The sequence below is a fragment of the Diplotaxodon limnothrissa genome, linkage group LG4 (genome assembly GCF_057381915.1).
Source record: "Diplotaxodon limnothrissa isolate DT_005_m linkage group LG4, D_limnothrissa_male_GT1.1, whole genome shotgun sequence".
Classification (NCBI taxonomy): Eukaryota; Metazoa; Chordata; class Actinopteri; order Cichliformes; family Cichlidae; genus Diplotaxodon; species Diplotaxodon limnothrissa.
Window position 1 is genome coordinate 30,664,818 of NC_140599.1, and position 256,599 is coordinate 30,921,416.

The following is a 256,599-nucleotide window of genomic DNA, read 5'->3' on the forward strand; positions in this document are numbered from 1 at the left end:
AATTACACATCCTCAGCCTCCCCAAGGTACCTGGTGTCAGTCCTCCATCATCTCCTCTTCCATCTTCACTCACTTTGAACGTTATTTTAGTGTCTTCACCTGATTTCCTGACATTTTCAATCCTTTTCCGTGTTTCTTCCATCACTCGCCTCACACCCGCCGCATTCCACCTCCTGCTCACCCCTAAAAAAACCTTCTCTAATGAAAACTGCACTGCCATTGCTACCACACACGTACACACTGAGGTATAGCTGCATGTGTTTCTAATTTCAGGCGTAATGCTCCGTTCTCCGCAATCTGACCCAATTAGCCAGAGCCTGCTGGAAATGCCCCAGTCGCCAGACACGGTGGCAAAGAGGTAAAGGTCAAAGGTGAGGTCATTCATGGGGGAGTTCGAATTGATGAATGCATCACTTCTGCCTGCCTGTCTGTCTTTGACATCCCTGTGTGCGCCACTTCAGCTGCTGTCCAGTTTCCCCATGAACATATTTAGCACAGGTGGAGGTTTGAGCGCAAAAAGCAAGCCAAGCCTGAAATTGAATTTCACAGCTTACTAAAGGTCAAAGAGGATGAGTGACAGGGTCTGGAGCCAGACCACACATAAACATGCAAACAGCGCACATGTACACCGAAGCAAAGAATGCACGCACACACACGCACACACGCCCATACCGATACACTGCCGCTCTGACAAACAAACAGCACATGCGGCTACAAGTCTTTCCTGCATGAAACTGAAATTAGCGTATGGAATGTTCACCTTCGGGAAAACAGTTTGGGAGGGAGAGGGAATATGAGCATCAAAGCTCCAAAGCCCTCATTAGGAGAACGGGGTTTGGTAATTCAGTTTAATGCCTAATTAGAAACAGGTTCAAATGGGTGCAAAATGCAGACTGGCGCTGTGTTGCATTGCCTAGCAGTCTGCCTCGTTCCACGTCTCTCTCAGTTTGGATTTTGTGTGATGTGCGATGTAGCTGGGTCGTTGTCAGTTTACGAAACGGCTTCACGCAACGCATGCACACACTCTGCGCGTCTTGTTTACATCATCTGCATCGCTGTCACCTCTCCCCTTACAGCACCCCTCTCTCTCCCGCGGATCACCTCTCAGTCACTCCTCCTCGTCTCCTTATCGGTGCCTCCTCAGTGTCCCGTTACAGGACCCAGTCCACCTACAGTGGCTACACTTTCATTCAGTCTGGATCCCCTAGATTAGACATGCAGCCTAAATAGTGAGTGATCTATTTACAGTTACATCCTCCGTGTCGCCGACGCCGGCACAGTCCACATCTTCCTTGGTTCCCCCCTTCTTTGCCCTCGCCGTTCCTCTCCATCCCCTCACCTCCTCTTCCATGTGCCCTATTTTTTGCCAACAGGGGAAAAATGTTACACATTGTAAACTTTACTCACTGTACAACACCCGTAGGATTGGATTTCAGTGGCAGACTTTGTGTTTGAACTGGTCTGGCAATTAGTAGAGGATAGACTTACGGCTCACCTACTGCACAATGGAAACACCGGCCCAGTTGTACAAGCCCCTGTTCCCATTCTGCCCCTCTCCATCTGTCCTCCTGTGGGACTGTGTGTGAGTGGTGGGTGTGCATGGAAGGGTATGTTTGAAATTCTTGTCGGTTGCACAGATTTCATGTGTGCGAGTGTAAATTTGTTGTTGCTGGCACCGGATAAAAAAAAATCAAACTCAGTAGATGCCAAGACTTTAAGAATACAGTATACAATGCACTAAGATCTGACTTATAACTGTGGTGTTGTTATGAGTAGAAACTAGTGTTTGTTAATGTATAATTTGTGTAATAATCAAAGATATGCCCTTATAAAGGAAAGATAACAAATACTCTACATGAAAAGTGGAAACCTGTGAGGCAGAAAAATGAAGCCAATGCAATTTGTCTAAAAAGCAATTGAGGTTGACTCCATTAGCGAGCCAGTTCTCACAGACGTCCACATTAAGATGTTCAGCTTTGAAGCATTAAAACTGTTTGCAACAGTGTGTTGCAAACACTGTTTGATCTCTGGTTATAGTTTCTCTCGTAAGGTGTAGATTTATGGATGTGGCTGCTTTGATTAACATTGATTAACCTTACCTGCACTAATTCAGTTCCCTAAATCCAACCAGTCAAATGTCTCTCTTTGGCTTTTAGATATTTGTTAACAGAATTATACTACAAATGCTGTGCAGTGTAGCAGTGTAGCCTGTCTGAGAATCTTGTGCTCCAATTGTGGTGAGTGAAATTCTAATATGTTATTAGTCTGTCACTAATTAGCAGATTGCACCTGTGCAGCTCATGCATGCTGCTTGCTAGCCAAAGCTTTTTAGTGTTAACTGATAACTTTGCACTCTACCCTCTGTTCTGCTCTCTGGGTTGCTTCTCACTAAAACGCTAATGCTGAGGTTTCAAATACATAGTCGGGAAACCATGACGTCACGGTGGTTGCATCCATCGTTTTCGTGCAATTTGTGGAATAAAAACAAATGTTATGTTTGTTTAGCTTTTGGATAAAGTGACATTGTAATATAAAGCATCTGTACAGTCTTGTTATTATATTAATATTCTTCTCGTATTTGCTTAAATTGACACTTAAAGTTCAACTCTAAAGAATATCTTACTGACCTAAATATTTGCTGAATGTGTTTTTGTGTATCCTTAAGCTAAAATTAGAATGGACTCAGCAACAAGTGACATCTGCTCGGCAGTCCAGATTCCAGATCAGAATTTCTGTTTTTTTTTTATTTTGGTAGTTTTTGTTTGTTTGTTTGTTTGTTTGTAATGAGCGATCCTTTTAGAGATACCACAGAAGGTAACTGAATGTGCATCAATTTATAAAATCACCTTTATATTAGTGCTATAGTTTTGAGGTAATTTTATTTTACTCTAGTTTTCGTCTGTCTGCCAAGCCAGCAAGGAAACGGCTGTGCGGGTTTCGTACTATACCGAAGAATGCTTCCTTATTAAAGTCTGCAAAGTCACGTCGTTATACAACATCATGTATGACAGTTGAGATGCTACACTCATAAATCACCCCCCCCCCCCCCCTTCCACCCCTCCCCATAAAGCCTCGGGCCTCCAGTCTTTACAACGCAGCGCTCTGGAATGACAAACCTGAAACTTCTCATCGTCTTTATCACTTTATTTCTAACTCCGTGTATTGATAAAGTGTCACGGTTCATGGAAAAAGCCTGACCCTTGTATGTGCAGTATGTAGCAGCTCCACCCTTGAGCCCCCATGCACTTTGAGGCCTCACCGACTGACACTGATATCTGTCAATGTATGCCTCAGGGGGAAGCTGCTGAGCAGGTTTCTTCCATTCAGTGAAGAGTCATAGCACCCTCCTGTGGAAGGGAGGATAATGATGCCCCCCCCCCAAACTCCCCAAACTCCTAACTTGCAGAATTTCCATAATCATTTTAAAGTTGTTTCTTGCATCTATCTTCCACCTTCCGTGTGATTGTTGTCACTGGTAATTCTCGCCTGTCCCGTGCATTCCCCAAAAGTGTAACCAAAGTGATATAAAAGAGGCTTGTGATAGACACAGTCATGAAGGCTGAGAGAAAGGAGGGAGGGGAGGAGATGGGAGTGAGGGTGAGATGCAGTGGGGTGAGGTGGGGGAGGAGAGGGGCTCAGAGCATCAAGCTGTTGTATTAATCTGCAAATTTCCTCAGATGACGCAAAGACTGTGACTTCGCCTCCCATCCCCTCTTCGTCTTCATCATCTCCACGTCCCTGCTCTGCGTGTCTCTCCCGATGCCTCGCTCTTGTCGGAAGGGAGACAGCGACAGACAGCAGGTAAGCTCGTCCGTCTCCTTGTTGTCATTTTTTTATATTCTCCTCTCCAATCATTCACGCCTCGCGCACATGCGCTAAATTTGTATCATTTGTGACTATTCAGTGTTTAATTCCAGACACATTAATGGTTTGTTTCATCTTTTTTTGTGCAAAGATTGTGAATGTTTTGGGCTTTTATTTCATTAAAGACATTGGCTTGGGTGATTTTTCAGTTTTTCAACATGTGGGCCCTGTCATGTTTTATCAGATGTGAGTAAGAGGAAGAAAGATCAGAGAGGGATCAGAGAGGGATCAAAGCTGGAATAAGAAGTTTCCAAAAAGGTCTGGTGGCCAAATGAGAAGATGGATTTACTGTATGAAGGGAATGAGCTGTGTTAAATGTAGTCCTGCTGGAGGCGATAGAGAAATTGCGGCGACAGATCAAAAAAGGAAAAGACAGGAGAAGGAAGGAGAGCGAGAGGAGAAAAAGGGAGTTTATAAACTGCAGAGCTTTACTGGGGTGAAGAGAGCAGATGTGATAGACAGTCTGTGCTTAAGGAGTTCAAACAACAGATTAATGCACTCAGATTATCGTCCGTGAGAGAGGAGGGGAGGGGGTGCGTGTCTGTGTGTTGACATGTGTTCGCACACGCACATGCAGACAACACCACACACACAAGAACTCAAGTCTTTTCTCTCATTTTCACTCTACCTATTCTCACATCTTAGCAAAATAAAGCTGCCACATTTATTGTTTGTATCTTTTGAGACGTTGGGATTTTCTTCTTGTTATTGTATATGTAACGCTGTCCAACAGATAGGCCTGAGACATAAAGTGTTAGTTGTTGATGTCAGCTTGTCACATCCTTGACTTCCTTTGAATTAACCTCAGGACACTTCTGAAATATTATCCAGAGCCTGCTCTTGACATGCCTAATTTCATTCTACTGGTGATCTTCAACTTGTGTGAACTGACAGGAAATGCAAGTGAGATATCTTTATGCACTAGAAGCCATTGGATTAGACAGCATTTATCAAATCCAAATTCGGTGCTGAATCTGATTATCTAGTATCAAAAGTTTCCTGTTATTCACTGTCAAACAGTCAAGAGGCAGCATCTAGACCCATGTGCGCTCACGTGTGTGTGTGTGTACAGACCTGATGTGGTCGACACTGACCTTCACTGACTGTAACCCCGCTGCTTTTGCGATCTGGTAAACTCATACACCAGGCATGTGTTTGAAGGCAGTTGTGCATATGTTGAAGGAGTTTGGCAGCGCTCTGCTTTGAAGTGCACGGACACTCGTGCTGTGTATCTGTCATCGCTGATATCTAGAATATGGGTGTCTGTAGGGAGAGAAGGCCGTTACGGCGTTTTTGCGGTGCAGCATGTGCGCGTTATCTCTTGTCTTTGAGTGTAACTGTTATTGTGCAGCTTTACAATTATGTGTTAGCAGCAGAAGCAGGCAATCTTATCCCACCACGGTTAATGTTTGAAAGCAGCAATCAAATGTGAATTACAGCTCAGTTCATGTTTTGCAAGGTAAAATTAGATCTTTGCAATACAAATGACCACCTGATGTTTTGTTAAACGACTTTCAAGGTTTTTAAGGCTCAAAATTGGCCTTTGGCAGATGGCCGAATCTGGTTCTGCCTCAAGTTTCTTACTATTAAAAGGGCAGCCTTCCTCGACAGCATTGCCAAGTGTTGTTCAAGGGAGTGTGTCTCATCTTTGAACCTTTCAACATAAAAGACTACAGTTGTTATAAACTGCTGTTATAACAAATTAAATTGTAGTCAATTGAAACAGTCTCAAAGTTTATATAGTTAAGACAATACTTAGATATATCTGTGCATTTTCCTATTTTTTCTGTCTGTTTAATGAACAAAAATGTATTTTATGCTCAAATAAATGTAACCCAACTTAAAAGAAAAATGCTGAGTGTATTTTTAATACAGTTCTGGTGATTTTCTGTCGTGGAACGCCATCATGGTCACAAACTCAAAGGAGAAAGAAGATTTGAAAAGGTCTTTGAAACTTTGAGCTAAAATGTATGTTTAGGAATGTTGAAAAGTAATCAGCAGTTTCCATTTATCCTGATGACCCAGAGGTGAAATGATGAGTTAATTATTTATGAGCTTAAAACAAATTTGAACCTTTATAGTCATTTTAAGTGAGAGACAGATTGTAAGATGATGTCATCTTCTCAAATCTGTGACTTTGCTGTTTTTTTCCATTTATGTAGCAGGAAGACTTCATGTTATTTGGTTGATTTTCTGTCAGACGATCATTGATTAATGCAAAAAACCCAAAAACATTCGCCAGCTACAACAGTACAACACATTCATTTTTGTGATATTGCATAATGGTGCTAACAGGATAACACACCCAGATCTTTTCATTTATTAGATATGCGATGGCAGTTGTGTGTTGTGTAGTTTATTGTGTTTGCTGCAGTGGCCATCCTCATCTCCCTCTGCTGAACAAGGGTGGTGGAGGGGCGGGATGGGGATTATATCTCGATCCGTTTGCAAGGCTCACAGCAAACAATCAACCATTGGACATAATCCTCTGACACACCCGTACACACCCGGAGTTACACACATACACACACATGCACGCACAGATGGTTCCTTAAAATAAAATACAGCGTATATTTGTAACATCCACACACAGAAAATCTTTACATGGATACACTATTTGAATGCGAATGTTTGTAAATTTGAATGCGAACCTTGATTGAAAGAACAAAATAATTATTGATCGGAATTTAGTCTGTGTAGAAACTAGAGATGGCACGATACCACTTTTTTATGTCCGATACCGATACCGATATCATAAATTTGGATATCTGCCGATACCGATATGAATCCGATATAGTGTTTTTTAATCAACAAAACTGTTTTTTTAAATATCTTGCTGCATTTTGTATAAGTTCATACTCAAGTTTAAAACAACAACTACACTAAAGCTATTCTGTTATACCTGTATGCAAAAAAAAATTTCATAGTTCAGCAATACTGATCAATCTAATAAACTTAAACCTACACCATCCTCCCTATTCTGGTATTTTAAAGAGTACTTAGCGTAAATATTAAGCAACCTAACTAATAGGGTTCCAACTCCCAGCAACAACAAAAATAAATAAATAAAAAATAGGGAACCACCCCTCACGCTCCACCTCATGATGCTTAATCGACGTAATCAACCTTAATTTGATGCAGTGTGAAAAAAAATGCACAGAAATCAATTATTTTTCAAGAAATATTAAATAGATTCAACATCTTTCTTCAACAAAATTGCAGACTGCACAGATGGTACCTTCCCAAAGGAAAAAGTACTATAGCTTACTAGGGTATATATATTAGACTTAATAGTTACTATATACAGTAATTGACTTCTATTCATTTTACATCAAATTAAAACTTTGGGTGTCAGATAATTATTTATTAAAAGCTAGACATTTTAAATGAGAATAAGAAAGAAAAGTATGTCTTTGTGCCCCCTTTTCCCAGTTAATGCCCTATCGGCCCCCCTGGCTAAACTTTGCTAGATCCGCCCCTGCACAGTTACCAGCGTCAGCTAGAAAAAGATCCTGGAGTAGAAAGTAATATTAAATACATTCTAACAACAGCTGATCAAGCTTAAACGTGCTGCTGTTGTTCAGCCACTGGTTTCCTCTTTCTGGTGCAAAGTGGGCCAAAAACAAACAAGAGAGACGGACTCGCGACAGAAAAGCCGATCAGCTGATCATCACGATTGAAGTAGCAGCCGGAGAGCGAGAGGCAGTCGCTTGTTAAGCTTAACGTGGGAATGCTTTACAAACATTCAGAGATGGACTTACACACTTGCTTTACTTCTCTCGGGGATAACTTTGTCGGAGATGAAATGCCAGGTTGCTAGCGAAGCTCCACATGCTATCCAGACCACCGACAGGTCCCGCATGCCACAGCCGCTCTATCACGTGATGCATACTGCTCCGACGTGCTAACGTTCTGAGGTGAGTTACGGCGTGTTGCAAGTTTTGTGAGGTGCTTTCGTGATATTTAATGGATCGGATTACATTTTTTATTTTTCTCCGATATCTGATCCAGTAATTTAGGTCAGTATCGGACCGATACCAATACGTAATATCGGATCGGTCCATCTCTAGTAGAAAGCACCAGTGAATCAGGTGATTTAGCGGGAGACGTGTACCTTTGATCGGTTTACATGCCGTCACACAGTGATCCCATCTGGATGCAGAAGTTCTCTTATAGTTCATGTTCGTTGCATTAAAAAGTTGAGCCTCTCCTACAGTTTATATATCAAAGTTGCGTAGAAGCGAAGGTGACATTCTCACATTTACTCACTTAAAAACCAAGAGAAGTTCACTTTACAACAATAGTTTGCGTGACTACAACAACTTTATCATGTCAAATGGCCAAATCGATTATTCACGGTCCTTTGTTGCTCACTTCAGATTTTAAAATGTACATTTTTGTTGTGTATATCTAGTGGCAGCCATGTTTGTATGCTGATTTTTAGAAGAAATCAAAAAGCTTGTACGCGGTGAACGTTAAGCTCGGAGAGTTAGAGCTGCATCTGTTTGATCTCTTGGATCAACGTCTGTGATCGAACGGTCGGATTATTTATGTGGAAGACTATGGGTGGAAATGAGGAGGGGGGTTGACGAGCCTGCGACAGAAACTGAGGTATTTCTCTCGAGCTGTACGCGCACCTTTTTATCTACAGCTGCTTGGGCTCATTTACAGTAATCAGAGCTCGCTCTTTGGGGAGATTAACTCATTCTGGCGTGGTGACCCGTCGCCCTGGAAGCCATGACGATTAAGAAGATGTGTCGTAAGTGCATGACCGCATGTGAAGACCGATTGTGATGGTTGTCACGCGCTGCACAGGTCATCATCACACATCAGATGGATGACCGCAGTGTTTACGCTGAGGGAACTCATGTTTATCCAGTCGCCATTACTCTGAAAGTCACTGTGGGAGGTTTTCTGTCTGGTGTCTGTATTTCGCAAAGAGGGCATGTAAACAGCAATGCTATCACTACTGTACCAGCAGGGTTTAGTGCTTCTTTTATTTTCCAGAGCTCTTGCAAAGATTTAAAGTTGTTCTCTCTTCAAAGGAATATGCGCCTGTGTCTGCAGCCTACCTGGCAGACTGGTAATACCTGTGTCATGTTGCTCTGAAATCCTGGATTACTGTAAGATGGCTGACCAAACTGAATTCACTGACTTGAATTCTTGCATTTTATTCGTGATGTAACAGAAATTCCATGTGGTGCATGGCCTTTGCTCTGTATTCTGTTTAGGGCTTTTCAGGCAAGACTTTAGAAAGTTAAGGAGTCAAATTTAATCTTCCCAAACTGTAAATGGTCTCAGTTTTCCTCTGTTGAAAAGCAGCAGGTCAGCCCAACAAGAGTTGCTTCCTAGAGGCCAGATACATTTTGTCTTGAGGCAGCGCTGACATTTCCTGGAGCAGGAAATCTCTCTGTTGGGGAAGGAAGACAGATTTGCAGCACCGCATCAGGTCCTTGAGGATGTCTTTGCAGCTTACACTCATCACTGCTGCTCTCATCTCAGGATACATGCTGTTGATTAGTTTTTTCAAGGTCTCTTATCAGGAAAGGAGAGGATGAGAGATATTGTTATTCTCATAGTATTAGTCTTTTTCACATTCAGCAGGATTTTTGGTTTTTCTTGTTGTCTGTTTAAAAAGTAAACTTTACTCATTCATTTTCTTTGCAGTAGCCCCTTTTGTAGGCTGGTCACATCTCAGTTTGAAACTTTTACTTTTTTGGGCTCAATTTTTTCCGCCTACTGTGGTCATTTAAATCCACACAAGGAGCGGACAGTTGTCGTAAACACTGATGAAAAGGTGAGAGACGTCTTTCTCTTATTCTCATTCGCATACGCAAGCAAATTGCATGTGGTCAGCTGACATTACCAAACAATGTTCATGCTAAGAATGGCATAAGGATTGAAAAGAGGATTTGTGAAGACTATTAAGAGGAACACCCTCCCCCTCCTCTCCTCGGTACTCCATTCACCGAGGATTATATCTCTGCAATTGAAACTTGGCTGGGCGTTCTCCGGCCCTGATACGCACCAGTTTGGGATAACTCTGGAAATCCAAATTGGTGCTTGGACTGGACACAGTCACATACTAGAAAGGGGCAGAGATATGGCCAGAGGGAGCAGGAGGTGAGAGCGTGGAAGTGAGCACATAAAGCAGTAGGTATCTTTTTACACATCCTCCCTTGTGTATTGTTCTTTTGGTTAATGTATACGACTGTATGCCATCTGCTCAAATTGATGGATTATAATGATGTCTGATTGCAGCTATCTCATTGAGTCAGACTCTCATTGAGTCAGACAGTTTGTAAATGTGACGCTCATACTTGTGACAGGGATTTGGCACGACCGCGCTGCTCTCCAGATGTGTTTATGTACAATTAATGTTGAGAGATGGTAGCGGTGGGGTCTCTGAAATTTTCTTGGTAGACTGGAAACGTGTCGTGTTATTGGACAGCAAACACATTCTTCCTCCATGACTCATTGTTTTGATGGAAATAACTCTGCTTTATATATGTATCTATCTATATCTATCTATATCTATCTATATATATCTATATCTATCTATATCTATCTATATCTATCTATATCTATCTATATCTATATCTATCTATCTATATATATAGATAGATAGATAGATAGATAGATAGATAGATAGATAGATAGATAGATAGATAGATAGATAGATAGATAGATAGATTTGAATTATTGTAGGTGTGATTTGGATTTATAGAGACAGCACACTTGGATTTCATTATTATCAAATTACTCTTTTCAGTAATGCTGTCCATGTGGTAATGCTGACATCATTCCTGCACTTCGGTCCAGGTTAAATATCTATTGGATGGATGCAGACATTCACAGTTTTTGAAGGACTCTGTTAATCCCTAGACGTTTCATTTAGCAGGCTCCTGACCGTGACAGCTTTCTATGAAGTAACTCAACAAGTATTTGATGTATTGCCATTAATTTTCACTCAGATATCAAATGGTGCCCAGAGCATTAATATTGACCCTCTGAGTTGTGAGTCATCATCTTTGACAACCCCTAACTCTGGCTGATTGGGACCCACACCCAATTTCACACCTTGGCTCAGGCGATTAGACGATCATCAGGGGGTCCTTTTGTCCCTCTGTGGGGGGATACTCCCACTAGGTTTATATCTGGGACTCTCCACCATTTGACCTTAGAACTGAAGAAGCTTCTCGGATGAGAGGTGAAACGTCTTCAAGTAACTTAAAGAAGTCCAGACGCTTTTCTTTGCAAGCTCCTTTGATTAGTTTGTACAGAATCTTTTCAGTTTAATAAATCCATCAGAAAAGATGGTGCACATTAAGCAAAGTTATAGATGAATTTGTCTTATCTTTCTGTTTTAAGAGAAATGTAGGTGATAAACATCAAAAACACCTGAACAAATGCTTTCACTGTACACAGGACTTCATTCAGAGCGTGTAACACATCCAGGGTTCACATCCTATTGCTTCTAGGGGGTCATTTTTTACCTCACTTTACCTCACTAATCAGCTAAATCTGTTCCTCTATCTTCTATCACCTCCATATTGTGCTGTATTTGGAGTCTGGCAGTTTCATCATTTTCCATTTAAAGGATGATGAACAGATTACATCTCTTGAGTTGTTTCTTCATGTCCTGTTTAGGCCTTGCCTGCTGTGTTTGGATTGCCTTCAGTTATGCACATTTACCTCCATTTAGAACCTAAACCAAATCCTCACAGGACATTCCTGTTGTGTGAGCCTTAGGTGCTTCTGGTTTTCACTAATCCCCTTTTGAAAAATAGGCTCGACCACCCCCAGCGGTAAAGTGTGAAGCCTTGCTAGTCTACCCTTGCTATGTTAAACATTTATAGTCTAAGCTAATCAGCATTGCTATGAGATGCTGCAGTTTGCTTTCCAAAGCACGTCGTCATTCAGCACTAAAACCCACCTTTTCCACTGTCCTCACAGACAGGATGACAAACCAGCCGACAGCCAACCAGTCCAACGCAAACAAGGAGAAGGAGAAAGAAAACCAGCGAGATGACAACACAGAGATTGCGTATAAAGATGCTGGCCATTGTAGCCGCAACACACACAACCTGCTGCTGGGACTCACGGTTATGGGTACATATGAAAAGAAGCACTCAGGCGATGCCATGATGAGGGCACAAGTTGAAGAAATACTGGAGCAAAACAAGCCTTTGTTTTGCTTTTATGCACATAGTTTAACACTCCAAATTCCCACATGTTTTACTGAATGACTAGAATTACAACTGAGGTTAGTTTTATTGTTAAAAAAAAGAAAAGGACCAATTTATGCTGCAGCAAAAATTACCACACGCAAACCTTGATGTAAATACTCCGAGATCATTTTCCCATGAGATGTCTTAGGCTTGTTGTTGTCTTTGCTCTGCCACTGTAAACACTTTGGTATGTTTCTCCACAGCTGTGTGTTTTGTCAAAAAAAGCCTGCAGAGTCAAGGAGTGTGTTATTTTTGTCTGCAATTTGTCACATAGATTTAAACCTTGATATGAACTTGTTTACATTTCAGTAGATGGCTCTCATTAGTCAGCGATCTCTTGCATCTCCAACGTTAAACACAGTGTTAGGGGCCCTCACAAAAAAGGCTAATGAGTCCGCCGAAAGGTTATAAACTGAGGGTGATTTCTGACACGGTTAATATTACTACTGAGTTTTACATATTTGTGACATTTGGAACTCATTTTTTAAACCAATATTCATTAGATTTTTAAATGTGCACATAAGGTAGTGTTTAGGCATGCGTTTCAACTTGTCTGGAAAATAAAACAATAGCCTGTGCTATTATGGGACTTTTTGAGGCATGGAAACATAGTATGCCTTTTTAATGGTTTGGGAAATGAATGCAGACATGATTGGCTAAACAACTGCTGCACAAAAACAAAACTCTGTAATTAGCTTATTTTTTTCCGCTCCTCAGGCGTCGTCATGGGAGCCATTTTTGGGATGATGCTGCGGTACATGCAGGTGACAGACAGCGCCGCCCTCACAATGGTTTCCTTTCCTGGAGAAATCCTTATGAGGATGCTGAAGATGCTCATCCTGCCTCTTATCATCTCCAGCCTTATCACAGGTGTGGCCATTATAGACAGCATCATGCTGGTTTTAATAAGTTAAAAAGTAACCAATACTGTGTTAACACTGTAACGGGTGATTGTCCAGTGTGTGCATAATTTAGGGCACACTCATTGTCCCCAGTGATTACTAACCAACTACAACCTCATACTCCTGAACTTTAACCATAATAAACTAAACTAAACATGTTAATATGTTAACTGTAGAAAAATTTTAATTCTGACATTAGTAGAACTAATGGACTATTGCATGTACATGTAGTCTACAGGACTACCTGTACTTATTAGTCAGAAGTTACCATATTTGGACAAAAGGGTGGATTTCTGTTATAAGCTAACTCAAGCAAATTAACTCTACCAAGTTTGGTTAGGAAGGTGCATCTAAGACTGTATGGGAGCGTCACACAAACATACACAATGTAGGTAAAAGTATTGAGCCACTCCTCTTATGGTGTGTTCCATCTGAAGCTGGAAATTGGAATTTCGTAGTTGGATTTTTCAACTGGAACATTCCCCTCAAGTCGGACTTCCAAATCAGAAAACAACCCCACCAACCTTGACTTGGTGGCAGCCCATGTAAATATTAATGAAACTGTAAAACTCGTACTCTGCCACTGCACTGCCACTGTTGTGTTGATAAATAGGTCACAAATACACAGTTAATAAAAATCTGCAATCTACAATAAGAAGTGCCCAGTTCTGCTTAAAATCCGCCGTAAAATCTCTCCTTAAAAGAGTCCCAGTTTTGAAGGTGGACCCTTTGGAAATTAATTGCAATCTCTTCAACTAGACTCTATTTGTGAATATGCTGCATGTTTATAAGCACAAAAAAATAAAGAACCATTCCACTGCATTGCTAGTGATATATGAATGACTCTACCTTGCTAAGAAGCAAAAAGAAATCCAGTATTTCATAGCTTTTCTGACTTTGCCACTGGAACACAGTGAATTCAGGACTGATAGCTCCAGCATCCAGCCTCCAAGGCAAAAGCAATGCTGCATTAATTTTTGAATTCAAGTGTTTTCAGTCCCATCGTCACAGGTGTATAAAATCAAGGACCTACCCATGCAGTCTGCCTTTGTAAACACTTGTGAAAAAATCGGTTTTTCTAAAAAGCTCCCTGAATCTGCTTGTTCTCCTTAAACAAGATTCCACCTTTGCAACAAGTTGGTTTGTGAAATTTCTTGCATCGTAGATATTCCACAAGCATCTATAAGTGGTATTATTGCAAAGTGAAAACATTCAGTAATCACAGCAGCTCAGTCATGACGCCGCAGACCTATAAAGTAACAGAAACAGGGTCAACAAGTGCAAAAGTCTTAATATCTGCAGCGTTCCAAACCTCGTCCAGCATTAACATCAGCACAAAATCTGTATGCTGGGAGCTTCACGGTATGGGTTTCCATGGCTGAACAGCTCCTGCACGTGTTAAGGATTTAAGTAAGTAACATGCATTTTAAATGCTCGAATTAAGGAGGAAAACAGACGTATAATATCAGTTATGTATGCTCTAATATTTCTCTTGTAATTGGATAAAAATACTCCAGAAATCATCAAACTCACAACCAGTTTAGTGACTGAAATTAGAAAACCTAGCAGGTAGCTAGCCAGCTAGAGCCACCTGAGTTGATTCATGAATTAGCATGTGAAAAGCTAAAAACTAAAAAGCCAGCGGTTTATCCAAAAAACATGTATCAAACTTTAAACACTCTACAGGAAGTATTTGCACTTTAAAGTACTGGGAAACTCGAGCTTCGAGGTAAAGACGCTGTTATTGACTCTGTGGACTTGGACACACGTTGTTTTACATCTGTTGTCTGTCTCTTGTAGGGCTTGCTGGTCTAGACGCGCGCTCCAGTGGAAGGATGGGTAGCCGAGCCATGGTGTACTACATGTCCACCACTGTAATCGCTGCCGTCCTCGGGGTCATCCTGGTGTTGGGGATCCACCCAGGGAACCCTAAACTGAGGGGAGGCAACTCATCATCCACATCCACGAAAAACCAGGAAGTCAGCAGCCTGGACGCTTTCCTTGACCTGATTCGAAACCTCTTCCCAGAAAACCTGGTGCAAGCCTGCTTCCAGCAGGTACCCTCTACATTAACCATCTACTGCTTCATTATCTTGGCTCATCTTGAACCATAAGCTTTCACGCAAACTGAAAATGTTAATATAAACATAGCAAAGAAAGATTCTTGACTAATACGTTTCCTTTTAATAAAACGCGAGTGTTTCCCAGTATTGCTTTGCTGGGACTTTCAGCATCAAAGCTTTTGGTAAGGCTCTACATTCCTTATATGAAATTTGCATCATTCAGCTTTAAGGTGATGATAATCAAACTACACTGAATAGAGAAAGAAATTGGTAAATAAATAATATCTGAAGTTTATTAAAATTGTATTTTTGTTTTTCAAGATAAATTTCCTCTTTAATTTGAATGAATGTTCACAGACATCGCTTCATGTGCTTCATGTTAATAGTTTACTAGAAAAACCATTGCAAACTACAGATTTAAGTTTCCAAAACAGCTACCACTTGGATCCTGAATTGTGATTGTTTTGTCAGCGATTGTCAACAATTATTATTGCTAATAATTATTATCCAAAGTGTATCATATTGGAAAGTCTTGCTTGTGCCCCAGGCCACATTTGAGGAGATGAACTTTTCTGGATAAGGGATTACTGAGCAGTTTGAGAGAATGAAGGACTCGGACAGAGTTCTTAAAAACTTATGGTTCTCCAGAGAGGTTAGCTGTTCTCCAAACTTCATACGTAACAATTTTTACATATGCTGTCTGGACTGATTCAAAGGCTTCATTTGGCTAGAAAGAGGCTAAGAGGCCACGCAACTCTTTGGACTGTTGGAGGAAGCCAGGGTACTCACGGGAGACCTCACGCAGGTGTGGGGAGAGTATGCAAACTCCACACAGAAAGATCACAGGAGTCAAAGCCAAACCCATCCCCAACAGGGGTGGGCAACTCATTTTCTAAAGGGGCAACATGAAAAACTGGGACTGGTGTGGATTGCTGCAGTAATACACTTATAAAATTAAATTAATATTAAACAGAAATGAGTTCAGATCATTGGTGCAGATCTCCACAACAGTTCTGGGACAGTTTGTTGCCCACCCAGGGCCCAGAGTGTGATAATCTAGTTTAAAACAAATACTAATATAGAGCTTATCAACTGAACCACTGAAAACATGTCTTACATACTAAAAGACGATAAATCAGTGCCATTGCAATTCATCAAGTCATTTATAAAATAGATCTAGGGTTGCTTTTTTCCATTCTTTGTAATGTATTGTGAGTTAGTGCTAATGGTGCCGTCGAAGAGGGACAATTCAGGAAGCGGCTTGTGTTTTTGTGATGCTGCAGTTGCCTTCTTCTGTCCAATCCTGTTTTTTCTGTCATGCGTGTTCGTCTGAATGATTAGAAGTAGTTGTCTGTGTTTGACTGGGCGATGGTCAGCCGTCCTGCAGCTACCGCTAATCTCTTTACAGCTGCAAAGCCACATACTTATTTAGTGCAGTAAGGCATCTGCTGGTGAACCGAGAGCTTTATTTCTGTCTGCATCTTTATTTTAAACTGCGTCTTTGTTCATATTCATCAGGAATTCAGTAAATTCATGTAAGTCACCGCTTTAGCAGCAGGGAATTGTCCTCCCCCTTTCAGCCTTTTCGTCTCCTTTTTCTTTCCCTTTGTTGTATTTATGTTTCTCTTTTGCCTTTTCTTTAAACAGAAATCAGAGCACGTCGTGCCGCTGCCAAAACTTTGTTTGTTCACACACAATGGGAGTTACAAAATCTAAGCACCCCAGCACAAACCACAGAATAATCTGAATGTCGCCCCGTGTTTCCTTCAGGTTCAGACGGTGCTGAAAAAGGTGCCGGTCGCAGCAGCAAACCAAACTGAGCCCATATTAGTGACCAGAAAAAAACTGGAATACAAATGGGGCATGAACGTCCTCGGTGAGTTGATAACAGAGTTCGTATTGCGAGACGCTTGCGTTTTCCAGGTCTCTTTTTGGTTATTTGTTCTCATTTTTCCACTTACTCGCTTGCTTTGTGTTTTCGTCAAGGTTTAATTGGCTTCTTCATCACCTTTGGGATCTGCATGGGCCGGATGGGCGAGCGTGGGAAGGTCATGTGTGACTTCTTCAACATCCTCAATGAAATTATCATGACGATGGTGTCCATGATCATGTGGTCGGTGTCTTGTATTCCTTCATTCGTATTTGTGTGTCTGTGTTTAAAAAGTGCGTGCCTCTGTTTTTCCTCTTGGTGGCCAACGTTTGACATTTTGGCGATACCACATACAACGGTCGGAGACAGTGATGGATAAGGCGAAGACTGTGTGCTTGAGGCAAATTGTGGGAACAAGCAGCAAGGTCAGATAGAAAAACAAAAACAAAGAGGAAGAGGGAGAAAGTGTGTCAGTGAAGGACACAGACAGATGGAAAGAGGGAGAGGGTTTCCCTGGGACATGCTGGAGTCTGTGGTATGCTGGGGAGTAGCAGGAGCCGGGGCCCGGAACGGCGTTGTGGGCTCCCAGGGGAGCCGTGGTGGAAGATCTCCAGAATGTAATGGATCCATCGATGACAGAGGAGCTACTTGATGGCAGAGCAGAAAGTAGATGCGGGCAGGAGGGACGTAAAAAGATGTGTGTGAGAGCAGTGCACGTCTTGAGGCTTCACAGAGCCCAGGCAAGTGGCGCAGAGAAAGTGTAGCGGTACTCGGAGCGGGGATGGGAAAGGAAAGGAGGAGTAGAGTAGGCGGTTGGACGAGAAACAGCAGGATGCTTGTCTCGCAGCTCCTCTAAGCCTCCTCTACATGTGCAGCTGGACACCAAAGGAACTGTATCATTGTCTGTATCACTCACTCAGTGTAAACAGATTACTCACGGGCTTATGGTGCGAGCCAAACACAGAATCCAGTGTATACAAAAAGCACGCATCATACAAGGGGCATATCTATCAAATCATATACATGGCATACCGCACCAAACAACTGTCACTGGATGCCAGCTGACCTGGGAGAATGCACCGTCTCATGATGGGACAAGGAGTCGCTTTAATTCAAGTGTCCCAATAACTGCAGTCTGTATTCATGAACAGGGACAACTGCTCTCCAGAGCTGGAAACCAGAGATCCAAGCATGTGTCCTGTCCCCTTGCAGAGAAACGTGCTTCTTTGACAGTGACTAAAGATTTATGAGGTGGCGAAAACGTTGGCCTGACATTAAAAAAAGTAACAGGGTGGCTACAGCTCCTTAAATATTCTTAAAATATCTTAAATTCATATCAATTTATAAAAGGCTTTGTAAAATTTATAGTCATGTCACCACATGGATTACTAGAACACAGTGCCACCATTTCTGCGGCATTGTTTATTGTTCTGCTATCCCTTTTAAATGTGTTTTACATGTGTAAATATAGTTAATGGCAACAGGACGCTTATAGGCTAATTATTGACTTATTTAATGGTTGTTGTGTCAGAAAACATCTTAAAATACTGAAATGTGATCCTGGCAGTAACATGCAGACATGGTGAGTTCACTGACAAACAGCTATGGTGGTAACCACCAATAACTCTTAGTGGTTGAAGCCAGTTCATAGAAATATTTAATAGGACAATAACACTGCATGTGAAACATTTTTTTTAATGTTTGGGACGGTGACAATGATTATGTTGTTTTCACATTAACACACACTTGTGTTCCTAAACAAAGCCATTTTTTGTCTTTTTATTTTTGTGTGAACTTTTGTGCTTGACTATATATATAAAGTTTGTATTTTTCATTACAGGTTTGATCTTAAATATTATTTTAAAGAATAGTAAAGTAGAAAGAGTAGGTAGCCTTCAAAAGACCTGTGGACACCTTGTCCTTTGTTGTAATTCATCCATAATTATTAGATTAAATTCAGTCAATCAAATCAAACAATTTCTGCCTTCAAATGGCTTTGTTGCTTATTGGACAGTTTAAAAAAGCAGAAAGAAATATTCATGTACATACACATATATAGTGTATACTAAATGGAGTTTAATGGAACATGAACCACAATCAGTCCCAATCAAATAATTTCTGCTGTGATGTCTTTGTCCAGGTACTCTCCTGTCGGCATTGCCTCTCTGATTGCGGGAAAGATCGCAGCTATCGGGGACCTGGAGATGGTAGCCAGGCAGCTGGGCATGTACATGGTGACTGTCATTGTGGGTCTGATGATCCATGGGGGCTTGATCCTACCCGCTATATTCTTTGCAATCACCAGAAAAAGCCCCTTTGCTTTCTACTCTGGGATCTTCCAGGCATGGATCACAGCCTTGGGCACTGCTAGCAGGTATGACAGCTTGCAGGAAGTGCATATGTATGTTTGGAAGTCGTCTGTTTGGGCATGTGTTCACACATGTGTGTCACATATTTCTTTTACAACACGTATTGCTTGGACAGCTGTTGTAGTTACCGTGATTGATCGGCGTAGCCTGCTACTCGCTTTCAGCTATTTGGGTTAAATCTGAAAGGCCTGAAGGCAAAAATCTGTATTTATGCAGCTACACTGACAAATCAGGACAGCAGAGCCAAAGCGCAGGCTATCATAGACGAGTCCATGTCGGACAGATTCTGTGTTGTAAGTATCTAAGCCTTCGGATTAGTTGCCACCAGCCAAACTGGCCCCGCTGTATCCTGCCCGGCTTGGCTTGGCCCAGCCTGCCTGGGATTCAGCATTGCTGCTGAAACCAACTGTTATTTTGGCACATTACTGAGGCTTTAGTGAATATGGGTAATCCTATCAACGTTTTCTCTAATTATATTATGACCCGACCTCAGCGGGGCCGGGAATCAAATTCCTTTAATTCACATGTTGGAGGATTGAAACAGTGGCCTACCCCAGCTGTTAGGACGAGGCTGTCGGCCGACTCAAATTTCTCCTGCCTTTTTTAATTGTTGTCTCTTCCCTTCGCCCTCACCTCTGCACTTATGCCTTTCACCACCTGTCTGCCTATTTTATATCCCTCAGCAGACACTTTGCGCCTGCTCCGAGTACATCTGCACCTTTTTCCCCTCTAACTCGCCTTCTTGTGTGGCCTTCTTCTTTCAGCGCGGGGACATTGCCGGTCACCTTTCGCTGCCTTGAGGAAAATCTGAAGATTGATAAGCGTGTGACTCGCTTCGTACTTCCCATAGGTGCCACCATTAACATGGACGGCACTGCCTTGTACGAAGCCGTGGCCGCCATCTTTATTGCCCAAATGAATGACATCACCCTGGACTCTGGGCAGATCGTTACTGTCAGGTAAACCACATGGTGACTTGACTCTCATGACTCAGGTTTCATTATAAGAAAGCAGCACCGCTGAGGCGCCGCTGCTCTTTCTCCCACATCAACTATAAGCCTTTAATAGTTTCCTTACTTGGCTGCTTCTGAAGATGCCTTACAGCATCTTTGCCAGCCAGCTATTCGTTTCCAAAACCAAGAGCAAAAAACATTTATCTTCTACTTAACCTACTCAGATTCCAAGCACTGCTTTTTCTTCTATTTACATTTTTCATAAAAGAAACAGAACAAACCAAAGTGGTTTTAATATCTATACACTGGACCTTAACCAGTCCACACAGCGATACAGTGGTTAGCAATGTAGTTGCACACAAGAAAGTTCTGGATCTGCACCTCGAGGTCAGCTGGGGCCTTCCCGTGTGGAGTTTGCATGTTTTCCCTGTGCCTGCGTGGGTTTTCTCCGAGTGCTCCAACTTCCTTCCACTGTGCAAAGGCTTGCATTTTAGGTTGATTGGTCTCTCAGAATGGGCTCAGGGTGTGGATATGAGCAAGAATGGTTGTCTTGTCTATCTGGTTTGCAGCACTGTGATGAACCGATGACCTTTGCAGGAACCAACATCCCTCGCTCAGTGTCATCTGGGAGAAGCTTGAGCTACCCTGCAACGCTAGCTAGGTGTGCAGTTTATAAAGAGGATGGACTGACTTTTGTAGAAAGTGTCCAGTATACAAACATTTGCATTGATTATTTCAACACACAGAATGTTTTAGTTACCAACAAAATCAGAAGTGACGCAACATGAGATGGCAATAAATAATAAAACTTTATGCATATATTCTGATTCTACATATACATTTAAATTTGTGCTGATATTGACGTGAAACGCTTCATAATGCTTAAGCATGGATGTTGGAGCACCTTTGAGGCCCTTGTGACAAGCTGTTTGTTGTCTTTTTGTTGTTGTTTATGCCATCAGCTGAGTAAACTAGGTGATAGAAGGTCATGTGTTTAGCCAGAGGAAAAAGCACCTGGCACAATTTACTCACATGCTGTGGCCAAAAGCAGGATGGGACAGGAAATTGTGGGGGTGTGAATGTAAACATAAACCGATGTGCACATTAGTGTAAGTAGCCTCCATCACGGTCTCTGTCACCTGATTGCACCAGAACAGGTTCCTTTTTTGTCCTGCTCTCTGTTATTTTTCCTAAGAAGGATATTAACAAACAATATTCCCTGAATACCGTGTCAGCCCGTCCTGCTGTAAGGTTTTTGTGTCAAAGTTCATTCTGATTCAAATATTAGTAAAAAGGGAAAAATATCAATTATGTTCTGACTCATCCTGAAGTCTCTCGTCCTGCGTCAAACATAGATGAATGGAAAGTGACGTTTGACTTGACTGTATATAAAAGATGGACATGTTTTGGAACCAGAAGTGACTGCAGCTGGACAAGAGGAGCGCTAAGTTTCCAGCTAACACCTAAAGCTTGTTTAGCAATCTGCATCTGTAGCTTTTATGCCTGCACAAATACCAGCTGATTAGTGTTAGGCAACATTCAGATAAATTACAAATAATTTCACTCATCAAATGTCTCGGTGCATCTTTATCGAGAAACCAGCAACACAAACACATTGGAACTCGTTCATTCATTTTCTTTTCTGCATTTACAGAAGTGTACAGTCTGCATGCTTTAGTTCATTTTCAAACAACTTGCATCAAGTATGTTACGAGGTATAGAAATAAATATGGAAGGAAGTAAAGAAATATTCATCTCCCATTTCTGAGGTTTGAGCAGGAGATTGGATCCAGTCTGCTTGGATCAGATTCTGCTTGTTGTGGCCGCGGGTTACAAATAACGCTCAGCACTTTGAAGTTGTTTATTGTGTGTCTTTCATCAACGGCTGTTTACCACGAAATCGAATTTTAAGAAAATGCTGTATGGTTTTTGTGTGATGAAACTGAAATAAAATCCATATGTACTACATAAATCTGCCCCACTTAATCTCCCAGTCACAGCGTGGTGATAATTGGCACTGCAGTTTGTCAGACACAATTGAGATGTAACTAATAACAGATGAATAGCTTCATGCAGTAAATATCACAGTTTAGAGCTGTATCCAGACTGGCTGGCCTGCAGGCCCCTGTGGTTACTGATAATTCTCTAATTGCAGACATGCAATGACAAGCAGCATTTTTCAGAGTCTTTAAAGTTTTACTTTAGGAAACATCTTTTGTTGTGGACAGAGGAACTGAGTCCTTTCTATCCTCATGTACTTTATACAAGCATTGCATTGATGAAATACACGTAAATGAGCTCACATAAATCCGAGACTTGTTGGTGTGTGATGTTGAGAAACAGAATACTGGACCACTCCATGTGTAAATCTTTGTGGGTGGAGACAGATTAGGGTTTTTGATTTTTTTATATGGTGATATTATAAACACGTAAAACTAAAACTCACCTCTCGCTACAATTTAAAGTCTTTAACTTTAAGCTAATTGTGCTTTTGGCTGCCATATGACTGACTAAACATGCTGAATCAGCAGTGAAAGCATGAATTGGTGAGTTCCAATATTAAATGTGGTTTCGGTTAAGCCTTTTCTGGTGTTTCAGTGGTTTTTGAGCACAATGGTCTGGTTTTACAGTTGGGTTTAGTTATTTTTTCATATATTTTTTCCATCACACATCTCCTTTTGCATGTGGAATTAGTTCACTTTTGCATTTTTCAGTCTACCATTTTTGGCGAGTGTTCAGAAAACTATGAAAAAAGTAATGTCTGTTGCCAGCCCACATCACTCAGCGGATACAACTGCTATGTAATCAAAGAAAGGATATCTATTGGAAAAACTGATGGAGGCCATGCTATTTAATTTGCTTTAGCTTAGACCTGCATTACTAGGTAGTACTAGACACAGAATTTAAAGACACCCAGTGTGTCCTTTGATTTATGCAGAAAGGAAAAAAAGGCAAAAAGAGGCCTAGGGCAGCACAGTAGTTACAGGGATGTCTGACACTTGACTCAAGCTGAACTATTAGGGAGTGATGAAAGGGTTGCACTTGATTGATTGACTGATTGGAAAAGGCCATATGTGCATAACTGTGAAAATGGGAAAAAGCCAGAATCGTCACTAAAATCATGATTTGATTATCTCTGCCTGCCTACAGCACATTACTGCAAGCATGATTTAAATATACCTTTTTCCCATCTCTTCTCTCCAGTATGACCGCCACACTGGCCAGTGTTGGAGCCGCCAGTATTCCTAGCGCTGGACTGGTAACCATGCTACTGATCCTGACAGCTGTCGGCCTGCCTACCCAGGACATCAGTCTGCTGATCGCTGTCGACTGGCTGCTGTGAGTCAGGTGTCTGATGAGCAGGCAATAACAAATCACTGCTCTGCAATCCATGTTAGGGTGCTATAATTAACGTATGCAAGAGGTTGTGAAAATGTTGGTATCACTAAGACGTCGTTTCACTCACTGACACTGATGCCATTTGTCCACTCAGTGACCGAATGCGTACCTCCATCAATGTCGTTGGCGACTCATTTGGTGCCGGGATTGTGGATCACTTGTCAAAGACGGAGCTCACCGAACTTGATGCAGCCGAAATGCAAACGCTCCCGCAAGAGGGGGAGCTCGATTTCGTCCCTCCGCCGCCAATCCTCACGGAGATGGACATGGTCGACCCTCTCAAACCGCCCGAGCTGCCTCCTCGTTCCCCTCGCCCACCCAAACAAAACCACCACAGTCACATACTCTCCCAATCCCACTCCATCACTTACTCGCCATCCCGTTCTGTCCGGTCTCCGTCACCACGCTCCATCAGTTCTCCCTCTCCGCGTTCCGTCTGTTCCCACTCTCCCAGGCCTTTCCGTACTCATTCCCCACGCCTCCTGCGCAGGACAGAGCCAGGATATTGTGTCCTGCCCAGCCATGACAATCAGGTACGTACTTTCTACCTTATACTTTAAAGACAGATGGCAGTTAGTACATACATTAGAAATCTAAATCTTCTTGTTATCCTTGTTATTTAGCATAGAGTTTGTTGAATATTACGAATATGTGTCTATAGTTTTGTAACTTGTAATTGACCAAATGTTTGATGTTTTAATGTTTTAATAGGGTCATTTTACCAGTTCAGTATAAATATACCAAAAGCTTAGCCTTGACACTACTCTAAAGGCTTTTTTTTTTTCAATTCTTAGCTCTGTATGACATCACAGAAACCCCACTCACCTGCTGTTAAAACCCTCGGATGCATTAAGATAACTAAGGAGTATTTTGAACTGCAAATGTAAAGCTACTCTAATAGAGTATAAAAAACCAAAAATAAAACTACAGAGAAATTAATATAATATGCCCACTTTATCATGTATATTGAAAATGCATCAAAGATTTCTGGATGCAGATAAACACAAAGCCTTGAACCTAATAATATGACTATGATGACATCATCCTGGGAAAGACCTTTAACATTTAGCATGTTTAATTTAAGTATGTTGGTCAGTCAGTGCAGGCTGCATGATCTCATTTCGGTCTCTTCACACTCTCAGATTCCCACACTGCCGCGCTCCTACAGAGAGAGAGAGAGAGACCGAGAGAGAGAAAGAGACAGGGAGCGGGAGCGACTGAGGCGAGAGAGTGAAACTGAGGAGGAAGAGGAGAGGGAGAGGGTTCTGGGCGAAGTAAGCGACGGTGAGGAGAGCGATGACACTGCTTACGATCGAAGGCACACCATCCCGCCGTGCGACCTGCCGTGATCAGATTTCACCACCAGCGTGTTTCACAGTCGATTTGTTTCCACTTTTACGACAGGTTTTAACCACTTTCAGCTTCACTCTTCAGTGGAGGTACAGAGTGGGTTGCATTGCTAATTTTTCAATGCACGGATCTTAAAATGTCATGATGGCAATGCAGTGTAATATTCCCAAGAAGGCCCTTAAAAACCAGGCCTGAGACTTTTGCCCTGTGGTTGGATGCTGAAAGAGTTTATTTTCCTCCTTATCTTATCTACTCCAGTCTTGATTTATCATTTTTCTTCTGAAATCCACCCAAACCTAAAATGTTCCCAAACGCATACACGTCCACGAATTCAACTGATGCCAGAGAATGTGAGTCTGCTCTTGATGAAAAAAGTCTGCTGGTGCTCTCACCAGCCTTGTAACGCACAAACAGGAATTCATTTTGCTCAGATTCCCTTTGCTTCCCTTTAAGGAAGTTTTAAAAAATTTACTTTTAAAAGAAAAGTTTGACATTTTGAGGACATTTGCAGTGAGGAAAAATGTATTCACAGTTAAAGACTAATATCATTAACTGTAAATATATGTAGAACTTCAGGTAGCTTTCAGTGGAAAACGGCTGGCCTGGTTCTCTTTCAAGGTCATAAAACATTTACTAGCACCTTTAAATCTCATTAATTAACAGGTGATGTCTTTTTCTAACAAGTTTAAAAGCTGAATTTAAAATGTGCACTTTTGCTGGATGTTAAATTTTTCACTAGAGTGACAGTTTGATCCTTTCAAAGTCTTGCATTGCAGGTGGTCACCAGTACTGGTGGATTTACTTCACTTTGGAGATAGCCAGGATAGCTGATTCCTACTAGTGTTTTGGCTGAGAAAACTAGCAGGTAAACTGTAGCTTTATAATTAGTATACTGATAGAAAGTACTCGTTTTAATTCTGCTTTATCGATATAGTTCCAAATCAGAACAGTAGTCAACTCAAGGTGCTTTGAGTTGACTACGTTTGAGACCCTATCGTATTTTGGAGCGAAAAACTCCAGAATCCAATGATCCCCTTTGAACAAGCAGCAGGTGACAGTGGGAAGGAAAAACTCTCTTCTGACAGGAAGAAATCTCCAGCAGTGCCAGACTCAGGGAGGAAAGCCATCTGCCGTGACTGGCTGGGAGGTTGGGGAAAAGGAAACAAAGGAGTAAAACGAGATGCTTATTGCAGTCTGAGCCTATTGCAACTTAACTAACGGATGCTCCAGGGTCACCTTGTCGGAAATGAAAGTAGAGTTTTTCACACGTGAACTGACTGCAGCTATGAAGCTTTTCTAGCTGTTACCAAATGTAAATGTGGAAATATAAAAATGCATCTCAGTCATTTCATTTATTAGTCTATAACTTGCCAGCATGAGAATACAGAAGGTATGTGGTTTCCTCCTGCATGCCCAGGCGCCACTCGAATTCAAACCAAAGTGAGAACCAGACTAAAGCAGATTTTTTTCCTGTTTTGTGCTACACGTGAAAACTCATCATGTGCAATGAGTTTGTGCGTGAAAGCCGCGAGACAAATAGATCTTCCTATTTAAGACAGCAAATATCTTTCAAAATGTTGAACTAGTCCTTTAAAAATGCCAACTGATACTTTACATCTGGCAGGCAGTATTTTTATACAGTTCTCTTTACATGTTTATCCTCAGTGCTCTTTTACCTTATTCCCTCTGACATCAGTCACTGTTGATGTTAATATTGTCTATATTATCTAGGGTTTGTATTTTCTTTGTTGTGGTCTGGTGTGTGAAATGATGAATTTTAGGCCAGAAGCTGTTTCAATTTTGTTGTTTGTTTAAATTTACTTGTTATTTTACTCTTACTTATTATTTAAATTTGTTAATTGCTGTAAAATATCATCTTCTGTCCCACTGAACTGCCTTTCATTTCAAATTGAGCTTCATGAACTGCCTCCCTACATCCTTGAGTCTCAATGCAGAGTCACAGGTCCAGATTGTGTGTATACTGTATGTAATAAAATCTTAGAGATTTATTTAAAGTAACTGCACTTCTCTTGTGTTTCCTCTGCTGCTAAAGGAACTTGTGCAATCTGTGGGAGGATTTGCAGTCAAAGGGGGACACGCGTCAGTGTTTGGTGACTAAAGACAGTGGAAAAATCCTGCAGACAAAGATATTACTGAGTGGAAAGATTGCAACACACACATAAGCAGAATGCACACATTACACACGAGGCTGTAATGAGACAAAGACAGAGATACCAACACACTTAATCCTCTCAGTGAAGAGTTAGAGATGGGCGAGGCAGGGGAGAGTGATGGATGGGAGAGGAATCGGTAGGCGGCAGATGGCCAGAAAGACGTCAATCCTTTTCATTCTTCCCAGACAGCATAAGGGCTTTGTGGGTGATTGCAAGCAAGGCTGACGTTAGCTCAGGGACACGTCAGAGAGGAAAGCTGAGCAGAAAGGTGAACCCCCCCCAAAGAGCTTCTGCAAAAACTGAAAATCGAAAACTCTCGTTTAGGTTCGTTAAAATTCGAGTTTGTCTCGATCGACATTTGCGGCTGATGGAGTCCAAAGAAGAAAGCGCTAATCTGCCCTGTGGCATGAGAGAGCTGCCCCTTCAGCGCATGACGTGGGAATATCATGTCGCACCATCTGAAGGGAAACGAGGGTCAGGAATTTAATCACTGCAGCTATCACTGTTCAGAGCAGTTTGTGTGTGAGTGTTGGGGGTTTGGGGGGTCACGGGTCACAAGGAGCATCATCTGCTCCTTTCTATTATCTTCACTCCAGCTCTGTTTCAACATAACATCAGGACAAAAATTTAAGACACAGAAGCCATTTTCACAAACTAGACGAGAAAAACTCTTTTTGCAAAGAAATATATTTAAAGCAGTCAGTATTTAAAATTACAGGTGCTAAGAGGTATTCCTTATAGTATAAACAGAAATACAAAGAATTATATGATTACATTAATCAAAGTATGAATCTTGTAACTATTTTCATGGCTGAGTGCTCTGAGAAATAATGATCTGATATATCATCATGTGGCCTGAAAGTTTTCCAAAGCTCAAATTGAAGCCCACAGCATCATAGCCAATTTCTAAAAAGCTGCGTGTGAAAAAATTACAACATCTCTTTTAAATAAATACATAACAGAGACAGATTTTGTCTTGAACTCTAAACTAATTCCATCTTTCCCTCTTCACATTCTAAATTGTGTTTTTTTTGGTAGCGTAGTATAAAAATAAAAGATAATTTATGCTCTGAGTTCGAGATGGTTTACAAACGTGATGATTTCAAGGTGGAACACATTAATCTGAAGTCTTTCTGGCATATTCTAAATCAGACCCACAAGAAGCAGGAGTGAGCCTGGCAGCCTGGTTTGGTTTTAAAACTCTGTGTGACATCTAGAGGCTGGATCGCTCGGCACATCAGCCTGCAGCTCTGACTCAGAACATTTCTGAGATTTCACAATTTTATCAAAGAACCTGACTCACACTTTGTCCAGTACCATCGCCTCCTGTACACGTGCCTCGTGATGCTTCTGTAAACATGTTTAGACTTGAGCACTCGTCATTACATTTTCCCACAGTCGCTGCACACGGAGTCACGCAGAAGGAATTCGAAAATGCGTGAGTGATAAAATGCGACCTTTGTTGAGTAAGGAAAGATGTATACATGATCATCTGCACTCAGAATACAAACAGGTAACACTATGCCCACATGCTCAAGATAACTTACAAAACCAGCTTTTAAAGTCTGAAATGATTCATGTTCCTTACTTGTTCTATTCAGCTAATACTCGTTACAAAATCAAGGACCCGTATCTCTCTTCTCTCACTGTAATCTTGGCATCTTGATACTTAAGATTGATTGAAGATTGAAAAAATATTTCTGAATATATGTTTTCCACATCGTTTGGCCAGAAGACAGTCTGAAATCTGTACGACTGTATATCATCACACGAGCGCATGCCACAATAGATTACACCAGAAATACTTCTGAAGGAATTTTCTTTTTCTTACGCAGGATCGCAGGGAGTCATTCTGAAGAGGGCACCCTCAGAGGTCGCTCACTGGTGCCTTACTGTAAGAATGTAATGACTTGGCGTCTGGAGACTCCTCCAGAGCTCCTCTTTACTAATTTTAGAGGAAAGACCTTGCATAGTTCACATGCCCTGTCTGTTGTGTGAGATCTGCCACTTACGTAATGTCTTCTGAGACTGACGTATAGAAAGGAATGCACGGCTTCAATGCCTTTTTCTGTGTAAATACTGCCTGTTATCACAAAGGTTTTCTTATTCGACACCGTGTGTACGCTCGCGTCAGCTGTTTTCTATTCTTCTCAGATGAGTTTCTGTGTAAGACATTAGCTGATTTCATTGTGCGTCAAATGACCCGTTCACACAAGATTCATTTCATAATGCATACTGATAAAAAAAAACAAAAAAACATAAAGATGAATGGAAACCATGCTGTTTTAGCAGCTGAAACTACCTTTTATGTCCTCTTTAAACTCATACGGGAGTACCTTTTTAAATTTGCTACATCTAAAATGTTCTAATCAGATCTTTATACCATACTTGGTTTAGGGAGGAAGCATTTCCTGCAACGGCACCTGCCTCTGAAAGTTGCCAACTCTTCATCCACTCAGTACTAAGAGGACAATATTTGAGTAAGTGGGCTACAAACATTGTACAGATGTGGACAACCAGCCTGTCTGGTGTGGTTACTCAGTTGTGAAACCACATATACTTCAAGATTTAGGTGATTCCTGGTTTAGGTGTGTCGACCATGGTTCACTGCACATCATTGCAATGCACCGATTTGATTTGTAAAATTACAATAAAAGTCTATAAATATAAAGTCTATAATTTAAAAAAACAGACATTTTCATGACTTTCGCATTGTATTATCCATCTTCTTCTACTTATTTGGGGCTGGGTGCGGGGGCAGCGGCAGAAAAGCCCAGACCTCCCTCTCCCCAGACACCTCCTCCAGCTTGTCCTGCAGGCCAGCCGAGAGATATAATCCCTCCAGCGTGTCCTGGGTCTGCCCTGCGGCCTCCTCCCGGAGGGACATGCCCGAACCCCCTCAACTGGCTCCTTTCAATGTGGAGGAGCAGTGGCTCTACTCTGAGCCCCTCCCAGATGCCGAACTTCTCACCCTATCTCTAAAGCTGGGCATAACCTGTGCGATTTTTGGGCGATTTTTCAGTTGTGCGACTGTTTTGGGGATCGGCCCGAGTTTCGCCTTAATCATGTGTCGTGCATGGTGTAGTATACATGGGGTAACGAGAAGCGATTAACACCTCACGACCAGCTCCCGATCAGCAATCGTATGGTCGCAAGAAAATCAAACCTGTTTGAAATCCTGTCGCCCCTCGTCAGGATATCAATGCAACCTCTCACATCCTCTCACACTGCGCATGCGCAAACACAGAAATGGAAGTAAAAAAGATGGAGTAGCATGGCAGCGCAGTGTTAGAACTTTGGCAAGCTCATCCGAGCCTTTTCGATGTGGTCTAACAAAATCATTTCGACCGCAACAACCGTGAAAAGAGTTGGATGGACACTGCTGCTCAACTGCAGCTGCCTGGTCAATGTTTTTCATTAGCAATTTAGCAAAGTTGATTGGTGGTGTGTGTGTCTGTGTTAGTGAAAGAGAGAGAGGGTGAGCAAGATGCAGATTTTGTGTTAAGCTTCATGTTATGGACGCACAGTGTGAGCACTCAGGTCGCATCAGAGCATCAGGCCCTGCATCGTGACTCATGAACTTCTAACCCCCGAGATTCAGTCGTACAGTTTGAGCAGGGGCTGCATAACGCAGCTGAAAAAATCCTAGTGTTTGTCCAGCTTAAGAGAATGGCCAGGCACCCTTCGGAGGAAGCTCATTTCTGCTGCTTGTATCCGCGATCTTGCTCTTTCAGTCACTACCCACAGCTTGTGACCATAGGTGAGGGTAGGACTGGCGGATTGGCGGTGGTAGGATCGACCGGTAAATTGAGAGCTTCGCTTTTACACTCAGCTCTCTCTTCACCCATACCTCATTGTATTATTTTTATTTTTAGTTACTTTCTATTATTGCGATCCTAAAGTCATGTTAAAAGAATAGACTGAAAAATACAGACCAGGAAAATAATCTAAAACCTAAAAATACCATATAAATGATCTGACTGAGAGGGATCTCTTGTGACCCGAGCCCATGTGTCACAAGTGCTATACAATTAGTTTGTCCTTAATAATGAGCTGCAGCCGAGCATCTATGGAAGACATAACCAGCCAAAATCATAAATAAAACATTATCCAGATGACTTGCTTCTGTATTCATAGGAAAAGTAGTAAAAGTTTGGGGAAAATAAAAAGATGGAACAATGCAAAACATAAATAAATAATTAATCAATAACATTTTGATAAATAAAGATAATTCGGTGAATTAATAAGAAAGGAAAAATGCTTGAGAGGCAAGGTGAGGCAGAAATATAAACTTTGTAACATTTTATGACCTGATTCATGTTTCCATTATATTTTTATGTTATTTTGATCTTCTTTTGGTTGCAGTTAACATCACAATCATTGAATTAGATTCTCTGTAAACAGTCTATGACTGATCCACTGATTATTAAACAGCTGCCTCTTTGTTGCTTTCTGCTGTGACTAAATTTATTCTGTACCCACATCATGCTTTTAGCTTTATTACAGCCACCCTTCAGTCCCGAAGAGTGTTTGAGACAAAGAACAGATTTTAGATTTACTATAAAGACAAACTGACGTTGCGCAGCGCAGTGTATCAAAGAAAATCAGTGACACAAGGATTATGTTGTGGTAACTACTTCATCCAGAACACCCCGTGACAGAAAGCTGTTCTGCCCCCAGCAAATACCATTTCTGCCACCCACCCCCTCTGCCCTGTATCGGTTACACATAACACATAAACTGGCTCCGGTCCAACTACATGAACTCTGTCTGCACCACTGCCAGCCGATGAGCAAGCTCTTTGTTATCCTCATAAGCATAAGATTGCAGCGCCACATTTCTGCCATAACTCTGACAAATGCAGGGCATCAACACCTTAAACACTCCCGCCACTTTTAGCTGCTCTATAATAGTTTTATCTTCATGGGATATCCAATTTACTCAGTCAAATGTGCAGCAAATGGACATGCATTAAAAAGACAAAGTAGTCTAACCTATAAGCAATTTAGAATCGCCAACTGACCCACAGTAATCCCACTAACTGCATGTTAGTGGGAGTTTAGGAGTTTAGATTGTGGGAGGATGTCAGAGTACCTGGAGAGATCCCATCCTGATACAGGGAGAACATGCAACTCCACGTATAAAGGCTGCGCAAGCAAAATATGTGAAAAGATTTTAAAATGACTTGGTGAAAAATAAATATTGTTATAGCTAACTTCATTATCTGCACATTTACTCAGCTGGTTCTTCCTGCTCTTGTGCAATCACTCTGTCCTTGCCTCCTTTGCACTGACAATCATACACAAACACTTTACATTCAGCTAAACATAACAATATAATGTGATAATTATTGTAAGAGCAGGCTGGGAATCCATATTTGATATGAGTATAGCACACAGCTTGGTTATGTGAAATCATCGTCATGAATTTCTCGCCCACACTGTCATCCTCTCTCAGTCTTTGTGCTGTAACCCAAAAGTTAAATGTAACAGGGAAACACAACTTACAAATGAATAAAAGGCATAAACTGCTCCATTTCAATTTACAACAATATTCAGACTGAAAGCAGGGTGCTACTGAACATGAACTGACCAGGATCAGGATCGGTACTGTAAACAAGCAACAGAACAGGAATAGAAATGTTTTAACAAACTAAAATAACAAAGTACATCAGCTCATTTGCTGGTAATACCAGCAGACTAGTGGCTCAGAAAGCTAGAATTAGCTAATAATCTCTAATGATTTAGGCTACAACACCTCTGAGTGAGCGCACTGTAACATCATGACATCAGCAAGACTGCACAGTTTTCATTCTCTCCTGACTCCAAGTTGGCAAAATATAACATTAGAAGAATGTCAATGTCAGAAAATAATACTAACATACATTATCATTACTACTATTACTATAATATTATACTAATATATATAGTAAAGGGGAAGGTCTATACTAGACCTCAGACCCGCCCCTTTCCTGATGAGTGCCCTTTTCTTGAGGCATTTTTAATTTATTTATTTTTTTGTAATTTGTGTGTGCATGTGGAGTCCTGCCTTTGCCCCTCAACAGTATCATTTAACTGTTAATCATAATTTTGCTAAATAAAAGGACCTGGCTTGCATCAGTCACATGACCACCATTTACCAATGCTCACCCTCGACAGGAGAGTCCGCTGGTTACGAGCTGGACCAAACTCAGAAAGAGCACGTGCATTTTTTGCCACCTGGGCGGTAGCGACTGTACGACATAGGAGTAGTAGGTTATTATGTACACGTTGGTAAGATGTCTGTGAAGGTTCTCAGTCATCCAGGTCATTGTAGTCAAAGGAGCTTGCAAAGAAAAGCGTCTGGACTTCTTTAAGTTTCTTAAAGACGTTTCACCTCTCATCCGAGAAGCTTCTTCAGTTCTAAGGTCAAATGGTGGGGAGTCCCAGATTTAAACTAAATGAGAGGTGAGATGAGAGGTGAAACGTATTCAAGCAACTTAAAGAAGTCCAGACGCTTTTTTTTTTTTTTTTGCCTGTCCCATTTGGTTCTTTAGCCGTCAGAATTGTTGTCTGAAGACCAACAAGGATACCCAATGGATTTACTTTGCCAAATGGATCATCGTGGCATTGCCGTATTGATCCATTTGATCGACCTTTGTTTTTATTATTTATTATATTTTATTTTCAGATGTTACAGACGGGACAGACATGAGTGAGGGATAGGAAAGGGAGAGAGAAAGAGGAAGGAAAAGAAAAACAGAAGGGGAGAGGGACAGTGAGAAAGGGGGGGAGAAAATAAAATCTCCTGGATCACCTGTTGAGAGAAGAAGAATAGAAAACAAGCAAAAAAAACCCCAAACAAACCAAAGCAACATACTAAACACAACACCATCGCATTAATCTAGCTAAGTGTAAACAGCAGTAAATACTAAAAATTCAGTGTTGTTGTGCAGCAGGCAGGACAGACAGCGCACAATGTGCTTTGAAGTAGCAGCCAAGAAAGGTGTAATTTAAGTCTACGAGCAGTGAACATCCGTGGGCATACCTGTGTGGATCAGCGCGCTTGTATTCAAATGGTTTCCACATGTAATGGTCTGCAAGAGGATGTAGGGAGCCATAGCCCCGTCCCCCAGGGCATGAAGCAGGCATGGAGGAGATCCAGGCCCCAGACATCCAGAGGCCTCAGAGTGCGAGAGCCCAAGGAGGACCACCGGAGGGGCATCCGTGCCACCCTCATGGGAAGGGCTGAGGATCCCCAGACGAGGCGTCACCCAGTAGCCACCGAGCAGAAGCTAGAGGGGGCTGCACCGGCGTGCCCGCCGGCTCTGCCGGCAACCAGCTGTGCCAGAGTGAACCGAGCTGCAGGCCCAGAGGCCGGAGGCCCGAGGGCCCCCCGCACCCCGGAGGAGGCCTGACCGAGCAACAGGCGCCAGGCCCCGCCGGTAGCCACCGGGAGTGAGCCGATACATACCTGAGTGCCCAGCCCTGGACACCAAGAACCACCAATGCACCGACCCCTGAGGGCATCAGTCACCGGCAGGGAGTGTGGTGAGGGGAGATAGGCCTTGGAGGGCCTGGGAGTTCCCAGAGAGGTGGAGTCTAAGACCCGACCTGACATATAGACACAGACAAACAGGTACACACAGACACAAACATGCGTTCCCACCCTCATGCACACATATACAAACACTCAGCACTCACCCAACGTAAGGATTGACATAAATGGACATGTACACACAATCACACTCCCCAAACATACTCTATACCCCGGGTCCAGGTACCCTCGCCCCCAGAGGGGGAAACAGAACCCAGACCCAAGAGATGTTACCCTTCCCCCCGAGGTGGAGGCAAGCAGACCGTCCCAGGCTCCGCAGCAGCAGGGAGGCCAATCGGACAGCCAACATCTCCTCCTCCCCCCCCCCCCGCCCCGATGGCTAGCAGAGAAGCTAGACGCTTTTCTTTGCAAGCTCCTTTGACTACACGTTGGTAAGTTGTGTTGTGGCAACTGACGAATTGAAACAAATGAGCGTGCTGTGTGTGCAACAATCATTACCTGTCCTAGTCTGGTCATTAGCTGCCAGCTAACTGGGTAAGGGTGTCATGGGTCTGTAGCTCTGTCCACCGTTTTAGTGAACATATTTACCTTTAAAGTAAGTTACAGGGCTTTCCCTGCATTTCTGGAGGGCTTACATTTCACTAAAACTGATCTAACATGCATATCCACATAATTATGGATTTATATTTTATATTTATATATGTATTTTTTATTCTCATTACTTTATTATTATAGACTAGGAATAAATAATAAGAGAAGGATTCTGAATCAGCACCATGATGAAAACTTGTGGCCATAGTACTGTAAACACAGTATTCTGGAGAAGGTATAAAATGTCACTGCATGTGTCTGTCCCTCACCAGATGGATTAAAAAGGGCACAGGTAACAATGACACATGTACCAGTTGTTACATTGCAGAGGTATTCAAGTACAAAAACTATAATAAACACAATTGCAATCTTTTGGTTCTATAACATTTTTCTATCATTACTTTGTCATGGACTAGGTGCAAGACTTGTTAAGTGTAGACAATTAAATAATAGATTAATGCAATAGCAAATTATGCCTAGTTCTCAGATGGACAGCAAGTAGAGAGTGATAGATGAGATGAGGAGATGGAAGGAGGAAGAGAGGCGAAGAGTGAGTCACAGGCAGAGCCTAGTTTATTTCCCACAGTTCTTTTTATTCTTGCCTTATGATTTCAAGCACTGTCACCAATCTTTGCATTTTAATATTATCTCATAGCACTTGTTTAATAAGCTACCATCTCTCCTATGGACTTTTTAACATCTACAGTCTCAAAGCAATAGAGCCCTGTCTTCTAGCACTATCAGCAGCAGGAGCAGCAGCAACCCCTCAACAGCAACATTGTACCCCATCAGGTAAAACATAGACTAAAATAGTCATCGTTTTTTTTATATGGTGCATCCTTTCAGTTCATCCTCTGTACAGAATGCTTTATTCTGATTGGCTGGTTGCTTAATATGTAACGTGTATATAGACTATATAGACAAAAGTACTGGGCCACCCCTGTTTGCCCATGAAAACCCATTCCACGAAACTCCCAGCACACAGGTTTTGTGCTGATGTTAATGCCAGTACCATGGCTAGTTGCTTGATTTTATACACCTGTGTCAATGGGATTGAATTCAGACAGCTGTAGTCGAATACTGTTTCCATATAATTTAAGACAAGATATTGTAATATTATACACATGACAGCGTACATATTGACTGGAAAGCTGTACAAATAAAAGTGATTTGGCAGAAAATGAGGAGAAGCAGAATTTAGTGCTAAAGTTTTTTTTCCGGAAATTATCTGGTTAAAGGAAATTCTAGGTCCATTCATTACAGTCATTCTACATTCATTCTTCCTGTGACCAAAACATGTAAGTAACTGTCATCTGTGTTTGGTTAAAGAACCAGAGGGGGTGGTTGTAATTTAAATCATTTTGCAGCTGGTGGAATATTTGTCATGTGAGATGCACAGAAAATGCTTTGAGGCATCTGGAAACATTTTACTTTTTTCTGTTTATTTACTGAGGAAAACGGATGCTTCGTGAGTAGCTGTGAGTCGAGTATAATCATGCAAAAGCTTCACATATAAAACTATGTTCACATGTCACTGCACTTCTTGGTTTTCATGTCTCCCTCTGCGTGTCCTTTCAGCAGTATCTTTTTATATCTTGGCTCTGTTTTCTTGATGTGTTGCCATGAGTTTAGCACTCTGCAGTCTGTCAGACCTGAGTGACACGAGATTCCTTAAAGAGGAACCCCATGCCTCTCTGATCCCCATCTACCTGTCCTGCACAAAGGCCTGTCAAAAGAGGCCCATTGATCGGAGGGCAAATAGCCCTGTTCTGCCCATACAGTGGTGCGTAATCCCTCATATATTCAGGCCACTCATCCATTCCATCCTCGTCCTCCTCATCTTCATCATCATCTCCTTCCTTTTCCCAGAGCGATGTGGAGACATGCTGGTACACCCTGGTGTCCTCGCACTCCATCTCTCTGTGGTAAAAGTAGCTGAAGTTGGACACAATGACAGGCACAGGCAAAGAGATGGTGAGCACGCCAGCAATGGCACACATGGAGCCCACCAGCTTTCCCCCAACTGTCCCTGGGCACATATCGCCGTACCCGACTGTAGTCATGGTCACGACTGCCCACCAGAAAGCCTCTGGGATGCTTTTGAAGTTTGTTCCAGAACTGTCCACCTCAGCGAAGTAGACGGCGCTAGAAAAGATTATGACGCCGATGAAGAGGAAGAAGATGAGCAGCGCAAGCTCTCTCAGGCTGGCCTTCAGCGTCTGGCCCAGGATCTGGAGGCCCTTGGAGTGACGAGAGAGCTTGAAGATCCTGAAGACTCTCACTAACCTGATGATTCTGATGAGAGCCAGAGACACGGAGGGCTGCGTACCTTTGTCCTTTGCTAGCTCCGTGCCCACTGTGACAAAATAAGGCATGATGGCGAAGAAGTCTATGATGTTCATGATGTCTTTAAAAAAGTGCATCTTGTTGGGAGCGCTAATGAAGCGCATGATGAGTTCAAATGAGAACCAGCAGATGCAGATTGTCTCTACTATGAAGAATGGGTCCTGGAAGGCAGTGAATCCAGGTGAGACCAAGATGGTGTTGTTTGATATGTTGGGGTGAGGAGCGATGGAGTATTGCTGCAAGATAAATAAGGAAGTAGAAGAGATTAAACTCAAACATTAGATTAAAAGAAAAATCAAAGCATATAACCTGCACTGCCCAAAAGATTCAACTTATTTTCACACACTCGTTGGTTTGGAAGAAGAAATAGGAAAATAGAGAGAGAGGAAAGGTAGGGCAGTAGTAAACAGCTCCATGGAGATGATGTTTGCATGAATGTAAACAGAGAGAAATCAAGAAGGACAGAGTAAACATAAGGAGGAAAGTGAGAAGTAGTGATTATTATCAAAGTTTGTCCTCAGCACATTTGAAGTATGACATCTGTCAGGATCTTGTGAGATCTCTGATACGGTGCTAAAGTCTCTCTCCTCTCCATTTTCGCTCTCTTAGTTTTAATGCTTTTTTTTTCTCTCACAGACTTTTATAAACCAGTTTCTCTATATTTAAACATAAAACATTCACCTCATGTGACTCAGGATTGTATTACAGCCACCTGACACTTTATTTAACCCAGCTGCTTTTTTTTTCTGGGAACAAGGTGCAAGTTTGGAATAACTGTCTTTTAACAACTTATTTAAAGTTACTCTAAGCATTTGATGGCCTTGCAGTACATACTGTGCTCAACTCTATTTCCTATTTCCTGTTAATTAGATACACCTGGCTGAAAATGTCTGGTATAACAAGCCTGCAGTAAATCCTGCTTCCGTCAAGGTCACAATGTTCAGGCTTGGTTTTGATTCAGCTCTTTGTGGTGGGTTTGAACTGTATTCTGATAGATGTTTGGTTATCCACTAAAATAACCATTCAGCTCAACCAGCATCTCCCTAATTCCACATCAACCCAAACCAAACACTGTAACCTTGGCGACGGGAGAGTTTACTGCAGTCTGTTCGTCTTAAATTACATTATCTTTAGCTAGGTTGACCTAATAAACTGGAAACAGCATATGTTTCTTGTGTCCTCGTGTGTGCTGCTTTATATATACTTTGAACTGCCTGTGACATTTGCAAAGCAAATTCTAAACAGACACTGCTCAGATTAAGGTGAAATATACTAATGGCAGGTTGAATGATGTTAGTGTCCATCACTTAGATCCAGGCTGTCACATAAAACCAACAACATGCATGGTTCGAGATATTTTTGTTTGTAAGATTTTCCATCTCGTGAGTGACTGATAACGTGGAGATGGCTGTGCATGTATGTTTATGTTGGCTTGCATTGTATCCGAGAGTATTGCAGGCTCTGATCACTTTAGTATGGAAGACAAATCTGCTGGTCAGTTAAGTGGCAGAGCAGGTTGTTCATCAGTTTCGGCTGCTTTGGTGGTAATGGGATGAACAACAGGTGCACTAGAGGGGCAACAATGAGAGAACCCCCAAAACAAGAATGGTTTGGGAGTTGTGATGGAGGCTACTGACAACTTTTCCACCTCTAATCTTTTCTGTTTCTTTTCATTAGTTTTGCATTTGGCTGTCTCCCAGAACAGTCTCAAGATCATGGATGAGATTCTAGGAGACATGCAGTTACTTTTGGAGAGCTGGACAGGGCAAAACCATAACCCATCAGTGGGACCAGTGTCTGCTCCTTTGTGCAAGGAGGAACAGGAGGAATGCTGCCAGACCCCTACAAAGTAATCTCCAACAGGCCACTGGTATAAATGTCTCTGACCAAACAATCAGTAACAGACTTTGTGAGGATGGCCTGAAGGCCTGACATCTTCAAATGGGCCCTGTGCTACTTCTCCACCAGTGGAGCCTGATTAGCATTTGCCATAGAATACCAGACATAACAGATCCACCACTGGAGTCTGGACATAATCTGGGTCTGCAAACAGAATGGCTGAAACAAAATGTTACAATGGACCAGTCAAAGTCCAGATGTCAACCTAATTAAAAATCTTGTGGCGAGCCCTTCAAAGAGCTGTGCATAAATGAATTCTTACGACCCGCAATGAAGTGAAGCAACTCTGTAAAGAAAGGGGGCCCAAATTCTTCAGAACTTTCATGGAATATTCATTTATTTTTCTATTTGTTAATTGTTTTGGCAGTTTTTGTCCTCCATACATCAACATATCTATCTCTGTTTACTGGAGTAACGAGGGAGTGGTGGTGGTGCTTTGGAAGCATGCACGTCTGCTACCTGAACCTCCACAATCCATCTCGTCTCCAGGCTGCCGGAGCACATGCAAGACAAATTTAATTTTGCCGTAGTCATCAGAAAAACCGATCCGTCTCCATCTTTTCCATGCCGTTTTCAGTGTGTAGCCTATGAGTCACTGTGTTTATTAATACGGGCTTTGGTTTATGTGTTGATGGGCTCTTTGGGGTGTCCTTCCTCTATATATAGCACCTTTAGATCTCCGAGGAGTAACCTGAGACAAGCTCATCCCCTTTCCTGCTTTTCATGCTGGCTTCTCTTCGTCTAAGTCCTTCCACTCTCTAGTGCTTCTTCCTACTTTTAAAGCATCCACTTCATTTGAATTAATCAACTAATAAGTAAAACTCTCAAGCCGCTTTACCTGCTCTCTTTTATCCCTCATATTTTTCCACTGGTGGTTTAACTGCTCTCCTCATCTCGTACTTCTTTCCTCTCAGTCTAACTGGATCAGATTAAGTGGCAACTCCAAAATAATTTCAGCAGATAGTCTCCTTTACTTTCTTTCTTTCCTCAGCCTTTGCTTTCCTCTCCATTTTTCACTCAGTGTTGCTTCAGGAGATAAAAACATTTTCATCTTGTGCTGCAAAGTGACATCTGTCTGCACTTCTTGTGCTTATTTGTTCACCTCATCACTTTCCTGCAGTGTTACGCTGTGTTCTCTAAGCACCCTGTCGTCAGCCTACTCCCTCACTCATGCGGTTATTGCAACTGACATAACTTTCCTTGTGCAGCCCTGTGAATACCGGTTTTGTAGATATGAGCATCCTCACCTCCCTACGCTCCTTTTCATTTCTGAACTCAGGCAGGGTCTCCAGGCAGAAGATGAGAATGGAGACCACAATGACCATGACACTGATGATGGCGATGATCCGGGCTCCGCTGGAAGATTCCGGATACTCAAACAGCATCCAGATTTGCTGCTGCCACTTTTTTTCAGGTAGAGGTCTTTCCTCCTCTTTGGCGAAGCCTTCATCCTCTTTGAAGTGGTCGATGATCTCCTCTCCGAGCTCGTAGAACCGCAGCTCCTCCAAGAACATGTCCAGGGGGATGTTGGCGGGCCTCCGCAGCCTCCCACCTGACTGATAGAAGTAGAGGATGGCGTCAAAGCAGATGCGGTTTCTGTCCAAGAAGACTTCATTCCGCAGAGGGTCGAAGTAGCGAATTCGACGCTGGGGGTCACCCAACAGGGAGTCTGGGAACTGAGCAAGGGTGCGCAGCTGGGTCTCATAACGCATCCCTGACACGTTGATGGCCAGACGCTCCGTCAGAGCCCACTGACACCGCCGGCGGTTCTCCCTTCTGGGATGCGCTCTCGGCTCCTTGCTGCTCTCTTTCTCCAACTTGTTCTGCTTGTTTTTGGCCTGCTTATCTTCATCACTGACCTCCTCGGATTTTTGTTTATCTTTCGTCTCACCTCCACCTCTATCTGTACCTCCCCCCTTATGATTGTCCATGTCTCAGCCTGGAATAGTTCCTTTTTAAAAAGAAAAGAAAAAAAAAGTACTTTTTGCTGCTTCTTTGTTCTGCAAGAAGAAAAATGTAAGTTACCCTGACAAGTTCACTTCAACAACCTTTACAGATAGTTACAACATCTTAATAACTGTGTATAAAAGGTGTATAAAAAATCAATTGTACATTGTAAGTATACATGAGTAAAAATTTATGAGTTGATTATTTTACCAAATGTCTTCATTTTTTACATATTTTTCTACTGTTAGACTTTAATGTAACACCAGAAAATGTTACACCTGTACAAGCTTCCCTGAACTGACTTCTAGGTTAAATCAAAATGGATTTTAAGATGATTTCATCTGTCTATAATCCATAGACGTCAGAGAAACTGCTGTCAGCTCCACTTTTCTTAAAACATGCTATACAGTGTGTTTGTTTAGATTGATTTCATACTGCATGCACAAATTCCAAGACATGCTGTTAGCGTAAACCCACCTTAGTTGAGCTCCTCCTTTCACCTGCCCTACTGGCAGCTAACGCTTCAGGCTAATGCTTCAAACCCCAGGCGAGTGACCATGACTCTCCTGCTGTTCCTTCACCTCCATGTGCCTTCTGGGCCGACCCATCATCACACCATCCAGGCAACCCCTCCTGATTCTCCCTTGAGTCACATTTAGGAGGTGAGGGGAGGAGATAGAGGGAGCTTCTTCAGGGGCTGCTGTGGTGTTAATCTGCCACCCTGGGTAAAGTTAAAATTGTTAAGCTTGTTTGTAGGTCACTCACTGTCTGCGCTTGCACCCTTACGCTGTCTCTCGCTCTCAGCATGGGAAATGCTGTTAGGCGGAAATTCAATCTTGGACTTGCTCCTTTTCCAAGAGCACGCTGCCTATTCGCCCACTTTTTCTGACCCCAACAAGCCTCCTCGCTCAAAAATGTCAACCTCTTACAACCCTCAGTCTGTCTTAAACATGCTGTGCATTCTTACATACACTTGTAGCCTGATCTGTACCTGAACTAAGAAGTTTAAAAAGGAGAATAAAAAATTAAATAAGGGAGCAGTGTTTGCACTGATGAACATGATTTACACTCTAGAATCATACCACAAACATTTGGTTGGTATTTATTTTTTTCCCTCTTTTGCTGTTACAGCTTAGCTATAAATTAAAACTTGCAGGTTACTGTGGTTTGTGCAGAATTATCCACAAATTGGATCAGAGCAGTGATAAATCTGTCATGAAATGTGCCCACACCATTACTCACTTTATGTTAAATATAACATATAATATATTTCTGTGGTTATTTTAGACATCTTAAATTATACACCAAAACATCTCCGAGTCTCTGGGTCTGTGTGCAGGAAGACTTTTCTGAAATGTACTGTTGCCTTCAAATACTTCAAGTAATTTACAGCTTTTAAGTGTTTATTTTCACAGAGGGTTTGTAAAGTTTGCTCTTTGCATTAAAAATCTCCAAATCAAATTTTGATACTTTGAAGTTGAGTAGCTGGTGTAGATGATTGTAGGTCTGAATGTGTGGGAAAACCTGCTGGCTTGTTTACTGCAAGCTGCAGCTGAAGGCGCTTGGAGATCCTGGTATTTTTGGCTCACTTTATTAAACTGTGTGAGATGTGCTGAATCCTTTACTGGCATAGTGAGTGGTATGGTAGCATGCAAGCTATGCTCTGTATAAAAAAAACATAGATGTAGCTTCCAGGTCTGAAAAGTGAAGCAAATGTGAAGCAGTGTGCCTTAAACTGTATTCTTTGTAATGGCCAGCAGGGGGCTGACGCCACAGGTTGCAGAAAGAAGCCCAATTTAAAAATAATTTGTGAGTTGATGAGTTTATGGCCTCACTTCATTTTAAGTTACTAAAGCACTTTCTTCCTTAAAATTATTATTATTATTATTATTATTATTATTATTATTATTATTATTAATAATAATAATAATAAGAAGAAGAAGAAGAAGAAGAATCCCTGAAAAAATCAGGAAGTTTAATGATTTCCGAATGGGTTTTTTTTTTAAACACAAAATGTTTTGCCATGTAAAATGAGGAAATTAGATTAAAGTTCATTTCAGCTTCTACCTTATCCACATGTTTTAAGTCACATGCCCTTCCTGAGCCAACTTCAAAGGTTTAGTGTCTCTGATTTTTTTTTTTTTTTTTTTTTTTTACCTCCAATCGACCCAGCACCCTTTCACATGAATACGTTGACCAGTGAGGCGTGAAAATGAAGAAATGAAATAATTACGTTTAATATTAAGTATACAAAAAGGAATACTTTTAACAAAAGGCCAGGTCTCCTTGATCTTTAAGTTGAAGCAGCATTGAGATATTTAATGGCATCTGAGCATTGCAGAGTAAATCAGCTTCCTGCAATGATTCAAAACGTTATAAAGATGGGAGATCTGCTTTATAACCGTTAGAATAATAGCATCAGCAAGTTTAGTGGAAAGCAGGTTCATTATACTGTTAGGTAAAGACACTACAGTATTGGAGAGAGATCTCAAAGAATCAGACGATCCCATTCCTGCAAGTGCTTGATAACGGGGAGTAGGAAGAGCTTCCTTTCACTGAACGAAAGTAATCATGTCCAGACTGATGGTTTCTAAGGAAGCTGACATCAGCTTAGGGCGGCTAAGTTAGTGGCACCCAAGTACAGATGTCCAGACACAGTTGAAGTAAAAAGGAAATTATTATAAAAGTTCAAGAACCCTCTCTAGAGCTAGTTTTCTTGTGAATGTATAGATTTCCTACTATCCCTGTCCTCCTGAACGCAGCAAAGCAAACCGCATGATTTTGTGGCACTTTGAACTTTACAAACAAACATGCTGACAGCGGCTGATCGTTTCTGCTGGCGGCAGAGGAGTCCTGCTGTGATGACTCCGAGCAGACAAAGTAAGAAGTAACCGTTATTAGTCCGCTGTTTGACAGCAGCGCCGCTTTGCGTCACATTTATCATCGTAACCGCAGACAAAATGTCCCTCCGCTACTACAACAAAGTGGCTGTTGTCACAGGAGGATCCAAAGGGATTGGCAGAGGGATTGTCAGAGTGTTTGGTATGAAAATGTCTTTATTTATGCTGGCAGTTTGCGCATGCAGCGAGGAGTGGCGCACTGAACATTTTTGCGTCTTTTTTTGTTGTTCTTTTATAGTGGAAAACGGAGCCAAAGTGGCGTTTTGTGGAAGAGAAAGTTAGTAAGGCTGTTTTTATTCTGCTACTTTGTAAAACAGTTACACGATTTCACTTTTGGCAGCATATATGAAAAGAAAAATAATGGGGTGCAGTGTTTTGCGGCATGATCAGACGTGTCTCGTAGGTGCAGCAGGTGAAGCTTTAGAGGCGGAGCTTAACAAGACCGGACCAGGCTCGTGCAAGTTTGTCAAAAGTGACATCTCCAAGGAAGAAGACATAAAGGTGAAGTGCAGCTTTGTGGGTGTATGGTCTGAAATGGAAAGAGTCACATGATCACATGATGATCTCACTGAACTCAGTGACTCCCGCATTCACTGCGGATGTGTATTTGTCATTTGTTGGTTCCTCTTGTCTCTGCAGAGGCTGATTGCAGTCACAGTGGAGCAGTTTGGTCACATCGACTGCCTGGTCAACAACGCAGGCTGGCGTGAGTCTTTTGTGTGTGTGTTGTTGTTTTTTACTAACAAGGAGACATGACAACAAGGCTGTGTTGCTTACTGTCTGTTTTTGTGTTTGAAATCTTCCTCTTCAGACCCTCCTCATAAACCCACTGACGACACCACAGCAGAGGAGTTCAGAGACTTGTTGAATCTGAACCTCGTCAGCTACTTTTTGGCGTCTAAAGTACGTTTTCACAGCTTTGGGTGCAAATAATTTCTGTCTTCGGTGGTAACAAAGACAGTCCTTAAGGATTAAAGTGATACATTTAAACACTGATGAATGAAATAAATAAAAAATAACTTTATTTTAAAACGACAGGCGGGAAAACAATATAGGAAAAAATGTTTTCAGTGGTCTTAAAAGTACACAAGAATACCCCTAACATGGAATCTACCCTTTCCTTGTGTCTACAGACCACCTGTAATATCACTTTTGAGTTTCCAGGATTTTTGCATTGACTGATTGATTTTAGCCAAAGCCAGTCTGACTAACTAATAACACATAAACCCTTCACACTTTTCATTTCTGTTTGAGCTCTTGGAGTAATTGAAACATTATGTATAGAGGATCTTTGCACCACCTGAAAGTCTCTCTCTCTCTGCAGTATGTGTTACCTTACCTACGAGAGCGCCAAGGAAACATCATCAATATTTCCAGTCTTGTGGGAACTATTGGTCAGAAAGATGCTGCACCGTATGTTGCCACAAAGGTGAGCTTCTTTCCTCGTTTCCTAAATTTCAGCCCTCTGCCCAAAAGAATAGCATTGTAATGTGATGTTTTCTCCACAAGGGGGCGATCGTTTCCATGACAAAGGCAATGGCAGTGGATGAGAGTCGCTACAATGTGAGAGTCAACTGGTGAGGCAAACTGGCATCTGCAAAAAATTATCACCCCCCCCCCAAAAAAAAGGTTTCTAGGGAGAAGATATATTTTCAATCTCCAGATTAAATTAATTGGATTTCAATTTAATCACAAGGATAAGATATAAAAATGTGTTATGCTATTAATGAATCGCAGGGGACAGCTTGTGACTAGTATATTAAAATGCAGTTACCTTTGTGTGCTTTATATAGAGTTAACTAGTCTCATCCAATGGTACCCAAGCTAAGGGTTGGCCTCTTTACATGGTCCCAGTATCAGTCTGAGGGGTTGTGAGATGGTTGATAGGAGCAGAAGTCAGAAAAACATAATCTGTATTTCTTATTTGGACTTCTCTTCAGTCACTGCTGTCTGTGATAACTGCCACAAACCATAAAGCCCAACTTTCTTATATCAGCCCCCCCCCCCCCCCCCCCTCCCTTTTTTTTAAAACTTAATTTCGTAGCCATTGATAAGCTCTGATTCACTATTTGGGCTTTTCTACAGTAGACAGTTCAAAATTACACATTCTGTTCTCATAAATCCACAAGACTAAGATACCAAACAACTATAATTACGCAGTGAAATAAAAAATGTGATTCTGATAAATAAAAAGAAGAATTCTGGTGTGATATAAAAACTGTAGAGATTCTACAAGTATTTCATTCCCTTTAATCTAATAATGCCTTTCTTTTTCTAATCGGAGTGTCTGGCTTTTGTTGCAGCATTTCACCGGGTAACGTGATGACACCTCTGTGGGAGCAACTAGCAGCACAGACACCAGACGCAGCTGCCGCCATTAAAATGGGGGAAAATGCTCAGGTACGTTCAGGAAGGTGTTCAGAAGCCGTGCAGATTATGGGGGCTGGTTAGTAGTGAAGAGTTGAGTTATGCAGTCATTAATGAAAAGTTATTAAAATGTAATAAAAATGATCCGTGCCATCATCAAATCACAAAGAATCTCCACATTGGATCAGGGCAGCGAACGCCTCTGGTGCTGTTGGTCAGCAGGCTGCTGGTGGAAACTGTGCTACTGTTGCCTGAAAACAATGGAAGAGGAGAGGAGGAAGGTGTGTTAGGAGGCAGCGTGAGCGAGGAAAAGGCAGGAGTGTGGAGGTCAGAGATAGGGGCTTAATGTGAGGAGCTAGCTGATATGAAGGAGAGAAGGAAGGCGGATATTTTTCAGAGCAAGTGTCTGACAGAGATGAGAGTCTGCAAGGTGGTGTCATGGCAGATTGTAGCTAGGCAGCATGAGATAGAGACGAGGATCAAATGGTGGAAGTTGAAAAAGGAAAAATGTAAAGAATTCAGAGAGGAATGTCGACAGCTCTGGCTGGTAGGGAGGAGTTACCAGATGATGGGGAAAGCTGAAGTGATGAGGGAATGAAAACAAGGACACTTGGGAGAGGAATGAGAAAGTATTGGAAAGTGTTCAAAGAGTTTGGCAAGGAAAAAGCGGGATAGTCAAGAAGATGCAGACAGCTGATAGGAGTACTTGGAGGCTAGGTGTACAGCAAACACAGGTGGCAAAGGAGGAAAAGGCTTTTAGTGAGTTGTATGTGAGGCAGGACACTAAGGAAGGAAACTTTTATCGGTTCGCTAGGCAGAAAGATTGAGCTTGAAAGCCAAAAGTGCAACAGGACAGAGAGTGGAAGTTGCTAAGATTTTTCACCGGGAATTACCAGGATGGACATTATTAGAAATGAATACATCAGAGGGACAAGTCAAAGTCTGAGAGGCAAGGCTGAGATGGTTTGGACATGCCCATAAGAGGAACACTGGATATACTGGAAAAAGCAAAACTAAACTGCCACACACTGGAATCTCTCTGTCAGGCAGTCAGCATCGACGCCTTCAGTCTTGGATCGCAGCTGAACGAGTTTGTGTAACAGGCTGCATTTTTTCCATTAGAGGTTTCCTTTGATTCAGGCAAGAAAGCCTGTTTGAAGCTGACGCAATACAAGAGGAGTAACTAGACAGCCACCTCCTTTTAGTTTCGCATTTATAGAAAAAGAGTGAAAGACAAGTTTGTTTCAGTTCTTTAAGTGTTGTTGTTGTCTACATGTTTTGTTAAATTAGGATCTGTCATTTTCACACTTTTATTATGCCTGTTATCTAAATAATGGAGGATAGGAGACCCTCTGTTAAGCCTCTGTCGCATTAGGAGGTTTGTAGTTTTCCCTGTTCATGAGTTGAGAAAGCTGAAATTATGAAATCTCCAGTTTTTTTTGGGGGGGGGGGGGGGGGGGGGGGTTGCATGGGAAGTCGTACAGGAGTTTTTTGAAAAGCTTCTCCTTCTTGGCAAATACTTGTGAGCTAGGAAGCAACAGTTGGAACAGCTGCAGGCCTGTAGAAGCACAAAAACAAAAGGAATTTACCCAGTGCACCCAGAAATATGCAGTCTAGGACTGAGAAGTGACACACTTTCTTCTCCAACAGCTCATGGGTCGAATGGGGACTGAGGCTGAGTGTGGACTGGCTGCTTTATATCTCGCTGCCGAGGCCACTTTCTGCACTGGGATTGACCTGCTGCTCAGTGGAGGAGCTGAACTGAACTACGGCTTCAAGAGTCAGATCCAGTCCTAACAATCCTGAGTGTCCTTGTGGTGGAGATATGTGCAAATGTGCTGGTTACATGACTAAAATGAATACTAAATAATTTTGGATATAAGGAAAGCAATTATATTAATTGATTTCAAGTAGTTTGGTGCTTGAAGTTGAAAATTTAAAGCTTAGAATTTTGGCATCCTAACCTTGAAACTGGACCTGAACCACTCCCCTATGATTAGCCAATCAGCACTAGCCTCTCTGCCTATAATAACCTGCTTTCGCCTACCCCAATCAGAGGTTTGTTTGTTTTTTTTGTTTTTTTTCTCTTCCCTCATGCTTCCAAGGACTTCCTGAATGAGACTGCTGGCCAATAAAACCGGTCACTACAACTGCAGAGCTAATTATTACATTGATTTGGTTTTTTTTTAATACACTAACATCGTTGTGTCGTTATTCTGAGACGTGTAATTCTTTCTGAATTATTAAACTGGTAGAAAAGTTGAATAGAAGATCCTGAATATTTCAAAGTCTGCACACGCTGCTCGTATCCTGACGCTTCTGGGTTCAGGGAGAGCAAGAAGGTCTCGTATTTCAAAGCGGAACGCAAGCTGACTTGGAGCGTTTGTTTCCACACGGACTAACAAAGTTGTTTATCATCACTGGCGTAGCGGAGATGGCAGCCCTCCGGACGGTGAGTCGATTGAGTGTCTGTGTGCTGTTTATTACCAGGTTGCTGTGATGTTGTGGGTAAATGATTAACCTGAATGGGCGGTAAGGTGGCCGGTAATCATTAAAGAAGATAAGAGGCCAGTAAAACATCCTGGCCCACTGCTACTGGAGAATTCGGCGCGAGCGCGGAGCGTGGCAAAATTGTACAGCATGGAAAAGACCAAACTTAATGCAGAAATGTGGAGATTTTATGTCTTCTGCTTATGGTCAAAATAAAAACACTCCAAAAACACTAAGAAGATGCAATTGTTAACCTTAAAGGCGGTTAACAAATTCGGCTCACTTAGAGACGAAAACATTTTATGTTTTTTGGGATCATTTGTTTCTGCTTAGGAACTTTGAGGTTTTCATGCGTGACGTCTTGTTTTTGGTCAGTCTGTCTTGTGCGTCGACTTAAATATTAAAGGGCTTTTAGTTGATGCACATTTACAGAAAATGCAAAGTGTCTGTGTACATTGCTACCACGTTATTACTCTTGTGTTTTACATGTAGAATGAATAGAATAAGTTACTTTCCTGCTGTATTAAATGCCACAATTGAATGCAAGAAACTAAATGTTGCTTTGGGAAATAGGGATATATTTCATTCATCAGGTTTGTGTGTGGCAAAAATCAACTCGGGGAAAAAATATAGCTAAGCTCTCATTGTGCAATAAAGACAAAATCTTGCATCACCTTTACGCCAAAATGCTTCCCTAAGCTCCATTGTGCAGAAATTATGGACACGAGGTGATAATTATATTGTCTGTCTGTAATGTCAGTGGTTTAGCTCTTTGACCTTCAAACATGCCAGAACTGGCCTGTCAAGTGAGCTGCCCTGTGGCCCTTTATCAATGCCAGCTGTCATCTACCAAATATTGGAATTAGATTTTAAACTTCTTTAAATGTTGTTTCAATTGTATGCATACAATTAACAGCCCAGTACTTATTAGTTTGGTAAAGTTAAAACCATTTAGAAGCACAACCTGGATGTTTTAGCCCTGTATCCATTCTGCTTTTTTAAATATTTAACTATTTTTCCAAATGTTTCTACTGTTTAACATTGTTTTTATTGTTAGAAAGAATCTAGTTGTGTATATTAATTATTTACCCAATATTTAACTGATATTTAATCATTTATTTCAACACACTTGTTAACTTTAAACGCAATCATTTACTAACTGGTCAACTTTTTCCTAGTCATGATTTAGCAGTCAAATTGTAATTTCTGTTTTCTTTCTTCCCTGAACTTGTCAGGCTAATTATTTCCATTTAGTCTATGGAAGCTGTAGATGTGCTCCCAGTGGTTCAATTACTCAGGGCTCCAAATTGCTGCTTCATACCACAGAGGGGCATTTGTGTGATGACTATATATGAAAGACTCCGTGCTGTTCAGTTGGCAAAATTAAAATCAGTTAAAATATGGGAAACCCAGCACCATATTAAGAAAGGTAAACTAAAATGTGAAATTTCGAGATTAATTAGAAGATTGCTTCCATAAGTATTAAACTGCCAGGACAGTTGATCTTAATACGGGTTAAATAAGTAAAAGTATAATATCCCATCCTGTCTTACCCCAGGGCTGAATTACCTTTAGATTTCTCATGTTACCTTGCCTGAACTCCAAGTATGAATGCCAAGATCTACAAAGCCAGTTAAGGAGTGGCACTGATAATTTATGTACCTAAACTAATGATATGTTTTTATGAAATAAGCTTTTATGGTTGGCTGTTGCTTTCTTCTTATTGTGAAGCCCTTTGTTGCCCACATAATATCATTCTGCAGAGAGCACCCTGCACATGTGATCTGATTCTGTTTACAGCTCTTACGACTGTCTCCTTCTGGAATGTGCAGACAATATGATTGGTGCTGAGTCACACACATACACCCCTCAGAAAAAAAAAAACAATATTGCACATAGTCTTCCTGTGTGTTCCCAAACGTGGATCAATGATTGTCACCTGGAAATCAGAGCTTAAACTGTTATCTGTTAACATTTTGAAACTTTTTGATGGGTATTTAAAGAAAGCTGCCACATCATCTCGCAAAGAGTTTCATCATGCATTCCTTGCAGGCACTCCATGGACGACGACTTCAGACTTTCCCCTTTTCCTTCGGCTCGCTGCGGTTCGCCAGCTCCTTTAAGGTAATGAGGAAAACGTTAACATTTTCTTTTTTCACCAGGTGAGACCTTGAATTACAGTCTGGCGAGCCTGTGAATGGCTGGTTTGGTATGGAGAACATGATGGTAACAGAAAGAAGAAAGTAACGTTCATTAGAGGGATTTGTCTCTTTAGCTTGGTCGAGTTGCTTTTTATTTACAGTTTCTTTCCATTTCTGTGTCCCCCTCACTCTGTGCCTGTTGTAATTATTTAATTCAGTTTAATTTAAACTGTTTAATTGTGTCCAAGTGATCTGTTAACCCTTACCTGACTATGTTTAACCACCACCAATTGTCCTTTTGCGCATGCTGTGTCAATAACAGCAATTTCAAAAAAACAATCACTGTTTTCGTCGCTTGCTCTGCTCTTGTCCGTCTCCTTCCTTCTTTTTTTTCTCCACCCGTGTCCGGCTCGCCTTTCCGTCTCCATCTCAGGCAGCAAGTCTCACCATTGAACGCAACACAGAATGCAAGCCGAAGCCCGAGCCCTCCACGCTGCTCTTCGGCAAACAATTCTCTGACCACATGTTGACTATCAACTGGTCGGAGAAGGGCGGCTGGGAATCTCCTCAGATCAAACCTTTCCAGAATCTGTCGCTGCATCCAGCTAGCTCTGCCCTGCACTACTCCATAGAGGTAAAGAGCACTCTGCCAACGTGCAGTACATAAACATGTATGATATTTTCACTGGGTGCAGCACCCTCTGCTGTAGTGTAACATATAAGTGAGCCTGTAGACCAGGAACTTGTAATAACAGCCAATGGCTGACACATATTGGCCAATGAAATGGATAGGTATTGTCTTCTCACCTGATAATTTGATGAATATCAGTGCCAGAATGGGCTTAAAGTCGCCATAACCATTCAGTAAAAGGGAAACACTGCCACATTCATCTATACCTACATAGTAACTAACAAAAGTTATTTGTTTCTACCTTCTCCAGCTGTTTGAAGGCATGAAGGCGTACCGTGGCGTCGACAACCACATCCGCCTGTTCAGACCCATGCTGAACATGGAGAGGATGCATCGCAGTGCAGACAGGAGCAGCCTTCCTGTGAGTTTGCACACCATCAGAAACCTTGACCCTAATATATCATAGACTGTATATAAAAGATGGATACCATCCATTGATTTTCAGGATACTCTTTCCAGATCAATAGGTTATGAACATGCTAACCTTTGCTGTAAATGTGGGTATTTAAGGTGTCTGGTTGTTTTCTTGGTGGTTCTATTTTTTTATCCCTGGAGGCTGCTCTTTGCAATATATATTGATATCAGTATTTTGTTTGTCCTTCACACAGTATATCATTTTAATCAGAGTGGAAACGCCTCAGAAAAGCGATTTTAGACCATCGTGAGACACTGAGGCCTTATTCAGAGAGACTGTGGCACAGCATGACAAAGCGCTGCTCATTCTTTGAAGCCAGTCAGCGCAGTGAGGCTGCTGAGCACACGGACGGCTCTGGCAAAAAAACACAGCGTGGTCTGGTAGAAAAGTTGATCCAGGCTTTTTTAATCCTTCATCTGGCAGCAAGTCAAGTGTCATGTTTTCTCAAAGCAAAGCCACATTTCTTCCCAAGATAAAAGATAAAATAGATAGGAGATAAAAGATCAGGTTGATGAGCATTTTCTCTTCATTCCCAAAATGTCAGTTACACTTGAGGAAGTGAAACAGGTAAAATACATATTACAACACTGCAACCAGATTTGTGGGAGGGGTTGGATTAAACCTCATTAGGGAGGTGCCAAAAATTCCTCTTGCAGGAAGAATGCTGGTCATTCATTCTTTGGAGTGGAAAAACTCCATGATTCAAACTGTGTCTCAAACTTGGGTCTCATCGCCTTTTATGAGCTTTAACCTCACCCTGTGTTGCTTTATCTCAGTGCTGCTGTTGGTCTAAATGTGCTGTCGATGCTAATTCTTTAGCAAGGATCTAAAAAGCTCAAACTTGAGTATACTTGGTAGAGAAAACTACATTTGGCTGCTCCCTTGCCTTAGACTCACTACACTCGGGAGATGTGCATGTTTGATTTGGCAGGGTTTTAACCCGCCTGACGCAACGCCAAAGGGGATTTGCGTCTATGCTGGAAACGAACTAAAGCTTTCCACCACCACACAGGAATAGGTTATCTTTACAGTTTCACAAACGAGTTTTTTACACACCCTCCTGATGTCCTGGTACCAGAGTTCACACTTCATTATTGTGAAACTGTTTCACAGGGAAACAAACTTTGAGTATAACTAAGATACTGTGAGTATGCAATATATATGTATTTGGAAGAGTCTTGAAAGTGTCACACTAGAGGTGGGCGATATAAACGATATACGATAGAAACTATATAAATTTGGCCAACGATAGAGAGTTTGACTATATCGCTCTATCGCGATAGTGCATGCTGATGATGTCATCAAGCTGCGCCTGTTTTGGTCGAAAGCGTCGCAGCGGCTGCAAAGAGATGAAGCACTTTTGAAATATGGGGAAAGCCAAAAACTGCGCTTCTTCCACTTCCGTAACATTGATTCATTAATGTTGAATTCTCTCGCAGCTGCTCTATTCCCATGTTGTTGCAGTATATTAATAACTAACCTCGTATTGTGGATGAATAATCTTAGTTGTTCTCCTGACGAAGTTTGGCCCGTGTATAGCATCCTCCGATACGATTACATTTGTCCCTGACCACCAGAATCCCTCACCTTAACTTTTATCGAGTGGAAAAACGTTGGCGTTCATCGTCCAGCTTCACTGTGCTAATGTTATGCTAACATAACTGTGTCGCTAGCAATCACGTAACACAACATTATATACCAGGTAGTCCAACTTCAGTAACCCTGCAAACGCCACTGCTGTTTAGTTTTCTGTCTTCATTTATGTTGGAAGTGATAACAGAGCTGTACGTTTGAATTGGTTTCAAAAATCTCTCAGTCAGAACATAGTATGAAATGTTTAGGTGTAAACTAGCGAGCTAACTTCCTGTTAACTTCTAACTCCGTTAAATTTAATAAATTCTGTTTTCATGGATGCATGGATGTAAAACTTAATCGTTACACCCGATAAAGCAGCAACGCTGATGATTTAATTAAAGATGAAAGAATTTAGACCGTTTTTAACTCTTAGTGTTCGTTTGGGACCTGAAGTGGACGGAGTTTTGGACCCAGATTACTCCGCGAAGCTCCCCACTACGCAGCCGTAATGCTCTGACAATCCATCAAAACATTTTTTAACAGATTTCTGCACGCCAAAATCGGTTCGAGGTCAGTAAGCACAACCAGAATTCATACATAAGGCACACTCTCAATTTTTGAGAAAATTAAAGGATTTTAAGTGTGCCTTATAGTGTGGGAAATATGTTATACAGAAGAAAAGAATATATCGCGATATATATCGTTACCGCACATGCTTCAAATTATATCACGATATGAATTTTAGGCCATATCGCCCAGCCCTATGTCACGCTAGACATAGCCTTCTGGAGAACAAGACTTCTGTTTGTCTTTCTGTTCTGCCTCCAATGGAGAGCCTGGCTGCTGTTAGAAGTAAAGACAAACAGGGAGGATCGTAGATACTGAACATGTGGGCTCAGCTGTTTTCCTATTTATGCTTTATGTTTATGCCCTCTAGAATCCATCACTGACACGTCATGAATAAATTAACCGAGAGAATTATAATGTTAATTTGTGACACTTGTTTAATTTTTGTGTTTTTGTGTTGAAAAGATTTTACCTCATGTATATTTCTCCAAAGATAGGATATTCTTGTGTTACTGCAGCCAAAAAATTAAGTACAGCTTATAATAAAGTAGAATACAGCAATAAAATATAAGAAAATTTGCAAAAAGAAGAAAGACTCTCAGTAAATAAAAATCTAAATAAAATGCAGTCACATGCTTTGTAAAATGTTGACTACATAAAGGATAAATAATAAAGGATCATTACATTTAATCTAATCTACATTTAAATTTGGTCATTCCAGCACCAGCAAATGTCAGCATTAAAGAAGCTCAGTGTGATAGAGTGCAGGGTGAAAATACACTGAATGATGATATGAGAGAACAGGTAATTCTCTACTATACAGATAAGATGGCTTATAAAGTGAGGGCGTGAGGTAATGACAGCGATTAGTATCTGTCCTCGTGGCTGCCAAGATGAAACCGTCTGCCGGAGAAAGTAAGTAGTGCAGAGAGCGCGGGAGTAGACGGATAAGAGTTTGTAAGCAACCTCCTCTCCACCACAGCCAGAGTCATTTGGATGATATTATATTAGCCAGATTAATGGTGAAAGCTTACTGTTGAATGTCTTTTCCTTGTGCAGCTGTTTGATAAAGGAGAACTGCTGGAGTGCATCAAGAAGCTGGTGGAGATCGACCAGGAGTGGGTCCCCTACTCCCAGGATGCCAGCCTCTATATCAGACCCACTTACATTGGAACCGAGGTGAGCTTTAGTTTCACTAAAAGGCCTGTGCAGGTTCCACGTCAGCCAGGATGTGCTTGAAATGTCCTTCTCCTCATTAACAGTCTCCTCTTGTCTTTTCTTACCTCACATCCAGCCGTCTCTTGGCGTGTCTCGTCCAGGAAAAGCTATGATCTTCGTCATCATCGGCCCAGTCGGGCCGTACTTTTCAACGGGGTCCTTCAACCCAGTGTCCCTGCTGGCAGACCCTGCATTTGTGAGAGCTTGGAAAGGAGGTGTTGGGGCCTACAAGATGGGAGGGTAAGTTTTTACCCTTAAGTGTGCATTTGGTGTCTGTCTTGCTGTGGTTATGAGTCGATTTTGTGCATAAAAAGAACAATTCAACACAATTGAGTTTGAAGGACTTCTGAGAGAAACCGGTAAACAAAGTTGAAACTAATTTACTGACGATATGGAACCCAAACAAGCAGAAAGAAGTATAAAAAAAACAGTATAAAATACATTTTTAAAAAGTATTTTAAAAAATCTGAGGCAGTTTACCAGCTTCACGGCTCTGTAATGTTCAGGTGGACTTTCTGCAGTGCTCCACACCACAGCTGTGTTTTCATTCAGCAGTGGATCTGGATGGAGCCCAGCTGTGCAGATTATTCACTTTCCTGGTGGAGATGAGAAAGCCGGCCTGAGTGTCAAAAAGGAAAGAGCTTGTGTGATATTTTAGGTGGTGTATTTGCATTAAAATCAGCCTTAAAATATTCAGCATTAACCGTACAATGGCTTCAGCTGGAACATTAATGGTCTGGACCATCACCTGTGCTTTTGAAAACATCTGCAGTTAGGTCAAAAATAATCACGAGACTGAGGAGACAAATCGGCGTTCCTATAATCTCCCCTGATTCCATGCAGCCTGTAATCACGGCCCTGCTTCCACATGACTCTGCTGTCCTACATCAGCACCTGCTCGGCTCCGGCGTGATTACGTAACACCGCTGAACACCCACTCGATTCGCTAAGCCAACAAATCTGCTCTCCTCCATCAAAGTGGAGTAAACACTTCAGCTGTCGGGCCTGATTTAGCAGCAGTAGTCACATGACTCCAGTGGAGCTGAGAGTAATTCGGTGGGCTTACGTTGTTTGTTACCTCTGCTAAGGAGTTTATTTTATTGGTTACTTTTTAGTACAAGATATGGCAAAATTTAACTTATATCTTCACATATTCATATCAAACTGAAATAAGAAACACTGTGAAATTTCATCTCAGTGCTCTGAAGAAAATATCAAAAACTAATCCAGATCCAGGTTTCCTTTTAGATCCCAGGACTCACTTCATGCATGGTCTGAAGGGAATTTTCAGCCTAGCTGGAGGTTTCTAGTCTGTGTAGATTAAGAGCTTTGCAGTCTTGTTTAGCTAATTGTTTAAATGTTATTGTGCATTTACTGGTACAGAAAGTAGAGCCTGATTGATGCTGACGTTTTAGATATGATCACTAAAGCCAGAGCACATCAGTCGAGCAGTGTAGTTGGAACTGGACTGTGATTTTTATACTAGACAAGCAGATAAAATCCTTTATTAAAGCTATTTGTTTTTATCATTTGAGGCTTTTATCCAGAATCAAATCCATTTTATCTTTGAAGATTTGTGAATGTCTCATTCGTGCTTTCATCACAACGTGTCTGCACTGCTGCTTGAAGGCGTTTCACCTCTCGTTCGAGACGTTTCCTCAGTTCTAAGACGAAAGGTGAAGAATTCAGGTATTTAAGCCCTTGAGGGAGTTTTCACTTAAAAGGGTTGTTGACCCACTATTGATTGTTTGCATCACCACATGAGGTGTGAAAAAAGCTGTGGGTCATTATCAGCTGAGGTCACAGGTGAAACCGTTGTGAGACCTTGCCTCACCTTATCATGTGTGTTCGAAGAAGGTCGTTCGCAGTGGGCATAGATGGCTTCTTTCACTCTTCTTTCAAACCATCTGTGTTCTTGGTCCAAAATGTGAACGTTTGCATCCTCGAAAGAGTGACCTTTGACCTTTAGATGCATATGTACATCTTAGTCTTGTCCCATCGAGGTGGCTCTTCTATGTTGTGCCATGCGTTCATGGAGTGGCTGTTTAGTTTCTCCAGTGTAGATGTCTGAGGGACTCCTCGCTGCACTGCACACCATACACTGTGTTGAACTCATGGAGACATATTTCAAAGCACAGAGCTACAGCTCTGCTACGTCAGTCGAGCCGGTCTGCATTCCTGACATTAAAGCAGAATATCACAGAGGGCTGTACGTCAGGGTGTCTGTATCCTTCACTCGAAGCTAACGCAGCTTGAACTTAGTGACGCTCAGAAAGAGCTGGCAGCCGAGCACAACTCAAGGCTGGGTTCTTAACACCATTGTTCATTGTTTATTGTTGTCAATCCAGAAATGATTGCGGTTCTGTGGTTCTCACAATGTTCCTTCTAACAGTCGTGACATTAACAGGATGCTTCCTCGTCAGCACAAACACCTTTTCTTTGGGTGCTGGTGCCTGTGCACAACAACGGTTGCTCTGTCATCATTCTTTGGACTGAAAACCTGACATGTCACCGTGTCTTCCTCACTTCTTGAAATTAATTATTGTTGGATTGTGTGACTTTACTTTGGTTACAGGTTGTGATCTTGGCGGTGTAAGGCTTGTAATTGATGACTAAATATGTTATTTAAATGAAAAACAAGGAGAGAAAATGTGCTAATACTCTTGTGTTCATTTCAGTCTCTGTGGAGGATGTTGTAGAGTTTTATTTGTAAATCACCGGTGCTGCATGTTGGCACTGATGTCTGACCCGTCTTGTCGACATCAGCAGTTTTCATTTATTATTTGCATGTTGTATCTTGCTTCTTACCTGCGTGCCTCCTGCCATGCAACACACCTGCACGAGTCACCCTCAGAATAGCCCCATTCATAGATGTATGGCCCCACTACCACTGACTGCCACCTGGTGTGCAAAACATGCATTACACCAATGTCTTTATATTATGTTTTTCAGTCCAAGCCGCTCTGTTCATATGTAATAAATCAGGCTGTCTGTCTTATTTAACTTCTTTCCAGTAACTACAGCCCCACAATAGCGGTGCAGAACGAGGCAGTGAAGCGAGGCTGTCAGCAGGTCCTCTGGCTGTATGGACAAGATGAGGAGATCACCGAGGTCGGCACCATGAACCTCTTTATCTACTGGACCAATGAGAAAGGAGGTCAGATTCTTTTTGTTCATATTTGGTTGTTTTTTCACCCAGTCATCTTTTTATTGTTCACACAGTTTAAACCTGCTCTTGTGAATTTTTCCTCTGTGGATGCAGAGAAAGAGCTGGTGACCCCGCCGCTGGATGGCATTATTCTCCCAGGAGTGACCAGACAGTCGCTGCTGGACCTGGGAAGATCCTGGGTAAGAGACCGCTGTTAGGTCAACAAGACAGCTGCCGGAGCCCCGCCCACACTGAAAGTCCAGCACAGATGCAGGATAAGCAGAAATAGAACAAAAGGAGTCTCATTTTTAGTCTGAGTCTTAGTTAGTTTGTAGCATCCCAGTGCTTGTTAGCATTTCCCAGCATGATGTTCAGTAGTGTCATTTTTTGCAGACGAGCGTTTCCTAGTTTCAGAAATTGTCTTGAACAAATTATTTTGGTTGGTCGGGCTTCTCCGGGTTGCCAGGTGGGAATTTAATGAGGCATTCCAGCTGAAAGATTACGATTGGGATTTCCAACTTCTACATTTGAATGTAGTGCAGCAATAAAAAAAATAAAATAAAAAAAATTCTTTCTTTGTGTGTTTCTGTCAGGGAGAGTTTAAAGTCACGGAGCGGACTATGGGCATGAAGGAGCTGCTTGGAGCTCTGGATGCCGGGCGAGTCCTGGAGGTGTTTGGTGCAGGGACGGCCTGCGTCGTCTGCCCCGTCGGCAGCCTCCTCTACAAAGGAAAGGTGGGAGTTCATCTCCTGGTTCTGATGCTGCTTATTTTTCATGAGTAATAGTGACGTTGCGGGGTTTCCTGTGGCCCATTATCAAACATGAATATTTAATTTTTCTGCTTTGCTGAGTATCAGGCAACATTTGTGGACAAATAATTATGTGGAAAGTGTTCGTTTTTAAATATTCATGTTTGACGGTGTGAGGAATCCATGGAAATCACCAATAACGTCAATATTTCCTTCTGTTTTCTCTCAGATGTACCAGATCCCCACCATGCAGAACGGTCCAGATCTGGCCAAAAGGTTCTACAAAGAGCTTACTGATATTCAGGTAAGAGCGTCACCACATTTATATCCCAAATCTAAGTATTAGGCACTTGGAGCATCTTTAAAGTGATCAAGGGAACTTGAATGCTGCTGCTTCCAAGTGGCAGCAAGAGGGAACTGAAAAATACAGGGTCCAGATTCCTAAAGTGTATCCACACATAGGCAGAAATGTGTAGTATTTTCATTAGACCTCTTCTGCACACTGTTCTCTTTCAGCAAGGCATGCGCACAGATGTGCAGAATTATTAGGCTTCAGATTAAATTTAGTGTATGTAAACAGAACCAAAACTCCAAACGTGTGCATGCTGAGTCACAAGAAGCTATTGTCTATGCATACTCTCTCACCCACAGAATAGAAGATGGACGTAGCCACTGTGGCATGTGAGCATATTATAGATAACTCTCCTTTTAGTTGTAGAAGGATCAATGTTTACGAAAGATTTCAGGTTCTATTAAATATTTAACTAGAACCCGAGCCTATGAAGTCACTGAGATCACTGAGCAAGGACGATCAAATTCCCATAAACATCAACTCTTTGCAGCCAGAGAAGTCGCCCCCTGCTGGCCATTAAAAAGAACTCTGGCTTAAAGCTCTTCTGCACTGGCTACACTCTTTAGGCCTCAGAGCTGTGCCCGTTTAGTTTATGTGAGGGAAAAGACGCAAAACACACCCATGCATGTTTTGTTTTTCTTTAACACATCCGACCTTGATGCCGATCAGTCCGACAGATATTCTTCTTTCTCAGATCAATAATCAGTAAAACATGATATTGAAAGAGTATTTATTTATGACTTGTTTTATGACAGTCTGCTATTGGAATAACAGCACTTGTTGCAGGCCTAGCTTATCCTGTGACTTTCTATATGTGAATTTATTTTTTATTTCACGCCCACATTTCCTTCCTCTGTATTTATTTGTTTCCCTCTCCTCTTTTGCTTCCTTGTGTTTCCTGCAGTACGGACGCACACCAAGTGAATGGGCTCCACTGGTTGTTTAAACAGCTACTTTGCACATGCCGGTTGTATCAACATTTAATCCGCTGATTTCAGTTTGGGACAACCAACAGCGACCCATCCCCTCCCCCCGCACCCACCGCACTCCTTTCATCCAATGAATGCACTCCTGCTTTGTCACTCGGGGACACAGACGCCTCTCTCTTCCTGTCTTTTTGGACGCCTTTCACGGATGTTACTGTCTCAGAAAACCAGTTGGTGGTTTGAATGCAGCAATACTAACGGCGACGTTTGCCGATATCAAGTCCGAAGAAAATTTTAATTGTTGGAGGGGAAAAAAGAGATTTTAAATATTAACATGATTCACAGCATTAATACAGACTAAACTTCACTCAGATGCTCGTACTTTCATTTTAATCAGCCCAGCATTAACAAACAGGCACATAATTTGACATGTTTCAGGTGTCGTAGTCACAAGCTACAGGTTTGTATTTGGTGTTTAAGACTTTGGTAGTTGCTGTTACTCATCAACAAATGAATTAAGGTGAATGTCACAACAGCAGTTGATATTAGCTCGTGGTATTTAACCTAAAACCTTTAACTGTTACATGTGAGTAGCCAAAACTGGAATAGCCAACCTTGTAAGGATGTGTTATTTCTTATTGTCGTGTACTTGGCGAACTGATCTGTAATTTTTCATGGGGCCACGTCGCTTGGACACCAGAGTTTGCACTAAGCTTAGTTGTAACATCTGTGTGTGACTCGGCTTTTTAGAAAATAATCATGAGTGGGTTTTAATGTTTGTTGGTTTTATTTGTAAAGACTTTGACAGCACAAAAAAAGATTTGAGCAAGCAGCAGCACGCACAAACAGAAGGACTGCTGAACGCCGACACGCTGCAGACGAGAGAGACTGTTAGATGCTGCACTCCTGAAAAATACTGTACGGTAGCAAATAGACCTGTTATTTTAGAGAGTTTTAAATTATAATTTTTCCTCCTCGTTGTGATGTGAAATTCAGCCGACTGTCTTCCAGAGTACTTGACTGTGTCACCATGTGTTTAGCTGTGACTTTCTCTGCTATATTTGTACACGCTGTAAGTCTCCTCTGTCCAAGTGCCTGATCTGTCTGTCAGCTTCTTCTTCATCTGTCCATTTAAAGCTGCTGATTTTGTCTTTAGGGGATGTAGCTGGATATGTAAAGCAATATCTGTTTAGTTTTTTAAATGTGCTGTTAGCTTTATTTGGCTGTTTTTGTTTTTACAATAAAGCAAGGTTGAGTTCAGTGGGTCCTTTGTTTGTTTTTGGGGTTTTTTTTAAAAATCATCTGTATTTAAATTTAGCATTTGATTAAAAGTTCTTCTAGATGATATTAATAATAATCATTTAATCAGTGTTTTGGTGATGAATTTATGATTTAAGCTTTGTGGTGTGACTGAAGGAACCATTAGAAGATGGGTACAATGCGGTGAGCAGCAATACTCAGGCTGTGGCGATCAAACAGATGCAATCCCTCACACTTACAGCAGCATCAGCAGTCTTAACAAGCAGTTGAATGTGTGCACCTGATAAAGTGGCTGGTGAATGTCTTTCATGTTATTGTGCAAAACCAATTCTAACAAGCTTGAAAGTCAATGTTTGCTGTGACCGCCTTTATTCCTCAACACATCCTGAACTGTCGTAGGTGCGCTTTCTTGTGATTTCTTTAAGTAGTCTTCAGAATGAATTCTTCGGGCTTGTGGAAGGACATTCAGACCTCTGCAAGTTGTTCCATCCTGTCAAGATGATCTCATACGTCCAGACTGTGAGGAGGTCAAACCCTGATGCTTTCCAGATGGATCAAAACGTGGTACTTTTCTGTGTTTGTAATTCCATCAATTTTGACAAAATCTCCAAGACCACAGGCTGAAACCACGACAGAGGCTCCATTGTGTTTACAGATGGCTGTAGACGCTTCCTGTCGTACGTCTGTTGTGCCTCGTCTGTAAATACTGACAAAGATTAAACCAAATATTTAAAATTTGGATTCTTCACTCCATCAGATCTTTTGCCACAGATTTTCAGTCCAGTTCTTGTGTAATTTGGAATATCTCTGACTTTTCCCCCACTTTCCTTAAGAATAGCCTCTTCACAGCTGCTCATCTACAAGACGTTTGTGTCGAGGCTTCAGTGAGCAGTAGATGGACCAGCTGAAGGTCCAGATCTCTCAGGTCTTCTGCCAAGTCTTTGCTGGATTGTCTTTTTCCCTTAAAACATGGCATCTGCTGTCAGGGTTTTTTTTATTTATTTTGTTTTTCCCCTCCACTTTTTTTAGTTTGTAATTTTAAGGACAGACTGCATGCACACCATGTTTTCAGCTAAAAACTCTGGGAAATCCTTGTTGGTGCAAAATTACAATTTCGTGCTTGTCAGTTATCTTTGGCATCTTTTGTGGTTGATCTGAAAAAATGGGAACAAATTACTGTTTATGTGACAGGCTGCTAGTAACAAAGTGCCTAAAGACACGGTGTGAAATTGGCTTTAAGTTGCCTTTTTATCTTTGATTAATTTAATTGGTCGGGGTTATCTGTCCACTATCAAATACAAGCGTGTCAAAAAGCACCAAATGTCCAAAGAGGATTTTCTCGCAATTAACTTTTATTCTTTTATGAATACAATAAAATGGAGCCCACGACATCCAACAAGGCAATCTTCTTAAAAATAAGTAATTCAGTTGCTTTGCATTCAGAAATCCAGACGCTTCTCCAGTAACTAAAGATGGACGCCGCCATCTTTTTCACAGAAAGAAAAAAAATGAGATATGGCACAACTACTAAACTTTTTTTTTTTCTATTTTAGCAGGAAAAAAAACTTCATTTCATACAGTTTAATATTTTACATTTGTCTGCACTAAGACTGGAAATTGTTTCATCAGCAGTTTATGTAAATGCAATATAATCAAGATGTATTGCATGACTATAATACCACAGTATTTACCCAGGTTAAATACTTTATAGATACACTTTCACTTGAATCTCTGCAATCATAGAAAAATTACCACCCACTTTTTCTGACGCCAAAAATCCCCTTTGAATAATAACTTTTATAAATTTATGCTGACTTCCCTCATGCAAGGGACAAAAACAAGTTCCGGTCCTCATTTCTGGTAGATGATATTAACCCTGAACCTTTGTCCAAGCAGCAGTGGTGGATCTACTGTTCCTCATCCTCAGAGTCTGGTGTGACGCCTCCAAACACAGCAGAGGTGTGCTCTCCCAGCGGGTTGTAGAGGAAAGCTTCGATTTCTCCCCCGCCGTTGGTGTTTTTCTGGAAGTGGATTTCTAGCAGGTCCTGCAGAGTTTCCCGCTCCATGATGTCGGGTATTCCTGTCAGCATTACCGCCCGAGGACACTGCGTCATCTTGGTCTGATGGACGATCCACCACACACACACACACACACACACACACACACACACACACACACACACACACACACACACACACACACACACACACACACAAAACCCTCAAATTTATTAAAATATATTTTATTAGAATTTCAGTAAGAGCAGATACAGATAATCTGATAAATGTGCTTACCTTCAGGTTTGAAATTTTCCCGTTGAGGAAAGGCGTCACTCTCACTGTGTGCTTCTTCTTTTGGACACTCAAGTCATGGAACTCATTTTGTACCACACGTTTGGCAACTAATACAAAAGAAACAGTCCATCAGCTGGTGGTCAACAACAACAATCCTGATTACTCTTTATATGCACAGCTCAGAACATCATAATCCACCAAACACAGAGTTATTCTTGTCTCTGAAGTTTCATTTAAACAAACTGCCCTGTGACATGAGGGTAAAATATTCGATGCTCACTGTTGTTCTCCGCAAACGTGAGGACCACCGTCTCAGAGTCAGACAGGTATTCACAGTCCGCCACCTCACCGCCTCCATTTTTAGTTTTGGAGAAATGGATCTCCAGCTTGTCCACCAGAATCTCGGTCTCCATTCTGGGCAGGTTGGAGATTAAAATACGCTGAGAAGAAACCTCAGAGTCGATCTGCGGGAACAGACGGGACACGTGAGCAGATCAGCTAAACCTGGGCCGACGCCGTCTTTGATTCGCTGTGGTCGTTTGTTTTACCTCCACCAGCTTGGGCAGCATCAGATGAACTGGCCTGGCCTCCACTGTGATGCTGCACTCTCCTCCCAGATCCACCTGATGCTTCTTCAGTTCCAGAATCTTCCTTGCCACTGGAAAATGAAACAGAGAGATCCGGAATTTTAAATTTAATTTATATTTTTGAAAATAGCCGAAAGTGATGATGAGAGCCTGAAGATTCATCTTGCAGATTATTTATTTCATTTTGGAGCCCTAATAATCTAATAATAAAGAACTAATAATTTTATTTGGCTCCAGTTTAAAGCCAAATAAGCTGCAAAAAGCATCTTCCTGCTTGCAGCTTAGTAGCTGGTTTTGAAAAGTGACATTAGGCCCCCTAGTGGCTCAGTTTTGCCCTGCAGCTGAAGGTAGATACATTTATCAACATACTTTTTGAATTTTTCTGTTGAATGTGGCACAAAAACGTGAGTGCGATCCATCTACCTGCTGTTTAAGCCACCTACAGAAGGTTAAAGGGGGAGGAGCTAAAGCAGCTTGTTTAATTTAGAAGTCCTGCACCAAACCCCAAAGTAAGAAAAATAAAAATTATTTTGAACAGCAAATCACGCAAAGCTCCTCCGGTACAGTGCATGAATAAAAATATGGAAATTAGCATTTTAATACTTTATGCACACTTTTTAATGTTTCTGTTAAAAATAAGATCTAATCACCTGCTTCCTTTTAACAAACGCAGATAAATCTGAACCACGCCAGTGCCGGCAAAAACTCACCGACTTCCTCCTCGAAGGTAATCAGCGCTGTCCCGCCATCCATCGGGTAAACGATATGTGGCTTCATCTCAAACTCTTGCTTGTTGTTTGCATTTCCAGTCGCTCCCTTGAAGACCATGTCCCTCTCTGGTACAGAGGTGAACACCTGAAATCAGCAGGTACAGGTTAACGGGGTGAGGTCACGGCGTGTCGGGCTGCAGAAGGGGGTGTGTCTCATCAGGTTAACGTACGTCGGCCTGTTGCATCAGGTGCTTCTTATTGGCCTCTTCCTCCTTAATAGCAGCATTAGTTTCCTTGATCTCCGCCACCAGTTTGAGCTCCTCCTGCTTTAGCAGATCCAGCTTCGACTAGAAGACACAGAAATCAAAAAGCATTTAAGGTTTTGTGGGATTCTAATGTGCTGTTTTCTAGTGATTCAGTTTCTTAATTTACACTGTTAGGAAAGCAATTACAAGTATTTACATTCACTCAATATTAACAATAACATGTACTATTTTGTTAATTGTTGTTTAATGCCATTGCGTTGCTTGTCCTATTGTTAATATATATTTTTATGAGTTATTGTCACTTAAAATTTTCCATTTCATATTTAACTCCCACCTTGTTTTCAAAGGCGCAACCTTAAAATTCATGGAATAACTATTATCTGTCCTCTTGACTCCTTGTTTCCTTCCTGTTATTGAACCTCTGCCATCTGACCAACATTTTTCCCTTGAGGGGAAGTGCAGTGAGGAAATTCCTTGGGTTTTACTCTATACTTATTCGCAGTGCTTTAAATGGTGGTGGAAAAACTCAGAGTAACACTGAGAAATAAGCATGTTTATGTCACACATGCTTTACCTTTTCATTGGCTAGCTGGTCTCCGTAGGAGCGTTTGTCAGCTTCCAGATCCTGGGTCAGTTTGTCAGTGCGGTGTTTGAACTGCTGCTTCAGATCTCGCCGGTCTTGTATAGTTTTAGTCAGCTCCTTTGTCTCCTCCATCAGCTGGTCATGCTTTTTCTGTGGACACAGAGGGAGAGCTGAGTCCAGGCTGTTGTTATTATTGATGTCTAATCAGCATGACATGTAACATCTCTTTAAACACGAACTTTTGTGGTTGTATTTTGTGCAGAACAACAGAACAACTCTTCTCGGAGTTTAATAAATGTTAAAACAGTTATTTTAATAACACACAATCTCTTCTGAGTTCTGTTCTTCTGCTCCTAATAAATACAGCATGCTTATGCTGTGTATATGTATTTCAGCCTTTATTTAACCAAAACTGAATCTGTGTGTGAGCATTCAGCTAAGATAGACAGCAGCTCAATCTGCAGTGTTTACAGAACAACACACACACACCTTTAGTGGAAGTGTTTCTGATTTTAAAGCTGAACCTATGGTCAAAGGCAGGACCTGGACAGAGACATGCAGTGGACCTCACACACCTGCACATTCAGTTTTCTTTTCACCCGAGCGCCTGCTGGTTATTGTAAACATTTCTCCTGTTTTGTGTTAAAACACCAGAAACAGAATTGCTGCTCATCTCATCAAGGACATTACTACACTGTAGTGCAACATACGTTAAAGTCTCCTTTACATTATGTCTACATTATTATACTCTTCCATTTTTGACCCATTAAGCCATGAAGGTTTAATTAAATTGTATGATTTCGTGATAAAAGCGTGTTCCCTCCACAGCGTGGATGAACGAGAACTTGGATTCAGAATGCTAACTTGCAGTTTTTTGAGAAGTTTGATATATGTTTGTGATCATATGATGCAAAATGTGCACTCCTGATCTTTCTCGTAACAGTAAATAATATTCCCAAAATGTCCAGGATGCAGATCGGGATTGACTCCAGAACTTTAACCACTTCTATGTTTGGCGACACCACCCCTGTGGTAAAATGTTCATGCAACCTCTTGGGTAATAGTGCTCCATACTAAACAGAACTAATCACACAGCCTCTTTAGTGGAGGTAGAAATCACGAGATCGAGAACTGGACCTGACAGAGAGCTTTCTCCCTACTAGAAATAGCAGTTTTAGGAAGTCAACATGCTTACAGCAGAAGATAAAAACATGAAACTTGTGTACGTTTAGAATGCTTGTCTCAAAATAAAAAAGGTTTTTAGTCTGTTTTTTGAATATACACACATATGTAACTGATCTCAGGTCAGCAGGTAGCTTGTTCCACAAATATGGACCACAGTAACCGAAGCACCCGCAGCATACTTGGATCTCATTTTAGGACTGGGTTGTATTCAGAGACATATGAATAGTTTAGGAGCCCTGCGTGTAACTGGAGGTAAACTGCCCAAGTGTAATGAAGCCGCACTCATAAATTCTCAATGCACCTTGTAGTTTTTGATTGAAGCCTTAATCCCCTCCAAGGTGTCCTCGGATTGTGAATCCGGAACCAGAGAGAAGTCCTGAAACACAACATGGAGACACGGAATGCCGGAAGGTAAGTAAACGCCTACACTCAGGCTGTGTAACACAGTGGGTTAAATAGATATCTTTAACACACTTAATAAATGTTGGCAGGGAGAGCAGCATTACGCGTGTGGTTTAAAACGCTTTGATAATAACGACAACAACAACAGGAAGAAGCAAAACGAGCTCTCACCTCGTCTGACGACATAGTGAAAGTAACCTGGAAAAAAAGTTTACAAAACATTACAGATGTGACACACTGTCACTCACTTGAACAGCCAAATGAGGTTTTTAACAGAGGATCGACACAGACTGAGAGTCAAACAGCTAAAACACAGCTCAAGTAAACTTCACAACAACAAAATGTACCGCAGGCCTGCTTTAAACCACACACAGATGACATCTCAGTAAGTTGAATTACTCTGAACCTGGAAATAAATCACCTAAATCAAGCCTCTGATGAAAACTCCCACATTTCACATGAATTTGCGTGTTTTTATCAAGGTTTATTTCTTATTTTAAAAAAAAGCAGCCGCAGTGAACCTACCTCCTCCCGACGATCACTGCTCTGAACTCACACTGGTTCTTTCAGTTTCTCTTTCCCCGCAGGAGGATCCCCTGCGTCTTTACGTATAATTAATGCCGCTTCCCACCAGCAGGGGGAGCTGCATCCAAAATAAACAAAACGCTGCATTTAATTCCTGTGGGAAATACGGAACCTTACATCAGCTGCGAAGCACTTCATGAGAGGAAAAAATAATTCAGATTCTGTTTTTGGAACATCTTCAAGTTTCCGATTCATTTAACTTCTGATATAAATAAATATAAATACACACACACACACACACACACACATATAAATTACGTCATATTTCCTTTTCTTTTATGTTTTAGCGGTGATGATCAGTCCGCACATGTATGCCAGCGTGTTTTTTAAAATTAATTATTAAATTACTTTTTTTTTTTTTTTATTTTACAAACCAAAGAGACAAATATATTTTTAAATATAATAATGTGGATGGTATTCGTTAGGGGCAAATCTAGGAACTTGAGAACAGGTATTGCAGTGCAGGCACGTTATGTCAGGATCAAAGCACACATCAGTCTGATCTGATGATTGCTGACAAATCCAGATTTTTCCTGTATATTTTTATTGTATCTTTGTAAGAATATTGTTTCAGCCATTTTCATGTTTTTCAAAAACTTAAAATATTGTTTTTCACCCGTTTAAAGTTCATCCCCGCATCAATACACCTGTAACCAGTGATCAATTACTTCAATATTAAAATGTTGAACAAATATTCAATATTTAAGATTTCTCATGTGCAGTCAAGTTTCTTAAAATCAAAATTAGATTTGCCTGAAACTGCTAAACACTATACAAATTGTCTGATGAGCTCTGATCACAATACAACGTACCAACAGCTAAGTGAAGATTTTCTATCATTAGTCTGCCTTTAATTCAGATGCTTAAAAAAAAATTAAAAATGAAAAAGCAACCACATCTCACTGCCACATTCATAACACCCTCATTGAATGTTCAAGTATTCGAGCCATACTCCTCTGAAAGTTCCCGAGAATCTTTCATGCTAAAATGTTCATTGAATAATTAGTCAGGCTTACATTTTGTTCAACCTTTAAGTTTGTATTTAGCTGTTCCAGCTGATCAAATTCACACAGAAGCAGCAGTGAATGATTTCTTTCAGCAGAAAATGTGAACTCGTGTCTGATTCCAGTATCAGTCTTGTAAAGTTCACATTATTGGTGCCGTTTAGTTCCAACCACTGTTGAAAGCAGGCAGTAAGATATCATACAACCTGTTTCAAAGATTGAAAAAAAGGTGAGTGATGACTTTGTGCCAAGGTCAGACATCTGCACTACGTTACAGGGTAATTTGGTGCGACTAAGTCCTCGTAACCAAGAGTAACTCCGATTACTTTTTCAGCAGCTGGTGAATATTACAAGTCTATTTCCACAGTTTTCCAGATGGAATCCTTAAGAATATTTCATGAATTTTCAGTATGAGAAAACACACCCCACACAAACACGAGTCAAGAGTGAAAATCAGTTTTTAAACATTTATTTGTGAAACCGAGTGAATTTAGAATCTGAGCTTCTGGAAGAACCACTTGTTCTTGCCCGTCTTGTACCTGAAACAACAAACAGGAGGTGAAGTCATTTTCTCTGATCAAACAGAACAAACATCACTGATTACAATCTGGACGTGCACACACCAACTGCTTGCTAAGAGGAAATTACAAAATGTATCAAAGAACGGGTTTATTTTGATCATAATGGGATCTTTTTTCCCATGATTGTGCTGCCGCCGGACTTTTTGTCCACTTAACTCTACTTTAGAAAACATACTCATTTTGAAATCATGAAAGATGTAACCCTGATGTACTTTATTAAAATTGAGACATAAATCCTCTGATGTTAAATCAAAAGGAAATCAGGGAGACTCACCTCTCCTCAAACTTGACCTTGGCCTCCCGCCTGGCTTTGCGTTTGAGAGCTGGATCCCTGAAGACATCCTTGTTCACAACAGTTTTGTCCAGAGGAATATCCACAGAGTATCTGAAGGAGTAAAAACATGTTAAAGACTTTTTTTTAAATTGACACCAATGGCTGACTGCAGCTCGCTCTGCTGAGCACCTTCATACCTGTACGATATGAACAATCAGTATCGCTTTACTAGCTTCCAGATTCATAAATTACAAATGGATCATAAACCTGCTCAATGTTCAAGTCGACGTTCTCCCTCAGCGTTGCATCAACTTTGTTCAACGTTACACTGAATCAGACACATCAAGCACTTAAGGCAGCCTGTGTGGGTGAAAAGCCACTGATGTCAACCAGCAACTAACTGCTGTTTGATAAAAATGACTCCTCTTGTTCAACATTCTTCTACAAATTACAATTTGATCACATCTTCGATCAACAGCTGAACATCACATATTCCTGCATCAGAGCATCAGCAGGATGACTGTCAGACCTTTTTATACCTCAGTCTAAAAATGAAAATCACTGGAACAAAACTATAACTGGCCCACGTTCTGAAAACCAGGCGCCAGTTAAGAAATAAATAAAAAATTAAGCAAAATCTCTTTTCGTCATCAAGATAAAGTTTTATAATTTTTATAGGTTTTGAGCACCAAAGATGTCTGAAGAGCATCTGTTCAGATAAAGTGACAGCAGCGTTTAACAGACCTATTTATGTACTTAAAGGGATCAGTCATTTTACGGAGCAAAACAGCCGTCCTAAAAAAACAGAGTACTTTTTGCTTAAGTGGCTCGTTCACCCTGAAGTAGTAACAATTATTCAGATCAAACGCATAAGGCAAGTCAAGCATGTTGGTCGTTTAAAACAAGTGGATCCAAAAGCAGAAGCAAAGAACAGCTGTTAACAGCTGGAAAGGACAAAAAGCAACAAAAACATCTCCAGTAATAAAACTTTGATCTGAAGACGCCACACATTCCAACTCTCTGCTTAAATAACTGCAAGCAATATAATATTTAAACTTCTAATGAATGCACAGTTCAGATTCAGACACGCACTGTATTTATTTGCACCTCACCGAGTTTGATGGGTGGATTTATGAATATGAGACTCACAGAAACTGTCATTACACAAGTTTCACAATATTGATTATCATTGATTATCTGTAAATGTCTTCACAGACACATAAATAATAATGGGAAGAACACCATGTCAGATTTCAGCCCATAGATTTGATTGGATTTTTGAAAAAAGAATAACCAGCCTCCTCGATTAAACTCAAAACATTTAATCAACCAGATGTTTTTAAAAATGACAGCCTTTCTTGATTTAGCATTAATAATATGGTATCCAATCATGTTACAGCTGTTGGACACTTTTTTATAAGACATTCCAAAAGACTTCATCTGTCACCACCACTTTATTTTCTTTACAGGAAAACCTAATTATGTCAATGTAGATGAGACACTGACCTGGTGGGCATGAGGTGGTTGTAGTTGAACACCTTAACGAAGGCCTTGATCTTGGACCTTTTGGCGATCTTCTTCTTGCCCATGGATGTGGTCACCTTACGGGGATAGCGGTCGATGCCGGCGACCAGAGCGTGGCTGTAGGGGCGGTCAGCGGTGCCATCATCAATGTTCTGCAGGCAGACATTAGCAGGAGGATGTGACATCAGAGACACGAAACACTTACAAGACGAAAAGCTGAATTACCACTGCAGTATGTATTTGAAGGCAAAGAAATGTATCAGTGTTTCCCCACGTATCAGTTTTCCTTTAATGTGCTGCCCACCCAAGTAAAGCCAGTTAGAGCAGTTCTGGTGAGTTACCCAGCCTTTTATTTTATTTTTCTTTCCACCTGAGGGAATGACACCATCTGGTATTGTTATCAGAGTCAGTATACTTTTTTTAATCCCAAAGGAAATTATGTAAACTCAGTTTCTTCCCATCTCATGTTTTCCCTTCCAGCTGGTCAGGTATGTCGTAGCATTCCAATTATCATTCAGCTACCTTAACTATGGACTTACGCCAACTTGACCATCTTAGAATATCTTCTGAAAAAGAGATGCCTCCTTCCACACAGCACACACATGTGTGTACAAATCCAAACACTACTAAAGCAAAGTCAGTTTAAGCAAGGAGCTTGAGCTGTGCTCCACAGGCAACATGCTCCCCAGCACCCACAGAGATATTTACTCACCACTTTCTAGTTTTACATCCAATATATATACATGAAGTGACGAGCTCTGAGCACAAAGCCCAACTGTAGTTATAACAAAACGTTTGTAGGCTGTCTTACTGAAACACATGGGAAACACATAATACACGGACTGTAATAGGACTTATTTTCCATCCCTCATCGCATGGCCTGAATACTGTATTCTTGGAAATTCAACATGCAGACAAATGGCAATTTGGCTTTCAGATGGACAACTCTGGTAAGAGCTTGGTGTGTACATATTCAGGCACATGTGCCATACAATCAGCAAACTCCCAGAAGCTCTTCGGTCTTACCTTGACGATGACAGCTTTGCGCCCAGCGTAGCGTCCAGCTAGGACCATCACCACCTTCCCAGGCTTCATGAACTTGCCCATTTCTGCCAGAAAGAGAGGGCACATTTGAACTCAGTATCAATATCATATCAAACCCGTCAATCCGCCAACACGTCTCCAAGTCGGCCTCTCGTTTATGCTACATTAGCATTAGCTTTCAGCTAGGCTAACAGCTTTCAAGCTGTTTTCATTTTAATTATTTTGCTCGGACACATTATTAAGTGCACCGCATAAGCCCCTTTACTTATAGCAAAACGAATACAGCTCAATAAGATGCCTACACACATAAACAGTCGGTTCAATGGGACTCTGAGCGTCTACACATCAAGGAAGCTGCCATGTTGAAAAGAGCACAGCTGGGGACGAAGCGCTGCGATAAATCTGCTCATTTTCTTTCTTTAGCAAACAAAAACTACAAACTAACGGCCACATCTGAACTAACAGAGTCGGTGCCGTCTATGTATCATGAAAAAAATGATAAAATTAGGCGCATTTGGAGCGATGGATGAAGATTGTTTGAAGGGAAATCGCACTCACTGATGCTGTTCTACGGCCACCGCTAACAGGAAAGGAAGTCCACAAGGTTTAGCTGAACTTTGACCCATCGGTCTGCCTACGTCACATCCGTAAGTATCAGCAAGCGAATGTTTTTTTTGTTTATTAATTTTTATTAAACAAAAAATTCACCAGAACTCGATCATTAAATAAAAGTTATTATTTTAGCACTTCTTTTTAAAAATAGGAACCTAAAGAAAAAAGACACCAGAGGTGGATTATTACCTTATTTCAGAGTAAAAAAAAGACGTGGGACACAGAAATGTTTCAGTCGGTGGCATAGAGACTCAGTTATGAAATCTAAATAAAAAAAATTAGTGTAATTAGGGTAACAAGAAAAATCAGGTAGATTTATTATTATTTTATTATTTGCACCATCTGCAGCAGTATTCAGTCCCCCGACAGTCATCCACATGCTTTACTCCATTAAACCTTGTGTGGTGTTCAAATGTTTGTTACTCAGATATTGTTGGCGGGTCTGGTGGACCCAAGACATTGCTGAGCTATTAAATCTATCCACCCATAGCAATTTATGTACAAATACAGATTTGTACTTATTCCAATTGCAAGCAACACAGATCACATGCATGGTTATTATTTGGTGTTTACTTCTCTCCTTTTATGAAGATAACTATTTTGTTTTCTTTCTTATCTAATAAAGATGAAAGCAACCATGTTCTAAAAACTTCATCATACTGCCTTGTAAAGTCACTGAACTCTCGGGGCAGACAATCTTAGGTTATGCATCACCCTTGATTTGCTGCTGGGACTGAGTATGAGAAACTATAGATCCTTCCCATAAGACAGAGGGGTAAAATGTGCATTACAATTATTGTTGTTATCCATGAATTTTGAAATTTACTGCTTTACAAAAAAGAAGGAAATAGCAAGAATTTTGACTTTTTTCTCAGAATTCTGGAAAAGAAAAAAAAAGACGTGCCCCCTTTTTTCCCACTGGCCCTAATCCTCTTCCATTCATACTTGGTTCAAATTTGTGTATAAAAACATAAAATTAGTCTATTTTCCTCATAAACAAGAACATCAGTTTTAAAGTTTTTGATAGTTTTCTAAAATATTTGTGTTTTCTTTTTCCCGTGACAGGTGCTTGAAATGTCACATTGTTTGAACATTGTGTGGGGAAAAAAACAGGAGCAGAGAGGCAAAGCACGCACACTGAAACAGGAAGCCACATATGAGGAGGACAGGGGGAAGGGGCACAATACCTCCACACTCACTGTATATGATCCCCAAGTCGAGTGGATCCAAACACTGTGTGTGATATAAACATGTAGGGGGGAAGGGCTACAATGTGAAGTCATTGAAAATGTGTTATTTGATATTTTCTTCACAGAAAATGATGCAAAACAGTCTGAGGTGGAAATATTGAGCTGCATGATCTCTCTTTGGGCAAACATTGAAAACAGGTCCAACAAACCTGAACACCACACAAGGGTTAAAAACAAGCAAACAAACCAAATAAACCCAACCAACCCTGCTCCTGTTATAAGACAGCAACTTCTGACCTTCGCCATCATTAAACATCCAGAAATAACAGCAGATTTTAGCTAATAGGTTCAGCATTAAATATTAATTTTTTACTAATAAATATCAAAGAAAGGGGCTGTTAGTCCCTTTGTATTAGACACATGAGGTGTGATCAAGACCCAAACCATATTCAGCCTGTTTGGGTGAGACTGCATTCAGTTTGGATGCAGTTTCACTTACTGGTGAAGAAATCATCAATCAGTAGGCAGAACTGAATGCATCCATGGTGGTTTATTGTAGGAGTTTGAAGGGAAACTGTACCATTAACTGCACAGACACATGAAGCTGTAGATCTGATTTAATTTATCTCGAAATTCCTAAAGAAATTTCAGTAAAATCTGTTAATTCAGTGAATCAGAAACCTAACTCAACTGTTCAACCAATCCACTGCTCTGCATTGCTGATGGGTACCTGTGTGAGTGCAGTCATTTGGCTTAAAGTTATCCTGCTATCACAGTGTCCACTAGACTGACTGCTCCCTCCGGTCTTTGAATACCTGTCATTCATATTAATGCATTCACGATCACATTTTACCAAGTCTTAAATTTACGCACTCTGGTGGCTTGAAACTGAAACTGTTTTTATTCGGCTTACTTTTTCCTCTTCTTCAGTCACTCTCATTTGGATGAGCTGTTTTCAGACAGCTGCAACCCAGTCTGCTCAATCTGTTGTGCACAGCAGGACATAAAGATTGGATGCATTCTCATAGCCAGTCTCTCTTCAAAACATTGGCATCAGAGTCTAATCTATAGACTGTAGCTATAAATAAATAACCCAGATTAAGCCATCTCCCAACAGGCATTACCATTAGGCTTTTAGTAACAGAAGAGATAAAGCCTTGTGAGAAGCTCAGCAGTTCATTTATTACATTTAATTCATTTACAGACCAGGTTCCATTAAATAAGATTAAAAACTAAAAGATAAACATCGTTCATATCCCAATATATAATAAAACATAAACAGATGACCCAATGTTTCTACTGTTACCAGACTGAACTGCTACAGTTACAGTACAGCTGCTACTTTAACCCTTTAACTGTTGAGCTAAGCTATTGAATAAATAAATATGTGTCAATACATAAATAACACAACAGCTGAACAAAAAGCAAAAACAGGGGAAAGAATGAGAAAACCATAACAAACCTATCCCAAACACACTTTGCTATTCACGTAACACATGGTGCACACATGGTCTCGTGCAGGAAACAAACTCAGAGGTTTGATACATACTTGTGGTCACAGGAACACTGAAGCTTTAGTCCCGAAAACAAGACTTAAACTACACTCAGTTTGCAGGTGCAGTTCACCCCAAAATCAAATTTACACAACAGTCCTCTGGTGTTTAGTGCGATTTGTCCTTCTAAATGGTTTTGGTTTGCAGCGGTTTAAGAGAGATCCCTGCTCAGCTGTAGAAATATCTGCTTATGTTAAATAGAATCTAAATGACACAGTTGGTCCCATAAATGGATTTTTACAATATATATGAATTGCTATTCAAATGTTTGAAGATCATGACCTTCCCTACTAGTTATCCTTTGTGTAGGAACCTTTTTCCTTCCACTAAACTAGTTCTTACCAAAAATTCTTGGTAAAATATCTTTAATCAGCAAAACGCCAGAAGGTGGCGGTAATGCATTTAACCTGTGATTGACAGTCAATTCCCAGTTCCAAAAGACAGAGATGAAGATGGTGCTCGAGGCTTTATGACAACACTGCACAAACCAACGGGTCACCGTGGCTACGTCCATCTTTGTAAGGTGCCAATTACCAGGCAGGAGGTGGGTTCAGGAACTGTGCAGTCTGGCCCTCCTCTTGAAGCTAGCATGTCACAGGGTCACAGGGTGGGGGAATTCCCAATGAATCTCACGATGTTTTGGCTTCAAATCATAACAAGCAGCACTAACAGCCAAACGATAGCATATAGAAACTCAATTTTGGGGTGAACTCTGACTTAATAGCATCTACGGTTTATACATTCAGTTATATAGGACGCGCAACTGAGCTGGTCTCAGGATGATGGAAAAAAACAAAACAAAAGTTTACATCCTACAATTATGTCAGTTTTGGGATATTCTCATCCATATGAGCTGGATTGAACTACACCTGAAAGGAGGAGGAAAGCAGCAGTTTATACAGGGTCAAAATGCTTTTTCAAACCTGAAACACCAGAAGTGACACCAGCTTCATCTGCTACAGCTGCATATTTCTTACATAACACCACCCACATCTGGGTTTTCCTCAGCAGAGGAAACCATATCGCATGTTTTCCTTTACGGGCTGACCTAAGTGCTGCCGTTTAGCCAGTTTGCTACACATGATTTACCAGCTGAATTATTCATTCGCAAACAGAAGCCACTGCACTTTTCACTGAGAACAAGCACCCGTGACAGCTCTTGTTTACCATGGAGAGGCCACGGTAGAGCAAACTTCCCGCTCGTTCATTTGCTTCCTGGATTGTCAGACTGGAAATTACAGTAGTGATTACTGTAAAACTCTCACACAATGTTTGCTGCATAGCTCAGGCCACTAACAGGTACGACAGGGGAATGATACAGTATGATGAGCAGCACAGGTCGCTAAGGTCAGGAAGGCTAAAGATGAGGTAATCTCCATCTCCACAATAAGGCATTTTTACAGTACAAGCAGCTGAGTCTTTGATATTTTAATATAGCAGGAATGCAGACTAACACGACATTATCACCCATGCATGTAGTGTAGACATCACATACTTGCACTTAACTTTAGAAGGGTTGCTGCTTAGATAACCTTTAAAAGGCTACATACTTAAAGCAAAGTCATGCTTTTGGTCCTGAATGTTTGGTAAGAGCAGTTTAGTTCAGCTGATAAAACAAACACTCTCATCCTCAGAAAGCATCTTTAATGTTCTTCAGCTGCCGAACAGCCAGATCCACAGGGAGGTTGAACCTGAGGTGGCTGATGCGACCCAGGATGCGCAGGGCTCCTTCGAAGCCGGTCTGCGCCATGTAACTCCAGGAGTGATAGTGCGGGTGTATCAGAGTGCCCGACTTGCACAGCAGGTTGAGCCACGATACGAGCCGCTGCTCATTCAGAGCCATGCACACCAGAGCTTTGAACTCCGAGTCCGGTCCTCGCTTGTAACGTCCATGCTCCTTCAGCACAGTGTGAACGGCCCACAGCAGAGACTGCTTAGGCGTGACGGTTACCGGGCCGCTACCAACGTGCAGGCCGAAGGACTGAGAGAGCTGGCGGGCCGGTGACTCTACGAAGGCCTTCCCGTTTTTGGAGTGGTAGTACTTCACAAAGAGTTCCCATGGGTGCATGGTTTGTGAGACCGGTCTGTAAGGCAGAAGGCAGGAGATGGGTGCCAGCACTACGCTCATGGTCTGAGAGGGTGAAAAGAGGCCGTGAGCCAACAAGTCTTTCAGAGCAATGGCCAGCTCCTTCCTCACAGACGTCGTCAGCTCGTCTCGGGCCCCCAGTGTGGAGCTGCTGGTGTAATTGACCACGTGTTCGACAGATGGGTGCCTATGCGATCCCAGAACTCGCACCTTCTCCACAGCTGCCTCCAGACGCTGCAGCAGGGGTCCGTAGTCCTGCCCGCACAGATCCTGAGGCCACATGCTCTGGGGGACGTGTCCGGTCGCGCAGCCAAATTGGCTGGCAGCAAAGATTTGCAGCACGGCCAGGGCCTTCTGGATCAGCTGCAGGCCGGTCTCTCGCATCTTCTGGGCCTGCTCTGGGTCCACTGCAGCAGGAAGAACCACAAGAAAAACGCATATTAGGAACGCACACATTTTAAAGACTTTATTTTACAAACGCTACAAAGCAAAAAAAAACTGTACCCTGTGTTATCAAAGCTACAGTTAAGAAATCTCTGTATACAACAAACACACAGAGTGTCTGACCTTTCTTCTTTGCTCCTGGAGATCTGGTATTGGTCCCTGCTGCGCGTGGCTGCTGGCTGCGTCCATCTGACAAAAGAGGGTTCCCCACCTCATCTTGTGGAAGAAAATGTCAAAGTTATCATGTGAATGAAATTAAAAATGAATCTCATTGCTAGTAAAACCACGGCTCAGAAGGCTGTGTACCCTGGATGAAGTTGATGAACATCTCCAGATCCCTGATTTGCGTTTTGAGCTGCTCCACCAGCTGCTCTTTGACTCTGGCTGGGTTCACTATCTGAGCGATGGCAGCGTCCACTCTCTGCCTCAGCTCCTCAGGTGACAAGTTCCCGATGTCCTCGTTCAGGTTTACATCCAACTTTTTGATCAACTCGTCAATGATGACCTGGAAAACACAAGACAGGCTGAAGCTTAAACGCCTTTTGCGTATTGTCACTGCCTCCAAGAGGGAGTAGAAGCTTTTGAATGTTAAGGGCATTCTTAAATTTAAACTTGATGGCTGTTTAAATATGTTGCTGTTGAAAGTTGCTTATTTGCACACTCAACAGATAAATGGCCTGTATTTGTATAGCGCATTACTAGTCCCTAAGGACCCCAAAGCGCTTTACACATCCAGTCATCCACCCATTCACACACTGGTGATGGCAGCTACATTGTAGCCACAGCCACCCTGGGGCGCACTGACAGAGGCGAGGCTCCCGGACACTGGCGCCACCGGGCCTTCTGACCACCACCAGTAGGCAACAGGTGAAGTGTCTTGCCCAAGGACACAACGACTGAGACTGTCTAAGCCAGGGCTCGAACTGGCAACCTTCCAGCGAACTCCCAACTCTTGAGCCACAATCGCTCCAAATTTGGCCGATGACATCATGGAGATCACTTCGACTTTCTCATGTTTGCATGGCTTCATTCAGTGGCATCACTAACACACAGTTCAAAAGTCTAATGAATAATGGATTGGCTCAGCTGAGAAACTCTTTTGCTCTTAGAGCTTATAGTCGCGAATTAATCTGTGGAAATGTTGTACTTTAAAAAAACCCTTATTTAAAAAAAAAACCCTTCTGAACATAATGTGATCTCGAGCAGGTTATCTAACAGTGATCTCCCCTAGATAAAAGAGCCATCTTCCTGACAGCGAAATCTTTCGCTTTAGTCTCAAGTTCCTCACCCTTCCAGATCAAACCAACTTTGATTTCTTGTTATATAACCTTCATATATGCTAACAAAGAAATGGCACAAAAATAACTCAAATATAAATATAACTACTTGTACAGCTTTGTGATTACAGGATAACCTCTGTACTTTTTAATAAGTATTAATAGGTATGAGAGAAACAGCTTATCCTTACAAAACCTGGGGCACGCTGAGGTCAGATATTTGACCTGAACTGAAACACGCAAACATCACATTATATTGCTCAGCATAATGTAATGTTTATGAAAGTACTCGAAGACACTTCAGACGGTGGAAGAGCCTGAAGTTTTTATTTGCACTTTGGTGGTTGTAAAGATTAAAAGAGAAACAGGGATTGAAGGCTGTCAGGAAAACCTGTAAACAGCATTTAAGTGCTGTGATGTTTGCATTGACACAAACCCACCTTCTGTCTCTCCATGACGACGGACTGCGGCAGTGAGTCGTAGCTTCCCTCCTGGTAGGCAAAGCGCTCAAGATCATCCAGCTGCGTCTTCAGCTGGAAAATGAGATCCTTCTGTTTTTCCCTCTGTGCTTCCAGACGTTCCCTCTTCTCCCTCTCACTCTGACAGGAGAAAAACACAAACAGTCACTCTAGATTTTACAGACAGGAGGAGCTGACAGTGTGAGCATCACAACACTGAAACAGCATGTAACAAACAGACACCAGTGTGGACGCTTTGCCAGCATCAACAAACGGAAATTTTGTTCCCAGCATTTTCCAGTTAAGATGAAAACACACAAAAAAACAGAATATTTGGGCCACTTCAAGGTCTGACAAACACTGAACAGGACTTTTACACAAACCAAACTCTCAACGAGACATCAGGTATCGCTTCATACTCACCAGATCGCCCTGCAAGCAAAGCATGCAACAGGGGAGACAAAGAAAAAGGGCTTTTAGGTCAAACACATGAGGAAAATCTATAGTCACACACACAGCAGCTAACGAGGACAAGGCTGTGGCCGAAGAGGGGTTAAAAAGAAGAAGAAGAAAAGGAACATAGCAGGTGGCTTCAATTTCCCTGTGCAAACACAAGCCTTTATTAAACAGACTGAGATCTGCTCGAGGCATTTTTATTGAGCCTGCGCCGCTGTGACTCACACGCCTGTGACAAAAGACAATAGGAGACATTTTTTTTCCATGAGAGATAAGAGTTCTGCAGGAACACACAGGTGGGCGCAGCAGGCAATCCTGTGATGCAATAAAGACACTTTAATCAGAATAACTGGCTGCTAGAGAGTAAATGTGTGCATGTTGGGCAGTTTAATAGCGCTATGAGCATTTACCCATCAGAAAAGACAGAAAAGGAGGAGGCTGGAAAACGAAACCAATTAGTACAGGTATGCAATGTTTATCCAATTTTAATGCTGACACAGAAACAGCTTTTCAACCTTTTGGTACAAAATACCAATAATATACAGCAATCCTAATATATGGAGTGAATGTGAGTAATAATAGGAATCAATTACAGAGCAACACAAGGAAATATTTATTTTAAAATTATGACACTTCTCGTCTGCGCACTGTCTGGAGGAAGTATAAAATCAGAGTCCTCACCGAGTTCTCCAGCTGCTTGGTGTCCTGAGCCCTGCAGCCCACCACATGCGGGCATCCCCTGAAGGCGAACTCCTCCAGGTCTGCCAGCATCCTCTCCTTCTCCTCGCTCTGTGCGTGAACGATCTGCTTCAGTCTGAACTGGACCTGAGCGAAGTGAGAGGTGAGTGCGAGGAGAGAGGAGTTTAGTAAGTCCTGCTCCTCCTCGAGCCTCCTCAGCCGGGAGGTCATTTCCTCCTCGCTGGCCGACGTCGAGCATCTCTGCCTCGAATGAGCGCCCCTGCCGCAGCTCCCGCTCTCATCCTCGGGGCTAGCCACAGCGCCCACCGGAGCCCACCGCTCCCCTGCTCCGGCTAGCACAGCCTCGCTATCCGAGGCTGACAGCTCGTCTGTGGACATCTTTGAACAGCCGACCTCGCTTCGGAACCGTGTCCGCTTTAATGTCGACGCTTGGAAGATCGTTTATTTTCTAATGCCGAGCCGAAAACAAGTAGAATCAACACAGACAGAACAGGTGCAACGCCATCTTAGGAGGAAGGATGATTCACACGTCAAAACGCAGGCACGTCAAGTAAACGGAGTCAATTGCCGGAAACTGGGCTCGCATGTCTTCAAAATAAAAGTTTAAATAAACGTTTACCTTAATATCGGAAATGCATACGTGCATAAAAGGATGAGCTAAATGAGCTAAAGGGACCCCGTTGGAAATGAAACATTTAATTATATCTTGAATGTAATTGCACTGAGTACCGGAGGAGCAGATCAGCTGATCCCATTCTGCACTCAAAGGAAAATCTACTGGACCTCACAAACGAAATAATTCTGTGACTTACTTTTCATTAATTACCCCACCTGCCAAATCCCATTTTAACGTCCCTCTATATATTTATACAATGTATAAAACACACCATTACTGCGAACATGTAACTTTAAGCTTTCGATTAATGTAATAAATAATTTCACAGTTCATTTAAGTGTCGTATTTTTATCATTTGTTTTTAAATATTTTATTTTTATTTGTTGTTTTAGCTCTTTAAAAAAACAGTTTTGATATTTAATCAAGAAACTTACTTCTCCGGGTTAGACTATTATTTTGAAACGTAGAATCGGATGTTTGGATTTCCACTTAAGCTGTAATTTTTACTGCTGGTAGACAGGAGGCAGCACGAGCCCACATAAAAGCTGAAATCACGGTTTCAAAAATTAAAAAAAATAAAAGTCAAATCTCCAGCAGTACGACGTCAGCCTAAAAAGTGAAATTCTGTGCCGGAAGTAAGGATAAAGGAAAACAGGCCAGGTAATCTTTTACGTGAAATTGTAGTGGACTTCCTTATTGTAACACCTGTTTTCTTTTTATCATTTGCATGGCCTTTTTGAAATGTGACAAAGGAGAACAATTATTTCTACTTATACCAAAGAACAAAATATATATTATAATGTTATTTATAGCAGACATTGGCACTGTAAAATAAATATAAAACTAAATATAACAGCATTCATAAACTGCATTTTCTTTTTTCACAGCCCTTTCTAATAAACCACAATAAGTGACTGGACAACTTTTAATAATGTCACTTCTTTTTTATTGATTTAATGGATAATGTGACACTTTGACAGGGTAAGATCATCCAAGCATGAATTTCTTCACCTTTGCCTCATTAACACAGATTACTAATCCAATGCACAAAATTATGAACCCAAGATTTAATGAGTAATTACACCACAAAATCATTAAATGATCAGACTGAATGTTCAGAATGATGAAAGATATTGAATCAGGTTTTGACTGATTGACTATTATTGATAAAGAAATAACCTTTTCAACAGAAGGCAGCTGCAGCAAGTCTTAAAGAAACAGATGACTGACAAGTGGAGTGTTTCGATTGTCTTCTATTGTGGATGGAGTAGCATTTCAAGTGACAAACTGAGTGTGCTTGGAATAACAAAGATAACTCCTTAAATACATTAGTCACACGGTCATCTATATAATTAGGTGCATTCAGACCAAAATGTTCAACTTCAAGATTGCAAACATCTTAGCAACTGAGGTGCAAATCGTTTTCAAAGTGTCATTTAAAAACAAAGCATTTTGAAATTAATGTAGAATTCTTTCTCCATTAGTGCGTTATATGCAAAAACTAAAACTAGTAACAGTTTAGAGGTGGTGTTTTCACACAATTAGGGCTCTTTTTTTGTTGGCGACGAACACGTGCCAGTTGGGCCAGTAAAGCTTGGAGTTCTGGATGCAGGAGTTTTCTTCCGTACAGGTGTACCCGGTCGGGCAGCAGTGCTTCATGTTGCTGCAGCACACCGCCTAGAGGGAGGACAGAGGGAGGAAAGTCTGTAAAAAAAAACTGAATGGTTTACTTAACTCATACACGCTCCCTTTTTATTGGCACAAAACCTCACAATTCAGACGTTGTGATGCTTTATAAGGCATTTTTTTAAAAAGATGCTGCAATGTAAGTACAGATTTGCCTTTTAGTATTACATGAAAACACAACAGTAATACCACTAATTTTTTTAAGTAGCAAAGTTCTCCTTATGGCTCTGTTTAGAGGCCTACATATTTATACAACATATTAGTTTAAAACCTATTCATGTCAACAGTGGTTTAACCTACTAATTTGTTTACAATGGAGCTCATGTTGAATCTCGAGCAGTGAATATATGTTTACAAACTAATTAGAGGGTAAAATGGTTGAGTTTGCAGTCTGGTAAAAGGTAACCTAACTGTGTAAAGGGTTATAATTTCACTGAAGGATGGAACTGAAATCTAGGGAATTACTGTATATAGTACAAAATGAGGAAATACTACTTTGGCTGTAAAATAAAATTACTTTCATCTGCTGACCTAAAACTGGACTTTCCAGGAGTGATCTCAAAATAGCAGTGAGCCTGAAGGCAGTCAAGAGGTGCAGCCTCCCTTTTCTGAGGTAAGCATATGAAAAATTTTGGAGCCCTTGGCTTACTGACAGTTCTCAGCTCTCCCTGACAGTTAACATAAAGCAGGAGGAAGGAAGCAGGACTAGTTTCTGTAAATCATACGTTAGAAGATGGACAGCAGCCCCAGGAAGTGGCAGAAGTCCTGCAGCAAGTTTCATCATGCCCGCAATTGGTCTGTTCATCGCACTTGATGTCTTTGTGCTTTGTTGGGCTGAGCTGGGGTTGAGGCTCAAGTAGATACACCGGTGTCAGTGGGACTCTCTCCAGCTGCATCATGATGAGCTTCTGGCAGGATCTGGATAAGATGTCACAGGTGTAACCCTGCGGGCAACAGTGCTCCTTATCCGGACAGCAAACAGCCTGCAGACACATAGTTGGTGCAAATTATAGTCCCCAGTTTGCATAGGCAAAGCCTGACCTGATGAGACGGCTACCAGGGTATATGATATTTTCATGCACTCACATTTTTGAGTGGACAGCAGCCCCACTCGCCTGTGAACAGCTTGCAGCAGCTGGTTTGTTCAGGACACTGGCTTGCACCTTCGCACTGGACAGAGTAGGGCTCGGCCTCGTCGCTGGTAATGGCTGGAATTTTGGTGTACCATGGAATCACCACTTCTCCTTTTATGCACGACGTGCGGCTATTGTCACATTTGTACTGGTTAGGACAGCAGTGACTCCCATCCTCACAGCACACCGCCTGGGGAGAAGTGAAAACATGAGCAGTGGCTTTCACTTCATCAATTCTGCTGTTTCACTTCTTTTTTCATTGGTGTATATATAAAGGTTATAGAGAGTCTGAAGAAGATGCTGAAATTCTATTCTAGAAACTTAAAGACACATCAGTTTATAAATGACTATTATAAATTCAGAGTGGCAACCAAAATAAAGTTCATTCGAGTTCATTTGAGTGACTGTGGCCTGTAAGCTGCTAAAGTCGCCAGTTCTCAACAGGAATATGAGAAAAGATGTGAAACAGAAAAACAGGATATCACCATGCAAATTAGGGCTAAAGATGATGTCTAGTTGTGCTTTTTTGGGGCTTGATGAACAGGTGACATTCAGTTAACATCTTCCGTGACTGCAGTGTGGGCGGCAGGTTTTTCTTTCATAAGCTTCAAAGGAAGTTTTAGGAATGAAAAAACTCAGCCGGCCTAAAAACTGCTTGGTGATCTGTGTGGTTCCCCCGCCCTCCACACACACACTCACACACATACCTCACACCACATGGTCTAAAATAAACCATCTAATCCTCTTTTAAGATCTCTTGCAACTTCTTCAGGATGTTTTGAATCTTGCCAGGTCCTAAAAGAGGTTGGCTTTTAAAATGATCTAAACTATCTTATTTTCTTGTACTGGATTTTTCTCTTTCTTGTATTGTAGAAGGACAAATAATCTTCAGCTACACAAAAGACATCAACAAAACCACTGTGGTGTAAAAATAAGCTTTTTTTCAAAACCTGGGAAATGTTACTGACGGCCCAAGGTGTGTAATAACTGACAGTGTGTTAGTGTAGAGTTAGTGAAGCATTTCTTTACATATTGGAGGATTAAATGACAACAGCTTTGCAAATGAAACTGTGCTGTACTGCACAACTTATTCAAGCAATATGTTTGATTGGTGTTTGTGGACTGGCTGGTAATCATAGTAAACATCAACTGCCTCAATTGTGTTGTGTGAAAAAAATTACAAATTTGCATTCTCTTCCAAAACCGCCGTTTATATCAGGAGTGGAAGTATGACTCATAGATGTGACACATACGTGTAAGCATTGTTAGGATGCAAAGTAATAGTGACGTTAATGTTGACTCTTCCAATGACTGCCAATAGAAGCAACCATTTTAGAAAAGATGGATGAGAACAAGACCTTATTGACACTTTCTGTATGTCCTCCTGTCATTATAAAATTAAACTGCGACAAATATGCGCTGGGCTGCTGCATATTGATGTTTAATAACAGATGGAGGAGACACGAGGTCAGTGATGCTGTGAAAAAGCAGAGCTCACCTCAGGCAGCGGACAGCAGCCCCACTTTTTAAAATTCTTCATGTAGCAGCAGGTGGTTGACTGAGGGCAGCTGGTGTGGGCATCACAGTTAATCATGCCTTCTTCTTCTTTGTCCTCCTCCTCCGATTTAGCGCTTGTTGTTGGACTCTCAGTTGTAGGCTGCACAGTAGTAGGTGCTTCAGTAGTGAACGCAGGTACCTTCTGTAGCATGGGAGTTGAGCCTGATGGGCCATTGCAAGACACGGCGGTCGGGTCACAGGTGGTGCCGCTCGGGCAGCAGTGTTTGTGATCGTCACAGCAGACCGCCTTTTATGCAAAAAGACAAAAGTGCAGTCAGTCACAGATAGTCAAGTTCAAATACAAACAGAAGCCTGACAATGCTTGGCAGAGCAATGTTGACAAAAATAAAACAGGTTAAATGCAATGTAGATTAAAGATATTATTTGATATTTCTAGAAATACAACAACCTACTTTTATTTTTTGTCACGCACTACACAAACAAACTGTGTCTGTGCAGAGGCTAGCAAAGACAAGGGTTAGTGCAGTCACAGAACTTTCTTTTGTTTTTAAGTAAAGTGGGTGCAGCAGTAAATCATGTAACACACTCACCGTTACAACGCACTTGTCCAGTCTTACTGACCTCAGAGTAATTTTACACTCTTAACAAGTCACATTTTTAACCACAGACTCTTTATTTTCTGTACACTTTATCTACATCACTCCATCATCAACCACGAAACCACTGTGTCACCGTGGTGGTGTAAAGAATATTCGCTTTACTAGCTGTAACTTAGCCAGCAACATGCTTAGGCATGTATTGGTAGCTTTGTCACTGTAAGTCAACTTTTACCTCATCAATATGATACTCAAGTGGTCTCCAGTTTTTGTAAAAGATGCAGGACATACAGCACGTACAGCAGTTTAAGCTCCTTTAACTAACAGGTTCCTGGTGATAGCTGCATGCAGCCATCCAGAGTGACGGAACTTTAGGTTACCAACAGTTTTCTGTTTGGTGTAAATTTGACATTCTGTGTGTGTTAATAAAGTACTTTTGAGAAATGTGGTCTAAAAACCGATTTCAGTCCAATGCTAACCTCTGGCAATGGACAGCAGGCCCAGCGACCTTCTTGGGTTTTACAGCAGGTGGTGCCATCAGGACAGGCTGCTGTGTGATCACAAGGAACTTTCTTCTCCTCTGCCTTCTGCTTTATGATTGCAGGAAGCTTCTTGGCCCAGGGCACAGACATCAGGCCGTCTTCACAGGTTTGAGCCTCCAAGTTACATTTCTTCCCTTTGGGACAACAGTGTATGAAGTCTTCACAACAAACAGCCTGGAATTAGGGCAAACAGAACACCATCAATATATTTAAAACACCTTAAACTGCAAGTAATTATACATTTAAGCAGAAATGTCTAAATAAATGGCAGACGAGACTCAGTAGTGTGTGTTCGCACTGCACTCCCCTCTCTCCTCCAAATTGAAAAGCATTTTAAAAAATGGATGGATAAATGGTAATACTGTACCTCTGGCAATGGACAGCAGGCCCAGCCACCTTCTTGGGTTTTACAGCAGGTGGTGCCATCAGGACAGGCTGATGTATCGTCACATGGAACATCCTTCACCTCTACCTTCTGCTTTATGATTGCAGGGACCTTCTTGGCCCAGGGCACAGAGATCAGGCCGTCTTCACAGGTTTGAGCCTCCAAGTTACATTTCTTCCCTTTGGGACAACAGTGTATGAAGTCGTCACAACAAACAGCCTGGAAATGAAATGACAGCACAGACAGAAAGGTGTCAATATACTAAAAACACCTGAAATGTTAAACAGAAACTGTTAAATAAATATCAGACGAGGCTGTGGTGTATGCTTATGCCCTGTCCTCGCCTCCTCTGCCTTTTACCCTTCAAGCCTGACAAAGTAAAGCAGTTAGGGAAATGAATTAATAGATGCCCCAGAAGTTTGATTCTGCTCATCTGGACGTAGCGTTTTCAGTGGGAGAAACATTTCATCACTCATCCAAGTGACTTCTTCGGTCTCAGCTGACTGCAGGTTTCCCCAACCTTATAAACAGTACATTTGCACAATGTCTGAAACTAGCCCACTGAATGAACAATGGGCTGTGAGGTCAGTTCCTTGATCGTTACTATGCAAATTGTCATGACTATTGATTAACAACCACTCCAGTCACAGAGAGTTGGGGAAGGCTGTAATCACAGCATTGTACGATGGTGAAAGATGTACCCTTAGACCTCCCCCTCGATTCAGAGATGGTCTTTCCCTTTTCACCCAAATAGCCTCCTTGAATCCCCGCTTAAACGAGTGTTCCTCACTGTCCAGGATGTGTACATCCTCATCACTGAAAGAGTGTCCATTGACCTGTAGGTGTAAATAGACTGCGGAGTCCTGGCCTGACGAGTTAGCTCTTCTGTGTTGTGCCAACGGTTTCGCCACAGGTTGTTTGGGTTCCCCCATGATATAAATCATGACAATCCTCCTGTCACCTAACAGTGTACACTAAATTATTCTGTTCGTGTCGGGGGACCTGATCCTTGGGGTGGGCCAATTTTTGGTCCACCGTGTTTTGGGGTTTTAAAGCCACAGAGACGCGGCGTTTAAAAAAAATTTGTTTCAACTGTTACGATCCTCCTGACACATAATGGATCACTAAGGATTTTCGCTTAGGCAACCAGTTGTCCTTCTCTCCTGGATTGGCTGGAGCTTTCCTTAGCCCCCTTCCCATTACGAGGGTGATAGATTGTCTGAAGCAGTTACAACAAGGCAATACTATTGACCGGACTTCATGCCACAGGCTATGCCCGGGGAATCTACACCAAGTCTGTATAGTGTACCGAAGATACATCAACAGGGTGTACATTTAAGACCACTTGACGGTACCTGCATGATTAGGCATGCATCAAGACAAATTAATAGATGGTAACACTGTACCTCTGGCATTGGACAGCAGGCCCAGCCACCTTCTTTGGTTTTACAGCAGGTGGTGCCATCAGGACAGGCTGATGTATCGTCACATGGAACATCCTTCACCTCTACCTTCTGCTTTATGATTGCAGGAACCTTCTTGGCCCAGGGCACAGACATCAGGCCGTCTTCACAGGTTTGAGCCTCCAAGTTACATTTCTTCCCTTTGGGACAACAGTGTATGAAGTCGTCACAACAAACAGCCTGGAAACAAAATGACAGCACAGACAGAAAGCTGTCAATATACTAAAAACACCTGAAATGTTAAACAGAAACTGTTAAATAAATATCAGGCGAGGCTTTGATGTTTGCTTGTGCCCTGCCCTGCCCTCCCCTTGCCCCTCCAAGCCTGACAAAGAAAACCAGTTAAGAAAATGGATGTATAGATGGTAACACTGTACCTCTGGCATTGGACAGCAGGCCCAGCCACCTTCTTGGGTTTTACAGCAGGTGGTGCCATCAGGACAGGCTGATGTATCGTCACATGGAACATCCTTCACCTCTACCTTCTGCTTTATGATTGCAGGAAGCTTCTTGGCCCAGGGCACAGACATCAGGCCGTCTTCACAGGTTTGAGCCTTCAAGTTACATTTCTTCCCTTTGGGACAACAGTGTATGAAGTCTTCACAGCAAACAGCCTGGAATTAGGGCGAACAGAATACCATCAATATACTAAAATGACCTTAAACTGCAAGTAATTATACATTTAAACAGAAATGTCTAAATAAATGGCAGACAGAGCTGTGTAATATGTGTTCATCCTGCCCTCCCCTCTCCCCGCCAACCCTGAAATTGACAAGCATTTAAGAAAATGGATGTATAGATGGTAATACTGTACCTCTGGCATTGGACAGCAGGCCCAGCCACCTTCTTGGGTTTTACAGCAGGTTGTGCCATCAGGACAGGCTGATGTATCGTCACATGGAACATCCTTCACCTCTACCTTCTGCTTTATGATTGCAGGAAGCTTCTTGGCCCAGGGGACAGAGATCAGGCCGTCTTCACAGGTTTGAGCCTTCAAGTTACATTTCTTCCCTTTGGGACAACAGTGTATGAAGTCTTCACAACAAACAGCCTGGAAATGAAATTACAGGATAAAAAAACACCTTAAACTACAAGTAGTTACATATATAAATAGGAACTTTGAAACACATGTGAGACGAGGCTGTGTGGTATGTGTTAGCCCTGCAATAGACAGGAGACCTATCCAAGGTGTAATCTGCCCCTTATCCCATCCCATGAGAGCCAGGATAGGTTCAAGCCATTCCCTCATCCATGAAGTGGACAAGTGTTTAAGAATATGGATGGATAGATGGTAACACTGTACCTCTGGCATTGGACAGCAGGCCCAGCCACCTTCTTGGGTTTTACAGCAGGTGGTGCCATCAGGACAGGCTGATGTATCGTCACATGGAACATCCTTCACCTCTACCTTCTGCTTTATGATTGCAGGAACCTTCTTGGCCCAGGGCACAGAGATCACGCCGCCTTCACAGGTTTGAGCCTCCAAGTTACATTTCTTCCCCTTTGGACAACAGTGTATGAAGTCTTCACAACAAACAGCCTGGAAACAAAATGACAGCACAGACAGAAAGGTGTCAATATACTAAAAACACCTGAAAAGTTAAACAGAAACTGTTAAATAAATATCAGACAAGGCTTTGATGTTTGCTTGTGCCCTGCCCTGCCCTCCCCTTGCCCCTCCAAGCCTGACAAAGAAAGCCAGTTAAGAAAATTGACGGATAGATGGTAATACTGTACCTCTGGCATTGGACAGCAGGCCCAGCCACCTTCTTGGGTTTTACAGCAGGTGGTGCCATCAGGACAGGCTGATGTATCGTCACATGGAACATCCTTCACCTCTACCTTCTGCTTTATGATTGCAGGAACCTTCTTGGCCCAGGGCACAGACATCAGGCCGTCTTCACAGGTTTGAGCCTCCAAGTTACATTTCTTCCCTTTGGGACAACAGTGTATGAAGTCTTCACAACAAACAGCCTGGAAATGAAATCACAGCACAGACAGAAAGCTGTCAATATACTAAAAACACCTGAAATGCTAAAGAGAAACTGTTAAATAAATGGCAGTCAGGGCTTTGATGCTTGTGCCCTGCCATCCCATCACCCATCTTCTCTCCCCTCTTCCTCTCCCAACAAAGGAAGCCAGCTAAGAAAATGGATGTATAGATGGTAACACTGTACCTCTGGCATTGGACAGCAGGCCCAGCCACCTTCTTGGGTTTTACAGCAGGTGGTGCCATCAGGACAGGCTGATGTATCGTCACATGGAACATCCTTCACCTCTACCTTCTGCTTTATGATTGCAGGGACCTTCTTGGCCCAGGGCACAGAGATCACGCCGTCTTCACAGGTTTGAGCCTCCAAGTTACATTTCTTCCCTTTGGGACAACAGTGTATGAAGTCTTCACAACAAACAGCCTGGAATTAGGGCAAACAGAACACCATCAATATATTTAAAACACCTTAAACTGCAAGTAATTATACATTTAAGCAGAAATGTCTAAATAAATGGCAGACGAGACTCAGTAGTGTTTGTTCGCACTGCACTCCCCTCTCTCCTCCAAATTGAAAAGCATTTAAAAAAATGGATGGATAGATGGTAATACTGTACCTCTGGCATTGGACAGCAGGCCCAGCCACCTTCTTGGGTTTTACAGCAGGTGGTGCCATCAGGACAGGCTGATGTATCGTCACATGGAACATCGTTTGCTGGAGAAAAGACATTGAGAAAAAAATTAATCCACTAATGTTTCATGACTGCCATCGTTGTGAGCCCTCACTTCCACTGACTGAATGTAATAATCATCCTCATGAACCATTTGATAAGTGATACGAACAACCAGCGAGATCATCATGAGATTTTGTCAAATTTGGAATTGACGACAATAACAGTTCCATGTTATAATTACTAAAATTACCTGGTGCACTCTTTGACCACTCGCAGTGTTATGGAGCAATGTCAGTTGTCAGTGAGTTTGAACACGAACAAAATTAAAGAAAATGAAGACGCCCCAATCAATTAAATATTATTTCTGAGTTATGACAGTAAAAAAATGCATATAACATAAAAACTAGTATAATTTACCACAGACTAGGGACACGTCTTTCAATATTTTTGTTTTACTTAAATACCTGTTAGTAAAGACATCCATTCTCTGACTAAGAATTCATGAACTCGAAACTGCAAACATTTTAATTGTATTTAAATAAAAGACTAAAACAATTACACAACTGCAAATTAAATATAAAATGTTTCTCCTGAAATACAAAGTCCTGAATGATCAGGGCCTGTCATATGTTATCCACACCTCATAAAACCATATTATTCCAATAGTGCATTTCACTTTCGGACTGCAGGTTTACTTGTGGTTCGTAGGGTTTTTCGAAGTAGACTGGGAGCCCTCAATCCCAGTTTGGATTGAGGGGGCAAACACCGTGTTTACTGTTAAAACATTTCTTTTAATAAAGCTTATAGTGAGGCGACTTTTGTTTTGAATCGGTGCTATATAAATAAAACTGTACTAAAACTTTAACTGAATTGAATAACTTCCTTGGTCTAAAGAAGCCTGCTTTAAGTCACAAGGGGCAACTGTCCAAATGACTCCAATACGGTCATTTGTGTTGTACCATGATAGAGATGTAATGATGACATTAAATTCAGACCAAATGGTGGAAATATGAGAATGAAGAGGATGCACCATAGTTAAAGCTAATCAGAGATGTGTGTCCTGCTGTGCACAAAACACAGCGAATTTATTGTGAACCATTTGATTGGCTCATGGAGGAAAGATAAATAATTCCTGTCTAAATAAAGATATAACTCATTTATAGTTGGCAGGAACTGAGGAGGAACAGAGCTGTTTTGGGCAGAAGTAATGCAGGCAAAAGCACTGTTATATTAAGACAGCTGCATTCACCACTATTCCTTTCTCTTGTAGCCAAATCAGAGTCAGTTTGGAGCAGTCTGTGTTATATGAGGAAGTATTTACCAATACAGTCACACATACTGGAACAATTTAGATGTCATGCTACAAAAGCCATTCTTTAAAAATAAAACTTCTCCTTTTTCCAAGTACTTTTAAAGGTTGACTGTCAAGTTTGATCTGTCAAACAAACCATGTGGTGCTTCAGGTTTCTGCCCCTCAGCCTCAGTGTTTTTTTGTTCCATGACATTGCAACAAAAATCATCACATTAAAAATATATATTTGAATTGAAAATGCATATTGGACTAACAGCAGAACCAATGATGTATATTGCCAAAAGTATTCACTCATCTCTCTTCACACGCATATGAACTTCAGTGACATCCTGTTCTTAACCCAAAGGGTTTAATATGATGTCGGCCCACCATTTGCAGCTATAACAGCTTCAGCTCTTCTGGTAAGAGTTTAGATTATTTATTGTTTATTGAAACTTAAAGTTAGGCTGTGGCTGATTTGAGTGACTGGTGAATGCAGACAGGACTGCTAAACTGTTGATTCACAGAACTGGACCTCTTGACCATACTTGCCATACAAAGTTGTTTTTGTTTTTTTAATACACACAAGAATTGACACATAAAAATAAAAAATGTGGCTTTCTGTGTGGTTATTTGTAGTAACAGCACATCCAAAAAGTGTAAAATTCTATTTGCATGTTACTTAGCAGGTATCTGTATCTGTGCGTTATTTGTTCTTAGCATTCCGGCTTGTCCCACCAAAATGCTTCCACTGATTTCAGAGTGGGTCGTTGCAGCGGCTCCCCCTTTTACCTTCAATATCATATTAAAAGTTCAAACTGGGCTGCCTGCACTGTAATATTTTGACGTTTTTCATGAGTTACAGTGATGTTTCTGAACAAGCATTATAAATATGTTGTAATAGTTAGCAGGCTTGGTAAGGGAAAAACTACCACCAAACAAAAACATTCATTGAAGACGGGGTGTTGCAACATTTAATTATAGCTGGATAGACCTGCCTATCAGCGCCAGATTTGTCTTGTCATTACCAGGAAATAATGAAACTGGTAAGAGAAAAAAAGATTTACCTGAACCATTAATCATGCACGCACTGGCACACCTAAAAACCGACAATGCCAAAAAAAATGGCCCGAAAGTGAGTCAGTGGACCACCTTTTAAAAAATAATATCTTGGAAAGCATTTGACATACGAAGCAAAAAATTCTCAGCAGTCATTTTAAGATGTTGAAACTTGAGATGGAATCACCTTTATGTGTCTTGTGATAAATCATGTGCTTTTTTTTCCAGTCTCATTGTTCTACATTATTTGTTTCATGGGGATAGTCTCACCTGCAGCTGCCTTAGCAACTGATGACACATTTACTGTCTTACCAGATGGAGGAAGCAGATTGGCTGTGGTGACTTTGGGGGCGTTTTCTGTTCCTGTGTTATTCACTGCTTCAACTGGCACTTCTTCTGGGAACAGAAAAACACAAAGATTAAGATAAACACACACACACACACACTTTCAAATACTTAGTGAGAACAAGGAACTAAGCTTAACGTTCACAGCAAAACAGTCTATTAAAAATTTCTGACCTTTCTGGTTTTCCCAAGCTGCTCTCACTCTGGCAGGGAGCTTTGCCCACATTGGCATCTCTTTCTTGGTAGAAGAGTCAATGCATTTGGAATGCTCGACATCACATGTGGTCCCTTCAGAGCAGCAGTGTATCTTGTCAGCGCAGCACACGGCCTGTTCACATGGAAAATAATAAAACACCATTAAGTCACGATAACTGGACGTCAATGCAGGACATGCAAATCCATAATTTGACTTTTTTGTCATTCATGATCTCACTCATGGTATGGAGTAGCATTTTGTACCTTTGATAGTGGACAGCATGCCCATTTCCCGTCATTTGTTTCACAGCAGGTGGTACCATCTGGGCACTCTGAAATGCCATCGCTGCATAGAACTGTAACCACGAGCTCTGCAACAATATCACATGAACATCAAAACTCAAAACAGGAAAAGGAATAGTGATACGACTGAATTATGATACTTTGGCGGGGAAGTTGAACCTTTTTTGATGCAGCCTCGGCTGTCTGAGCTGCAGTCGTGGCCCTCAGGGCAGCAGTGTTTGCCATCGGGGCAGGAGATTCCCTGATAGCAGTGAGGAAATCAAGAATTATGAATTAAACAAAAGCATTGGAACTGTTTATCTATTCATGCAGTAAATGAAAGATTTCAAAGAGGAAAAAAGGTTCAGTGAAATAAAGAGTAACAAACGACCAGCTGCTGTTTTAGTGCAAGCAGAAACCGCTTTTACAATCTCCAGCCAGTTTATTAGGGACACTTTTTCAGCTGCCATTCTACTAATATATTAAAGCTGGTGGTGGTGTGATGTTTGGAGGATGTTTTCGTGGTGCATTTAGTACTAACTGAATATCTTTTAAATGCCACAGCCTGTGTGCTGCTGACCGTGTCCATCCTCGTATGGCTGCAATATACCTAACTCCTGATGGCTGCCTCCAGCCGGTTAATGCACCACACCACAAAAGCTCAGACCAGCTCAACGTAGTTTCTTGACATGACAATGAGGTCAATGCACTCAAAAGATCTCCACAGTCATAAATCTGGGTCCAACAGAACACTTTTTGAATATGGTGGAAGAGGAGGTTTACATCATGGATCTGAATCTGATGTTATCATGTCAATGTACCAGAATCTCTGAGAAACATCTCTTTGCAAAGTTCAAGATGCAAAAAGATATTTAGTTAGTAACTAAAGGTGCTTGTTATATGAGGAGACTGCAATTATACAACAAGCATGTTATGCGCCATGGAGGTTTGGCTTTTTGAAATGAGGGGCTTGACCAAGCTAGAAGGTGTAGCTAATTAAGTGGCAGGTAAGTTTACATTAAACTTGTAACAAGAGCAAAAATCTATTCCAAAGCACTGAATGTCCTCGGTAAAGTGTAGAAGCTTAGTGGGTCAACCAGCTATGCAAACAAAGCATCAAAGAAAGATCCTCTTTTGAGAGGAAGTAAGCTCTATCACTGTGCAAGTGTCTTTTTCATGGCATCGATTAAATGGTTAGGGACTTTGCTGTTTATCAGTTGAAAGACCGTTAGCTATAAATCTGGAAATTAAAAAAGATAAATCCCTAAATTGAAATTAAAATAAAATACAAGCAGAAAAAAAAAATGAGACGAGACATAAATAATTGTTGCGTTGGTGCTGGTGAAAGATACTGAAGTATTGGTCATACATAACAAAAGGATTTGTAGATCTGAGCCAATTTCTGTTAGAGCTTTCCCTTTAAACAGAAGACTCAAGATGATAAACAAAAGTCTTCTAAAGTGCATGTTGTTTAAATAGATTCGACTTCCTACTGTAACCCAGTGACATAAAGACATCTTTTTACTTTTTCCCATGAGAGCCTGTGGGGTGGGTAAGGGAAATATCCATAGCTTTCCTAATGGATGTTCTGTAACAGCAGGTGGAGTTGTTAACAGCTTAAATGCAGTTTGCAAAAAAAAGTTAAGATTTATTTAGAGTGACTCTTTAGAAAAGCAAAGAGAAGGGAGGTGTAGTTTTACCAAACTGTACTATGTTGTTCAGCACCGACCTTTGTTATAGTGGTGTGATTCAAGATGCAAAACAGAAGTGAAAGATGTTTAAACATGCCGTACCCAAAGTACAGTAACAACCAGGGAGCTTTAAAGGAAGTGAGATGATGCTGGAAATGAATATGACAATAACTAAATATGACAAGGGGACAAAATACGTGAACCTGTTATCCAAAACATCAAAGCTACTGACAGGTGAAGTGAATAGACAACCATCTTGTTGCCATGTACTTAGTAATCATATGCAAGTTAATCTGATATGTACCAGTCACCCAAAAATTTGCAGACTAACTCTGCCACCAATTTCCTGGTAGTGAAAACTTTCAGAGACCCTGAGTGAGTACCCCTTCTGATCAGAGCTCTTTTGGCTGCACAATATTAGAATAACGAGTTTTAATCATGTGGTTGATCGGTGTGTATGTATGGAAATCCCCTCCTAGATTCAAGATTCCTTCACAGGAATGAACCACAAATAAAAGATTAGTGTCATCACTCACTTTGTTTTTCCACTCAGTGCTACTTAAGTATCTGAAGCACGTCTTATTTGTGGTGGTTAGCTTACCTGAGTTAGAGGACAGCAGCCAAACTTCGTCAAACCCTTCAGACAGGAATACTCAGCAGGGCATCGTGACAGGTCGGGGCAGATGTTGTCGTCTTCCTGACTCTCGTATGTCTTGATCATCCTGAAGGACTGAGTGGTCAGAAGGTGGGAAAGAGGACAGTATTACTTCTTTTAATCCACCATGATTATTTAATCTGACTTTGTGACAGAAAACAACTAACGTGTGACGACGCTTACTTTAGAGACTTTGGGCTGATAAGCAGGGGTTCTTTTCACCCAGGGGATGGTCAGGGTGGTATTAATACAGCCAGATAAGGCTTTATTACAGACTGTGCCCTCTGGACAGCAGTGGATGTGATCATCACAGCACTCAGCCTGAGGAGACAGCAGTAGTAGAAACACTTTGACTACCAAAGTTTGAAACAGCTATCACATTGAGGGAAAGCGGCACGTCCTTCTATCTGGATTTCAAAGTAGTAAAACACAGCTGAGGGTGAATAGTATCGCTGCATAATTATATTTACTTTAAAGTATAAGTGAAGGGTTATCTCACATGTACATTTAACTATAGACAAAGGGACAATTTACCTACACTGAAGGTGACGTACTGCAGCTTTGCTCAGTAGGTTAGGATGGAATTCCTCCCTTTTGCACTTTTGGAGTTATTTTAAAACAGAAATCTATAGAAGATTTTGTCCAGTTACCATGAAGATGTGAACACTACACATTTTACTCTTTAATATTTACATACTTGATGACTAATAAGCTGGGCTGTTTTTAGTCTATAGGAATGCATTTAGTTGATGTGAATGAAACTGTTCATACTAATATATAAAGCTAATAGATTTTTATTGATTTAAACAAATGTCGTATAGCAAAATAATTTACAACAGGTCTGATTCTGGTTTTAAGTAAACCAACTCATCAATAACAGCAATCATTCCTTCTGATTATAATTGTAGATGTCCGACGTCTCTCAGAAACGTTTCTATACATTTGTTTTTTGTTTTGTTTTTAGAGATTGTGAGATTTTCATACATCAAAACTTGGTTTAAATGAGTTACTAGCAGAACATGAACCCAAATGGATATCCGTTGGGGTCCCCCCCCCCACTCTTACTGCAAAAAGGAAGCCAATTAAAACAAGTACAATAAATATAATTACATTGTCGTGAACACTCAAGTTGCATGATGGTATAATAACACCTGGCCTTACGTTTTCATATCGGCAACACCCGTAACCGTTTGCTGGGCTGTTGCAGCAGGTTTCCCCTTCTTTACACAGCCCTCCATCTGGACACACATCAGCACCAACCACAGCCAGGGCGGCCCAGCAGATCACAACCCACTTCTGCATCTGGAGGGGGGAAAGCAAAAGGCACACAAATGGAAAGTGAAACTGGCGGAAGGGGGGGATTTCTCTTTCACTGACCACCACGATAAATGATATTTGTACATTAAAATTCTGCACACATTCTTGATCTTATCAGGTCACAAAGAGTTTGATAACCATGCTCGGGCAGTCATGCCAGTGGTGTCTCGTTATATTCCTTATGTCTGTCTCCAAAAAAACCGAATCTCGGCTATCTGGTCAGCTCGGTTCGAGTTTTAAAGGGAAAATGTCAAATAAAAGTGATGAACCGGGTCTAAACACTGAGCTCAAATGTTGTCTTTGACAAAATAGTGGTTTTCTTCTTTCTCCAGATGTTCAACTTTATTGAAGATGTTTCTTTTATCGTCATATGAATAAGCAAAACAAATGCACAGTCTAAAATGAAATAAATCCACTTTCACTTTCGTCTGGTTTATATTCCTTATTTAACCTAAAAATCTAGCCTCTCAGGGGAAATTCTGAGCGACACAGTTGAACTCTTTATATTGCAAGATAAATACACAGACTGTGAAACTTAAAACAGCTTTTTATAAGGCCCGCACCGATACATGCATAAATGCAATGATAGACGAAATAAAGTTTTTGATGCTCTTACCTTTATTGAAAAAAAATGAACAGAAGGGCTGTTGTGAGCAGGTGTTTCACAAGAGTCTCGCCACAAAATGACACAAATGATAGCCTGCAGTCTTGAACACACCCCGAAAGGGGAGGGAGAGGAGGTGCCTTAATGTTGCTGTACACCTTTTAACGCCAGCTCTGTCTCTTCAATGAATCAGTTTTTAATATTCATAAAACAACGTAGTACAGGCATAGTTGAGAATTTCAAAGAAGCATATTTATTTACAGCCATTAAAAATGCAATAAGAGCCTGTGACTAATAAGAAAATACGGATTGCTAACGATATCACGCTGTTTGTGTGGTACAGTGTTTGGCTGCCAAAAAGTTTCCGGTATTTGCCCGAAAATGATCGGCCATATTCAGACGGTTGTGCAAGAGTTTTTTGTCTATAATCTGTCAAAAATAATAATAACAATAATACTATTTGCAATTTCGGTTTTTGCAAAAGTGACTCTCAATCGATCTATCTATCTATCTATCTATCTATCTATCTATCTATCTACTTTTTTTTTTTTTTTTTTTTTTTTTTTTTTTTTTTTTTTGGCCTGTCCCGTTTGGCTCTTTTGCCATCAGAATTGTTGTCTAAAGGCAAAGAAAGATGCCCAACGGATTTACTTTACCAAACTGACCATCCCAGCCTTGCCGTAATGGTCCATTTGATTCACCTTTTATTGTTTATTTTATTTTCACTTACTGAATACGGGACAGACTTGACTGGGGGAAAGAAGGGGAGAAAGAAAGAGGGAAAGAGAAACAGCTGAGAAGAGGGACGGGGGAAAAGGGCAAAAGACAAAAACCAACAGAACGGGCAGAGAAAAAAAAATGCATATATCAATCACCTGGATCACCTGCTGAGAAAGAAAAAAGAAAGCAAGCAGAAGAGAACAAGAGTAATAGAATAAACAACATCACAATGATATATGGGAATACGACAGTAAATACTAAATGTTAAACATTATTGTGCAGCACATAAGATCAACAGAACACAGTGTGCTTTGAGGTAGGAGCCAAAAAGGGTGTAGTTTGTGGGTGTGATCACCCGTGTGTACACCTGTGAGCATGGACGCGCTTGTTTTTTTTTTAAAAGGTTCCTTCATGTAATAATCTGCTAGAGGGTGTGGGGGGGCCACAGCCCCGTCCTCCAGGGCGTGAAGCAGGTGTGGAGGAGATCAAAACTCCAGACATCCAGAGGCCCCCAGAACACAAGAGACCAAGGAAGACCAACAGAGGGGCAGCTGCGCCACTGTCCCGGAAAGAGCTGAGGAGAGTCCCAGATGAGGGCTCACTCAGCAGCCGCGGAGCAGAAGCCAGGGGGGGTTGCAGTGACGCGCCCGTGAGCTCCGCCGGCAGCCAGCTGCGCCTGAGTGACCGAGCCCCAGACCGAGAGGCCGGGGGCACCCCACCTCCGAAGTGGCCCGAGCGAGCCCCAGGCTCCAGGCCCCGATAAGCGGCCACCAAGGAGTGAGCTGGTGTGTACCTGGACGCCCATCCCCGGACACAAAGAACCACCAACGCACCGATGTCTGAGGGGGTCCGCCACTGGCAGGGGAAGTGGTGGTGGGTGGAGATAGGCCTCCAAACCTTGGAGGGCCTGAGATGTCCCCAGAGAGGTGGCGTCTGACACCCAACCTGACATATAGACACAGACATACAGGCACACACAGATACAAACATCCATTCCCACCCTCATGCTCTCATATGCACTCACTCCACACTCAACCAACGTGGAGACAGACATAAAGAGACGTTGTACACACGATCACACTCCCCAAGCATACTCTACAAACCGGGTCTAGGTGCCCCCGCCCCTGGAGGGGGGAACTGCACCCAGACCCAGGTGGTGTTTCCCTTTTCCCTGCGGTGGGGGGAGGCAGACCGCCCCGACTCCGCAGCAGCAGGAAGGCTCCACACTCCAGACCGCAGTCGGACGGCCAACTCCTCCTCCTAGTCCTAGCCCCCCTGCTCCAGCAGGTCGCAGAGAATGGGGGTGAGAGAAGACTCCAAACCTCCCTCCACCCGCTCATTGTAATGTTGATGCATGTGTGTTCTAAGGTGCATTTAAAACCCAGGAGGGCATGGAGCTACCTGCCAGAGAGCAGCAGGTAAGCGCATGGTCCCTCCTGCTAGCCCTCAATGTCTACGTGTATTTAAAATTGAGAGGTGGGCAACGATGCCAGGGGTGGGGTGTACACCCTGATGGTACTTTGGACTCCGTGTATCGTGCCCACCCCCAAGATCCTATATGTATGTGTAATGAGAGTGTGAGTAATGTGAATGTCTAAGTTGTGGGATAAAATTGAGGCAGAGGCAGCCAGAAGGGGACAGGGGGGGGGGGGGGGGGGTAGCCTCCTCTGCACCCTGGTGACATACCCCTACTCCAAGGCCCTGCATGTGTGGGTGGTTGTGGTGGAGTGGGAAGAGGGAGGCAGCTGGAGATGGGGAGGGAAGGAAGGGAGGGGCAAGTGACCCCTCCCTGGGGCCAGCTCCCCCGCTGACCCCAGTAGGCACCCCCATACTCCGCGACCCGCCAGGGAAAGGGGGCCCAGGCCCATCCAGACCGGGCCCAGTGCAGCAGCGCCGCCCGGCCCCACAGAGCCCGGGACAGTCCACCCAACCCCACCACAGAGAAAACTGCACCCACCCCACCATCCACTCATCTTCCAGACTACATAAGACAATAAACACCCAGGCTGAGATCTTCCTCCACCTCTCCTGTATCTCCCCCTCCTGCAGAGGGAGCTCCTGAGGAGAGGAAAGCTCCTGCAAGATGTGACAATCTCCCCCACCAGTTGAAGAGCCCCCCCAGGTGGCTCGACGCACCGGCGGCACCCTGCTCCAGGGCTGGGCCCCCATGCACCCACCCGCCCACAACCCCGGCAACACACCAACCAGGACCCAAGCCCCCGAGGCCCGGTCCGGGTCCCAGCCCAGAGATGGAGCGCCCCCAGAACCTCACGCCCATCCCGGACCCACCCAGGGGCAGCCAGGCTACCAGGTCAGTAACCCACGTCCGTCAGCACAGACCCTCCCCTAGCCCCGCTGCACGCAGCCGCGAGGAAACAGTCACCTGAGAGCCAACAGAGCCCCTAACCGGACATGACCGCTACCCCGGGTTGAGCCCCCCAAGGAAGATGCCTCCGGGGAACCCCCCGACGCCCTAAGCCTGTCCCTACCCCCACACCAATCACAACAGTGAAGGCGGGACCAAACTATGACCCCCCACCCCCACTAGGTGATGGAGCTGATCAAAGGAGCCCAGAGCAATTGATCTGATGTGGTGGCAGAGGCTGTATCAAGACTAATGTAATCTAATAGATAATTTCTATATTGGTTAGAATTAAGATTATTTTTATTTTTCCAGTTCATGAGGACTGTTTTCTTGGCTATGCATAGGGCAGTGAAAACCATATGGGCGATATTCTTTTCTGAAGTGACATTATCTAAGCTGCCCAACAAACACACTAAGGGGGAAGTTGGAATGTTACATTTCAGACACTTCGATAAGTCTTCACATATCTCGCGCCAAAACTTCTGAACTGGTGGACAGAACCAAAGAGCGTGGATATAATTGTCCGGTGAATTGGTTTGGCAGTGTGAGCAGTTGTTGGTAGACGAAAAGCCCATCTTGAACATCCGATGACCTGTATAGTGCACTCTATGTAATATTTTGTATTGAATTAATTGAAGACTGGGATTTCTAATTAGATGAAAGGTTTTTAAGCAAATCTGAGACCAGAAGTTTAGGTCTAAGTTAACTGATAAATCCGCTTCCCATTTTGCAATAGGAAGTGATATTGATTCATCTGTTTTAGAAAGCATTCTGTATATTTTGGATAGTAATTTGGGGGGTTTAAGAGTAAGAAATTGAACCACACTTGGTGGTGTTTGTAGTTCAACTTGACCCGGTTTAAATTTCTTTTTTACTATGGATTTAATTTGTTGATATTCTAAAAATCTTTTCTTGTTGATCCCATATTGTGTAACTAGTCCGTCAAATGAAATAAATTCTGTTCCTTCTAGTATATGTTCTAAATATTTGATTCCTTTATCACTCCAATCTGAAAAGTTTATCATATTATTGTTTTGTAATATGTCAGGGTTGTTCCAGATAGGTGTACGTTTGCATGGGATTAATGAAGACGCCGTCAATTTTAGAAACTCCCACCATGCTGTCAGAGAAGAGCTGATGTTGATGCTTTTAAAGCATTCATGTCGTTGGATGTTTGAGCTGATAAATGGTAGGTCTGAGATCTCTAGATTATTGCAGAGTGCTTGTTCTACATCTAGCCAAGGTTCATCTAAGAGGGTGTGTTTTAGCCATCCTGAGATAAACTGAAGCCTGTTGGCTAAGAAGTAGTGCTGAAAGTTAGGCAGTTCTAGTCCTCCTTTATCCTTGGTCTTTTGTAGTGTTTTTAAGCTTATACGTGGGGGTTTATTTTTCCAAAGGAATTTGGACATACATGAATCTAGAGATCTGAACCAATCTTGTGGCGGTTTAGTTGGGATCATTGAGAATAAATAATTTATTTTTGGTAAGACCATCATTTTTATAGCGGCAACCCTTCCCATGAGTGATATGGGTAGACATTTCCATCTAGCCAGATCATCTTCTACCTTCTTTAAAAGTGGGATATGGTTTAATTTAGTTAGATCTGCAAGCTTGGGAGAAACATTAATACCTAAATATTTTATATTTCCCGATTGCAGTGGTGTAGAAGAGGAATTATGGAAGGAGCAATTAATCTATCTACTTTTCAAGAGACATTTGGCCAAGAGGGCAGCAGACACACAACATAACTTATAACATAACACTTCTATCAAGATATTGTAACTGAAGAAAAAGTAGCGGGTTAATTGGAATGGAGACAGAATAAAGCAAAGTCATGCTAAATAGATCATGTCTTTATTTTGTAACCCTTTCATAAATCATGTTGACTACAGTTTATTTATCAATGTAAACGTCTGGGAGGATTTAAACGCGGCACTTTAATTACAGTGTAATGAATGGATGTCCCTTTTTTTTCTTGTGTAAAGTGTGATGCTTCGTTGTTCAGGATACGGATACGCCTGACTAACGGAAAAACTGTTTTTCATGTGTCAGCGAAGTGCAATGGGTCCTCCAGGTGGCGCCAAAGCAACGGTAGCGACAGCGGGGGGGGGGGGCGGGGCGGGGCCAAGCGAGTCCATTCCTGATCAGTCCGGATCTACAAATCATGCGCACAGGCCTCCTGCGGTTATGATACGCCCATGACTGCGCGTTCATGATTATGAAGTCGACGTGCATAGCTTGTAACCTGCACTCTGAGGCGAGCTAAGCTGCCTCCAACAAGATGTTTACGGGTTATCCACGGTGGAGCACCCGAATAATCAGACGAAGCACGGCAGAATGGTGTAGCTCTTAACTGATATGGGTGAAGACACCTGTGTGTTTCCCGGCAACGCTCATAGCTAAAGCAGAGGTGAGAAACGTCGCTTGTAAACAGCTAGCTAGCTAGCGACTCAGATAATGTGCAGTGAAACGCAGGTGGCTGACAGCACATTTCAGAAAGGTTTGCTTCAGTGAATGTGATCACTGCATTCACAGCTGCCTTGAAAGGCAGCTATTCCTCCTCTTATCTATCTGGACTTCACATGTTTTAATTCTATTACAACCAAAGTCAGCTAACTTAAGTGGGGGAAAGAACACAATGTCCTAGCACGCGATGTCTTCGTGCATCCGCTGTGTTATGCAGCAGTTTTTTTGTTTTGTTTTGTTTGCAGAGAAGCATGTAATCTGCAGTTTCTCATGTTCTGTCAGCACATGTGAAATGTTTATCTGGCGTCAGACGTGACAATTATCCATGCAGCATTGTGTAAGAGAGATTAAAAAGGGAGAAGGAGCTGTTGAGCTGCATGTGTGTTGTGGGCACTTGGTGGAAGGAGACTTGGCCAGACAAAGAAGCTTATTGGGAAGACCAAGGCTGAGGGCTATTCTTGTCACTCTAAACTATAATAAAGTTAGCCAAGGAAGCAGAGGTCAACTACACAGTAAGGAAGTTTTCACAATGCAGTGCATGTTTTCTTTAACTTTATTTTGTTTAAACAAAGTTGTCTGGGTTTTTTTCCTGCAACATGCTCCATCATTTAGGAGTGGGCAAGAAGACAAGGCATGCGTGTTATAGATAAGTTATCATAATGCTTTAACAACTCCACCTACTGTAGACTCACCCTTCCTACTCACATAGTTGTTCTTTTTGCACTTAAATTTGTGTCAAATAGAAATGATGAACTGTGTCTTAACAATGAACTGAAATACTGTCAATAACAGTGCTTTTCCTCCTCCAGATGTTCCACTTCCTTTAAGTTGTTTCTTTTTATCATCATATAAATAAGCCCAAAAAAAGAAACCTGGCTTCCAGTTTTGTCTGGTTTATATTTCTTAATTTCCTTAAATTCAAGCTTCTCAGAGTGAATTCTGAGCATTATATGACAGTTTAACTCTTCGTAATGCATGGAGACGAATACAAAGTCTGTGAAACTTGAAAAGACTTTTAAAAAGGGTTTTAGTGACAGTAATTTGAAGGCTCTCAGGAGCAGGAGTCACACACTAGGAATTGTGATCTAACCGGATACTGATCCAGCTGCAAACTCAGTGTTTGGTTACTGATCCTTTGAGTCACTGACACTCCTTCCTCACAGTTTTACATAACAGGGAGATAGTGTTGTGTAAAATGGTAAGGCAGCTCTGTCAAGTTTAGTTAATATACACCTCGTGTTATCTCAGTTTACATTCTCACACATGTGTAATTATACTTTTAAATTTCACATTTAGATTTGCTTTTTTAGCTTTTTGACCCAAGTTTTTATTGTCTGAAAACTTTTAGTTGTAGTTTATTTTTCAAGATGGGTATTACAACATAATTACACTATTCTTGACTCCAGAACTGCAAGGATTAGACAGGTTATTGAATAATAACTATTAAATTAATCTCAAACTGCTGCTGATAATTGATCAATTAGTTTAAGTGCAAGACCATGTTTGAACCACTACAAATTTTTTAAGGGTGGAGAGCATTTTTTAAAGCTATGGTTTTAAATATTAATGTGATTGAAACCTTGGTGTGACATGCTGTTTCTCTTGGTCTTGACAGGTTGGCAGGATGGGCGAGCGAGGCGTCAGTGGCCCCGTGGCTGCGATCTCTCCAGTGCAGCAGATGCTGGCCTCTGGCACTGGAGCCCTCATCACATCTCTGTTTGGTGAGAAAGAAACAAAGGCTGGAGTTGTTCTCTGTGTCTTAGCATTGGCACTCAGTTAATTGTTTATCAGCTCTTGTGTGGTTGTGATAACTAAATTCATTCTTGTGTTTGCAGTCACGCCACTAGACGTTGTGAAGATCAGGCTGCAGGCTCAGCAGACACCGTTCCACCAAGGTAGGACCTCTTGTTCTTTTGTGGTTTACTGAGTTTGCTTTTAACATGTTTTACTGTGATGCTTTGCTCTTAACATTAACCCCACTAAACCTGTCCTCCTGTGTTTGTGCTCTGTCCTTCGTTTTCATAGCTTCAGCGTCTTTTTCTGCTCCGTGGGATGGTGTCTCACGTCATTCCAAGTGTAAGCATTTGCCCCGCCGTTGCTAACACTTGATCAGATGTAGATTAGCATACCTGGTTTTCTGCTTTAAAAACAAATGTCTTCTGGTAGTGAAAACAGAAAGTTCCCCTTGTAAATACATTCATGTGAATTCTGCCTCTTTTTTTTTTTTTTTTTTTTTAGACTTTATTTGAAAGGTTTCTCGGTAATCGGCACTAAATAAACCGGCAGAGGCAAGGACAGGACTGTGTTATCTACAGAGCAGCTGTGCGGTCATTGCTTTTGCCTGTATTATTAATGACATTTCTCTCCTGTGTGAAGGCTTGTGTGACTCAGTTTAGGAAACACTTGTAGTTTCACATTGCTATTGTGAGATGTGCTAATTTTGTTTTTTAATCATAGTTGTTTTTTGTTTGTTTGTCTTTTTAATAGCTAATAATCTGAGTGTGGTTTTCTCTTCCTCTGACCACCTCATGTGCCTCCTCACAGGGAAGTGTTTCCTGTATTGTAATGGGCTGATGGATCACATCTATGTTTGTCAGAATAGAACCAGTTGCACCAGCTGGTACAAAAAGCCAACTCAGTTCAGCGGGACTCTTGTGAGTAGTCATGCATTAGTGGCTTTGTTTTTCCTACAATTGGTTTACAATTAACATCATATAAGCTCTCTTTTTTGTTTTTTGTTTGTGCGACAGGATGCATTTGTGAAAATCACTCGCCATGAAGGTCTTCGGTCTCTGTGGAGCGGGCTACCACCAACTTTGTGAGTAACATCTAGTAAAGTTTCAGTACTCGTAGAATAGACACAGAACTGAAGTGTAAGAAGACCTAAATTCAGAATTAAATTTCTTAAACTTTAAGTAAGTACAGTTTTATTTTGAAAGAGTGTAGTATTTGGAGCATTGCACTCAATGTGCATAGCTTCAACTGAATTAAATATCACTGAGTTTTAGAGAAAAGGAAACCGGGAGTGTCTTGGAGAAAAGAGAAGAAATTAAAAAAACAAAAAATAAATAGCAGAACTTGGTTTAATAAAGTACTTCCTTGCGCTAAAGCTGCATTTTAGTACCTGACACGTCAGTCTCATTCTAGTAAAAAAATTTGCATATTATTATAATTTTATGAGAACTTTCCATTGATATGTTGCAAAGTGTGCAGTTCCTCTGTTCGAAACCTTTGTTTGTTTATGTTAACAGGGTGATGGCAGTACCTGCCACTGTCATTTACTTCACCTGCTACGACCAGTTGCGGGACTTCCTGACATTCGGTGTGGGTCTTCAGGGCAGTCATGTCCCTCTTGTTGCTGGGGGTCTTGCCAGATGTAAGTGCATGGAATAAAACAAAAGCTCCCCACACAGAAATCACAGCAAAGTACTGACAGTGCTCTTTAAGTGAAACCTTTGTGTCTGTTTTGCAGTGGGAGCCGTGACGGTGATTAGCCCACTGGAACTGGTCAGGACCAAGATGCAGTCCCGTCAGCTGTCCTACAGCGAGCTGCGGACATGTATCCGCTCTGCTGTGGCCCAGAATGGACTTCTGTCCCTGTGGAGGGGCTGGGGACCCACCGTTCTCAGAGATGTACCCTTTTCAGGTGAGACACATCATGTTGATTACACTTAACATGCTAGTGCGTAGGGATGGGTATTGATAAGATTTTCACGATTCCGATTCCATTTTCGATTCTGTTTAATGATTCGATTCTTTATCGATTCTTTTTAAAAAAGGAGAACACTAAGGTCGATTAGCTCAGAAGTTTGTTTTATATCTTCTCTTTGAACAAGATAGAAATTTAGGAGTAACATGGCCTTACAAACCCAACAGTGAGATCAATGGGGTGTCACAGGGTCCCCAGGAAAAAAAATTGTAAATGTAAAATAAATATTCTTCTCTAGCAATAACAAAGTATAACATAAATTATTCAGTAGCAATTACACAAGAATATCCAGTAATGTCCCTGCCTACAATTAAACACATTCACTTAATGAAAATCGGGGGCATCTGCTGTGGCAAATGTGTTCAAGCCTTTTACCACAAACTTAGTCACTGCTCGGTGACATTCGTCTATCCTGGCCTGAAAGGAGACGCTACCGGTAGACTGCAGCGAGAACTGGCAGCATCTGAGCCAGCCAGACTCTGTCTGTCTCATCATGGTCACCTAAATGCACAGTAATGGCAGGTTTTGTAATAAGGCAGATTGCGCTAACATAATATGCACTGTTAGTTGATTATTTACCTGCCGCATTAACGGGAGAGGACGTGCAAACGTTACCGCTGCTGCTGGGTTGAGATTCACGAGTCCGGAGCGGAATTAAAAACACGACATTCATCTAAGGTTATCGTGTGTTTTGTGAGCAAATGCTTTTGCATATTCGTAGTGTTTCCTCCCTTAAATGAAATATCTACTTTGCAAGTATTGCAAGTTGCCCTGTTGTCATCTGTTCTCGTAAAATATAACCAAACTTTTGAGCGTTTGAGCTGCTTAGGTGCCGTGTTTCCTGCCAGGTAAATGACGCTCCGCAACGTGGTAACGTAATTCGGGGCGACTGGAATCGATAAGGGAATCGTTTGCAAAAATGGCAAACAATTCCAAGGAATTGAAACAGTGGGAACCGGTTCTCAACAAGAACTGGTTTTCGATACCCATCCCTACCAGTGCGCCACAGAAACTTGTCTAACCACTCCTGCAGCATTGTTATTCCACCACTCCCTTCCATCTGTTCTAAACAGACGTCTTTTTGTTAAAATAGGACTCTTTCCTTGTTGTCATCGATGAAACTCTTCCAGAAGCCTCATAACCATAAGCTTATGAAGCTCACTGCCATAAATCATAAATTAGCTCCACGGATTTGACAAGGAGAACATTTATCCTAGACCTTCGATTTAGTCTCCCATAATAACCTCTAACCCTTTTCGCCTTGAAAATCTTATAGAGGCCCCCTGGTAACAAAATAGGTGTAGCATTGTGCTTAATTTTTACTGCACCGCATTTGAGCTGCAGAATAGATTTTCTCTTTACCAGTATTTATTGACTGTAAGGCTTCTATTTCCACTTCATTTAACTATTTTGATAAGGAGGAAGTAAAAACGTCAATTTATGCTGCTCTTTGTCCTGGTAATTGGGACACGGAGAGCGATTGGCTTCCATAAATTCTCTAGCGTGCTGCTGATGTTTGGAGTTCTTTCTTTTGAGTTTGCAGCCAAGAGGAGCTCGTACTGGTCAAAGTTAAGTGTTGGTTTATTTCAGAGAATTTCTAAATGTAGAAATCCACAGAAGAGCAGCTGAAAAGACAGTAGTTTGACTCTAATGTGGACCAAAGTAACAAATTACCAATCTCTGTGTTTGCAGCTTTGTACTGGTTTAACTATGAAATGGTGAAGGCCCGGCTTTGTGAACAGTCTGAAGTTCCTCAGGCCAACTTCTCTATCAGCTTTACTGCAGGAGCTGTTTCTGGAGCAGTGAGTACTCTGCACACCTGCCCTTTGTTACAGTTGTTAAGCATGTTAAATGTTAGGATATCTGACACCTGTACTGATATCGCTGAAGCAGAGTTAGTTTCTGCTTGAACCCAAATGATAATAAACTTTAAAAAATGTGCCGCTATGGAAAACAGTGCTTTCTTTTGCTCACCTACTGCGATTACCATGCTCATAAATTTATGTGAATGACTTTATAACACTAAAGCACCTGATACCAAAGTCTGAGAGACTGCATTGGATAACTTGGGGGAATCAGGCCAGTGTCGGTCACACATTCACACTGTGATGTTACTCGAGCAATAATTACCCAACTGGTGATATAAATAGTTTCCTTTCAAGTGCAGCTAACATCTACTGCAATTCATGAAAAAGAACTTTTAATCATGGTGGAAATCCACGTAACATGCACCAATGTCTGCAATACTGCACTGTTTGTTTTCTTTATGGACTGATCTTTGTGCAGAAACATTAAGAGTCTGAAACTCTACAGATCCATTGTTTAAGGGAATAAAAGTCTAACTTTGCTGCCTGTAAAACATTCATGCAGATGTGTATCTAACTCCTTTTGTGATGGCTCTTACTGCCCAGTAAACCAATCATTGCTGAGTAAATGTTTCCTGTGTTGCCCTGAACTAAACTGGCACTTAGTCATATTGCATATAGCACAGTTTATGACTCTTTCCGTCTGCTGTGTTTAGATCGCTGCAATCCTGACGCTGCCCTTCGATGTTGTGAAGACTCGCAGACAGATCGAGCTGGGAGAGATGGACACTTTGGGAGGTCTGCGCATGACATGCGTTCATGATGTAGGCACTTACGTTGTGTGAAATTTACATACTGATGTTCTTCTTATGCCCTCTAGTTTCTGTGAAGAGAACGTCATCCACCTGGCACATCATGAAGGAAATACGGGCCGAGTTGGGCTACAGGGGCCTTTTTGCAGGTACACATTTATCCGATTGTATGCCAACTGAAACTTATAATGTGTGCTTTGCATAAAAATAACATGTTTATTTTCCCCAGGTTTCATGCCCAGGGTGATCAAAGTGGCCCCAGCCTGCGCTGTTATGATAAGCAGCTATGAGTTTGGAAAGGCCTTCTTCCAAAAGATGAACCTTGATCGAGAGCAGCTGGCATTGTGAAGGCGGTCACTGTGCCGCTGGTTGTTTGTCACAGCAAAACATGCAGAGAATAATTCAGGACAAGTCTGAAGAGTCAGCCCATTTGTGGAGATTTCTTTTTTTTGCAGATCCACGCACCTCACCACTTACCCCGCATCCCTGGACACAATAAGGAGCCTGAATCCCAGGCAGAGATTTTCTGGGACCACAAACTTTGTGTGCTTAATGGAGTAAAGTTTAAAAGATAGAAACTTTGTTTAGTGGTTATGTAAAGGAACATGTACCAAATCATTGTAGTCTTATTGTGCTCTCATTTTTCCAATGAAACGGAGGAAATGAGGAGTAAATCTCAGTGAAGACCCTGAACCTGCTCACCTGCTATCCAGGACAGTGGGGGAGGGAAACCACCTTAAAGACTGCATCCTTATCGGGTGAAAGGAAAATGTTTCTTTTCCTGCACTTTGGATTGTGCGACAGACTGCATGGTGTGTGCAGGCCTGAAGACTTCCTGTCAATGTAAAGCATGACAATTTTGACATTTATCTGCTGTGTAGATGAGTAAACGATATGGTTCGTATGCTGGATAGATTCGGAGCACTCTTACGTTTGCAAAACAAGTGCTGTGAAATGAAATCATAAAAAGCAACTTAAGCTTCTTTTTAAAAAATGTTTGTAAATGAGGAAAGCCATACTGTGGGTTTTCAAGGATAACCTTACATTAGTTTGGCTAAATTGAAGCAGGCCTTATTGGAATAAATAATACGATTATTCCAATTACGTGACATAATCTTCTGTGAAAACCACTGCAGCAAACTTCTCAAAAGTCACAGATGTCACCAAAAAATGTTGGGAGGCTTGTTACAAAAAGCAATAACAAAAAGGAGAAAATCTCTGCTCATAAAAGTTTTGGACTTCTTATCTGCAATGAACAAAAACACTGGGTCATGAAACAAAATATTTCTGCCTTAAATTGCAAGCTAAATGTGATTGTGTGTCCTTTGTGTTTTCTTTTTTGTATGTGTGAAATCTGAAGGTGGCTTCATCTTTATGCAATGAGTGACTTATTTCCTATGATGTGGTATTGTAAATGACCACTATTTAATAAAATTTCACTTATGCGTTAAGTTATGTTGGCTCACTATTTATTAGATTACCCAATGGGCACACACATTGATTTGGGATAAAAGTAATTTTCCTTTTAAATCACCAAACAGAAAGTTTGAAATCTTTGGCTGATTGTCTGGATGCTCTCGTCCTGTCCCTAGCATCTGTTACACCAGTCCTCTGCATGTCCTCATATTTCCATGAACCTCCAAGGTTTTGCTCTTTTCCTGGCAGCTCCATTTTCAGGATCCTTTGTCCAGTATCTACTATCCCTCCTCTGTAAATGTCCAAAGCACCTCAAACCATTTGACCTGAGCTCTCCCTCTGATGTACTCATTTCTAATCTCCATTCTGGTCACTGCTGATGAAAATCATAAAGTCTTCTGCTCTGCTGCCTGACATTTTATTAGTGCCACCATCTCCAAACCATCACAGCAGCTCTCACAACCATCTAGTAAACCTTCGCTTACACTTTTGTTTGACCGCTCCACCCACTCCAGCAATGGTACACTTCACCTCCATTCCTCAGGCACCTCCGTCTGTCTTCTTTCTCTCATTTTCTTCATTCATCAGCTCCTCCAAAATACTCTTTCCATCTTTTCAAGACACTCCTCACTTTTTAGTGCATTTCCATCTCCTTAGCCTATCCTGCCGTGCAGCTTTTCCGTTTCTTCTTAGCCAGTCAGTAGAAGTCCTTTTAATCTTCCTTAGTTAAGATAAGATAACATTGAACTTTATTAATCCCTCGGGTGGGTTCCTCTGGGAAATTCGATTTCCAAAAAGCACAGCACCAACAGAAGTTACAGAGTTACAGAATATTATATATATATATATATATATATATATATATATATATGTGTGTATATATATATATATATATATATACACACACACACACATACACACACATATATAAATACAGAGACAAATATAAATAAAATATACGAAGGGGATAAATAGAATAAATAGGAATAAAAATAAAAATACAAGTGAATTGCACATTTCAAGTATTGAGGTCTATTGCACCATTGACTATTTACAAAAAGTATTGCACAAGGTATTGTACAGTGAGGTGAAGAGGCACTACAGCTTCCACCCTCACATCCAACTCGCTATAAGCCTTTTCCTCTGCCACCTCTCTCTATTTGTATGCAACTAGCCTCCCAGTACTCCTGTTTACTTTCTGCATTTTACTATCCGACTTAGAATATTTTCTTGTACTTCCTCATTAAACCGCAAATTTTACCTCACCACATTAGCAGCAAACATAAGGATAAATGCTTATTTCTACTTGTATAAATATTAAGTCCCCAACACACAGACAAAACATATTAAGGATTGTACATTAACATAAAGCTGTCGTACACACACACACATATGAAGAGAGAGAGAGTATGCATAGTATGCAAACGGCTACCAAACAGCCATCATAATTCGTCATACAATGAGAACAGGACAAATCAACAATTGACACTGACTAATTAATATTAAAATCTGTAACATAATGTATTGTTTGGAGTTTAGTCTGTTACTGTTACTATTTTTTTTTACCATTTCTTCTTGGAGCAACTGTAACCCACATAATTTCCTTAGGGATTAATAAAGTATTCTGATTCTGATTGTTTCAGGATGTCCTGCCATTATCCAATGACACATCTGCTTACCTGTATCTTTTGCTCGTTTCTCCTCCTCTGCTTTTCTCTTTTTTCTAAACTGAGGACCTGATGGCTTTGAACTTTTCTTGTCCATCTTCCATTGGTTTTAATTTTGCACTCCAGTATGAACACCCATCCCTCAACCCAAGGATCACCACAACATGATCTAACACACCTACACCTTAGTTCACAGATTCACTTTGTCTAGGGTGCATTTCTGAGATTTCACACAACCCAGGATTCAAATCATGAATACATAATGGTCTTGGATTTACAACATTATAAATGAAATTTGGAAGCAGCCGGCCTTTTCGACGGGTTGTGTGTGAGACTTTAAATCATCAAACTGTAAATTTTAAATTGTTATTGATCCCTTTATCTCGAGTCCTAAAGTGTATATTTATTTTCTTACTCTTCTTATATATATTGTTTGTTTACTTGCACTGCTGTAACTGGAGCCTTGTCGTCTCTCTATATACTGGACTCTAGCGGAGATGACAATAAAGTTTACTTTGACTTCAGCAGCAAGGAGGTGCACCGAGGGCTCTCGCGCTCACTTTTCGTGTATAGAATTTCGAAAAAAACATCGGTGCAAATTATAAGTCTGTATTATAATGTCTGGTATTTTCGTGTTTGTTGGTTTGTTTTTATTTTGTTTTATTTTGCGAGTTGGTTATTAGATGCTGCTCCAGCCGGTCAGAGAATCCCCCGCCGCCCCGCCCTCTCCTCTCTGCGCCGCAAGCAGCAGGCGCACCTCGCAAACGAAGGGCGCCCTTACTCCCAGCAAATGGGCGATAGAAAACCGATCGGTGCCTATGACATTCGGGGTCATAGGCACCGATCGGTTGCCGCCCCGGGCAACCGCCCGTGTCGCCCGTATCTAAAACCGCTACTGATGACTAGTATAACATAAAAGATTGTTCATACTGTGTATGAGCGTAACGCAAAATTTGTGAAAGCAAACAGCGGCATCTAGTGGTTTATTTATTTTACTACAGATACTCGTTACCAACCAGGGGTGGAGCTTCTTGGAAGATTTTCACGCTGACTCTCGCGATATTTGCTCTGGTATATACAGGCAGTTTGCCCGTCACCGGGCCTCTTTCAATCGGATCGGAGACGAAATGGTGAGTAATCCTCTTTTGCTGCTTGTACTCTGAGCACCAATCCATTTTCTATCTCATGCATCCCACCTATTTGACATGTATAAGAAATGCAGTTTGATTTCAGTGTATATTTTATGACAGTCTTGTGTAGGTTTCACTGCTATTTTCATCCCAAATATAAGATTTCGGTATGCGTGTTGAGCGACTCTGGGGCCAAAATGGCTGCTTTAATTAGGCCGTACTTATTTTGCCTATTACCGCCTCAGTCTCCAGTAACTTATTTTATTAAAGTTGTGGATAAAATGGATTGTCTTAAAGCTAGGGTTCCTATTGTGTGGATTCGGTTTTGACAGCCGCACGCTGCGAAGTGCTAAAGGCGGTTAGCTAAGCTAGCACGTCGAATCTAGCGTGGTAAATGAGAGTCCACGCTGGTTTCGGTGGAAAATTCACCTCACAGGTGCTAGGAACCGTGTGTATAACGGACACTTCTTGGATACACAAGATTAATTTTTTTTCTTCTTCTTCACTCTTGGCAGTCCCACCGTAAGTTTTCGGCTCCGCGACACGGATCCCTGGGCTTTCTGCCCCGCAAGAGGAGTCGTCGTCACCGCGGTAAGGTCAAGAGCTTCCCCAAGGATGACCCCAGCAAACCCGTTCACCTGACTGCCTTCCTGGGCTACAAGGCCGGCATGACTCACATCGTCCGGGAGGTGGACAGACCTGGCTCAAGTAAGTGCAATTAGACTGCAAATGTAATACAGCAAACCCTCGAATTTAAAAAGAGAAGTCATAGTTGGTGATTGGACCTTTTTCACAGTAGCAACTTTAGCTTCTGTCTGCAAGAGAAGCAAGTGTAATAAATGCATGACGATGCATCTTAACTTGATCATTGTTGCTGATGGTGGTAAAGTTAATGAAAGCTACCAATCGCCTCCTTTTTCAGCATTAGTGTTAAAGTTTGGAATTAAAAAGAAAAACGCAGTTTTAAATTATTTCCTGAAAGTTTGACAGCCAGAGAAAAAATAAGTGACTGCCATTAATGGCAGATTAAGCACTATTTGGCAGGTTCTGTTGAAATATCACTGTAATAATACTTATAACAAAGAAAATGTAATTAATGATACTAATTGTGTAGATGGTCATTTATATCTATGGGAAGTGAGTATTTAATACCTTCCTAGGGGATCTTACAATATACAGATACTTTAAAACTAAAAACCTGAATAAGTTTAATCGGCTGTCATTCTCATTTTAATTTAATTTTTTTTTGTAAAACAAGCCTCGTCTGCAGTGAAAAAGGTCTAGGGTTAGTTATGGTGTTCTGCCTGTGATGATTCCCTCGACGGGCGGACAGAATGGGTCTATAGCCCCTTGCTGAATGTCGAGCACTGAGCGCAGTTTCTACCATGAGTAAACAAATCTAATGAGTTGAAGAAGTTACTGATTATATCAACTATTAGTCAAAATTAATCAACGCTTTCTCTTACAGAGGTGAACAAGAAGGAAGTGGTTGAGGCAGTGACCATTGTGGAGACTCCTCCCATGATCGTGGTTGGTGTTGTGGGTTACGTCAACACACCTCGTGGTCTGCGCTCCTTCAAGACAGTCTTCGCTGAGCACATGAGTGATGAGTGCAAGCGTCGCTTCTACAAGAACTGGTGAGTCTTGGGGACAAAATGAAGCTCATCCCGTTGCAATGAAAGTGCTTGAAGCAGATGTTAGTTGCTGGTGGAAATGTTAGGAACTGCATTTTCACTGAGCGAGTCTAACATCACGGTGGCCCTCTGTGGCAGCTCCGCTCAGGTGCCCCGTGCCCTGATGAGCTCCGGGCTCCTCTGGCCAGTGGAAAGTGCTTCTTAGAAACTGTGCCATGAGCCGAAACCCTCACTAGCTGATACAGCCCTTCTGTCCACACGGAGGCAGGGCAAGCAGCTATGCACTGCGTTCTTCCGCTGCCCCTCATGGGGGTTATGAAGGACCTGTGCCAACCTATGTGTTGCTTCATGCTCTCAGGTACAAGTCCAAGAAGAAGGCTTTCACTAAATACTGCAAGAAATGGCAGGATGAGGAGGGCAAGAAGCAGCTGGAGAAAGACTTTGCAGCCATGAAAAAATACTGCCAGGTCATCCGTGTCATTTGCCACACGCAGGTTGGTTTGTTCCCTTGATTTTCTGTTGATTTTTCTTGAATGTCTGTCAGTGAAGAGACCACGGAACTCGCGTCAGGCATGGCGCCCGAAACTTATGAGGATATCTTCCATGCTGCCTTCCTTCTGAGACTACATAGCTAGAATTATCGGTGTGCTTTTGAGCACTGCATATTTTCTGTCCTAACCAGGCTTTGTTCTTTGCAGATGCGTATGCTGCCCCTGAGGCAGAAGAAAGCTCATCTCATGGAGGTGCAGGTGAACGGAGGCACCATCTCTGATAAGGTGGACTGGGCCCGTGAGAAGCTGGAGCAGGCTGTGGTTGTCAACAAAGTTTTCACCCAGGACGAGATGATCGACATCATTGGTGTCACTAAGGGTCACGGATACAAGGGTAAGATACTTGAGCCTCTTTCACAGCATCAGCTGCTGGTTGAACCTGAATTTATCATGACGCTGACCGAATGTCTCAACTCTTAGGTGTCACCAGCCGTTGGCACACAAAGAAGCTGCCTCGCAAAACCCATCGTGGTCTACGTAAGGTGGCCTGTATCGGTGCCTGGCATCCTGCCCGTGTGGCCTTCTCTGTGGCCCGTGCTGGTCAGAAGGGTTACCACCACCGCACAGAGATCAACAAGAAGATCTACAAGATTGGTCAGGGCTACCACCAGAAGGACGGAAAGGTGGTGAAGAACAACGCCTCCACAGAGTACGATCTGTCCAACAAGAGCATCAACCCCATGGTAGGATCTTAGACACATCTGTACTTTGTGTCAGCACTCCAGCCTGGAAGCTGTGATTGACCTTGTGTTTTAATTACAGGGTGGATTTGTCCATTACGGAGAAGTGAGGAATGACTTTGTCATGTTGAAGGGCTGTGTTGTGGGGACCAAGAAGAGGGTGCTGACTCTGCGCAAGGTGAGACTAAAGTGAAGCAATTAGTTGTGGTAATTGACCAGTTTCATACTAGGAGGATTTTTCTTTTCTTAGACAAAGTTGGTTAAGCAAGCTCTGGGATATAAAGACTTGATTCTTGTTCTCTCTCCCTCCAGTCTCTGCTGGTGCAGACAAGCCGTCGTGCCCAGGAGAAGATCGACCTCAAGTTCATCGACACCACCTCCAAGTTCGGTCATGGTCGCTTCCAGACCGTGGAGGAAAAGAAAGTTTTCATGGTAAGACTTTGTTCTATAATGGCTAGTTTCAGACTGGTTAAGCAGACGACAGGCCCAGGATAAGACGTGTGCGGATGATTTTGATCTGAGCCATGCAAAGCTACTCTAGAATTAATGAATAAAGTGGTGAAGCTGGAAATGAGTCCAATAAGTTCCCCTTTAAAGATTGACCACCTGAAAGTAAAAGCTTTGTAATACGGCAGTTAGTTTTTGAGTTGTCCTGCACTGTTCGTAACCTGGTTCAGTCTTCAGTATGAACTCTGGGTTCCATTCCAGTGCCACAGTGAGCTCCAGTGAGGCAGGGGAGCAGTGCCTCTCTGTGCTGGCTCCCTGTTCACTCTCTGGGAACACGTCTGCTTCGAGCCAACAGGAAGACCATTACGTTTTGTCACATGATTGATGGTTCTGTTTCTCTCTTCCACAGGGACCCCTCAAGAAAGACCGCATTGCCAAGGAAGAGACTGCTTAAAGTCCCGGACTACAATGTCTCTGCTACTTTGACTGTCACCATCTTCACTGTTCTGCAGAGTTGTTCAATAAAAACAAAAGATGGAATAACAGCCTTGTCTTTTTTTTTAATTAACATACATTAAGCTACAAAAAGAGCTTGCATTACAAGTAAGAACTTCAGCTATTATGTTGCTACGTTGATATCAACAGGTGCTGAAATTCTATTTCGAGGCCTGAAATTTGCACTTTTATCAGCTGCCATGTTTGCAGCCAGACCTGGCCATTTTGGACATGAAGGAAAAGCTGACAGAGTTCAGCTAACAGGTGTTATATCAAAAGCTTAAGGTAAACTAAACGGGCTGCATCTCGCAGCAAGTCGCCTCAAATAATTTAAATTCAAATGATGGTTGAGATGTGCAGTTAAGTGAATGAAGTTGACCTTGCACATTTACTAACTGGTCACTTCGAGTATACTTGTACTGAGTTGTGCTTGCATTTTCTATCAGAAGTGCTTTAAAATAATTGGAACAAAGAAATGAGATGGTCCTGATAGGATATCACTGCAGATCCAGGACACAAATCTCATGTTGCACTACATCCCATTGGATTGAGATGTGGTGACTGGAGGCCATAACAGTACAGTGAACTCATTTTCAGGTCCAAGAAATCATTTTGGAAACTACTGGAACATGATGTACACTGTAATCTAAAAGCAGGCTGTGATGCTCCGTTGCTACTAAGGGCTGAAAATGCACCCAACATCATTCCTCCAGCAGCCTGAACTGCTTATACAAGGTGTATGAGATGTCTTCTTTGAGCGCTGACATTAACAAAGTATATTCACCCAGATATGTTCTGGTTTTCAGACCATTCTCTGTAAACCCTGGAGATGGTTGTGCAAGAAAATCCCAGAAGATTTGCAGTTTCTAAATCAGAGCAGGCAGTCTGGCACCAACAACTGTGCCACATTCAAAGACATTTAAATCACCTTTCTTCCCCACACTTGATTTGAACTTGAGCAGGTGATCTTGACCATGTGTTCACGTCTAAATGCACCAAGTTACTGCAATGTGATTGGTCAATAAAATACATTAATTGCATTAATGAGCAGTTGAACCTAATAAAGTGGCCAGTGAGTGAAGGATTAAAGCAGCCCCACACAGTGATGAACAGGAAAAACAACACAATGCAAGTAGTTGTATTGTGAACCTGGCATCCCCACTAATAATGACGTGTACAAATATTCACCAAACTCAGTAGTTTGGTGGGTACAGAGAGAGTACTGCAAGGCCAACAGAAATTAGCGTAGCCCTGGTTCCATCACTACACAAGCTGGTTGGATTTTTCCACAAGCTGATCACAAAAATAAGCAGTGAGGAAAAAAGATGTTATGATACTTATTTTATTCAACAAGATAATCTGATAATATCGTGATTTTTTTTGACACATAAATGCAATGGCAAGAAGAAAAATTATAAACTACACAATGCTGACTTCAAGGTCACCATCTCCATGGTGTGATGACGCTGAATGTCCCTGAAAACCTTTTTAGTGTCATTATCTTGTTATGAAACTCCTTCTCTGGCACAGCTTTGGAATAGCTTCACAATTCACAGGTGAAGTATTTACTTCCACACCTCATGTTGTAGAACAAAATGTGAACATTTCTAAAGCTTGTGTTAGGAATAGACCTTATTCAAAGCAAAGCAAACAAAAAACCTCTTAACTTCAAGGTGAAGAAGCCTGAAAGTGCAAAAAATCTCATAAAGCAGAATGAAAATGAACAGAGTGTACGTCATTACACTTCAGGGAATGAGTGAATACACATACAGTGAGTTACGTACAGTTTCATGTGCCCACTGAGCTTGTTAAGTGCGTCCCGTCTCTGCAGCTGAAAAGGTCGGCGTCAGCTGTGATGAGAGCAGCCACCTATGCAGAACTGATGGACGGAAAGACAGAGTTTCGCTAACATGGCATGTTTTAACAGGCTATATGTGTCCTTGAGCTGTAATGCTTGCATTCAGCTGACATCAGAACTCGAGCAGTTGCTGTACGGTAATTAAGCCCCAGCATCATCCAGTCCGACTCATCACTGCTAAAAAACTGAAAAAACCTCTTCCGCTGGTAATGAGGAAGACCCTGAGAGGGTTCTACAGGCCATTTAGATGCCCCCAAAACGCCTCTCTGAGACATCCCTGCATAATATTAAGCACTTTTAGCAAAAATGTGGATCTACTGTGAAGACTTTCAAGGTCCCTCCCACGTCCTATTAACCTGAAAGCCCAAAGAGTTGACGTACGATCGTTCTCTGTTCAGCCGCATTTCAAGAATTTGACATTTTCTCTACCAAAGCAGTTCCACATCCTCCAAAGGACACTTGTGGTGAAGTGTTTCTGATGTACATGTAGAAGCAGCAGGAGGAGGAAGCATGCTGAAGCCCCGTGTCACTGTGGCCAGAGGACAGTCATGGAGATGGGCCTGCTCTTACATAATCACCTCCAGCGGCTCTGACCTCTGCCCTGCTGCAGCACAAGCAGCGCTGCAGATCAAAGCAGTGGCAGAGCTCGGCTTTACGTAACCCCACCCCCCCCACAGCCTCCCCGCTAAATGTGACGCTGAAAGGGCAAGAATTATAATGCCGTTAATGAAGGAAATTGCCTTCCCGGGTTTCCTCCGTGGCGTGAGCGATAAGCAGAGTTTTGTCCTTTCCTTCTAAGATTCCTAATTATTTAAAGTAACACTCAGGTATGCCGTTCAGCTGGGTTAGTTACAGCGCCGGGAGCAGCTTGGGAGAACAAGGAAACACAGACTGCTTCAGGTTGCCTTCCCAAATCAACTCAAAGGTTTATTTGATACACAGCAGTTTATATAGAGAAAAAAAAGGTTCGTGTGTCAGCTTTCCCAGTTCAAACCGGTACAGACTAAATAAGGAAACGTCTTCCTGCCTTCTGAGCAAAGTATCCCTTGTGTAGTTTATCAGTTCAGCTATAATTTATGATCATCCCAGCAAAATACACTCCTAGACATAAAATACAGAGTTCTTTCATTAGTGAATTCTGAAACAAACCACCTAGCCTTTAACGAGCCTTTTTCTAAGAGATAAGGAAGGGAGGATGGGAGTAGGGAAGTGGTCTCATCTCTGTGGTGTTTTCGACCTTGAGGTACCAGCTTGTGAGTCCTACACATTAATTCTTGGGTCACAGAGAAAGAGAAAAACAACTAGTATATGGGCCTTATTGAGCAACTCTTTTCTGTATAAAACAATCTTCTGTAAATGCTAACCGTGGTACTAAAATACCTAACAGTTAATTGCTCCCTGTATCCCATTCAGATGAGTCCAGGTGTCCCAGCAGGCACTAACTTTATGACCCCGTGCATCTGCTCAAACAGCATCTCTGTGCACTTTTCATAAAGCCCTCCCTGCACCATTTCACTCTATTAGTCCAGTCCTACATCATCTCAAATGAGCTCTCTTTAGAGCTGAGGATGAAGAAAGCAGGTAGGAAAGGATTTAAGAAAGCAGACACGGCTGCACTGTGGCATGGAAAAGGCCTCGACCCTCCTACAGACGAGCAACACACCAGACTGAAAGAAATAAACACATATTTGTCGTACTTGCAGTTGTTTGTGGTCAGGTCACATTATGGACGTTGCTTTTGGGCCGTGTTTGTTAGTTTGTGCTTGTTCTTCTTCTCTCTTACTTTATGTCTCAGTCGTCTTGCAAAATTTTATGGTTATGATTAGGTCCTTTGCAAAAAAAGATATATTTTCCTTATAATTTGGGATCAGTTTTTGGTTACTTTGCACCACTTTCTCATTTTGTTTCCACGTTCTATCATATTGTTATTCTGTTTCACTTTTTACTCACTATTGGAATCAGTTGGCCTCTGTTTTGCATCTCTGTGGTGATTTTTGCCTATTTGTTATAACTGTTTGTGTTTTGTGGTAATTTTTGTATCTCTTCTTAGTCATTTTGCATCAAGCTGGGTTTATTTTCTATCTGTGCGGTCTTTGATTGCTTTGCATCCTTTAATGGTAATTATACATCTGTGCCTGTTTGTGTCTCAGTAATTTTATGTTATTTCATTGTCATTTTATTGCCTATGTGGACACTCTGTATCAATGTTTTAGCAATTGTGTGTATTTTGTGTCTTTTACATTAATTCTGCATACATTATTATCATAACAAATCTGGTTATTTTGTATCAATTTCTGTCTCTTTTTCCTCTGTTTGTTGTTTTTGCTTTTTTTTTGTTGTTGTTGTTGGTTTTTTGTATCTTTATAATCATCTTTTTGTGCTTATGTCTGTTTGTTGTGGCAGTTTTTGTTGATTATCTTCCCATAAAAAGTTATTACCTTCTGGTTTAGTCTTCCATCACCTGAAATGAGCTTGCATCAGAGCTGGGGATGAATGAAGCCAGTACTGTTTGTGGCTCTTTTATGTGATTCTTTGTGTGTATGCATGTGTGTGTGAGCTACCATGCAGTGGAACCTCCAGTCCAGTCTTGTGGTAGCAGCTGTTCTTAGTGGGACAGCAGCCAGGTAACCAGGGTGCATGCTGGGACAGTGGAGAGGAGGGCCAAGCATTTGATTTATGTGAGTGTGTGAGAGTGTGCGCAGTTGCTTGCACATATAAGTAGGTGTGTGCAACTGTGTGTTGGTGTGCCTGCTGGCATCGTCAACGTCCGGCTGGCAGAGAGTCAGAGGCACGCCGTCCTGCAGCGTCGGGGAAGTGGCTGGGTGGCGCCGTGGCGTGGCGTCTGACAGGAGGACAGACTGTCGGAGGGGACGACCACACGCTCTGGACCATTATTACACACGGAGGAGGCCACAGGCAACAACTGGTCCAACAGTGACTCTCACACTGCTTTATCCCTCTAAGACCCTTTTTCAACAGATACATGATCAACAGTTTTTTGTATTTATTAATCTCGTGAAAGCCTTTAAAACCTGTTACGTTCGTCCTTTTCTTACTTTCAGCTCCTACACAAATTTTTTTTGCCAACTTTGGAAAATCTTAATCATCTTAATCAGGGCTTTCTGCATTTGTTTTTCTGTATCTGCATACAGATGAAAGGTAGCAGGGCTCTTCAAGGAAAAGGCGATGCGTCTCTCTTCAGTGATCAGGATTTTGTAATGTGTGTAAGCTAACCTGATGGACGCCATGTAGACTGTTTCATCAGTAATGATCAAATCTAAATAAAGCCACGAAGCACTTTTACAAAACAAATTCTCTCTACCAAACTCTACTTCTGACTATTAATGTTTAAACTTCTAAAGAATTATCACCAAAATGACCAAACATTTAAAATTTCCAGTTTTTGCTTTTATACTTTTATGTTTTTTATCTCTCCATTATAAAGTTATGGAGAGCCTTTTCCAATCATTTTTAACCTCCAATCAAAAATACAACACAAATTAAAAAAAAAGAGTATTTTGTAGCAGCATGTTCCTTGGCTGTGTAGCTTTCACAGGGCCTAAGGATGTGTTTTTGTGGCTCCTCTCCTGGCTAAATTTCCAACATGAAGGTTAGAAAATGTATTTGGCATGTGACAAACAGCAGTAATGTCACAGTGTGTGGAGATAAAGGGTGAGGACCAAGCTGTCGGATGCAGGAGGACATCCTGAACTCCAAAGCCCAGATATACTGTATATTCACTAAGAACCCTAAACCCCAACTCCTAATTATTTCTGACACAGACACAGAATCAGTCAGGACCTCATCTTTTCCATTTCTTGTGTGGTTACATTAAAATGCACATGCATGGATGTAGCACAGTTGTGATAAAGCAGTTATTTCCAATATTATAAGTTCAATTTTGACACAGTATCGATAAATCATTCTGTATTATCGTCAGTATGCGATTATCCTGATACTCTCAAACACATTTTACACTTCATTGTGTTATGAACATCTGAACCATCACACAGCAACAGGCAGGACATGAGTCACACTACAAAATTCATCTGCCATCAGAAACCAAAAAAGAAAAACAGTTAAGAAATGGATCACATCATTATGCAAAAAGGTCCGCAGTTCATTTGTGCTCGTTGTTTAGAGCATAAGAAGGTACTGGTTGACACAACAAACAGGCAAAACTTTCAAATGATTTATTTCACAGTCTGGTAGAATGTCCATTTTTCCCAGTGCGTTCCAAACCTTGCAGTCTCAAGTTTCAGGGAGAAGGTTAGTTGCTCCATTTCACAGATTAACTAGTAATTAACTAGTATTAACTAGAGTGTTTTTATGTATCTGAAGCCTTCTTAGTTGAAGGCTATAAGTGGCTGTCTTGTTTTTTTTTTTTTTTTAAATTCAGTCAGTTCATGCTCCAAATAAATATGACTAAAATCAAAATAAACCTGTAACTGATTATTGATCATCTTCAGAACCCCATCCAACCAGCTAGAAGAAACCACAGGACAATCCCAATGAAATCAAAGACATCCCCACACATTGTTCATCAGTAACAATGTTCAGTTACTTTATTATTTGAGTTATGAAAAACCTTAAAGTATTTTTTTCAGCATCATTCCCTCCTTCACGTGGCCGAATGTATCTTAGCATCTTTCTCCTACCTTAACATACAATGTTGAGGGACCTCTATTTTGTAAGGTTATAGGATATTAGACAATATGAGGTGATGTCTTTACTTTTCCAGTATTTATTCCTCCAGTCAGTTGAACTGGTATGCAGACGTCAGACAAGTGTGCTGCTACAGTGTTACAGTTTAACTGTGAGCTTCATCACAGCTGTTGGGACTTTTATTTTACTGTTATGAAGTTTATTTTACAGTATTTTTGGGGCGTCCTTCAGCTTAAATTCAAAGTGTGGAAAAAAGGCATAAACAAGCAGAGAGCATTTTCTCTTCTTCCTCCGAGGCATCAAATGATGTAGACATTTTTGGCTTTTTTGAGGCTTAAAACTCTTCAACCATATCGCGTTCAGCATTGATTAGGACTATAAGGCCTCACAGACAAGTCAGTGGTCTTCTTTTGTCTGTGTCTCTGTAGAGGACAATGAATCTGAGTGCTTCTCTGGGGCCTGCCAGACTGCAGCTCCTGCACCCCTGCACTGTGGCATCAGTATTCCAGGCCTGTTCATGGACACGGCGTTCCCTGAGCTGATGGAGCAGGCAGCATCTCTGCACCCTTCTCCCATTGTACCACCAGAGGGCAGAGCACAACACTGCATTTTCTTCACGCGTCCCAGAGCACTTTGTGTGCTGTAGCCTACTTAGGTTCTTCCTCTTTATATCCCCCTCTTTAAAAAAAAAAAAGTCCTCTATTCAGAGTTGGATTTAAAAACATTAGATGGTTGGTGAAACAGCAGTGACACGGCCTAGACTGCTCTTTGGTCCATATGATGAAGCTTCTTGCTGCTTGTACGTATCAGCAGTGGGGGTGATGTGAATGTGTCATTTCAGACTATGTTTGCTCCACTGATTTTTTTTTCTTTTCAGCTGGTTGCTTAAAGCTCTCCATTGCTATTCAACTCTACATGACCCAAAAATAACCCGAGGTAAGCGCTGTCAGCAACTCCTCCATGGTCAGCACAAACAACACACACATGTACCCGCACACATGCTTGCTCATGCAGATCCACTGTTTGCATGAAATGGGGAAAAAATACAAACATTCCCACGCATGGATATCTGCACACACATTTAATTCTCAGAGAGTAAATGTGGGACTTCTACTGTGAGCTTCTCAGCAGTTATAACATTGGTGGCATCTTGGGAGGAACAGCTCCAGTGGGAGCTTGCTCCTCAGTTCCAGAATATTGTCCAGTAAAGTCACACAAAGGTCACCAGTGGGTTTGATGGTTAGGTAACCTTGCAACGTGCCAGAGACATAGAGCCAAGCTCTGGCAAAAAGACAAAACCAGTGTGTTCCATGTTAATATTGCCAACCCAGGCAGGGTGAGGCCTCTTCACCTCCTCCGGAGTCCCTCCCTCCACGTCTTTGATCGTGCAGCTCTGCAGAGACACTTTGATCGCCACAGCAGGAACAAAAGAAAGAGAGGGAGGGGAGAAGAGGAAGCTTAGGGGAAAATGAAGGAGAGCAGGGGGTTAAATGCAGGGGAGCCTGGCGATGTCGACTAATTTGCACTCCCATTTACCTGGATGTCAAATCTGAGGACTTTTCATTGACTTTCAGGATTATTTATTTGCTTTCTTAGACTCAGACTGTACTCTCTGTCTTAATTGTTAAAGCATGGACAAACTTTAGTGATGATTTAGTGCATCTGCAGGGTGAAGCTGTCATTAGTTTTGGTGCAAGAGCGCTCAATACAGGCCCTCTGCACAACTCCTGCTATACAAAGAAAACAAAACTGTGTACTCATCTAGTTACTCTCTGTATGAAACTGAAGAAAAGAGGAGGATGTTTTAACAAATATGTAAACATTGAAAGTCTTCCCACTTGTTCTACTTTACAGTTGTCATTCAGCAAATGGAAAACTGCTCTTCCTCTAATAGTCAACTGTCTTCCAGGGGCCAGAACAGGCGACACTGAGGGAAATTTAAAACTGCTGGCTAAGGGTAAACATAAATTCCATAAAATTATAATTCACTTTGGCAGTAATGACAGCTGGTTACGTCAATTGGAGGTCACTAAAATTAATACTGAGTCGTTGTGTAACTTTACCAAAACAATGTCAGACTCTTTTCTCTGGTTCCCTCCCCAGTTGTACCAGCAGTGACTTGTTTAGCTTGTTAATCAACTAAAGACCCAGACAGAGTTTTAATTCATTTGAAAGCCCAATGCTTAGCTTTGACCACCCTAGCCAGAAAACTCCCCCCCCCCCCAAAAGTTTCATTTGTTGCTGTTCTATTGTCCACCTGGGTCTTACTCAGAGCTTCTGCCTGAATCTCAGGATTGGTTTTTTTTAAATAAAATAATTATTAGACTCAAGTGGCTTCTTTCAAAATGTAAAAGAACCCACCCACCACTTTAATCACAGTCTACAGCTTGTTCTGACCAATAGCATAGAAACTGAACATTTAACAGTATTTGCTGAAAACCCTCTTTCGTCTGATCATTTCCTAATAAAATTTAAATTTACAATAATGGATTACACAGCATTGAAATGGATTTCATCACAGTAGACGTCTTTCTGAAAGTGATGTAATTAAGTTTAACAATATAATTCACCCGCTGTTATCATCTTCACCTCCAACACAGAGCAGAACTGCTACTCCTGCAGATGTGAATATCTTGTTAAGATCTTTACTTCTTCACTGCGTACAACTTTAGATACTGTAGCATTCGATACTAAAAACACATTTTATTACAGCATTTAGAGTATGCGGTAGGTATTAAAGGTATTGCGCTGCAGTGGTTTGAATCATATCTATGTAACAGACTCCAGTTTGTTCATGTAAATGGAGAGTCCTCTTCAAACACAAAGGTTAATTATGGAGTTCCACAGGGTTCAGTGCTAGGACCAATTCTGTTTACATTATACATGCTTCCCTTAGGCACTATAATTAGAAGGCATAGCTTACATTTCCACTGCTATGCAGATGACACCCAACTCTATCTATCCATGGAGCCAGATAACACACACCAATTAGTTAAACTGCAGGAATGCTTTAAAGACATAAAGACCTGAATGACATCTAATGTTCTGCTTCTAAATTCAGATAAAACTGAGGTTATTGTACTTGGTCCTAAAAATCTTAGAAATGCAGGGTCTAGCCAGATGTTTCCTCTTTACACTGGCCTCTAGTAACACTGTGAGGAATCTTGAAGTCATTTTTGATCAGGATATGTCCTCCAATGCGTATTTATTAAATATATAGAACTACTCAATATGTCCAAAAAAACCTTCAGTTAATCCAAAATGCTGCAGCAAGAGTACTTACAGGGACTAGAAACAGAGAGCAGATTTCTCCTATATTCATTTCTTTTCGTTGGCCCTGTAAAATCCAGAATTGAGCCTGGTTCTACTGGAGGTTTCTTCCTGTTAAAAGTGAGTTTTTCCTTTCCACTGTCACCAAAGCACTTGCACATAAGGAGTCATATGATTGTTGAGATTTTCTTTGTATCATTGTATGGTCTTAACCTTACAATATACAGCGCCTTGAGGCTGGGTTGTTGTTGTTGAGATTTGGCGCTATATGAATAAAATTGCCTCTGTGGGCCCACAGCGTGTAGCTGAACTGTGGAGCTATGTGGATGGGGCAAAGTTATATTTATCCTACATGGACTCTGGGAATTCTTGCTTCTATATGGGTTTTCTATGGGCAAGGGCACTGTTGTCCATGTTGACATGATAGCATCACACAGCTGCTACAGATCTGTGAGCTACAGAGGATGTGAATCTCCTGTTGCACCACATCCTGACGGTGCTCTGTTGGACTGAGATCTGGTGAATGTGGACTTTTCCACTTGGCGTAGTCTTCTGCTGCTTCAAGACCGTTTTATGCATTCAGAAATGCTCTTCTGCATACTTTAGTTGTAACAAGTGGTTATTTGAGTTCCTGTCAGTTTAAAGCAGTCGGACCATTTTTCTCTGACAAAACTCCTCCAGCGTGTCTACTAACCATGCCATGAACATCATCCTGTTATCTTGCTCACTTGTGATTGATTATTATTTGCTTTAACAAGTAGCTGAAGAAGTTTACCTAATAACGTGGCCAATGAGTGTTAACAGTCTTTGGTTTCCAACCACAATTTATGTATTAGAACTAGCAGGCACTGCCAGCATTTGTGTAAAATAAGACTGAAACCAAGAGCGAAGCCTGAGGACACCTTTCCTGAATAACAATGATTTAAAAGGTGACGACTTAAACTCTCTCCAAATTAGAAATAAGGGCTGAACTTGTCCTTGCCCTTCCAATCTGCGATACCACAGTTGATGTATTGTTTCACGGACATTTATGGCCCTGTGTCTGCCTACTGTCTGGCAGGTCCAAATCACTGCATAGCGTGACAAGCCAAGACACTGATTTGGAAAAAGTTATGAGAGAGAAGTCAGAGAAGACAGCATGACAAAATGAAGATGATATACTCGGGCAAAGCTGAGAGGGGAAAGTAAAAAAAGAAAAAAAACGTATTCATTCCTAAAACATATTAAAAATGTGACATTCAGACAGCTGCACCGAGGCCAGGTGCTGCTTTGTGAGGAAGCTGTACCTAGGCGCCTCCACAGGGCGCGCGCACACACACACACACACACACACACACACACACACACACACACACACACACACACACACACACACACACACACATACTTTCTCTTTAATGTAATCCAGGCTTGTAAAATGGCTTCTGCTTATGAATTCTGAATAAAGGAGGCTATACATAAAGAAGCCCTATTCATTTAGACTGCTACGTTGACACATTTTCCCCTCAAATTTATGGGGAGCAGCTCGTGTCCATGAACTCAGATAATGGCTTATTAGGATCTCAGCACATTTTTAAAGAGAAACTTTTCTCTGCCCTCTTATTTGATGAATCTGAAAGTGTCCAGAGCTTAGAGGATATCTAAGAGCATAATTTCACAGAGAAGTCTGCAAATCCTTTGATTTATATTTATTTCAGTGGTTTGACTTGTCTCTGCACAAGAAACACATGCTGAAGAACAATCTGCCTTTTGTCTCACAAATAGATTTGCTTTGTACACCTGCTTCAACAGCGTACAGTTAGCACTTCACACGCTTGCAGCAGTGTTTTAGGCTCTGAAAGCAATGCTTTTAGGCTGGTGGTGTAGAAAGGTTTTGGATGTTCTTTTTGCAGGCAAACCTCTGGTAGAACTGTGTTATTGCAAACCCGTGTTTCTTTCTTGGGGATGCCTCGATGCAGAAAGATGCCACTGCTGTTTGCATCGAACATGCAGGCTTCTCTGAGGCTTTTTAGAAAGAAAGGAACAAATGTGCTCACTACTGTGTAAAAGAGCTGTGTTTGTAAAGCACAAGAGATAAAACTCCCAGACAGCCTGTTTTGTAAATTTATGGTTTGAGCTGCTTTTTGTTAAACAGAGATATTGCCATGCTTTAAACGAGGTAAAGTCAGACATTTGATGGGCAATGGTGATATTTTTTGGATTGCAGCTCCCAGTGGTCGATTACAGCGTGTTATCACAATTTTACAACAGCAGGCTGAGGCCCTGATTTTAGCAGAGCACACATGGTTTTATGTCTGACAGCTCAGCTTTTATTTTTATGGGTGTATGAAGGCTGATGCCAATATTTTTTAGAAGGAAGATGCCAAATAGCAAATATTTTGTATAGATATTCAGTGTCTGAAAAATAGCTCTCTATCAAACTCCTGGCATTTCTTTATTCCATATACTATATAAGGTTAACACCAAAATGGTTCTGTAAAGAAAAGATGGAAAAAATGTCTGTATACTGAGTTAAAACATTTATTTCTGTCCAATGTTGCATTATTTATTTATTTATTTATTTACCAAAATCTTGTATTGATGCTAGATTTTCAATATTCTCATTGGACTTAAGGTCTACACTCTGTGGTGGCCGATCCTTGTGTGAAAAATGATGCCCCATGCTCCCTGAACCACACGGTCCCAATTTGAGCCTGATGAATCCTGGCATTGCCATCTTAGAATATGTCTGTGCCATCAGGGAAGAAAACAAATCAATTGATGGAAAAGCCTGGTCATTCAGTATATCTAGGTGGTCAGGTGACCTAATTTTTTCGCCACATAACGTTGCTGAAGACCCGATCAGCTGAAGAAACCTGAGATTAGCGTATGGTAGAAAGGAGTCATGATTGAGAAGTGTTAAATATCCTGTTGCCATCCTAAGCATATTAATCACTCCAGAAATTATCCAGTTACCTATTTAATCCGAGTGACTTTTGTTGTAAGCAGTGTGTGCTTAAAGTGGACTTAATCATTTTTTCTGAATTTCATCATCAGTGTATTTGATGGCTAACAGTAAACAGAAACAGTTTATAGTTTGTTCAGTGTACCTTCCAAAATGCAGAAAAATATAATCTCTCTCTGACAGCTCAAGCTTCAGACCACAAGTTTGACAGGATTTCTGATCCTGGACCTGTTTGTGTCTTTGGCTATAGGCAGATGTGAGATCTTGTAAATGCTGATTGGTATAAAAAACGGATTTCAACCCTTTATTACAAAGGCCTTCCTTTTACAGCCTTGCGTGTTGAAAAGGAGTAGCCTACATTATTCCCCATAATTTCACAATATTTTTCACATTTCACCTAATCTTGTTTTGTAATTATAGCATCTGCATCTATTGTAGTTTTCATCTTTCCTTGTGAAATACTGGATTTGCCAAACTCTTAAATAAGTAAACCTGAAAATAAAAAAAATATGAGACAATAATTATGTGGATGTTACTCACCTCAGCGCTTGTCCTCCCTTATTTGACATTTTACTACAGAGACTTCAGTCCACCACAGTAATAAATAATGTTGGTTTAAATCCTGTTTATCTGATACATTCCAGTTTCTTCCAATAAATCAGGACTCTTCAAAAGTCCTTAAAAGTTAGTCAGAGTCAGAGTTCACCAGGGTTCTGCACAAGGACTGATTCCTCTCTCGTTATATATATTAAAACTTTAGCTGATATTATTGAAAAAACAAACAAACAACAGAAAACAGAAACCACTGCATACATTAAATGTGCACTTGTAGTTCTCTACGAAGCCAGACAACACAAATAAATTAGTTAAACTATTCTAAATACTGAATTATCATATGCTGCCCTAAAAATCTCTGAATCATAACGTCACAGTGAGCAACCACAGAGTGATTATATGTCTCTTTTCTTAAATATTGGCTTCCTGTAAATCCAGGTCCAAGATCTTTCTCCCCAAAAAGACTGCAGACTTGTAGTTCGTAGAGTTTCTAGTGGGAGGCGGGGCCTTTAGTTACCAGGCTCCTGCCATGGTGCACCAGCTAGAACAGCGGTAGGTCATCTACTTTTAAGATTATGCTTAGAACCCTGAATCAGCCTTTAGTTATGCTGCTATAGGCTCGAGCTGCTGAGGAAACGTCGCATGATGCACTTAGCATTTCTTCTCTGCTTCCCTTTTATTCATTATGGGAAGCAGAAGGCATAGCTTACATGCCATTGTTAATCACATGGCATGTCATACATCTCTGCTTCTCCTGCTTCTGCAGGTGGTCGCTTCCTGTTAAAAGTGAGTTCTTACTCCTCACAGTTGCCAAGCTCTGCTTGTTGGGAATTGTTATTGTTTTCTCTGTAATATCATGGGGTCTAGGTCATGTTATCAAGCACTTCGAGACATGTGTTTTCCTGAACTTATCTATTTTAGATAAAAGGCTAAAAAGTCACATTCACAATGAAGTCAAAACATTATAAATGCTAAAAACCACAGCTCTGTTTGACAAATACTTTCCTTTCAAGCCTGATTCTGTTTGTATTTCTTTTCTTCTCTAATAAGGACCAACATTTCAGATATCAAAATGTGACAGACAGACAAGTGCGACAAACAAGAAGGTGTTGTAGAGACACGCAGTGAAACGTGATGATTTGTTCCCCCTAGGGTTCGTATTTTATTCATCAGGACTTGATGCATCCAAGTATAGGATCATTCGGTTTTGGCACCTTCAATTTGAACAACACATTAAAAATCAAACGAAACAAAGAAATGACTAAGGCTGTGTGAGTTTTAAAAATAAAATACATACATACATACATATATTTATATATTTATAAAGAAATCGACCAAACCATTTAAAAAAGCAGTTTTGTTCCATGTAGATTGTTTGGTTCGTCTCACAAAAGCAGTAATGAACTAAATAAATAAATAAATAAGAAACATAAGAAAAATACACATGAAAACATTAATACTTTAGCGCCTTGGCTTTTCCCCCCCCCTTTATAATTATTAACCTTTAAAACTTAAGTTTCTCAAGAGCAGATTTGCTGTAATTTTATAGCATGCATTTAATTTCTGAAATTGTGAGTCACTTAGCTTCTCTTGTACTATTTCATATTTAACTTGTTTTTATTTTTGTGTTTGGCGTCCTCTTCTTTTCCTTGCCCTCTGCTCCTTCCTTTCTTATTTAGCAGAAGTCGTGTTTGGAGTCTTCGCTTTGTGTGACCTTTAACCCCCTTTTGTTGGCTCTTTCTGTTAAGGGGTTTCGACTCTCGCGTTACGACCCCCCCATATAAAAAAAGAAAGTGAACAGGGACCAAGAAAAAGACGAGAAGGTTCTATTAAAAGATATTATTCTACTGTCTGCGTCTGCCTGTGGTGGCTGCTGTACTGCTGCTACCTGAAGGACCATCTCTTGTTCTTGACCTTCGAATGAAAGCATACTAAAAGAGTCTTTTCTCATATTAACAACAGCACTTGGTTTAGTTAACTCGATTTTTTTTGTGTATGTGTGTGTTTTTTTCTCTCTTTTTTTGCTTCGGTAAAGTCTGTATCTCTTGATTATTAACGTAATAATTTATTTATAAAAGTAATACATATATATATGTATACATAGTACCTTTGTTAGAGATTACAGATTGGGGTAATTCTTACTGAATCCCAAGCTGTAACAATTCACAGTTTTAATGCAAAAAAAATGAACAAATCAGTCAGTAAATAAAAGAGGTGGCAGGCTGGCTGAGGGGGGAGCTTGACCTGTTGCTCCAACCAAACTTGTGGGGCAATACTGTCAAACATAAGGGCAATGAAATGATGAAACCAATTCTTTGTCTCATAAATGCCCACCCCTCCCACCCTCCCTGTCAGCGCCCCGAACCTCACAAACAAATCCTGCTCAAAAATACCTGACAGAGCTCACTTCCTTGGGACATCCTGTCCCACTCTCAGTCCTCTGCCATTCAATCCAGGAACACAGCAGACTTGTTGAAACTCTCTCAACAATGGTAATGGAAAAGTCATGCAGCTGAACAAAAAGAACAAATGTCTATAAACATGGAAATCCATCTTCTCCTGGGGCGTTCTCCACCCACAGGGGTTTCCGTGTCTCCTGGTCTCCGCCGTGCTGGCCTGGCCTGTGTCGACTCTCTCATACAGGCGTGGTGCGGCGGTTCGCTGTGTTGGTGTGGCTCGAGTCTTTCAAGTCCTTCTGGATGCAGTTGTGGACTTGCAGGAAGTTGTGGTCCCTCTCAGAGTTGTAGGTGGCGGTTGGTGTGCCGGAGGATTTGAGGGTGTCCCGGGGAAGCGTGTACATGGAGATCTCCGTGGATGGCAGCGCGCTGAAGCCCTTGAGGCCCATCGGCGAGGTGTCGCGAGAATGTGACGGGTCTGTGGAGCGGGAGGAGGAGCGCGAGCGGCGTCTGTAGCGGTAGCGGTAGCTGGGGATCCGTGTTATGGCCGAGCCTTGGAGGTAGTCGGCCGCGCGCGCCCCTATTCGCAGCTGTCGATGGCGGTCGATGAACATGTGCACGGCCAAGACGCCCACCATCTCAGCCATGATGAAGGAGAGGGCACCGAAGTAGAAAGACCAGCCGTAAGAGTAGCTGTTCTTCTTCGAGTCACTCTTTGAAGGGTCTCCTGCGTTGGCTGATATGTACACAATGATCCCGATGATGTTGCTCAGGCCTGACGTGTTGGGAGATGTAAGATGGGCACAAAATAAGGGAAGAATTGTCGATTTATTGGGAAAAAAAGATAGAGGAAAAAAGACAAAGAGAAAACAAGACACAAAGTATCAGTCAAGATGAACTCAAGCCTTTAATCCTGGTAACTTACCATTCACGCTCACACCAAATATGTTTAGAGTGCTGATTCAGGCACTGTACACAGTCTGCTAATCCTGTCCAACTCCTCATCCAACACGGCTGATGTTACAGTCTTAATCTTTGCCCTTTCTGTGGCAAAAAAGGACATTTATGTCTTGTCTAGATTGAAATAAAGCATATAGTCTGAACATATATCCAAATATATGATCTCTTTATATATATTTACGTCTCCATCTATATATCTTACTTTGCCTTTTTAGTTTAGTCACACACACAGAAATGTTTGACATGGTATTTCTGGGAAGATGGATTGTAGGGAAAGTGTGTCAGGGACACCATATTTTTAGAGATGAGTCCCAACGGGTGGTTTTTAGCCTAGCAACAGGACCAAGAGAAATGAAAGGAAGGGAAGAGAAGAAGTGACTTGTAGCTGCAGTGACAGACGTGACCAGCAGCCTGAGAGTTTTCAGCATGGCCTTTTGAATTCATGGTGTAGAACATTAAGTTTTAAAAAAGTACTTTATAGCAAATACTGAGAGGAAAAACACCAACATCGTGCCTGTACAGTAAAAATTAGGGTGCATCTGAGATTTTGTTACCTTTACACAGAGCCAAGCAAGCAGCTTCCCTCATTTACACTCTATGGGAACATATTCACTTGATCTCATTTTGAAGTACACTGTAAACCCAAAGAATTTAGCAGAACTTGTTGATGAACTTAAATGTTTCAGTTTATCAGAACTCTACTATATTGTGTACATTTCACATTTACCCTTTTCACTAAAATAAAAGTAAAATGTTTAATAATTACATTGAAAAATATTTAGTAACTAGAACTTAAAGTTTTCATTCATATCTGCCATGAGAACAAGTTGACATTACCTAAAAGGAATGAGTGAAACACAGTCACATTTGTTGTTCACTTTTGTGATCTTTTTTAATTACACAAAACTCAAAGATCTGGACACTGAAAACTCAAAAACATGTCACACAAACTGTACAAAAACCAATTGTGTACTTCAAAATTTAAAAGCACATTTCTTCAGTTCAACAGTATTTTCTTGGCCTCCACTGATGACACACTGCACTGTTAATATTCAAAAATATCAAATGCTAAAGACATATGTCTTTTTCAAATAGCAGATGTGACTAATTACACTGTAAACTGATGAAATGCTACATTTTTAAATGCTTATGTACAACCGTCCTGGTTCTGTTATTTTACAACCTGCTTTGTTAACATTCATATTCAAAATAATGACCATCAGAAATGTCTTGAAGTTCAGTTATTGCAACAAAAATAATAAAATAAAACAACAAAAACAATACTGTGCTCTGAGACGGTGATGCACACTTTTGGGGAACAGTTTACCAGATTACAGAGTACTCTCAAGGAATACAGTGTTGTTCAGTCCCTTGGTAATAGTTGTAGTAGTAGGTGTAGTGCACAGATCACTCCAAACATGACTAAGAAGTTCATCAGCAGTTCTTGGGAGACCTCCACAAAGTCACTCTGAAGGACTTTCACAGTCTGGTAATGAAGTGGGTTTTTGGCAAAGATTACTATAACGAGGGCCGTGGCATCATCTCAGATATGGCTCATTTGATTCGTCCTGAATGAATCAGAGAATGTGATCACAAACTAATTCTCTAATTCACAGGACTATTGTATGACAGATCACCTCTCCAGTTAATCATCATAATCATCTTCATCAGAAAAGTGGTTTATACTTGTTGTGACGCAGGAGATTCTGCAAATCTTTATAATACGTTAAGTCTTTAAGCACCATCCAGGAACCTTTGTTGTGTCGGAGTTATGTTCAAAAGCCATGTATTATTTTAGCTACAACTCTGCATTTTGTAGTTGTTTTGAGAACAAACTACACGTGGGTAGGTAAAAACAGATGATCTGTGTTCTAGACTGTAATCTGTTCTGAGTCCACTGAACCCCAGTGACAAATAAAGAGGAAAAGCTGAGATGGTCTGGGCGTGTGCAGAGGAGGAATATTGGATATAGTGGACAGATGATGTTGAAGGTTGAGCTGTAAGGCTGGAGAAAAGAAAGAGGAAAGCTAAAAATTAAAGCAAAGTGAATTCAAGAATAGAATTCAAAGTCTCAGTTTGAGGTTCATTTCAAATCTCTTTTCATTATTAACATTTTACATTTCAGCCAAAACTTTTGCTGTCTTACCTGTATTAGGATACTTCTATTTGAAAAAAGTAATTGACTGAATCAGATGGCCATTAGGTTTGGCGTGGAACGTGTTGGGCATGTTCTGTTTGAACCCCTTTGAAGGTTGGTGCTTTGAGTACACCTACATCGGAAAAAAAGTGCAAGTTATGACCTTTGCTATGGTGAGAACAAGAACCTATGCCTCTCATCAAATTGAGTGAAGTAGCTAACACATTTGGATTCTGGTAATATTAGATGTTGTTGAAAGACACTGAAACGAGAATTCTGACTTTCAAAAGGCTGAAGTAACATATCCCCCCCCTAAAAAGTTTATCCATCTCTCTACATCAGGGGTGTCCAAGTCCAGGCCTCAAGGGCCGGTGTCCTGCAGGTTTTAGATATCACCCTGTGTCAACACACCTGGTTCATTACCAGGCCTCTGGAGAACTTCAAGACATGTTGAGGAGCTCATTTAGCCATTTAAATCAGCTGGACACGTCTAAAACCTGCAGGACACCGGCCCTTGAGGCCTGGAGTTGGACACCCCTGCTCTACATGGTCATATCACGAAAGGTTAACTTCTCTTTGCTTTTACCAGCTTATGTCACTTTTTCTCCAGTTCTGAAATTTTCATTAATTCCGTCCCCTTAAGTTTGAAAGACTTCATCATAATGTTTATATAGGACAGAGAGCATTGTATCAAAAAAGGACAAAAAAAATCAAATACCTCAGAATAACACATTGTCTATAGTAAAAATGTAGCAGTCTGTCTCAGCTACCACGGTGAACTCATCTTATTAGCTGTTAGCTTATTAACTGTTAGCTAACGGTGTCACTGAATGAGAATTGCTTTGCTGACATTTCACTAAAATGGGTTGGAAAAAAGTGAGATCTAAAGAAAAGTAGAATACTTACTGTGATACAAACATTGGTGGTTCAATGAGTCTTCAGTCCCACCCACTCACATTTTAAAATCAAACTACTGCAGACACATGGGCGGACCTCCATATTTGACAGGAAATTACAGCATTAGTGGAGTCTTTATTAGTACAAAACAAACCTAGATAAAAAGGTCAGGTTATTGTTTTTAAAGCTTGCAGTTGATGCAGATTTTTATAATGGCCTAATAACTGCACTGCACTAAATGAATAATTTTCAATTGTTTTTTAAATGTTTAAAATGTTTATGAAATGTTCCAAAAAAAATAAAAGTGACAAAAAAAGAGCAAAAAACCCCCAAAAAACAAAACAAAACAAAACCCCAAACAAAAACAATTTGTTAAACTTTGTGGATAATGTTAGTGAAAGAACCTGTGAGCAACTAATAAAAGACAAGGACACTTTAATTCTCGGTCCCTGTTCACTCATTGTCTTTTCCCAGAATCTGAATCAACCCAGCTGCTATAGCAGACTAAAAACAAATATCTTTTATATTTGGGGTTCAAACTGACACCAGGAATCAAAACCTTCCAAAGATGTCGGCCATATAATTTAAATAAATTAGTAAAAGTAGCGAGCACTTAATAGCCAAAATAGTTGAAGTTGATCCAAAACAATAAATTATGAACTAATTCAAATGTAAGAAAATTTTAGATGAACATAAGCTATTTGAGTTAGTAGGACTGTTTTTAAAAAATTAAGTTGACATTTTCTTAATGTATTTAATTACTTTGAACATTTGGTTTACAGTGTAGATGTAGTCTAACCTCCAGCTTCCAACAGTTTAATGTTTATCCCTTCTTTAAGCAGATAATCGTAACAGATTATGAATAATACCTGCTGGTTTCAACTGTTATGTGGCATTTAAGGTAAAGTGACCATCAGTTTGCAAAAGCAAAGACAATATGTTTGATTGATTTCTTGTATTGTATCAAAATAGTGAATTTGTTGCTCAGTAAAAGCAATTTTACGTGCGTTGTACTTGTCTGCTTTGTAATTAGAGCACATATGCTTGTACCCAAACTAAATGTACATTTCATCTACATGTCAGTGCATTCTGATGTTATTTATTTGCTTTGGGGTGAAAAGATGCCATGTTTTTCATGAAACAGATGAATGATGAATTCAAAAATGGGGTTATAAATACAGAGGGTTGACTGATACATTGGGCTGATACTGCCATATCAAACACAGTACTTAAATATATGTTGTCCAGTGTGAATACTTTATGACAGAACATAACATAGAAAAAGAGCAGTGCATTAGTTAGCACTATTGCCTCAAAGAAACCCCTGGGTTCTTATGTACCACCTTTCTGTGTTTGCATTGGTTTCTCCAAGTTAACTAAACATACATATCAAAGGCATGCATGCTAAGTTAACTGATTCTAAATTGGCCTGCTTGACTGTGAGTGCGAATGATTGTCTGCAGCCAGTTCAAAATTAGTGCAGATGGTTTGACAAATTCTCAAGCTTTTGTTTCATTTTGCGGGTGTTTGACTGACCTGCAGACACAAAGAAGATCCCTGCGCTGAGGATGATGTTGTGGCGTGACTTGTAGAACTCACTGGCAGCTATACACAGGCCTCCCATGAAGAGCAGGATGACGCTGAGGATGGGGAAGATGCTGGAGGCTCGCACCGCACCTGGAAATCAGTGGAAGACGGGAGAGGGAAAAAATTGGGGAGAGGGAGGCCAATGGAGAATGGGATGTGATTTGGTGTACACACAGAGGGAGGACAGCCAAAAGGGCAAAAAAGAAAGCGGGGGAAATGGCAGGGATGAGCATAAATCAGAGGGAGCGACAAACAAAGACAGAAAAGCATATTAAGATCCATTTCAGCATCTGGTCCTTGTTTGTGAGCACATCCTAATCAACACCCCAGCAGGCCTGTGAAAGACTCCATCAACACTGTCTAGTGAGTGTGTATCCCCACAGTGAGCCTGTTACCCAACCTTATGTAATCACACTGCTTGACTCTACCTCTCTCTTCCTTTGCACACTTCTCCACACACCACAGAGCAAACTGGTTGCTTCATGTGAAAGGCGGTCCACAAAAGCGCTATGAGACTCTGGCATGTATATGAGCCAGGCCGCAGTGCAGAGGGATACAGCCTCTGTCTTTGAAACAAAACAGTGTCCTTGCAGCTAATTATCATGAGGAAAAAAAATGGAAACGGGATAAGATGTTACTTTTGAGGTCAAACCAGGGTCATAAAAGAGCTGCACTGCACCCTGGGGTGTCAGGTAAAATTAGAGTTTGAGAAGCACACAGTTTCTCTCTAACAGTCACCTCCTGCCATACTTTTGCCTCTCACACTTCAATTTCCCCCATCCCTCCCCCTCTCGCCTGTTTAACATGCACACTTAGACTTTCATCAGGGTGGTTAAATTTTCACCACTTCACCTCATCTCCCCACGTTGCTGCCGCCTCAGCACTTTTCTCAGCTTCTCCCCAAAGTGCTGACACGGGGCTGGGTGGCTCTGTGTGGAGCTTGGCCGCTTGCACCTCCATGGGGACCAGCTGGAGGTCCCAGCGGCCCTTCTGCCTGCCTACCCGCCGCCATTCATCACTTCCCTCCTCACTTGATCTCTATCCTGGATCCGTTTGTCTCCTTCCCGCTGAGCACCGTGAGACTTCTTGGCTGATTGCTGGCTCAGTGGGAAAGCTACCTTGTACCCTCAGGTGGGCTGGTTGGCATCAGCTAACAGCTGCAATGCCAGTGGTGGCCACAGCTGGCAGGGCGTTCACCCTCCACTGGGCTCTCACTGGTAACTACAGCAAGATAGGTGACTGCTGAGGCTCTGCAAAGTGTATGCGATGGATGCCGTCATAATAAAAAATGAATAACAATTAGAAAAGAGTTGGCTGCTTGATTTCTTGATCTCACTCAAGACTATCTTCATCAATTTAATCCAAGCAGCAAACTCTACAGCTGATAAATGAAGGCAGCATCAATGTGTCAAAAACTGCAGCTCTGGCATTCAAAAAGGATGTACCTTTGTTTTGATGAAGGCAATTCCAGTACATTATTTGTATGTCACTTTGCACTAATTAGCAGGTATCTGTGTCTGTGCATTGCAACCATACACTCTATGTGTGCAGCAATCTTTCTACTCTTGGCTGATAAGTTATCCCTTCACCCTCTTATCCCAATATAATTATATCTAACTCTGAAAGGAAAAAGAGATGCGAGTGTCTAAAACTAATACGTGATAATATAATAGCTATGTCTATCTTTGTGATAATGCCCTAGGGTGTTTTCTGACATTCAAACCTGAAAACATTGATAAATTCAGTCATGAATTCTTCTAAAGTTTTATAGGCAAAGATGACAAAAACCCACAAAGTTTTGATATGACACTTGTGACAAAACTGAAATACAGTAAGTCTGTTGGTAAGTAAAAAGGCATGTATTTAAAAACATATATCTCATATCATCCACAATAATACAGAGCTCCAGTTTGAATAGCTCTTATAGAAGCTCAACAACTTGGAAATTCACTAAGGGCAAAACAGAAGTTCTTGTCAAATTGTAACCATGCTGTGATTAGTCTCTTAGTAATTTAATTGGCTGAATAAACTGATATAGGCCATAACTCCTCAGACTGAAAAGTGAAGGCCAGTGAGGAAGTGCCTTAAAGCTGCATTATTTCTAATAGCCAGCAGAGGGCGACTCCTGTGAGTGCAGAAAAAATGTCTGTTTGAAATCTAAGGGGAAAAACAATCACTGGTTAACTTAATCTATGACTTTAGCAGACAATTTCCTGATAAGGTCACAGTTTCAACTGTTAGTCTCAAGTTATAGTCAACACAACATAATGTTGATTTTGTGAATAATGGGCCCAACTAAGGCCAAAAAGCATGATAAAGTTTAAAGATGGAACAACTATTGACAAGTTGCTGGATTAAAACAGTACACTGTCTCTTAGTTTCTCACTCATATCCACCCTTTTCCCTTTCAAAACACCAAGGTGGTAATGGCAAAGCTAAGCTTGAGGACGCATTGGTTACATCAGCCAAAAATCAAGAATTGAGGTCTTGTTTAGCATAAAGCTGAGATATGGACAAACACAAGAAAGATAACATGGTGCTGATAGTCTGTTGAGACCATGACAAAGGGTTTTGGTCTAATTCCCTCCTGTATCTCTAAACCAACTGAAACTCACGCTGAGCTCAGTGCATGGTTGGCAGCAGCAGTGCCGGAGTGGGCTACACTGCATAAGCAGTGGTGCAGAAAGTGAAGTGAGAACACAGAGGTTTGGATAGGACATGCATCCTTTCTCTGACATTGGCAACTAAGATTTTCAGCATATAAAGTGTGGAAAGGGTATAGCCAGGTAACGAGGACCTAACCACAAACTAACAACAAGTAATGATTGCGTGACAATTAGCTAATATGAAAAATAATCAGCAACAAAATTTAAGGATATGTCTTCATCAGGTTTTCACATAAAAAGGCTGTTAAAGTGGCAAAAAGCAGGTAGGGAGCAGGTGAGAAAATAATAAAAATACTTACATTATAGATCCACATCCCACTGACAGCGCTCAGGAGGAGGCACATTGTTCACAGGTTTCATAGACTGAACATTCAGCTTTGGTGTGAAAGGTACCATTGTATGAAAATAGCACCTATTTGGATAACAGCCTATGACTGTATTTTTGGATGTTATGTAAAGTGGTGTAACGGACAGCAGTGTCATCCAACACTGCTGGTCCAGAGCAGATATTTCAACATCTAGTGACCACACTGACCTGAAATTCAGTATGGTGATTTGTGCTCCCCCAGAGGATGAATGCTAATGATTTTTGGTGACCCCATGACCTTTCTGTTCCGGGCATTACGAGGCCAAAACAAAAACAAAGCGAAACCGCTCCTCATCCCTAGAGGATTCACACTTTCATGCATTATTTGATATTTTAAATTTTAATGAGTATATGACATTTGGTGGGTTTGTTAATAGATCCAAACATATATATAGAATTAATTATAATGATCCCAGAGCTGACAAACAATTATTATTTTTTTATCTCCAAAACTGCCAACAGCCTGAAAAAAATTAAATAAAGTACGATGTTCATTCTGTTCTGCGCTGTACATGGATGAGACGACAGTTATCAAATAAATTACAATAAAAAAACTGCTGCTTTTACATTTTACACAGAAAAATCTGTTCAAAAAATGCAGACTGGATTTGTTTAAATAATGTTTGTCTGAATGGCCATCTGGGACAATGAATGCAAGGCCCACACTGTCACACAAATGCTCTTTACTTTAGGATTTATGGATTCACTTGTATATTTTTAAATGATGTAAGAATGCGCTGCCATACTTTTTATTTAGGATGTTACTATTTAAACAACTTGTAATGTACTTAAAAAAAGAAATTATGAGATACTGCATGGAAACAAAAAACTGTTTGACTTTATTTTTTTTACCTTTTATATTGTAAAATCAATGCTGATGAATTCAATTACAAAAAATAAAAAATCCGATATATTCCATCCATCTATTTCCTGCTGCTCCAGATTTCGCGGGAAGCAGTCTAAGCAAACACAGAGACTTCTGAGGGGACACCGAGGTGTTCCTAAGACAGCTGAGAGATATAATCACTCCAGCATCTCCTGATTCTACCCTCTGGTAGGGTACAGGCAAAACATAAAATCAGACCCTTAAATTTTAGTTAAAAATTCAAGTTAATCATCCAGCATACCAAAGACAAGCAAATGATTCTAAAACTAAACATCCCGCCATTAAAGTTACTTTCCATTTGTGGTGTCACATGGGTGCCAGAAATTACAGGAAGAACTCTTTTGGGCATTGAAATGAGAACAATTAAGTGGAAAAATCTACGGAGAGCTTCAATGAGGTGGTATTTGTTAAAATTTCTCTGCTATGAGCAACATGGATAGAAACGATTTAATATGTGAAACCTTAGTGCTTGATCTATAAAGGACCTAGAGAGCATTCATGTTTCTGACATTTCCTTTAAATTCATCCTAGCTGATCAAAACAAAAGACCTGGAGCACCTGGTTTTGGATAATAGGATGAAAATGACTGAGCTGAAGAGATTCACGGATCAGTAGCACCTTTATGAAACTGTTTCTGACCTGACATTGTAATGTCTCTGCTCCCTGCCCCACCCACATCCATCATGCCATCATTCAACATCACGATGTACTTATCGTTATATTTAACCTTGCCCGGCCACTGAGCTCCAATCTGTATGATGAAGAAGACTTTAATGCCGTTATTCGCCACCTTCCATTTTTCTTTCATGTGTCTGTCTCTGTCTGCTGCACACAGTCATCTCGCCAACTTTGTCACACAGCAAACGTCCCACATCTCATTTTTTCTTTGTCTTCCCCCCCATTTCTCTCTCTCTCTCACTTAATTTGCACTCAGTCAAAGCACAAGGCAGTTTGAGAGATAAAGTGTCATCTCGCCCTCCCCCCTCTCTCCCGCTTGTCTCCTTGCTCATCCACAGGGGATTGTGGGGTTTTGAGTAACCAGTGAGGGGGGATGATTAAATATTAAGTTGTCCTGAGAGTTGACCCCGCTCCTGTGTCCCACTCTAAACGCACCACTCTTCCTAAATGCCTCCCCCTCACTCTCTGCCTTCCTCACCACCTCTCCCGTTAACCCCAAAAGTATTGACCTGGCCATTCACAGCACATTACCTGCGTGAGGGCACGGGGGCTCTTTTTCATCCATCAGCTTCATTTGCAGGGACAAAAGAGGGACAGAGGGCCAACCAAATTTATTGATTGTTGACAGTGGGGCTGTTTAACGGTGCGGGATCTCAAGGTGACACCAAAGTTGAGGAAACCTCAGAGAGGCTCAGTTGCAGACAAACTTAGAGAGGAAAAGGAAGCCGATTTTGACTTTATTTCACTAATCAGCTGATACGCACATTGGTTAGCAACAAAATGTAACTGAGAATTTTGTCCATCTTAGTCCAGAACAACAGCCGACGGCTTTGATTCCTAAAGCTGCTGCTAAGCCTTTACAGATTGTATTTATTAATTTAAATGTCCATCAGTATTTGAATCTAAATGTGAAATTTAATTGCTACAAAATTAACAACTGAATAAATAAACAATTAGTGTTGACAAGCTTATTATGAACATGAAAATTCACGACTGATTGGGTACTCAAGCTGTGAAATTCAAGACATGAAACCCAGAAAGGAATGACTGGGTTATAAACAAGCATTCAGCCCCAAAGGCAATTGGTTAGATATCTAATATTAGATGTGCTTTTATTAATCCAAAAATAAATGCTTATAAACATGTTATTTTATATATAGTAATGAAGCAACACCTTATGAACCCTTAAACAAGCAAACTAATCCTTTCAGTGTATAGTCAACAGCACAATAAGCATTAGCAAATGTAAGCAGACCCTTTATAAGCCTTTAATATTTGAGCCCTTCTTGTCTCTGCAGAACGAGTGCCTCAGGTATGAGAGCTTCTGTGAAATCCTGAAAGCAATGAAAGGGATGCTGTGTAGTTCCAAGACGAGAAGCTCCAACTCATTTGCATGGCTTCGAAGGTCAGCTGGCCTGCAGTGCCACTCCGGTCCTCTGCATCCCATGTGCTAACATCCATGTTTAGCAGTGCGCTGAAAAGTGCAGCGACCTTCAGAGTGACCTCCCAGCATGCAGTGAGCCTTCACTGGGATCAGGCTGCGCCAACATGCCCCTGGGTTTGGCTGACCACGCGCTATCTCAGAAAGAAAGGCTGAAGTCCCTGCAGATTTTTCATGCCAGGATGCACTCTGTTCTCCCGTGTAATACTGAGTGTGTCAGTGCTCACTTATCGTTTGTATGAAGCTCACATAGCTGTGTCTCCGAGCAGCTTGTTGCCTGCAGTGAGGACAGAGGATGGGAATTGTTGGATAAAGACTGGGCAAATAACTATGCCCCCAGGCAGTGAGGCTGCATGTCTGAGAGGCCACCTATTTAAAACCAGTCCTTTCTCAAACTACATTCTCAGGATTTCACATCTTCACTTTCCATCTTTATAGGATCAGCTGAGCCCCCGTCAGAGTTTTGGATCCTGCCTGGAGGGATGCTTAAGCAGAGAAGCATCCCCAGGGGGACGCAGGCAGAGAGACTGACAGGCTGACAGATACACGGGGAATAGTCACTGCTGTGGATGGGTGAGTGGTGAAAGGACAGGTCTATGATACGCCACCTCTTTGTCCTTCTTTTACACATTTACAATTAATGCATGCTGTCTCTGATATACATACATGATTTCTTACTGATTAGAAATTTGTATCTGCACAAACTGTTTTTTAAATAAATTTTAGTGGATTATTTAAACATGGCTTTAAATAGTTCCAGATAATGAAAGCCATCCATCCATCTATAGGCAAGAGGTGGGATACACCCTGGAAAGGTCATCACTCTGTCGCAGGGCTGACACACATCCATCCTTAATTAACAAATGAACCCATAAACAGTTAAACAAAATTTTAGTTACATAAATCTCACCAGTTTGAAAACTACTACCTTAAAGGCATGGCCTCAAATGACTTTATTCAGTTAGAGGATGAAATGAGGAACTGCACCAAGGCCAAGATAAATGACGATTGGAAGAATCTGTAAAGGTGCTGGATGACTGAGCGTGCATCAGGACAAGTAAAGGTACTGTTACAACGATGTAAAAATAAACAAACAAACACAAAAAGAAAGCAAATTAGGAACAAAAACATTATTTAGACAGTTGAATTGTGCATGCATTCCCCCTTGTCAGTGATTGCACTGCAAATACTGATGCACTGTGATACTGTAAGTAGTCTAGGTCAGCACATTCAAACTGATTTTAGTTCATGGGCAGCATGCAGCCAAAGTTTTAGTGGGTAAGACCAGTGAAACTGTTGTACTGTAAGCTATGTACAACAAACAAAGAAACAAGCTTTGTTTTTCATCATAAGGAAGTATAGCTGCATGGAGAAAATGTTCAGATTTAATGAACAAATCTGACTGTCTATATTCAGTCAATCTGCTATTAAATCCCCCCCCCCCCCCCCCAACAATAAACAAAAACAAAAGACAGCTGTTGTCAATCAAATGAATGTGTCTGAATAGCAGGCACTGCATGTCTGTGACAGCAAGATGGCTGTAAAAGTGACAATTACTCACACCTCTGGCTCAGATGAAAAGATAGAACTTGGATCATGACATCATCACAAGTCATGATCCATAAACTACAAGTGCTTTTCTGGATGAAATTACTGTTAAAAAAAGTCTTGATGCACACTTAATCATCCAGGTAAGGAAATCCTGAAAAGTTGATTCTGTTGATCAGGGCTTAGCGTTTTTACTGCAAAAAAGGAAAAGTTATTCTCTTCTGCACACCTGCCACATTAAACCCAGCCGTGTGCCAGTTCTGGCTTGCAGGCCGTGCATTTGACAATCCTGACCTTGGTGAATGAAGTTTAACTCTTTTACAGAAACCAAGAAAGGTTCATACAAAGGTCTGCTAGCTTTATATGACTGTTTGTGCACATTTAGTGCTAATGCTTATGATCTACACAAGTGCTATATCTTCACAGCAAATAGAAAAGGTCTCATTGATAATTATTATCAAGCAAAGTGGCTTAATTCTGACAGACAGCTGCTAAGAGAGGAGGGTAAAATGAGTGGAAAATCACTGCCAATCTCAACAATCCCATCCAAATGACAGCTTTAACCTCTGTGCTAATATGTAATGACGGCAGTGACCTTCGCGGTGCATTTTGTTTCTGAAGCCCTGACTTCAGAGCACATGAAAGGATACTCTCTGGAGTCCTGTGATTAGCACCGAGGTCACAGTTTTGATTTAGGTTGAGGTCACCGTCACAGAGAGCGGAGCATCTCGACTGTTTTATGTCGTGACATAAGTTAAGGAACTTTTCTGGTGATGAATGCTTCTTGCAGCTCTCACTTGCACTTACATTAAAAGCTGTATCATGGCTTATACTATATTTGACTTTAGCTGTGCTGTCTGCTGATAATTTGGTTTGAGGAGGCTGAGTTTGATTTCCAGAAACTTCAGGATGGTAAACCTGTTTTTGATACATTTGGAAAGCTCTGTATGGCACCAGCACAGTACTTTACACTACCTCTCTGTTATACATCCATTTCTTATCTACATTTGATGATGCAGATGCCAGTTTAAAGTATAAATAGTTCTGTAAAGACCAATAAAATTAAAAGTCACTGCTTTTCTCAAACTTTAATTGATTTCTTCTCCTACTGCTTGGTGTCTGTTTGCCTTGTGATGATTGGCACTTTTCTATTTACCAACAATATGACTGTTTTTTTCCCTTCTTCTTCTGTCAGGAGCTGAAATGAGAAATGCCGCATAAGTTTACTTTCCCCAGATGGACTAAATCCCACCTACTGTGATTTTATTGAGCCGGAACACTGTATATCGCTGCTATTTGGTTTCTCTTATGACAACAGAAAAGTAGGCTAGCAAGGAAAGTATCATTACAGTGTAGTGATAATATATTATTTTTTAAGGCTTGAGTAACACTGTGTGCAGTTTTTTCTCTTTTTTCTTTCTCTGTGCAGACATCCTGGCTTCAGCATGATGGGAATTATGGAAGCGGGGTAGCCCCGCCCATCCCTGCCATCCTGCTATCATGCGTGCCAACCTGCTCGCAGAGACCCAGGGTGAGAGCGGATACTGTGTGTACTGTATTGATTGGCACGGCTGCAGCTCGGGCTGGTGTCCGAGCTCTAGCACTCTTCTGCACTGGCTGACAAACAACTTAATGAGACTCAACACCCATGCACACCCATGGCTGGGCTTCACCAGCAGCTGGTCCTGCTCATGTCACAGTGGTTCCACACTTGCAACCTTTGTCCAAAAGAAAAAACCCAAAACTACTACCACTGAGGCCTCACAAAGCAAACTGAGAATATACAAGTCAGAGTTCTAGTCAGATTCCTATAAAACTGCAGTATATGTGTACCTTTTTTTTTTTTTTTTTTAACCAAGACGTCTTATTCTTAAGAATTCTCCTATTCTAGTAAAATGAGACGTGTTATATTTGAAATTTCAGTGCTCAAGCCAAGGCTTCATCATGGAACTTTATAACCTAGCGGGTGATGTCCCATGTGGCTACATTCTGTCATACTGTCTACGGACTACATAAAAATGTTCTGGGGAAAAAATGCAACATATTTTAAAATATATTTAAATCTTTGTTTTTTGACAACACACAAAATACACATACAAGTAATCAGGGCCCATTTAATTTTAAAGTCCTCATAGTACCATATCATCCCTATAGAGCACTTCACTCTCAGACTGCGGGCTTACTTGTGGTTCCTGGGATATTTGGAAGTTGAGTGGGAGGGAGAGCTTCAGCTTCAGCTGCCTCTTCTGTGGAACCAGATCCCAGTTTGGATTCAGGAGTCAGACACTGTCTCTACTTTTAAGATTAGGCTTAAAACTTTTCTTTTTGATAAAGCATATAGTTAGTGATGCTTTTGTCCTGTCTTCCTCTCCTCACCTCCAACCAGTTGCAGCAGATGGTCGCCCCCTCCCTGAGCCCAGTTCTGCTGGAGGTTTCTTACTGTTAAGAGGGAGTTTTTCCTTCCCCCTGTTGCCAAGTGTTTGCTCATAGGGGATTATCTAAAGTAAGTCTTTTCTCTGTAATAATTGTAGGGTCTTTACCTTAAAATGTAAAATACCTCCAGGTAACTATTGTTGTGATTCGGTGCTATATAAATAAATCTGAATTAAACTGATAAAAAGATCAAATTAAACAAAGCTTAAAAGTTCTCCTCTCTCAGCAAGTTGCTCTATAATTCCTGAGCAACTTGACTACCTGACATGTTGAGGGATGTCTGTAAAATGCTATTGAGTGCTCTGTATGTTCTGAAATGAAGCTAAATGGTGATAAATTAGGCTAAACTAAAAGTACAAATGACTAAACTGCACTTTTTCATTATTTTTATCTCAGTAAAAACTCATATGGGAACATAAACTGTATCTTTTGCCTCAGCTTTTATATATTTTATATATATAACATAACATATATAAACGACTGTAGAGGAGCAAGCCTTCTCTGGTATTGACGTCAGGACAAACACTGTACATTGGGAACTTCATGGCATGGGCTTCTATAGCTGAGCAGTTTCTGTACATTTAGATGATCCAGTAGTTTTGTTCATATGCTGTATTGCATTGTATAACATATTCACGTGTCTAAACATGCACACTGTCCTCTTTACAAATGCATCTCCCTGCACCTTCTATCCCTCCCCCCTGTCTTCCCCCCTCTCTCTTTCATTGACAGGGCTGAGAGGAAATTAGCATTGGCTCTTAATCAGCCTCCCCCAGCCCTAAATGTGCTGATGTGCAGGATGGGGTCATGCTAATCAGGTGCCTCAGCTCCCAGGCACATTGACTTAATACTACAAACGCTTATTAATCCCCCTCCACATCTCTCCCCTCCTCTTCCTCAATACCGAGCCCTTGCACCGTCCTCGTCCTGGCCGTGAGGCTCCCCCCTCCTCATCTACCTCGCATCAATCACACACAAAAAATATACAGTGTAAAACGATGTGTGCACAGACAACAGAAATTAGCTTTGGTGGCTAAATATAAAATTTGAGAGAGTGCTTGCACAGCTTTCATCCTGTTTCTGAAAGCTTATCCGTCTTGACAACACGCGTCGCAGGCACAATGCAATTCAACTTGAAATGACTGAAAAATGGATGCAGGTTCTACTCACTGGCAATTGTAAAGTGGCACAAGAACATTAGAGTTATTCACAATTGATGCTGAAGACCCCTCTTATTTATGTATTGTTAATTTTTGTATGTTTTTTATTTAAGTCACTTTAAGCAAAACAACAAAAATTAACTACTTGTGACTGCATATTAGCAAACATTGGAAGTGAATGACGTCAAAAGGACCATGAAAATACCCAAAGTCTCACAGGACAGTTTCGATACACCCTGAATAGGTTACCAGCCACCAGCAATAATATTTCACATATGGTCTACTTAGAATCACCAATTAACCTACCATGCTTGTCTTCGGACTGTGGGAGCAAGCGGGAATGCAGAGAGAACCCACGGAAGCACATGGAGAACATGCAATTCTAAACAGAAAGACCCCAGCTGGCCGACAGATTTCAAGCAAAAGCCACAGCTTGTGTTAGCCACAGCTAAGCTACAGTTAGTCACATCATTTGAGGATCTTCCACACTTTTAATCTGTTTCAAGTCACAGCTGAAGGATGGTAACGCAAAGATGGACCATAGATAACTGCATTAATGCAGACTGTCAGACAGCTTTAATGAAGTGCTGTGAGATGGTAGAAAGAGGGCCGAGTCCACAACAACAGGAGGTGGAGTCAAGCAGCAGACTGTCACATAGGTTACTGGGACTTGAGTCCCATGTGAAACAAATAGCAATGAGAAAGTAGGTTTGAATGATTCAGAGTTTCACATAATCCTTATTTACCTTAAATGGGACTTGATGCTGTTTGTCAGGTCATTCACTCACTGACACGAGCTGTTTTTGCTCTTCCCTTTTTGAAGCCACACAACTTTTAAGTCAGGCTAATCAGAGTCAACTCTCTATCTGAGATCACCAAGAATATCCTCTCCCATCATACATCATACAGAGCAGAGTAGAAAAAAACTCTCCTGAAACCTGAACTTTCTTTTTCATGCTGACCTCAGTACTTGAAATGTTTAACATGGTTAGCATGCACATCCACCTCTATGACTTTATATATGACAAAAAATACGAAAAAGCATAATATGACTACTTTAATGACAACATTATCCATGCCTTACCACTTTTTGGTACAAAGCTTTTTGTCATAAAATTGGGCCCTGAAGGCATCATTTTTTTAAGTGCAGCCCTAATGTGCATGTTATGGGTGCACAATGGCAGCGGCCCCCAACCTTTTTTGCGCCATGGACTGGTTTATGTCCGACAATATTTTCACAGACCGGCCTTACGGTGTTGCGGATAAATACAACAAAATAAAACCAGTACCGGTACCAAAAAAAAGGAAGATTTATTCATAACACACGAGAAAAGACCCAGGGAAACTGAGTTAATGATAAAAACGATAAAAAAAAATAACGATAAAAAACGATAAAACCCCTGAAAACCATGAATTTCACACCTGAGCCTCAACTCTCGGTCCGTGGCCCGGGGGTTAGGGACCGCTGCACTATTCCCTCTAAAATAGCAAAAACTGTTATGAAAAACATTTTTTAATTGCCAAAAAAAATGGTTTCCCAACCATTTTGCAGCATAAGTAAGTAGTGCTGAATTTCCCAAGTTTATATTTTGATGTAAACTCAGGAAATTAATCATGTTTTTGCTCTTTTGACTCATTTTTTATAAAGTTTCTAGAGTTTTGTACATATAAAATTTGGCTAATTTGGTTGACAGTTTCTAAAAAAAACTCCTTATCAAGCCTTTTAAAAACATCAGTTTCTTGTATTTTTGTTTTGTGATAGTTGAGATTATCTGATCTCTGTGATGGTGACCTTGGCGCACGTTTAAAAAAGAAAACTCTGAACAGGTTTACAGCACATATTAGTATGATAGGGATGCAAAATCTTTTCATGGATACGCTCACGTTTTGTTGTTTGTTTGAAACACTGATTTGAACCACCAGATGACAAAGATCTGAATACAATCCCATGATCTTCTCATATTCACCCTGCTGTCATTAAAGCCAAGCAGTTCTCCTACCGAGCACTGCACCGTCACATTAACATACCAACGCATGCAGGCCGATCCGTGGTGGACTGTAAAAGAGAAATCAGTTCATGTGACAGGCCTGCTCTCACAGCTAAAGTTCCCTTCACAGAACACATTTCAATTACTGTAATTACCCTCCACTCCACTGCTGATGTCCCCACAGATCACGCCTCAATGTGTGTGTGATGACGTCTGGCTCGCTGCCAGACCTTAGCATGACCAACAGCACACATGCGGGGAAGGAAACGCCCCACTGAGCTGCCTCAAAACAGGTTTGAAAGTATACATATATCATGAGCAGTACAAAGCTTGTGTGCTTGCAGCTGCTTTATAAACCCAATATTTTAATCAACATTACAACATATTTTACTTTAAATAGATTTGATGAAAGTTTGCTTACATCATGCATCAAACTGGAATCAAGAACAACATACAGAGGCATGATGTGGCCAAAACGGTGCTAAGAATCTTTTCACATGGAGACAAAAATGGTCCCAAAGATCAAGATTTTATGAAAATGTCAAAGGTTAACTACACAGTGATGTCATAAAGCTTTGCAAAAACACATTTCAATACATTCTTCAAAGCTATAACTCAAAAACAGAAGGGGACATTGTTACCATGTTTCCTGTGTGATCACATAAAAAAACAGAGATATATGAACCAAACTGTGCTGCTCCTCAGGTTTCCTTAATCCTTGTTGCTTAACTCATCTTAATGTTCTTCTCAAAGTTTCTACACACATCTAGAAGCTTGAATGATGAATAGATTTACTGACTTGTGTTGATCAGAGTGTTAGATACTGTCAGGGTGGAAAATCTATCAGAAGACTTCTAATGCAACCAGGAATGTCCACAATACCTGATTTAAATATGTTCGCTGGCACCTCTGGACTGTTTTCAGTGAGTATACTATTTATAGATCTCTCTGTAGAGATCCCTGATATCTTCTTTCACTCGTGCTGAATCTCCTCCAGATAAAAACTAATTTTTCATCTTGATTTTCATTTTTTTGGGAAGTGGATGGTGTCACAGGTGATCCAGGTGGTCCAAAGATTACTGAGAGTTCATTTACAATGAGCAACAAGGACACAGAGTAAAGTTCAGATCGTTTCCTCTGAATGGTCTCCATTAGGAAGGTGCTTAAGACGTTAGAGTGGAACTTCTTGTTGACTGCAAGCTCCTGGAAGATCAGTTTAAGAACTAAAGAGCATTATCCTGGTCTCCTCACCTGAGGTTCTGCTCTGAAGCTTGGAAATTGTGAGCTCTAAAAATCTAAAAAAGCAATCTGAAAATAGCTGCTGTGCTGAAAACTGTCAGAGATGATCTTAATGGGAGTTTAGCATAATCTAAATGGCTGTTTCACAGAACTTTTTGATCATCTACAAAGCAATGGGCAATAAGCCTATCATACTCACATGTCACAAAACGAGGAACCTGCTATTTACACAGCGTAATAGTACTAGATGTCTAAAACTCCACGCTATACACAGCATCCCTCTGAAATTAGTGTTAAGACCCCTGTTCTTTATAATTGATCTACTTCCTCTTTGAAATATTCATCATTCTGGAATACAGTTATATTTTTTTATACTTTATGTGTCTACAAAACCCAACACCTTAAGGCATTCACCATCTGTATGATGATCACTGACAGTCAAACTAAACAATAAATAAAGTGACATCATCCTCAACGGTTACTTTTTACATAGATGGCTGTCCAGTCCACACCTGCCCCCATTTCAAAAGTCTTGGTGTGGTCTTGGATAATACTCTTCTTCACTGCCAACATCACTAATGCCTCATGTTTAGCTTACTTTAGTCCAACAAGACTCCGCCCCTTTCTTTCTCATACCCAAACATCATAGAACTCAAGTAAAAATATCCAATCCCTATATATAGAAAAAAATGTTTATTAAGATAGTTATATTGCTCTCTTTGCAATGAAAGAGCCTGCAAACAATTCTTTTGTACTTTTTGTGTAATGGCAGTAAAGATTCTGATTCTGAAGTTCTCACGTAAGATTGCTGTAGTGCCATTTTGGTCTTCTTAAAAAAGATTCAAATTTGACAGAACCTCTCCTCATCCAGCATCACTGGCTCCCCATTCTCCAGCACATCCAATACAAGAGTCTGCTCGTCCCTCTCAAAGCCCTCCATGACTCCATGACAGAGACAACAGGCTAAGGGCCACATAAGTACCTCCTGCTAAACGCAAGTCAAATTGAGTTGAATAAAACCATTGTAATTATTATGTAAACTACAGAAAAACTAAATACTTTCAACACAAATGACCTTTTACTTAGAAGCTCAAATCCACAAATTTATCTCATACGGAATTCATGTATTGAACCAGTTTCTTCTTTAGTACCCAGAGGTATTTTTTTCTCTTTTGATTGCATATGGATCAGCTTTCTCTCTGTCTTGCATCACTGCATGAAACATTTTCACTTTGGTTATGTGCTGCACAAAAAGCCCACAAACTGTCAACACTGACCCTTTTACCGCTCAATGTTTGAAGATAAAAAGAAGGCGCGTATTGGAAATTTCAGCCCTCACAACTGATGAATAAATGTGTAAAACTGATCTGAGAGGGTGTGGCCGTCTTTTCAAATGTCCCGGTGACAGCGGACCACTGTGGCTCGTCCCGCATACGCTAATCTCATTTTAATGTGAGGACGCACTTCCTCACCTCTGTGTTTTACAAGCTGAGCTTCCTCTATATTCTCCCTTAATAAGATATAAAGTTAGAGGGCTAACATTCACTCGGTCACCCAGGACAAAAATGATTGGCTATTAATTTATTGGCCCGTGTCTAAGCACTGTAGTCCTAAAACCTCGCTGAAAAGCCTTCAGCTAATCCAAAATGCTGCAGCAAGAGTCCTGACAGGGACTAGAAAGAGAGAGCATATTTCTCCTGTTTTGGCTTCCCTTCATTGGCTTCCTGTTAAATACAGAATTGAATTCAAAATCCTGCTCCTCACATACAAGGTCTTAAATAATCAGGCCCCATCTTATCTTAATGACCTTGTAGAACCATATCACCCTATTAGAGCACTTCGCTCTCGCTCTGCAGGCCTACTTGTTGTTCCTAGAGTATTTAAAAGTAGAATGGGAGGGAGAGCCTTCAGTTTTCAGGCCCCTCTTCTGTGGAACCAGCTTCCAGTTTGGATTCGGGAGACAGACACTATCTCTACTTTCAAGATTAGGCTTCAAACTTTCCTTTTTGCTAAAGCATATAGTTAGGGCTGGACCAGGTGACCCTGAATCCTCCCTTAGTTATGCTGCAATAGACGTAGGCTGCCGGGGGATTCCCATGATGCATTGAGTTTTTTCTTTCCTGTCACCTTTCTCACTCACTATGCATTAATAGACCTCTCTGCATTGAATCATATCTGTTATTAACCTCTGTCTCTCTTCCACAGCATGTCTTTTATCCTGTCTTCCTTCTCTCACCCCAACCAATCACAACAGATGGCCGCCCCTCCCATAGCCTGGTTCTGCCGGAGGTTTCTTCCTGTTAAAAGGGAGTTTTTCCTTCCCACTGTCGCCAAAGTGCTGCTCATAGGGGGTCATATGATTGTTAGGTTTTTCTCTGTATCTATGAAGCGCCTTGAGGCGACTTTTGTTGTGATTTGGCGCTATATAAATAAAATCGAATTGAATTGAATTGAATAGAATAAATACTGCTAAAAATAATATCAAGAGACTAAAATGCCTGCCTGTGACTAACAGTTAATTTCCTGCTCCAGCGTGGATCCACGGGCATCCACATCTCCTCCCCGCACATGATTTTTCCCTCTCATTGCAACACGTTGTTCGGTTTTAGTATTAGCAGATTGCATAACTAGGCGTTTTCTTCCTCTGTTTCTTCTCTCTCAGCTGCTTAGCACCCAGTAGAGCAGCCGATGATGGGAGCTCCAACACGGCATGATCTAAAAACCCAGTGGCGCTTTAGTGTGCCTCAGCTGGCTTATATAACCCCGTGTGGATGCGCAAACTGCCTTGCTATTGGGAGAGCTGGACTCACGGAGCAGACACACACGCGCACACAAACACGCACAGAGAGAAGCTACTGACATGTGGCATGCTCGTATGTATTTGTACATGCGTGGATGTCGGCATGAGGACAGCAGATCTGTGCATGTCCGGTGGAGCGGGGGTGTATGTTGAGCACAGTAAAGTCAGATTTGTCTGTTTTATGCTCGGCAGCCACATCACCGAATTTCTCACTCCCTCCTCCTCACTATGCTGTCTGATGACATCACCAGTGTGTCCCCTTGATTTTGGACGCCGTGCTCGCCGGTGATGTCACTTCCGTCGGGCCTTCACCTGAAGTGACATCATTCCTGTTGCATAACTATCCCCTCTCTCCCTCAGCTGTGAGAGCAAAGGCAGCTTTTCTCCATCTTTGGCCACCCAGAGGCACCGTGAAACTCCTCATTATGGAAATGCCAGGTGTGTCCGTGAAAGGGAAAAGCGCCGATGTATAAAAGCATCACTGGGGTTTAACATGAAAGACACGCATACTGCATCCCACATGACCTTATCTTGCATACGGGATAAAAAAAAACATGCAATGCTGCAAATCATCGTGACTGAGATGACATGAGGCACTGTGCAACTCCTGACATGTAAAACTATGAGTGTGAGGTGTGAGGGTGAAGAGATGCAGAGAGAGTGAGAGAGACAACGACCGAGAGAGGCCTGACCTATATAAGAAGGAGGCTGAAATATTTATGGATGTGAGTGTCCTAATTGGCAAGCTACTGGGAGCAATGCGGCCTTCTCCTCCAGTCACAGCCTGGGAAGAGGTTAACGTGCACAGAGCATCAGTGGTCTGAGGGCCAGACCGCTGCTTCTACCCCATGACTGTCATCCTCAGCCTGAGAGATGCCTTGTTATGAGTGTGATCTGCTTTTGCCAGGGCTATGGCATTGTTAGAATCATTACCAGAACTGTTATCGTAACCGTGGTGCATACGGGCGGGAACAACCGCTCAGAGCGCTGAGTCAAACGCAGCCTAATTGGCCGGGGTTAATATCCAGCACTGGCACACACCGTTAGGCTGTCTGTCAGGCCTCGATTACAATCCCTGCAGACGAAGATGAGAGGATGGACACTTTCTGACTTACAGTTTCAAATCACTGCAGGCTGCAGGGGGAATGAGGTCAACCAGGGCTCGGGACACTGGCATTTTTATGAAGTATGACAGAGCGTTAAAGCTGGCACCTATGTTTAATTATGATGAGTGTTAATGAAACGTAAAAATTCTAGATGTCAGTACTTACAGAAAAATATAGTTATATGACCAAGTCATCTACACATCTATTTGTAGCAAACTTTAGAGAGTAGAGTACAAATATTTTTTAACTCGGATGAAGCTCACACCCGCCTTCTGTATCAAGCTATTAGGCCTCATTTATTAGCAGTGCATATACGCAAATCTGCATGTAAATCAGTGATTTATCAATATTTCTGTACCTGAATTTATTTGCACGTTGCACAAAATGCGTTAGAAGTTCAAACCATATGTACGAAAAGATGACAAAGGCCTGGCTTTCTTTGGAAGTTTAAAAACAAATCTTGAATACTATAAAAATGAATACTTCTACTCCTTCTACTACTACTATTACTATTCAGAATGTTTATTTTTATTGCCATTTGTTCTTTATTTAGAGTTTTCCACAACACTATGAGACACAAAAACATCAGGATTGCAATGAAATTAAAAAACAAAAATGTAAAGATTTGTAAAGAAAACAAAAAAGTAAGAGGGAAGGTCCTACACCTTTCCTTTTACTTTAACCTTTATATTTAAACATAATTCATTCTTACTTACTTAAAATTATGTTGCCTTTAGTTAAAAAATGACAAATCGTTTCTGGATATTATGACTTAAAGTCTCATTTTCGGTCAAATGATCACATGCTTTTTGCCCTCAATCTGTCTTATGCTTTTTCTAGTAGTCTGTTAGTGTTTTCTCATATCAACATTGGTGCCAAAATTATGATTTTTTTCTTGAATTGCCGTGAGTGTCTCAGAGGTAATGATATTCAGAACCAAGGGGATGCAGTGGGGCACTTTTGCACACAGAGTGCACACGGAGAAGTTTGAGTAGTGCGAATATTTCCTGCTGTGCAATGAAGAACTGTACCTCCGTATCTACAGTTCATGAGTGACAGCTGCACCACACACTTCAGCAGAACAGAAACATGTACAGTCACTATCAGCTATCAGCAGGCCTGGAGCAGTCACAAAGTTACAAGTGTCCATATAAACTTTTCAGTGTGGATATGAGGACTCCAGCCAATGCGTTTCCAAAATCAGTATTACACTCCAAAAAAGTTTCTCTATGAAAGCTGTGTTAACAGATTGCATTACAAGAAAGAAGGCAGCTCATAAAAATTTCTTCTCTGTCCTTCCAAAAAAACAAACCAAATTAAATCCACTCAAAGAAAAAAGGATTTAAAGCTTAGGTGTGCTCATAAAAGTATTAACAATTAGTTACTGATCTAAATCTCTAAATTGAATTTCTTATCTTTTAAGCAAATACAAAGATTAATGGGACTATTGACCTAGTGATAGTAACAGCACCTGTTGTGATTTTTAGGATTAGCAGGCAAATGAGTCCGACAAGCATCTCTGTCTTGCTTGCACAAAGAAAAAGAGAGCAGAAATCAATGGGCTGTGTTTACAGGGTACACAGCCGACTGTAACACTGCACGTTATGTTACACACAGCCAAGCAGTAAAAACAGACGAGCTGCTTGGCAGGGCTCAGCCTGGCCAGCCTCACGCTAAAGGCAGGAAGAGACGGTGCTGACACACGGGCCAAGAGCAGCGACTGGCACCGTGCTCCAGTCTGAGCAAAAAGTGGAAAGAATTTCAAAAAGAAATTATAGAAGGAGAAGCAAAATTCCTGAAGTGATTTTTTTTCTCGTGTGGTCACTTTAAAGACAAACAGAAAAAAGTCACAATGTTTCTGTGTGTGAAAGTAAAGACTGAATATATACTTACGTAAGAAGTACTCAGATGGGTCTGCTTCATAATCTGTTTCCTCGGGAAAGTGGTCTATCTGTTTACACATGCCTTTGAAGTTTCCTGTTGAGTGAAAACAGAAAGAGGGTTCAGGAGAGCTCTAAACGAAACACTGCAAAAATCTACAACTGGAGTCAGTTTGATATCAGACAGACACGTCGACCTTTTACACTCCATATCATCAACAGACTATGTATCCTCAGTTCTATTGAGGAGGGAATTTGACTTTCCTCAACCAGTTACTACTGGTGTACCAGACTGAATCTAACACGTGGGCCATGCCAACATTACTTGTTTTGTTGTATAAGTGAAGTAGATAAAGGTAAAAACCGTTTTGCATGTTCATGTTTTTGTTCTTCAGCTTTTCTCAGTCTGACTTTTTAAAATATCATTTTCACAGCTCCACAACTTGGAGGACAGGTTCAAAGGTCCTTTTGGTCTTTACTGTAAGTTAACTGAATATTTTAGGTTTCAAACATGTACCTCAAGGTGCTTTATACTGTAAGGTAAAGATCCTACAGTAATAAAGAGAAAACCCAACAATCAGACAACCCCCAGTGAACAAGCACTTGGCGACAGTGGGAAGGAAAAACTCCCTTTTAACAGGAAGGAAGCCTCCGGCTGATCCAGGCTTGGGAAGGGGCTGAGGGAAGCGACACAGGACAAAAGTCCCACTGTGGAAAAGAGCCAGAGTTTAATATTAACTATTAATTAAACACAAACTGTTTATGATCATGCACAACACTTTTGTTCTTTTAATGGTCAACACAGACAGTGTCATAACAGCTCATATGAGTGGACTGATCTCTTTAGAAAGCACACCTGAGCATCAGGCCTCTCTGGCAGCAGTTGGCAGCTTGTAAACAAGAGCTGTGCAGCTGGTGCGACCTGGAGCTGCTCCAACTGCCGTGCAGAGAGAACCTCATCTCTTTTTGGCTGACACCTCGCCGTTCAGGTATGCTGTCCATCCAGGAAACAGCATCCCTCTCCTCTCCCCTCCCTCCAGCTCTTCCCTGCCTGTCTGCTCCGTGCAGAGATCTGGCATTGATGAGGTCACTCAGGGTGACGTGGCGGGGGAGGCACCCATAAGGCATCCATTATGGTCACCTGCTGCTGCAGCGAGGAGGCAGATGCCTGGCCGTTTGATTGGACCAGATTAGTGTTTCATTAACTTCTTCATCTCCTTTCCCTCCAGTGTCCCTCTAATTAGGGGAACAGGTGTTGGTTACCATGGTGCTGAGGAGGTCTTGGCAGCGAGGCATGATGGGCACAGCGGGATGCAGTTATTGCTCTGTGAATGGCCCACATACAGCGGTGGGAAGGGGACCCCTGGTGATGACCACTCAGATATTAAAGAGAGCGTCACCTGACAAAACAAGCCATCAAAGCACCCTCGATCGACTCTCTCATCATGACCTGTGGGTTAGCGCCAGCTGTTGTCTGGTACGAGTATTGAATGGAGAAATGTTCATCTGATTGCCTCATTGTCACTTGTAAAGTTTGCCTACAGATGTAGCAAAAATACTACCATAATTCAGTAAAAATAAAAACGGGCTTATTTTGTAATGAATGAACATTCGCAGGTACTAACAAAGCCATTAAACTACTGGAAAACACGAGAAATAGATGAGCTGATGCAATTTAAAAAGCACAGGTCAGACCTGAATGGTAAAAAACATGTGATATATGTGAGAATCACCAGTTCACACAGATGTTTTCTTTAAGGAAGTCTGGGTACCAGTGTTCAAAATAAAGCTCAATAAGAACTGCTTTTAAATTGTGTCGTATTTAGTCACTCTGCCACGTTTCTTTCATTTCAGCCAAACCTGAAACTATTTTGCACTTTTCCCCCTAAAGAATTTTTATATATAAGCTTTTATATATCAGGTTTTCTCTAAAGGATTATAAAATCATTTAATTTAAATATCTATAAATATAATTTTTATAAATATCTATGGAAAATTTGCAGTCAGCCATTTGGCACGCGTCATATTCCCCTTCAGATTCCCCTTCAGAGTTCTGAAAGAGGTCTGATTACTAAGAAAAGAAGAGGCTATAAAAAGTTGCTAAAGAATGAGGTGAACTCCTTAAAACATTGATGTAGTCCTAATATTTAGTCCTTCTTTGACTAAGAAGTTACAATAAAAATACAACTGTAGTGAGGTGAAGAGAGGCTTTGTAACTGAAACTGAAACTCATTTGATCTTTGTGACACGGTTCCCTGTTAATCAGAAGATCACTAACTGGTCATAAAGGGATTTACATAGTCAATAACAATGCTCAGGCACTAAGGTGGTCAAAGTGTGTTAACAAAATATCCCGTACACCATTACATCACCACCCCCACCAGCAGCATCCTGACCCACTGATGCACGGAAGGATGACTTTATGCTTTTTACGCCAAATTCAAAGTACAAATTGAGAGTCGTCAGTCCATTCCTGTTCTCAGCTCTAAACTTTTATTTTTCTATTCTAGGATCTGCAGGATTTCTGAATATGGTCACCTATGTGGATCATTTAGACAGAAGTACAGAAGCTCCACCCACCTGGTGTTTATCAGAATAAAGTCAGCTTAATGGAAGAGGAGCTAAAGTTCACATATCACACGCTGGATGAACTGAGGAGCTGCACTTCTCATACAAAACTACTCTAATAAATTCAGACATTCAAAAGGTGTGAAACAGTGTACCACTCATTTATCGCTTCTAATCCATTAATAAACAACGAAATAAAAAGGATTTTCATCAACAGGCTCTGTGGCAAAGAGGGGGGAAGACAAAAAGAGAGAAAAGCAGGCAGAAAGACAATTAATGGGAAGGAGGAGGAGAGATAAATATAGGAAGGGCAGGTAACAGAGAGGTTTTGAAGGACAGCGAGGGAAGATGGAGCAGGAGGTGGAATACATCAAGTCTGAGTGTCAGTGTAATTGCTGAGCCATGAATAGGGCCTCCAGAGTTTACCGGTCCTCCACAGTTTTGCACTTGATGCTCTGATATATGATGTGAAGCTCCTCTTTGGATGGCGGACCAAATTTCCAGTCAGCTGCTGGGTAATTTCTTTTCACTAAAGATAACTGAAGCTGAAGGAAAATAATCCACCAAAGCTTCTGTAGCTTCTGTAGCATGCTAGTTTCAGTAGTGAGTTGGTGACTACTGCAGGTGTAACCTCACCACCTTCTGCAACTACTACCCCCAGTCAGTACCTCTTCAACATACCTGCTTAAAGAAGCTTTAAATAAGTTGCATTTCTGGGGGAAGAGAGGCAAGGGGGGACACACTTGTGCCTCCTCTCAGAGCATATTTCACTGAAAGATGACTTGTGTTTACATACGACTACATTACACACTCCCAGTGGAGCTGTCTGAGCAAACTAGCAGCAGCAGCAGCAACCCACAGAGCACCATGTGTGTGTCTTAACAGCGTTATCAAGTGGGTGTAAGATTTGGTTTGCAGCTGGCTGGCCTATCCACAGTAGTGTGATTTGTAATACCAGCTGTGGAGAGTGGCCTATTGGGGGAACCACTTCAATTAGCGTGCTGAAAGATTTATGTGACACTTAACCGCTCCAAACGGTCCTTTTCTTGTAAGACATGTAAACTCAGCAGGCTGGTAAATGTTTTATAATGGCATTTTCATTTCAGAGGCCTCCCCACGTGAGTGTGAATGCAGGGGCACAACGCGGAGCGATCCGTTTGGCCATTAGGAGCTTTGGCAGGGGGACTACTGGTGAATGGGAAGGTATTACTGAAGACTCAGGTGTTCAGTGGGTCAAAACACTTATCACTTTGAAGAGAAACACCTGTGTGCACTGAGCAGCTCTTGTACTTTCAGCGCAGTATGCCGAGTAACCAAAGAGCTCTGTGTTTAAAATCACAAGGCGGCTGGAAAATCATATTTTTCCACCATGAGCCAGGATGAAGGTACAAACATTTTTTTAAAAGATCCTAAATTCTTTAACAATGCAATGAAGTTAATGGTGTTTCCTGCAGAATTCAAGTTGGTGTTATTTTAAAAATTACAAAATAGAGTATTCTTAATTGAAACGTCACACATATTGCTTGCACAGTTCTTCTACACAGAGTGAAAAAAGTACAGTAAATTGCAGGTGATCTTGAAATAACTTCAGAAATACCTTGGCAATATTTTTCAGACAAAGCTTGTGTTTAGATTAATTGGTGCACAAACTGCAGTGTGTTGAGTACAATTTAACACATCCTGAACATAGTCAGTGCACCGCACTGCAAGCAGCTTTAAGGGGCATCCTCTCGAGAAGAGACTGCAGTGATTTAGTATTCAAAAACCAAAAAATGTCGGGGAAATTCAGTCACTTGTAGCAACAACAGGTAAAAAAAAAAGTGAAGTGAAGTGGGTGGTACTGAGTTAAACTTTTAACAATTTTCAACTCAGCAACTGAAGCAACTACCAACAGGAGCAGGAGGTGGTCAACACTAAACAGAATCTCTGAATGTTCAACCATCAGCTAAGATGTTCAGCGTTACAACAAAACTGGTGAAATCGATGTTTACTTTGCAAATATGCTCATGTCTAGCAGGTACGATGCTTCACCCTAAACTGAACTCCAACATGCTCTCCTTTCCAACTTTGCACTTTCACTGTGCCTTTATGTTGATGTAGATTCTCAATCCTACAGTTCATGGTTGGTTGAAGTGCTCAAGTCAAAGCAACTGGACTTCATTTGGTTCTTGAAGATATTTCACCTGTCGTCTGAGAATCCCAGTATTTACCCTGGAGTGGGTTGTCAGCTATTAACTATCAAGACCCAAAAGAAGCCAAGGACTTTAGAAAATTTCAGTATGGCTCAAGTCTAAACTTCATAAAGTCAGTGAAGTAAGTGGAAAAAAATAGCAATAGCGTGTTACTTAATAATATTGATATAATTATAATATTTATAATAATATTTTTCATTGAATAAGATGAAAAAGATTTATTCCCCAATCAAAAAAAGCTTCCTTCTATAGAAGCCTATGTGTGAGGGGCAGGGCATGCTGCAGGCCTCTTATATGCTGGAGCACCACGAATCAAACACACACTAGCAGACGAAACCACAAGAATGCACGGTTACACTTCACTAGTTGAATCTAACTTGTTTGCCAAGTTTTTAGCATGTATCTTGAATATCATGTGCATACCAGTGTGTATGAAATTTATTGTGCTTTATTTAGCTTTTTAGAGTATAAAGATCTAGCTATTAGCTTTGTAAAGTACAGCAGAAAGTATGTAGTATGTAATGATACCCTTTTTTAAAACAAACAATTAACAAGTCATCCATGAATTGCTGTACTGAATTAAATGACGAGGCGTTTAGTATTTTTTCATCCTGGACCAAAATGACTCTACTTATGGTTCAACAAGTACTACTGATTTTAGCCATATTAGCAGCTCAAAGTCAGGCCTCAAGCCAAAATGGGAACTGATCTTTCGCTGTAAAACACGCTGGAGGTTTAATGTGTGTTGTCCGGTGGATGTCAGTGTGTTTAACAAGGAGTAAAATTAGAGGAATTTTAATATAAAAACCAATTTCTCTGCAGAGAAGCATTATAACATGGAGGATGAACAGATAAAATGAAAAACAAAATCCTCAAAGGACTTCAGATAACTTAACAGAATAGATGAAAAATGAAACTTTCTGACACTTCTGAATATTGAAATAACCACAGCCTGCTCAGCCGGACTGAAAAGCAGCAAGTGACCATGATTTATTGAGCTGCCGCCATAAAACGATAGAGCAGGTTTATCTGTGATCTCTTGCTGGGAGTGAGCCATCACCAGTCCCTCCACGGACCCTTAGCTGTGGTTGAGGAAAGTCTTTGAGTGTTGTCCAGAGAGGGTGTTATCCTGACTAAGTCAATCAGCCCAGACACCACTGACCGCCGTTCCCTCCTATACTGGAAATGAGCTATGGGCTAACCCCATGTCCTCTGTGTCCCCTCCCGTCCCCTGCAGCCATAAAGCACCTCATTACCACAGAGCCTGGAGTGGCAGAAACACTCAGGAGTGAAGTACAGTGTGTGTGTGTGTGTGGCAATGAGAGGGGGTAAGAAGGTGAACGTACAGATTTACAGTTGCCCACAGCAGCAAGGCTCAGGGTCTAGTCCTGAGGGGCCGGAGCTTATCCAGCCGGCATCAGGCTCATTTTCACGGCCCTTACACAGCACATACACATAACACCGAGGAGGAGCTCTTGTTGGTCTGGTGATGTTGCCATGTTGCTCTTTATTCAAGCTTTCCCCAGGGTGATGTTCACATTTAGGTGCAGGATATTGGACCAGCTCCAGCTGAGGCAGAGCTCAACCCAATGTGGATCTGTTCCAAAGTTTAGGTGTTGACTGGTTAAAAAAGGTCCGTGACGAAGCTGAGAAAGTTTTTCTAATGCCACTGATAGCACAAGCATGGGCCCTGGCCCCTGGTTATTACAGGAACAGGAAACACTAACTCCTATTTTCTCTCTTGCCATCATTCTCGCAGGCAGATTTCTGGCCTGCTGCTGAGAAATTTCTTCAAGTTTTAAGGCAGCTTTGAGTCATTTCTTCCTCCTCGACTGTGAGTTAATCTCCATTTTGCTGCATATAGTATGATCGAAGTCACTGCACAAAGCCTGACAGAACACACACGGAGGGATTTTAGCTTACTTTCCTTCTTTTTCTGAGTGATTAAACCAACATATCACACAACAGTATCATCAGCAGTAGGTGAGATCCTCAAATGCAGATGAAATAACAGTAACAGGGAACATGACCACGTATGATTCATCTATCTGGTTTTATATCCAGCGCAGAAGAGCATCAATATTCCTGCTTGAGCTTTCCAGTTATTTGACACATGAAGATCAGTTTACTTGTGTGTCTTTGGAGAAGTTTCATCTGAGAGAGCGACTCAAGGGGGATCACTTATCATTGGTCTAAATAAAGAGGGTTGAGTTGGACTTTCATACCTCAGTGAGAAGTGGGGAAGAAATGAGTGAAACCTGCTTTAAAATTTGCAGAAATTCCTCATCATTGGTTTACTAAGTTGAATCAAACGAATTTGTGCTAACAATTATCTTCATTGAGTAGCTGATTAATTTATCTGATATAAAAGAACAAAAAGCTCAGTTACACTTTCTACACACCCAAGATGACTCCTATCCCTCTTTTTAGCTGTTTACACAAATAGGGATGTTTATGGGATGGAGTCTACGCTGCTTACAGTGGGTGAGGGACAGGGGACACACTGGACAGGTGATCAGTTAGGTCTATTACAGAGATGCAGACATCCATTTGCAATCATATCGGCCAATTTAGAGTAACACGTTAACCTAACGAGTCCCCCAACACTATTTTGCTAGAGTAGTTCTTTAAATACAAATTCATCTCATCTATCAAGCTGACTGAAAAGCCTCCCTATCGCTGTGTTATTTAAAGAGCATGATTTCCTAAAGTACTGCCTAACTTCAAACTAAGCTCTGTTTAAAATAAAGTGTTTCTAATAACAAAGAAGCATAGATGATATATGAAAGATCAGTTGTGTGGTCAAGTGAATCTTATGCAGAAGTGCCTACAACCTGCGGAAACTGCTCTGGCTGCAAAAAGCTGTTTATGATCCAATCTGTGGAAAAATGGCCTTGCTCTCTTTTGATCTATATGATGAGATTATGGTCTTAATAAGTTGTTGCAAGTATGCTTCAATACACCATGATGCTAGTTTTTAAAATCTGGTTCCTATAAAGAGTGAAACAGGGGATAAAGCAAGTTGTGATTTATAGTCTGTTTTAACTTGAGATTGACAAGTTCTAGTGTAAAAACGTGCAGTCAGTTTCAACCTTCACTCATTATTTATATCTGTTTTTCAAATTAAAAGTGGCCAAAATGCTGGAGATAGGGCGTTACTAACTGTTGATGGAATTGGACCTCTGCTTGCTGCCATAATGCACTGAAAACTATAACACTGCACACTGAAAAAAGTGCAATAAGCCAGATGCTGAATTTGCATATAAGGAACTCCCTATCTTGTAATTGTTATATATTGTTTAAGGAACCAAGGCTTATCAGTTTATCAGACTGAATTATGTTGAAATGAAACGGAGTAGTCATGTTTTATCTCCAGAAGCTCCGCCCCCCCAGAGCGGACTTTGCAGGAAAAAATGGCTGCTCCGTCCACCATGTTTTGTCTTGCTTTGGAAACTTAACAGCAGTCTAGAGTTCTTCATTTCGAAGGAAAATAAAATTTAAAGCTAAAATAATGTATATATGGACCTTTACTGAGGTAACTTTTTTTTTTACTGGTATGTGGGCTGGTTATTGAGCAACATGAAAAGCAAACATAAGGCTCCAGTTAGCTAATGTTGATCAATATCTAATGATGTGATGATCAAATTAGTAATAATCAAATGTAACGTAGGTTAAGATTAAACCTAAATAAACAGACCGTCACAAACTTTCATCGGTGTCTGCAGTAAGTGGTGGTACCAGCAGTATCTTAACAATTACACAGAACTGGACAAATCTTTCCTGGATGGCAGAGGAGAGAGACGTCCGGGTCACGCCTGCCCACACATGAAACCCTCTAACAGTGATCAAGCACGATAACTGCTGCCACATTGCTGCAAACTGAGACAAAGGTCTGATGAGACACAAACACGTAGGAGGTGCATGATGGGAAGGGGAGGGTGGGGGGTTGGGGGGCTGCAGGGGGGGTCAGGAGGACTTGACTGAGTAGGAGGTGCAGTTTAAAGAGAAAGAGTTAGAGACAGAGAGATTCAAGCCCACTTCTGATTTGCCAGTGGGTGGCATTCTCGAAAACTTTCCAGGCAGCCACTGAGTGCGTCAGCATCCAGAAACCCCTCCTTCCCCTCCTCCATATCCTCCTCCTCCCACCTCCATCCTCAGTCCCTACAGCAGCCGTTGCCATGTGGACATCAGAACCATTCGCTGCGGTTGCCATGGATATAGCTATCTGGGATCACATGGTTGGAGCCGGTGAGGTGTCTTTAACCCCTGGACACAAAGCGGCTTCAGTGACACAGCATGCAGTATTAGTCAGCAGCTGTTATAGTACCAGCACGGCAGCCTGTAAGCTAGCGCTGACTCCACACAGAGGCCTGCAAAGGCAGTCAGGTATGCTTGTGTCCTTTCGGGTCAAACGTATAAACTTACTGTTGGATTACACCACGGATGGAAAAAGATATATTGCTTATATGGGTCATTTAACTTCACAAATGAACACAAATGGTCTCCTCTAGTCTGCAGTTACACTATTGCGGCATTCCCATGTGGATGCATGCACAGGTATGAGCAAATAAATCCCCTGTGGATGAAAAGGTAATGGGTTCATGCATGTTACACATTGACATCATCTCCCTCCTAATGAACAGCCATCCTAGCAGCAATGACAAGATCCCTAATCGTCTTATTCATCATCATAATCACGCCTTATTCATCCTTATAATCACTATATTCATCTTGGTAATGACCCTGCTAAGGCTGGGAGGCTCATGTGCACCATCGCTCCCAATACGAACACACACACACAATACTGGGTCTTTTTCCATGTCAGCACTGGAGCAGAACTGTTGCTAACACTTAAAGACGCAGTTAAATGACAGTTTATGCAGTTTTGTAACATATTTTAAATATGCAGATAAGGTATCACTGCAGTGAGGATCAGCCATCAAGAGATTTCATTTGATAGCTGCAAAATGGAGCCTGACTTCAGATCTGGATACAGTGAAGGCTTTTTTGCCTCCACCCACACCACCCTCACCTGTGTTGGTGAATCAAGGAGGCAGAGGAAGAGGCTCAAATGGCACTTAAATCACACACATTCAATTTTAGAAGTGCAAAATTGGTATTTTGTAAGCTGGCATCTAAACACAGCTCCAACCAATCACAGTACAAATAATTAATGTAAAATGTTTTTGTTTTTTTACAGAATGCCACTAATATCAATTCCTATATAATCACTAACTCCTCATTCAGTTTGTCTTTCATCGTTCTTTTTATAAACTGTAATTATAGTTTCTGATCTTTGCTTTCCAAATTGTAAGTGAAACTGAGCTGCTAATGCCAACTGATTTTGGGGGGAATGTAATAATTAATTTGTGTAACTAAAAGTTAAAAACATTGCACATGTACACACAAACTCACAAGGCTAAGAGAAAACACACTAAATGAATCTGTGAAATTTACCGATCTTATCTAGTTACATACATAAGGCTCAATTTTTTGTCGTTACCCACAAACTGTACGAAAAAAGCCTTGGTTGTTGTCACAACTATTTGGTTTTTGCACTACATTTCTAAAGGCTTGAACTTGACCACCTGGGTTTTTCTTGGAGCCTGAAGTTCTAAAGGGTCATTTGGATGAGAAGGTGGCATGGTATATTATCAGTAATGCTAGTTAACAAAGTGCATTCACAGGTTGCAAAATCACAGAATCCTGTTGCACTAACAAATACACAAATAGCACTAGAATTTTAATCAAAAAATCAAAGAAGAGCAGACTTCTTGGACAACCTGGTAGTTCGATTAATTTCAGAGCAAACCAATGCTTCAACATGGAGGAGAGGTCCAGTTCAGCTCAGTCACACAAGCCTAGTGACCAGTTGCAACCATCCGGAAACGTGCTCGTCATCTCCGAGCATGAAGTAAGGAGAGCCTTCAAGAGAGTGAACACCAGGAAAGCAGCAGGACCAGACGGCATCCCAGGTCGTATCCTAAGAGACTGCGCATACCAGCTAGCTCCTGTGTTCACTGAGATATTCAACATCTCTTTATCTCAGTCGGTGATCCCCACATGCTTCAAAGAGTCCATCATTGTTCCTGTCCCGAAGAAACCCCACCCTGCTTCTCTCAATGACTATCGCCCTGTAGCCCTCACCTCAGTAGTGATGAAGTGCTTTGAACGCCTGGTCAGAGACTTCATCATTTCTTCACTACCAGACACACTGGACCCACTACAGTTCGCTTACCGTCCAAATCGTTCCACAGACGATGCCATCTCTCATCTCCTCCACACATCACTCACTCACTTGGACACTAGAAGGGGGAATTATGTTAAAATGCTCTTCATAGACTACAGCTCTGCATTTAACACCATAATTCCCTCCACACTCACCACCAAGCTGGAGCATCTGGGACTCAGCTCATCTATGTGTCAGTGGATCTCCAACTTCCTAACTGGCAGACCACAGGCAGTAAGGATGGGCGGACATGTCTCAGCCTCCACCACTCTCAGCACTGGAGCCCCCCAGGGGTGTGTTCTGAGCCCCCTGCTGTACTCTTTGTACACATATGACTGTGTGGCCACTACCAGCTCCACCACCATCATCAAGTTTGCTGACGACACCGTCGTGGTGGGCCTGATCTCTGATAACAACGAGACGGCCTACCTGAAGGAGATTAGGAATCTGGAGAACTGGTGCCAGAGGAACAACCTCCTTCTAAACGTCAGTAAGACAAAGGAGCTGATAGTGGACTTCAGCACTAAGCAGGAGAGGAACTACCAGACCCCCGTCATCAACGAGTGCCCAGTGGAGAGAGTGGACAGCTTCAAATACCTCGGAGTTCACATCACGCAGGACCTGTCATGGTCCTGTCACATCAACACCGTGGTGAAAAAGGCCCGACAGCGTCTCTACCACCTCAGACGCTTGAGAGACTTCCAACTGCCCTCCAAGGTGCTCAGGAACTTTTACTCGTGCACCATAGAGAGCATCCTGGCGGGAAACATCTTAACCTGGTTCGGGAACAGCACCATGCAGGACAGACGAGCTCTACAGAGGGTTGTGCGGTCAGCTGAGCGCACCATCCGCTCCGAGCTCCCTGACCTGCACTCAATCTACAGCAGGCGGTGCTGGACCAAGGCCAGGAAGATCGTGAAGGACCTCAGCCATCCCAACAACAGACTGTTCTCTCTGTTGAGGTCAGGAAAGCGATTCCGCTCCCTGAAGACCAACACAGAGAGACTGAGGAGGAGCTTCTTCCCGCAGGCGATACGGTCTCTCAATCACACCACCACACAGTACTGACCCACACATATGGTTCTTACACACACACTGGACTTTCTGGACTTTGGTTTTGCACAACACTGGTCACTATATTCTTCATTTCCGGTTAATACTTGTACAGCTGCTGTTATTGTGTATATATTTATTTATATTTAGATTTCTTCATACATTCTTATATAGTTCTATATTGTGTATTTTGTTGTACAGTTATTTTATTTTCAACTTTAATTTATATATTTATCTTTATCTTATTCTTCCCAGTTAAATTTACCCTTCATTCTAATTTGTGTTGTACAGTTATTTCATTTTTAACCTTAATTTATATTTTATTCCTTCCTAGTTAAATTTACCCTTTTTAATTTTTCATATTTATTTCCTATCTTATTCATAGCCTTTTCCTTTTTTGTTTTCTTTAGGTCACGAGCAGTTGTCCAAGCATTTCACTACATATCGTACTGTGTATGACTGTGTACGTGACAAATAAAAAATTTGAATTTGAATTTGAATTTGAATTCATCTAGCAAAAACAGGTTGTGAGGGAAAAATTACAATTCTGTGATGGGCTGGAAAGGGTTGCTGACGTAGCGGCGAAATCAGCTGATGAAGTTTGACCCAGAGAGAGGTCAGTGACACCCTAGTAACCACCAGTTGCTGGGAAAGTGGTTGCTGGAGTCAGCTAGGTAAAATTAGTTGCAAATGCATATAGTGTTGCACTGAAAACCTCATTTTGATTGATGTGATTCTAGCAAGCTGCTGCAGTAACCTGTAGTTTGTTTTGGAGGACGGCAATTTGTCAGCATCGACAGTGGCAATCATCTAGTGATTAAAACAACCACTTTGGTTCCTGCACCTTGGTGACCAGTTTGACCTGGTTACAGTTAGCAACTGTTTGCCAGCCAGTTGGGGAATAAACATTTTTCCCCTGTTGCCAGAGGTTGCCATGGAGTTCCTGACTGGTCTCTAGACCTGTGTGACTGAGACCTAAACAAGTCTAGTAAAAAACAGTAACTATAATGGACATCTGTGCCCATATTGGACATGTCCATAATAGTGGACACCTGTAAGCAGATGATTAGAAAGAGACCATTATCTTATAGTCTCTGAATACAAAGGTGCTCTAGTAGATGTTACAAATGAACAATATGGAGTTGGAAATGACTCTTTAAGACATTTGTCATGGACATTTGGAGTCTTAGCTGTGAAAAGTTAACCAGAAAGCAAAAGGAATACAATATTAGCAGCCTGGCCAAATAAAGATGCATCTTGCAGGCTGAGAGGTTGGCAGGTATGTAACGCAGCAGCTGTAGCTGCAGGTGATGTGGGAGGCAGACTAATGGAGGCAGCAAGGTGCCGTCAGGTTTCGGCTCGTTGGAGGATGACTGACAGATGTTAGACAGTCATTTGACCTCCCACAGCTCGGCTCGAGCGCTTGCCCAACAAAGGCGTTCTTCTCTGTCCTGAATGGCTGAGTTGTCTACTGCTTTTGATCTGAAACGCCACATCTGCGTCTGTCTGTGAGCCGCTGCAGCACTGTGTGTCTGTTTACTCCTGAGTTGATGTGTTGATGGAAAAGAAATAGGGAGGAGATCACCTGTGATACACTACCAAAGGAACTGCGAACCCTCAGGGAGGCCAGACCCTCTCAGTCATACTTGTTTCTTCTCACTGCTTTCTTGACTCCTCTCTTCAAGCCATCCTTATTTATAGTGTTCTACTTTTATATTCTGCTTGCTGCCCTATTGCACAAGAAGAGCTCAATATGTAGCCACTGTCACAGGTTCTGTTTAGTTTTTATCATCTCAACCATCTTCAGGAGTTAATTTATTAACTTTCAATACTGCTCAAAATTTGAAATGAATGTGTCTTATGTTAACCCTTTATCACTCAGATATTATACAGGCTATTGTAGGCCATGGTAAAATCTAGAAAGAGCGGATTTTACCACGTGCACAGAGAGCAAGAGTTGTCTGTGTTCAGACAACAGTACCTTGTGAATGCTTTGTACTACTGTGATACACCAAATATGCCCCAAATGCTCATTGTCTCTTCTTTCTGAAACCATTTGAATTTTGTTTCTAACACAAATGGTGATGGGGTTATAGCCATTTAAAGAGAGCTTGTAAAATGGGCCAGTTGCCAGTTTGATGGTAAAAAAAAAGAAGCTGTTTTATGCAACAGGAAAGGGTGTAGTTGCCTTTTGCAAGTGTCACCACCCTCTGCTTTTTATAGAAATTATATTGGGAGATGATATTGGGAGATTACATGGAAGACAGCTGATTCTTTCATAAAGCATGTAGTCTGTGTGGAGGTCGAGGTGGTGGATGGATCAACAAAACATTGGTGTTTAGTGGAAAGTGTTGCTTGTTTTCCACGTCCAACCTACACAGCGTTTTGTTTTGTTATGTTTTCTCTTTTTTTCACTTAAAAATATTTTTTGCAAAAGGAAAATTGACAAGAGCGAAGACGTTCACATCCTCTAATTAAATGTGCTCTCTCATACTGCTCTCTCAGTATGAATGTAGACAAACAGCAGATCTGACCACTCACAACAGACACCACTATCTGTCCTTGCGATATATATATCTATATCACATTTCATAGTTTAGAATTGATTTCACAAAAATTAATGTGACGCGAACTCTGGCCAGAAAGGAGCTGTGAAATGAGTGGGAGGATCATTTTCAGGCACGGTGTAGATTAATCGTATCTAATCTAGAAGTGCTCTTATTTTCCAGCACTGGAATCACAGATAAATGGTAGCTGCGACAACAGGAAGGGGCATTTGATCAGAAAACATGCCATTTATATTTGACAACTCATTCACTCATTATTTGGCTATGTAAACTGCACAGTATTTTATTAGATTAGAATATTATTAGTCTGGCAGGACAGTAGGAGCATAATAGATAACAGTTGGAGTATGACACTACAAATAATAAAGAGCAATGTAAAACACTCCAGAAGCAAATACCTTGCATGAAAAATCAAAGTGCTAGTTTTATCCCTCTATATGAGATGACATCATTAGATTATTAATATTGAACCATCGCTGTGCAGCATTACTGTTGAAGCTGCTGGAGGTGCTGCTGATTTGAAGTGGATTTCTTTAAAGGAACACCAGAAAAATCTGACGGTTTGTTAGACATTTTGGATAGTTTTCAGAGGTCAAACATAGTTGCTGGTTTAGTGAAATGAAAGTGATATCAAAAAGTCTAAAACTTAATTAGGGCAGCTGTGGCTCAGGAGGTAGAATGGGTCATTTACCAGCCAGAAAGTCCGTGGATTGATTCTGTGACTGCTCCTTTCTGCACGTCAAAGTATCTGTGGCCAAGATACTGTTGTCTGTCCCTCAAGTAAACTATGTGGCCATTACACTATGGTACTACACAGCAATCTGGGAACTGATTGGCTCTTGTTTAAGAAACTGAGGCCAATGATTAAGGTGCTTCTGGCAGGCATATAAATTAAAACAGGCTTAGAAAAAGCTAAAAGCTGTCAGTCAGCAGCTTAGAGCTCATATTTTGATGAATTTCTGCTAAATGCAATTCTTTATTTGCTTTCAATGTGGACTGTTTGGCTTCCTGCTGTATTATAAGTGAAGACAAGATGAGCACCATCACCCTCATGTTCAGAGGAAGTAGGAAGGATTTCTCCTGCCTGTGGTCCATCTGTGCATCACAGCCGAGACGTGTGGAAACACCAGGACCTGTTAGGTCAGGGAGGGCAGGAACCGCCATGAAGGAGAGAACAAGCTTTCACAGATCCAGGAACAGGAGTACCAGTGAGTCACTGGAGCTGCAGCCGAGTGCGTCACAGCCTTCTGGTCAGACGGGGTGAAAGCTGTCCAGTTCTTAGAAGAGTCCCTCAGCAGCACCCACAGGGAGAGGCATTCCCAGAACACAGGCCAAGTAAACACTTCACACGAATAACAACAATTGGAAAAGCAACACCTCACCTACACCAGTCACAATCATATAATGATCTCCATTGGGGGGGGGGGGGTTGAATCTTTTTGGTCCTCTTTAGAAACTTAAAGCATAAAGCATGCTTTAAAAAGCTGACCAGTAAAATCACTTATTTTAGTGTTAAGCACACCATGCACACAAGCACAGGCAAACAGATCCCTGCAATGAGGTGGATGCAGTTTTGCTGCAGGTGGAAAGTATGAGGCAACCAGGAAACAGAAAAAAAGAGGCAAATTTATATAGAGTGGTGAGCAGGATAATTTGTTCCTCAGCAGCAACACTGACAAACAGCATTTAGCATCAGTCTGCCAAACTTGGTGTAAAATCATGAGAATTCAGCGTTAGAATGAAAATTAGGATGCTTAGAAGTAACTTACACTGACTCATAAATGGGGTGATGTCAACCCAAATCACTCATTATGCAGGGAAAACGAAGAGTCAATCACAACAACCAGTCCTAATGGCTTGGTGTTTGCTCTGTACTTGCTGTTGTGTATGAGTATTTCACTTCTCGTGTTATGACATCACAGCATCACATCAGCCAATCGAATTCACAACTCACCCTTCAGATTCCCAAGTACGATGAGAACATGTAAACATAAACATGCTCACGGGTGAGGTTTTCTCAAAAGACAAAAATGATCTGCAGTTACAGTAGACTCATTAACACAGAGAATTAAGATTTCAGGTGAAGTTATTTCCAACAGGACGATTTTAAAGGATATTTGTTCCTGCAGTCTGAAATTTGAAAAGGGTGAAGGAGTTACAGGCACACAAAACTACTGACAAAGAGGCTGACATTTGGCAGTTTTCTGCAAACATTTTTAGTTTTCACACTGTTTGATTAGCCATTGACTGCATTTACCTTAAACCTGCCTTCTATCTAATGGCCAGCAGGGGGCGACTCATTTTGTTGCAAAGGAAGCATCTAGTCATAGAAATGTATGAAAATATTACACAACTTCTCACTAGATCCATGACTTCAGTAAACACTTTCCTTATCAGTTAATGGTCTCAATGACTAGTTTCAGATTTTACTGAATACAATATGATATTTCTTTATTAAATCAATTTGCAGTAAAATACATGATAAAGCAGGACATGCTGCAGAGCAAGCTGCTTTTCAAAGACCAAGATGGGAATGACCGAAGTGCTCAAGACAGAGGCTAAATTTACCTGTGTGTGTGCTTAAGTATCAGAAATGATTATTAGATAAAATGTAGCATTTTACAGTCATAATAAAACTTAAAAAGTGACATTTTCATAGTTAACCAGGGCTGATGACTCCACACCATCTAAAATTGATGGAAATTGATGGAACCAGTGCGCGTTTATTCACAGAACTTGGTTTTAAAACAGCTTAGTCTTAATAACAGCTGCATGGATGCTTCCTCCATTTTTATACTCTGCAACAGGGATCAGTTTAATTGTAACATGAATGTTGCTAATACCACAGTGTAACTAGTCATTGTTTCATGTTTCTGTTTCTAACAGCTCTTCTGAGGGCGCCAGAACTCATCCAGTACAACTCCTCATCAGATAGTGACGGTCATCGTTGCTTAAATATGGGGAATAAAGCATGAATAACACAGTCTTCTACTTCTATGAAATCTCTCCTGCAAACTCCATTTGCGAGAAAGACTTTGGTGGAGGAACTAAATTATGGACAGAAGACAAAAGACATGCCCCTGTTTTCAGTGCAGGTGCTGTGTAAATGGGCAGAATACTCTAATAGCTGTTGGCCAACATGAAAAAAAAAGGAAAGAGAAAAGAATTAGAAACTGGGCAGGTACAGGATACACGCCATGCTGCTACAGGACATAAAACATCTTCTCTGCATGACTGAGATGCCTCCTGCCTGCTGCACAGTGCCGCACTCCAACAAACCGACTCTTAATCCCTTAGACCTGAATTAATGGAGTGGCATGAATTTAAAAGCTTTGTCCGGCAGTCCAGGGCAACAACAATCTAAAAAAAAAAAAAAAACACACCCTTTACTGTACAACACACATCCTAGAACTGCATGAGTCATTTTTAATTAAACAACCAAGGCTTGCCCTGCAAATGTGTGACTGATGGGTCAATGCAAAAATTAATTATTATTGTTTTTTAAATAATTTAAAAAAAATTTTTCAGGGCTTTTCATGAATTTATTAGCTATGCCAGAGCCAAGGGATTGGCTAGGGATTATCACCCACACATAACAGTTGCTTATTATTTAATGGGCTTCATCACTGATTGAAAAAAAATAACAAAATGAAAAAAAAAAAGAATAGTGTTAGTTCTTATAAAAACTGTGACAGCACCCCTGACTGTGGCCAGTAAAATGAGGGGCAACAAATGGAGAAGAGGCAGACCAATTAATACATTATTTACATTACTAAATATTAATCACCCATAATTTCAGCTATTTCTCCAGAAAAAAACCCTCCCTGGTCTCCTTTGCTATTGTTTTTTAGTCATGAAAGACAAAGTTAGAGATGGTTTGGACATATGCAGAGGAGAGATAGTGGCTACACTGGACAAAGGGCATTGAATATGGAGCTGCCAGGCAGGGCATGCAGGGCATTGGTGTGACAGAAGAGGCTGTTTGAGATCAGGGGAGATGGAGGTAGCTGAGCCCCAGTAGGAGCAGATGAAATAAGTAATATGTTGAATAATGCAGATTTTTGCTATTAGAGCTTCTTTTTTTTTTAACACCACATAAATGAATTGATAAATCAATGAAAACAATTGTAGTTCCAGCCTTAGATACAGACTACTCAGTTTCTCAAAATTGTGTAATCAATTATTCTGTCTGGTCTGTTAATTGCCAGAAAATGCTCCTAAAGCCCAAGACTAAATACTCAAATTTGCTCCTAAAAAACTCCAAGTCATCCATCTATGAACTTAGAAGACAAAGAAAACGGCAGAAACACTCACACTGGGTCATCAGAAGTGGTCATTATTTAGCATTTTTCTTGAGAACAAGTCCCTTAATCCATTCACTTACTGAACTGATTGGTCCACAACCTTCGAGTGTACTATGTGAAATTTGGACCCACTAATGCAGCCACCTTAGTATCAGCATTCTAATGTAGCTTTTAAGTCCATATCAAGGCACTTGAAGGTATCTAAACTAATTTTATCCTGGATTTTTTTCAATGAAATTTAATTTAAAACCATCTGATGCTCAGATTTTCTGCTAAAAATGACTAATTAAATCTGAGCAGCATAAACTCCACACAAGATCGAATAAATACAGTTTACACACACCTCAGCTCAGAAGAACTTTTAGAAAGTTGCTGTAAGTGTATTTCAAGTTCAGGCCCACATCATTTCTGAAGCAACCCTTCATCCTCCTCACAAACAAGTAGCGATCGATATCTTCTCTTGTCCATTTTTAACTCGTGCGTCTTTGCTTTTATCGCTTTAGGTTGGCTGAAGCTAATCAGATCAACTTGTCAAACTTTTTGTTGCGCAGAAACGAGGGCGACGTAATGCTCTTTGCGTGTGTTGAGCTCTAATCTCTCTGTGTTCGTGGTGAAGCTCGCAACTGTGCTTTTGCATCTGAGCGGGAGAACAAAGCGTCCTTTAAACTTTCTCACCTCGGGTTTATATGCACAGCCTGGAAAACATCACACTCAATTCCGCTCAGTTTAATAAACTGGCAGCAGCGCTGAGGTATCTGCGCCGTGGATTGTTCACCTCTCTGCGCTTGTGATGATGAAGTAGTTGCTGATGCTCTTTTGGCTGTGATGAAATCCTAAATGATCTGACCTCCGCTGCTGGCCTTTTTCTATGATTTACATCACATCCCCTGCAAGGGAGCTCACGGTATAAGCGCAAAATGTGCACAGTGAGCACAGCAGGACAGTCTGTGGTCGTTATAAATTCCCTCTTAAAACAGCTGCCCATTGATCTTATGAACGTGCCGCACTCTTATTTAAATCAACTGGACTCCTGACCACCATTAATAACGGCAGGAACACTTGCGGACAAATCTGCAGGGTGGGAGTGTGGTTATTTTTACTGCCGACTGTAAAAGATCACAAATCAAAGGCAGTCGATGCAGCTGTTTCTCTGGATTATAACCATTGCTGTATGAGCAGCGAGACAGGAAAAATGAAACAGGCCTGCTACTATTATTACCAAAGACGAAAACATTTTGTGGTTAATCTTATTAAAATATCTTAAATTGGAAAAAGAAAGATCTGTGCATTTCATCGTGATTTGTGCTTTTCAGAATTTATTTGAGAATTTCTTTGTTTGGAGGAATCGACCTCAACTAATGGCTATTTTACTAACTGATTAATGCGTTGATTATTTTCTTAATTAAGAGATTGATCGTTTGCTCAGTTAAATAGAAACTGATGCCTCCAAATTCCTTGTTTGCCACATCATCAGTCCAAATCAATGCAGCTGCTGAATTTATGATCCTATAAGAGTAGACAATCCTTAAAATTACCCAAACAATTATATAAAAGAGATGACTAATCAATTACTCGAGTAACTAAGCCTCTGCACAAAAGTATGGTACTCAAAAAGGTAGCATGAGTTTTACTTTCTGTCTCAGCAGGTGGTTAAATATAGGAACAGAGATTAAAATTCTATTTTATGTGAATTTAATATATTACCTGATCATCCACAACCAAAGAAAATAAAACACTACTGTATTATAGTATCATAAAAATCTACTTTTTCAGCTACAATCCAGTTCTGTGTCAATTAAGGTTATTTTATTTTAATACTGTAAACGTGTAAACATTATTCTGCAGATTAATGGAGACCTTCTGTCTGTGTGTCCTTGGGCAAGACACTGAACCATCAACCCATTCACCCAGAGAAGTCACTTTGAATAAGGTGTCAATTAAAATGTAATGTAAATGTAAATGTAAATAAAGAGAAAGAAAGTCAGTAATGCTCCCAGGGCATGCTGGGTAATAGGGTCAAAGAGCACGGCCCTGTTACAGGGTGCACATAGCGCACAACAGCAGGATAAATAAGTGCATGGACTGCATGAATGACATGCAAGTATAGTGAGATAAAGTCGCTAAAGACTTTATGAGTGAAATACAGCACCTTGAGTCGACTGTTGTTGTGATCTGGTGAATGAAAGTTGCCAGAAATTAAGCCAAAATCAATAACTCCTAGTTACAGTAGCTGGCTGCAGTCAGCCAAAAACGTCCCCCTCATTCTGCTACCATATGGGGTGGAGGTTAGGGTGGGGAGTCATTATAATTGATAGCTAATGAGATAATCACTTTTTATGTAGAAAATGATTAGGTATTTTGGCCCAGCAGGAAGTAGGACCGCAGTATTATGTGTCTAAACCCTGTAACTAATGCAGAAACTGTGGTTTCAAATTATGTCACCAGCACAAGAAGCAATCACCCAGTTTCACATCATTCACCCAGTCACCCACCCATCTATCCATCAATTCTCTCAAGTGCCTATCTGACCAGCATGTGAGGCTGGGTACACTCTGGAAAGGTTGTCAGTTTACCACAGGGCTAACGGATAAACAGAAACGCATGTGTGGGAAGAAACTGGAACTCAAGCACAGTGCTCACCGCCCACTGTCAGTGTATGGTAAATAAAATATAAACTATTTACAAGACCACAAACAAAGTAAAAACCAGCATTGTTAAAGTTCCCGGAATAAAAAAGTTACAAGACTGTCACGAGGGTGGTGAGGCTCTGCCAGATCACTGACGGTGCTAACTAATGTTAAAGGCACATAAAATTCAACATCTATTAATGTGTTAAAATGCTAAACTTTGTTATTAAGTAATCACAAATGTCTGTGGAAAGGTTTATAGCAGTCCATTCAGTGGATGCTGAAATAATTTAAAAGCAGCACCAGTGTGTATGATTCCATCCAGTTAGTATTTTGTACTGTTTGTGTGATCTGTGCTGAAATGATCGGGACTACAGGCCTGTGGTCCAGGCTGACTCACGCTTGTGTTTGCAGGGCACTGGGGGTCCTGATCGCCATCCCAGCTTGTTAAATGCTCTTCAGAGCTGCTCTTAGCAACACACACACACACACACACGCATGCACAAACACACAATCTCTGCCCAAAAAAATGTTGTGTATCCAGCCACCTGCCCACTCACCATCTCACACAGGCATAAAAATCAGTTATGAAAGAAAATACACTTCCTGTTAAAGTTCTGACTTGTAACTCGTCCCACACTGACGCTCGGTCAGGAACCCCCTCACTGTGTTATGTTTTAACACGGTGCCGTTGTGTAAGTCAAAGATACCATTTTATCATCGATTTCTAATGTTAGGAACGGTAAAAATCGCACACCCTCCAAACGGGAAAGTTCTAGTTTTGTCTGGTATCACTTTTCTTTTTCTTTTTTCCCCTTTTTTTCTAATTGTTTGGTTAGGCTTAGGTGTTAAGATGTTAAACTGCATGTTTAGATTTGGGCATAAAATGAAGTGGTTAGGTTCGGAGGGGAAAGTGTGATTTGGATTCACAACATAAAAAACATGCTAAACGGCTATTTGTCTGTTTCTGTGCCTCTAATCCAATGTGTCTGACTAAGCAGTCACTATGTAATGAGTTGGGAAACTCGTAGTTACATTGTCTCATTACATATTATAATAAATTGAGTTACTGGGATCTGCATATCTATCTACAAAATAATAATGATGTCTTTAGCACACAGACACACCTCTTCTGTCTTATCTTTAACGGATACCGTATCTTTTTGCCTTTTTATGAACATATATAAAGTACTGTAAATTAAAAATAAATATATAGGCTTTTTAATTAGAAAATGAGATGGCAATACAGCACAAGTTGTGTTTGGTGCCTCGTAAAGTGTAGCAAAGTCATAAGAAGGTGTAGCAAGGTAGTCTGAGAGGTGAAACTCAGGGCAGAGCAAGTCAATTTTAAGACTGCTGCAAAATTCAAGCCTATCAACCTTTTTCACTTTTAACCTCACTTATCTGAAGCTTGGATGATAAGACAATGATGTTCAGAGACTTTCAAAAGAAATACTGTGAAAGTAGTTCACTGTACCAGCAGACCAGAAATGGTTTTTGTGGTCACTGGATGCGATCTTCAGCTGCATCCCTGAACTGTAAACATAATGTGGAGCAAAAATATATTCAGAACTCCACCAGTAGTGTATTGGAAGATAGAGGAAGATAACCATTTTCACATATTTGACTCGAGATGCATTTCGTATTTATATCCTTATGATATAATAGTTCAAAATGACCTTACAAATAAATGTCCAAAAATGTTTCATGATGGCTGCCGAGTAGAAAGACTTGCCGCTAGAAGGACACAACATCTAGAGCTAAACCAGGACTACACGTCACTGATGGTTTGTGCTGTTTCTGTGGATGACGACAACGTTGAATAATGTAGCTCTCAAGCTGTTTAAAAGCATAAAAATTAACATACAATAGCAAGCAAAGCTCAAAGCCAGCCACTCTGCTGCAGCACTGATGCGTGTTGGAAAGTGTGAATGTTCTGCAGCCTGTCCGAGCATCAGTCCTGAATAATAGAGCCCTAATGATATTCCCTGAAAGGGGGAGTGAGACATACTTTTTACAGTTGGCTACATTTACAGTGATTATGACTCACTCTATGTTAATATGTCAGTCTTTCTTTGCAGTAAAAACAGGATGTTTTGGATTCCATCGCTGGCTAATAACACACGGGCCGATAAGTCATCATTATCTGGAAAAGGCTCAGTTATACCACATCCTCCAAAAGAGGTCGAGTTGCTCTCTGCCAACTGTGTGTGATGTGGATAGATAAGTTCACACAGTGCGATCAGCGTCTTATGCAAGATTTTTAAGGATCAAGAATGAACTTGGAGTCCTTTTATGGGTTCAGAGGTGGAGGAAGTAAACAGAGATATTAGTCACAACACAGTCAGAACACAGTTGGGGAGGATTTCAGTGCCTGGAAGAAATCTGCAGCAATGGAAAAGATTTCTTACTGTTGAGAAATGTCATGAAATCTACCTTGTGTTCTGCTACATCAATCAGGAGCAGCTTCCCTGCACCAGTATGATGGCTGCGTTGACAAATTATCAGTTACTAAACGTTTTAAATAGTACAAATTTTACACAAATTACGGCCTTCCTTTTGTGTTCATCTGGCTTCCTCTGCCACATTTCATTTTTGTATGTTATGCTCATACTGAGGTGCCTGTGCTCTCTTTGCTTTTGCCTGGTGCCTGATACCACCCTGATTCCATCCAGCATATGATATTAATCTTAACACCCTCGCTCTCCTTTCTTTCTCACAATGCCCTCATCTCCCTTTCTGTTTCCTCTCTTCTTAAAAGCATCTAGTGAAAAATCACTCCCACCACTACCCCTACTGTGAGCGTGTGCGAGCGAGAGGCTTTTCCTCAGGCAAACAAAGTACTTGTCGTTTTGAATGCGGCGAGAACTGGCAGATCGAGAACATAGTTCCTCTTTAAGACAAGCTTCAGGTTGAGTTGTGGAAATTTTCAGCCCACTTTTGTATACTTAAAATATCGTGGACTCCTTTCTTCCTTTAGTGTCTGAAACCTCTATCAAGTGATGCTTCTAACCTTGCCCTCTGCAAAATTACCAGCAGCATACCCGTAACACCAATCCATGACTTGTGAACTGAGCAGTTTAACACTATTGTACAGCGTAGAGGATGCTGACACAAAAGTGCCCTTATACAGCTGTCCATGTGACTATTTTAGGTAATTATTTGTCAGATACCATTAACTATTGAAACCATTTAGCTAGTTACTTTAGCTATTTAGAGAGCAGGGCTATGCTGTGCATAGTACAAAGCCCAGCCACAAGGTGGTTTCCCTCAAGGTCCAAGGTGGGGCCACCATAACCCTATTTTGGGCAGGGTGAACTGGTCCCTTGGTTTTCTTTCTTTTGTCGACGGCCCCCCAGACAAGCTGGAGGAGCTGACTGGGCAGCAAGAGGTTTTGGCTTCTCTACTTAGGCTGTTGTCCCTTTAACCCGACATGGATAAGTGGCAGAAAATGGATGGATTTATAACCTTAGGCTAAATTTAAACAGTTTACCAATTTCTTTTGTCAAGCTATATGGTGTGTGTGTGTGTTTGTGCCAATTATGTGTATTTTTTCAATTCAAATCCTAAATTTATTATAAAAAATTGCAACTTTCCATTTTTCCAGTAACATCCTGAACATGCATACCATGCATTACAGTAATGCCACCCATTGGTATATATTCTACTGGTGGGGGGTAATAGTGCTAACCTTTAAATAAGACAATAAGCCCCGATTAGGTGCATGAAATGTAGATTTCAGTCTCTTGCCAGAAAATGATTTAAAAAGAGTTTTCAGTGAATTTAAATAATTCGATCAGCTTCTCCTTGCTCTTGAATAGTGCAGACCTCAGCAACACCTGTGCAGTTTAGCAGATAAGGTTATTGCGGAAAGATTACACAGTCTTCGCAGAGATACAAATGCACAGAGAGGCATAAAAGGCAAACTCATTTCCAGTAAAGGTGATGTGGGGAAATGCAGTTAGATGCAAGCAGTGATGAATATGACAGCAGGAGTTCGGACAGCTCGAGGGAGTGAGTAATGGTGGTTTACTGTAAATACAATATCTCATGCCAACATAAAAAAAAAATCTTTTATGCTATTGGATGTCTCTCAAGTGGAAGCGTTACTCAGTTTACAAATTCCCATGATTCATATGGCTTTGGACATGCTGATCAATATTTGTGATCGTGAACCTCTCTCACTCTCTCAGCCTCAGGGTCTGATGTCATCAAAGCTGGAGATGCTCTATCGACGGCAAACGGCACACTGACTTTGTGGATCTTTCCAAAGGATATAAGCTTTTCCAGTGAAGCCAAGCTCCATTTTAAAAGCAGAGATAACAGTTAGGAATCAGAAAATGCATGCTCACACTGTCAAAGTCACCTTTCCCATCTCTGCCAATTACAGTAAGTTCTCTGAGGTGCAATTCTGTAGCTCAGCCCGACATCACACATCAGCAGGAGAGACAAATTCCAGCACTGCGAGACAGCTGCTTTATGCTCGGCATCGCAAATTGAATTGTCTGAGGAAGTACAATATATCAGAACACTAAAATGCAGAGTTGTTCACTTTTATGAAGTCTCAACCCTCATTTTAAAATATATCAAGTGCTGTGTCGTAAATGGAAGTGCTTTAGAAAAACAAAAATGAAAAGTGACTTCTGAGCACCCACCAGGCACCGTGCAAGATGGTTTCTTATTTTTACACATTCTCAAAGACCCAAAATGATCCCAACTGCCTTTCATCTGCGTTGTACAGAGGACTACAAACCTGTTCTCCATACTAGGGACAAGTGATTGCCTGCACAGCTTAAAAATGTCAATGCCTAAGTGCAAAAAAATGTGCAGTTCCCTAAATGGCCTCCTGGTAGGCTCCATGGAAAAGATAATCTCCACCACAGACTTCGTAAAAGATGACACCTACTGGTTGGTGTATATCAGGGGTGTTGAACTCCAGGCCTTGAGGGCCGGTGTCCTGCAGGTTTTAGATCTCACCCTGGGCCAACATACCTGAATCAAATGATTAGTTCATTACCAGGCCTCTGGAGAACTTCAAGACATGTTGAGGAGGTAATTTAGCCATTTAAATCAGCTGTGTTGGATTAGGGACACATCTAAAGCCTGCAGAACACCGGCCCTCGAGGCTTGGAGTTCGACACCTGTGGTGTATATGATATCCCAGTGCTGGTGTGGTCCCACATCATTATAACCATATTGGTCCAGAATCAACATGGCGACTGACCAGTAACGTTGTTGTGATGTCATAGTGTGTGTTTATAAGAATTTCAAGTGTTTTCTTTATTAATCTGCGCAACATAACTAAATATATTATCAAGTTAGGTTTGCTGTTAGCCTAAATTAGGTTACTCATGTTGTGCATTTTTAATAGCATTAGCTAAGCTGACGTAACTAACTGAGTACCCGGACAACTTGATTGGTCAGATGCAATGCCGATGTTATGATGCTGTAGGGAAAACACCAACACGGGGATATCAGATTGTGCCCCACTGGTTAGTGAAGTCCAGACATGAAGTGTGAGGGAGTGGATCTAACTGCGAAACCAAGGGAGACTCTGGCTAATGAATCACTAGTCATTAACCAACGAGCCTACCCTTAATAACTCTTCTTTGTGACTCTAATAATGAGCATACTTTGCAAAATTAATTTCATGTGTTTTTCAAAATGATCTATATTGGATTAACTTTATGGGCTACTGAGCCTATACAGTGTTTACAAATGTCACAGTGTGAGGAAGCCAAGAGTAATTTACAACCAGATATACTGCCCCCTGGTGGCCATTAAAAAGAACGCAGACTTAGTTAAAACTGCATTAAAAAGCTTTTTACAGACAGGTATGATGAAACCTTTCTACCTAGCATCTACCGAGTTACTTAACTGACTTTTATAAATTTTCTTTGTATCTGTAATTGCATGGCATTGCCGCAAGGGGGAGATAGCGCTGAGTGCGATAGGCCGTTGCAACGCTTCTGTGCCTCAGAGCCTGCAGACCAAACGCAACTCATGTCTCCTGTCTCTGCTTTTCTGTTAAAAAAACAGGTTAGTAGTTCAAGTTTGCTCACTGCAATGCACATATAAAGGCAAGAAACCTTTTTTTGTCTTAGTTTAAAAACCGAAAATGTTGCGAGAGAGTGTGTTTTCACCGATTGAGAAAAAGCTAACTATACCGCCATTTGTAATGGAAGCCGCCATTTCACTTGTAGTCTAAATAGGCAACTGGTCTTATTACCTGTTTTATTTTGCGACAAATGGAGCTCTTAGACACTTCTTTTATCCTGACATTATTGGAAGTTACAGTTGATTAGGACCCAGTTCTTATGTGTCAAATGTAAATAGTCTGATGTGTACTGTTTGTGGACGATTGTAAACTGTTTGTGAGCAATGGTAGAATATTTTTGTTTATTGTTTACAAATGTAATATATGGTTTGAATCTGTTAGAATATAAAGAATGTATAATGGTATATAAGCAGGTTAATTGCAGTGTTAATGGTACTGCACAGAAGGTTTTTGATGCTGAAATGCAGTAGAATTGGTTACAGATTTATTGTAAATAAGGACACTCATATACAATGATTATTTTATAAGTTTATTCTTGCGAGACAGCAAGGTAACCAAAAGAGTTTGACCTAAGGACCTGATTGACTGTGTTTTTGTTGTTAAAAGAGAAATGTGTGTGTCTGAATGAAAGGAACTGTTTAATTCTGTTAATAAATCAGACAAGGAAGAGCCTGTAGACCGAACGCAACTCATGTCTCCTGTCTCTGCTTTTCTGTTAAAAAAACAGTTTAAAAACAGACCTCATCGAAGGCCTGTAACACAACCATTACAACAGAACAAAAAAGACATCATAATTACAGACACTTTATGAATTTAACACCAAAACACTACCACCAACGATCAAAGCACCACAAAGAACAAGCAACACAAATCTCATATCACCTGGATGTGTTTAGCAGTGTCATACTAGAAGGTGTAAATGAGAAGCCTGCAAAGGCGGGACCCTGTACCTTAATCCTGATTGTGGTGACTCAGTATTATACATCACTGAGGAATGGTTACATCACTCGAGTCAAGGAAAGCTGTGTCACACTGTGTTGTCGTTGACCCACAATCTTATTGCATATGCTTAAATCATAGTGAGTTTGTTCTCAGCAACTATAACACAACAGAGTTAAATAAAAAGTTTAAATAATCTCCACAAAAAAAAGCTACTTTGAACTGCTCCCTCATTCACCAAGGGTTACTGCAGCGGGTACCTCCACATGTCCGATTGCAGCAATCCCCTGAAGGTATTTGTGTCACTTTCTGGGATTGAATCGGGGATCTTTCACTTGTTGTTGACTGTAAGGGGGATGATTTTTTATAACTCACTTTTATAATTGTAACTAAGATTAAGTAAGGTAAGGTTTAATGTTGTGGACGTAGCTACTTTGACAGGCGACACGAGGAGCAGAACAGCCGTGTGCTAAGCCTCACTGTTTCAACTGGATCTCTTGATCATGTCTGTGTCGTTAATGTCATTTGGATCATTTAAATTCGACAAGTAATCTGGCTCACTGTGAAGACTCATGACCCATTCTTTCTGTGGCAATGTGAGTGATACACCTGAATTCAAAGGTGTGTCCCAATATCTTGTCCATATAATGTAGTTCTCCTGTGAAACAAGGAAACTGATGACAGACAAATGCCCCCCAGAAATTCAGTTCAGATCAATTCAGTTCAACTAACTTTTATTTTATTTATTTATTTATTTACAGGCGCTTTACATATATGGTAAAGATCCTATAATAATACAGAGAAAAGATCAACAATCAGACGGCTGCCTATGAAGAAACACTTGGCGACAGAGGGAAGGAAAAACTCCCTTTTAACAGGAAGAAACCTCTGGCAGAACCAGGCACAGGGAGGGGCAGGGCCATCTGCAGCAATGTCTTACTTGCACCTGCCACAGAGTTTTAGCTCTCTTTGTTTAGTTGTATGTGTGCGTGGGTGTATGCGTGTGTGAGGGGTCCCAAATCCCCCAAACTCTTAAGATCTTGAGAAAGCACTCGTTATACCTTTCTGTAGTTCTCTAAACACCCCTCTCTAGTGTCCTCTGCCCCTCCACCCCACCCTCTACACCCCCGAACTGCCTCCTCCTTTGGTCGGCCCAAGGCAGAATGATTAATTTGTGGCTACTGATTTCTCTTCCTGAACTGAAAGTATGTATGGGGGGAGGGGAGGGGGAGGTAGTGTGTGAGGGGGGAAAGGGGTGAGGTTGTGGGAGAGAGGGAGAGGAGTGTGTGGAGAGGGGTTGGCTGGGTGGGGGGGACACATCCAGTATTCAGTGTAATGCTTCTCTGCAGTTCTTTTCCCCCTCTAATCTTTAATGTAGGAAAAAAGAAGCCAATGGTTGCAGTCTGGATGCGTCAAACCACCTCCCTTCAGTCCCCCCCCCCCCCCCCCCAAACCTCACCTCCCCCCTCCACCCCTCTCTCTCGGTGGAGATTGGCAATTCACTGAGTGTCCACATGTCATCTCTTGCCCTGCTGCAGCGGCGAGCAGCGCGGCATGCTGGGAGGAGGAACGGAGGGGAAAAAAGGAGGGAGGCAAGATGGCTAGATGGATGGAGGCATGCATTCATCCAATTCCCTGTTTCATTACATCTATGTAAATGCTACTACCTACAGTGTGTGTGTGTGCTTACAGCCCATCTCCATCCTTTACCCACCCCCTCACCTCCACACCCTCCATCTCCCCCCTCCCCTCCCCTGATATAAGACAAACATCGTCTTGTGCACCGTTTTCACCGCCACCAATTCTTCACTGCCTCTTTTCATTTCTCTTCCCATCTTTCCTCTGTATCTTTTCTTCTTTTTTTCTTCAGTTAAATCTGCACACAGCTGCTAAGGAAATTTAATATTGTGGCCTCTGAGAAGCAATGGAAGGTGGTCGGGTTAGAGAAGATGACAGGCTGTCTGATCGGCACTTAATTCTGTTGGGTAATCAGTTTAATTAAGCCTGTATGTGGTTAGCGTTTGCACTGACGAGCCTGTCTCTCTGTGTACTACAAGCACATTTCTGACAAACGGCGTTGGGAGAGGAGTATGACCTACATTTGCTGGCTGACAATCACACACAGCATGTCTGACTCTACATAGTAAATGAGAGAAATGGAATGTGTAGAACAATCAGCAAATGTCGTGTTTGTCAAATGACCTTTCAAGGGCACATACTCAGCAGCAGCAACGGGTGATGAAATTAAAGTAGATGGAAAGGTGCACAAAAAAAAAATCCTCTAGATGAAGAATGCAGCTCTGACAACGTAGAAACCAAAATGTAAGTGCAAGATGATGCCAAATGATCCCTTTACAGGAGTGTTTATGGTTGAAATCTACTGAAAGGACGCCCTAAAAAGTCCACGAGAACCAATTGATGAATAGTTGGCATTTTAAATTCAGTAAAATTAGGAATCTGACTTTTCAAAAGAATAAAACTGAAATAACTGTAATGTGACATAAAAAGACATGGAAGATGGATGTGTGTCCAAGTCACATGGCTGCAGTCATGTTTTGTGCCGGTGTTGCCTTAAGGGGAAGATGTTGTCTTCTGTGAGCAAAGTTTGCATTTTTACTCAGCAAATGGAGCGTTCGATGAGAAGATCAATATCACTCTGTAAATATGAGGCTGGAGAGCGCAGCCAGTTAGCTTAGCTTAGCACAAAACTGGAAGCAGTATCACAATATGTACGTAAAAGTAAGTCTGCATCACATTATTTAACCCCCATACAGTCACCGGCCCATGACATTAGGTACACCTGTTCAGCTGCCCATTAATGAAAATATCTAATCAACCAATGAAATGGCAGTAACTCAATCTATTTAAGAGTGTAGATAAGGTCAAGATGACCTTGTGAGGTTCATACTAAGTATCAGAATGAGGAAGAAAGGTGATTTAAGTGACTAAACATGGAAATGGACTGGTCTGACAGGAGGATAGGCCAAACAAGAAGGCAACAGCAACTCAAACAACCACTCATACCAAGGTAAGCAGAAGGACATCTCGAAACATACAAGTCCAAAGGCCGTATCGGGTGCCACTCCGCTCAACTAAGAACAGAAAACTGAAGCTACAATTCAATATGGCATACAACAAAACGTTGTGCTCTGTCTTAAAAAGTGTCGGATCACATAGTTTTATGCTTTCAAATGGTGGACAATTTCATTCAGAATGAGGCCTTCAAAGAACAACAGCATAGTTTTAAGAGGTTAATCTGAATAAAATATTAAAAATAACAGACAGTGGGAATTATATGAAGGAATGTGTTTTGCCTGTAGTGGCTCATTTGTGTACCAAATGAGATAAAAATCGGAAACACATAAGAATTTTGATAAATGATCTGCTATGTCCTGCTTAAAACCAAAAAGCTGAAGATTGTGAAGCTACACTTTTGAGGGCCATACTTATACCTGAAATTAAATAAAAAATACAGAGTAAGACTGTTCATGTCTTATTCCTGGTGACCACACACCTACAACATGTAAAAGTATTTCAGTGGCTGTGTACATTTCTGTAGCCTACAGTCTTAATTTCACTGAAATATGCACGCTACCAATGATGGCAAAGACGATTTGATTTCGTTCAATGATCAGTTCATTCATTTGGGTTGAAAAGAGGAGCCCTTTAGGTTCTTACTTTCATTTTATTTCCAGATGTGTGGTTTTCAATACTAAGGCATAGTGAGATGACTTCGCAGGCCAAGCTGCCCCGCAGCGAGCGGTATGAAGAGCACTGTGGGTAAATAATAGATTCATTTTCACAACTTGTTCATGCCGTCATCCTAAAGACCGGCACAGCGTCGGCCCTGGCTGTGATGATGTAATGGTGTGACACACAAAATAAAAAGGCTGGTTACAGAAGCACAACTGTAAGACACAGTGTCACTCATAAAGAAGGGAGCAAAACATGCATGTGCAGTCAGACTCTACATGACAACTGTAGTTATTTCCAGGTGAAAGTCTGATTTTGTGTGGATATGTGTGTGACTTTTCACACTCTGGGCTGCCTGTATGCATGCTGCTATGATCATGAGAGACTCCCTGTCCTGGAAAGTGATCTGACACAGCAAAGAGAAGCCATGCTGCTCCTCATTAAATATTCATTCTGTTTCTTATTGCTCTGAGGGAAACAGAGACATGAAGGTGATCGCTCCCATACATGCCTACACACGCACACGTTAACAAACACACACACACACACACACACACATGTACGAACATAGGCCAGAAGAGAGGGGGGAGGAGAAAATAAGTGTGCTCCACTGGAAATTACATCATCTTCTTCAGTGGACTTAGCAACACCTTATCCTTGCCCACATCAGGATGTAGCGATGATAACAGCAGCAGCTTCATTTTTGACAAATTCCCTGACTCGCTCTGATCTGGAGATTAGTGAGGCACGGTCTTTTTTATCCCAGCAAAAATCAGCAGCATCGTCAGCAGTTCAGCTGAGGCTTTGTGGAAGCGTTGGAGTCACAGTACATACCGCCACAGACATGAATAATCATGTGTCAGCCTTTCCCAGACACCAGGTTTACATCATTTCACGTGGGAAGCATATTAAATCATCATCCTTCAGGTTAAGGACCCAAGTCACTCCGTCAAGCTGCTCCGGCTCGACATGCGATTGGTAGAACCAACAGCATCTAAATTAATGAGAGTCAGGTCACGTTCAGCATCGGCCCAAAATGCACCAAAACGAAACCAAGGATGTCGAACGTGCCCTGCTCCCGGTTTAAACTTGAAGCGTAACTTCTCCTTCGTGTTTTGGACTGAAGTGGTTTTCCGCAGCCTCAATTGACAGACACAGTCTCATTACAAATGTTTGTTTTCCCAACAGCACCATTTGCTGTGACAGTGGGGTCTGCCAGCCCTGTCGACTGCAGTAAATACTCACTCTGGAGTGCAGTAAACATGGCCATCTGAGCAGTGTCACACTGACAGGCAGCTCTGATGTCCTCTAAGGCAGGCGGGCAGCCTCAGGGGGCTTCGCTCCAACATGGCCACCAAAGGGCACGACGACGGACCCAAACCTACTGTGTAAGCGTGGCTGCTTAAGAGAAGTTTTTTTTTTTATCCTAAAAAAGTGAAAATTTGTTAAAAATAATTAAAATAACCATATATTTTTTGGGAAAAAAATAAAGCGAGTGTAAAGCGAGCAGAAAACTGTTTTCTTTAAATGTTTTACAGCTATAGGAGAGAGAACTTTCAACATTTTTTTGACACAAAGTGCAAAATGCATGGAATATTTAGTATGTGTGCTTTATTTCTCTGACTTAGAGCAGAGGTGTTATTGAACAGGTTAACATGAAAACCCTGCAATCCCATTATAATCATTTTTAAAACTCACGTGGAATAATAACGACCCCGTTTATTCTTATTGAGGTCTTAGTGTGTGCAGTAGCAACCTGATTTCAGAGGGGTGCAAATGCTACCGTGTAAACTCTTCAAGCAGGTTAATTTCTGTGCTGTTCTTGTTCATGCCCACTGTATTAATGTGAAAAGAAAAAAAATGGCTGTTTTCAAGCTGCAGAAAGATTGTGTTTAAAACAATCACTGAACAAGCACTGAAGAGATGCGCCAGAGGTCAGCTAGTTACTGAACAAGATGAAAGCAGGACATAGTTTTCACTTTTTGCACATGTCACAATGTTCCAGTTACCATTTCAAAATTCTTCTAAATACTGCTTATGCACCGAGATGAACACTGTTCATGTTGTCCTCAATGCTGAGGTGCTGCTACTGAAGATTTGAGAATATTTTTTCCAGGCAGATCATCATCCTAAACATCCAGGATGACGATGAACATACAGCGCTTTTCCTGTTTCTCTGTCAGATATATACCATTATATATATAAAACATTAAGTTCGGATTGTGTGAAAATGAAAGACAAGAGCTTTACTCTTGGCTATGAATGATGTCAGTGAGTTTGGATATCCTTATGGGGTTAAAGGGCCACCCAATCAGAAGAAAGGTGGCTTAAAGGGATTGGAGATACTGAGACAATCAAATTGAATACAGTTGTCATGGTCCTGGGTTGTTTAGTGCTCTGAGTTTGAGTTATGCCCACTCTCCCCTTCACTGTTTGCAATTTTTATTGAACCACTAGCAGCAGCAATTAGACAGAATACAGTAATTAAGGGCATAAAATGCAAGAACGTGGAACATAAAATCAGCCTTTATGCGGATGATGTGTTACTTTTTCTCCAAAACTCACAAACCAATATCTCTGGGGTGATTGAATTGATAAACTCTTTTGCAAGAATATCAGATTACTCAATTAACTGGTCAAAATCTACAGTCCTTCCGATTAATTGCTCCTTCCATAATTCCTCTTCTACACCACTGCAATCTGGAAATATAAAATATTTAGGTATTAATGTTTCTCCCAAGCTTGCAGATCTAACAAAAATAAACCATATACCACTTTTAAAGAAAGTAGAAGATGATCTGGCTAGATTGGAAATGTTTACCCATATCACTCATGGGAAGGGTTGCCGCTATAAAAATGATGGTCTTACCAAAAATAAATTATTTATTCTCAATGATCCCAACTAAACCGCCACAAGATTGGTTCAGATCTCTCGATTCATATATGTCCAAATTCCTTTGGAAACATAAACCCCCATGTATAAGCTTAAAAACACTACAAAAGACCAAGGATAAAGGAGGATTAGAACTACTTAACTTTCAGCACTACTTTTTAGCCAACAGGCTTCAGTTTATCTCAGGATGGCTAAAACATACCTTCTTAGACGAACTTTGGCTAGATGTAGAACAAGCACTTTGCAATAATCTAGAGATTTCTGACCTACCATTTATCAGCTCAAACATCCAACGACATGAATGCTTCAAAAGCGTCAGCATCAGCTCTTCTCTGACAGCATGGTGGGAGTTTCTAAAATTGACGGAGTCTTCATTAATCCCATGCAGACGTACACCTATCTGGAACAACCCTGACATATTACAAAACAATAATATGATAAACTTTCCATATTGGAGTGGTAAAGGAGTCAAATATTTAGAACATATATTAGAAGGAACAGAATTTATTCCATTTGACAGACCTTGGTCTCTTGTGTTCTGAGGGCCTCTGGATGTCTGGAGTTTTGATCTCCTCCATACCTGCTTCATGCCCTGGAGGACGGGGCTGTGGCCCCCCACACCCTCTAGCAGATCATTACAGGAAGGAACCTTTTAAATACAAGCGCACTCATGCTCACAGGTGTACACACGGGTGCTCACACACACAAACTACACCCTTTTTGGCTCCTACTTCAAAGCACACTGTTGATCTTACGTGCTGGACAATAATGTTTAATATTTAGTATTTAGTGTTATATTCCCATAGATCAGGGGTGTCAAACTCAAATACACAGTGGGCCAAAATTCAAAACTGGAGCAAAGTCGCGGGCTAACGTTAATATTTACTGAAAAATAAATCTTCCTCCAGATTTAAGAATGAATCTCTTCTTATGGACTCAAACACGTTTTTCTGAAAAACTGAATATGGAACAAGCAAAGCTTAATACTAAACAATATATATAATAGCTGTATAATACCAGTAGGCCAGCTCTAATAATAATTTGGTATGGCTTCGCGGGCCAAATGTAATTAGGCTGCGGGCCAAATGTAATTAGGCTGCAGGCCAAATTTGGCCCGCGGGCCAGAGTTTGACACCTATGCCATAGATCATCGTGATGTTGTTTATTATATTGCTCTTTTTTTTCTTCTGCTTGTTTTCTCTTTTTTCTTTCTCAACAGGTGATCAAGGTGATTGAAATATGTATTTTTTGTCTGCTTATTTTGGTGGTTTTTGTTTTTTGCCCTTTATCCCCGTCCCTCTTCCCCGCTGTTTTTCTTTCCCTCTTTCTTTCTCCCCTTTCTTTTCCCCAGTCAAATCTGTCCCGTATTTAGCAAGTGAAAATAAAGTAAAATAAACAATAAAAGGTGAATCAAATAGACCATTACGGCAAGGCTGGGATGGTCCATTTGGTAAAGTAAATCCGTTGGGCATCTTTTTTATCCGCCTTTAGACAATAATTCTGATGGCAAAAGAGCCAAACGGGACAGGCAAAAAAAAAAAAAAAAAAATTAGTTTCAGCTGTGTCTCGTCACTCTGCTGTGTCCACTTTTCTTGATTAACTGTGTATTTAAGGCCTCAGTTTGTCTCAGTATCTTACTGTGTCATACTGTTAGCTAGATTTATTGTTTTCAATAACAACCTCAACCCTATCCAATCAGAACATATCATTTTAAGTTTTTTTTTGTGGTCGTTATTGTTTCCTAAGTGTCGTCAGTCACAGAACAAAGAAAACCATTATTTAGATACATCGAAAACTTTTTGGTCCATTTTACTTTTCTCTAAGATACAGAGTTAGGGTTATAGGGTTGTTTGATAACTGAAGTGACCTAAAAAATGAGGCCAGGGGTGAGAACGAGCAACCTGTTACTGCGTCTGTCCTGCAGTATAAAAAACAAAAGAGAAATCAATCCCATTGGCTCAACTGTCTGTCTGTCTGTCTGTCTGAAATTACAACTCTGTCTAGTCTCTTTGCATTGTTGCACAGAAAACAAATCAATCACAGTCAAATGCCAAAGACATGTGATATCTAAATACACTATAAAGCCTTGTATATACACTTTGAATACTATGCAGGGCCACTTGGACTGGATCATCTTTGCCCTCTCTGCCTGTGTAACCTTATGAAACTGCATCATGTTGTCTTTTTACTTCCTCCTTGCCCTCTTTGTTTGCCCTGTGTTCGCTCCTCCATCTGTCATGCACTGCCCTACTGGCGTTACCTCCGTACGTCCTCCTCTGACCCAGACCTCCCATCACCTCAGTCCAAGACTTCTGTGATAGTCGCAGAGGTGTCAGCAGCTCTCCCACTGGGTGTTAAGAGGGCTTTGCAGAGGTGGGAACATCTCTGTCTGCTTTCTTTAGTGCTGCTTTGTTTCTTTGTATACCATGATTCCTTTGATTCCTTTTAACCACAGCATCTTAGCAGCTACTTTTCCAGGAGAGCTAGTAGAAACTTTATACTGCAGTGATACGAGAAAGCGTAACATTTACAGGAATCTAGTTATAGTTTCTTATTAGTAAAAAAATCCTTTTGAAAGTTCACCTGCGTCTTCTTCCCGGTGTGTATACAGTCTGTGAGTTCTCCTGCTGTCTCATCATCCTCCTATTGGGGAGGCATCCCTTGTTTTCTCCTACTGGCTCCCTACATTTGTTTTGTTCTTTTGGATTTTGTTAGTTTATCGGCTTTTCCTCCCACACTGTGAAGCACTTTCTGTTAATCCATAAGTTCCCGACTAAAGCTCCTTTATTTATCCACCTGCCTGTCTGTCTCAGCTTTGTCTGTCTTTGGGTCTTTTGTGAACATGACTACTAATTGTGACATCTTCTAAATGAATTACTTTTTAAATCTGGGGGTCAAAGTGATACCTATTCAGAAGTGTCTTAAACCTGCATTCTTCTAATTGCCAGATCATACAGAATATCCCAGTTCAAGCGATTTATGACCTCTGTAAGCATTTTTTATTGTTTTTGGTCTCAATCGCTTGTTTAAAATCTTTGGGTGATTTTTTAAAAATTAGTCTACATTAATTTTTTTTTGCCAAATTATGAAAAAGATAGATTTCAAGGGTCCATATTGAACTCTTTTTAGCCAGTACAAAACTCACAGTAAATTAGGAATCAACAAATCTTCAGCTGAGAGCATCAGAGACACTTTTGGAATTTATATTTGGTATTTCCATGTCAAAGATGATGAAAATGATAAAAATCATAATAATTTACATGTCTAGCTATTCACATAGACATATAAAGATATACAGATGTAGAGCTGTACAGTTAAAAAAGTTAAATGAACTAAAAACTACTAAACTGAATGCTAATATTCTCATAAAGGCCGACGTACATGTAAAGAAGTTGCCAAACCTTTACGAGAACTTCTTTGAACATGAGCTCTTACAGTGCAAGTGTGGGTAAAACAGAATGCTTACCTCATGCTGCATATCCATTACACAATTACATTACACAGTCATGGCCACTATTGTTATTGTTATCACATTAGTATCAATATCAGCAGGCTGTACTAAACTGAGCTGGGGTAAAACCTCCAAACAGACCAACGCTGCTTCATACCTTCAACCAACTCGGAGATGATGCAGTGTGTTTGGGCTGTGTTCTGACACAAAGCAAATACGCTGTAATAGATTGCAAATGAACTGCACCACGGACACCACCAATTAATCAAAAGGAAGATTGCTTTCTCTGTGCTATTGCAGGAAAAAAGAGTGAATTGTGCCTCCTTTAAATGAATGGATTGTATCTGCAGTTAATTATCAGTTACTACAGGGTCTCTTTGGGATGCTTCCACAGCTTAAGGATATGGCCGAGGAGGTGGAACAGAGAGCAGCTCTACTGCGATGGAGTCAGAGATAGACCTGCTGGTAATTACACTTCCAATGTAAGAGGATCAATTCTACATAATCAGAGTGCAATCCTACTGAAAATCGAGTGGTTATTCAAGCCACTTTAACATGCAAACTTTACATTTTCAAGGGGATAACATGTCTTTAATAAACAGCGGCTGAGATCAAATAAACGATGATGGCTGAGAAGTCTGACTGTGCTGGTGCTCGATATCCAAACACTGCAGAGTTTTTCTGTTTGGAAGGAAAATTTAAAAAAAATCTTTTTACTCATGTTATCCTGTCTTCAAAATCTCTGCAATCCACAGAAATTCAGTTTATGACACCAAAACACAATATTAAATGTTGGATTTTTGGCATAATGTCTCTTAAAATATCCAAAACATACCCAAATGGACACATAAAACCCCCAATGATTAGTTGAAGCAAACAGATTCAACTCTAAAAAGCTGCAGCAAATGAAAACACAAATATTTTTTTGCAAACTGAAAACATTTTGATATCTTTTGTGTACATCTGTAGTTGGAGCCAAATGGCAGGTAGTTTAGCTTAGCAAAAGAAACTGTTGCGCTTTGCAAACACTTAGTCAGACATATCTCTTTCTTTTACCTTGCAGCTCTTGTGCAGAAACAAATTAAGCTATGATGCATTCAGAGTCATTTTGCTGCCTTGAACATATCCAGTTTCCCAATGTTTACCCAATGTTTACGGTCTCTCAATCACACCACCACACAGTACTGACCCACACATACAGTTCTTACACACACACTGGACTTTCTGGACTTTGGTTTTGCACAACACTGGTCACTATATTCTTCATTTCCGGTTAATACTTGTACAGCTGCTGTTATTGTGTATATATTTATTTATATTTAGATTTCTTCATACATTCTTATATAGTTCTATATTGTGTATTTTGTTGTACAGTTATTTTATTTTCAACTTTAATTTATATATTTTATCTTATTCTTCCCAGTTAAATTTACCCTTCATTCTAATTTGTGTTGTACAGTTATTTCATTTTTAACCTTAATTTATATTTTATTCCTTCCTAGTTAAATTTACCCTTTTTAATTTTTCATATTTATTTCCTATCGTATTCATAGCCTTTTCCTTTTTTGTTTTCTTTAGGTCACGAGCAGTTGTCCAAGCATTTCACTACATATCGTACTGTGTATGACTGTGTACGTGACAAATAAAAATTTGAATTTGAATTTGAATTTATGCTAAGCTAAGCTAGCTGACAAATGGCAATAGTGTCATATTTACCATACTGACTCATGCTTTCACATTACAGTGTGTCAAATACTGCTGTTTGTTTAGAAAAGTGTGATACGCACAAGTTATCCTAATTCACTGGACACGGCAATGCTGAACATCACCAACGGTCATGTTGCTCGAAAAATCAACAAAGCCTGTTTAAATTTTAATCAGTTGTTTGTTTACCAGGATGTATTCTTTGGGAGCAGCCGTACTCGTGCATGTTAAAAGATGATGTTTAGTGGTACCCGGTGAGTTTAAAAGTCAGGGGGTCCCAAAGAAGCATCCATACATGACGAGGTGGAAGCAACACCCTATCTGTTTCCCTGCTGCTGCAGCTGATGGATCACAGCTCTCACACCAAGCTCACCTTTAGTGTTTCTCTGTGATTCTGTGAACATCTGACAAAACATTAGTATTTGATGCTGTTGGAGACTAAAAGCAAGCTCCACTCACATGAGCATGACATCAGTTTTCTCATCTCACACTGAAATAAATTCCCAGAATTTAAAGTTTTTACTTAGAGTTTGAAACACTGCCTGGTTGTTTTTAAATGTTCACAGAGATATTTCAAGCCACATTATTATTACTCATCCACCTTCATCATTGTCATCGTCATTGGGAAGCTTAAAGGATTATAATCAGCAGTTCTTTATGCATCTCTGCATAAAGTGCTTTTAATCTGAGAGCATATCAATGCAATGTTGTGGTAACAGTACAATTCTTACACCAGCAGATGTTGATCAGAATCTTTATTAAAAATACAGATTTGAGGTGGCTTCTGTTTCGAATCCATATGTCCTACCAATTGTCATGGAAATATGTGGAGTTAGGAGCAGACGGCCAGCAGTCGTGGTTCCACAGTTGTGGTGCCACACAGTTTGCTTACACAAAGATTGGCCCTGGGTATGTTTCATATCGATTTGTTCTCTGGTCATGTAGGATAAAGATAGACCCCACCCAACAGGACCAACTGCAGCTAAAAAATATCACGTGGCAACAACACACAGAAACACACATGCAGCCCTTCTGGCTGTGAGGACGAGGAGGTGTTGGGGGTCAGAGCGGTTAATAACTGATGTTTCTCCTCCTCAAAGCATGTCCCGTCATTAATGCTTTGTAGTTGACTTTTTTCCTAATTTGTAGCTAAAGCGCATATCTGGAGTACGGGTGGGTGGGGGGCATCTCCATGCAAAGAGGGCGACAGCATTTATGGGAGAGTGCTACCGAAGTTTACAGCCCCTCTCTCATTGATCAAAGCCATCCAAGGCATTAATCATACACTAAACCAATTACCGTGCCATCACACTCCTCTGGCTGTCCATCTAATCTCAGAGACTTCATCAGGACAGCCGAATGCAGCTTCACAAAGAGCCATCACTATTAATGTACAAGGAGGGAATCAGAATGATGTCTGCTGTGTGCTTTAAACCTCCGTGGTTCAATCGAGATTGCCATAATTCAGGATAAATGTTTTTCTCATTACGAGGGATCTGTCTGAGAATGAGAGGGGATATGTAATGATCGACATGGCTAATAATAAGACTGATGATGGATGTGTTTGGTTCTATCATTGTTCAGCACTAATGCTTTTTCAAACTTTGATTTACTGGGAAGGAAATGTATTTTTTAAGCTAGCTTTTTAAAATTAAGGTGTCTAAAATGTAGCTTTAAACATCAGTCTAACCACATTTTGTTCATTCTTAGAAATTGCTTAACTTACTTTTAACCCATTACTTATTTATTCAATACATTTGTTTTCAATTTGTTTTGTATTTCACAAAATTAATATTTATAACATATGAGTTATTTACTGTTTCTAGCACGTAAAATTCAGTTTTTTCTATTTTACGATTGTATTTTGTGCTTTGGATCTCCAAAGCACAACAGAAATATGTCACAATACTGTGTTACATACAGTTTATATGATAGCAGATTATACATAAGACTAAGTTGGCTTGCGTATTTTCAGCACTGTAAATGCAATAAAACTTCCCTACAAGTGTTAAGCTATCGAAATGCTTTGTGTGTGGTTATGTTTATGGGTTTTCTTCTCTTGGTTAACAAAACATGGACAGATGCAGTGTTCACCTCCATGAAGAAGGAGAACTTGTGAGTGGAGTCAGTGCAGAAAGAGTTCAGGCAGTAGGGTGAGGCGGGGACAGTGTTTACCAAACTTTGTCTGTCTGCTGCCAAAGTATAATTGGCTGCTCGTGTTAGCGTTATTTATTTACAGCTTTCCTTCGTTGGTCCAGGACAGTGATTGAAACTGATTTGCCACACTCTGTCCACGCCTTTGCTGTGTTGTGTTTCCCTGCTGGGTGTCTCGCTGACCACAGTCGATTGTGGCAGCCTTCAATCATTGAGCACCCTCTCCACACAGTCACTCAGCTGAACTTGAAATCCATCATCTCAGACTACAGCTGTGGATTGAAGTGTTTATTCTGCTCTGGAGTTGCATGCTAGACGGTTGCTCTAACCAGAACCTGCAGCAGGTGAAGAGCTGGTTCTGGTGCTATATCAAAGACTTTCTGGAAAGGTAAGTGACAGGTAAGTGATAACACAGCTCCTTTACATAACTGTGACAAAGTACTTGACAGCTAAAATACCACCTTAAATATTCATTATTAATACCTGCAAATCAGGAATTCTTTTTAATTACTAAATAAGGCAAATATATCCAATCAAAAAAAAAAACAAACAAAAGTCTTACAAGTGTACAAGGGTTCATTCGCTGGAGAACAATTTCTTAGTAGTAATAGGCAGCCTCTTTAATTCTCATCAGTCTGGTCTCGGTGCAGTGACCTCCATGGTGCAAAGAGTTAAAGGACCGCTGCTAGCAACAAGACTCTGTTCCAAATGTTGTTTGGAAGAAAACTTCTCTGGATGCTACTTTGTGTTTATTTGGATCCCATTTTGGGCCTATTTTCTGTTAAGTTGTTGCACTGTTATGAGTTTTTGACCCCGGGAGTAAAGCAAACTTAAAAATGTTGGTCCCAGAAGTAAGGACAAACCAAGCAGACTTAAAGCAATCTGAAACAAAAGATAAAGACATCAGGTTTAATATAAACTGAAGACAGACTATATTTGTCTAATGATCTCAACCAGACACGTAATCAATAAACTCTACACTGATATCTGAGTCTGTTGGTTGTAGCCGTGAGAATTATAAACGACAGCCTTAACGGCATCACAGCCAAAGGCCAGAGTTCTGCACTGTTCTTAGACTGTCTGCAGCCCGGGCTTAATCTGATAATGTCTGGTCTGTAATTTGGCCTTAGTGGGCAATAAAGAGGGCAAGGTGAAGACCAATAAAATAGTCATGTTCGTCAGTGACTGTGTGCTGTCTCAGCGGAGCTCCGGTGAGGGCAAAATGAAGCCCATCCATCGCCGGCTGCACAGCATTGACAGTGCAGTGCAATAGAGCTCAGTCACTTTACACAGTGTGTTATCAGATGAAGGGGGGAGGCAGCCCAGAGCAGCGATACTGTCGGAGGAGAGGGGGCTCAGTTTTTACTCCAACAAGTGGCCGTATTCGCTTCCATCTACGCTGCCCTCGACTTGTAACTGTAATCCGTCCCATGCAGCTGTACGTACAGGGGATCGGTGTCATAATACAGTGTAATGCCACTTTAGGGCCAGAGCATTAGCCTGGGTGGGCATGCTCCAGCTGGGTAATCCTTATCTGATTGGACTATGAGACTAATCCTGCTCTTTTCTGCCACTCTGCACTGCTATCTTCTTTTATCTCATCCTGCCTCTCTGTTATGCACTGAGCACAAACATCACTATTCAAACATGCACAATATGCACAGAAATGACTCCCACATGTGTTTTCAGATGCACCAATGTGCAGTACACAGATACTCCCACATACAAATACATAAAATCATGAGGCAGGAATCGTGAACTGTGATCTGGGGTGATGGACAGGAGCTGTGTAAGTCTCCTATAGTACGTCACCTCTTAACATAACAACAAAAAGACACACCCACATGTTGCCTTTGACTCTTTAGAGCCCTTATGAAAAAAACCTGAGTAGCAGCACAAAATTCAAGCATGCTGGGTAGTATATATGTAGCACCTTAGCAATATGAGTACACACGAGCGCATACACATCTGGCAGCACAGATATTTAAGGGCCAATTTTACACTTGGGGATGATAGAACAATAAACTCTGTGATCAGAGGATGCCCTTCTCTACCATTTCAGCCACAGCCAACTTAATATGCACCCATTTGAATGATCAGCCACTGGATACATTTTAATAACCCATGACGGAGATCAGTTGGTTGATGCCTCGACTATAAGCGGCTGTAAAAATGTCACCTCCCTGATTTGATAACTCTGCATACCTTTATGGCTAACCTGGTTTTACAGATGTTGCTCTGGTGCTTTTCTGCAGACAGATGTGATCATTTTTGGATTGACTGTTAGTAGCTAACATGTTAGCAAAGTGTGTGTTAAACTGAAGTTCAGTTGAAGCCTAGCCAGCAGCTATACTCTACAGCTGCCTGTATCAGTGAATTTAAAGAAATTGCCCCCACACAGCCGCCATGAAGAACAACATAACAAAAAAATGCCCTGTTTTTGTACACATGCATATCTCTGCTATAAAGTTGGACATTTTAACACGGTCTTTAGGGATGACTCTCTTTCGGAGCCAGCCTCAACAGCAGTTTTTTTGCACCTCTGCGATGGCCTTCATCCCCAGAGGATGCTACTTGATCTCAACAGATGCTGGGTGAATTGGCACAAAAACGCTTTTGTGAAACATATTTATGTTTCCCTGATAATATAGGTTCAACATAGGCTGTGCTAGAATGATGAACAGGTTGATATTTTACCTGCTAAAGATATTAATGTTGCGAGCATGTACAGACTCACAAACAACATAGGTTCAAAGTCTTGTTTAAAAATGCTACAAATATTCTAAATATATTTTCTTTACCTGCAACATTATGCAACAAGAATGAACCTGATCTCTTTTGGATTTGGACTGTGATTCAGACAAAACAGGAAATTTAAGGACACCAACTGGGACTTTAGAATATAAAGGGTATTTCTTTGAAATTTCATAAATCATAGGTCAAATGATTAGATGAAAAAGCATCCATCCATCCATCCCACCATTCTCTTCTGCTTATCCAGTTTAAGGGTTGTAGCAGGTTGGAGTGTGTGCCAGCTCTCAAAGGGCGAGAGGCGGTGTAAACCCTGGAAGAAGCGAACACTAAGTGAAAAAACTTTCACAGCTTAGTTAGTTATTGTATTTTAGCTTTTGTGGTTTGGACACAGCTAGAAAGACTTAGATTAGTCTCACTGCTTTAGGTCCAGGCACAAAAGAAAAATGTGGCCCTCTTTCATCATGAAGTGCACCATTTCTCTCCAACGTCTCTTCCTAAACTGTGTCCTCATCCTGAAGCCACGGTAGAGCCTGAGGGTGGCGCTGTAATGAAGACGAATGCCTCAGATTACGAGCGACGTGCACGAGGAGGGAGGAGCAGAGGCGGCTTTTTTACAGACGTCCCAGATAGGACGGAGGAGCGGCGGCCTCCAGGGACCAATTCATCCGCATCACACATGTTTACTCTGCACCGTTCATGCTTCACCAGCTGAATCTCTCTCTGCACCCACACTGTGTGCAACCACATCTGTGTGTATGTGGAACCGCAGTCACTGGACTTTTAATGCTGGTTTAAGGCTGAATGGCAAAGGACCAAAAAGAACTAAAGTAATGTCTAGATAAAATCAAACAACTAAAAAGAAAATTAAGCCACTGTTCAGTGTGGACTGATTAAAGCCCCAGGTTCACCTAAACTAATAAAACATTTGACAAGAGGATCAAAAAACTGAAGGAAGACGGACACAGAATAAATAAAAATTTAAACCTTTTCAAGGAAACTCCTAAAATTGTGCCACGTTAATGTGTTTTCATTTAAGTGATCAAGAGCTATATTAAGAAATAGTACTTAGTATTTTTCAGATTAGTATTTTCACACTAATACTGAAAGTTTTCTAGACTTGCAGTGCATAAAAGAATCGGATGTTTCTCTCAAAATAAAGCCATCAAAGGCACTTTTTAGTCCTAGAAACCTCCTGAAGCATGATGATGGTCCTGTTTCTAGAGCTGCTTTATCCTAAAAGCATGAAAGCAGTTGATTTATTGAATAGGAAAGATGGAAAAAGTGACGGTTTGCTTAAAAAAAAGAGTTAGATGCTAAAACAACTGATCAATTATTACTCTTCGTTGCAGCTTGTGTTATCCGTGCGATGACATAACTGGTAACTGTGCTGTAATGTGCTGGCTGATTATGACATTGTTCCAGTTAAAACGATCTCCTCAGGGGGTCCAACAGAAATCATCTGATGTCCCTGGAACCAATCACATCTCAGGAATGTGACAGCAAGTGATCCATCCCCAGAGAGCTTTGAACAGAGTGACGCATTCCGTTTGAACTTTAGTCATATCCATGAGGAATTTTGCAGTTGACAATAAGGGTCCTATATCTGAGGCATAAAGTTTTGTATTATGTGCATGTTCTTGCAAAAGCACAGAAACACACAAAATTCTTCTACCTGCAGACATGTTTGAGAAATTGTTGGCCACATGATGAAAAACTCAGCCTGCATATTGATAAATGCACCGGCACGATTTGACTAAATTTGCCTTACTTATTGATTACCAATCTATTTATTTACTCAAATGATATTAGGTCCAAAATATAAAGCATTAACTATGAAGATACACCATGATCACATCACGTTGCTGATATGATGAGATCATTTGTAAGTAAGGCTGACATAAATGCTTGTGAGCAGTAGTGAAATAGAGCCTGCAGATGTGGTTTTGAGGCTTTGCCCTCAGCCTCTTGAACTTTACGTTGTTCAGAGTCAGTTTAAAGGTGAATCCAAATTCATAAAAGAAAGGTTTTATTCAAGCAGTAAGTAAAGCCACACAGTCAAAGTTAAGTACAAAAAACAGAATCCAAAGGTGAGCAATTCCAAACGGAAGTACAGACCCATTGGTGGGAACAGTGATAAGGAACAAAGAAACTGAAGGGACAAAACCAAAGAGGACAACAGACAGGATCAGAAACAGGAGGAGAACAAGACACAGGTGGATGTAATCAGCACGATCAGACAGGCAAGAAGTTAAAACCAAAACAAAACATCCAAGAAAAGAAAAGTAGTACAGGAAGCCAAAAATACTGAAGCAAAATACACACGACTAAACACAGAAACAAGAAAACTCACACTTAACAAGACTGACTCAAAGAAACACTGCACCACAAAGATGCAACTAAGGGAGGGAGGTACAGCTGAAAACTAGAGGCATGAGCCTAAACAGAAACCAGTGCTCAGATAATGCTGCACAAACTCAAACTCAGTGATGAATACACCAAAAGAGGAATCCTGAACTAAAGCCAACACAAAAGTCAAAGCTTTAAACCAACAACACAAAACCTTCACAACACATGTGACCTAAAAAGTAACAGTTTTATAGAAATGTTTATAGATTTATATATACATTTATTTTATAGATATTGTAAAACTCAGTAAATGCCAGCATCTAGAAAACTATTAGCAATAACCGCTTTCCGTCACTCTTAGCTCAATGCGTCCCAAGTTGCTACTGCAAAAGCTCTGGATGCAAATTATGCGGTGTCATAATAAACGGAAAAATTAGTTCCTCCAGAAATAAAAAAAAAATCATTTTAAATGCTGTTGCACAACTTGCTGTTGTTTTTGAGAAAGATTTAGTGATGGAAAATCACATATGGCATCCTGTTATAACTGCATTTCTTTAAATGCCCCTGAACCCACCAAAGTCTGAACAATGTCTTCCAGTCATCAGTGCAAGATGGCAGCTTCCATTTCTGCCTCATTTTGGTGTCACTTTTGCTCACTGAGAGAAAGTTGTGACATTTTTTCAATTTTCATATAAAGCCGATTTGTTGAAACAACAGTTCAAATCAATTTCTGAGAAAGAAAAGCAGCAAATCCTAAAATGTGCAACAAACAGCGTTGACTGATCAGTTATTTCAGCTTTAGAAAGGAAAAGTGAACATCTGCTAAATCAATACGAGATATTCTGTGTTTTACCCAGCGCAAACCTCCAAAGCACACTTGCACGGTTTTATACTGAGGGAAAGTAAATGATCAGTTTTCTGTAGATCCACAGGAGAAAGATTTTTCTGTTTCTCTGACAAGCAGTGAGCGGAGCAGAGGTCGAGGTGCACCCAGTGTGGGTATTCCCATTTTGCTTTTTCACAGGTTCTCTTCTTCTGTAGCTGTTATACAAACACAAACGGTCGCCTACCTGCGTACACTCAGTAAGCAGAATGTGTGGGATACCGAGCTGCCAAACACACAGTCTGCATTCACTGCTGCGAGGAGGATGGAGCGACCACTTCAACTATTTGCAGCCTCAGCCGCTGCCTGATCACCAGCTCACTTTAGAGGAACCGGGGAACCGTGAATACTATCCGTCTTGGCACTTTGATTTAATAGAGCGGAGCTACAAATTGAAGCCTAATTAACATCTGAAATGTAAACTTGATATCTCTCCTCCTGACTCTCTATGTGCTGAAACAAGGCAGGGTTTGGTGCTTATCGCTGCCTCTCTCCAGCTGCATCCGCTCTATATTTTCCTATTTTTCAATTTCCCCCTCACAATTTTTGGTATAAAATTGCTCAAACTACCTATAATTAAATGTACTCGCTTTTTAAGACCCAATTTCCTGAGCAGGAAGTCATTTGAATTAGAATTTAAATGAATCTGACCCCGCTGAGTAAATGCAGTGGCCCCATTTTTCCACTCCCCTGCCTCTTCTGGGCCGGGGATCATTCATGAATCACAAATGACAAATCTGGGTTTATTTCCTGCCATTTTGATCCTGGATTCAAAGGAAGAAGCACATTGTGCTAATGCAAAAGGAACACACACACACATGCGCGCACAGCGAGTCTAAGTGTGATGTTTTTTGCTCTCATCTTGACTCCGTGCTGTTCTGTTTGCCAATTAAATAATGGCCTGGCAGGGATAAAAGCCAGTCACTGTCACAATTACACTCCAGCTGTAACTGTGATCCTATGTCGACTAATATAATCACTGTATCAGTGTTTAGTGTTATTCCTCTTATTTATCAGGTGAAGGCCAGCTGAGCTCTTTTGCCTCACATCTCGAGCTGTGTTGGTGAGACCGCAGCTTTCTGATCCCAGCACCTGAGCAGCTTCTCGGGAACAGCTGAGGTGTCAATGCTGTGATCGGAAGAAGGGCTGTGCACCAAATAAAGGTGTTTTTAAGGGTAAATGTATTGAATCTCATTAACAGGAACAGCAGCATGACTTGAATACCATTACACTCCTTGTTCTTTACCTTACGTTTCATTTTCAGAGTGACATATTTCCGTTGTTGCATATCGGGCATGTCTATTTTTTTTTTAGCAGACCTGCAATTAATGATTATTTTTGTGCTCCAGGTTATTTAGAGTTTTGCCTTGAAATTGCTGAAAAAGCATAAAATACTTGTTAATTTGCTTTTATATTCAGACTTTAATAGTTATGACAAAAAAGCAGCAAATCATCAGACTCAACAAGGAAACGTTCAGTATGTTCAACTGACTGGCATCTAAAATTCAGTGCCAAATCACAACAATGATGGCCTCAAGGCACTCTACAATAGTTTTAAACCAGGAAACGTTCAGCCATATTTAATTTAAATGTTTTGTTCGGATATTCATTCACCCCAACCTCCTCCCTACAGGGACTCTGTGGCATTATAGCAGTGTCCCCTGACTTCCTAATTTGTTCCTGTCATGATTACTAAAAATGAAAGAAATGTCAATTTTACACAACTAGGGAGAATTTTTAAACATGACAAATCTTATATATATATATTTTTTCATTTTAAAGCAAAAGCACATTGTTTCACACATCATTTAAATGTCATTTTTGTGTCTAAACATTTGAAGTGGCAACATATTTGTTTTTTCTTTAAATATATTATCAGTCTTTAACTGGATGTTGACAAAAAGATTCTTATTTTCACATCCAGCTCCAAATCACTTGGATCTGAGTTTGTATCCAGCTAATAAATTTTCAATTTCCACTCCTGTTTTTTGGTCTGTTTTTGGTCTCCTCCACCTTCGCCCTCTGTTTAGTCTCTTACAACCTGCTGTTTCATAGTGAGCAGAAATCAAAGAGGGAGGTGCACTGCCTCCACAGTTAAATAATGACCTTAAACTCTCCTTAAAGCTCTGTAAGCCAAGGAAAGCTGTAGATTTGGTCAATAATTCATCCCTACTCCACAAGCGACCTCTTTCGCACTGCTATTTTATCATAGTTATTTTAAAGATATTCATTATAGCGGCTTTAAATGTTTCTTCTTCTTAAACTTTGAACAGAGGGTGCTGCTTATCACAGGGGGCAGAAGAGCATGAAGTCAGCCACTGAGGCCTTTCAGGGGCTCACAGCTAAGACGATGAACAGATTTGTAACGCTCTGTGCCCTCACAAGGTTACAGCACCTCACTCCAAGTCAGCACCGACCGCCTCCACCGGGGCATGACAGGAAACACGCCGCCGCCGTCTGACAGGGCAGACACTCGAGGTCGTCTGAAAACCTGCACTCAGGACGTGAGGCAGTTTGACATCTCAGAAAGTACCGGGCACAGGGAGGTCGAAGGTAGCTCTGCCATCATCAGGGTTGTCAGGCAGGTCAGGCCTGCTGACAGATGTGACTGCATCTCGACTTTTGGGTCCTCACGCTCTGTCCAACGTGCTGCCCCGGTGTCACATCCTCTTTAAAGGTACAGATCTCCTGCAGCTTCCTTTAATTAGGGTTAGACCAGCTTATTGGCATGCCAATATATCAGGGTGATATATGATGAAGGTTCATCTCCACCTACAGCCTGTGAATGTGTTGTTAATTTATTATTTAAACTCTAAAGCCGGACTGAATAAACAATTCCAGACTGGTGTGGGTGACTTTTATGCAACCGGAAACCTGATTCAGCCTGCCTGCAGGAGCTAAACACCAAAATTAACCGTTGAAGTGCAGCAATTCAGTTTCGTGATTTTTATATAAGGGCTTATTTTACACCAGGTAAAAGTTACAACAGTTTCTTCCAAAGCTCAAAACTGCTGAGATTTAATGAGTTACATTAGTTTTAGACAGAATTTATGTGGAAAGCCTACTTTTTGGGATCCATGCTAACTTTTCTTGACCTTGTGATCCATTGCAAGATGCAGATGCCATTTCTACTGATATAAGTTTTGGTTTGTTCATGAAAAAGATGAAAACTGAAACCATCCACAAATTCAGAAAAACTCATTCTAATCCGAATTGTTCTCATCTATTAGCTGCACATCCGTGTAGTCCTTTGGGTTTTCCTCACAGAAACCTGTTTCACCCTGCTGGAAAATGGACTTGTCATTTCGGCTAAAAGTGAAATTTCTTTGTTTCTTTTTCAACAAAACATAACTAAGTGCTAAAAAGTGAAGTTCATTTCAAACAGATTTAGAACATGAAACCTAAATGATGGTGTCAGATCTTTACAGCACGTTGATTTGTTTGGTATAAGGTAGAAATCTCCTTCCCCATAAATGCAGAACACATATAAGCTCATAAGCAGCAGCCAGGTCACATGTTGCATTTTTACTTTCCTTCTATCAGATTGTATCATTTGAGGCACCAAGAAGGTCAGTGACGTATTCAGTATCCTAAGAGATCGTTTGGCTTTTGACACACATTTAAACACCCTTTGCAGGGAAACTCTGCAGTGGATCTCATTTACATTGAGTAGCATAGAAAAAGAGAGAGAATAGGTTCCCCTCCCACAGTACACTTGTGTCGTGGCAGTGCTGAGGCCTCTCGGGCGGGCGGCTTCAAACGCACGCAAATGAACACGTTGGAAAAGTTTATGTTGCACTACAGCACCACAGAAGAACCGACTTTCCTCTTACCTTCCAAGCAACACGTCCTCCACAGGCCCGAGTGGGTCATCACCTCCTCGTTCTTCTTGCTGGTCTCGTTCTCGCTCATGGACTTGGTCCTGCAGACGCCGCGGGAGTACAGCCAGTAGTCCGTGCCGACCGCGATGGTCATGAGGCTGAAGGCCGCGAAGGCGCCCACCGTGGTCAGCAGCATCTGGACTCCGCGGTCGAACAGACCCATGTTTCCGCATTCCATGAAAGGGGGACCCCCTTTCCTCTTGATGTATAGGAAGTAAATATTTGAAAATTTGCGGGACCAAATCAAACCGAAAAAACGGGATATACTCGAGCGGAAGGAGAGGGAAGAAGGAGGCGGAGGATGCGGTAGGAACCTTATGGTTGCGTTTGGGTGAGGACCAAAACAAGAGAAAAAACTAACTATGGCAGAGAGAAGGGGGAGAGAGGAAGAGGCGGTGAAGTCTCTCCTCTCTGTTTGTTTTAACTTTCACACCCAAAAAGATGTGTGGAAAAATTAGGTATGCAGAGGATGACAGCACCTCAGCAGGCCTGGAGCTGCAGATGGAGCCCAGCACTGGAGCCACTTGCAGCAAGAAAACAAAAGCTACAAATGTGATTATTAACACAGATCTATGACTGGTTAATTAAAGCCCGGGGTAACTAAGAGGAGCCTAAAAAGACAAGCAAGGCTGATTTTGTACAACCTGTTCGTTGACTTGTAGAGATCACAGCTATAAGCACTGAGCTGAATTTACACGAGCTCAAATGGAGCAAAGAGACGGCTGGGTGGGTGGGGGGTGCGGTGTTGGAGTAATGGCAGGTTTGAAGTACAACAGTTCAATACGTCTGTTACAACAAGTTGCTTTAGTCAAAGGCTATAACATTACGTTTACTAGTAAGTATTCAGAAAGAGAGCTATTCTAAAGACTATTGTTGTTATTAATAGTATTATTCTAGTGGCTTTTATTAGTAAAAATAAACTGGGGAAGGAAACGAAGGACAAAATCTAAATCTGTCATATTAGTGGTGACAGCGAAGAGTAAACAAACGGACCGATTCGAGTCCTGTCGAGAGGAAATAAAAGCGATTCCCTGCGTGTTTTATAACAGCCTATTGTGAGGTTAAAAGCAAATCTGTCTTCTCACAAATCAACCCGGTGGAATGAGGAAATCAAGGCTCAACGACTAAATTAATTCATTAGCCGGCGCAAAGAAACACACACGCTCAAAACCAGATCGAAACCTAACAAAAATAGTAATAAATTAGTTAAAAAAAATAAATTAACCGCTTAGATTTTCCTTTTTCCTAAAATTTTGATCCCCAGTTTCCATATGTAGCCCTATAGCTCTGGGAAGGTTTCCGCCGAAAATGGGGGTCTGCGGTCAGAGGAGGTTCGGTGGTCGACGATCCGGAGAGAGCGGGGAGCATCCAGCAAGGCAAGCCGACCATCACTCGACATGGAGCCGGCAGGAGGAGGATGAGGAGTCGGTGTGGGCGCCGTCGCAACCCACGGTGCTTCTTCGGCGGATGGAGGAGGATGGTGGTGCTGCTGCTGCGTGGATATCCAAATTCACCGTGGCAGTATCACACCCAGGACGGTCCCGTTTGTATAGCCCTTGCGCCATGTAATAACAAGAAAAAATAAATTCTGATGAAGGCTGTGATCCCCCTGCTCTCGCCTCCTCCTCCTCCTCTTCTTCTTCTTCTTCTTCTGCTGCTGCTTCTGCCGCTGCTCTCTCTCCTGCGCTCTCGGGTGCAGGTTCGGCCGCTTTTGCAGGAAGGGGGTGAAAAAATGATATTACACAATCAGGAGAGCGACTCGCACAGATCCACGGACAGCGCTGGTGTTGTCACGATGTCAATGTGAGCAGCGCTATACATTCAACATATCCACTCCAGCCGTTTCCCCCCTTTTTCCTTCAGTGTAAAGAAGCCGCTCTTGAATCGGAGGGTCACTTTCCTCCTTCCGCTCTGGCGACGCTTTAAAGGCCCACAGTGTCGGCGTGTGTGCGCGCGCTCAGCGCTGCAGCAATGGAGGCCAGTTGCTGGAAAGATATTAAAGATTTTTTAATTCCGTTTCTGTGAGTGGTGGAGGGGACGGAAGGAGGGGGTGTTGCGATGGTGGACTCTCTCTCCCCCCTCGCTTTCTCTCTCTTCTTGAATGGTGGGTTGCATTTGTGCACACATGTAGGAATTTACGCATTTAATGGCTTTATTGTGATGATTATCGCCCGATCCAATCGTTGCAGCTCTCGCACTCTTCTGTGAAGTAGCCACTCTAAATGTCACTTTTCTCGCGTTTTTGTTGTTTTGTTCTTTGTTACTAAAAGCCTCGATTTTTCAGCTACAGCGCACGGGGCTACAGGCAGACATCCCCGCTCTGATTACGCGATTTTTCTTTAATGATGCTTAGTAGCGAGAGTGAATGAGGCTTGGCTGACATTGAGTGCTTGAAGATATGAACCCAGCGGTACATTCAATTATTATTTTATTATTATTTATTTTTTATAATTACGGGCTCCTGTGTAAGTAATGTCCGGCATTAGCGCAGCGATGTTGTGTGAGTGTTGTGTGAGAGGCTGTGGTGCTGAAAGAACAGCTCCCTGAAGCGCTGATGTTCCTTCGTGGAGTTTGTCGCCCCCTGGTGTTCAAACGTGTGTATTACAATTGATAAAACCTGTGTAACCCAAAGACATCGAACCTCTGAGGTCCCATGAAATTATTTTCTCAGTTAATTAGAGGTGCTCACCTTATTTTCAAAATAACACACTATAAATTAAAGCTCTAAGTTGTTACTTAAAATAAAAGTATACAAGAATCATCATACGTAACTTTAACCTTTGTTACATCCCCCAGGAGGATGTCTCTTCTCCTTATTAACCCTTTGTTTTGTCCAGGCTCCACCTCCTCTGTCCTGATTGGATGTTGCGCAGAGTCCGGCTAATTGGTAATCAGCAGAGCACTACTTAAGGCCTGTGGAGCTGTGCTTCTGTGCCCTCTGGCCATTTTGGTTGCCATACTTGTGCAGGCTTGCATGCCTTTGTATTTTGTGTGAGCATTGTTGTTTCATGTTCAGACTGCTTGTAGGGGAGAGCTGCCTTTTGTTTTGACACCCTGTTTTCTCCTGTTTATGTGTTGTTAGGTAGGTTATGGTTATAGGTTGTATATTTTGTTTCTTTGGAGTTAGGTAAGTTTCTTTTATTTCTACGTCAGGGATGTTTTGTTTGTTATGTTGGCCTTGGCCAACCCCCTAGACTAGCCAGGGGACGTAACATAAATTGGCGGTTCGTCTGGGATAAAAGTCCTGGTTAATCCATTTGTGGATGGTGAAGGTTTGGAGTTTGTTTCTGCTGGTGTATTTGGCAGAGGTAGTTAGTATGGCAACTGGTGTTTTCACTTTGAGTGCATTTCTGAGTAATCCTTCTTGGGAGGAGCTAAATGTGTGTAGAAAACATGATTTGTTTGCTCTAGCAGCACACTTTGAGTTAAATGTATCAAGGCAAATGGTGAAAGAGGACTTGAAAACTGCTGTTTCAAACAAACTTGTAGAAGAAGGCCTGCTTCCTGTTTCTAAATCACCTCGTTTGCCAGTTCCTCTTGACAGGTCCCCTAATGAAGGAGTGAAGCCTGCTGTGTTAAAGGAAGAAGGGCAAAACCCTGCTGCTGGGGAGCAACAAACGGTGGAAAAGTTAAGCACTAATGGCTCACCTTCTTTTGCTACTCCATCTTCTCCTCGTTCAAGACAAGTATTACTCAAGGTACGTTTGGCTAAATTACAATTGGAGGCTCAGGATAAAGCCCAAGCTCGTCAGGCAGAGTTGGAACTTTGCAGGTTGGAGTTGGAAACAGAGACAGAAAAGGTGTTAAAGCTGAAAAGGTTGGAGCTGGAGTTGCAGATTGAAAGGGAGGTCAGACTGCGTCAGTTGGAGTTACAGGCACAGACTTCAAGAAGTACTACTACTCAACCTAGTTCTGCAAATTCATCTGTTGATGAAACAACCTCCTCCCATGTAAACCCAGGTGGTTTCAATGTGAGTAAAAACATTGTGTTGGTACCTCCATTTCGTGAATCAGAAGTTGATACATATTTCAATGTGTTTGAACGTGTTGCGGCGTCATTGCACTGGCCGAGAGAAGTTTGGCCATTGCTTCTTCAGTGCAAATTGGTAGGCAAAGCACAAGAAGTCTGTTCTGCTTTGTCTTTGGAAGAAAGTTTGAAATATGATGTAGTGAAGTCTGCTATCCTTGCTGCTTATGAACTTGTTCCCGAAGCGTATAGGCAACGCTTTCACAATCACAAAAGAACAGCAAATCAGACTTTTGTAGAGTTTGCTCGTGAAAAAGCTACTCTTTTTGATAGATGGATAACAGCAAGTAAAGTTCCTGACTACAACTCCTTACGTGAACTGATACTGCTGGAAGAGTTCAAAAATGGCCTGCCAGAACGCATTGTTGTACACCTTAATGAACAGAAGGTTTCCACTTTGAAAGAAGCAGCTGTGATAGCTGATGAATTTGTGCTCACTCATAAAACTGTTTTTGTGCAGAAACGTGAAGTTACCACCAGAGAACCTCCCCCACGAAAGGATCCTTCAAGCCCACGACAGACTTTTGCTCCAAGGACTGAAAGGGAATGTTTCTATTGTCATAAACTTGGTCATGTTGTTGTTGAATGTCCCGCTTTGAAGCGCAAGAACCAGTCACCAAAAGGAGTAGGTTTAATTAAAACCATTCGTGCTGAGAGAGGGGACCAAAGTGAAGGAGTTGATCCCTGCTTCAAACCCTTTCCCTTAGATGGCACTATGTCATTGACTGGGAAGCCTGAGGATGAAAAACCCATTCAAATACTCAGAGATACGGGAGGGTCACGATCTGTGATTTTATCTGATGTATTACCCTTGAGTGACCATTCCTCTTGTCATGGTAGCATTCTGATTCAAGGAGTTGAAATGGGCTATGTTGAAGCTCCTTTGCATTATGTACACATCAAATCAAAGTTGGTTAATGGCATCTTCTCTGTGGCAGTACGCCCCTCACTTCCCATAAAAGGGGTGCAGTTTATTTTGGGAAATGATATTGCTGGTGGAAAAGTGCAACCTGTTCCCGAAGTAACAAATGATCTAGAATCAAACTTGAAGAGCAACGACCTAGCAACCTGTTTTCCATCTGTTTTTCCTGCTTGTGTTCTCACCAGGGCTCAAGCAAGACGTGAAGCTGCAGAAACTGATTTGTCAGACTCTTCGTTGGCTCAGGCTCAGGCTACAGATGATTTGCAAACCCTGATTGATCTTAAAAGTGGTTCAAAGGATACTACTGAGAAGTGGAAGGATCTCCATCTCCCACAGTTAGACTTGCCAGTCACACGTGAAAGCCTTGTTGCTGCTCAGAAGTCTGATCCCTCATTGACTAAATGCTTTACTTCTCTTTCTGAAACAGGAAATAAAAAGGCTTCTTATTTCTTGGAAGATGGGGTCTTGATGCGCAAGTGGACTGCCCACCCAAGTTTAACAGCAGACGTAGAGGGAAGCTGTTCTGATGACTGTGACTGGAGCACTACTTATCAGATTGTTGTGCCTCTTGAGTATCGTCACTACGTAGTCTCCCTTGCACATGAGCACCCCCTGTCTGGTCATTTGGGAGTTACAAAAACGTACAACAAGATACTCAACCATTTCTTTTGGCCAGGATTGAAGGCTGATGTAGTTGAGTTTTGCCGCACTTGTAAAACATGTCAGATTGCAGGAAAGCCAAACCAGACAGTTCCTATAGCTCCTCTTCATCCTATACCAGTACTTGGTGAACCTTTTGAACGTGTCATTGTGGACTGTGTTGGTCCATTGCCCTAGTCAAAGAATGGTAATCAGTTTTTACTGACTGCAATGTGTACTTCGACTCGTTTTCCAGAAGCTGTCCCACTCAGGAGAATAACTGCACCTTTGGTGATTAAAGTTTTGACAAAGTTCTTCACTACTTTTGGTTTACCAAAAGTAGTCCAGACAGACCAAGGAACTAACTTTCTGTCTAAACTTTTCAAGCAGGTCATGCATGCAGGTCCCTCCTCTTCACTCTGCTGACCCATGACTGCACTCCATCATACAGCTCCAACCTCTTCATCAAGTTTGCGGACGACACAACGGTGGTGGGTCTCATTAGCAACAGGGATGAGACCGACTACAGAAGTGAGGTGAGACGCCTGGCCACGTGGTGTGCTGACAACAATCTCTCTCTGAATGTGGAGAAGACGAAGGAGATTGTTGTGGACTTCAGGAGAATGCACACCCAACATGCTCCTCTGACCATTGATGGAGCGTCTGTGGAGAGAGCCATAAGGCCAGGTTGGCAGCTGCAGAAGCCCTCTCCTCTGCTCAGGGGAAGATGAAGAGTTGGTATGATAAGAAAGCCGTTCCTCGATCTTTCAATCCAGGTGACAAGGTTTTGGTTCTTCTACCAACTGCTAGCTCTGCATTGTCTGCCCGCTTCTGTGGACCATATCAGGTGGATAAGAAAGTAAATGACACTGACTATGTGATTAAAACACCAGATAGGAAGCGTAAAACACGCTTGTGCCATCTCAATATGCTCAAATCCTTTCATTCTAGAGCTGACTCTTTCTGTGGCACCGCAGATAAGCCTGTGGCATCTCCGTCAGAGCAAATCTCATCTCCAGAAACTCTCTTGTTGAACTCTTCCTCAGGATTGAGGTCAAGTTTAGATGAAGATGGGCTCAAACTTTGTGATGCCAGCTACCAGAATGCCAGAATGCTTAATTCTGAGGTACTGTCCCAGATGTCTATATATCTGTCCCACTTGACCCATGAGCAACAGTTGGACATTGAAAGGCTCGTCAACATTCATTTAACACTCTTTGGGGACATGCCTTCCTGTACTACTGTAATAGAGCACGACATTGATGTTGGGAATGCAGTGCCTATTAAGCAGCATGCTTACCGTGTGAATATGGCGAAAAGGGAAATGATGAACACAGAAGTAGACTACCTTCTGAAGCATGGATTGGCTATCCCAAGCTATAGTCCATGGAGTTCTCTGTGCCTGGTTACGCCAAAATCAGATGGAACACCTTGCTTTTGCACAGATTTCCGCAAGGTAAATGCAGTAACAGTACCTGATTCTTTCCCACTGCCCCGTATTGAGGACTGTATTGACAGCGTCGGATCTGCTGCTTATGTGAGTAAGCTTGACCTTCTTAAAGGTTATTGGCAAGTACCTCTGACAGAAAGCATCAGAAATCTCAGCTTTCGTAACACCTGATCACTTTTTACAATATACAGTCATGGCATTTGGAATGAGAAATGCTCCTGCTACCTTTCAGAGGTTAATGTCAACTGTATTATCTGGTGTGGCGAACTGTAATGTTTATCTTGATGATGTGGTCATCTATTCTTCCAACTGGTCAGAGCATGTCAACACTTTAACCACTGTGTTCAAGCGTTTAGCTGATGCTTCCTTGACCCTCAACTTGGCTAAATGCGAGTTTGGTAAGGCTACAGTGACCTACCTTGGAAAGGAAGTTGGGCAGGGCAAGGTTCGCCCTATCAGTGCAAAGGTTAATGCCATTCTCAACTTTCCTGTGCCAACAACACGCCGTGAGCTGCGCAGATTTCTGGGGATGGTTGGTTACTACAGGTGTTTCTGTAGGAATTTTTCTGAAGTCGTAACACCACTGACAAACCTGTGCAGCCCGAAGGTACCATTCATTTGGAGTCCTGAGTGTCAACATGCTTTTGAATGTGCAAAAGGTCTTCTGTCGAGTTCACCCGTTCTTGTTGCTCCAGACTTTTCGAAACCTTTCAAGCTTGAAGTGGATGCCAGTGAGGTGGGGGCTGGAGCTGTTCTTCTTCAGGATGATGGACAAGGAGTGAGTCATCCTGTCTGCTTCTTTGGCAAGAAGTTCGATACTCATCAAAGGCGGTACTCGACAATTGAAAAGGAGACTCTGGCCATGCTTCTGGCTCGTCAGCATTTTGACGTGTATGTGGGATCTACTTCCCAACCTGTAGAGGTCTTCACTGATCACAATCCTCTCGTGTTCCTCTCTCGTATGTATAACAACAATCAACGATTGATGAGGTGGGCTTTAATTTCACAAAACTACAACATTGAAATAAAGCATAAGAGAGGATGTGAAAATATTGTGGCCGATGCCCTCTCAAGAATGTGATGGTGTAAGGTTAACAAACTTATACGTTTGTTTTTTCTGGGTGGGGGTGTTACATCCCCCAGGAGGATGTCTCTTCTCCTTATTAACCCTTTGTTTTGTCCAGGCTCCACCTCCTCTGTCCTGATTGGATGTTGCGCAGAGTCCGGCTAATTGGTAATCAGCAGAGCACTACTTAAGGCCCGTGGAGCTGTGCTTCTGTGCCCTCTGGCCATTTTGGTTGCCATACTTGTGCAGGCTTGCATGCCTTTGTATTTTGTGTGAGCATTGTTGTTTCATGTTCAGACTGCTTGTAGGGGAGAGCTGCCTTTTGTTTTGACACCCTGTTTTCTCCTGTTTGTGTTGTTAGGTAGGTTATGGTTATAGGTTGTATATTTTGTTTCTTTGGAGTTAAGTTTCTTTTATTTCTACGTCAGGGATGTTTTGTTATGTTGGCCTTGGCTCTCCCTGGCGTTACACCTCGGTCTGAACCCCATCACCAGTATTAAATAAACCTTTTAGAATTACCATCTTGGCTCCTCCTTTTCTATCCACATTTATGTTCGTCCCTTCAACCCCCCCCTAGACTAGCCAGGGGACGTAACACCTTACTTAATCTTCAAGCTACCAGGTGGATTTATTTCGGACTCCTTAGATTTTCCTTTTTCCTAAAATTTTGATCCCCAGCTTCCATATCGTTAGCTTCATAGCATAAGTGCCTAAGTCATTGACTTAGTCAAATGACTTAGGCACTTATGCTATGAAGCTAACGATATGTAACCCTATAGCTCTGGGAAGGTTTCCACCGAAAATGAATATTATTTACATGTGACAATATTTCCTACCATGAATTTGTCTTTTTACTTTTCCTATAAAATCATATAGTATTTTAATGCCCATGTTTCATGTGTCTCGTTGCCCTTGTACTTTCTCTTCAAACCTTTCAGACTTGAATAAAATGCATTTATTTGATCACTTAGTTAATGTGAACATGCTATTTGAAAAAAGGAAAAGAGTTATATGTGATAACACTGTACTTTTTCACATTACTGAAGCAACAGACAGTAATAAAAATGTGCTTCTGTGATTTACAGCTAGTAAGTTAACTGAGTGTGTACTGTCATGAAATAACAAAAATATAAGTCATGTTGAGGTATTATTTCAGTATTTTTAGATTAGAGATTAGCGATTAGAGGATCATCAGGGGGTCCTTTTGTCCCTCTGTGGGGGGATACTCCCACTAGGTTTAAATCTGGGACTCCTCACCATTTGACCTTAGAACTGAAGAAGCTTCTCGGATGAGCGGTGAAACGTCTTCAAGTAACTTAAAGAAGTCCAGACGCTTTTCTTTGCAAGCTCCTTTGACTACGATGACCTGGATGACTGAGAACCTTCACAGACATATTCAGTATTTTTGTTTTATGTCATTTTATATCTTGGCCTCTATATTGTTTTCAAGTTTTGCACGATTACTGACCACTTCAGTCACTTTATGGACCAAGACTATCAGTACAGCTAAATGACTTATGATTATGAAATTAATTAGCTATATAAAATTCTTTAAGCAGGCCACAGAGTTCTGTCAGTATGTTCCTGAAACACATCGTTTAAGACAGTTGATTTTGAGATTGCTAATTTAAGGTCATTTTAGGTCTTTAGGTGGAAGTAGGGGAAAAAAGGCCTTAAAACAATGCTAAACTGGGGGATTTTTTGTTTATTCTTTGTTTTTATTATTGTTCTTGTTAATACATCTTTGTCTGTCTCCCATTTTCACCTAGAGCCAGCTTAAAATCAACAAGACTTCTGGAAGGTTTGAATCTGCTTTAAGTGACAGGGCTAAACCCAGCACCAATTCGCTGCACATATACAGTACAGAAATAATGGGAATACAGTGTGCCCAGGAGGCACATGACAACAGGAATGTATCAAATGTGTAAATGTGAAAATCCAACAGACAAAAAAAAAATTTCAAAGAAAAAAAAAGTTTAGCATAGGCTGTCTTCTGTTGTCCCCCCTTAAAAATATAGAAGAAACTGCAGAAAGGCTACTTTTAATTACACATATGTATCTTTTGGCTTTTGAAAAGCCACACACACAATATTCAAGGAAGAATGTATTTGTAGGTACAGACTCTACATCCGTTACTCAAAAAATAAATAGTTAATTATAAAAAGTTGTCATCAAATATACAAATAAAGACAAAATTCTTGGGAATTTCCCCATTGCATTATTTGCAATAATGATATTTTAAAAACTTTGATATAGGATTGCCCAAGAACGTGTCTTTGAAAAACTACAAAGACAGCCTCTGAAATTGCAAAGCCCTGATTTTATATATTGTAAAAAAAATTCACGCCCTTCAAAGTACTTACTGTGCTATCTAATCTGCTGACCCATGGGTGCTTCTTTACCCAGACATTCAATCTAATCAGATTTAATTACTGAGGATGGAAACAAACGTTCAAAGTCTGACCACCCTTAAGGCAGCCTCTGTTTTTTTAAATCTTATTTTACCCCAGAGTGCAATTTCCCGAAGGCCGTCCTGGACCCAAAGCTCCAGGGACGCTCTAACAAGCTCCCGATTAGGGCTGGATTTGCAGCTTGCTGAGTTACTGTCAGATTGGCATAAAGAGTGCACATGGGACCAGTGCAAGTGTGGTTCTGAAGGCCTAAATTTGTGAGCCCTCCTCGCCTGCCAAGGATAATTGCTTAATGAAAGTGAACAGCGACCCAAATCCTGGCAGAGAGGGCAAATGAGAGCTCGAGGTCTGTTTGCAGGGAAAAGTCCTGCAGAGATCCTTGAGAGTTTACCGCCCTGCAGAATGAACACCGGTTTCACTAAGTAGCTGACAATGGTGCAACGTAACTGCATATGGTTCCTCCACCTTTTTTCAACTGGAAGGTCTCGGCACCTGTTAGTTTAGGCAAACACAAACAAGCACCTTTTTAAAGGTTCAGATTGAAGAACATTTAATGTTGCATTTAACAGTTACAATGCAAAATGATGCAGTACTGCCATGCTTTATTTCTGTACAATCACGTTTAATAGAGCTGGAGTCAGGACTTTATAACTATAGTCAAACCAGGCCACAAAAATGTACTTTTAACAGATTTTTCCCTCTAATATAATTAATTATTCTAAGTAACGTGATTAGTTATGTAATTAGTTGTTTTCTTCTTTTATATATCAGCTATATTTTTAAGAGTTACTGTACATGGTTAGGAGTTCATTTTATTTGTATTCATCTCTAAGTATATGTGTGTGTATATACCTTTAAGTCCTAGGGTATTTAAAAATAACAGAGTAATACATTGTTGGTATTTCAAGTGCATTTTTTCCTGGTAATTAATTCTCAAAGACTTTTGTATTTTCTCTATTTTCACAAGAGTGGATGTCCCAGCAGATTCGCTCCAAAATATGACTCCCAGAAAGTGCAATTAACCCAAAAGGTACCTCGTGTCTGTGAAGGTTCTCAGTCATCCAGGTCATTGTAGTCTGAGGAGCTTTGAAATAAAAGTGTCTGGAATTCTTTATGTTTCCTTGAAGACGTTTCACCTCTCATCCGAGAAGCTTCTTCAGTTCTACGAGCAACTGGGGGAAAGTCCCAGATTTTAAGCCCTGTGGGAGTTTTCCCTGGAGGGTCATGGACCCCCTGTTGATCCACTACCCAATCACACGAGCCAAGGCGTGAAAATGGGTGTAGGTCACAATCAGCCAAGGTTTCGGGTGAACCCATTGTGAAACCTAGCCCCACCCTATCATGTGATTTGCTGAGATCAAATGACCGAAGATGTGAGTGGGTGTTAAGGCACCTGGGAATGAATTTCATCTATAATCCAGTCTGGGAAGGGATCTCAAAATTGGATTATAGATGCCATTTATAACAGAGCAAATCAGCACAAACACCTCATACTATGAAGCACGGTGGTGGTGCAGTCATTGAGTTGACCACGAATTCGTATACCAAAGTATTCTAGAGTAAAATGTGAGGCCATCTGTCCAACAGCTGAGCTTCGCTGAGGTCATCAACAGGACAACGATCGCAAGCACAACAGCATATTTGCAACAGAAGGACTGAAAAGGGAAAGAATCTGTTCTTCATTGGCTCAGTCAAGACATCAACTAGATTTAAATGCTGTGATAGGACCTTAAGAGAGGTGTGCATGCGTGAATACACACAAACCTCAATGAACAGAAGCAACATTAAAAAGAAAAGCAGGTCAAAATCGCTCCCCAACGATGTGAGACACTGATGAAGTCATACAGAAAACAATTATTTGAAGTTTATCGAGCTGATAAAGGCGGTTGTACAAACTGCTGAATCATGGGGTGCATTTAGTTTTTCACAGGACTGCAAAGTCCAGTAAATTTTTTCTTCTTTTTTCCACTGACTGTACTTTGTAGTCATTATACAGATTATTTTCTCACACATGTTCAACATGGAGCTTCTTGGTGGATCAGAAATGCTGAACTTTTTAAAAAACAAAACATTTATTTATTGGTTTTAACCGGTTTTACATGGTGCACCGTGAACATTTAAAATAAATAAATAAATAAATAAATAAAAAAAAACAAAAAAGACAAAAAAAAACACAAACAAAAACAAAAACAAAGCAAACCATAACAGAAGGGAAGGACAGATATACAAATCAAGTTAGAGTTTCAGGCTGTTAAGTCCACAGTGTGCACGTTGCAGTTCTCCAGAAAGTTGTAGAATTTTGACCATATCGCCCAAAACTTGTCCAGTTTATTTCTTAATGTATAAGTTATTTTCTCCATAGATAGTATAGATGTCAGTCCATTAAGCCATTGAGATAGTCCACATATTTTTGGATTTCTCCAACACATAGCAATACAGCGCTTGGCTTCCAAAAGTCCAATCGTTAACAGAGCTCTATTGTTTGCAGCAGTTATAAAATTATTCACGTATATATTTAAAATACATATTTTAGGATTAAGTGGAATCACATCACCAATAATTTGACTCAACAGATTTATTACCTTTTCCCAAAAGATTTTCACATGTGGACACTCCCATATACAGTGAAATAAAGTGCCCCTGTCCACTCGACACTTAATACAGGTGTCTGGGATGTTTGAATTAAAATAATGCATTTTTGAGGAATAAGATATTGTCTTGTTAACCATTTATATTGAAGTAGTCGAGATTGCACATTAATTGTCTGACTCTTGGCCAAGGAGCATGATTTATACCACTCATCATCAGATGCTTTATAACTGTGTTCTCTAGAGAGGAGTAGGTGGGGATTTCTAAGCTGTGTGGTTAAGATAAAATTTCTTAATTGAAGAAATTTTAAAAAATGTTTGACAGGAATAGAAAAAGTACTTCTAAGTTGTTCAAAAGACATAAGAGTATTATTCCAAATTGAAAAACCAAAATTGAAAACCTGCATTCGCCCTACAAGGAAGAAAGTTATTTCCAAATATCTGAGTAAACCTAGACAGTTGTATCATTTCTCCCAAGTAGTTATGTATTTCAAACCAGATCATTATAGTGTTTTTTAAAAGAGGGTTCTTAGTTTGTTTAATTAGTAAGGAAGGGGGAATTTTGATTTCTGTAGACTCCATAGAAACCCACACTGGAATTTGCTCATTAACAAAATAAAGCATTGCCGCTCTGATTTGAGCAGCCCAGAAGTACCACTTTAAATTTGGAAGTTGTAAACCCCCTCTTTCATAATGAAGGTATAATAATGAGATTCTGAGTCTTGGTCTTCTGTTATTCCAAATAAAGTTTCGGAATAGTTTTTGCAAATTTAAAAAGAAAGAGTTTGGTGGAGAGAGAGGTATTGATTGAAAAGGGTAAAGATATTTTGGCAAAATTGACATTTTTAGTATATTGATACGATCAATTAAAGATTTAGGTAGTTTCGTCCATCTGTTTAGAAGTGTAGTAACTGACGTCGTTAAGGAATTATAATTGGATGCCAGAATATTTTCAATTGAGTGAGTTAATTTCACACCCAGATAAGTAAACCCATGTTCAGATAGCAGAAAGGGAGTGTTGATTGGAGGATTTTGTCGTTCATTGTTATTCAAAAATAATATTTCGGATTTATCAAAATTTCTTTTATAACCCGAAAATGTACTAAATGTATTAATGAGACTTAATATGGATGGTATTGATTTGTTTAAATTAGGGCAGAACAGGATCACATCATCTGCATATAGGGCAATAAGGTGGTCAACATTGCTTTAATTCCTGATATGTTTTTATGATTCTGAATTGCCATTGCAAGGTGAACAAGAGAGGTAACAAGGGGCACCCTTTTCTAGTTCCACGATATAATCTGAATGGTGTGGAAAAAAGACCATTAGTTAAAATCTCTGCTTGAGGGTTGAAGTATATCAATTGAATCCATTTAAAAAATCTGTTTCCAATACCAAACTTTTTCAAAACTTCAAATAAGAATGGCCATTCAATCCTGTCGAAGGCTTTTTCCGCATCCACTGAGATTAACGCATTGTCTCTGGTCTCTTTTTTCTCATAAATGATATTCATGACCCTCCATATATTGTGAAACCCCTGCCTCCCCTGGATAAAGCCGTTCTGGTCTGAATGAATCATTTTAGGCAAGAGTGTCTCTAATCTCATAGCTAATAGTTTGCAAAGTATCTTGCAATCATAATTCAACAGTGAGATTGGTCTGTAAGAACTACAATGTGTTGCTGGCTTATTAGGTTTCAGTAACAAAGTAATTGTTGAAACATTAAGTGAAATGGGGAGAGACCCAGATTCAAATGATTCCTGATACATATCCAATAAAGGCTGGATTCATTTATCTTTAAATATTTTAAATATTTCTATTGGTATTGCGTCAGGTCCAGGAGTTTTGCCCCCTTTCATGTTCCTTATAGCATTAGTAAATTCTTCTACTGTTATATTAACCTCTAGTTCATCCATATCGTTTTCTGGTAGACTAGGAAAAAGCAGCTGATCCAAAAAAAAAGTTTGTTTTGATGAAAATGACTTTAAATGCTCAGTTTTGTATAGCTGTTTATAAAAAGTACAAAAAGAGTCATTAATATGTTTAGGATCAGCTGTGATCTGTCCTTCATCTGTAGTTATAGAGTTTATTGTTCTTTCAGCCTGAGCCTGTTTAATACACCAAGCCAGTATTTTACTTGCTTTTTCACCCTGTTCATAATATGACTGTTTCAGTCTTAGTAAACTTTTAGTAGCTTTATTTAATGACAAAATATTAAATTTAGCTCTGAGTTTATTTAACTCTAGAATTAGAGCATTAGATTTGGATATAAATATCTCTTCCTCAATATCTTTTATCTTTTTCTCCAAATGAACCAGTTCCATCCTAGATGCTTTATGTTTAAAGCTTGTAAAACTGATCATTTTCCCTCTCAGGAAAGCTTTAAAGGCCTCCCATTTTATAGTCGCCGTAGTCTGAGTAGTGTTATAAGCAAAGTAATAATCTATTTGCTTTCCAATGTATTCTAAGAATTCTGGATCCTTTAACCAGAAAGATTGCAATCGCCATCTAGTGGTAAATAATGGTAAGTTAGGTAAATTTAGTTGAAACGAAATGCTGAACTAAGAGCAGCAGAAACATGCCTGTCTGATCTCGTCTGACCAGGGCTGATATCTGACATGTGGCCCTGAGGCCTGAGAGAAACATGATGATGAATTTTTTCACAAGAAGATGTCCAACCTATATACACACTCCCTCTCTCCCCCCTCTTTGACGTTACATGAGCAGCTGAGTGACATTTTTCTTCATCATCACAGCTGAAATGGGGCTCTCGACCCGAAAACAAAGCTCAGCGTGCTCGTCACGTGCTGACACAGGCAAAAATGCAGAAAATGGAAAAAACTAATAGCAAAATATTGATGTTTAATCTCTTTGCAGAAGATGCTTTAGAAAATACTGAAGTATTTTTTTTCACGAGACAGTTGACAAACAGGAGAGCCAAGTATTCCCAGGAATTCTTAGATGAACACGAGAAGAGGAAATTTCCATTTGAAACTGCAAACATTCAAACAAGTCGAGGGCCCATTTAAAAAAAATTCTTTTTAATGTAACAATGGATCATAACACAGTTTTGCCCAGCTGTTTCAGTGCAGTTATTAAATTTAAGACTGTTGAATGGGAAAACCGGAGTAACGTTAGTGAGAACTTCAACATTATGCACTCCATACTGCACATAAATGCCACTTGTTTTGCACAATATCCAACTGCTGACCTCTGTATATTTTGTTTTTATTTAATTTTATATATATGTACACACACACACACACACACACACACACACACACACACACACACACACACACACACACACACACACACACACACACACACATGTATATATACATATTTAGTATACATACACTCTTATATTTGTACAGGTACATATATTTATTCTTATAATTCTCTGATTTTTTCCTTATTAGATAAAAAGGAAGGTTATCTGATGCCAGCCACATGAAAGGATGTAGGCATGACAAACACAAAGAATAAGAAAAAAGTTTATCAAGTTTAGTAATGCTGTACTAAAAGTAAAAATAAAATTAAAAACCTCCAAATACCTCAAACAAGTTTAAGTCATTTGGAGTTTTTTAATTTTGAGTGAGCTGAGTGAGCGTTTTGACATGCTCCATACAAAGCCATGGGTTCATCATAGGCCTACTAGTATAAAAAACAATTTCTTCCTCCTTACATGAAGCAACACTTTGGTGGACTTGCTCTCTGCCTAAAATCCTGACCGTCTTGAAAAATCTACTTCACGTTCATGTGGGGGTTATATCCCAGCTGTAAGAGTGTGAGATGCAGTGCACACCCTGAGTGGGTCACTAGTTTATTGTTGTGCACTCTCCCTCTAGCATCTGCAGGAAAAAAAAATCTCAGTGGGTCCAGAAAGTGATTTTAAAAAGATTTTAACAACAATCGGAAACACATAACAAAGAAGGAAGAAGGAAAGCTGGATCAGGTGGCTCTGTCCTGTCCCAGAAGTTATGCTCAGGCTGCTGATGTCCTTCCCATGATGCACTAAGCATTTCATGTACACCTCCCATATGTTTTACTACTTCATGTTATTAACTTTCTCCTTTTTCTCCCCCAGAGTGGGAACATTCCTCTTCTTTTTCCTCTCACCCACCCCCCTGGTCCCCGATTATGATGGAGGTTTCTTCCTGTTAAAGGGGAGTTCTTCTTTTCCACTGTTACCAAGCCCTGCCCAGTGGGGGGATCATCAGATTGTTGCAGTTTTCTCTCTATTTGTAGGGTATTTATCTTACAATATAAATTGCCTTGAGGCAGCTATTGTTGTGAATTGGTGCTATATAAACAAAACCAAATTGAAACGGAGTACCGTGCTTTGGCACCAACAGTTGCAAGGTTTACACATGCATCCTGGGATGAATGTTGGTGCTTCTTGGAGACGTTGTTTTATACTGAAAATTTGTTCTTTTTCTGACATTTCTTTAGTTTTAGTTGAAAATTGTAATTATTCCTTTCCCAGTAATAGAACGACTTATTTAAAATAATTGGATTATTTGAAAAATGTATCTTACAGACCCAGAAACAGCCATGACCTTCTGTCTAAATGTCTTAAAGAACTATTTTAGGACATGTGGAAAAACTGGCAAAAAATCTTGAAACCTTGAATCTATTTTTTAAGGATTTGATAAAAGGAAGTGATAAAAAGATCTGTTCATCAGTAAAAACAGATAAGGGTTCTTTAAAGCTCAAATATTTGCTTGTCCAAGTAATGTTGACATTATTTTTTTTTCTTTAATTTCCATTGGATTTATGTAGCCACATGCTTTGTAATATAACACCAATAAGGAAAATCTGACTTTAGATGAAAAAAGGCAAATCTGCAGCTCCTCTAACTTTAAGAGGGACGTATATTATCAATTTCAGCACATTCTTTAGCTGCTGTTCACTCTCATTACCTCCATAGTGTTTTCAGCTGTAATTAGAAAGAAATAAGAAAATAAAATCTGCTCAGTGATAAATAAATAAATAAATAACAGAGTTGGGAAGTCTGTGGTAAATGGTGGAGCAAACATCAACCCTTGTGTATTTTATACTGGGCCTTGTCACATTCTCTTGGTCTGAAACAAGTTGTTGTTGCGCCTCTCCCTTTACATACTTTCTTCTGTTTGAACAGTAGAAAGTGGGTAAAGGCTACAGCAGCTGGGTGGAGCTTCTTTGCTTCTGTGTGCCTGAGATAAACGTATTCCCTTACAGTTAATAATCTACAGAGCCAAGAGTGGAAACACTGAAACTCTGGAGTGTTTAGAGCTGTCTACAGCTGAGGCTCACATGGCTGTACACACAGCTTCAAATGAAATTTCTACCATGTTTGAATTCAAATATTCACCATTGTATGCTTTTTTATATTTTAGAATATACTGACAAGCACAATAGTTTCACTATAGAGGTTTTATATTGTGGTGTTCACAACACAGTGACAAGGAGAAAGCACAACAGCTAACTTCTTCTGCGTCAGCTGCTTATGAATTGGCCCTTTGATTTTCTGGATTCACATGGTTATCAGCTGCTATGAGTGGAGTCATTGTGTTGATTCAGTCTTAGAGTGCGACCTTTGTGAGCGTCGAGCAGTGCAGGGCTGTTTTTATCGTTGCAGCAAAGCAGACATGATGATGAACAGGCAGAGGAAGCTGCTGAATTTGCCCAGGAGCACAAGCACATACGTGTGCTGAGAGAGTTCAGGGGCATCTTCTCGGTCATGTTTTCTTTGGTTTCATCTTTCTACATCTATTCTTTCTTTGTTTTGTCTCTTTGTTCCTTCTGTTCTTATAGCTGCTTTTGTGTCTTTCTCCTTTCAGGAGTTTTGTATCTCCCCCTGTGATCTGTGGGCTTTGTATGTCTTTGTGCTCATTTCACATTAACATTTTGGATGCTTTATCTCTTTCTAGGAAATTTTGGTAGGCCTTGGGTTGGTACGCCTTTTCAGTTATCTATAAATAATAATGATTATGCTAACCAGTACTGGACATGGAGATGGACAGGGGCATGCCCAGAGGGGAGCGTAAAATATGATTGGTTCCTACTTATGCCCTGCTCAAGGAATGCTTTTGGACTGGAGTACTGCTAAATGTGCAGTATCCAGTGCCCACTAGATGACAGCATAGATAGAATCATATTGAAATTTAATGAGAACATTTAGTTAGGTTATTTTACTGAACTACAGATTTAACGTACTTCAGTATTCTGCATCTACTTCTCTAAAATTTGGATGCAAATGTTTTACTTTATACCCCATACACCATTTAATTTAAAGCTGTAGCTAGTAATTTATTATTTGCACATTTGAAAGCAAAAAACTCTAATAATTAATTATGATGTATATAAGTAGTATTTACATTAATGAATCCAATATTAAGGAGGATTATGGCTTTTACTCACCCGCTTCTTTCACCACTTTGCAAAACAGTGTTGTTCACATGTATAACACTATTTGTGGGAGTGTAAAAGGTCGCATATGAGCTCAGAAATCATGACCAGTGTTTGACATACCGGTTTCGTTCTCTTGATGTTAAATAGTGTTATTCTTCACCCCCCCCCCCCCTCCCCCACACAAAAAAACCCGCAGGACGTGGTAGGATGGGTTAGTTTCGATTATGCATGTACATCCGTCTCCCCCGTACTTTGAGGTGGTGTGTTCGAGTTCATTTGGAAGGGAAACGTGGATAAAAAAAAGAGAAAGAAAAAGAAATCTGATAAATACTTGGCTGAAAATTGGGGCATTTTCAGGAAAACACGGTGTACAATAAACACTGTATCATAAAATTCTTTACGATTTAAGGGGGAACATGTTTGTTGTGTTTTCATTAAGAAAAGTCCTTTCAGTCACCACTTTTATTTTCCGATAACACTTGAAGGCAGCATCAGGAAACCAGTTGATCAAGACGAGCAAGTTGTTGTTGTTGCCTGAACGTCAAATGTCGCTACTAAACTTTTTCACCCTCCTTAACAAACAAAAGTCAGCTGACTGTCGATGATCCAAGGTGTTACACAAACAGGTGTGGCTCATAATGTGGAGAAATGAAAACGAAACTTAACATTTGTGACCGGGCAGTTTAATTACTGAGTGGGTACGCAGTTATTTCAGCAGGTCCACTCGAGGCGTGGTATTGGGAGCTTGTTAATTTCTACAACAGCTGGACTGCGGGCTTCAGATCCATCCTGTTCTTGTTTCCTTTGCGCAGATAAAGGTGAGACCTCCGCGAGGACCTGAACACAACACACAGAGAAGAAGAAGATGTCTGAGGCAAGGTAAGGCGGCTCATGGTGCACGGAAAACTTTTAGAGTGCATGTAGTAAAATACTTATATGTACTGATTAAGTGACAGCTAGAACAAAACACGGAAGAAACTATTTTAAAGACACACCCAGCGACTTTAAAAGAATCGTTGGAGGAACAGGACCACTTTACTTCTACGTATCTACTCTTTCACTTTAATCAGCTGCAGTTCCGGTTACATCCAAGTTTTCATGTTAGATTTAATTTTAAAAACTTGTGATGGGACTGCTGGTTTTTACACGAAAACGTGTCTCTTTGTTAGCGGTTAGACTTTTAGTCTTTTTTCATATTTTATTTTTTAAACCTAAAAAATGTACAAATATGCAATGTCCCCTCCCAAAAAACACATCTTTGCTTTTTTCTTTCTTTTCATCACAATGACTCCTTACATAAACGTTTGGAGGGGCTATAGAAAAAATTTATACAGAGATGTATTAAAGGACAAAGTCTGTGGTTAAGTCATAAACACTGCAACTGTAACAGACATGATACATGAGCACTGTTGCATTAATATTAGCAATCTGCTAATGAGTGTGCTGCTAATTAATATCCCAGGTGTTTTTCTACCACTCTAAACATTGAGGCCTGAAGAAAATACCTCTAGGGCAAAATGACTTAGTCACATTAATGTTACCTGCTTATGCATGTCTGAAGTAATAATAATAAAAGTCCCATCAGGACAGGAATTGGGTGACAAATATTCAAGTTTAAATAAATTTGAAACGGATGAAACAGAATATCCACAGTACACACCCAAAGAAGAAGAAGAGCTATATCTTCTGTTGGTGTACAGCAACAGCACCAGGACAAAACAGAGGAAATGTATAAAAAAGAGAAACCACAGAATTGCAGTACACCATTTTATTAAAACCTGTCCTAATAACTCCATTTACTGACCCATAGCCTTTTGTAATTTGGCGCCATCTAGTGGTTATATTATAAAAAAACAGCTACTAAAATACAAAATAGGGACTTTCAGGCCTTTGTTGGTACAAAACCAGTTTGTGTATCTGAGCTAATAAAAGTCCACAACTGGGAGACCCTTTGTTAATCAAACAATGACAAACCCTTGCTGAGGTTTAGTTGCATGTTATTTAAAAATCTCTGTAATAATAGTGCATCTTTAGAATAAAGACAAGAACTAGAACAATAGACACAATATAACAAACCCCAACTGTGTAATAGTATACCTACTAAAAATGGTTCAAAAAGTTTTCAAGTACTTAAATTACAAAACAAACATATAAATGTTTAAAGGGTACATTAATACCAAATCTACATTTTTACCATCAGTCTTAAGCAGGAGTAGGACTGTCCTTTGGTGCCAAAGAGTGCTGACACTTGTTGTCATCTTTTGCTTTCCCCTGGGCACTGTTATCACTTAAAAAAACCCCAAAAAAACAACCCCGTTATCGTTACTTCAAACTGACTATGAAGAAAGTCTATATGATTATTTTGGATCCTGCATCAAATCCACAGTGAGACATCTGTGTAGGCTCTCAGTCATCCAGGTCATGGTAGTGGAAGGATTTTTTTTTATTTTTATTTATTTATTTATTTTTGCCTGTCCCATTTGGTTCTTTAGCCGTCAGAATTGTTGTCTGAAGACCAACAAGGATATCCAATGGATTTACTTTGCCAAATGGTCATCACGGCCTTGCCGTATGGGTCCATTTGATTAACCTTTGTTGTTATTATTTATTTTATTTTATTTTCAGTTGTTACAGATGGGACAGACATGACTGAGGGATAGGAAAGGGAGAGGAAGGAAAAGAAAAACAGAAGGGAAGAGGGACAGTGCGAAAGGGCACTTAAAAAGAGAAAGACAATCCTGTGAGATGTTAGCCCAAGATTAAACAAAGATTCTTCCACAAATTGAATTTTTGGTACAAAATCTCTAATATTAGCTATTGTGGACAAAGTGCCTACCCACTTAGCACTACTAGCAAAACAAAATCTGAAGTATTTTTTGGTTTGTGTTGGACTCTGTGCTGTGCTGTACATTTTAAATAAAAGTGTTTAAACTATTAAAGTTGTTATGTAGTGCACTTTATACTGAGCTCTGCGACCGAGCTGTCATGTACAAGTTTTGTTTGAATTCCCCTAGAAACCTCACAAACAGATGATGCTTTGTGTTACAGAAAGGAGCTACAGGAGGCCTTGTGCTGCTACACCACAGACACCCTCACCTACATCCACACAGTGAGAGCATTCTGTGCGATGTTCTCTAAATGGATGCTCTGGAGAGACACCGAGGTAGAAATGATGAGGGATATCAAAGATAGACTTGAAGCACTTGACCTAAATGTCAACCATGTTACTAAATCAGAGGAAAAAGGTAAAGCCTTTGTGGAGTATATGAAGAGCAAGGTGACTGTGAATGTAGACAGCAAGCGTGTAGAGCTGGAGAATGAGCTGACTGAAGTGTTGAATGACACTGCAAGTGGCCTGGAGAGTCTCAGCAGCTTCCTGGATGCAGTGGAGAAGCTGGCAGTGACCTCGCTGCATGTGTTCACGGAGAACCAGGTGTTACAACTTCCAGAAGGGATCAGTCCTGAGTATGTTCAGGCTGTCATCTTGGCTGCACGAGTGATCTGTCCTCTGCTGCTGGAGTTTAAAAGAGACGACAACGTCTTCTTCCTTCCCAAACTCCAGAATGTGGAAGTGCTGGCATATCAGCTGGACAGATACATACAGACCTCCAAGACAATCTGTGAGAAGTTGGACAAAAGGTAAACAAATAAATGATATACAAAATATTAAGGAATTTTGCACATTAAGTATCATCTATTGTATAAAATAAGTTGACCTGCGTTCTTCACAGCTGCTTCAGTGACTTTGGTCTGAAGATGGCTATAGAAACTGTGGTTGATCTTGATGTGGATTTGTCTGAGGATGACGTACAGAGAATGCTTGATCACGTAAATCAGCTCGATGAGATCAGGTAAGTTTTTCTGTTCCCAAATATGTGTCAGTGCAGAACTTGTTTTTTCTTTTTTTTCTTCATCTCAGGGCTCAGATACTGCTGGTGTCCTACAGGCCTGCATAAGATGTCCTTTGATTGTTGGTGCTGTGACGTAGACATTGCCGCTGCAGTGAGACCGGTTTCACTCCTAGTGCATCAGGGGTCTTGAACTCCAGGCCTCGAGGGCCAGTGTCCTGCAGGTTTTACATCTCACCCTGGGCCAACACACCTGAATCAAATGGTTAGACAATGTCCTGATTCGGATTTGAGAAGAGACATACGACTGAAGGTCCATAGTGCGTCAAAACAATGATTTTATTAAAACACATATATGTGGTGAAGATGAGCTCTGCAAAACATCAGCCTCGATCTCCCCAGAACAATAGGTGGGGTGTGATATTTATAACATATGATGACCAGTAACCTGCGTCACCGCAGATGCATGTTCCAGTAACTCCAGCCTGGACATATTCTAAAAAAGAACAGCTACTTCCTTTGTTCCTCCACCCGCCAGATGCTTCCTGTTATTCTACTCTCTGGGCTTAACAGAACTAAACTGTCACGTATGCAGGTAAACAACTTTTGGAGTCAGTTTCTAAATACTGTATATTCAGGCAGACTTATGTGTGTCTTGACCTCAGTGCATGACCTCACTCAACAAACAAAGACAATTTAGAAGTATACTTCCTGACTCCGTTTGAGTCATCTGTTACCAGGCAAACTTCAATGCAGCAGGCTGCTGAATGCACACACAGGCCTATACAACATGTATCATATGTGGTAAATTGTACTGTAAGCATGTGGACAATTCTTTCAATAGCTGTGGGTCACCTTAACTTTCTCCATTGATCGGCCAGACGTCACGCTGCCCGTAGCTTCAAACCATTAATTAACTTGACGTAGCTTCAACTCTTTAATTAGAAATATGTGTATAACATGATTACAGTTGCACCTGCAATGAAAGATTATTATGTGCTTATGCTAACACCTGAAATACAGACTTTAATGTAACATCAACAGTTTCAATAAATGTGTCAATGAAATGATAATGATAAATCATAAGTGATACAACAGTAATAATAATGATTATGAATAGTAACAGTGAAATAATATTTCATCCCGACATTCACCACCAGGCCTCCGGAGAACTTCAAGACAAGTTGAGGAGATAATTTAGCCATTTAAATCAGCTGTGTTGGATAAAGGACACATCTAAAACCTGCAGGACACTGCCCCTCGAGGCCTGGAGTTCGAGACCCCTGATAAATATGCTTGGTCTGGACACTACACTATACAAAAAATGATGTAGCTTCTGGATCTTAAAAGTGAAGCTAGTGTAAATGTTCCTTAACCTCCTGGGACCTGGCATCCACATATGTGGAGATCACATTTTGGGTTGTCAAAATACAAAATTTTGCTCTACAAGGGCCTGATATCCACTTACGAGGACATTATACTGCCACTGCTCTATCAAAATTTAAAACGAATGTTCTCATATGTGGATCTCATTTCTCTCAGAAACAAAAATCAGGTAATTCTTTGTTTTTACATTCATCAGGTCCCAATCAGCCCAAATAGCAAAGAGAAATTAAAAATGCATGACTTGAAAGAGTTTGGGTCGTAGGAGGTTAAACCTCTAGTCTTGTTCATGGGCTGCAGGGAGGACTTGTATCCCTGCAACCAAAAAAATGTTTTGCAGGACACATGACATGTTTTTGTTGGTCATGTAACGTTAAAAACTAAACCTAAATATTGTTAATATTGCAATAACATGGTGACATTTTAAAATGTGTCACCCCACTAATTCTTTTTAAATTTCTTCTCTCAGGATGAACGAGCAGTTCCGAATGGTGTTCTTGTTCCAGGAGGAACCGTGCCATGGGTTCATTAGTGAGTTTGACAAGCGACAGCCCACCATGCTGCAGTTTCTAAAGGAGCTGGAGGAGACAGCTGTTCAGTTAGACAAAATGAATAAGGGGGCAAAGATTTCCAGTGTGGCAGGCAGCTCCGTGGGGGCAGTTGGAGGTGTGCTGTCCATTGTTGGTTTGGCATTAATTCCTTTCACAGCAGGAGTTTCTCTAGCTTTGACAATGACTGGAGTCGGGCTGGGAATTACCAGTGGAGTCAACAGTGTTGTGACCACTGCAACAGAGGTTGGAGTAAATGCTACACAACGAAAGAAAGCCTCTGAAGTCTTCAAGAACTTTATGGAGGATGTACAGAGTCTCCAGAGTTGTCTGGAGGAGGTTACCAGTCAAACCATCGCCAAACTGGACGCACTTGACATAAATATGGTTGTGGGAGTTGGCAAGATTGCCAAAAACGCTGGTGCTATTGGAAAGGGTATTGATGCACTTGTTGATAGCGCTTCTGCTGTTAAGATGTTACAAACTGAAGAGCTGCTCACGAGTGCTGGGAAAGTTGTGGCTCAAGAAGGACAAGCGTTACGTAATGCACCCAGGGTTGCTTCAGATATCCCAGATATTGGTCAGGCAGCAGCCAAAGGGACCCTTGCACTCTCCAAGTCAGCAAGAGCAGGTCTCATTGCACTTAATGCTCTCTTCCTCGGCATGGATATTTTCTTCATCTGTAAAGACAGCATCAGTCTGGCTAAAGGCAGCGAGACTGAAGTCTCACAATTTATCAGAGCCAGAGCTGCACTTTGGCATTCAGAGATCGACTCATGGCAGAAGATGCATGACTCTCTGAATGAAGGTTTGCCAACATCAGAAAAAAAGAAGGCTGTTCTGGAGACTCCAATTTATCTGGAGATGGAGGTGAAGAAACAGAGTGAAGCAGAAAGGGTAGAACCATCTGCTGAATGATTAAAAAAACTGCAATGAAACAGTTGTAAATTTCTGAGCACTGAAGTGCTCGACTCATGCTAACTGAAACTATGATCAGATCATAGAGCCGTTTAATGTGGAAAATGTTTGAAAGCAATCGTCAGACTGTAGGTCTTTTCAGTAACAGCACGCAGCGAGGCATCCTCATGCTGTAATTACATTAATTGCCAATAAGCCAACTGAAAAAAAATGTATATTCTAGAGTTGTGATTACTGCAATATCAAGTATCAGAGAAAATATCTGTCAATGCCAAATTTGAATAATATATGTGATTTGTACATAATTCTGCTGAACATTTTATTTGCACAGTCAAATATAAAACAGTATTAATAACATTATTCAAGTATGCAATAAAATAAAAAAATAATTACTTCCAGATATAGACTTTTTAATAATGTAATAGTTCTGTTATTACACAGTAATTACACAAAGTTCTGGTGCATAGATTTTAGAACAGATGAAATATTCTTGTACCAGTCTGACCAGTCTGCTGTGTGTGTACTGCACTGGTAATTTAACAGCAGCACTAATCACATGTAATGATCATAATGTAAATGTAGTCTGTTTCTTTTTGTATAAATACTTGTATCCTTAAATTTTCCCTCTGTTGATATATAAAGTTTTAACTGATCCAATGAAATGTGTTAATATCCAGAATTGTTTTAGTGAATATGATTAAAAAGCTATGCCTGTGGTCGATGATAGGCAGCAGATACTAGATGAAAACTCTAAAACATAAAACAAAACAAAAAATAGATGTTGTAGTTTTTCTTGTTTAAGACTCAATATTTTACATAAAAATAGAATTTAAATTGTTGTCAGAACATTTAGTCAGACTCTCTGGTAATGTGATAAACATGGATACCTTTTCCAGTGGCCTCTTACACATTTGCAAGCTTCACTTATAAAACATGTGACAGCTGTAATTACAGTTTCAAAGGCAAATATATGACGATGATGATGAAATCTTCCAGATGAAGCAAAACAAAATTCCCACAACTGTGATGCTCTTAATTTTATTGCTACAGTATTTAACAAGGTCATTGTTGGTATATGTGCATATTGTCCTTAAAGTAAAACAAACAGACAAATAAACGTACAAATAAAACCTACTTTTAATCAGTAATTTGATGTGACAGTTGAAAATGTAAATTCCAACAACCAAAAACTCAGCAGTCATTGTTCTTGCTGAACGTGGTGCTGAGATAAAAGTACAAGGAAAAACAGAGTGAACAGAAAGTGAGTCAAAGACAAAGAAATACAAAGACAGAGGAGGTTATCAGAAGCAGATGTGGTTATTGTGGGTGAAGAAACTGCTGCAAGATGCTGAAGCAACAATTTCAAGTAATGCAAGTATTGCAATATGTAACAACAACAAATGTTTCTCAGTTGAAAGCAAAGATTTCTTTTAAGATTTGAAATAAATTCATAAACTAATATATTTGCATGTATGCACAGTTCTGGTTGGATCCCAGCTGCTGTATCATCAGTAATGCAATAAGTTGCACTGTTCCTCCTCTTATGTTAGGTGTTTTACAGGATAATCAATGTTTCACGTAATTCAGTCAGTCATATGATAAAGGAACAGGAGCGCAAAATGCAAACAGGGATTAGATGGTTTACAGTTGGCTGACATCATAGAAGTAGACACCTTTTTAAATCTGTTCTCACACCTAAAGCAACCTGTTACACTTTTGTTTGGTTTGCAAGCTTCAAATTAAAATCTTCCCACAGCTGTGGTTACAGCCCAAGAGGCAGAGATCTGATATAGGCACATCCTGCTGAAGATAAAGTAAATTCAAACAATGGTGAAAGTAAATTTTTTTATCACATCGTGTTTAACATGACTATTACTGATATAACCTCACAGGTACACCTTGTTGTTACTACGTTGGACCCCTCTTGCCTTCAAAACTGCCTTAATTTTTGTAAAAAAGTAAAGAGGTTTTGTAAGCCACACATTGCTTTAATCAAGTATATGTACATTTAAACATGGTTTTAGCTGTCAAAGAGCAATACAAAGAACTGAATAACAATAAAAATTCACAGATTTTATTACTTAAAATATATATATGAAAAAATGAAAAAACATTGTTTTATTATGTTATATATTTATATCTCACCAGTGGAATCAACAGTGCTGTGACCACTGCAGCAGAGATTGGAGTTAAACGCACACAGAAAAGCAAAGTCAATGATGTCCTCCCGAAGTTCATGGAAGATGTGCAAAGTATTCAGGATTGTCTGGGAGAGGTAATCAATCAACCAACTGCTGACAAAGAAGTGGGTTTTTATAAAGATATGTGCATTGGCTTTAAACAAGTTGGGTCAGTTGGACTGAGCATTCGATCACTGGTTAGAGATGCTTCAGATGTTAAATTGATAAAATCTAAAAACCTGATTACAGGTTGTGGTACGATGGTGGCCCAGGAAAGTAAAGCCCCCAAGATGGCCTCAGAAATCCCAGAAGTGGGTCAGGCAGCATTCAAAGGGTCACTTGCTCTCTCAAAGACAGCCAGAGCAGCTCTCATTGCACTCAATGCTTTCTTTCTTGGATTAGATATCTTTTTCATCTGTAAAGACAGCATCAGTCTGGCTAAAGGCAGCAAAACTAAGATCTCACAATTCATCAGAGCAAAAGCTGCACTTTGGAGCTCAGAAATAGACTCATGGCAAAAGATCTGTAACTCTCTGAATGAAGGTCTGAAGACAGAAGACAAAAAGAAAGCTTTCCTAGAGATTCCATTTTATACAGCGATGAAGAGACAAGTACAGAAAAAAAACAGTCTGTGTCTTTTGAGAACAAACAAAGGGACAGAGAACTGAAATTCCAAAAAGAATTTTATTTAATTATGGTGGTTCTAGGAGGCTTATTAGGGTTTGCTGCATGGGTCTGTGATGCATTTAGCAATTAGACATGAGAGTACTTAAGGTGAGGCCAAAGAGTATAAAAGTGTGCCACTTTGTCTTTGGTCTTAGTGGCTAGTGTGTGGACCTATGTGGAAATTCTGACTGATTTCTTGAGCTATACTCTCTTTCTTGGTCAGGACCAAAGTTTTGCTAACATCTTTCTTGTTGCTCTCAGAAATAGCAGCGTAGCAATATTAATTTAGACTTTGTAATAATTTGTTTTGTTTCTGATTCTGATTAAGCCAGACAAGTAGGCCACTGGGACAGTTTGGCAGTATCCTTTGCGTGTCTTTAGACTTGGACTAGTGTCCAAAACACTAGATCAGCAAAAATGTCAGAATATACACTCTTTTCCTCATTAATGATGCCTAATGATGAAAAACTAAGGATTCTACACTTGCCATTTTATCCTTTTATAAAGAGTTAGATTTTTAGAGAAAAACAAATTAAACTTTCGTCTGATCAAAGTGAAGCATAAATTTGAGTTATAGGGTAATCGATCAGTAAACAGACAGGACTGCATTAGATGGGAAAACTGAACCACAGTGTGCTCCACTGTTTTCTAAATGTATGCTATAGTGCAAACGTCATGCAGCAATATATTTTATTAATAATATTACGGAGATATAAATGATATAAATGTGACAATGAAAAGATGAATCATATCAGAATTTTTTCCCTTTTTCTTTTGTGAATTCTGTGATTAAGTTTAAAAACTGGAATCTGCTTTTCAAAGCTTTGGTCTTAACTGATTACAGGCTGTTTACTAGCTGTGATTTTTGGTCATTAGTTTGTTTCTTTTTTTGAAATTGTATTTGCAATGTGTTTTATGCTTTACTATTTTCATTATATAGCAAGTAACATTAAGTAAAATTCAAATTATCTGTACGGTACGCGGATTCTAAATTTAATACAGATAAATCTTATAAATTTTGGAAAATTAGTTTTTTCATTAGATTAACGGAATTAAGACTGGACTTCGGTCTTCAGTACTGTTTGGAGGGCTGCGTGTGCCCCAAGACTCCTGGGTCCTCTGTCTGCCTCTGGCACCTGAGGAGCATTATTGAGTACAAACACAAACACTAATGCACATGTTTACCATATTTTTTTCATTTCTTTTTCAGGTATTGCTTGTTTTTTGTAGTAATCGTGAGCGAGATTAAAGAGATCAGCAATAAGGTCTCCATCCTCTCCAGTTGCTACAAATGCTTACATGCATCAATATCATCTTCAGAAATTATTTTAATTAAAATTCCACCTGGTCTCATCTCTGTGTTTCTGTAACATAAATAACGAGCCTACATTTTCCTCATGACACCAGCAATCAGCTCATCTTTCTACATCTATTCTTTCTTTGTTTTGTCTCTTTGTTCCTTCTGTTCTTATAGCTGCTTTTGTGTCTTTCTCCTTTCAGGAGTTTTGTTTTCACATTAACATTTTGGATGCTTAAATCTCTTTCTAGGAAATTTTGGTAGGCCTTGGGTTTGGTACGCCTTTTCAGTTATCTAACTAAATAATAATGATTATGCTAACCAGTACTGGACATGGAGATGGACAGGGGCATGCCCAGAGGGGAGCGTAAAATATGATTGGTTCCTACTTATGCCCTGCTCAAGGAATGCTTTTGGACTGGAGTACTGCTAAATGTGCAGTATCCAGTGCCCACTAGATGACAGCATAGATAGAATCATATTGAAATTTAATGAGAACATTTAGTTAGGTTATTTTACTGAACTACAGATTTAACGTACTTCAGTATTCTGCATCTACTTCTCTAAAATTTGGATGCAAATGTTTTACTTTATACCCCATACACCATTTAATTTAAAGCTGTAGCTAGTAATTTATTATTTGCACATTTGAAAGCAAAAAACTCTAATAATTAATTATGATGTATATAAGTAGTATTTACATTAATGAATCCAATATTAAGGAGGATTATGGCTTTTACTCACCCGCTTCTTTCACCACTTTGCAAAACAGTGTTGTTCACATGTATAACACTATTTGTGGGAGTGTAAAAGGTCGCATATGAGCTCAGAAATCATGACCAGTGTTTGACATACCGGTTTCGTTCTCTTGATGTTAAATAGTGTTATTCTTCACCCCCCCCCCCCCCCCCCCCCCCTCCCCCACACACACCCCGGAAAAAAAACCCGCAGGATGTGGCAGGATGGGTTAGTTTCGATTATGCATGTACATCCGTCCCCAGATAGCAAGGAAACATTGAAACACTGTTGAGTCAATATCAGATCTCCCCCGTACTTTGAGGTGGTGTGTTCGAGTTCATTTGGAAGGGAAACGTGGATAAAAAAAAAGAAAAAGAAAAAAAAATCTGATAAATACTTGGCTGAAAATTGGGACATTTTCAGGAAAACACGGTGTACATTAAACACTGTATCATAAAATTCTTTACGATTTAAGGGGGAACATGTTTGTTGTGTTTTCATTAAGAAAAGTCCTTTCAGTCACCACTTTTATTTTCCGATAACACAGGTGTGGCTCATAATGTGGAGAAATGAAAACGAAACTTAACATTTGTGACCGGGCAGTTTAATTACTGAGTGGGTATGCAGTTATTTCAGCAGGTCCACTCGAGGCGTGGTATTGGGAGCTTGTTAATTTCTACAACAGCTGGACTGCGGGCTTCAGATCCATCCTGTTCTTGTTTCCTTTGCGCAGATAAAGGTGAGACCTCCGCGAGGACCTGAACACAACACACAGAGAAGAAGAAGATGTCTGAGGCAAGGTAAGGCGGCTCATGGTGCACGGAAAACTTTTAGAGTGCATGTAGTAAAATACTTATATGTACTGATTAAGTGACAGCTAGAACAAAACACGGAAGAAACTATTTTAAAGACACACCCAGCGACTTTAAAAGAATCGTTGGAGGAACAGGACCACTTTACTTCTACGTATCTACTCTTTCACTTTAATCAGCTGCAGTTCCGGTTACATCCAAGTTTTTATGTTAGATTTAATTTTAAAAACTTGTGATGGGACTGCTGGTTTTTACACGAAAACGTGTCTCTTTGTTAGCAGTTAGACTTTTAGCTTTTTCATATTTTAATCTTTTAAACCTAAAAAAAAAAGAAAAAAAAGTAAAAAGTACAAATATGCAATATTTGTACTTCCCCCCCCCCCGAAAAGGTAAAGACTCTTTACACTATTTAAAACTGGCAAGTTTATTTACAGCAAGGAATGAATAAAATAAAACCTGTACAATAATTTTGGCATGTAATACGTGTTCATAAATTATGTAAAGTATGTTCAAAGGACTGCACGGTGGTTAACACTGTTGCCTCACAGCAAGACGTTTCTGAGTTCAATTCCACCACATTTCCCGTGACCTGACACTGAGTGCACTGTTTAAATTTAAGACCAAAGGGAACATATGGTTAATCTTTGCAGTAGAGTCTTGTAAATAAACATCATACAGTGCTGTTGCTTTTGAAGCATTAGGAAGAACATCACAAGTTTTCATTCAAAATATGGTTAGTTAGCCTCAATTTAGATCAAGGTGGTATACAGTTTAAAATACTGTTTGCGTCAAAATGTCCATAACAATTTTGGGCATCACAGGACAGTCTGAGGTGCAACCTGGTGGTGTCGGATGGACAGAAACATATTTTATGACTATTTTTTATTTAACCGTAGGTAATTCCATTGGGACTCAGTGTGTAATCTACAAGAGAGACCTGCTTCATAAACATAATGACCCAGAGATCTTCTTTTGATTAAGGTTAAGCGAATGTGGAGCCTGTCAGTGGTATCAGTTCCTTCATCTTACAGGAACTGCCTCCATACTCTCGCCCCATAAGGCCAGTCATTGTCGTGCAGCAGGAGAACCCTAGGATCCATATGGATACATAATGGCTGCCAGGGTGTCATTTTTGAGCCTGTGGAGGTGTTAGAAAAATGACAAATGACAAATGGAGACCAAGCAGAGGTGTAAAGCTTTACTTTACCTTGCAAGAGGAGTAACAGCATATATAGAGTCTATGCAGTATATACAGAAACATAAATTAGTCTGTCCGTCCCTCTTTATACAGTGTTGGGAAGGTTACTTTTAAAATGTATTCCACTACAGATTACAGAATACATGCCCGAAAATGTATTTTGTAACATATTCCATTACATTACTTAATGAGAGTAACGTATTCTGAATACTTGGGATTACTTAATATGTTATCATGATTTTTATAACTACATGAATGTACTATTGCTGTGTGATTTATTACTATTACTTAAGGTTACTCGCCATACCAATTATTCTGCATGTGTATAAAACAGGTCCGCGGCTCCGAATCATAGTAAACCGACCTCTGGCTAATACATCGGGCTCGTAGCCGAAAACTAGCTTTACTTTGTTGTCTGGGTCGACTTTGCTAGTGAGAGACAGAGAGAGGCGTTGAAAGGCTTTGGAGGAAAACACGAACACAGCGTACAGTCGAGTCTTAATAGCTTACTTACAACTGGGCTCATCAGGCTCTCTTTTTGGCTGCAGTGGTTATTATTATATTTGCATGCTTCCACCTCAGGTTTCTGCTCGGTGACAGCTCGTACTTTTCGACTGTCCTTTTTCTCCCTCCTTCACGCTCACAGACACATAACGGGTATGGCAGTCCATTCTCCCTGCAGCACTGACTACACTGCCCATGAGGCTACATTCTGTAGGGCTATGCCTGTAACACTCTGGCTATTACCTTCATATTAGATCATTTTTTGAATAATCATTTAAAACCAATTTTTCACGTCATTATGCGGGCCACAAATAGAGCTGACATGGGCCGCGAGATTGAGACACAGGCATTAGAGCCTCTTAATGTGTGTTTTGTTTGGGTTTCCACAGGCGTGGACTTACCAAAAATAGAGAGGGCATAGCCTAACATATGAAACAGGAAAAGGCCGCTGTGTAATCCATTTATTTCAACAAAGTAACTGTATTCTGAATGCCACCTTTTTAAACGGTAACTGTAACAGAATACAGTTACTCATATTTTGTATTTTAAATACGTAACGCTGCTACATGTATTCCATTACTCCCCAACACTGTTTATACACTTAGCCCCGCTCCCTAGTGACACAACATAAAGAATTCCTTCCCCATATGAGGAGATGTTTAAACAAGAGAAACTAGTGGGAGAAAATGTGTTTGCGACGAGTGTTAGCTATGTTTAGCTGGTTCATCATGTATTGTATAGCACAACTGATTGAAAATCAAATATTGCATAACTCTTCCAGCATTTTTCATCAAAAGGTCTGTGTATCCCTCCATGGATATGCCTCCCCAGACCCACCACCAAACTGGTCATGCTGAACAATGCTCTCCAAGGCTTCTCCAGACCCTTTCATGTTTGTCACATGAGCTCTAATCTATGAAAAGCATAGGATACCAATGGTGGACCTGCAATTTCTGGTATTAAATGGCAAATGGCAGTAAGGCTCCATGGTACCAGGCAATGAGTACAGGGCCCACCAGAGAACTTCAGGCTCTTAGGCCCCCCTCATGAGGTCTGTTTCTGATTGTTTGATCAGAGAAATTCACGCTTGTCTCCTGTTAAAGGTCATATTGGGGATCTAACTGGGCTTGTCCGATTCCTACTTGCAAAAAGGAACATATACCAGTCCTGCTGATGGGTTGAGGGCAGTTAGAAAAGATGAGGAGGGTAAAGATTTTATCTTTATCAGAAAAGAAATTATGAAATCTACATTGATTATTTATTTACTTGTTTTTTTCATTCATTCATTTTGTAAATACTCTGCAGTTGGTTTTTATTACGGTAAATCTTAACTGGATCTAATGTTTTCATTGGGTTAGGGTTAAATTTAAAATACAAATGGCAAATTCAGTTAAGATGTTATTAATATTAACTAAAATCTTGTAGCAACATTGTGATGCCTAAAATATGCTTCTAGTGATAACTTTAGATAAATGGATATATTCCCCTAACTAAACTACTATTACATTGTCTAGATCATAGGTGTTAAACTCCACTCCTCGAGGGATAGTGTCCTGAAACTTTTCTGTGTGTCCCTGCTGCAACACACCTTAATAAAATTAGTAGGTCATTAACAAGACTCGATAGAACTTGACTGCATGCTAAGGTGGCAGTTCAGCCATTTGATTCATGTTACAGCAGCTCATGAGTGAATGAACATGGTGCAATAACAGTACTTTTAGAAGTACAATTTTCCAAACACTTACATTTACTTAAATTTATTTAACATTACTTGAGTAGGGTAAGATTTGCCACTTCTGCATGCAGTCGAGTCCTATAGAGTCTTGCTAATGACCAGGTGTGTTGCAGTGGGGTCACATTTAAAAGTTTCAGGACAGCAGCCGTCAAGGACTGGAGTTCGACACCTCTAGTCTAGATGGTCATTTATCACACCAATGCAAAAAAACCAAAAGAAAAACAAAACCATTTTAGTACTTTTTGGCAACTGGAGAGCAATAGATCAACAGATCAATGCCTGTGAAGTACTTTAAATCTTAGTAGAGTCTCTACTCCCATAAAATCTGTAATTCATATGTTTATTTTCTTAATCACTTGTCTAGGTAAGGATTTAAAATTCATTAATTATTCACACAAAACCCAGTATTACATATATCAACACTCAAAATTTGACATTTATTAAATATGTTGAAATGTCATCTTTACAACCATGTTTTATTGTGGAATTTTAGTTCAGAGCCTCATCATAAATTCTGCTAGTATGCTTATCTTATCTGCTCTCTGCTCTGCTCAACCCCATGCTCTTCCTGCATACCTGTTGAAGTTATCACGTGTATGTGGGATGACCCTATCAGAGCGTTAGGTGTTTGTTCAGATAAGTGGATGTAGCCAGAGCAAAAAAATTATGCAACACATATCTAATGAGAAAAATATCTGAACAGTACTTACTATTACCTTTGGAGACACTGTTAATGGTTATGTGACCTTAACCCAACTGTATTAACGTAAAACTTCATGAAATTGAGTAAAATGCTTTTCATTGAGGGTTTAAATTTTTTTTCTAAGTTTTAAAAAAAACTTTTATCTTTGCAGATTATATATAACAAGCAGGAAATAAAACCATATTTAGGTGGGTAGGAACTCTAACCATACCATTTCTTTTTTTGAATTTTTTCATTGTCAATTATGTAAATTCTGTGTTTGTTGGTCATCATAAATCCATTTACATGAGGACATGGTCTTGGAAACACCGTGTGGAGTTAGCATGTTCTCCCTGTGTTTGCATGCGCTTTCTTCAGATACTCTGGCTTCCTCCCAGAGTCCAAAGACATGCAGTCAGTGGGGTTAGGTTAATTGGTAACTCTAAATTGTTCATAAGTGTGAATGGCTGCCTGTTCCTATGTGTTAGCCCTGCAACAGGCTGGTGAACTGTCTAGTGTGTATTATGCTGCGGTAGGCTCCAGCCCCCCGATAAAGGATAAGTGGAAGAGATAGATTTATTATGTACTACCAAGTACGGAGAGTTATAACATGATAAAAACAAAGTTAAAAGAAAGCAGCAAAGGGTATGTTCTGGTATGTGATATGATAAGTTTTTCTTAGCCATTCCTTTAAAATGTGATTTTTAAAAAAGAAACCATAAAAAAACTCTGGATTTTTTTCTTTTTCCAGCTGATAATTGAAGTCAACAAAAACCTCAGGATGTCAGAAACAAGGTAAAGTAAAAAACAAAACAGTTATGCTGAAGTATTAGCAAAAATGGTAATACTTAAATCTACTATATTAACAAAAATAATCACAGTCATATTCTAAGGATATTCAAATATGGAACAAGTCCAGATGTTTTTTCTACTGTCAACACATAACACATATACATAGGGAAATCAAAGACTGCAATGAATTATATGTATTTATTGTAGCTTCATACACTGTAATCACAACACTATACCACAAGAGGACAGTATTTGAAAGACTTCCAGATCCTTTATCTTACACCCCAGCAGCTTTTACCTAATGCTGTCAAAGGAAACCTATATAAGAAATCAAATGCATATCTCACCTTGGACAACACAGGGACAGCGTTAAAAACAGAGGTGTGACTGTCAGCATTTTTACACACCAGAGAAGGAGAAAGGACGGTCTGTAAGGGATACAAGTTACAATTTACACTTTCACTACTATCACTTTTAGATAAATCTGTGTTTTAAATATGCAGACATCCGTCTTATTATCATGAATCAAGGAAGAGCATTTCAATTTCATTGCTGAATTTGCATTAGCAATTATAAAGTCATATTACTGGCAGTGGCTGAATCATATCATAGAATACTTTGAATTCAATTCAATTCAATTTTATTTATATAGCGCCAAATCACAACAACGGTCGCCTCAAGGCGCTTTATATTGCACAGTAGATTGTACAAAAATAGATACAGAGAAAAACCCAACAATCATATGACCCCCTATGAGCAAGCAATTTGGTGGCAGTGGGAAGGAAAAACTCCCTTTTAACAGGAAAAAACCTCCGGCAGAACCAGGCTCAGGGAGGGGCGGGGCCATCTGCTGCGACCGGTTGGGGTGAGAGAACCCTTTTAGCACCCTGAGTTCTATTAGTAATTTAAATTTGGTTATTACTGCTCTTTGGGACCTTGGGGGTGCCTGTTGATATATCAGTCAATAAATAAGAGTATTCAGAAAGCGCAACTCCTCCCGATGGGCAAGAGCTATACTAAAACTTTTTTTTAATACAGTGGGATCAAGGTCAAGATTTAGTGAAAAAAGGAAACTGAAATCTGTCTTTAAACAACAACAAAAATTCTTCTTCAGATATTCATGTACATGCAGATGATGTTTTAAAACATACTTATTGCAATTCAAACATGTATAAAAGTAGCATTATTCTTCCATTGCCCTGTGTCCCATTCAGATTTAGTTAATAGAGGAATTTGTTAACTAGCCCTAAGGTCTAAGGGTAAACCGTCTTTTACGCTTCATTTTACTGAACACTGAGGTGTTTTGTGTCATTAAATAAAGAGTAGAGGAAAACCCAGGAGTACAGGAGTTCAATACTTCCGGCTGTCACTGTCAGTATAGGGTTTTCAACCATGTATTAGAAATAACCATTTTATTTACAGTTATTTATTTGTCCAATTGTCCTGCTTGAAAAAAACGAAAGAAAAAAGAAATTCAAATTATTCTGATGGTAAATGTTAAAAATTCTGATTCACTGAAATACATAGCAGTAAACAATTTACTGTGCATGTTTCAGTAAATGAGGCAAATTGTTGTTTTGTGTTATAGCAAAAGGTTCAACGAGGCCTTGTGCACATACATCACAGAAACATTAGGCCACATTGAGACAGTAGGAACTTTCTGCAAGACATTCCCTAAATGGATGGAAGCAAGGAAGACTGAGTTGGAAAAGCTCAACAAGATGTTGAGTCCAGAGAGCAAAGGTGCAGAGTTGGAGAAGGAGCTGGACGAAGTGTTAAAAAACACTTTGGATGGTCTGGAGAAGCTTGACCTCTTCTTGGATGCAGTGGAGAAGCTTGCAGTGACCTCACTGAATGTGTTCACTCAAAACCAGGTGGTACAGCTGCCCAAAGACAGTGAACATGTTCAAATTGTCATCATACATGCAAAACTGATCTGCCCTCTGCTACTGGAGTTTAAAAGAGATGCAAAAGTCTTCTTCCTTCCCAAACTTCAGAATTTGGAGGTGCTGAAATATCAGTTTGACAGATACGTACAAGTCTCCAAGATAATCTGTGACAGATTTGAAAAAAGGTAAACGACATCATGAACAACAGAATTCCTCTGATTCAAATAAAAAAGAAACTATGCACTTTATATAAAACATTAACATATTTCATATTGTGTCTCTAAAATCAGCATCAGTGCCTTTCCCTTGATGATGAATGAAGTTCACGTAGACATCAACACTGATTTGCCTGAAAGTGACATACAAGACATGCTTTGTCGTATTAACCAGCTCAATGAAATCCGGTAGGAATGTCTTAATTACGTTGTTAGACCTCCCTCATGTTTGCTAGAAAGTACATTTTATAAGAAATATGTCATTTTCTTCTTTTCAACAGCCTTGATTTTGTAGGCCATAATGACAAAGTGAAAAGATGCTTTTAGACAGTGTTGTGAAGGTTACTTTTAAAATATATTCCACTACAGATTATAGAATACATGCCCCAAAATGTATATTGTAACCTATTCCGGTAAGTTATTCAATGTGAGTAACATTCTGAATACTTTGGATTACTTAATATATTGTCATGCTTTTTACAACTACATGAGTGTATTATTGCTGTGTGATTTTATTACTATTACTGAAGGCTACTTGCCACTGAGCTAACATTGTTAACTGGCGTTAGTTCATAGACTTTCAGAACTGCACATGATTATTTGCAGCTAGCAGGTTGTTAATGCTGTCCATCAAGTCTATGAACTAACCTCAGCTAACGCCAGCTATCAATTTTAGCTTGGTGGCGAGTAGCCTTCAGTAATAGTAATAACTCACACAGCAATAGCACATCGAAAACCCTGAAGTGGCACATAACCCAGGTAGCTACCACAACTAAAACAAGGTAGCAGCAGTAGGCTAACGTAAGTAAACAACTTACTTAGATGTTTCTTTAGGTTGGAGTCTTTTGACGCTGAGAGCAGCTTGGTTTCTGGCAAACAGAGTTTGCATTGAACGGTCAGATTTTGCCCACCGCTTTTTTGTTTAAATATGAAATGGTGTCGGAATTTCCGTGTAAGAAATGCATTCCTGTTCATGCACTGCTGGCTCCTTTGTGCTAGTTAGGGTTTTGCCAATGTGTGGAATTACCAAAATTAGAGAGGGGATAGCTGAACATATGAAACAGGAAAAGACCTCTGTATAATCCATTTATTTCAACAAAGTAACTGTATACTAATTATCACCTTTTTAAACGGTAACTGTAACGGAATACAGTTACTCATATTTTGTATTTTAAATACCTAACACCAGTACATGTATTCTGTTACTCCCCAATGCTGCTTTTAGATATATTTTTCTATTTACCTATAACCTCAGGTTTCAACAGTCTACTTGTGTCTGCCACTGAGAAGCTATCGTTGTTTTTTGTTTTATTGAGCCAGGAAGTCTTTCGCTGTTCTAGGGAATGTTTGAAGCTTTCGAAATTTATTTGAAGCTTGATCTGTATTTCACTTTAAATTTATCATGGATATCTACAGAGATTTTGCTACTGTTGATTTTCTGAGCTGGACTCATGTTCTTGATATATCTCAATCATCTTTATAGACAAAAGGACATATTTGAACCACATGCAAATCTATCCATCCATTTTCCTCCACTTATCTAATTCAGTTTAGCAGGGGGATTGGAGCCTATCCCAGCTACCATAGGGCAAGTGCAGGGTACACCCTCGACAAATCGCCAGTCTGTCACATTGTTTTCAAATTTAAAAAATAAATATTTTAATTTTATGAGAATATTTTATTTTTATTTTAAATGTAAATATTTTGTTTTTATTTTCTTTTACATTGTTCTTGTCTATCTTTTAACTAATCACTCTCAATTAACAGAATAAAATGAAGTTTAAAACTTTCCTCTTCTTTACTAAGGATGGACACAAACTTCCGGATGGTGTTTTTATTCCAGGAAAAGTCCTGTTCTGACTTCATCAAAGTGGTCCAAAACCGACAGCCGAGGATGCTGAAGTTTCTAGAAGACCTGGAGCAGTGTGCTGTTCAGTTAGATAGAATGAATAAGGGAGCAAAAATCTCTAGCATAACAGGCAGCTCAGTGGGAGCAGTTGGAGGTGTGCTGTCCATTGTTGGTTTGGCGTTAAGTCCTGTAACAGCAGGCGCATCTCTGGGTCTGTTAATAGGTGGGGCAGCAATGGGAATCTTGAGTGGAACCAACAGTGCTGTGACCACATTCACAGAGATTGGAGTTAATCACAAGCAGAGAAACAAAGCCAATGATGCACTCCAAAAGTTCAGGAAAGATGTGCAAAGTATTCAGGATTGTCTGGGAGAGGTAATCAATCAACCAACTGCTGACATAGAAATGGGTTTTTATAAAGATATGTTCAGTGGCTTTAAACAAGTTTGGTCAGTTGGACAGAGGATTCGATCACTGGTTAAAGATGCTTCAGATGTTAAATTGATAAAATCTAAAAACCTGATTGCAGGTTCTGGCAAGATGGTGGCTCAGGAAAGTAAAGCATTAAGTAATGCACCCAAGATGGCTTCGGAAATCCCAGAAGTGGGTCAGGCAGCATTCAAAGGTTCCCTTGCTCTCTCTAAGACAGCCAGAGCTGGTTTCATTGCACTAAATGCTTTATTTCTTGGCATGGACATCTACTCCATCTGTAAAGACAGCATCAGTCTGGCTAAAGCCAACAAAACTGAAATCTCACAATTCATCAGAGCAAGAGCTGCACTTTGGAGCTCAGAAATAGACTCATGGCAAAAGATCTGTAACTCTCTGAATGAAGGTCTGAAGACAGAAGACAAAAAGAAAGCTTTCCTAGAGATTCCATTTTATACAGCAATGAAGAGACAAGTACAGAAAAAAAAAACAGTCTGTGTCTTTTGAGAACAAACAAAGGGACAGAGAACTGAAATTCCAAAAAGAATTTTATTTAATTATGGTGGTTCTAGGAGGCTTATTAGGGTTTGCTGCATGGGTCTGTGGCGCATTTAGCAATTAGACATGAGAGTACTTAAGGTGAGGCCAAAGAGTATAAAAGTGTGCCACTTTGTCTTTGGTCTTAGTGGCTAGTGTGTGGACCTATGTGGAAATTCTGACTGATTTCTTGAGCTATACTCTCTTTCTTGGTCAGGACCAAAGTTTTGCTAACATCTTTCTTGAAATAGCAGCGTAGCAATATTAATTTAGACTTTGTAATAATTTGTTTTGTTTCTGATTAAGACAGACAAGTTCACTTATAACTTGTCTTTCTCTTAAATATTTACCCACCAATAAAAGCAAAAACAAATAACAAATATTTTACTTCAACAAATATATAAATCGCTTTTCCACCAAGGATGGACCCAAACTTGGATGCTGCTTTTGTTCCAGGAAATGCCATGTTCTCACTTCATTAGTGAACTGAACAAATGACAGGACAACATGATGCAGTTTCTTAGAGCAGTGTGCTGTTCAAAACCCTGCTTGTTCCACAAAGATGGTGCTGCACGAAAGTAAAGTAATAAGTAATGCATTTAAGATGGCTTCAGAAATCCCAGTGTGTCAGGCAGCATTCAGAGGGAGCATTCACTTGCTCTCTCTATCTAGAGCTAGAGCTGGTGCCATTGCATTCAGTGATTTTTTTCTTTTCACTGGCATGATGTCTTCATCTGTAAAGACAGCATCAGTCTAGCTAAAGGCAACAAAAGTTTTATCAGAGCGAGAGCTGCACTTTGGAGCTCAGAAATGGGATCATGGCAGAAGATCTGTGACTCTCTGCATTAAGGTCTGGAGACATCAGAGAAAAAGAAATCTGTCCTAGAAGCACCATTTTTTCCAGAGATGAAGAAATAAAAACCAGACTGTCTATGTGTAAGAAAATGAGTCACAAAAGAGGACTTTATTTATTTATTGCAGTTCTAGGAGGGTTACTGGGGTTTGTTATATGGCTGTGTGGTACATTCACCGTTAGAGAACTTAAGTTGAAAGAACAGAGAAGGCCACTGGGAC

At 40.9% G+C, this 256,599-nt stretch overlaps 13 protein-coding genes and 2 non-coding genes across 18 annotated transcripts; 9 read left to right on the top strand and 6 right to left on the bottom strand.

The window, feature by feature from the left end:
• The first annotated feature begins 8,601 nt into the window (after positions 1-8,601).
• slc1a9 (solute carrier family 1 member 9) lies at positions 8,602-25,000 on the top strand. Its single transcript, XM_085352854.1, has 11 exons — positions 8,602-8,623; positions 11,821-11,976; positions 12,813-12,965; positions 14,798-15,054; positions 16,831-16,936; positions 17,047-17,173; positions 19,071-19,304; positions 20,064-20,258; positions 23,457-23,591; positions 23,746-24,184; positions 24,794-25,000. The coding sequence occupies exons 1-11, from the start codon at positions 8,602-8,604 to the stop codon at positions 24,998-25,000; spliced, it is 2,031 nt and encodes a 676-aa protein (XP_085208980.1).
• Positions 25,001-35,851: 10,851 nt separating this feature from the next.
• On the bottom strand, positions 35,852-42,288 carry kcna7 (potassium voltage-gated channel, shaker-related subfamily, member 7). Of its 2 annotated transcripts, none has more exons than XM_085351842.1 (3): positions 41,972-42,288; positions 40,795-41,547; positions 35,852-37,884 (listed from the first exon to the last, which is right to left on the bottom strand). In XM_085351842.1, exons 2-3 carry the CDS (start codon positions 41,476-41,478, stop codon positions 36,949-36,951), a joined length of 1,620 nt encoding a protein of 539 aa, XP_085207968.1. In that variant the 5' UTR covers positions 41,479-41,547; positions 41,972-42,288; the 3' UTR covers positions 35,852-36,948. The 2 variants fall into 2 exon arrangements, with proteins under 2 accessions (XP_085207968.1, XP_085207969.1); XM_085351843.1 differs by having other exon boundaries at positions 35,853-37,884; positions 40,795-41,498.
• Positions 42,289-44,311: 2,023 nt separating this feature from the next.
• On the top strand, positions 44,312-51,280 carry hsd17b14 (hydroxysteroid (17-beta) dehydrogenase 14). The gene is made up of 9 exons (XM_085351846.1): positions 44,312-44,536; positions 44,633-44,671; positions 44,798-44,895; positions 45,034-45,100; positions 45,206-45,297; positions 45,719-45,823; positions 45,904-45,971; positions 46,698-46,794; positions 48,412-51,280. Exons 1-9 carry the CDS (start codon positions 44,455-44,457, stop codon positions 48,556-48,558), a joined length of 795 nt encoding a protein of 264 aa, XP_085207972.1. The 5' UTR covers positions 44,312-44,454; the 3' UTR covers positions 48,559-51,280.
• Positions 49,158-62,290, top strand: bcat2 (branched chain amino-acid transaminase 2, mitochondrial). Its single transcript, XM_085351844.1, has 11 exons — positions 49,158-49,213; positions 51,304-51,375; positions 51,826-52,026; positions 52,334-52,444; positions 55,700-55,819; positions 55,935-56,098; positions 58,873-59,015; positions 59,121-59,206; positions 59,600-59,740; positions 59,985-60,059; positions 61,012-62,290. The coding sequence occupies exons 1-11, from the start codon at positions 49,196-49,198 to the stop codon at positions 61,051-61,053; spliced, it is 1,173 nt and encodes a 390-aa protein (XP_085207970.1). The 5' UTR covers positions 49,158-49,195; the 3' UTR covers positions 61,054-62,290.
• Positions 62,291-63,737: 1,447 nt separating this feature from the next.
• On the bottom strand, positions 63,738-68,908 carry ifi35 (interferon-induced protein 35). Its single transcript, XM_085352855.1, has 10 exons — positions 68,847-68,908; positions 68,493-68,519; positions 68,221-68,295; positions 66,726-66,884; positions 66,116-66,232; positions 65,886-66,030; positions 65,137-65,246; positions 64,869-65,052; positions 64,589-64,695; positions 63,738-64,413 (listed from the first exon to the last, which is right to left on the bottom strand). The coding sequence occupies exons 2-10, from the start codon at positions 68,505-68,507 to the stop codon at positions 64,201-64,203; spliced, it is 1,125 nt and encodes a 374-aa protein (XP_085208981.1). The 5' UTR covers positions 68,508-68,519; positions 68,847-68,908; the 3' UTR covers positions 63,738-64,200.
• Positions 68,909-70,362: 1,454 nt separating this feature from the next.
• Positions 70,363-73,944, bottom strand: rpl27 (ribosomal protein L27). The gene is made up of 5 exons (XM_085352856.1): positions 73,892-73,944; positions 73,316-73,398; positions 72,272-72,441; positions 70,766-70,876; positions 70,363-70,449 (listed from the first exon to the last, which is right to left on the bottom strand). The coding sequence occupies exons 2-5, from the start codon at positions 73,394-73,396 to the stop codon at positions 70,401-70,403; spliced, it is 411 nt and encodes a 136-aa protein (XP_085208982.1). The 5' UTR covers positions 73,397-73,398; positions 73,892-73,944; the 3' UTR covers positions 70,363-70,400.
• Positions 73,945-78,135: 4,191 nt separating this feature from the next.
• Positions 78,136-82,609, bottom strand: rundc1 (RUN domain containing 1). The gene is made up of 5 exons (XM_085352857.1): positions 82,091-82,609; positions 80,936-81,094; positions 79,525-79,723; positions 79,342-79,434; positions 78,136-79,181 (listed from the first exon to the last, which is right to left on the bottom strand). The coding sequence occupies exons 1-5, from the start codon at positions 82,484-82,486 to the stop codon at positions 78,319-78,321; spliced, it is 1,710 nt and encodes a 569-aa protein (XP_085208983.1). The 5' UTR covers positions 82,487-82,609; the 3' UTR covers positions 78,136-78,318.
• Positions 82,610-83,962: 1,353 nt separating this feature from the next.
• grna (granulin a) lies at positions 83,963-100,216 on the bottom strand. The gene is made up of 21 exons (XM_085352858.1): positions 100,163-100,216; positions 99,391-99,531; positions 98,413-98,550; positions 98,176-98,304; positions 96,064-96,145; positions 95,866-95,972; positions 95,581-95,734; positions 95,374-95,457; positions 92,655-92,752; positions 92,225-92,461; positions 91,785-92,021; positions 91,351-91,587; positions 90,862-91,098; positions 90,425-90,661; positions 89,991-90,227; positions 88,567-88,803; positions 88,137-88,373; positions 87,042-87,347; positions 85,497-85,733; positions 85,136-85,393; positions 83,963-84,401 (listed from the first exon to the last, which is right to left on the bottom strand). The coding sequence occupies exons 2-21, from the start codon at positions 99,529-99,531 to the stop codon at positions 84,258-84,260; spliced, it is 3,774 nt and encodes a 1,257-aa protein (XP_085208984.1). The 5' UTR covers positions 100,163-100,216; the 3' UTR covers positions 83,963-84,257.
• Positions 100,217-105,467: 5,251 nt separating this feature from the next.
• Positions 105,468-113,407, top strand: slc25a39 (solute carrier family 25 member 39). 3 transcript variants are annotated; one of them, XM_085352859.1, is made up of 12 exons: positions 105,468-105,645; positions 107,317-107,422; positions 107,537-107,596; positions 107,727-107,777; positions 108,189-108,355; positions 108,452-108,519; positions 108,953-109,077; positions 109,174-109,347; positions 111,103-111,212; positions 111,932-112,013; positions 112,096-112,176; positions 112,257-113,407. In XM_085352859.1, the coding sequence occupies exons 2-12, from the start codon at positions 107,326-107,328 to the stop codon at positions 112,373-112,375; spliced, it is 1,134 nt and encodes a 377-aa protein (XP_085208985.1). In that variant the 5' UTR covers positions 105,468-105,645; positions 107,317-107,325; the 3' UTR covers positions 112,376-113,407. The 3 variants fall into 3 exon arrangements, with proteins under 3 accessions (XP_085208985.1, XP_085208986.1, XP_085208988.1); XM_085352860.1 differs by having other exon boundaries at positions 108,246-108,355; XM_085352862.1 differs by lacking the exon at positions 107,727-107,777 and having other exon boundaries at positions 108,246-108,355.
• Positions 113,408-116,194: 2,787 nt separating this feature from the next.
• Positions 116,195-120,090, top strand: rpl3 (ribosomal protein L3). Its single transcript, XM_085352863.1, has 9 exons — positions 116,195-116,240; positions 116,756-116,948; positions 117,709-117,877; positions 118,233-118,368; positions 118,573-118,759; positions 118,846-119,108; positions 119,188-119,283; positions 119,418-119,537; positions 119,962-120,090. The coding sequence occupies exons 1-9, from the start codon at positions 116,238-116,240 to the stop codon at positions 120,004-120,006; spliced, it is 1,212 nt and encodes a 403-aa protein (XP_085208989.1). The 5' UTR covers positions 116,195-116,237; the 3' UTR covers positions 120,007-120,090.
• Positions 118,410-118,501, top strand: LOC146634192 (small nucleolar RNA U83B). The gene has a single exon (XR_014906183.1). It is a non-coding gene; the product is annotated as a small nucleolar RNA U83B (small nucleolar RNA).
• LOC146634193 (small nucleolar RNA SNORA54) lies at positions 119,758-119,890 on the top strand. Its single transcript, XR_014906187.1, has one exon. It is a non-coding gene; the product is annotated as a small nucleolar RNA SNORA54 (small nucleolar RNA).
• Positions 120,091-135,974: 15,884 nt separating the features above from the next.
• cacng2a (calcium channel, voltage-dependent, gamma subunit 2a) lies at positions 135,975-213,982 on the bottom strand. The gene is made up of 4 exons (XM_085352864.1): positions 213,757-213,982; positions 161,522-161,605; positions 141,266-141,406; positions 135,975-136,510 (listed from the first exon to the last, which is right to left on the bottom strand). Exons 1-4 carry the CDS (start codon positions 213,980-213,982, stop codon positions 135,975-135,977), a joined length of 987 nt encoding a protein of 328 aa, XP_085208990.1.
• A 19,830-nt stretch (positions 213,983-233,812) lies between these two features.
• LOC146634195 (uncharacterized) lies at positions 233,813-240,297 on the top strand. The gene is made up of 5 exons (XM_085352865.1): positions 233,813-233,931; positions 234,118-234,184; positions 236,354-236,944; positions 237,037-237,156; positions 239,006-240,297. The coding sequence occupies exons 2-5, from the start codon at positions 234,171-234,173 to the stop codon at positions 240,000-240,002; spliced, it is 1,722 nt and encodes a 573-aa protein (XP_085208991.1). The 5' UTR covers positions 233,813-233,931; positions 234,118-234,170; the 3' UTR covers positions 240,003-240,297.
• Positions 240,298-250,582: 10,285 nt separating this feature from the next.
• LOC146634196 (uncharacterized) lies at positions 250,583-255,495 on the top strand. The gene is made up of 4 exons (XM_085351903.1): positions 250,583-250,609; positions 252,195-252,680; positions 252,786-252,899; positions 254,517-255,495. The coding sequence occupies exons 1-4, from the start codon at positions 250,596-250,598 to the stop codon at positions 255,493-255,495; spliced, it is 1,593 nt and encodes a 530-aa protein (XP_085208029.1). The 5' UTR covers positions 250,583-250,595.
• Positions 255,496-256,599: the final 1,104 nt, after the last annotated feature.

Coding starts and splice junctions, on each gene's coding strand:
- bcat2 (XM_085351844.1), top strand. Junction 52,027..52,333: donor CCCTGCACTACTCCATAGAG/GTAAAGAGCACT, acceptor TACCTTCTCCAG/CTGTTTGAAGGCATGAAGGC. Junction 55,820..55,934: donor CCACTTACATTGGAACCGAG/GTGAGCTTTAGT, acceptor CCTCACATCCAG/CCGTCTCTTGGCGTGTCTCG.
- grna (XM_085352858.1), bottom strand. CDS start 99,531: ATGCAGAAGTGGGTTGTGATCTGCTGGGCCGCCCTGGCTGTGGTTGGT. Junction 92,022..92,224: donor CCTGCTGTCCAATGCCAGAG/GTACAGTGTTAC, acceptor TTTCATTTCCAG/GCTGTTTGTTGTGAAGACTT. Junction 91,099..91,350: donor CCTGCTGTCCAATGCCAGAG/GTACAGTGTTAC, acceptor TTTCATTTCCAG/GCTGTTTGTTGTGAAGACTT.
- rpl27 (XM_085352856.1), bottom strand. CDS start 73,396: ATGGGCAAGTTCATGAAGCCTGGGAAGGTGGTGATGGTCCTAGCTGGA. Junction 72,442..73,315: donor GCAAAGCTGTCATCGTCAAG/GTAAGACCGAAG, acceptor GTCTGCCTGCAG/AACATTGATGATGGCACCGC. Junction 70,450..70,765: donor AAGGTCAAGTTTGAGGAGAG/GTGAGTCTCCCT, acceptor TTGTTGTTTCAG/GTACAAGACGGGCAAGAACA.
- slc1a9 (XM_085352854.1), top strand. CDS start 8,602: ATGACGATTAAGAAGATGTGTC. Junction 20,259..23,456: donor GGGCAGATCGTTACTGTCAG/GTAAACCACATG, acceptor TCTTCTCTCCAG/TATGACCGCCACACTGGCCA. Junction 23,592..23,745: donor ATCGCTGTCGACTGGCTGCT/GTGAGTCAGGTG, acceptor TTGTCCACTCAG/TGACCGAATGCGTACCTCCA.
- slc25a39 (XM_085352859.1), top strand. CDS start 107,326: ATGGGCGAGCGAGGCGTCAGTGGCCCCGTGGCTGCGATCTCTCCAGTG. Junction 107,597..107,726: donor GCAGACACCGTTCCACCAAG/GTAGGACCTCTT, acceptor TCGTTTTCATAG/CTTCAGCGTCTTTTTCTGCT. Junction 108,356..108,451: donor CTCAGTTCAGCGGGACTCTT/GTGAGTAGTCAT, acceptor TTTGTGCGACAG/GATGCATTTGTGAAAATCAC.
- LOC146634196 (XM_085351903.1), top strand. Junction 252,681..252,785: donor TGTGACAGATTTGAAAAAAG/GTAAACGACATC, acceptor CTCTAAAATCAG/CATCAGTGCCTTTCCCTTGA. Junction 252,900..254,516: donor AACCAGCTCAATGAAATCCG/GTAGGAATGTCT, acceptor TTCTTTACTAAG/GATGGACACAAACTTCCGGA.
- ifi35 (XM_085352855.1), bottom strand. Junction 66,233..66,725: donor ACCAGCTAGCCAATGAAAAG/GTAAAGCATGTG, acceptor TGTGTCTTCTAG/TCGAAGCTGGATCTGCTAAA. Junction 66,031..66,115: donor ACCTGATGCAACAGGCCGAC/GTACGTTAACCT, acceptor TGCTGATTTCAG/GTGTTCACCTCTGTACCAGA.
- rundc1 (XM_085352857.1), bottom strand. CDS start 82,486: ATGTCCACAGACGAGCTGTCAGCCTCGGATAGCGAGGCTGTGCTAGCC. Junction 79,724..80,935: donor TCGTCATGGAGAGACAGAAG/GTGGGTTTGTGT, acceptor TGTGTTTTCCAG/GTCATCATTGACGAGTTGAT. Junction 79,435..79,524: donor GTTCATCAACTTCATCCAGG/GTACACAGCCTT, acceptor TTCTTCCACAAG/ATGAGGTGGGGAACCCTCTT.
- LOC146634195 (XM_085352865.1), top strand. Junction 236,945..237,036: donor TGTGAGAAGTTGGACAAAAG/GTAAACAAATAA, acceptor CGTTCTTCACAG/CTGCTTCAGTGACTTTGGTC. Junction 237,157..239,005: donor AATCAGCTCGATGAGATCAG/GTAAGTTTTTCT, acceptor TTCTTCTCTCAG/GATGAACGAGCAGTTCCGAA.
- rpl3 (XM_085352863.1), top strand. Junction 116,949..117,708: donor GGTGGACAGACCTGGCTCAA/GTAAGTGCAATT, acceptor TTTCTCTTACAG/AGGTGAACAAGAAGGAAGTG. Junction 119,538..119,961: donor AGGAAAAGAAAGTTTTCATG/GTAAGACTTTGT, acceptor TCTCTTCCACAG/GGACCCCTCAAGAAAGACCG.
- kcna7 (XM_085351842.1), bottom strand. CDS start 41,478: ATGGACAATCATAAGGGGGGAGGTACAGATAGAGGTGGAGGTGAGACG. Junction 37,885..40,794: donor ATGAAAAGGAGCGTAGGGAG/GTGAGGATGCTC, acceptor TTTATCTTGCAG/CAATACTCCATCGCTCCTCA.
- hsd17b14 (XM_085351846.1), top strand. CDS start 44,455: ATGTCCCTCCGCTACTACAACAAAGTGGCTGTTGTCACAGGAGGATCC. Junction 45,101..45,205: donor GGTCAACAACGCAGGCTGGC/GTGAGTCTTTTG, acceptor CTTCCTCTTCAG/ACCCTCCTCATAAACCCACT. Junction 45,298..45,718: donor GCTACTTTTTGGCGTCTAAA/GTACGTTTTCAC, acceptor CTCTCTCTGCAG/TATGTGTTACCTTACCTACG.
- cacng2a (XM_085352864.1), bottom strand. CDS start 213,982: ATGGAATGCGGAAACATGGGTCTGTTCGACCGCGGAGTCCAGATGCTG. Junction 161,606..213,756: donor GAGGACGTGTTGCTTGGAAG/GTAAGAGGAAAG, acceptor TTCACTCAACAG/GAAACTTCAAAGGCATGTGT. Junction 136,511..141,265: donor GATCTTCTTTGTGTCTGCAG/GTCAGTCAAACA, acceptor CCAACACGTCAG/GCCTGAGCAACATCATCGGG.